The 264,105-nt window shown below is 40.1% G+C and overlaps 3 protein-coding genes across 6 annotated transcripts; 1 reads left to right on the forward strand and 2 right to left on the reverse strand.

The window, feature by feature from the left end:
* Window positions 1–4,273: 4,273 nt before the first annotated feature.
* On the reverse strand, window positions 4,274–185,004 carry ppfia2 (PTPRF interacting protein alpha 2). 4 transcript variants are annotated; one of them, XM_085376866.1, is made up of 31 exons: window positions 184,756–185,004; window positions 52,149–52,250; window positions 46,500–46,664; window positions 45,037–45,111; window positions 38,510–38,620; window positions 35,067–35,288; window positions 33,432–33,578; window positions 29,938–30,072; window positions 29,172–29,255; window positions 27,080–27,211; window positions 26,904–26,966; window positions 26,453–26,544; window positions 25,047–25,179; window positions 23,626–23,843; window positions 22,410–22,650; window positions 21,453–21,482; window positions 21,161–21,291; window positions 20,431–20,612; window positions 19,625–19,715; window positions 18,275–18,277; window positions 14,951–15,032; window positions 14,280–14,480; window positions 11,014–11,076; window positions 10,018–10,050; window positions 9,744–9,919; window positions 9,505–9,602; window positions 8,985–9,160; window positions 8,436–8,504; window positions 7,516–7,672; window positions 7,257–7,313; window positions 4,274–4,332 (listed from the first exon to the last, which is right to left on the reverse strand). In XM_085376866.1, exons 1-31 carry the CDS (start codon window positions 185,002–185,004, stop codon window positions 4,274–4,276), a joined length of 3,777 nt encoding a protein of 1,258 aa, XP_085232992.1. The 4 variants fall into 4 exon arrangements, with proteins under 4 accessions (XP_085232992.1, XP_085232991.1, XP_085232990.1 ...); XM_085376865.1 differs by having other exon boundaries at window positions 33,432–33,582; window positions 35,059–35,288; XM_085376864.1 differs by lacking the exon at window positions 18,275–18,277.
* A 53,341-nt stretch (window positions 185,005–238,345) lies between these two features.
* LOC146615080 (uncharacterized) lies at window positions 238,346–240,227 on the forward strand. Its single transcript, XM_085376510.1, has 2 exons — window positions 238,346–239,253; window positions 239,786–240,227. The coding sequence occupies exons 1-2, from the start codon at window positions 238,435–238,437 to the stop codon at window positions 240,119–240,121; spliced, it is 1,155 nt and encodes a 384-aa protein (XP_085232636.1). The 5' UTR covers window positions 238,346–238,434; the 3' UTR covers window positions 240,122–240,227.
* A 1,450-nt stretch (window positions 240,228–241,677) lies between these two features.
* LOC146615081 (uncharacterized) lies at window positions 241,678–244,501 on the reverse strand. The gene is made up of 3 exons (XM_085375967.1): window positions 244,472–244,501; window positions 243,946–244,021; window positions 241,678–243,822 (listed from the first exon to the last, which is right to left on the reverse strand). The coding sequence occupies exons 2-3, from the start codon at window positions 244,018–244,020 to the stop codon at window positions 241,966–241,968; spliced, it is 1,932 nt and encodes a 643-aa protein (XP_085232093.1). The 5' UTR covers window position 244,021; window positions 244,472–244,501; the 3' UTR covers window positions 241,678–241,965.
* Between the last annotated feature and the right edge of the window lie 19,604 nt (window positions 244,502–264,105).

A 264,105-nucleotide genomic window follows, 5' to 3' on the forward strand; every position in this document is an offset into this window, starting at 1 on the left:
AATAATGAAGACTCATTGACAGTATTTTTCTTTTTTTTTTGTTGTTTTATTGACAATGAAAATTTGTTTGCTCACCACTGTTTCGACCAAAGTACAAGAAGTAGTAAAAAAAAATAAAAATAAAAAAAAGGGGGGAGGGGGGGGGGGACAGGACACAAAATAAAGCGATTTGTTGTTCGTGCAAATCGAAGAAATTAAAATGAAAAATTAAAAGCTTTTAAGACTTGATTTTGAGTCGTCCGTCGGAAATAACTAAAAGACAGATAACAGGGCAGCACGGCAGGTCACCCTGTGAAAACTGACAGAAAAAGCGTTAACGATTACACCAAATGTAAGTCACAGCAAGCAACAGGGTTTTTTTTTTGTTTGTTTGTTTTATCATTAAGTCACCTCACTTCAACATGGTCATATACACTCTACACACACTATGAGCTAAAGCAGTCTGTCTTTCAGTTATTTCATCTGTTTGTCTGAAAGGAGGGAGGAGGGGGGGAGAAGGCCAGCTCGGCTAAAAGTGTAGTTGTCCTTTTTGTGTAAATGCATCGCCTGACGAAACATACAGTACAACAAGTGACATGTTCTATGTATGACGCACTGCCTCTTCTTTTTTCCCCCCTTTGATCTCTGAGAGGAAGTTTTGTGCGACTTCAGAGAGCATCGGCGTCTCTTTTATTTTGTCCTTGGCTACTAAATAGTCCGTTGAGTTGATGCGTTTTTGTTTTTTATTTGTTTTTTGTTTTTTTTAAAGAAAGTGCTTGTCATGTTTTTCCTGCGTGTCGACACATCCCCTCAAAATGCTTTTTTTTAAAAATGAGTCCATAAGAAAGGATCACGTAGTTGCTAGAATGGGGACTAGAAGTTGTTTTTTTCCCCCACCACTAGAGGGTGTGTTTTGCCACAACATCCAGTCTCTTCCTCTCACTTTATGGTGCAGCACAGGATCATCATCGTCATAATTATCATTATCATCATCAGCAGCAGCACAATGAAAAAATAAAACCATATGTACAAAATGATCTAGAGGGATGGGGTAATATGTTAAGAGCAGCATATAGTAATCTATGGTCCACTAAATGAGGTGGCAGAGATGGTTTTTTTTTTGTTTGTTTTTTTTGCACAAACTGAATATCTTTTTATACATGTGTTTGTGTGTGTGCATATATATATATATTTATGTGTGTGCATATATATATATGTATATATTAAAAATGGCATATTTATATTAATTTACAGATAACCTACACATCTCCTGTAGAAGAAATACACAGTACATTATGCTTTGACAAGTAACTGTACATGTAAAAGGTAGAAATGGGACAGCCTGCAGGACAGTTTAGCACCGGCGTCTGGTGCCCACATTATAGGGGACGAAAAGGGGTTGTGGATGTGGGGGTGGTGTTAGAGAGGAGAGCAGGGCTTCTTGGCAGTGCGTGTCAGAATGGTTCACTCCTCAGCAGGTTTCACCCGTCCAGCAGCTCCACTAATTAGTCTCCTTTCAGAACTGCACCTTAAGGGGAAACAGTGAGTAAATTTTAATGAGAGAGCACTTAGTTATTTTTACCCCATTTTTCGATGTTTCGAGGTGAACCTTTGACCTTTCTTGTAGGTATCAGCTAAACAAGATGGATAAAGATGCTTTCAGATATATTTAGTGGCATCCTTATTTTAATGAATCAGCCTTTAAAAGAACTTTCAAAGGGACCTCTTAAAATCCCCCATATTTTCTGTTAAAATTGTAGATTCTTAAATATAGCCAATTTTTCATGAAATGAGTGTATGAAAGTAATCCCTGTGAGGCAAAAATTCATACTTCAGAGTGATCTAAATGCTCAATTTCAGATGGGGATAACAGATTAGAAAAACTAATGAGGTCAACTCAGGCACAGGAGCCCCAGGGGTATTTTCAGGTTTTTTCCAATTGGGAACAGATGAGAATTAATGGCAAGGCAAGGATTGCCCACAGGAAATCAGAATATTTGATCACCAATAAATACAGCGTAGGCTCATGTGCAGCCTGCTTTCGCCCTCTGGGGAAACCCTTGACAAGCCCCTCCTACAAATTCTGTAAAAAATTCTGTTTGACTATGTTCTCATTGGCTGCCCCTTGCAAACTAAAGGGGATAGGAGTTAAAGTCCAGCAAATAGAAATATGAAGCTAGAGCAGACTAGATTCACCACAGTGGACTGAGTCAGGTGCCCAAGATGCAGTTTTTTTTCCTCCCACGTTCTAACTGGCATACATATATAACCTGTATACAAAGAACCAGCACAAAAGTCCAATGACTGGGAATTTGGCTCTTGTTAATAAAACACGAGGCTCCCTGGAAACATAGTTTTCAGCTTTGAGAGGTAAATATTGATCATCTGGTACCAGCAGTTTCATAGAGCCTGATCTTATTTTATGCAGCCCCATTTACATATGTGACATAGCTGAGGTAACTAAGTTATGCATAATGATTAATTACTTCCCTGTCTGCTTAATGGATGGTGTTAAAGTCTTCTTCTACACATTTTTTTATGCACTCAGTTTATTGACAGGCTTCATTGCGTTCTTTCAGCTCAGCCACACAACTTCAACAACAGTGTTTTGGGCTGTAAGCTGTTCTAAAGTGCGGCTCAGCGCACAGCAGAGCCATAACTGAACACAGCAGCAGATAATGACAGGTCTGCTGCTGTATAGCGCCTATAAAACTCTTCACTCCCATCGGATGTTTTCATGCTTTACTGCTTTGCAACTTCAAACTGAGGAGGTTTAATGTTGCTACTAAACAAATCCCCCCAAAAAGTAAGTAGGTAAATATTTTATCAAGTTTTGCACCTTCAGTAAATACTGCTCCTGAAATGCAGAAGCCTGCAAAGGTATGCAAATGTCTTACTGTATCGTTCTGGTACAGTATCCCCAGTTTCTGAAATGCTCTGAACTTTGCATCATTTACTTTTTTTGCTGTGTAGGAGTATAACAAGCTGGTGAGAGCATTAGAAACTGCCTGCACAATGATCTTATTATAGTTATAACACAGCACCTTTTCCCTCATTGATTCAACCCCCTCTGCTGTGCTCTACCTTTCCCTACACACTTATTTCACTTTAACCTTAGTCCTTATTGCATGACTGAAATGCCTGAACTGGTACAGCCACAACAATAAAACCACCTTCCTAATCTTACAACAAATCTGCTCTGACCTGTCAAGTCATGGACAGTTGACCTTTGGGGATGTCCTGTTGTGCCTGGTAGTAAAATGTTTGAGTCCTTGGGGTTATTGAATCAGGCTTGTTTTGGAACATCCTGCTCAGTTTGCTTGGTCTTACAGCAGTGTAGAGACAAAGGTTTGCAACCGCATTGCAAAAAGATGATCAGTGTTACTTCTCTGCTGTTAATGTTGTGGCTGATCAGTGTAAATGCACTGATGACAGCCTATGTCACAGAGGTGATTCAAGAAGACACAAGTTCAAATATTAGGACGTTGTTTCGTTAGTAAACATTGAGCTGAGGTCTTGTAAAGTTTTATGATTACCGACTCATTTCAACAATTTTTAACTGTTTTTAAGGACTCTCTCTTGTTTTTTTTTTTGTGTTTTTTTTAGCAAAACATAATTATGTTTAATGTCTCATTGTTTGGGAAACTGGAATCTTAAAAATTGTTTTTCAGCTTTTAGCATCTGGTTGCTAGTTAAATTGTGAGGGAACGTCTCTGTGGTGCAGATGCAGAAAGACGGCACAGTGAGATGGCATCCCAAATCAAAGAAAATACTTCAGAGAAATTACAGTTTTTCATTGCACCTGGCAGGACAAAGAAAGCAGTTGGATAGGAGAGTAGGGCAAGCTCACTTAGTAATCTGTGAAGTCTGGATAAGTTTCATAAGGCCTTCTACGGCAGCCGTGAACAGTCATAATCATGTAAATGAACTTTGTTAACTAATTTCTGTGTTAGACGCTCCTTGTTTATCTGAAAAGCTGATTTTTAAAGCTTTGACCATAACTGACTCATCTTTTTTGGACAGACATTAAAGGGGAGACATCAGGATGGGACCACAGCTCCCTGCATGCCCTGCTGTCTCCTATCACCTTATCACAGCTACCTGGCCAAAACACCGCAGAGCCTCGCCAAGCCGACCAGACAAATATGCTTATCTTGGGGGGGAAATATGGCCCTCGTCTCTTTCATCCAGTATCTGTTTTAAGTGCTTCTGAGGAAAGCTGTGCATTAAACAGGGCGAGATTCTGTGTTGTGTTACATACAGTGTACAGTTTAAGGTCCCTCTCTTCCTCCTCTCAGCAGGAGTAGGTTCTCACCGTGGAGCTATCCAGTCGCTGCACCGCAGATGGTCCAACTGTAGGGGAGACAGTTAGGGGGGAATTATCATGAAGTCTGAATATTTAGGTTCCTACTGTGCAAGATGGATCCAGAGGGAAAGGAAACATTATTTCTACTTCCTTACCACCCCAAACCACAAGGTTAGAGATTCTCAACAGGGAAAAGAAACATTTTCTGAGTAGCATGTTCCTGCAGTAGAGGAGGCTGCAGTTTCAGGACTGCATCTAAGGGGAAATATTTCTTTTACCTAAGAACTACCTACCAAACGATTACCAAGGACAAGGTTTCTAGAACGCGCTGTGAGCACTGACAGTAACACTTTTTTTGTTTGTATTTCATCCAAATATGACAAAGGAATGTTGATACAATCAGTGTCTATCTAGGTATTTAGAGTCTCCACATTTAATTTGAGACCTGAAGAAGTCTCTTGGATGAGATGTGAAGTGTCTTTAAAGAAGTTCAGTCCCTTTCTTTCCAAGCTTCTTAATCTATCAGCTTTATTAAATCTAATATTAAAGCAAACATTTTGCAGTTTAACTCAAGTTTATAGTTGTGTAATCAAAATCTAAAGTTCACATTTCAGGACACAATTTAACCAACATAGAAGTGACTTAAACCTGCACTTTATCTAATGGCCACCAGGGGGCTGTCAACCATTCCTGTTGCCCATTTGTATTAGGGTTTTGCAGATACGTGACCAATAACCACATGAGGTTAACCTGTCCAGCATTTTAAACATGCCACACTTTTGATGACAATGTAGAATCGAGTGAGTAAGGGCCCAGTCACACGGGCGTAAGTCGCACCGGCTGTGAAGGAAAAATGGTTTGTGACGCACTTTTTCTTTTAGTTTTACCACTACTGTGGTACTGTGTTAGCGACTGTTTGCAGAAAACCAATGAAAACTACAGGCAGCCCTCGCCACCAAAAACAATCACTAGGAAGTTTCTGCTGCAGCAACTTCTTTGCAACTGATTTCACCCAGTAACTCCCAGGAACCCAGCTAAGGTTGTATCACATCCAAAGTGGTGGACAACTTTTGGAGTCACGTGAGAAACTTCAAAAAAAACGTGCACAGAATACCGTTCATGTTGTATTCCAGTCTATTTTACCATGTTGTTTTGTCTCTGCATCCCTTCACATATGTGGGTGAGATCCAGCCAAAGCATCTGATTCTATCTTTACTTCTACCTGACAATGAGGTAATTGTGCAAAGCTGCATAACATGCAAGAACTGCAAGACAGAAAGTACTGTATGAAAATGCAAAGTGATTGGTTACTCTTTTGAGGTCATCCAATTCAGTAGGTGGAAGAGTCAAACAAACTTTGATCATGGTAGTGGTCACTGTGGGCCTGAAACTATATAGTCTCCTCTATTGCAGGAGCATTGTCTTCCTTTTTCCACACAATGGCAGTTACTTGTAGTGACACCATCATAGAAGTAGTCATGGATCACTCAAAGGAAATTCCTGTTTTGAGTGGACATCACCAGCGACTAGATATCAGTGAGCTGTGGACATCACAGATCAGGGGACAGAGTGAGTAGAGACAGAGGAACACACGAAGGCTGTTTCTGTGTTATTGGGAACACCTTGTTAGAAGAGAACGCTGGCCAAAAATCAGTATATTTTGATGAGTTCCCATCGTGTATTACTGCATGGCATAATTGATAATGATTTCCTTTAAAGGATAATTCTGGTTTATTGTGATCTTGAGTTATATAGTGTGCATATAGGATATAGTACAGTCTTAATGAGCAGATTGAGTTTACTCATTTTTAGTAGGACCTGAAATACCTAAACTTTCTTTGACTTAACCATTATGGATGGGCAGAAATTTGTATAAGTATAGCCGAATAGTTTTAATATTTACAAGAGCTCAAAATACTCATTTTCCTAATGAAGGCTGTCACGGATAGCTGAAAGTGACAACTAACTGTTGTTTTAATTGCTGAGATATGGGAATGTGGCAACAAAAGGTAGTTCAGAGCAGTGTGGTGATCACACAGGTTTTAAACTGATCCCCTAACAGCCCAAAACCTTTCAAGATAAAACAAACAATTGCTCATTCATTAGGTAGTTTAATAAGTAGTTTTACAGTAGAGAGTTTACTTTAACCAACCTGTGCTCAGTGTCTGAACTGTGCTAAACTGTGGAAGGTCTTTCTGTTCAGCTCTGTCCTTTTTTAGCATCTACGTCAATCTCTGTGGTTTAAGGTTTCAATTGTGTCCCAGTTTATGCTTTCAGATCTCACTCTCTTAAATACAGGGTTTGTCATCAAATTGGCAGACTTCCATTATTTTTTATTGAGGTTCAACTTTCTGTGTAGTGCAAGAAGAGTAGTCTAATGCTCCCAAATCTCAGCAATTTCTTTAGCAAGAACAATATTACCATTTTAAAAAACAAAACCCAAACTACCCAAATTTCACAAACCAGCATTGCCCTTTAATATTAAGACTGTTTTAGCCAGAGTCCTCTTTAACAGTAAAGGGTTGAGGAATCGCACAAACTGTCAGTTTTAGTTTGAAAAACATTCAAGATGTACTGTTCACCTATGTAAACCTCCTGATTCAGGCCAACTTACATAGCACCGCTCAGCCACTTTTTGTTTTGCTGCTTCATTACTTCAAGGGTTAAACCAACAAGCATGGGTCCTAATCCATAACTTGACCCCTAGTTTGTTTTTAACTACCAGGGTGAAAGGCCATCTATTTTGCAGCTCTGCAAAACAATACCCTTGGAGTTGGATATTAAAGAGAGCTAATTATAGAAAGAGAAAAGAGAGGCGAGGGTGATAGACCACAAAGAAAAGGAGAGATACAGTAGGACAGTGGTTGGCAGAGACCATGTAAAGAGGAGGGAATATATGTAGACTAATACTACAAATAATAATATTAACACACGCAGGGCCAACAAGCCCAGGACCTTCAGATGGGCTGACCTTGAAACCAATCCAAATACATGTCGTCAGGACTGTCATCCAGCGCCTCATAGAGGACTGCAGAGCAGCCGTCACAGAGTCAGAGAGAACAAGAGACACAGTCAGAATGCTCCTCACACACAGCAGGGGCAGGAACTCCTGCTCCCAGGTGAGATGCTTTCATCTCCCTGTTCAACAGGCAGACATAACCTATGTTTTGTTTGAAAGCCAGGCTTGAGAAATGCGACAGTGTCATGTGTGAGAAATGAAGTGCACTTACCCTCGGGGGGCAGTCTTCTGGAGTGACCGGATGTTGCGGTGAGACGGAAGCCAGCAGGAAGTGTTTCTGCTGATCCAGGCATCATACTGATACCATGGATGTCCCGGGGAGGGAACTGCCTCCGCCACGATGGGCCTCGGAAGTCTTTGTCATCGCACTGAGTGACAGAATGATAGAGAGCTTGTTTTTAGACAGAAAAGTTAAATAATTGAGGTGAGAGAAGAAAGTTTCAAGAGTAGTCTTTGACTACTATCCCGAGTCCAAACGGCTCTCGCTCTCACCACCTGGTTCAGGCCTTAAGACCGGTTTGTGGCTCTCCTTTCCCTCCTGGCAACCTCCGGGACTATTGTCCTTTCAAAGTGAAGTTACACCTTTGTTAAACATGTTGATTGCAGTGGTACTTCTATTCAGTAAGTAGTTGATGACTTGTTTAAAGGCAAGTTGGCATCTTCCATACAGACTATGGGTGACAGCAGCAATCTGCTAAGCAACCACAGGAAGGTTTATGGTCCGGCACCCCCTTTACTACTGATTTCACCTAGCAACAGCCAGCAACTGGTCGGGGCTGCCGAGTGGTTTGTTAACATATCATTCCATAGCAACAAGAGGCTACCAGGAGATCTCCAACTTGTCTATAGGCCTGTGCAACTGAGGCCTAATAACACTGATAAGCTTAATGCTTCAACATAAGTGAAAACAAAACATCCTGGCAGAGCTCATTACTTTTAAAGGGTAACATGACATGTAGGATTTTGGATTTTCTTTTACAAACTAACTTCACAATTTGTAAGAGTATTCGTTATATTTAACTATCTAATAAAGTTGATAGAATGTGACTGTTAGAAATCCTTTTAAAGGCTTAGTTTTCACATTTCACCTCACAGTGGTGTGATGCCTTGTGGGTGATAGTTACTTCTTACCTCATCCAGTCTTCTGTCAGTGCCCAGCGCCAGCAGATTATTGTACTCTCGCTCCAGAATCTGACGTGCCTGAGGGGAAGAGGAAGGAGAACAAACAAAAAAAAAAAGACAACACATTCAGAAGGCCAGCTATTCTTAGCTGCATGGTAGCCGAGGCAGCTGACACATTACGTTATTCGTGGATTTTACCCGAGTATAGAGATGAGATAAGCAGTGAAAATTCACAGGGAAACTTGCCAGGGTGACAGTTGGCAAATCTGCATGCTCTGATTTAGATTCCATCGGCTTTTGAAGGCTGATACCAACATTCCTCTATTTTTGGACTGAAGCTGGCGACTGATGATATTTCTGCCCATAATTTACACCTTTAATTTTTTTTTTTTTTCAATGTCTATGCCAAAAAAAGAGCTCCAAAAAATATCTCAATCGCAATAAAGATTTTCTGTTTCCAGCTGGAAAAACGTTAGACCAACTTAATGTTGTTGTTAGTGCACAGTCAAATCTGCCAAAGAAAATTGACTAGACTGCACAGTGCAGCTGCAGTAGTACCTGAGTGTTTTGTGTGGGGATCTGGAGGAGCAGTGCCAGGCTGCTGTAGTCAAAGTTATCATCCAGGGCAACCAGAGCTCCATGCACACCGCTTTCCAGCAGGATGTTGGCGTAGTCCCTCAGGCCTATGCTCTGCACCCAGCGGATGACCCGCTCATTACTCCACACCAGAACGTCTGCAGAGACAAGTATGGACTTCAAATGTTTTCACATATGTTTGGTTTATTACAACATTTTTGTACCTGAAAAAGTGTCAACTGAACTTGCACATTTTACCAGATTTAAAATACTTTTAGACTAGATGTTAGTCTGGAAATTTCTGATAGAGTAAGATTTCACACACAGTTCATACAAAGCGGAAATAAGAACAACTGTTAGTTATTCATTTTATGTTTTAAAGGAACTGTCACAGAAATACAGTTATGTTTTCATGCAGGAACTCAAGACAAATCATGGAGGAAATTTTCAGCCTTGGCGAAGATGCGCACTCTCAAACTGCTCGTGTCTTGGATGTACTTGCCTCTCATTTCATGCTGGCTTTGCTCCCTGCGTCTCTCCAGCTCCTTCCTGTCATAGTTGAGCTTCTTCAGACACATGATCCCATACTGTAAACTTGTTCTGATTTCAGGAAAACAAAGTTAAAAAGAAACGGATGCCCTCTCAGCTTAGCACCTCCCAAAAAGCCTTTTATAATATGAGTTACTAGAGCCAGATCAAACATTTTGTACATATATTATAAGTATGATGCAAGTCTACTACCTGTGGAAGCTGTCCACCATTTTAAGGTGCACCCTCAAGTCCTTCTTGGTGAGGTGGTCCAGCATACGGGCATCCACGAGGCACTCCATGAAGTAGCTGCGGTACTGAGGTAGTCCTAGACTGGGCAACCACTCGTTCCCTATCCACTCATGGTTCATGTCACCATAGGCAAGAGTCTAATAGAAAACACATTTAACAAGATGTTTAACATAACTCGCCAAACCAATTGCACGTTTTCACTCTGTCTGTAAGAGACAACAGGCTTTCCACCCACCTGTGCCCAGCTGCCCTCTTCAGACTCCGACTTCTGGCTCAAACACAGGGGAAAGAAAATGAAGACCAATTGTCACTTTTAGAACAATAACAAATCCTTAAAGTGCATCCAAATCAAACTGATAGTGCATGAGGAGATCCTGAAGGGAAACACAAATTTCAGCAGCAGCTGTTATACACCTTATGGCTTATGATGTTTTTTGTTTTTCATACCCAATCAAAAGTAGACCCTGTCAAAATTGGCATTTGCTGTAGTGTTCCAGCAATTTCGATAGCTGAAGGAAGGTGCTTTTATTTATTTTTTAACTTAATTTACCTTAAATTGCATGTAAGTGGATGACAATGGAGACTCAATTAAAATAATGGGACAATCTGAATCCAGTTAATTATGATACAATATGGTAATAAAATAAATCAAACAAAAAACCTCCCAAAACTTACCCATCATTTTATAACGAACACTCTGCCTGCTACACTGACACTGACACTTGCCTCCGGAGCAGCCTGAGAATGAGGTGATGAAACGTCTCTCCACACGTTTACAAGTTTCTCTATTTCTAAGATTGGTATTTTGATTAAACTCTACGGCATGCAGTTTCATAAGGATAAGTCCCCTGTATGCGAAAAAGCTGACTGCGAAATGTGATTTAAATAACTCTGACATCTGGTATGTGGTGAGTAACAACACCACAGAAATAAACAGCTGAGAATTGATGATTCGTGACCTTTCATTATGGAGCATCACTGAGCCAAAGAACAGTGAACGGTGACTCAAACCTTCATTGAGGCATCAGCAGCTGCTAAAAGCTTCAAGCTGGCCATTAGTGTTGAGAAGAGGTTCATAGACCGGGGAAGGGTTTAAGCGCTTCATGTCTTCTCCATTAGAAACCATTCATATTTTTCCACAACCACCCTCTGATAATCGCACTTATACCACCAGACAAATATGAGTGACAGAAAGAAAAGGGTAACCGTTAAAGGACACAGCAGGACTGACCGTTTTGGAAGGGGCTGCCAGGGTCTCCATCTCCTCATGGGTCACCCATACATTGCCTGATGGCTATAAGGGGCAGAGCCCAAGAGACAGAGCAGCAGCGGGGTTGGTAGTAGAGGTCCGGTAGGAGGGGCAAGCAGTGTTAAAGAAGAAGAGCAGCACCACTGTAAGCCAATAGTGTTATAGCATCACAGTCAGATGATGAACTGGCCCCAAACCCGCCAGGGGTCAAAGGGCATATGCAAAGGACAAAAACACAAAGTATAACACAGGACATATGCATACAATACATACACAAGAGACACAGATAACAGGGACATTTGGCATGCACAACATTTAAGACTGAATAAATTAGTAACCAATACCAACAGACATGTAAATTACACGTTACCCATCTATTCACCTTCCACTAGCAGACAGCCAGTTCACTCAAACAAGCGAAACAAAACACATCTCTAATGGTGTCTGTCCATATCATTCACACCTACAGGTCCAACTAACAACAGTAGTGATGATTATGTTAATTGTCTTGGCTACTCTACGTGATAAATTAGTAAGAAAGGCAGTTAAATGGACCTGGATTATGTTTGGGGATTTTTCCATTAATGATGTTCTTATTAATGGATTAAAAAAATACAGTAACATAATGCTAACCTTTAATAAACCTCTCTGTGTGACTGTATTACATTATTTTTTAATTTATTGTTTTTTAAGCTGGTTTCTCTCATTGTTGTCCGTTTGGCTGCATTGAGTTGTCACTGTTGAGCAAAAGAATGACTGTTCAGCAGCTACAGGATCAGATATTATTGCCTAGATAATAAAAATGTAAGGCAGTGATTTCCAGTCAAGGGTCACTATAGGACAGATGGGGCAACTATGGCTCAGGAGATAGAGCAGGTCGTCTAGCAGTCGTCTAGCAGGTCGAAAACGTCCCAATGCGTCCATTGGAGCGTGAAAATTTGAGGGCATATAAGGTGAATGGGTGAATAAGGCCTGTAGTGAAAAGTGCTTTAAATGGTAAATGGCCTGTATAGCGCTTTACTAGTCCTTAAGGACCTCAAAGCGCTTTACACATCCAGTCATCCACCCATTCACACACACATTCACACACCGGTGATGGCAAGCTACATTGTAGCCACAGCCACCCTGGGGCGCACTGACAGAGGCGAGGCTGCCGGACACTGGCGCCACCGGGCCCTCTGACCACCACCAGTAGGCAACGGGTGAAGTGTCTTGCCCAAGGACACAATGACAGAGACTGTCCAAGCCGGGGCTCGAACCGGCAACCTTCCGATTACAAGGCGAACTCCCAACTCTTGAGCCACGATCGCCCCACGATCGTATCTCACCAGATAAGTTAATTTTCACTTTTCTATTTGAACTAAGCACCAGTCTATTTAAACTGGACTGGTTTAATATGTGTGCATATTACTGTAGAAAGTAATTACTCTGGAAAAAAATCAAATGTAATTAAAAAAACATAGAAGTGAAAGTTACTATTGTGTGCTAATAGCAAAAAAAATTGCTAAAGAAACTGCGAAAAGTATGAACAGGGGGATGAAGTTGTTAGCTTGGGATACATGGAAAATAAAAAAGTAGTATAAACTAAATGTGAAAAGGAAGGGTGGGTCTGACTGTGAAGCAGCACACTCATTTACTAATGACTTGCGATCGTTAGCCATTGACCGTGAGGTTTCGCATTATAGGTAATTATCCATTATGAAATGGATATGACCAAGATTTATAGTATAAAATATAAATAAAATCAATAAATTGATCTGTGAAGGGGTTCTTGAGTCCATCTGACAGGTGTTTGAAGGTAAAACATTTAAAAAGGTTGGGATGAAATGGTAAAAGGTAAAAACCATTGCATTTTTCTGGTTTCAACGAGGCTGGGAAGCCACCTGAGTCTTTACACTCTCTAGAGTTTCTGCTTGACATGCACATCCTGCTGCATTTACAAGGTCAATTAACCCCCTCTGTTAAGTGCAGAGGTTTTAAGTGTGAGGCCTGCCACAGTTGGGGGAGTTTGATTGGACTCGTCTCTGGCTCTGTAATGAAAATTTCATGAGGTGTGGAAGTGGAGCTAAGTGGTGGAAGAGAGGGTGAGGTGAAGGGGTAGCACAGCGGAGAGTACCGGCAAAGTTACTAAACAACAGGAGAGGTGAGAAGAGATTCTGAGCTATAATGCTTGCATGCATACTAGCAGCATCTAAAAACAACTTTAATGAATGCTCCTGGCTGGGTTTATACAGCCAATGCAACTTCTCACGTCTGCGTGATATATGAGCTGCACTGTAAGTCTAAGTGTACCTTTTGTATAACAGCATATTTGCTCTGCAGTGTGAACAGTTGCGATCATTAAGGAACAGCAGAGTCCTCAGAGTCTGTATGCAATTATCATGACAGGAGGGAGCAATGAAAGCAACTGTGGTGTGGAATAACTGGCAAGCTAAATTACAGTACACGTAGGAGCCATGTTTTACAGACTGGGCCATCACCAACTCCCACTGTAATATACGCTTACTTATCATAAAGCAACTATTAAAAACCACAGACAACTTGGATGTGATGGTAAGGACTGAGCGTGTTACCCATGCGTGAAGATGTGGTGTATGCAAGCAGGGAAGCTCATGTCCCAAAAATATTTGCTAGAACTGTTTTGGAGGCAGAAATTATGATTGCAATAACCTTTTTTTTCTTGCAGAAGTGTTGCAGTACATGTATGTGCACTATAACCAATGTGACCTAGTTAGCTATAGCTAGCTAGAGCTTCAAGTGCTTTACCTACATCATAAAAAACACATTTAAAAAAAAAATCACAATGAAAAACTAAAAATACACATGACCAAACTCACAAAAACTCAATTTAAAAGGTGCAAAACAGACAGAATGTATGTTGAAGGAATGGCTCCACATCTCAGGATTTAAAACCACAAGATTAAACCAGGAAGTTGTTAGCTTAGCTTTGTATAAAGATGGGAAACAGCCGTGTAAAGTCAGGTCTATCCAGCATCTTGAAAAATCACTAATTCCTTTTTTGTTTCGTTTTTTGTGCGGGTAGATATGCGGTTTATTATCATTTTCTGATATACCTAGGCTAGCTAGGCTAACTGCTTTCCCATGTCCAAATCCTTGTTCCTTCTTTGTCTGTTTTTTTTGCCAATTCTGTTGTTACAAATTATGAGAAAATTTCCCTCCTTTAGAGCAACGCTTCCTTCAACAAATATGTGTGGAAATAAAATTCCCACATTTTCCGTGTAACTCACGGTTCTGGAGGTGGGCGGGGCCGAGGGGCTGGTGAGGGAGACCATTTCTTGGATTGCCAAGCGAAGTTTGAGGCGGTGCAGAGGGTTACTGATTCCGATCTCCCGCTGGATTTCGGTGTCAGATAGGGCCGACATGATGGCACCGCTCTTCACGTTGGCACGACATGCTGCCACGTACCAGGCCGGCATCCCCAACCACAACTTCATCACACAGAGGTGAGGAGACAACAGTGTTAACCTGAAAGACTGAGTACTTATTTGGCAATAAAAATCATGTTAAAAAAACAAACAAAAAACTTTCAGTCAAATATATTTTAATATCAGCCTTAATCCTATATGGCGCCATCTTTAACTAGAACATTGTGCTGGAGGATTAGGGAGGTCATGAACTGGCTTGTGAATGTACATATGCTAGTAAACATTAGGGGGCAGAAGAGTGTCTGTATTTTGGGTCCTTTAGCTGTATATTCCAGTGTTTTCTTAAACGTCACTGAGTCACTACAGTGATCATCACATATTCTTAAATTTCTATTCTGTGCTACTGTTCGGTAAATATCCATGCAAGTGATTGAAAACTGGGTCATAACTTCATACTTCAATAAAAGTAAAGCTACATCCATCATACGCGCTTCAATTATTAATATACCTATAGGTGATAGGTGACCATTTACCTCCAGCCACGCAACAACAGTAGGACCGTCCCACTGGGCAAAAGGTAAACCCTTTCTCCTAGCCTCCTCCAGCAGCTCGTGTCTGAGGGCAGGGACAGAGGAGACCTGGTATGAACACATGAATTTGTACATCCTGAACACACATTTGTTCAGTCTAACAAAACACCAGACTTTCTTACATCTCGCATCCTAAAACCTGCTCACATGCTCTTCACAAACTCCTGCAGTTAACGTTGTGCTGTTGCAGATCTGTGTGTGTGTGTAGTACACAAAGAGGATTGTACTCATTCGCGTTTTATCTCTTTGGTCCAGCCTGTACTCCTATAGCATTGAAAGGGGCAATAATTCATCATTGACTTCTGTGCTAACGGACAGTGGAGCGCAGATATGCACAGCTGTATCTGCACTCAGAGAAACACACAGGCCTTGCATTAATGCAATTCACTGACTTCACTGAATCCACAGTCCTTTAGGCTAGCTCATCCCTGTCATGTCTGCAATACGGAGGGCTAAAGCTGACATAATTAAAAGAAATCAATAAATGGCTGACATTAAATTCCTCTCAATAAATAATTGAAAAATAATGCAGAAATTATACAATTATGACAGGTGAGAATCCCATTTGAATTGTAACCATATTTTTGTTATTCCCCTGTTTATTATTATTTCCATTTATTTTGTCTTTTTGTTAAACCTTGGTGGTTTAGACTTTGGCCAGTTCTGAGACTAGGAGGAGACACAAATCCCGGGGAGGGTTGTGTCAGGAAGGGCATCTGGCATAAAAATCTGCCAAATAAAATATGAAAAGAAATCCACTGTGGTGAATCCTTGTGAATAATGTTACAGATGAAGAAAAGGTTTGTTTATTTGTAAGTTTTCTTTATGCATTTACACCTTTGTGTTCTATTTGTGAGCTTGGTGTTGATTAGCCAAAAGCTGCCAAGTTGACCCTTGACAGTTTCTATAAGCAGAAATGCACAAATAAACGAAACAAAACAAACACAAGAAAAGAAAAGCTTGGTGAAATAGAGACAAAAAAATGCTAAGAATATATAATACAGAAATAGAAAAGACATGATGACCCCCTCCATTAAGTTCCACCTTATTGTGCGCTCGAGTTACATCCGCAGCTATGCCGTACGAGGCGTTTACCCTGGTAGGATTTCCCAAGGTAAACTGGTCCTGGAGGTGCAAGGCCAGGTCCCCCCCCCTCAAAAGACTGCTATGAAGAACACAGCACGCTCCTCGTGGCCTGGTCTTAGCCCTTTATACACACGAGGCAGCGCTCCCATGGATCCATCACCTACGGGACAAGCCATAGGTGTGTGGTGCAGAGTAAATCAAGGTGGTGTAAGCCTTGGCAAACCAATCCCCAGTTCCTTAAACTGGTTCTTGGGATGTTGGAAGCTGAGGTATTTCAGCCATATCCAAGTGGGAGGAAGCCCCCGGGCAGACGCAGGAAATGCTGGAGAGATTTTGTCTCTCAGGTGGTTTGGGAACACCTCTGAGGAGGTGGATAAAGAGAAGATCTGGGAATCTCTGCTTCGATGGCTACTCCCAGAACCAAGACCCGGGTGAGTGTCAGGAAAAAAAACATGGATGGAAAATATTTGGAATGGAAATAAAAAAATAAACAGTAAATAATGCAACGGTCTGTCGTTATTTTTAATGATTTAATTAATGCCTTATTATCTAAATGTTTTTATTATTTTTAATATTATTTTGAATGCATCTCAAGTCACATCTATTTACTGAGACATTTAGGCATTTACGCATTTGCATATTTTTGATTTTTGGTAGTTATGACTGTATACTATTTGTAAGCTAATATAAAATGTTACCTTTAAATTACATAACAGATGCAGCTACGGAGAGCAAGCTGTCTCTAGTAATTTAAGACTTGCTACTTAAAGTTTGCAATAGTTCAACCTGGAACTCTAAATTTCTTTCTGCATATAAAATATGTTCACACTATATTTAGAGGATTGCTTCAACCTTGGCAGAAGTACTGCATCAACAACAATGCCCACACCTGGAAAGCACAGTGCTGCAGTTATCTGCTCAGTGATTCTGGGCACCACACTAAACACGATTATCCATCTCATCGTAGTTTTTTTCTGCAGAGATAGATTTTCATTTGTTTCGGATGTTTGAATCATGCAGTCGGGTGTTTTTAAGTGAAACTTGTCTTCACACTTTCTCGGCTGTGCTCCATGTTTTGTTTTTTTTTAGCAGGTGTTGAAGTGTAACATCTGAGGTCTAAGTACTATTTTGTTATGCTTCCTTTTGAGGGTAGCTTTGAGCACTGGAAACAACCTATTCAGCCCAATGCAATTTGCACCATATCGACAAGGAGAAGCAAATAGATACTCTTTGTCTGTCATGCAAAGAGCTATTTGTGTTGTCCTCCCACATTCAGCGAGATACAGAACTGATAAACAGCCTAAAAATGCCTGATGAACAGGGGACTGAGGAACACACTCGTACTCACATCCACGCACGAAAAAACAACAACAACACAGTTCCTATTCTATTTTGTGAACACATTTCATAACAAAATGAAAAAAAAAATCAAACTCTGAATCAACCTCCCTTTCCCCGATTGTGTTGTCAAAGAACTTGACAAATGGAAGGAGAGGGCTTTGTAATAAACATGATACATGTAGCACTCTCAGCATTGAAGGCCTCGGTGTGGTGAAAGGGCACTTAAACACACCACACATGGCATACAAAGGCCTACAGGTGACAGAGGAAATGTGTTCATCCAAACACAACCAGATACATTCACTGTCTTATCTATCCAGCACATGGGGAAGATAGCTCATGTCTTATGTTCAGGTCAAGTCTAATGCATGGAGAAATACATCCACTGAACATAGCTGGGGGAAAAGGGAAGTAAGGAGACAGTTATGATAAATCATACAACCAAAAAGAACCTCTGACATTCTCATAACCAGATGTTGCAGCTGGTTATTTCACACAAATAGATAAGAGACACAGATAAGGAGAGGAAAACATTCTGGGTATAAAAATTGGGCCCCAGGTTTAGCGGCGGCACATTCTCTGTCCAGCCATGGATGCAGCTGCCATTGAACTGTAAAAAGGGGGGGAAGAAAAAGTGCTCATGTGGTAAATGAAAAAAAGAAAAGAAAGAAAGCAATGGCATCATTAACAGCCATGAAGGATAGATAGAGACGTCAGCTTTGGCACTGGTTCTTTCAGGAGAGGACGGATGAGCAGACACACAGAAGAGATGACACAAAGGGCAAAATGGCTGAGACAATGTCATATCCAGGAGGGCATTTATACATCCTCACAACTTACCCGCTTTGTTAGAGTCAGAGGATGATGAGAGGGAGAGGAAGGGTAAGAGAGGAGAGAGTCAAAGAAGAGAGAAAGAGGGAGAAAGAGAGCGACGGGGAGACAAAAGTACACACATGTTAATGAGTTTATAGGCAAATTCACCCTACGGCTCTAAACACAAACACTTGCACTCCCACTCACTTGCGCACACACACAGAGACACATATCTCACAATGGAAGACATTCTTTAACAGGAGCATCTGTAGAGCAGTCCAAAAAAGTCATCTTCTACAATGCAGTCCTGATCACATCTCGTGCAGCAGAAGAAATGAGAAATGCACTGAAACACAGCAAGACCCTCCCCTCCATGGCCTTACATTCAAATGCTCAGTTACATTCAGATACTTGTTGTTACCTCTTGAAGGAAAACAAAACACACCAACAATGAGATCACAGCAGTACTGATCAACCAAGATGCTGAAATGGAAATAGTGCAGGCAGCTTAATGGCATGCAGTGAGGAGGAGGAGGAGGCACCAAGATGCAAGGTGGTGGCGTGTGGTCTGAATCCCGGACACTGCTATGAAGAAGTCGGTGCAGTGGAAGGAAAACAACACATTTGTCAACATACGGAACAACAGTAATCTCTATTGACCAAACTACATGGGAGGCAAAGTTATCCGTCATGACAACTCAATGTGCACTTCGAGCAAATGACATTCATCATTTGGCACTGAGGCATGGCAAATGCGCACACACACACGAACATACACGCACATTTATTCTGAAACACTCCAGCTGAGAGAGCCGATGTGTGAAGGGGTTTCCCTTTTGTTTCTTCCCCCCCAAGAAGGCACCTAATGTGTCTGAGTGTAATCTATGGGTGGTGGGTTAGTAAAGCCATCTATAGCTTCCAAAGTGACAAAGAACCTTTGTGCGATTAATTGGCTTTTTAGCCTGGATCAATAGTGTGACTTTGGCTGTGTGTCTGAATACAATGGGGCTGATCTGTGCTCGTGGATACTGATCGAGTTTCTGCTTTGTATTGATCCTGTTCTCAGGATTAAATCGGTTATGGTAGAATATACAGTGAAAGAAAAGAGGTTAAAGGCAAACCCAGGAAAAGGAGGGTGTAGCCATTGTCTCTATACCATGTTCAGACTGGTTTATATACTGCAATGTAGCAGTGAGTGGGAATTCTCAAGAAAGTTTGATGGATTGTTTCCAAAGAAAATGTTTCTTCTCACAGGGTACCTAAATGTCTGTGTTATTATATTAAATGGATACTGCTGGGTGTGCATTAAGGGACTATGATGATACTAACTCCACCTCAAAATGTTGTAGTGAAGTGGCACTTAGGATAAAAGCTTACTTCTTTTTCAATCTGCGGTCCTTCTCGGCCTGAGTGCCCAACTTGCTCACCCCCATGTCCTGGCCCGCCATGTCTGAATCCATCATTGTTGCTGTGGAGAACATAATCAGATACTGTTATTATGAATGAATGAATGAATAAATAAATACATAAATAAATAAATAGTGTATTTGTATTTTTAGTTGGCAACCAGTTAAATAAATTCATCTACTACAAAGAGACAGACTGCAATGTGAATGTCTGTCTGCATTTATAATATATTGTTTGCAAACCTTTGCCATTCTGTCTGAGAGTGACTGCAGTCCGCAATTGTTTGCAGAGGTTAAAGATGGGAGGCAACCTGTCCCCAGTCGCCCCCAGTTGTGACTGAAAGTAGTCATCCAGGTTGCTGAGGGTGTTGCACACTCAATCTCTTGACCACTTGGTCACTACAACTACTTCCATTCGTTCAATGAATACAAAAAAAAACTAAATGCAACTGGGCAACCTCCAATCATTTTCCCACCTTTGTATTTTAATTCTAGTGTAGCTGAGCCATAAAACAGAGCCTTCAAAATTGAAACTAGTAGGTGATGACACTGTGGCTATGCCAAGCTGATGCATTTTTAGTGTGTTTATGCTGCTAACATGAAGTTATACGTTGACTAGCTGTAGCAGTAGAATTCTAAGTAGTACTGTCCAGTTTGTAAACTCTTCTTAGCTGGCAAAAATTGCAGCTAAGAGTGCTTTTTAAAAAGTTTTTTTTTTTAGACAAAATAGACCAAATTGTAATAGTATTAATTAAAATATCCCAGCGCTGTACTCGCCTTGTGGATCTACCATGACCTGTCTGTGTGCTAGGTGTGCCAGTCGGCCTTTTTCCTTCTTGCCAAATAATCGTCCGATGGAGGATTTAATGCCCTTCTTCTTTGGCTGCTTGTGGAGGGAGTCCTGGCTGCTGGCTACACTACTTAGGGCACTGGCTTCAGCCTCTAAAGAAGCCACAATCCTGAGGACAAAAACATACAGACAGTATTCAGAAAAGGAGTGTTTGCAACATTTTAATTTTATGAGATAATCAAAGGTTTTCCATTATAAACTTATGTTAAGAAGTATATTTGTCATCTCAAGTACCTTTTATTTAATGCCCTGCTGTGTTACTCTAACTCGTTCTGTTATTAACTTTTGAAATGAAAGTTTACTGACTTGTATTCCGGGAATATTTGCTGCTTATAGCAAATGTACTTTTTGAGCATTTTATGCAAATTATTGAAGCTTCATCTCATCTGATATCACTGCAACAGTGATACTTTAGCTTTACTTTAGTGATACTTTAGCTTTAATCATCCAGATATTGAGAAAGTACTGAAGTACTGTAATATCTTGGGTGTTGAAATATTATTCATAGCACAAATTGCAGCTGAACTGGCAAGTACTAATTGGGCAGTATACTATCTAATTTTCATCAAAAGCAAGAATAGGATGACAGCATCATCTACAAACACACATCATCGAGAACCTTTTTAAGAAATGCCTTCACTTACAGCAGGCACTTACCCTCGTGCATCGTTGTGCGAGGAGGCTGGCAGTGTGTGTGTCATTCGGACAGTGCGTGGCGTCGGAGGGGGGGATGTCTCACACTTAATGGTGGCCTTGTCCTCGCGGCCATCCTCATCCACCGCTGCTATCTGAGGGATGAAGGCAAAGGGGCGGAGCATTACAAGTGACCTAGGACACCAGTAAGTCAACAATTTCGTCACGGTGTCACTGCAGCAACCATTACAGCTCTGAGTTATAGTCAAATGGTATCATATTTAAAATCTGTTGAGCAAACTCTTGGTGTGTGTACCTTTCTCCTGTGTTTCCTCAAATCACTGGGCTGTATGGTGAAGGAAAAACAGAAAAAAAAACTATCAATATCCACGTGTTAAAGCATGAACAAAAACTTGAACTCCTGCATGCTGGTGAAAAATAAAACAATTAGCTCACTTATAGAAATATCATGTACCATTAGAAGCTCATGAGCCATTGCCCAATACCAGACCACCTATTTAGAGATCAGCACTGAGGAATAAAGAAAGACTGGTAAACAAGTCAGTTGAATAATCAATAAAATCAAAGCCTTATTGCTTTGAAATCCCATGGGTAAAGAAGACATTTACACTGATCCCACTAGACACCTGGGTTGAATGATGATAGTCGAGAGAGCTCTCCAATGTGTTTGTTGCGTTGCTACCTTCTAGAGCATTTTCAATACAGTTATCTGACAAATAATATGGCTTGCTGTGTGATAAACAGGTCTGTGGTACAGTTTTGATAAGTGAAGTTCTCTTATTTTATGTGAACCACATTGAGAAAAGGACCTGTCCACCTACACATTACACCTACACGAGCTGCTCGGCCATGAAAGCCATGCTATGAAGCTCCCACTGCACGGTTTTTGTGCTGATATTAATGCTAGAGGAGGTTTGGAACTCTGTAGTTATTGAGTCAACGGAGCTTTGGCAACTTTTACACTCAATGCTTCTCAGCACTTGGCAACTCTGCTCTGCAACTTTAATCTGGCTTCAAGAAAACCAATAGGTGACATAATAAAGTTTCACATGCCGGGAAACTGTATTTTGTACTAACTGCATTACTATTCCCAGACTTCTAAACAAAGACCACATTTACAGTTTACATGGTGCTCTTGCAGGTAAAAAGATGGCAATTTATTGATGCAACATACATTATGTAAACAAAGGTCTGTAGTAGGATCTGTAGATGGTATGATAGAAGATGTCTCGCACGTGGTGATGTAACATACCAGTGTCATGACCCCCATGCGCTCCATGTCCCGGGCAGGGCTTCGAGGATCAAGCTTAGGTGTGGAGTGTCCGCTGGGTGGGGAAGAGGAGGCAAGTGAGGAGGCAGTTGCTGAGGCAGTGATGGAGGCTCCGTGGTGGTGCATTCGAGCCAGGTTTAGACCCTCGAGGCTAACGCTGGCCACTCGGTTCTCAATCTCCTCTGCTCGCAGCTCTGTTGACTCCTTCTCTTCCTGGATTAGCCTGGTATCAGGAAAATGCTGTGATTATTTTTCTATGTAAAACTTAAAAAAAAAAGAATCAAGCTGTGCAATTTTTAGCTAACTTAAAAAGCAAAAAAATATAGAAGCTATTCTGCTACAAAAATAGCCTCAGCTTTCAAGTTCTTTAAAGGTAGATTTCAGCAGATTTGCAACGCTCAGTCCTTTAAGTCCCTGCAGTATCAGGTAAAGTAATTAAAGGACAAACTAAAAAGTTAAAAGGCTAAAAGTCGGGTAATTAACCACACTCTGTATCTAACTTTGTAATTAGCTGAAAGCTCAACACTTTAGATTCATGATCACTTTACACAATAAGACCGCATTAAATCTTTCTAAAAGAAATGTAGCGCTGTGTCTTTTGATGTAGATGTAAATTAGCAAAGACCACAAGGCACATTAACAGCCCTTGAAATAAAGAAGTAAGTAAAGTTGTGCCTGGGGGTCATGAATACTTATTGGCACAAGATAATTACAGCATTATCAAGCAAGAGGCACCTCACATTTCCCAAAACACTGAGTGCATACAAGAATAGTGTTTGGGTCACATACGGGAAGAGTAATCTACAGACACCTTTAGTGGTTTACCTGTGAGCTCGGCAGACACACATTTTGTCTAGAGAGTGAATTACTATGCGGCTCATTTTCTCTAGGGCACTTTTTATCTTGCTTCTGTGGTTACTAGCTTGAACACAAGGCAACCAAAATCAATGTGGGTGTGTTAATTTTTAATTCTAAAAGCAGAGTTTTTGGGTGAAATATTACTTTAGCAACCAAGGGCAAACAAGGTGGAGTTATGGAAGCAGAATATCGCTCCAAACTTTAAAGTCTTTCCAAACATGATCTTAAAAACATATCAAGTTGGTCTCCAGTAAAGTGGATTTAGAACGAGGAGGCGGATCAATACGTCTGGAAATCTGGTCTTCAGTATTAAATTTATACAACGGCGTGTGTCAGCTACCGGATCTCCTTGTTGATTGCGTCCAGCTGCTCCTGAAGCATCATGGCCAGAGTTTGTGCATCGGAGTGACCACTGGGAGACAGCAGGTCCATGGAGCTGAACAACGTCTCCCTATCGTCGTCGTCAATGTCAGACATTTCCGTGTCGCTCTCAAAGTGGTGGCCTCCCAGGACCCCCAACTGCTGTGAGCGCCATTCAGGCTCCCCCAGTGACTTTGCCTGCATACAGAGACAGAGTGAAACTGTGACTACAAAACAATATCTTATTAGTTATGAACTAATATTTTGAGATCATTACTGGAAACTGAAAACATAGTCATGCAATACAATTTTATGAGAAGCACTTATGCTTTCCCCCCCTGATTATGTCTTATTACTAACTCTAATAAGACTTAATGACTTCTCTAAGCAGTAGTAGTGGCGACACACCAAAAGATGGAAATGGTTTTTGTTTCATTTAAAAGCAGTATCCTATATATTTATAATGTGTCCTGCACTCATACTTGAATTACCATAACCTGTATTTAGAATCCAAAAACTTTAAACCTCCAAAATAAGAGCCTACAGAAAATGTTCACGTTAAGCCTGTCAATAATGTTATATTAAAGGTTCAAGGCCCAATTCAGACCCAGTACATTGTTGCCAGGTCTTTGTCTCTGGTCATCATATTTGGTAAATGTAGTGTGTAACCCCTTCATTCCAATCAAGGTATGCCGGAAAGCATCTCTGAATGCACAATACATAGAGCCTAGAAGCAGATGGGCTACAGCAGCAGAAGACCACACAGAGTCCCACTCCTGTCAAGAACAAGAAAGCGAGGCTACACTTTACCTGAGCTCATTAAAATTGGACAACAGAAGATATGAAAAATGTTCTCTAGTCTGATGAGTCTTGATTTCTGCTGCTACTTTTAGGATGGCAGGGTCAGAATTTGTTACAAACATCATCAGAACATGGATTCATCCCGCCTTGTGTGAACAGTTCAGACTGCTGCTATCAGTGTAATGGTATGGGGAATAGGCTTCATGTCACAAAGCTCAATCATGTCAAACTGGTTTCTCAAACATAACAATAAATTTACAGCAATCAGAAAGTCTCTACAGCCACCAAATCTGAAGCAGCTGTATGAAGCTCTGAGGAGTCCTTCTAGCAACGTGTTTAATCTATGTGATACAGAATAAAGGCAACCCAACCCAGTACGGGAAGGTGTAATGAAGTTTCCAGTGAGTGTATATTGAAATATTTTAGTCCCTGTTGGATTTGCCAAACTGGAACTTCTCCAGTATCTAAATTTAACTCACTGCATTAAAGCTGACACTGTTCATTGACAGACCACTAAAGAAGCTCTTAGATGTTTTTAAAATAGAAACATTTAAATATAAGTAAGATTGAAAGGCAGACAAACCAGATGTTATTCCTCACCTTGGTTTCTCGCAGACCTATTCGACCTCTCCTTTGTCGATGTATGACCTTTGCTGAGCGGTAGTGGTCCGACTGGGTTTCAGCCAGAGATCCCAAAGAGAATCGAAGCTCAGCTGATGTGTCCAGATGGGATCTGGGAAACAACTTTTATGAGTATTATTGAAGCTAAACGCAAAATGCTTGGTTACAGATTTTGTGTTTTTCATATGACAGATGAATAATATCTGAACCTGTTAAAGCAAATCCTTCAAACACAATCGTTAGCAGTGATTTTGTTTGGGTCGTAAAGCAGATTGCCAGTAGATAAGACACAGCAAGAAAACTTGCAGTACTGATTAGTTACACAAGCAGGAAACCAGTCAGATGTTATATTTTGATACCTCAAGCGTACCTATTAGTCACAGTGAGGAGGTGCAAAGTGTACTTCTTGAAGGATAAGAGCTTGTTATGCATGCTTCTATGGCTGCAAATTGTTTGTCTTTGGAAGAGATTAAGGCTGCCACTGTCAACACGTCAGCTTTGTAAGATTAGAACTTCAAGCAGCATGAAATGGAAACCAGAAAATATCCAAAAATAGATGCCAAAAGTTCCATTATACCAGTGTTTCTAACAATAGTGTAACAGAGCAAGTAGTTTTCACAGAAGGATAAAATAACAGGAAAGCTCCTGGAGACGGAGTATCTATTTGCCTCTCTTTGCTTCCTGTTCTATAAACACACACATTAGACTAAATCTAAATCTCTCGTGGCCTTTTATTGCATGTCTAGTGTAACACATCTTCTTTATGTTGCAGATGTTTTCACAGCATCCACGTTTTTCTTGAGTCATTTGTTCACCTTGTAATACGTCGTGTATCCACCACTAACGTTTGGACACAGAACCAACTAATGTGATTAATGGTTTTATATAGCTCCTAAAATACATACAAAATATGTTTCTGGCCAGTTTTTAACTTTGTCCATCTAAAGTGAGTTATAAAGCTTAGTTTTTTATTCCGATTTAAATTTAACAGCAAGTTTATTCTAATTGAATTGATTAAAATGTGTTGTCTGACTTTTACAATCCCACAAATTAATTTAATTAGTGATATAAATTAATCATTCTCAAATAAAAACAAGAAAAATGTTATTTATTAAGGGGAAAAAAAATCTTTTCAACAGTGATTAAAACCAAAGATGATTTTATTTGGCTCCTGGAATGTGTCAAAGATTGCTATTAAAGCAACTGTAGGCTTTTATTGTGAAAGACAAGAAAAAGAGGAAGCCTATTTCTCCCCCTGTCCAATATGGTGGTCCAAAAGCAGCAACTGATGCAGTATATACATGTGGAGATACGTTACAAACTGCGTCTTACATCCGGATACACTCACACACACACACACACACACACACAGAAAACCGACCTACCGTGACAGCGTGGGTTCTGTGAGGGAGCCTGCCCTCAATCTGAATTGGTCGAGCTCCGATCTCAGTTTCTCAATATCCTCTGCCAGCTGCGACTGGACAAAACAATTTCTCTACATCATTGTCTGTGATATTACATGCCCAAAAAATGAAATGATTATCCTACCCCTTTATACCACTAGTCATACTAGTGACATGGCTGCAGCATGTGGAGCTGATTACATTTACAGGTCTGAGTAGGTGACAGTTGTAATTTCTACTGTTTTCAGTAGCCTCCTTATTATTCTATCCCTTGCAGGAGCTTTTCAATATTGAAGGTTTATAAAAAATTTAACTAGTGCCAATAACCAAACTCATTATTGCTGTACTCAAAAGTCAATTATTACACTAAGCTCATGTAAAATGTAGACATTTTGAAACAGGAGGTAATCATTTCTCGATCTCTGCAACCTACTTTTTCTTGGATTGACTCCTCGTACTGTTTTCTGTAAGTTTCCGAGTCTTGGATTAGCATATTCTGCAAAGAAAAGGGGGGGGGGGGGAGTAAAGAAGTGAGAAAAATACATCTTTTAATGACCTTGATGCAATTGATATTGACAGGTTTCCATTGACGTGTCAGGCGTTTTTAACCTTCTCTTCGAGAGCTGCCATTCTCTCCTTCAGGTGGAGCTGAAGTCGCTCGTTGGACTCAGTGAGGAGTCTGTCCACTGTGTCTGAGAGTCTCTTATTGTGCTCTTCATTCATCTTTTCCCTCTGCCGAGCCTGAAGGAGAAAAATACAGATAAACCAACACAAAACAAGCACATTTGTATGAGAATAAGACATCAGTCTAAATTGTTTCTGATGTGATGAAAGCCTCTCAGCAGGAACTACAATAACTAATTGCATGGCCTTTACAGCTATTCTATTTTTAGTTTAAAATCAGAACTTTATATGAGGACAACACTTCGACAAATCAGTGTAGTGTATCATAAATTATGTGATTATGTAAATGAACCCCAAGCACCACATTTCAGTAAAGATTACCTCAAAGAAATTACTATGCTTCTAGTGTGGCTGCACTTTAGATCTCTCTCTGAGGTCTGATTCTGACCACTTGCGCACTGGATCCCCGCTTCTGTGTCTGAACAGCCACATAATTTTCTTTATTTTAGAGAAAAAAAATAATCACAGGGAGTGAAATCTGGTGAGTGGGGCTGGTGGCGACTAAAGATGGCGTTGGCTTGTTTCTGCGCACAATAGAACAAGGTCACACATGTTCTCTGATAAATGCCTCAGGATGCTACAGCAGAACTCTGCATTGACAGCCTCGAGGACAAATCCAGAATGCACAAACCCGTGAATGTCGACACAAAGGACGAGTATACTCCTTGTTGGCCTTCTGACCTTATGCACTAGCTTCAGGCTTGGCCACTGAGCAACAGTTCCACTGAAAACTGCTGTTTGGTCCCTGGGTTATTGCTGGAGACCTCACCAGGGAGTATTACTGTATCCGGATGAAAGTTGGGTTAGTTTGACACATGAGTGGAGTGCCGCGATCAGTATGGGAATTCCAAGTGACAATCTAAAATTAACAGCAGTACTGGAAGCAATGCAATAGTGCATGAGAAGAGGACACTGAGTGGGAGATTGGTCAAATTGAAATCTGATTAAGCCTCCTCATTTTTATATTTATTTTTTACATGCTGAATAATACACAGCTATTTCTCCCATAATGGCTTTTCTTGACTCCCTGTTAAATAAAATATTTAATAGAAAATCCTTCTCCTCACATACAAGGTCTTAAATAATCAGGCCCCATGTTATCTTAAAGACCTCATAGTACCTTATGAACCCAGCAGAGCACTTTGTTCTCAAGCTGCTGGTTCGTAGGATATTTAAAAGTAGAATGGGAGGCAGAGCCTTCAGCTTTCAGGCCCTCTTCTGTGGAATTAGCTTCCAATTTGAATTCGGGAGACAGATACCCTCTCCACTTCTAAGATTAGGCTTAAAACTTTTATTTTCGATAAAGAACATCATTAGGGCTGCATCAGGTGATCCTCCCTGCAAAAGGCCTAAGCTGCTGGGGGATTCCTATGATGCACTGGGAGTGTTTCTTTTTCACTCACTATATATTTATACACCACTGCATTTAATCATTAGCTATTATCAATTTCTGGCTCCCATCCACAGTGTATCTTTTATCCTTTCTCCCTCCCATCACCACCGGCTAGTCATGGCAGACGGCTGCCCCTCCCTGAACCTGGCTCTGCTGGAGGTTTCTTCCTATTAAAAAGGAGTTTCTCCTTCCCACTGTTGCCAAGTGCTTTCTCAAAGGGGTCATTTGACTGTTGGGGTTTTCTCTGTACTATATGACTGCTGTTGGAAAGATTGCCCACTATTGCATTTTTCAAATAAGGAAAACAACAACAAAAAAACTTTGAAAATAACTCATGAGGTTAAACATCTTCATACAGACAGCATTCTCGCTTGAATTTGCTATCATACACTAAAGTGTGACGTGAAAACACTAACGTCTTTTAGAATTACTCATTTGCATCATTTGTGAGTATTTTGCAAACCATTATATCAGCAGAGTACGTGAAACACCCATTTGGTCAAGCTTCATTGGTGACAAATCAGACAGTGTGCCATCAGTTGCAGTCGCTTCAAGCTGTCTTGCTCATGCAGAAGTGGCTGCCTGGTTAACGCTGCTTGGCACAACGCCTCCGCAGTGACTCACCCTCAGCAGCTCCTGGTTCTTCTCCTCCAGCTGGCATTCCAAGTGCCTCATTCGCTCCTCAATGCTCCCGTGACGCTCTTCCGCCTACAGTTGGATCACAGACAGCACAGACAGGACAAAAAAAAAAAAAAAAGAGAGGCCACGATGATCTGTGTGCTTGACAGCCTAAGGGCCAACAAAGAAAAATGGTGGCGACAACACAAGCCAAAGCTTCTACCCCAAACTCAAAGATGGATATTTATGTTTTAAAGCGTAACTGGAAAGACAGCTGATTGAAACAAACAGTGACAAGGAGAAAGATGGAGAACAAGGCCACCAAAGGACAGAATGAAAGAGGAAGAGAGCTGCTCCAGCACTGCCAAGTATGAGCTCCAGCCAGAAGTGCCATGCAGCTGTCCCATGGTGGTAGAACAGCCAGAGCAGAATCCCAGTAAACACGCCCGCCACAAAACACTAATAAGATAAATGAATGATATCTGTTCTCTATTGGAGTTGGCAATAGCTGTGATGCCCTGTGGAACTACCTTCCTAAGAATGGAGTTCATGTCTTGGAGTTTAGCTTCCATTACAAAGTGATAATCATCAGGAGAGGAAGAGGAGCTGGAGTCAGACTATGTGGCCGAGGAAGAGGAGAGGAACATGTTGAAACGTCATGACACCACGTGGACACTTACACAAATGTACAGAAAAAAAAACGAGGGCATCTGTGGGAATACGTCAACAGCATGTGTGTTAATGTACAATATGTACAAACGTGTGCGCTTACCTTGGTGAGAGCTGCTATCCTCTGGGCTAGTTCGGCCTCAACCTCCGGGAGTGTCTCAGCCTTCCTCATGGTCTGCTGGAGTTTCTGTTCTGCAAGCTCCAACCTCTCCTGTAGTTGTCTGTTCTTCTCCTCCATCTGCACTCAAACACCACAGACAGCAAAAACATTAGCTGATAGTTGAACAACGAGACTTATGAGATTTTGTATCTGGCTTCCTGCAGATTTTGTGGAGGGATTGCAGCCAAAAGTAAACAAAAAATATAAATGTGCACGTTGTGAGGAAAAGAGTCACATTAGCCGACAGTCAAAGTTAATGTACTGAACTGGTTCTTATATAGCGCTTATCTATTCTACTTGAGCACTCTATACAACATGTTACATTCACAGTAGCACTGCATCGACATGTAAGTGGTTTCTATTTAACATTCACACACATTCAAATTCCAATGGATGCATCTGTGAGCAACCTGGGGTTCTGTATCCTGCACACAGATACTTTGGATGCGAATTGGACCAGCCAGAGATTAAACCACCAACCTCCTGATGACCTGCTCTACTTCCTGAGACACAACCACTGAAATAAATTTAAACACTCTAAACCAACTAAGGATCTGCACTTAGCTTAAATCTGGGTTCTAACTTATTGCCTTGAAGCCAATAAATTTGCAGGAATGCTTAATGCTGAAAGAAAGAATGATAAATGATTACACAGGAGATTTATTCAATAAATTACCTTCCAATGCTTTGACCATACATCATCCAGAAAAGAAATCCAGAATAGTGTTTTTCTTGCAATAACAACAAACCCTAGCAATGACAAATTAAAGTATGAGCAGATTATTAGAACACTACACTATTTGAATGAAAGAGTTTTCAGTGTGTTCCAATGCTGTCCTTGTTAACAGAGTATAACGAAAATGAACTCTATAAATGTGATTCTCTTCCTTCTTCCTATTCAGTGTCAGCAGAGCATAATTGCCTGTTAGAAAATAGAATCACAAATGTTTGTCTTTCAGAGATGAGGCACACTCTGGCAGTGTGCCTCATCTCTTCTTTAGAATAGCAGAGTCAGAGTCTGCACTGCCAAGAGTGACACTGGCAACTTATAGACAGCTGATGCAGATCCTGATTAGGCATTCAGCTGGTACTTGCTATCATTAAGATGGAACTCAAACTTAGCATTAAATGAAACTGGAAACAAGTGACTTGCTTCCCCATTGGACAGTAAGAATTTTCTCCCTCACTAGCTTGGGATCAGTTTTAAGACTTATTTAAGGACTGGCTTGGCAGCCTTTGCCATCGGCGACAGATGCTCTGGTCCCCGAAGCTGCAATAATTAGACTCTAGCAGGCCAAGTATACATTGTGTTGTGTGTCAGTGATATTTTCTGCCTCAACCCATATCGCCATCCCACGTGCTTGAGATGACACAGGGGAAACATGACAGTTTGTTTTTGTTTATTATATCCTCCCTAGGTATCCTACTACCCATCCTTTTTGCCATTTTGCTTGCCATTTCTTCTCATCCCTTCATGTCTCTATACCAAGTAATCTTCAGACATCAGCAGCCAGAGCCCAGTACAATAGCAAGTGAAACTTTGTGCATATATTTACCAAAAAAGTCTGTTTATGTATGGTAGCAGGAGTTCATTTAAAAAAACCTTTAGGGTTCAAGCATACCCCTTGCATAGACCCTTTCCCTTGTAAACGTCATGGCTGTAAATACATAAGTGGTTTCTTCTTAAGTTGTGGCTTCATACACATTTCCTGAGTGAAAAATGACTGGCTAGCAAAGGTTAACAACCCCCACCCTATGTAATCATCTGGCAGGATGAAATTAGCTTACCATTTACTTTTAGCGATTACATTCTGTTAACTATATACTTATGATTAGCAAACACTCTTACTAGTTTAGTGCCAAGTATTGAGTTTTTATTTCAGCCATTCAAACAGTTTATATCTTTAGTTAAAACTACTTTTTTAAATCTGTTTTTTAGCTAGCTTTTTTAACTGTTTATCCAGTACGTTTAGCTAACAAATTCAACAGTTAAAGTTTTAGCTAATAATTTCCACCTGGTTTCAGAATTTTAGCTGTTTCAATTATTTTGATCTTTTGTCATGATTTTATATCACAATTTCATGTACTTACACTGTGAGCTAACCATTTCAATGTTTTATATGTTTAGCAGACAGTTTTAACATATTTCATACTATTAGCTTTTCTAATAACCCACTGTGCCATTTTTTGCTTTCATCTAAATATATTTTCTTATTTCTTTGTTTTGACTGTCTCTCTCTATTGCTCTTTTACTTTTAGTCAACAGTTAAATTTTCTTCTCAAATTTGTTCAGGTTTTAGATTTTAAATTGTATTTGTTTCAGGTTAGGCTTAGTCACACGTGCCCAGAGATCAGTTAGTGACTAAATGGCAACCGCCAGTTGCAAATGAAAAATGTGGTGGAAATGGTTGCCAGTCGCTTTAAAACTCATGGCTAAAGCCCATGCAGGACGAGAGACTGATCAGGCAGACGCCGGCAACTTTCATCTGCTATGAAAAAATGTGTATTCTCCAATCTGTCGAATTGTTTCTGGTAGTTGCTGGCATGAAATTGCAACCAAAGCAATCACATGGAGCAACGTCGTCTTTGTGACCACATTTCCTTGGCGACAACCAGTAACCACTTATATCTGGTTGCGGAAAATATATATTTTCCCTCATGACCAGTGATCACCAGGTGATGTCTCGTCTCTAAGGTACCCCCAGATTAACTGGTCTAGGGGATTTCACAATTGTTTTAAATAGTCACTGTAGTTGTGATGTACATGTCTAAAGTAAACATTATGCTAAAGAAAATTGTTGAGAATTATAACTAAAATATAAATTAGTGTCTAAATAACTTTCCACACAGTAAATCCAAACAGGGACTGATGGTGTCACTCTAATTACTTCTACTCATATCAGAAATTCTTTCTATTCTTCCAGAGCCCAGACAGTGTTTAAGCCTTTACTCATAAAAATGCCACTAGATCTTCTATGGCCATGCAATTTATCTAATTGGCTGCAATGAATCACAAAGAATAATTGAAAGGAGAGTAAATCTGTACAATCGCTTGACCATATTCTGCAGCATTATGTCAATTATGAAGAAATCACATGTGAGCCATGTGCATCTGCACAAAGTAAACATTTATAAAATTTCTTCCCCAGTAGTAATTTCCTCTTACATTATCTACCACGATGTGAAGAGGTTTTCTCAATGCCAGACCTCTGTGGAACTGCTCAAAGGACTATGTTAACTGACAGGAACCATCTTACACATTTTTCCTGGCTGATTCTTTTCTGAATCCAGTAAGAAAAATACGACTGATGATACAGTAATGAATCGTGCACTGCAGCTGCCATCTGGACCCATTTTTTGGAAGAAAATAGTAATCCCAGAGAGCTGATTAATGTGATTACATGGCTCACACTAACCCTGGAGTGGACTTTACAGACCTGTCTGAGGAATGCCTCCTTATTGGCCAACTCGTTCTCCAGTTTGTCATTGATGTCATGCACAGAGGTGGCTTCTCTTTGGGCACTCAGGTAACGTTTCTCCAGCGTGACAATCCGTTCCTCCATGTCTTCTTTCTGACACATGGCCTGTATAGAGACACACAAAAAAAGACTTAATATAACATCAACTTTGGGTGTAATATTTTCTCCTGCTGCTTTGCACACATGGAATTTGTACACTACTTTAATATCAGCACCAGATGAAAACTCCATAGGGTGTCTGGACCCTCCCTTAAGTGACAGGGTGCTTGGGCATTCAGCACCTAGAGCCACTAAGCTTCCACATCGAAACACTGAGAGACAGCTGACGTGGTTCAGGGATGACTAGGATGTCTCCTGGGCACCTTCTAAATAAGGTTTTTAGACATGTCCTACCAGGAGGAAAAACTGATGACATTTCTTCACCGTATACTGGATCTCAGACTAGACCCAGTATACGGTGAAGAAATGTCATCAGTTTTTCCTGGAAGAAGTAAAGGAGTCTGGGTGTCTCTACTTAGGCCAGGATAAGCAGCAGACAGTGAATGGATGGATATTGCAGATATACAGATATTGCAGGGTCTTTACTTTACAATATAAAGAACCTTGAGCTCACCATTATTGTTAATTGGCACTGAGTAAGTAAAACTGAAGTGAACGGAATTGAATTAGAGATTCTTCAACCACTTCCTGGAATGCACACAGAAAGCAGACTGCAAGTCTGCAAAATCAAACTTTTATCCCTAGAATGTGCACAAAAGTTAATAACAAATAAAGCCTCATAAAATACAAACATGCGCTGCTGTCATGAACAGAGGCAACATTATCATGGAATTTCTCAGACTTAATTTCCTCCATGGAGAATTGCTTCAGACACAAACTTGCGGTAGCACCCATTGTTTCCAAACCATACAAATAATAACAGTTATTCTTAGAACACTAAATAAACTGCTGCTGTAAGAGAAGGCATTGCAGGGTAATAAAACACGATTGGCCTGATAAGCCCATGTTTGTCAGCCCACGATAACTGCCTCTGCCCACATCGTTAGAAATCAATAGTAATTTCATCCCCAGGCGACAGGGGCATCAGCTTATGTTCATATCCAGCCCACTTCACTGATATTAACCTTGCACAGACATATAATAAATAGGACTATTATTTGGATCTTAATTGCCAGTTTTGGACACAACTGGCTCTTTTTTGTGCTTCATGCATCAACAGTCTTGAACCCGTTCAAGAAATACAAATGGCTAGTTATTTATTTAACATTAAGTGTTAGTTTGAGGCCTAGAGAAGTGTTTATCTGAAGTGTATATTTAGATATTTTTTCAAGGACTCTTCACTTAACTCACTTCACCCGATGAAGGCATTATGAAAGACCTTATACGTTCACAAGTCAATGTGCATGTTTTTATGTGAGAAAAAGACGGAGTAATAAAGAGCTGGGGAGAGTGTGAGAGCATATGCAAATAGAAGCTGTTTTTAGACCACTGCTCGCTGTCTTTGATGTTTCTCTTGCAACTGTTATCCCCATGCGAATATGTGTGTGTGTGTGTGTGTATGCTTCCCCCTGTGCTCAGTTTCTGTGCTGTGACCTCTTTGATGTCCCTCTGGTACTTGTTGTTCATCTCCTCTGACTTGATGAGGTCCTTGCGGGCGGTCTCGAGTTCCTGCTCCACCTCGGAAACCCGGGAGGAGAGGGAGGACATGCGCTCCTTCATCTGGGCCAACTCGTAGTTCTGCTTCTCCAGCAGGTCCTGCAGCTCGACCACCTGACTCGCCTCATGGGCCGGCTCCAGAGAGCCATTGGACAGACGCTGGAGGGGAAAGAGGGGGACGTGGAGTAAGAGGTCAACATATGAAAAGGGAAAATTATCCAAAAATATGTATGCGTCATGAAGCACAAAATTTGCCAAGGGATGTTTGGGGATGATTTCTAACTTTTAGTGTACTTTAAAAAGAATTTAAGAGCTTTTTTAAAAATGAATTCCCTTGCATGACGTCTTTTAAAACTCACAAATTAAGTGAGGCTTGTGGTATATAGGTAATAAGGTAATAATAAAGTAGTAATAAGATCACTGACAAGTGAGGGTTAGTACAGGATTTGGAAATTGGTTGTTAATGTTGTGGCTAATCAAAGTAAAAAAATTCTTTCTTTCTTTTAAGTTAACATTCTAACTAGAACTTTTTCCTTGCAGTTGAAATAAATCTTTTGGATGTTAAATTATATCCCGAATCCTGAAACGTGTCTTGTAAGTCCATTCAGAATGCACACTTGCCCCACAATAATCGCGATAACAAGTGATTATATTTTCTTTCTTTTTTCAAGTGTTAACCTAGTAAAAACCCCAGTACCTAAATCAAAAATAGAAGTTTGAGCTTTGAATGCAGGAAAATAAACACACTATCGAGAGTAAAAATGAACAATGGTGCAAAGCAATTTTCTGATTTCCTGTCATGCCTCATCTTCCTGTCGTGTATTCAAGTGGGCCCTGAGAAATCAGCCATGCTTCCACTTCAGATACCATGTCTGCTTTTGAGAATGACATACATTTGCATTCTAATAAATTCAAGTTCAGGAGCTCACGGCTTTGGTTCTTCCCCTGCTTTGATTCTGGATGGTCACAAAGACTGAATCACACCAGACTCTGCTGGAGAAATTGTTTTGACACTTGCATAAGTAATCTGATTAGATTTGCAAGGTTTCCACTCCGTACAGCTCTCCTGGTCTCTGCATGAGGTAGATTAATGAGGAGGATACCGCAGAGATTCAGCTTACAAAAGAGTTTAGGGGCAAGAACAACAGAGGAAAACAACCTTATTATCGGTGCTAAATAACAAACATGCATAGTTTAAAAAAACAAATCTTGCTTTTATGCTCAATTGAGTTACAGTAAGGTGAATGAGAGGATTGAGGGAAACTGATCTCTTCATTCTCCATCTTCCTCTGTCTTCCTGCTGTATTGTGAGGCACAGCTGCCCATCTTTGGCCATCCATCTGTGAGGACAAACCTAATTGGGCCTCTCTGTCTGCTGCCTGTGATCAATGATTCACTTGAGCAAGGAACAGGATCCACTAAATCACACCAGTGATTTTAATACGAGCATGCCAGCAGTGGGCCATGCTCATAAAAGAATTTTATATCTTCTTTATTGCCAAATGGCTCAGCTGTCCCTCTTTGTATCTGGGGTTTCCATCGATGGGCTTGTTTCACAGATTTGTACCATTTAGGACCAGGATAGTTTAAAGGGACAATGTTAATAAGAGTTACCCAACATTTCAAAGGGGTGTATTGCTTTTTAACTCTGAATGACCTTTAAAAATGGTTAAGTTTGGCTATGAAACAACTGCTCTCATTCATGCCTGCATGGATAGATGGACAGATAGTCTTGAGATGCCCCTCAATTCTTTATATTTTGCTCTGAGAACTAATGTTGGCCTTGAGCAATAGTTCTCCAAACTTTCTTAAGGTCTTTCAAAGTTTCTTCTTTGAACATAAGATGCTTTTTCACTAAGAGGAATGTTTTTGTTTATTAGGCCACTTAACGCTGCCTAATGAATTATCTAAACATAAAAAAGCACCTTACTAAACAGATGAACTACACATAACAGACAAATAAGCAAATAACCACATTTTAATTGCATCTAGGCACGTTAGTACTAGCAGCCTGTTGCAAAAACACATCATTTGTTCCTATTTCTTTAGTTGAATATACAAAAAATCCCAAAGATGATGCAGTTTGTCAGACAAAATATTCTTGTACCAACAAGGTGATTCTCAAAAAGCTATTAGCTTAAAGTGACAGGGCTAAAACACCGTCTACAGCAGATAAGCAGCATTTGAAAGTCACGTCATTAAGAAATTAGATAAAACCTATGACATGAAACCTAAAAGACAGATCTGTCCCTTCAGTTACAGAAGAGGTGGTCTGTAATTCAGTGGTGCAAAAACTGATGGAGTGACAAACCAAGATATATATATATATATATATATATATATATATATATGAATGAAAGAATCCGGTGGGCAGGTTTTGCCATTGTCCCCTTCCTGACAGTTCCTTCTACATCTCTGTCAGTCACTCTGACTACAGTCATGCTGAATAACTGACCCTCACCATTACTGCAAGGTTAGTGTTCTTTCTTCACCGTATCACAAAACAAATGTGCCAAACAACACATGTTCATACTCTCTTATTTTATCTACACAAAACAGAGCAGATGATGGCTGTCTCCTCATTATCACATCCCTCAAACTCACACGCTCTTCATCTCTTTACTCCCAATCCCCCACCACCACCACCTCCCATCCCCCAAACCCTCGTTCCCCAGCAGACCAGCCAAGTAATAACGTCTCCATTGATCTACCCAGGTATCCTCTGCTGCTGTCTGCATGTATAATAAAAAAAAAAAAAAAAAAAAAAAAGTAAAAATCCTGCATCTGCGTTTGCCTTTAAGGTGCATCATTTTGGGCTCGCGTGCTTCTGACATAAAAAGGCATCAGCGTAATCTACACCTACACCTATGCTGTTAAAATAATAATCAAAAGGAAATTTGTATTCAGCTATGGATGTCCATGTGTGCTCCTGCATAATGGCAGGGGGTGAGATCACAGCGGGAGTTTTCGCCTAACTCCTTCAGAATGCCTGCAGAGGTAAATAAATGTATGATCAAAACCATGTGATAGTCGCTGCAATACTTTAAAGTCAAAATGCCAATACAGCAGGGGGAACTAAATGTACAGGAATTATTTGTGTAACGCCACCACAGCAGGGTTGTAGACAAAATACTGATTGGTAGTGCTTTTATTTTGAAATGGAAAACATCCGGGTTACTGTATGACCGCCACAGTAAGTATATTTAATATATACATACATAATACTATGCACATTTTTAGAATAAACTATATCTTAATCAAAAACAACAAGTGCAAATATTGCCATAATGTACAGACTATTAAAGTGTAGTGTAGTTATTATAGATCCACACATAATTTTGACCATTTTTTCCACCCATATTTAAATCAAGGGAGCTCACCTTGCTATGGACCTTCTGTTGAGCTTCACTGCCCTCCAAAATGTCCTCTCCTCCCTCACCTGATGCCACTTTCCTCTGGATGTGAGCATTCTGTTCCCGTAAGGCCACAATCTGTGGGACACAAAAATATGGGGTTAGAAGTAAAAAAAAATAAAAATACAACAAAAAACCCCCTCCGCACACACTTGCCTGCACACAGCAACACAGTTTGTGTGAGACGAAAAAACAAAACTCAATTTTAAGGCTGGCATCTTCCTCAGTGTGGCTTTAGAACTTTTAGCTTTTAGCGAAGCCTCTTGAATGAGCCTCTTGTTTGCACACACGATGAGGATAAAACCACAACCACACATAATTGCAATCCTTGGTTAACTAATCATTTTCCCTCTCTTATGCAACGCTAGTAAATTACAGTATATCACACTGCATAGGAATTTTGGAACATTACTTTAACCAACATTCATGGAAACCTTGTGATTATTGAGTTTTGCAAACCAAGTGCTTTATTTCCCCACCATCAGCCATCCTGAAGCCTTAACCCTGTCACAGGGGTGTCTGACAACAATAACATTCTGGTTTGGCTTTGACTGACAACATATGATTATCACTCACTTCAAGAGAGAGAGAGGTTGACAGTGTACCTGCTGCCTACTAGTTCACAGTACTTCTTGAAGTACTTCTTTCCAGAGCCTAATGCTTATGGAGAGCAGCCATTCATTCGTCCCAGGTAGGCCACTAAATATTAACTAGCAGAATGGATAACTTCTTCTAAGACTTTCTCCGTGTATCCTACACTAGCACTAAGGTGAATACGAAAATAACGTGTTGCGAATGCAACAATCTTTTATTGAGGTCGAACATAGGCCAGCTGCACTAAAGTAAACACAGTGCAGCTTTAAGAAATGTATGAATTAATGATTCCCCTGAGAAAAGAAAGTCAAAACAGAGTAAGAAATACAAGCCAACACACGCAGTCCTGGCTCTGAAAGTAAAACTGAAACAGGGCAGATCCTCAATGCTCCTCTCTGCAATGGAAAACTAAGAAAAGCCACAAAGTCAGTCTGCAAACTGTGAGGGATGTTAAAATAGCACTGGTGATGATATTTCTGTGTGCTATTGTGCTCCTGTTCAAAATGAATTTGGCCAACCTGGAGATTTGTTCAAAATGTGAAAAGACTGTCTGCTTTTATTTCAACAATAAGCTTGGTACAGTGTGTTCCGTTTATTTTTGCAGACAGAAGCAGTCAAAGTTACACCACTGTCCACTGGTCTCAATCTCTGAAACCTCCCCTAAAAAGTAAATAACCACCAGAAAGACAACTCTAGCACTAAAATAGTTTTACAGTTATTCTCTACACGAACAAAAAAGGAGGAGCTCCTAACAAACCCCCCCCCCCCCCCCCCAACAATTACTACAGTACATGAGGCATGCTGATAGCGTGATGTGATTAAAGCTGCATCATGCTGGTTCTCCTCTATGAGTACTCGGAAGCTTCAGAAAAGCTTTAATCTCTGAACCATGTAGGACTCTCAAATCATGCATGTTCCTTTTTGTCCTTCTCTTTATGGATGATTCGATCAGGATTTCCAAGCAGCCAGCACCATCATTTATGACAATCCAACTACCATTACTAATCATTCTAATAAATAATTACAGTTTGAGAATGGAAATGCTGAGTGATCGTCGCCGTTGAAAACAAATTGCGATGCTTTAAAATTGTCTTTTCTCTCTCTTTCCGCAACAGACATTTGTTGTGATCGGAACAGCAAGAGGAGCCCGAGGACAATCAATGAAACCGCTGTCGATAAAACAAACAATGCAATCAAGTGACTTTGACATGATCCAGTTTAAACTCAGATCCCAACCTGCCCTCATTGACACCTGGACACGAGTCGTAGTTAATGTCGGGACCTCTTTAAAGTTGCGAGTGAGAACAGAAGATTATCTCCCACCTTCCACAGACAGGGTTTCCTTCACACTCAACTTTGCCAGCAGCAGCTTGGCTTCTTCTTTTCTGCTGCACTCTGTCTACAAAGGATCTTCTGTTCATTATTTTTAATGAGGGCATAATTATGCCTCCGTATGTTCCAGTACCATTATTTTGAGATTGTCTGTAATTTCTCCATCTCAGAGATCAAACACCAACGCCACCCATGACATAAAGGCACAATTGATGAATGGGGCGCTACTGATGCATCTCCATCGCTGAAATGAAAGAAGACAGAGAGAAGTTTGCCAGATGCAAAATGAAAAGGGTGACGAGGGACACAAGGACGAGTGGAGCTTCTTTTACAACGCAGCATCACAATTTCCTTATCTTCCTTTAGCACTTCTGGGCTCTGTGTTGACAGGAATGTCTGATGAAGTAGAAATTGGAGGAAAATGGGAAGGAGTGAAATAAGAATGGCTATGTGTGAGTGTGTGTGTCCACGGGTGTCACAGGTTGCTCTTAGAGTATGAAAGATTGATGACGTCAAGGTGAGATTTGGGGAAAAGCAAGTTTGGTGCAATGCACTTAAAATAGAATCAATCACACACCTGGGGAAAAATGCATGACCACACATAAAACATGTTTATCAAATGTTTTAGGTCAAAGGAGATTTCATTTCATGTATTAGTTTTCTTTCTTTTACAAAATCCCAAAAGAATTAGGTCAGTCTTTTTTTTGCAAAAGCAAGAAAAAAAGTACTGCTGTTGCCATTCTCAACCTTTTCTGCCAGCTTTTATTTGAAAAACCGTGAACAGAGTATTTCTCCTACTGAGCATAGTGCTGGTTTGGATCAAGCTCAGCCTGTAAGGACCTCAGTGCTAGCCCACATCGGCTCATGGGTCAGATGTTACCTTTCTATACATCCGATTATCAAATCTTATATTACCACACCATTAAAGCTGCTTTAAATTGTTAAAAACTGATTCAAATGACTCTATTGGCTATTGAAAATAATCCCATTTCTTTGCCTTAAGAAACGCTTGGGTTGCTTTTCCAGTATGCTTCAGGCCATTATCCATTTGCACTAAGAAGTGCTGTCTACTCAGTTTTGCAGCATCTGGTCGAATATTAGCAGAGAGAGTATAGCCCTGTACACTTCAGAATCCATACTTCTATCAGCAGTCACATCACCTATAAACACTAGTGGTAGTTCCACTATCATACATGCCCGCCTCACAACATTATCTCTACCATATTAGACAGATGATGTGGTATACTTCTGATCAATTAATTTTGTTGTCTAATCTGGCTTGTTGTTGCAACCTGTTATTTAGACCTTGTTGTAAACTGTCCTTTACATTCATAAAGGTGTTGGTGTTGCAGAGCTAGCCAATTGAGTTCCACTTATTAAGAATGCGCCAGATTGTTGATTTTGGCTACTCACTACTCATTAAGGTTATTTTGTTTTTTTAGCCTCTTTCACTTGCATCAACATTCTTTAGGAGCTCCTCCTATCCAAAAAAAAGACAAAAAAAAAAAACCACAAAATGCAACACTTGAAATCAAATCAATTTCTTTCAATTCAATTTTATTTATATAGCGCCAAATCACAACAACAGTCACCTCAAGGCGCTTTATATTGTAAGGTAGACCCTACAATAATATATACAGAGAAAAACCCAACAATCAAATGACCCCCTATGAGCAAGCACTTTGGCGACAGTGGGAAGGAAAAACTCCCTTTTAACAGGCAGAAACCTCCGGCAGAACCAGGCTCAGGGAGGGGCGGGGCCATCATTTGCATACTTTGCCAAATAATGTTCCCTGTTCCTTCAACAATAATGAAGGAACAGACTTCACATGACCATAAAATAGCTCATTAGTCAATTTCATTTTAAGCCTCTGAAAGTTACAAATGGTCAATCACCACGTGTAACTAGGGTTGAGTTGCTAAGAATCTGGTATGACTGCATAAAATAATATTTGATACATATTATTTTATCTGCCTTGATCTTGTATGGTTGTGATAGATTCAAATGAGCTATTGAGCTACCTTTGGGAATTTAACAGTGTCTTAAAAATATGTCTGTTTTGATTAACATCAAATAATTGGTAAGCAACAATTCATCCTCAGATAGATACCAAAATGCTCCACAGATAGAACTGCAATCACTAGCAGCAATCAGTGTGGGGCCACTTAAACACCTGTGACTGCATGAGGTTAAAGGCTGCTGATTTCTTCAAGCATGGACACATTGTCTAAATTCCTGGAGGGAAATGGGACTCATAATAGACCTCCATCTCAAATCAATTACCAGTTTGCGGGCTCACGGATCCGCCTGCCTCCCTGGAGCCTCTTAAGCGTGGACATTTTTATTCGGCAAAGCCGGTTTAACCATCCTCTCCACCACCACCTCCACCCTCCATCACCTCAAGGTCTAATCACTCATCTGTCCGCAGCTCTGACAAGTGTTGTGTTAACCATTAGAGAGGGACAGCCACACAGAAATACTGTATGGTCTTTATAAGCTTGGAAGTGTGATGTGAGAAATATTTCAAGGTGCTGCTGAGATGTCTGTCAGAGTTTCTGCAGTTAAAAAACAAGACTTCAGGAAAAACTGTCAAAGAGAAAAAGAGAAGAATTTAGGTACCGCTGGCCTTTAGGTTTACTTTTTTAAGTTTTCAATCTTTTCTACAATTCTCTCCTTGTCTGGTAGATCGCACACTATCAAATCTTGGGTTTTGACCCCTAGCGACTTTACTCGCCATCAAAACATATCATTACAGCTTCACTTTTTCTGTCCTTCGGTTTCTTTCAGAGGTGCTCTGACCAAGTGGAGCCCTGCACTCTCATTAATACACATACCTCCACACACGATCTGCCTCTGCATCCCACCTGCCATGTCTATTTGTGTCTTCTGCCTGTCTATGCCTTTTTTTTCCATCCTTACCCCCTCTCTCTCCTCTCACACTAGATCTCCGTCTGTCCCTCCACCCATGCCACACGCCTCCCAACCATTCCCCCTATTGCTTTTCATTCCCATCTTTTTCTTCTTCTCTTCCTTTTAGTGACTTTTACGCCAGGCCCGAGTGTCAGGCTGGCATGTCTGACAGGCTGTGAAGTGGCAGCCTGAGGGTTTTTCCTCAGCTGGAACAGGACCATCTGCAGTGCAAATCCTACTCTAGCCCGAACTAGGAGGTGAAGACGGAAAGGCCACCAAGGAAACAGTGGCTGATGTACTGTCAGTGCTTCGCCGCAGCCACTGATAAGCTGAGGTAGAGTGAAGCCTGTCGAGGTACCGTAAATGTTTCTGGGTTTCAGAGCAGATACAAAATTCAGGACACATCACAGTATGTATTAGGTTTGCATCCACGTAAACAAGTAGTATATGTTCCTGTATATATGTTATGTTTGTTCGGAATATGCAACTCAACACAAGTCTTGAGATATTGCATGTATATATAAATAGTATCTACATGTTTAATACATGAACAGCATATATTTTCTGTTATTTCAGCACATTCCCATCTCAAAGTGTGAAATATTTCTCTTCACTGTTGGCATCGGACAGATTGCTTGTCATCGTCTGTGACTTCATACACCAGCAGTGATTTTTAAGATGCAGATGAATTTAAGTGCTATAAAATTAAGTAAGTCACAATTTTATAGACCAAAGTTTCCCATGTGGAAACTTTGTGCTTTGAAGTTAGTTTTTACTCGGTTTTTACTTTGACATTAAGTCGTTTTTTAGGTTTAGATGCTTAAAGATTGGATGGGTTGAGTAAAAAACATTGCAATTGGAATAAATAAAAATGCTTGTTCATCACATTAACTCTGCATGTTCAAAATTATGTTTACTGAGCATGTTTGCAGAATCCTTAAAAAGCAGTACAGACATGCTTTTGTCTGATGGGAATGACTTAAATGAAACAATAGTATTTGTTTTCCAAATTAGAAATGCTTGCTTTTCCTGATGCCTTTTATGCAAAGGATTAATAAAATAGCCAAAGTCTTTAATTCCTTATTAAAGAATATAATTTTTCTTTGTCCCATTCGTCTATATGCTACTAAGTGTTCCTTTGATGAAGAAAGCTAATAATCTACCTCAAGTCAGACACTATGCATTGGTATGAAAACAACCAACAAACCATAGTCTGAGGTTCCAGGAATTTCAGCCCATTCATTCTAGTTTTAATCCATAATCACTGATGATGCATTATCTGACAACACAAACAACAAAAAGTGTGTTTAAAAATATCACAATATTCATTATTCTACACCGTGGCCATTAGTCACAGCTTATTAGCACTGCATTGGAACCCCTGTGGTCTTTTGCTTTAAATTTCAACATAAGGTTCCGACTTTTTAGTCTAGCCATTCTCCTCTAGCATTTCTGCCCAGAGAGGTAAACCCTTGAGACTGTTGTGTGTGAAAATTCTTGTAGATCTGCAGTTGAAATACTCAGGTTGGCCCATCTGCCACATTCAAAGTCACTTTCATCACATTTCTTTCATATGCCTAAAAGCATTTGGTTGCTTATAAGACATCTGCATTAGCAAGCAGTTAATGTAGTTACTGGTGAGTGTGGTGGTTATTACCTCCTGATTGGCTGCTGTGAGCTCCTCCTCCAAGGCAGACACCCTCTCCAGTGACACTCGTAGTCTCTCTCTTACCTGAAAATCACAAAACATGAATCACAATCTGTCTGTAGATCCTTTGTCATGGGCACTGTTATAAGCCTTCACTGCACTTAATTCCACTGGGATGGACTGATCTTAAAAGAGCCAAGCTGAAAAACGCAATCATTAGCTTCCTCTCTCACCGCTGTTAAAATCCCAGTCCAGGAAAGCAAGGGTTAACACATCAGAAGGTGCTATCCTCTTTTCCTCCCTTAGCCTTACAACACCACTTTGCTGGGGCTTCAAAGTAGCATTATACGGCTCTTACTGCTTTAAAAGCACCATTTGCGGAGAGGAGATTCCCCTTCTACACTTCTCCCTTTGTCTCTTTTAGGTTCATCATGGCTGTGATGGAACAATTACTTGCAACACATTGTGAGTGTGCACCAGATATGAGAAGAGGCTGATCCTCTGTGTCCACTCTGGGATATTGTTCCAACACGGGACCCCATTTGCCTGAGCTTATATTACCTTAAACAATGTGGACGTTGGACATGTGTTATAAATGTTGGCTTTCGGGGGGGGGATGAATGGATTACAGGGGGAGTGCTGATATTACACAGGAGGCTAAGGTCATAAATCAGCGGGATGTGAGGAGAAACACTGAGTGCGACATGTAAAGGCTTAAAACTAGAAAATGATAGCATGAAATCACACAAAAGGAAAATAAAGCACTGTTAGTATCATCTGGTCTTAAATGTTTTATCTATCCATATACATTATAATATACTATAATATGATAATTAGGGGGTGGAGCCAAATCTGAATCCAGCAAAGCACAACTAATAAGTTATTACAAATATGTTTAACATTTAAAATTAAACATAATGTTTTGGGGAGAAAGAATACATACAGTATAGGTGACTCAAAAGTAACAATGCAAAACATTTTTTCCTGATGGCTTTTATTTTCTTTCTAGATCTGTAGTATGTGTAGCTGAGGTTTTTTTCCTGGTTAGCTCCTGCAGCTAGCTAGCCAACTGGTTACTTCACCTCCACACTGTGCTAATACTCACTCAGCTTGCCTTTGACATGACTAATGACACCACACTGCAGAAATATAACACATTAAACCTAATTTTTCAAATCATTTTTTTTAATCGTCAGCTACACTTTTCACAAACCCACTAATTACTTGTGCATTTATGAAAACCAAAAAAGAATTTTAAATGTAAATAACATGTGACTGATCCAGAATAAACAAAAATACATGTATTTGTCTCCAATAATAATATAAAACACACAAGTAATTAATAATAATACAACAGAGAAGGGACATACAACCGAATCAAAACAACACATTAAAGTCAAACACATTAAATTTGGTAAAACTGAAAAAAGCCAACAGTTACACATTTAATGTATATATTCTGACAACCTTACCTTCTCATCTAGGGCTTTATGGTGTTCAAACAAGGATTTGAGTGCTTTAAGAACTTCGACTTCACTGGAGACCCCTGAAGGAGACTGAGCCTGCCTCTTGACCACAGTCATACGAAGTGACCGCTCGTGTCTGGACACCAGGCACTCAAGATGTTCCAGCAGTAACTAAAGGGAAGAAATAGGAGAAATCAATGTTATTATCAACTCTGAGAACTGCTGAAGAATCCAAAATATGAACATTCTGAGAACACAGAAAGCCACGGCTCTTGTTCTTATTCTATTTATGGGTTTTTTTCTACAAGTGCTAGAGGAATGATTTCAAGTGTGCTTGATCAGGCTCAAAAAATGTTTCAAAAATCAAACATGACTATCAAAAAAACATTATATACATGCAACAAAGGCGATTACTTACAGAGACTGAGTCCTTTGGGAAAAAAGAAAAAATTGCAACAAAAGTGGTTTGGTGGCTTGGTATGTGACCAACATCTATTATTATTCTTAGTATCATCAAATTTTTTTTACCAATTAAAATGGCCATAATCGCTATTTACATTCTCATAAACTGTTGTGAGTTATTACCAAATTATGGTATAAAAGTTCAGAATCACTGGAGAGAATGTTTTCCAGTAAGAAAAGTTTGCTTTGTATTCTTGCAACGCCTCATCAATGTAACTGTGCGAACAATGTATATATAAAAAAGGGGGCAGATAACTGCAAAGGCAACGCTGTCCTTTCAACAAAAACACACAAAAGTGTAATCTATGTTGCGAGGTAACTTGTCAAGTCAACAGCCAGCAGAGTGCTACACAAAGACAGAGAAGAAATGCGGAGCTTGGAGGCAGGCTAAACAAAAGGCAACTACACAACAAAAACGGGGAGTAAACAATCATGTGTGTTATTCAGCAGAGATAAAACGTTATTTGTTACTGTAGCCTGCTCAGGTTCCACTGTGAGATCAGTGTAGGATCGTCTGCTTTCATTTCATTTCCCCTAGTGAGGCAGATCGTGACACTTCTTTCCCTCTCTGATGTCGTCCAGGGCAATAATAATATAGCCTCGAGATAATGATCTGGTTATAGGCTAAAGTTACAGCTCAGAATGATCTGTGTGCTCTTTCTGACCTTACTGGTTATATTCCCACCATACCTTTAACTGTCCAAACATCTCCATCTGAGACTACCTAACATAGTTAGCTGGTGTAAGTGTATTCCATTGCAAGTGTATTCCAAGTGTAAACCATTGTTATTAAGTCAAAATACCACTGACATCTCTGCTGAAGTAAAAATAGGCTAAATTATTAACATAGATCTGAAAAGATTCTTCCATAGGCTACATAGCACCAATTGTGGCAAACAGATAACCATGAGTAACCATGAAAACTCCTTAAAATTGCCAATACTGAGGCAGCTAGCCCTCAAGCATAACTGTAACAAGTAACAAGATTTTTTTTCTTTTTTAATTTTATTAGTTTTTTAATTTTTTTAAATTCTAAATGGGACCATAATTTAGTAAACTAAGCTCACGCTGTGGTCAGCAAAGTTTGAAACTAGAGTTTGAGAGTATAAACTCCTCAGAAAGCTTTTACTAACATGATAGATGAAGAAAGCCAAAAGGTAATTTCCCAATGTTTTTGTGTTATGCCCCGCTGGCTATTTAAAAGAATGCAGATTTAAGGCTCCTTGTAGTCTTAATCTTTGTGCCAATAGCACTTCTGGTTTGACTTTTAATTTTTATATACAGTCATGTCAAAAAGACAGTTTTCACAAACATGCAGTCCTGTGAAAAACAAAGTACACACCGACTGCTTCTGTACGAATTAAGATGATAGGTAGCAGCTTAATGTCAGCAACACGATGTCTCCATCTTCCCAGACATCCAATCGAATTGAATCAGGGGTCAGACTGCGCAATGCTCAGACGAAGTGCAAAAATTTGTAAGAGCTACATCTACATTGGCCCTACAAGGATCTGTTAGTGTTTAAAATATCGCTTTATAAAGAATATGGCAGCACAGCTCAGGTTTGTAAAGTTGCATCTGAACAAATAACATGTGTCCTGGAACAATGTCCTTTGGACAGATGACACCAAAATAGAGACAGACATCTGCAAATATGTCAAGCACGGTGGTGGATGGTGATTTGGGATCACTTTGCAGGCCTGAACACCTTACAGCCATGGCTGCCAAAAGTAGTTCTGGAGCATGATTACAGATTACAGAAGTAATAATCGTGCTGTAGATGCCTTCTTACTTTTAATGAAGTATTACAAAGTTTATATTATGAACTTTTGTTATCTTAAAGTTTCAAGTAAATTTGGCTACCACTAGCCAAAGTCAATAGATCCTTTTCAAAATTTCCTTTTTGTGCCAACTGAGTATACTGACTACTGTGCAGCGCCAGTAGTCCAACATTTAGAACAGGATCGATCTTTTCATCTAACTGAATTTCCCAAAATGTAAATGTAAAAAGACAAGAGTGCTAGCTTAGAATATGATATTCTTCAATATATGGTTCCAAATAAAGTAACAGAAATAATCAATAGCATTCTGACTCATTTTAATGTCAAACACACCTGACAAAACAAACCAAAAGCAGCAAAATCCATAAAAATGTTTGATTCCTTTTTTATGGGGGGATGTCTGCAGGATCCTAAAGATATATTTTCAATAGAAAACACTGGAGCAGGCAGAAGTGATCAGAATCTCTGCAGGAGTGAGGTGTAAGAGTCGAACAATGAAAACTTGCAGTGAAAAGAAGACCCCTGCAGAGCACTGCTGTATGAGTGTAGTCTCTTCATTTGTCTCTCTGATTCAAGTGTCCCTGAGAGATCCATCAACATCCATCATGTCTACATATATAATCCTGCACACTCAACAAAATGCCTACTGTTGATTCAATCAGGAAGTCAGTGTTTACTCAACAGCACCCCATTTCCAATCTCGTTCAGTAAATATTTTCATTATTTATCCGATCTTGTTTTTCTGTCTCTGTCTCTACATCAGCTGCCGAAAGTGGGGTCCGTGACCCACGGCTAAGTGGTGCACAAAATGAGTAGTTGTAAATCCTAAAATGTGGCATGACATTGAAAAGTGCATATCTAGACAAGGATCTTTTATGCCAATGAAGCAGGCATATTGGGTCCATTACTCACATTATCTTTGTGCCAACAGCTACTCTGATGCGACTGTGAGACATCACGTAAATCTGTCATGAAATCACTCACTTCACTCGGGGTACAACAGACTGTTCTGCTGCTGCAGAGATTGGCTTGTTAGCCAGCTAGCTAACTGGCCGGCATAGAGAAATATTTGAGCCAGACCACGTTGTCAAGTTACGGTTCGAGGCCAAACTGAGTAAGAGCAGCAACAGAAGACCAGATCTGAGTCACGCTTTCTTAGTTTCAAGCAAACAAACCATGATGCTAGCCAGCTTGTTCATGGTGTAGATTGAATTAAATGATCCTTTTGTAAAAGCGCATGTGTGGAATTTACATGCTTAAAACTGCAATTTGGATTTATCAATATAAAACAGATGTAAAGGACAATGTTTAAAAGGTTTTATAACACAAAGAATTTCAGTGGCATTTGAACTCAAATGCTCAAAGTAATTAAATAGCATAATTATTACATAATGAAAATTTTAAGCTGATGAAAACTGATAATTTTTGATTAGCATGAACCCTTTTACAAAACAAATAAGCCCCACCTAAAAATATAAATTCAGAGTACTTTTATTGGTGTGGTGGCGATAAGTGACCCCGCTCCCCTTGTGATTGCTTTAATAAGTAACAGGTCGCCATGATCGCACACAGTTTGCAGCGCAGACACTGAATTGACTGTAAACTAGAGCTTGAGCTTAACTGATATGAGTAGATATCAGCTACTTGCAAATATATTGATATCTGGATTTTTAACTTGCCAAAAAATGAAAATTTAAAAAGTAAAGATGAAATGTTGTTACACATATCCTTCAAACTTGTGCTTCATCCGATATATCCGAGTTTTTAATCAATAAATATCGGTATTACTTGCAAAAATCTTATATTAGTCAGTATCTACTGCAAATACCTGAAAACTACTCACCAAGCAGTAGTAAAAGTGAAACGTGTGAGGCGAACAGGCAACAGAGAACTTTGATCTACAAAGTAAAAGTTGTGGCTTTTGAAGTGTTTTGGTTGAAGTGGTAAGGCACGACTTTCTCTTTTTCCGATTTGCCCCAAACGTTTCCAACTTTCAGCTAACAGAGGAAAACGGTGAGTGTTTGCAGACAAGTCTGCATCTCACATGCAAACTGTTGGCAGTCTGCTTGAAACCAAAGCAATCATGGTTTCGGTGCAGCACCCTTTTGGCGACTGATTTCACCTAGTTTGAGTGAGCAACCTCCAGCAGCCGCTCACTCACTAAGGGTCTACACATTTTCACTGCTAGCGACTAGTGGTTGTGAGATGGTCATTAACTGGTCTCTAGGCTTTAGTGAATGAGACCTAACATACTAGTTAGTTAGTTTGAGTTTAGTTGCTTAATTATGTTTGATTTCCATTCTGGTAACTCTGTAAAACTATGAGCAAAGTGCACAACTATGCCTGCGATAAAACAGATAGTACACTAATCCCCTAAGTTGTAGCTGGTGATTTGAAAATTTATCAGTTAAAACACACGAAAGCAATCAGTTATGAATGTTAGTTAGTCTTGGCCCCTCAAAAGTTTGAAAACTCTAGATCTTCATCACATATCAAAGACTGTGATGCTTAACCCACAGCCAATAAGACCAATCCCATACTCATCACATGATGTTGCAGGTTCCCACGTCAAATGACTGCCTGTACATGTCTTCCAAGATTTAATTATAACCAGTGACAAAACCAAGCTTAATTAAAATTTGCTTAGTAATTGCCTGTTGGAGAATTTGAGGTGATAATAAAGTGCGAGAGTGAAAATGACTTTTGTCTGTCCTCCTTTCTTGCACCTCACCTCCCTCTTTTCTGTAATTTTCCATCAGTGCTGTGCTAAAATCTTCTGTCTCCACCAGAGGAAGATAGTGCAAGACTGCAAATACACACTTCATCAGCATTGGGATGGAAAGCAGAGTCTTATCTATCAACAGCAGAGTGTGCTTTAAAAAGGCAATGTTTTTTATTGAAGATACTGGACTTCAGCTGATCCTCTAATGTTTTTTTTTAGCTGCCCCTCCCCCACACCAAATTCTTTGAACTGGACACTGCAGGGCATCAGTACCATTTGGACTTAGTTTTACTGTTGAGCAGCCATCCATGTGAAGTAAGTGGAACAATTTTCAGGCAGAATGTGGAGAGCTAATGAGGTGTGCCTGGGCACAGGAAATAGACAGTGTGCATGGTTGCTTCAGTGCTTTTGCAGCCTTAAAACCGTAGCCACCAGATAGCTTAATCTTCCTCTGGATGCTGCCTATCGCAGTGTCCAGCAGGTTTTTTGGGAAAACTTGAGAGCAACTTGTGGAATGCATAAAAAAAGGATTGAGTATGAAATGCAGAAGCAGCTTCATTTCTGGTTTAAAATGTCCAAACATCAGTTTTGTTTGTTCTTATTGCTCAGAACTACTGAATTCCAATGGTCATATTAAAATAAGTTAAGTAAGGAAAGTTTAATAAAGATGTATAAGGATGCTGTCCTCACCCTGGTGTTGTTCCTCTCGGCTTTGAGCTCAGATATCTCTTCCTCTTTCTCCAGCAGCTGTTCCCTGCAGGCGTTCAGCTCCTTGGTCAGTGCTGCAAACTCCTAAGCAAGAGAAAAGACAGAGACGGGTAAGCATCACACAATACTTGGGATATACAGCTGCTGCTGGCTGCATGTAGTGGACGACGAATGAAATCCAATCAGTGAGAACAATTACCACAACTATTCTTCAAAGCCTTGTTTCTTTGCCAGAACATCAGCTTTGCTCTTTGTCTCGGTTTTCTGCAGATGGATACTGACAAAAGATATTTGCTCTGGCTCAACTACATTTACAATTACAGCCTGAGCAAACTGCCAGTCCTCCTCCAGACCCAAAACACATACAGTCTTCTGGTGCTCTTGTTTTCTTAAACACACTTTTGATTCAGAATCTCTCAGAGGGATTCTGAGCTATACCTACAGATCTACAGCTATCATAAACAATCTTCAGAAGGGGAGGCTGTCGCTTGGGAAGGCTTCAAAACCTTTGTCCCTGTCATTCTGGTCTAAATTAAGCATAGCCACAACAAACATTTTTTGAAGCAGGCCAGAACAGACAGGTAGAAGGAAATCAAACAGAGACAACAGTGACACTGCGACTCATGCGTTTCAATTTAGAATAGACTGACGTGAGGCAGTAACTGACACGCTCGGTGTTTGATTTCACATTTATATGGGGGGAAATATGTGCACGTCTGAAGTACTGAAGGAACTGATGCAAGTATGGTGTCCTTCGCAAAAGACTACAGGTCGAAGTTAAGCTAAACTTTACTTTTCTAAATTGCTCCAGAGATGCAACACATGAAAGGATGCTGATTTATTGAAGCACCAATTATTAGTTGATTTTACAGAAAGCTAATCATTAAAAAAAAATTAGAAAAATTTGTATTGGAACAAAATATTTAAAAAAATATGACAGATGTGGTTTTGTCTTGTTAAATGGCTTTTCTGCTACTTAAGAATTGAATGAGTATACCAAAATATCATCGGTAATAATAAGTTGCAGGTCATTTACTTTAGTTATATATACACTTCCTATAGAAAAATAAAGGAATACAAATTCAGTTTTGAAAGCAACCAGTTAAGTACAAGTGATCTGTCTGTCTGAGTACACGTTGTAATTTGGAATCTGTACACCAGCTGTCCTTCAGGAGTCATGGACAATAACTCAGTGTTACAGACAGACTCCAGGGAGTGGAGCAATATTGTGTCTCGTAGCTACAGCAGCGCATCAAATCCTTATAGATCTTATAGAGCCACAAATCCTCTTCACAAAGAAGCCATACACCAAGAAAATCCTTAAAAAAACTCCCACTTTGTATTGTGAGGGCAGACTTCCAAAGAGTCAAGCCAATCTGGGATCAAAGAAAAAGATTTTAGGTCTACATTTAGAACAAGCTGGGATGGTGAGTAGAGAAAGAGCTGAAGTCCATCGCCTCAAGGGATAAACTGTGTGAAATCCCTGAAGCAGCAGAAAGGTGTAATATTGAAGACCAGAGTATTCACAAAGGTGCTTTATTTTTATCACCTGATATATTGAGACAATTACATCCATGTTCACACTAACATGGTGTCATGCTTTGTTAGTAACACAGAGAAAATTCACGATACAAAGATCCAGAGTCATCTTGTGGGTGTTGTTTACAAATTAAAAAAAAATATATATAAACAAGGATGCTGCTCGATGATTGCATTGAATTTGGCGACGGAAGGAAGTAGCTGCAGTGACTCCAGAGGTTTAACATGCAATACCACAAACCTCTGGCCAAAGGTGATTGCACATGTCACCTGGTGGGAGGCAACCTGTCTCCAAACAAATCGTTGTCTGACTCAGTAGTCAGTCCAACTGCCAGCATGCTCCAATCACTCTGAGTCAGTCTGCACCGATGATTGCAACTTGTCTGTGATGTGTCTTTGCAATAGCGTACTCTCCTCAACTGGCTGCCAACTATTGCAGTTTTGTTCCTGTTATAGTCTTATTTTGGAGTTAAATCATTGTCCTTTAGTGAATTGTGGAGGATTTTCTAAACTTCTGTTGCAAATGAAGTTCTTAGATTCTTATTGTAAGTAGGTAATGTGCATTTTATGTGTAGATTTATCAGTTTCCCAACATATTATACTAGATTGATTGCATGTAATTGCCAATTTGACCCCATTCATTCACAAACTGATAACATACAGATCCCCTTTTATCACGATCTTGATAAACCAAGTCATTCTGAACACGTCGACTGGCTGCAAGTGATGATCGGTTCATTGCAGAGAGTCAGAATAATTTTGATCGAAATAAAGAGTGAAATTAAGTATTTAATTAAAATTAAAAGCAGATTTTGTGTTGCTATAAAAAGCATGTGTGAAAATACAGATTGATAAATGAAGATCGACACACAGCTTCCCTAACCCGTGCGTCTAATAAAATGTTAATTAGCCACATGCTCATTTTGCTTATGCTAATTAGCCTTGTGGAACTGCTGTAATTAAAAGTACAAAGATTTTTGATGTAAAAATTGAACTGAAAATCCATCACAGTCATGGGAGTTCGCTTTTTGGGCCAAAAACCAAACAGTGAATTTATAGAACTGTGCAGCTCTTTTTATTACATGCACAATATTTACAGAATGGAAGGCATAACATTGTATTCCTGCTTAATGTGAATGTGAATATAAACAATAGGTTTTTTTTAGGCTCTGGAAGGCATAACATTTTTCTAAATATACCACAAAATATTAAACAAACTGTAATCACATTAGTCTAAGAAAATGCTATGACATTCTTTTTTCTATTTAAATTAACTATAGTGTCTTGCTCCAAAGGTCCTTTCAAAGTCCTTTCAGCCATTGTTTGACATTCAAGATTAAAATGTTAATTAACTGTAGCGTCTCTTAACTTAATTGTCAGTCAACAGCTGGAATCTGAGTGCAATCAAGAACTTAAAAAGAGTAACTAAGGCCTAATCAAAAACAGCATGCTGTCGGTGGCAAAAGATCGTATTTATTTATTCTTTTTTTTTTTTAACTGCGATTGCAACGGGAAAAAAATGCACTGCTAGAATATGACATATTTATCTAATTTAACCATCCAGTGCTTAATAAAGCTGAATTATAACAGGCCTTGTACGAACACATCTGTAAGAGTAGCAAGTGCATAATAGTTGAGAAGTCAAAGGTTAAAAAATGAAAAATGTTAACTAGTGTATTTGCAAATAAAGTTAAGGTCCGCTAAGCTGTTACCATAGAAACAGGAGATAGGGGAAAATGGTGGCATGATAAACAAGTCGTCTCCATGGGGAGTTGACCTACTGTATAACAACCCAACAGAACAGAAAAACATTTATAATGGATTGCATTTATATAGCGCTTTTCAAGGCACCCAAGGCACCCAAAGCGCTTTACAATGCCACTATTTACAATGTACACTATTATTGTGTATTGTGTATTTTGTTGTACAGTTATTTTATTTTCAACTTTAATTTATATATTTTATCTTATTCTTCCCAGTTAAATTTACCCTTCATTCTAATTTGTGTTGTACAGTTATTTCATTTTTAACCTTAATTTATATTTTATTCCTTCCTAGTTAAATTTACCCTTTTTAATTTTTCATATTTATTTCCTATCTTATTCATAGCCTTTTCCTTTTTTGTTTTCTTTAGGTCACGAGCAGTTGTCCAAGCATTTCACTACATATCGTACTGTGTATGACTGTGTATGTGACAAATAAAATTTGAATTTGAATTTGAATTTTTATTCATTCACTCTCGCATTCACACACTGGTGGAGGCAAGCTACAGTTGTAGCCACAGCTGCCCTGGGGCAGACTGACAGAAGCGAGGCTGCCATATCGCGCCATCGGCCCCTCTGGCCAACACCAGTAGGCGGTAGAGTAAAGTGTCTTGCCCAAGGACACAATGACCAGGACAGAGAGCCCGGGGATCGAACTGCGACCTTCCGGTTACAGATACGCTTCCCAACCCCCTGAGCCATGGTCGCCCCATTTGTAGGACTTTAAGATGTATTTTACTCATTTTTAATATTATCATGATTCCGACGATTCCAGATTGCCACATTTATATTACATTAAAACAATGTTATGCTACATGTCCATTGTCATCTTATTATTTTGCTGAAAATGATCCCCAATAGTGATAATCACAGTGTCACATGATCATAAATTAGAATGGGAAATCATATTTTAATGATGTTCCAACTTGTGCAGTAGGTCAGGCCCAAAAAACAAGCTCAGACTTCATAAATCTCCCTCCCACGGGAATGTAGCTAATCACAGTCACCTCCTCTTAAGAAAGGGTCCTTCTGCAAATTGCACAATTTGCTTTTAATGCTTGTGAGACCTACAAGCCCCCTGCCTGTGCTCCAGCAGTGCTGGTAAGCTTCAACTTCCTCAGCAACAGACTGCAATATTCTCTCTCCACAGCTCATCTGTGAACCCTTTGTCTCAGGACAATCCTTTCTCATAGAGCTGAGTTAAAGTAAAGGCCATAACCCCAGGGGCAAGGAAATGTTTCTAAGACAATCTCTTTACAAAGGCCAAACTGTCAGGACCATGACAGATTGTGTGGGCCTACTGAAGCAAATTTCACAGTTGTGCAGCTTGTACAATCCAGTAAAATGATCTCTTCATTACAACAAAAGTCAAAGTGAAAAGAAAAGAGGAAGAGCAAAAAAGTTTGAGCTTCTTTTGCATTACATATATTTAACAAACTAACAAATAATGCCTGGTGGAACCGCTCACATTTAAGGCAATTGTCAACCTGAGTATTAAAAAACTTAAATAAATTTGGGTTATGCATTGATGCACATGACATAGATAACTTGTGATGGCACCTTTTATGAGAGGAACTTTCAGTTGGAAACCCTTTTGCCTTGAGAGCTGCCTTAATTCTTCTAGTCGTAGATTCAACAAGGTGCTGGAAACATTCCTCAGAGACTTTGCTCCCTATTGACATGATAGCATCACACAGTCGATGAAGATTTGTTGACTGCACCTCCAAGGTGTTCTATTGGATGAAATCTGGTTACAATAGAGGCCATTTAAGGACCGTGAACCCAATATCATGTTTATCGTGACATTGGGGTCACTGTAGTTTATCGCATTATTTAGATTGAGTTCAGCTGTGTGTTTTTCCCCAGGTGTCTCCAATCTGCCCTGATCTCTTTTTGTGTATTTAAACCCTCAGTTTGCTTCTGCTCTTTGTCACGTTCTCCTTCATCCCTCATATGTTGTTTTTTTTAAGTCTTCTTCCTCTGCAAACCCTAGATTTAGGTGATTTTTACTCACAACTTTCTTCCCAATTCTGATGCCTAATTTGAACTTCAGCAGGTCATCCTGTATAAAAGCCTAAATGAACCGAGTTACTATCATGTGATCAGCTGATTAGATATTTGCATTTACTGGCAGTTTAACAGCTGTACCTTATAAAGTGGGCAATGAGTATATAATGTAAAATCTGTAAAACAAATAAGCAAGGAGGAATGGTAATATTTTAGCACATTTCATAACAGGTGTCTTGTTATGCGTAAAACTATCAGGCTAAGCATTTTTGCATTTTTATAAACTTAAATATTGTATATTTAGAGAAAACATCTGTAACCTATACACCAGCATCAATAACAACACTGATATGAGGAGAAACATAAACCTTATGGTACATTCGAGACACAATGAATTATTCACAGCAAAAATGCAGCAAATGGAAGTTTGTTCCCATGCAGTGATTTATATTTTGCTTTATCTCCCAAGGAAAATATAACCTGGTGAATTTTTATTCCCAGGAAACACTACTTCTAGGCGTTGCTCTCATAAATAACATAAAAATGGACTAGCAGCACAGAAAAACTGAAGAAGAAAAAAAAAAGAAGGCTGGGTGCACTGTGGTGGAAATATGATTCAGTGAGCAGAGAATCAGAGAGGCGCAGCGGAGTCGTGAGATATAAGATGCACATGCTGAGGGGCTTGCGTGACAGAGCATCTTCAGCGCATCAGTTAAGAGAACTTTCACCTTACAAGTCACACAGAGGTAGAGGGTTAGGGTGATGTACAGTACAAACACACAAACACACACACAGACTGTTGGGGCCCTGGAGACATTGGAGTACTCTATAAGGGAAGAGAAATGCTGACGTTCCTGAATGCTGTCAGCTGTGCAAAAGAGCATGTTTCTAATAAACGATTTGATTTAAAAAAAAAAAAAAAAAAAAAGGAATTTCTACCATATCACATTTTCCATGTATTAAAAATATCTGCAGTGCCAATGTACAAATGGAGTGGGACTTTACTTGAAAAATAGTAACTGGATTCTTTCCTGACTCTGTCAGTCGTTTCTAATAGACAGAGGAGGTGTCAAACATGCAACCCAGGGGCTAGAAATAGACTGCTGGGAGGTCCAACTGGTGTGAAAATTAGTTATTTTCTTTAAATATCATGCTGTAGTACTCCTGGTAGGTTTTCAATGCTGCACCATAAACTAAAATGAGTTTGACACCCTTGATAAACACTTATTTCTATGAGAACAGCTTCCAACAGATCAACATTCAGCAGATCTATTTACGCTTGAGTGCCTTGTCTCAGTGCTTTTACTCCAGCTACCTTACAGCACCAATAGTGACCAAAACTAGCCAACATGAAAAGTCCACCAATCACAAACATCAACAAAAATGACCAGCACGTAGCACAAAAGACTCCAACACAAACTCCACATAAGGACAAACCTGAACACCAGTTACATCCATCTCACAAACCATCACAATTTACTGTAAGTACAAAAGTACTTGTGTGAAGTACAGAAAGACAGTTTTCTTGTGATACATTGTACGAACTAATGAGAATCGAAATCCATTGAGAATGAGAAATCTATCCTTGACCTCGAGCACAATTTGGGCAAAGACCTATTCAATCAATGTAATCAATGTGTGCAAATTTCATGACTAATACTCTCTGAACATCTGGTCTTTCAGGCACATGATCTAAACGCAAAACAAAGTCTGTATCAATGTTAGTGAATTTAACCACGTGGCAGCTAATGGTGAACATTATCCATAAAAAAGCCAGTGTTATTTAGAGATCTGGAGAAAGCCAGTGGCAAAATGGGTGCGACAGGACCCACTTGACTATAGTCAAGAGCAGTACTTTTACCTCATAAAGAAACCCTTATTTTGTTTTGGGCATAAAAAAGAAACAAAGTTTTTTTTTTTAACCTTCTAGCTATTGTTAACTAATGTGTGAATGTTTACCAGGAGTGGAGAGGAGCTGGTTGAGGGCTGGGGTGACACTGCGCCCTCCTTGAGTTTATTGTATACAGTATTTCTCCCAGCCCATTGTTCCTTCACTGGGCTGGTTTCAGTCATTATGCAAATGTACTGTTTATAAGATTGGGGAAACCTGCAGTCAGCTGAGACTGAAGAAGTCACTTAGATGAGTGACGAAACGTTTCTCCCACAAAACGCTACGTCCAGATGAACAGAATCAGCTTTTGGAGTGTATACAATATTGTTACAGTGCAGCTATGGCTCCTAATGCTTTTATTTGGTTGTTATTTGATTTTGCAATTTAAAACTGCAAGCTATCTAACTTAGAAAAATACTATCCAGGGGTATATGCTTAGCTAATAATTCTAACTCTCTAACCAAATTCGTGCACTCAAATTTACAGTTAGTTGGCTGTAGCTGTAGCTCGCCTTCTTGCTAATATTGTAGCACAATCAAAACTGAATGGAAATGATAGTTGGCTATTTTGCCAAATTACTTCAGTGCCTAGTCCTTTTAAATGAAAGCCTTTACTTGCTCAAACAGTAAAGAAATTGTTTAGAGAAATTCCAAAACACATTAGGTTGGGCTGAATACTAACTGTAAGGTTCCAAGGTTGTTTCAGCTTTGATGAAATGTTACTACTTTATTTTACTGACCATACAAATAGCTGGGAAATATAAAATTCCTCTTGGATAGGCTGACATATTTGCTCCAAACCCCTCTCAGGCACGATTTTACCCATGACCTGGTGGACCGCTACCCCACCACTCCTCTCCTTTTCCTACTTCTCATTACCTGGGCAAACTGCCTAGCACTGCAATATGTCAGGTAGTGTATGTGTGTGTGAGTATCAATATTTGTGAGGAAGTCTGCCTAGAAGGTGAACTCTAAATGAAATGGTGGACAAGCCTTCCTCCCTGAGTGGGCGACTGTCGGCCCAAATTACAGCTATTTTTTTTTTTTTGAAACTGAGGTGTGCTTCTGCAGGAGAGTCGTGCTTCCGGGCTAAAAACAAAACCTGGCAATTGTGTACTCTCAGGAGAGAAGGAGAAGTGGTGGCATGATTGACGGCATGCTGATTCACCAGGTGAAACACAGAGAAGAGCTCACCCAAGCCTGTAGCCAAGCCTCAGAAATGCCTGAGCAGAAAGAGGTGTTGAGAAATGTTATCTTAAATAAAATTCCTAAAAGTTTGAAATAAGACTGAAGAAGAGTCAAACAGAGTTCAAACGCTCTTCCGCAGCATACATTAAAACAAATTATGGCAAATTTCATGGAAAGAAGCTCTAACTGCAGTACAAAGGGACCCCTTTAGTGAATGCATCGTGGCTCCCATTTAGTGAGTGAAAAACACTCTGGGAAAGTACCAGATAATGAGCAACAAGCATAAATAGAGGCATTTCTATCATATTCGTGCATTCTCAAACATAAAATCCAAGCTGTAGAAATTTAATAACAGAGGTATATTTACAGTGTGACACCAAGAAGAAGACATGATAGTCTCTTTATGGGATGAAACTTTTAAATTGTGTAATGAGAACTTTGTGGCTACGGTATATCGTGACTCTAATTTAGTCACTTTTTTAAAATAAAATACTTTCCACTCTTTAGGATTGCAGGATCATGTTGTTTACAGCTACTGGTTACAGAGCAAGCACCTGCATTACGGTCACATATACTATCAATGCAAGAAAAAAGTCCTCATGTAAATAAGTGCATTTCTGTATTGACATTTTTAGTTTTACTTTCTTATTTTTTTGCTTGTTTCTTTTAGTAATTTATACTTGATTTTTCCGAGAACTAACAGCAAGTACAAAAACACAAGTCATACATTTGGTTGAGTCAGACAATTGACATTTGAAATGACTGATTTACAGTTTCTAGTCTATGCTCAGAGTCCGTCACACCCTGCAAATATGAAAATACACAGAGATTGGATAAACATGTTAAATATTATCCTTGATATATGATATAAGGAGAAAAAGGCATGCTAGTGTATATAAAGCAGCAAACTTCAAGCTGCTTACCTGAGCTGCCTGATGTTCATTTCTCTTATATTGTACATATATTGTATTGTATTTAGACAATGATTGGTGTGGATGTTATTTTCAGCATTTGTGTTTCTGAGGTTTGACAAGCAATAGGTCACTGTGACCTTCTGTCACAATTAATGAGTGTTGTTTAAATGTGAATTAGAGCAATGTTCCTGTTGGTGTGCAGTATATTTTGATCTGGGAACATGACAACAAGTTGGATCTCTGCTTCCCACTTACTGTTTGTGTAAGTGGGACCTGCCTTATGTCTCCAAGGTTGCATCTGAACAGACATTTGGAACAATGTCCTTAGGAGAGACAAGACCAAAGTGGAGATGTGGTTGCAATGCACAGCACCACATTTGGGGAAAATCCAACAAAGCACATCAGCACGAACACTTCAGACCAACTATAAAGCATGGTGGTGGAGGGGTGATGATTTGGGCTTGTTTTGATGCAATAGGACATGGGCAACATGAACCCCTCTGTATACCAAAGTATTCAAATGTGAGGCCATCTGTCTGAAAGCTGACAAAAAAATGTGTGATCCAACTGAACAATGATCTCAAGCACAGCAGCAAATCTATAACATAATAGCTGAAAAAAAAACTTGTAATAGCCCAGTCAAAGCCCAGATGTCAGCTTGATTGAAATTGTGTAGGAGGACTTTAAGAGAGTTACGCATAAAAGCCTGCAAACCCCAATGAATCACAGTAACATTGTGAAGAAGAGTGGGCCAGAATTTCACCAAGACAATGTGAGAAACATTTACTTCAATTTGAAATGATAATGAGATGAGAATGAAAACAATGTATTGCTGCTAAAGTTGGTTCTAAGGGTGACTGAATCATAGGGTTCACTTAGGTTAGCTGGCTTAGTTTTTGTTAAATATATAATGAAGTGGTGTGATATGCCATTGACGTTGGATTTAAATATTTTTAGAACCTTGTAAGAACCTGATTTTTTAATTTATTATATTCTGATAAGTAAAACCTTGGGAGTTAACTGAATACACTTTAATACACTTTATTTAATTCATCTAGTAGATGTATTACTTAATTTAAACATTCAGCAGAAACAACACCAATCCACCGAGGGCCCCTGCCAGCTATACTCTTGGCCTACATCTTGCTCATGAACAGGGACTGGTCACAGAGATTGTAGATCGGACACTCAGGAGCCATACATGCCTTGCAGAAGAGCGATATAAGAATAAAAGCTCAGCCAGTAATCTCATTTCCTCAGCTTTAAATATTCAAGAAGGTTATCCACGCGGAGCGAACACAGCGTCTGCTTCATTGTAACACACAGGTGAGTTAAAGGTAGGTGACTGTTGCATCAGCATCCAGCATGCTTTCATCAGTGAGTTCTCTTTAAGCAACAGTGTAGCTGTCTTTAATCTGTGCAACACCAAGGACACCCACAGACTCTACTGACAACTGAGCCACTGCTGTCACGCTGTCTAGTACTTCCAGAACCTACTGTGTCTGAGAACCTCAAAGGCATTAATATTGCAGTATTTGTGGGCTCGCTCATTCCTCCAACATCGTGTTCTGAAGCCATCACAGCTTCAAGCAGTGGCTCAGACCAAACACCATGAAGTACAATGATTCACTATGAATGCAAAAAGAGTATAGCACTATAGGACTACCAACACATAGTCATAGGTTTTAAATTTGAAACATGCCAGCAATGAATGGATCGACAACTAAATTCACTTTTAATGCCCTGATTATTATTATTATTTATTTTATTTTAATTTTTTTTTGTGTGTAATTGCCTGTTATTATTATTATTATTTTTTTTATTTTAATTTTTTTGTGTGTAATTGCCTGTTATTATTATTATTTTTTATTTTATTTGAATTTTTTTTGTGTGTAATTGCCTGTTATTATTATTATTTTTTATTTGGACAAACTGTTTAATAAACAAAGGTAAAGGAGACAAAAGAGCTAGGATGGTAAACAAAGAGCTTGTATCGCTCGGCTATGAATTTAAATTTTAATGACAATATATATAAAAAAAACAGTAATAAAATGAAGAAAAAAGAAAACATGCACTTGTAGATAGGAAAGGATCGCCTCAGGTGAAGAACAGCCAACATAAACGTCTGACTGAAGAAAAAAAAAAAAAAACACATGAAAGGTCACTACAGGTGTTTGTGTAAATAGTTGTGTGTGTGTGAGTGAATGAGTGTGCGAGAAAGAGAGAGTGTGATGGTGTTGAGGGTAGGAAAGGTGTGATTTACAATAACCTTTTGTTGGCAAGGTAACAGAGGTTGTCTGTGCTGTAAAGGCCCCTTGAGGCCAAATCATAAATCTGAAAGTGGAAAATACAGCCTGGCAATTTACTGCCCTTCAAGTGCCTAATAACTAATTCTGATCCCTGTGAACTCCAGTACGAGGACCTGTCACACTCCCATAGCCTTTCATCACAGCGCTGGCTTTAAACCTCTAACCTGCAGAATCCATGAGAATGTGAGCCGCGTATGACTAAAATTTGTGAAAATTTGCTCGTCTTCAAGGAAATATAAGAATGAGTCTCACTATAGATTCTAAATGAAAGAGGTTTTTCACCTCAACATATAATACTATGTTTACACAGGAGCTATCAATCAGTTTTCAGCTATACAAGAGTAGTTTCACTCGAGTCACAGTTTTTTTTTGTTTGTTTTAAAAGAAGTATTATTAATCTTATAGTTAATCTTATAATTTTTTAGAGCTCTCTTTTCATCTTTCTTCTGATTGGCTACCCACGGTAAAAAGAAGAAGGAGGGTGGGGCTGTTTTGAAATGACCATATTAGGAATATCCACTTTTACTGATGTCAGATGATGCTAAGAGGAGAAAAAAAATTTGCTTTAGTGCAGAAACTTTGAACTCACCATATTTAACATGCTCATCTATCACTCTAATAAAACAGAAAATACTGAAAATACATAATAAGCCCATTTCAAATCATCATACATTACTAAAACAGGTGATTTGTTTAAATCCAAAAGTGTCCGTGGCTTTTAACATTAAGGGCTTTCGGATGTGGAATAACCTGCCAGCAGGATCAGTATATCACCTCTTAAAAACATCTTTATGTAACTGGGTTTATCAGATTTTACATTTTATTAACTTTTTATTGTCTTTTTTAAAATCCCTTTTCAGTTGCTGTTTTTATTCTTTATTATAATTCTTTTACTTTTATTGCTTTAAACCTCAATTTCCCCATCTAATCTGAATGTGTTAATATGGTTGATCTTTTTGTTTAAATTGATAATAGTTTGCTCGTCTCTCGAAGGGGTTTCTAAACCCTTTTGTTAAACATCTTCTTTGTCTATTCTGTTAAGTACTCTACAGATTTCAATGCAAGACACCCTACGAGACCACCCATCTCCCATGCTACAGTTAACAAACTGCTTGCTAAGTTTCGTGAAACTAGTTCAGTTAATGAAGAAACATCAGTGGCTGTCCTAGCTTCATTCAGCAAGAGCCCACAGTGTAGCACTCGCCGCATGTCACTGGAGAGTGGCATTAGTCAAACATCCCTTCGGCGGATATTAGCTACTCACAAATGGCACCCTTACAAACTCCAGCTACTGCAGCATCTCAACGAGGATGACCCAGATCGGTGCACAGAATTTGCAGAATGGGAAAAACAAAAATTGGAACAAGACCCTCAGTTCACGTAGAAGATTTTGTTCAGTGATGAGGCAAACTTTTATGTGAATGGTGAAGTTAACAAACAAAACCACCGCTATTGGTCTGACACTAAGCCACATTGGATGGATCCCTCCAAGAAGACAAAATGCTACATGATGATGTGTTTCCCTCTTTATGCACTGAAGCAGGCACGTTCCCTGAGTTTTTCCAGCAAGATGATGCACCACCACATTATGGGTGCCAGGTCCGACCATTCCTAGATGAACAGTTTCCTGGAAAGTGGATTGGTCGTCGTGGGCCAGTTGAAGTGGGAGAAGAGGGTTGCATTGACAATCCAACACAATGGGCAGCACATTGAACAGATTTTATAAGTGGTCAGAAACTTGTAAATAACCGATGAAAGAATAAAGTTACGTTGAAACCAAGCACACCATTGTTTTTCTTGTGACATTACCAATAAGTTTGATGTGTCACATGGCCCTCTTCCTGTTGGAAAAACAAAAGTTGTATCCAAGATGGCCGACTTCTAAATGGTCACCACCCATCTTGAGGAGTTTGCCCCCTCACATATACTAATGTGCCACAACCATTCCCATGTTATTACGGTATCCATATTAATGGCCCACCCTGTATATTGGGAATAAAGAAAAAAAAATGGAGCCCAGTTCCTTGTATATATATACACACACACACATACTTGGCCAATAAATTGGATTCAGATCTTTAGATAATTGAATTAGAAAATAAAATGTGATTCTCTGATAAAAAGTCACAAGAGGCATAAGAGAGAAGTCTGCCTAGAAGGTGAACTGATGACAATCTTCAAAGTAAGAAAAAGCTTTCTTAATTTCTTCATGAGCTCGATTGCTAGTTTTAGGCCATATTAAATAAAATATAAAGCTAATTTAATAAATTATGGTCATTATTAGAGTCAGAAAGGATTATCAAGGGTATGGTCATCGGATAATAACTCCCTAACCAGTCGGGGGAGTCATTTTTCCCCAAGTGAGCAGGGATTGCCGGGGGTCACTGATTGGTTTGCTGATTGGTCTTTGTGACTGAGGCCCAACTCTAAGAGAGGGCAAAAGAAAGTATACTACCATTTCTAGCTAGTTCGTGCTGCAGCACACTGCGTACCACTTGAATATTCATAGTATTTGAGAAGAAACAATACTTTTATAGGCTCTGGATATTCAGTCTCCATCTTCTAGTTTAAAAGACATATCAATAGGAATAACTGTTACAGATATACTATGAAAATCAGATGCTTTGCAAAAGAAGACGTAAGCTCCTCTTACACATAAGAGATCTACCTAAACTTGAGCGTGTGCATGTAGTGTGTACATGTCTGGGGATTTCTGTCTGTCTGCAGATAGCAAGGTCAAGGTAAAGGAGCAATGAGCTGAATAATAAGAAAGTTTATTTGACTTTCATATGGAAGAGGCTATGAAAGTAAGCATCCAAGATACATCTCTTCTCCAATGTGTGAGCTCTGGACTTGACACATTCAGCTCCAGCGTATGGTACAGTGATAAATTGATGCCACTGCAATGCATGGCGATGCTGTGCACGTATTAGAAAGGTCAAGGAGGGGGAGCGCATTTTATTACCAAACGAGAATGCCTACTCTCTGTTTTCCACATGTAATGTTCTGGCTAGTCTTCTCATTTGGAGCCAATAACATCAGGCATCCAGGCAACAACAAAGCTGCACATGGCTGTGAAACACCCAAACAAGCATAGCCCGAAATGTCAAAGCATCTATCCTGCATTACACATGGACCAAAGAACACCCAGAAAGTTGTTTTGTCAGGGACAAAACAGCAGCAGGGTGGCTCATTCATGTTGTCTGTTCATTGGCTGGTGACCCAGTGTCATCCTATGTTGGCTTAGCTGCAAAGTAGGATGTCTGTGGAGAGCTGCAACTAATATTTATTACTGCTAATGTCAAACCCTCTGGCTCTGTAGGTTTCTTTTTAGTTGGTTTTATTTTAAACAACAGTGTAAACATGCTCACAGGCTGAGAGAATACTCATGAATTTGATCACTTTTTGTGTTGGTTTTTCTTTGAGCGTGTTTGGCTGCTCAAATGCTCTCTTGAGCTTGACACATTTTTAGAGATCTTTCTCATATATCACTCATATAACATGCTTTTCTTGACAGCTTACAATAAATTGGCTCTTTTGACTTTAAATTTGAGCTATGGGGTCATCTGTGATCATTTTTCATTTATTTATTAGTGAATAACATGCCTGTTTATTTTTTTAATTATTATTATTTTTTAATTAACTATCCATGACCTGTGCAAATTTGTAAGGTATTCAAATAAATTCAATACTCCTGAGACTCTACTTAATATAAAAAAGTCACCAGTTTTACAAAGACAAGCACAAAAATTAACAGCACTGAACTCGAAAGATGAGCGACACTTGAGAGAAAATTGAAATGCATTAATTCACCAGGACAACCTGAGATTTCAAAACACTTGATCAAAAGTTGCTTTGTTTACTTAAGCCTAATCAAATGGGTAAATTACAGCAGAAATAACAGTCCAATAACAATGAGTCAATGATACTTATGTCATTTAACATAAAAATTCTCACCTCCAACTCTACTGAATTTATCCGAACTACAGCAAAACAATCCTCCATCCCTTCATCCAGCCATTGAAGCACTAGATTGCCTCTTCAGTGAATGTGCTGTGCTTACCAACTTTCCACTTTTGAAGGTTGCTATTTTAACAAATGCGATCTGGTCGTGCACAGGGGGCATTCATGGTTGAAGGTTTAAAAAGAGACAAAAACGGCAAATGGTAACATTAAAGAAGGTGAAAACAGAAACTGTTTGTGATAACGAAACTAAACGGGCAACTGATCGACTTAGATAAAGCCATGCTCCACAACACTAGACGCTCAGAATGAGACCAATCAATTGTTACTACAATTACATGACAGGAGACTGGACATTACTGAGATGAATGCCACAGAACATGAGCTTCAGTGTAGTAAATCAAAGTCCAGTTGCCAGATAAGCGAGGCAATTTTAATTCGACAGATACCAACTGAGCAACAGACCAGTTTGGTGTAGGCGAGATGCCACATTTGAAAAATTCATCAAACAAGTGGTGGGATTTACAAAGATTACAGTGGGCAGAGAGGGTGGGCTTTTCAAGGACTGATGATTCATTCCCTGTCCATGTAGACAACATCCATGACAACAAAACACCGTCCGTGTATCAAAGGAGGATGCACCATCTGATGTTTAGTTTTCACTGATATAAACAAGATTGGTTAGATAAAGAAAAACCAATTCCACACTGCAGGAGCTTTAAGGCGGTGTGAAGATGCTTCCAACAGAATCCAACGCTGTGTTGAAGAAGCTCCTGTAATTAGCCAGAAAGACGTAAATCCCGATCAGATTAGTAGCCAGCAAATGCAGTAGACCTGACATTGCTGATTTGTACTCTCTTAACCCCGTGACATTTCCCTGGCCTCTCTTGCTTTGTGGCCTGGGTGTTTTATCTAAATAGAAGGCTGAAAAGCCTTGAAATAACCCACTTAGAATCTCAAAAATCTAGTCGAGAAATCCTTGAATGCAAGATACAGTAGGGCAAAGATACTGTACAAAGACAAAACGTTTGTTTTTTTTTTAAAATTTGTGTAAATGAAATGACTAATGTGCTGGACAGACAGAAAAAGTTTTAACTGCTTCTGTGGAGCGCTCAACTAGGATTAATTTCTTATGTATGGAAGTTAAGACTCGCCATTAACATTTACAGCTATCTGAGGAGACCAAAGAGGTAAGGTAATTATAATGTCAGATGTAAGTTATGGTGAACTATAAAAAAAGAAAAATGTAGGCGGTAGTATTTGTGTCTAAATAGTCATATACACCTTGTTAAACTTAAATGGCTTATAAATATCAAACAGCATGAATAAACAATTATTAGCTCAGCAAATTCGAACGAGCGAAAAAAGAATGCAATATGGTTAAAAGCGACAAAACAAGGCCTGTTAGCTTTAAGGTCATCACTGATATAAAATTTCAACTCTTTTTTTTTTTTTCCCCCCCAAAACTCTTGTCTTCTCCAATCATCTGAGCTGTGTTGGTGCTGACTGCGTTATCACTCTCCTCCAGCCCTCTCTCCTGCATCGCCTTATGGATACTTAACTCGGACGCAGATCACAGGGTTCCTACATAAATTATGTGGACTCAAATGAAAATCAGAGTGACAGACGTGCAGCGTGATGATATCCAAGGTGCCCCATGGGCTTTCAATGAGGCAGGCTCTGACCAAGGTTGGTTCAAATATTGATGCAGAAATACCCATTCATATAATCCCCAAATACTCATACTCATGTCCATACTCATCCATGCTGTTGGGTAGCAGCAGTGCCGACTTTTAAAGGTCAAACCACTCAGGGTAGGGGTTTTGTCATGCTGATACACATTATAAAACACTATAGACAGAAGTAAAAACACATAAATGTAAACCTAATGACTTTTTCACTTGGGCAAGTACTTTATTTGTTCTGAAGACGAGAAAACAAGACATTTTCTTACATGTACACAAACAATAGCTCCTTCCCCCTTCTCTCCGTCTCTCTGCAGGTACACACTGAAAGTCAAATGGCCTCTGGTGATGTTCAAAATGAATTAATGTTGAAGGCCTGGTGCTGTGAATCTCTGGCATTTTCTAAAAGGTCTGTAGCATGAAGGAGGCCACCTAGAGAGTCAGCTTGCATTCAGGAAACGGCATTCACTGATCCAAACTATTCTTTCCCTTTGTATGGGAACAAACAGTTGTTTGGGACATTTAAAGTTCACACTTGTGGGTGATTCTGTGCATTTACAGAGCAGACCAAGCTATGCAGTGGGGAGAGAACATCTAACACAGACTGAAGCAGAAAGGCATGATAATAGCAGAGGTGCTGAGATAAGGAAGTGTGGATGGACCAAGGTAGCAAAAAAGCACCCCAACCATGAATGCGCAACAGCTGCTCTGTGCTGACTGCACGTATTAGCACCCGAGCAATGTCTCAATAGTATGATCACATTTCTTGTTAGAGCTATAAAACGACTGCCATTGGTTCCAGCAGGGGTCGTGATAATGGGCAATAATAAAGTTTTTTATGCTCTGAATTTGAAATGAGTTTTGATGATGAGACAACTTTCCTTTGCCTTGTCTGGACTGATTATAAGAGGGTAGGGAAGCCATGCGTGTGCAAGCACCCACACCCACACACACACACAGTGGCTGCACAGACCACAAAGGCTGTCCTTGGGAGGCTAATGTTCCTGAGCTCCTTGGGGGCACAGTGGCCAGATGTTTAGCTATGCCCGCTTGCCTGGTTTTGGTGCCAGTGCCCCATTACAAGCAGCATCTTTCACACCACAACACAAAGCTTGCAAGCTCCAAGATACAACATCACCTTCTCTTGCACTTGACAGGTGAGCACAGGTGAATTGTTTATATATGTTCTATTAGTCCAGGCCAAAAAAACCAAAACAAACCAAAACAGAAAATATTCAATCATCATTTAATTTTGTAAAATCTTTCCTAAGATTGATTAGGTTACAGTCACATTTGAAGGAGCTATTACTTACGTATTTTAGAATTTAACAAATGAAACATCCTCATGCTTAAATGAAATCTTAAAAGTAGACTATAAAATCACATTAACTAGGCAATAATCATAAATTTTCATGAATTTTACATCTAAAATGTAATTTAGTTACTACAGTAGCACTATGATCTGTATATAAATGACGGACGGGCCAGCCAGGTCTGACAAGTAAATCGCCTCTTTCTAATGGCCGCCTGGGGGTGAAAGTCCAACTATAGAGACATCAATAGCAAAAACGGGATTTATGACCTTATAAAAACGTTCCTTATGAACTCCTGGTCTCTAATACTAGATATTAGTATCTTATTAATATAGTATGTTGTTTATTTTGTTGTAGTGAGTATAACAAGTCCTGCAATTAACAACTCCCTAAAATGTGAGAATATAACTGTCCTTGGTTTTCATTTGTGATGTCTGTTTTCAATAAACAAAATCCAAAATGTTCAATTTGATGATGGGACTCCACCGACCAGGCAGGTGACATCAATTAAGCTAACTCCTTCTTTAAAGGCAATAAGTGCGATAGAGCCAATGGAAAATCTGCAAGATGCAGGTTTGAAACATGGAGTCTTTCTTACAAAGACAAAATCTTTTTAAAACAAGGAAAGGCCCCAACTGCAGTTCCTGAAGTGGCCACTTGAGACTGAATTCAAAAGTGACGACAGACCAACAGAGGTGCTCCAAAAATATATTTGCTTGCACTAATTCACAGTTATCCAGAAATCAATAAATGTTATCATGGCCGTGGTTATGTCCATCTTTTGTATATAGCTCAGCGTTCATTGTCCTCTAACTACATTATTAAACAGTGTTTTTTTTAACAGATCCAAGTTTAATTTCAATAAAAACTATGGTTAACACAACAGTCCACATTTTCCTTGCAAAAAACCCCCCAAAATCTATTCATTCAACTTGCATGAAATATTTTGCAGCACACTTTCATTTATTTATTTTTTTTAGGCATAATCTTAAAGAGGGAAGAAAGAATGAGCTGACTACCTTTTTCAGTACTACAGTAAGGCCATCAAGCTTCCTGCTCTACCGTGACATGAAAAGGATGCAAGTTTAACATTAATATGAATTTCAAAAGGGAGTTTGACAAATGCTCCTGTGGTGACAGAGCATGGAATATCAGAGAGACTAAATTTTGGCAACAAATCCACAACAACTGGAAAGAAAAAGAAAAATATTCAAAGAAAAATGAGAACTCATCCAAATACGTTCCAGTTTCTGCACTGACAAAGAACACCCACGAGTCATTGTTTGTTTGCCGCAGCACTGGCCAGGCTCGGACAAAGCTGTATTGGTGCACAAGAGAGGATTACTTCACAGCAGTCACACACTCTCTCTGTCATGCAGTCGACATGCCAACCGAGTGGACTTGCTCTCAGTTTTGGTTCAACTCACAGAGCATTGCAGAGGTTCAGCCCTGAGCCACAAGTTCAGAGTGCAACAATAAACAAGGGCATGAGATGTCCATACTCAACATTTTCATCTAGGAAATATGCTTCTTGTTCTATGCTAACCTGTGCAGGGACGTTTTTATTTTACGTACTTCACACATGCATGACATATCAGAATTGTGCGATCTTTAGCATATATATGAGCAGTTCCTAACAACTTCAAACAGACACACACGACATAAAAAGACTTCTCTGCCAGTGTGGTGGGGTGATGCTCAAGGCATATAGCACATACAATATGCAGGGCAATGCAATATGCAGCTCAATATATATCCAGAATAAGAGAGCAAGAAGCACTACAGCATTCTCAGAGGACACAAACAAGTACAGTGGCTCCCTGGTGGCATCTTGATGTCGAAACAGGGTCACTTCAAGGGTAAAGAAAGGCTGATCTGCTGCAGAGTGCACTGTCGAGGAAAAGCACGACAGCAAAACATGCCTTGGAAATTCGTTGCGGGCGGGGGGGTGGTCTGTCTACATGCTGACACTTAAGACTCAGGGGTGCAAATGATGCTAGATGCCATTTGTAACAAATCTACCTGCATTACACCTACTGTATGAGCTTTTAGTTAAAGACTCAGTCTCCCATAACACTGCAAAACAACACGTGCACAAAGCAAACCACGAATCAGCAAGCTGAGTCTATGCTGCATAACTCTACAAGCCTTCCCTATTGTTCTGCTGCTCCATTGTTGTAAGAACTGCCTTTTCGATTGAGTCCTTTACCTTGTTTCTTTACACATCTGGTTTTCTTTAGCACTCATTAGATTACTGCCCATAGATTTATTTCTAATCATTAGCCAACGAGCCGTCTGTTTAAACAGAGGGCATTTGCAAGGGCATTTACACACCTTACACACACATAAGCACTGTATGTTCTCAATTAAGAAAGAAGCTTTAAATTTGTCATGAAACATTTGCAGAGCTGGCCTTGCAGTATTAGAAACCTAGATTATTATACCCAGCTTTGCTTGGCAGCAATCCTCTTTTTTGCTTCTGCTTCTACCTTGCCATTTCCTCATATTTCATAACTTGTCACATCTTCACAGCACAGCTGACATTCTGAACAAACATAATGTTGAAGAAATCCTTTACGTAGTAGTACATGACTAATTGTGAAAATACTCCACAACTTTGCGTTAAATTCCAAAAGGCGAAACAAACACGGTGGCAGAAACTGGCCAGTCGTAGACGGCTGCCAGCTCAGTCCTCTGCATCGGTCTGCTTCCCTGCAGTTCTTGGAGGCTACAGCGATGCCAGATCAAGATGCGCCATGTGGAGCGAACCCTGCTGAGATGAAGTGTTGCCAGATACGTGTCTGAATTCTCATGGGTCACTGGTGTTGTCAGATTTGTGTCAGAAATCTCTGGCATTCGAGGGCTGCCAACTCTCCCTCAAAACTCGACAGCGACTGTGCTGCCAGCTCTGTCTCAGTGTGCAGGCAATACTTATTTGACACATATGCAACAAGCGCTCTCGTGTGCTGTTGGGTTGCCAGATGCTAGATGCAAGTCACAGTGGTTAGTGTCCATAGACATGACATTATTGAATTAACTTGATCTGAAGCCTTACATATTTTATGATTTTCACAAAAAATATTTTCAGTATTGCTACTATTCAGTTATTTATAAACTAGGGTGATGTCAATCAGAATCACTCAAAGTGTTTAATATAACAAAACTAAACGATCTGTTTATTTTCTTGTTCTGAGAATTTACTCTGTGAAGTTTAATTTAGAGTTTATTCCCCGCTTGCAAGATAATGAATGCTTTTATGCTTTAATACAGAAAAACCACGTTTTATTTTACAGCCAAGGAGGTTGTTGAGCTGATTGTTGGAAAGCTATTAATTTTGCTACCTTAATCACAACAAACTGAGCTAACAGTCAGTAGTTGAAAAGCATAATACAGGGTGGGCCATTTATATGGATACACCGTAATAACATGGGAATGGTTGGTGATATTAAAGTCCTGTTTGTGGCACATTAGTATATGTGAGGGGACAAACTCCTCAAGATGGGTGGTGATCATGGTGGCCATTTTGAAGTCGGCCATCTTGGATACAACTTTTGTTTTTCCAATAGGAAGAGGGCCATGTGACACATCAAAGTTATTAGTAATATCACAAGAAAAACAATGGTGTGCTTGGTTTCAACATAACTTTATTCTTTCATGAGTTATTTACAAGTTTCTGACCACTTATAAAAATGTGTTCAATGTGCTGCCCATTGTGTTGGATTGTCAATGCAACCCTCTTCTCCCACTCTTCACACACTGATAGCAACACCGCAGGAGAAATGCCGCACAGGCTTCCAGTATCTGTAGTTTCAGGTGCTGCACATCTCGTATCTTCACACCATAGACAATTGCCTTCAGATGACCCCAAAGATAAAAGTCTAAGGCGGTCAGATCGGGAGACCTTGGGGGCCATTCAACTGGCCCACGACGACCAATCCACTTTCCAGGAAACAGGGAAGAGGGAAACACATCATCATGTAGCATTTTGTCTTCTTGGAGGGATCCATCCAGTGTGGGTTAGTGTCAGACCAATAGCGGTGGTTTTGTTTGTTAACTTCACCACTCACATAAAAGTTTGCCTCATCACTGAACAAAATCATCTACGTGAACTGAGGGTCCTGTTCCAATTTTTGCTTTGCTCATTCTGCAAATTCTGTGCGCCGATCTGGTTCATCCTCGTTGAGATGCTGCAGTAGCTGGAGTTTGTAAGGGTGCCATTTGTGAGTAGCTAATATCCGCCGAAAGGGATGTTCGACTAATGCCACTCTCCAGTGACATGCGGCGAGTGCTACGCTGTGGGCTCTTGCTGAATGAAGCTAGGACAGCCATGTTTTCTTGCATCCACATTTTGGCAAATCCAACACAACCAGTTTCACGAAACTTAGCAAGCAGTTTGCTAACTGTAGCATGGGAGATGGGTGGTCTCGTAGGGTGTCTTGCATTGAAATCTGCTGCAATGACCCAGTTACTGCATTCACCAGATATCGACACAATTTCGATCCGTTCCTCGCATCTTAACCTCTTCGACATGTCAATGGCTGTGAACATAGAGAAGCTTGAAATAACTCATGAAAGAATAAAGTTACGTCGAAACCAAGCACACCATTGTTTTTCTTGTGACATTACCAATAACTTTGATGTGTCACATGGCCCTCTTCCTATTGGAAAAACAAAAGTTGTATCCAAGATGGCCGACTTCAAAATGGCCACCATGATCACCACCCATCTTGAGGAGTTTGCCCCCTCACATATACTAATGTGCCACAAACAGGACTTTAATATCACCAACCATTCCCATGTTATTACGGTGTATCCATATAAATGGCCCACCCTGTACATCAAATGTATATATTAAGCTTGATTTCTTTCTTGTTCTTTAGCATGCGCAGTCTTTTTCTACATGTAGCATGCATAATAATAGAAGGTAAACACAATATCAGTGCAGTTCAAACAGACTGTTTCAGAAACATTGCTGTCAGAGGGGATATGATGCTGCATGTTCTTGCTAGTCTCACAGGTATAGTTTTTTTCTTTTTATTAGAAATCTCGTGGTTATTTTTAAAGTCACAACACTTCCATTCACTTTGCGTTAGGATAGAAAGACTTTGAGCATTATTTGTCTCACCGTAAAGGAAAAACCTTGAAGGATGTAAACTTATATTCTTATAAGTCTGAATAAACATCCATTCTCCTCTGTAAAGAATGCTGGCACAGATCATTTCACTTCTGCCGTAATAGCTGAAGCTATTCCGAAGTGTACAACTGGAAAGCAGCCACAACATACTGTAAGGGCTCTTAATCTGCCACTGAGGTCTGTTACACTGTTATAGAACATAAATCTCTGAATTTAAAAGGGACAAGTTCCGGTGTTTTAGGATATTATAACACATATAAAAGTTAATGTTATAATTTTCCCAACAGTTTAGGACCACATATATATAGCAGAAGTTACACTCCATGTGATGGGAAGAGAAAATCTTGGATGGAAATTACTGATGGGGTTACACAGATGAAAAGATTATTTTGGTACTCAATTTTTCTTTGATTAGTCAACGATTATTTCAGTAACTCTTATCTCAGCTTCCTGTGGACAAACTTCCTGTCCTAGGCTCCAGTACCTGCCCAAGTCTGCCTACCTGTGAATATCATCCTGTTGTCCCGAGTCCAGCCCACGTCTAAACCCCTAAACTTTCTTAACTCTTAATTTAATCAGAAAACAAGACTACAGGTGAGTTTCATTGAGTCTTATTACTCAAACCATTTGAACTATTGTATGTTTGAAGGATATTTGGCCATTGATGGCAAAAACTTGTTGGCTACTGCAGTTTTAATCATCTATTCCTTCAATAAGTCATCTTTCACCTATAACCATTTTAACTCAAAATTAATTTCTGTTAGAATTGGTGCAAAATTTATGAGATACAGACCTACCATGGTCTTTTTTCCCCCCTTTGAATCTATGCAGCTATGTAAACATAAATAAACATACTAGGCTGTCATTTGCATTACTTGTATCTCTATTTGTGTTTAGTGGAAAATCCATGTTCTTCTGTATACACTGTCATCACTGATGCACATCTGCATCCACAGGCACAGGAGCATGTCTATGCTAATCAGTTGGCGTGATCTGCTGTGAGTTTGGCTCCAACCCGACAGGGAATCCTAGCTGCTATTTTTATCCCCTCTTAGTCCCCCCCCCCTGTATTTAACAGACCAGTGAACAGAATGAAATAATCCTCTGTTTTTCCTGAGTGAGCTTCAATCACACAAATGTTCTGCAGATTAAGGATGAATGTCTCAATCTGAAACACTTGAGTAGCAGATTTTTGATGAGGAGAATGTTTAGAGAAAAAAAAAAATCACAATCAGATGAGACACGCATTCGTTTTCCAGTAACAGGACTTGATGGAGCATTTTATTTATTTCTTTTTTAAATCAAGGCCGCCTTGAGGTGGAGTGTCTTCTCTACCTATATGTGCAATGTGGCAACACATATCACCTTGGAAACGAACATCCTACTCTGAACATGGTTACCATAGTAAAGCATGTGACCTCTCCCGTCTGTTGTGCTCCAACTGTTTGTCTTTTGCATGGTGCAGAAGACAAAACTGATTTTTCCCTCCACTGAAAGTCAATCATTGCTGGAGCCACATTCTTCAACTCAGTAAATGATTGTACACATTCATACTTGATTCATACTTGAAATTTATATAGGGTTGTGCACTCTTTTAGCTCTTTTAAAATACACTTTTTCAACCATTAAGAAAGCCAATATTCTGTTTCATAAAAGAAAATCTACAGTCACCAGCTACTTTGTTAGATACACCTGTTCAGCTGCTCTTATATAGCTCATATATATAATCATGGCAGGAGATCAATGCATTTGGGCATGTAGACATGCTGAAGTTCAAACAGAGCAACTGAAAATGTGGACAAAGGTGATTTGAGGGACAATGTCATAGCTTTTGGTACCAGACTGTCACGTCAGAGTATTTCAGAAACTGCTGGGATTTTCCTACACATTGAACACTGAGCAGCAGCTCCCTGGGTGAAGTGTCTTGTTGATGGCAAAAGGTCAGAGGATAACGGATAGAGCAATTCAAGCTAATAAGAAGGTAACAGTAACTCAAATAACCCAGATATTCAGAAGAGCATCTCTGAATGCACAACATGTCTAACCTTGGGCTACAGCAGCAGAAGAACACACTGGCTGCATCTGATTTTAGCTATGATCAGGAAACTGAGGCTACAGTTCACACAGGTTTACCAAAACTGCACTGCAGAAATCCTCTTTCTGAACTAAATCTGTCAAGCTTATACAAACTTCTATTTCCCTTCCATTCATATTTATAGAGTTTTTAAATATTACAATAAGTTGTTCTTCTTGTTGCCAGAAGAACCACTTTCCAGGTTTTGCCTTACATAGTGCTCCACAGATGAGTTTGGCGAGTCACCCCAATAGTAAATGCCATGCTGCTGACTTGTTTATAAAGCACCATGCCACTTCCTTTCTTGCTATGGCAAAGTAGCCAGAGGATGTTTAGATATATTACATATATTTAGAATTAATGATTACTTAGAGACCAGTATGGATGATACATTACACAGCCAGAGGATGCATTTTTCTGGTCAAGGATAATGTTTCTGACACTTTCTCTTTTCTATGGAACTGATCCACATTCGACATAAAACACAGTGCATTACATTTGTTTCCTTGGAAACCGTTTTGTTTTTTCTCTTTTTTCCACCCACATATGGTATCACATTATCTATTAGTGAAAGACTATGTTTAAAAATACACACTGAAAAAAAAAATTAAATACAGAGAGACATTGTAGTAAAAACTGCGCTCCATTAATAATTAATTTAAAGGTCAAGGAAGGGCTTGCACCTTTGATACACTGTCACATTATCACAAAAATAAAAGTTACAGAAAAACTTTAGCTGTAGAAAGAAGAAAAAAAAAACAGGTTTAAACTAAATAAGACCGGAGGGAAGGAAAGATCCTCATCAACTTTAATATTTTATGCCAGTATTATCCCTGAATAACTGTGTTCTAAAACTGGCAAGTCTGTTGGACCCTTCTCCCTTCACAGTCACCTGGGAACTGGCCGCTGGTGAGTGCATCGTCTATATTTAGAGATCTTTGATCCACAAAAGGAACACTGTAATAGGTGGAAGTTTGATGTGTAAATGAGAACTGAAACTCTTAATTTTCCCAAACCAAATGGAAAAAATGAAAAAGGACGGTGCCTCATTTTCTGAAATTATGCAGGGTTTCATAGAAATCATGTTATTGTCCCAAAATGGCAATTAATTTCCCGTGATTTATTAAAAATAAGGTTGTTACGGGTGAAGTAAACTGTGCAGTATTTTGTCTACGGCTGTAATGCAATTCTTCTAACAAAGAAAGAGCAAAATCAGCTACTTTGTACTGAACTTCAAACTGCTAACGTACTGACCTAGTTTTCTGCTTTTTGTAAAAATTACTTTTATCTCCTGACTAATTCATTTATTCTTCAAATATATTCGGTGTAGTGAGCTGACTTTTACAGTAGATACCAAACTCCAAATACTCTGAAGTGACAAGAAATGACTCATATATTGGGTATATATGGTTATCATGTATGGCAGTGGCAAAGGTGAGAAAGGAGTTGACAGAGAATACAGTCATGTGGTCTCTTTGTCATGCACCATCAAACCCTTCAGCTGGCTAAAGGATTTGAAGCGACATCTAATGATGACCCTGCTTTGGGTTTGATGTATTAAAAGAAGAGCTTTGGTGTGTGTGCTTATGCGTACCAATACTGCTTGCCTTAGAATAATAGAGTCACTGAACACTCTGAAATCCATAACATTGGAAGCACTGGAAATGTAATGGAATCACTTCTGCATGCTACGCAGACAGCAAACCATGCAGCAGGCCAAGTCATGTGAGCTACGGTCCAGCCTCCTTCTTTCTTTCTATACCGACAAAGTAAAGGTTAGGATCATGTCCAGGGGTTGTACTGAAGCAGGAAAGGTGGCAAGACGTACAATGCTGCAGAGACACAGTGGCTAAGTAATGCATCAACTTGATGTTCTGTTCCACAGGGGCTCAGAAGTTCCTATCAGCTGCTGCAGTCACCGAGGTGAGCAGTCAGCAAGCAAGCCATAAGATATGGCACAATTTCAGCCTGCATACTTAATTCATCCCTGCCAGCAGCAACCTCAGCTGGGGTCAGACATCCTTAGTCCCCAAGACGAAAATAACACAGAAATGTTATTGTTGTTCAACCTAGCTTCAAATCAAGTTTGCATGAAAGCTTTATTTAAAAAAAATCATTCTATTTGACACATAGGAATTTACAGCCCTTTAATTTGTGCCTATTTAAAGTTTGCTTTTTCATTAAACTAGATTTTAAAGCACCCATGAAAAGAACCCACAATTAAAGAAATTCCTACACAGAGCGCCTACTCGTGAATCTGAGATAAAGCATCTCAGCTAAAAGCCCAATTATATGATTGTAATAAATACTTCAGGGCTGTGGTACTGGGTAAGTGTTAGCAACTTTTTATATGAACTCTGTGATCCTAAAAAAAAACAGAAGGAAAAACACAGCAGCAAAAACAGATAACATATTTCAGACATGAAAAGAATAATTAATGAATCAACCACTAAGCATTAAAGTTAGCCAGATAATGTTAAGATGTGCTGAGAATGGAGAATTTGTTTCATCATACAGGGCCCAAGATGGTTAAGGTGATGATGAGGGCATAAATCAAGACAGAAGCAGGGCTGCTTTCTATTTGACTTCTATATAATCTGATTTCTTTATGCAAGGAGATAAAAGAAGTGTCCATTAGAAAGATTGCAGCATTGCTTCTGCACTGTCTTCATTTTTTAAAAATTGGGGGATGTTCATCTTTTATATACAGCCTATGTTATCTAAAAGGGTAGATACATCTTACACCTCTGGATTAAGATTCAGTGATTAGAGTTCTAGATGGAATGAGCTGTTTCCTTGAATGAAGTGAAGATTCAAAAGATCCAAGTCTGCCATGTAAAAATTTAAAAAAAGGAAAAATACATTTAAAAAAAAAGTCAGCAGCAGCACTTCCTTAAGGATACAGTTCAGCCATGCAGAACCAAGCGGCACTTCCAAATCCAATATTACAATAGTTTCCTTCCCAAAGACACATTCCATTCAAGCTTCACTGGACCTCCCTGCAACACTCAAGGTAAAGAGATAATGAAACTTCTGATAAACAACACAGAGGGCACGAAAGTTCTAAAGCAACTTTTCTCAGAAAGACACACTGCTGGAAAGTGTCGACAGATAATTTCCTGGAGGAGCCTCACACAACAAACTCTTTTCATCTTTGTTCACAAATGCAAAAGCTATTCACAGCGAACACAGCAAGCAGCAGTGACTCATGGACACTGAATTATGGAAATGGTATTCACTGATTGAAATTCAACCTTATTTCAATTCTTTTTAACTTTTTTAAGTATGTCATCTTTTTTCCCCCTCATGACACTGCATTTGATCCCAACAAGTGTGCGGTCACTGAGGCTTTCAGAGCATTTGTACTATGTTCATTATGCAAGATCTCATTACGTGGATCGACAACTTGCTCTCATTGGCCCCATGCTAATTGAGGAGAATCCCCAAAGGCATCCTGGTGTCACTGCACTGATAAATCATTGACTAATAAATGAGAAAAGAATATTATGAACATCCAAACATCCTCTGTAAAGCTAATAGTTTTAATGAAACCAAGTCAAATAAACAGTAAATTTTACTCACATCATATTTTAATACTCATACTGTAAATTCTTAAACTAATTGTATAGCTATGCCCTTTTGTCTTTCACATGGTCACAATTCTTCCAAACAACTACAATTGCTACCAGCTGCATTTACAGTTACTGCATGGCCTAAATGTGGAAAGCAACCCCAGTGGCCTTGTTTAAACTTTGGATTATGTGTTAATTAATGCACATTGCCAGCCAAATCCTATTATATATCGACTGGAATATGAAACCCCAGCCTACTGCACTCTAGTTCACTAAACTACTTCCATTAATCAACAACAGCAGAGATATAGATTTTACACACTCACTTCATCTTTGCATCTTTTTCCTGTCTTTAAATCATTAACTAGTGTAACGTTTCACTGTGTGATTGACATTTATAAATGGCCTGATACAGCCATGTTTACTGCAGTATTCTTTAGTGTGAGAACAGTTGATGGTAAATGGTAAGATAAAGATGAAATAGCATTGTACTGATTCTGAATCCAGCAGTGAGCCCACGGTGCATGCAACATCAAAATTATTGGAATCTATATTTCATCTGTTTTGCTCTCCCTCTGAAAGGAGGGAGCTTCTATTTGTCTGTTTGTTAACAGTCTAGCATCAACGGTTTTCAAAATCATCAGCATCATCTTCAAATTTTGTGTGATGGTAGATATCAATAACGGCTCAAGCTGAATTGTGCTGTAAATTGGGTCAAGGTCAAGGCTAAGGCCACACCAAAATGTGGGAATCAATTATTTGTTTCTTTATTTATTTTATCCATGATTTTTGTGGATGGTCTTCAAACTTCACAACACTGCACTAAGCTGTGGGGATATGAGTGTGAAGCATCTGACTTTGACCTTCATCATTAGTGCCCAAGGTCAAATGTGACCTTGAAAAACAATTCCAAGAAACCATATCGAGTAATATATTGTATGAAAAGGCATGGAGAGAGCTGTACAACAGACTATTTTTTCAAAGCACTGTACAACGTGACACAATAATGTTTGTGCAGAATCTTACACTGCACAAATGCATTTTAATACCTCATGTTTTTAAAGCTTATAGATACTTAAAAAAAAAAAAAAAATCAGCCAATTTTGCTCCAGTCATATGGGTTAAAGATAATAAAATACACGCTTTTAGTATGTAATGCTTCAAGGGTCACACAAAATAGGGAAAAGCTGAAGTTGGCATGTTTCATAAAACATCAGCATGTTGTAATAAAAACATCATCAAAGTTTTAGTATAGCGATGGTAACGGACATATAGAGAGGAGCTAAAGATATGTAGAGACATTACGGACTGGCATGAAAATGCAACCTGATTCTTCCCCAACCTCAAAGTCAAGACCCCATGTGAGGTTTCGAGGAGAACAGCACAGAAAAATTACCAATTTAACTGATAACGAAAACACTTTGGAACTAATTACGGGTGTTGCACCACCATTCTTTTGCATTCTGCTTTAATGAGCTTGCTTTGCAGTATATAGTTAGATTTTAGGACAAAACAAGCCCATATAATAATAATAATAATAATAATAATAATAATAATAATAATAATAATAATAATAATAATAATAATAATACATTTTATTTGAGGGCGCCTTTCAGAAACCCAAGGTCACCTTACAAAAAACACAATTAATAAAAGGAACAATGTATATAGCTCTTATGACGAGGCTTTAAAAAAAAAAAAAAGTGTTGCTGTTTCATACGCTCTACAATACATCTGTCTGGCAGAGAAGCAAGATATTATTATTTCATTACCATTTCAACTCCCTTAACAAAATAAATAAATAAAGCATTTCTCATCTCATCACCGACCCATCGAGGGAGACACCCTTTGGTGTCCGGATACTTTTGGGAATTCAGCTAGCTTTCATTTCCAAAGGCACATAAAAGCTATGTTCACAATGGAAGTGTGGTTTAAAGCTGGTGGGTGGTCACCTAACGATATTCCATGCTTTAGTTGCCTAGGTAACCCTGCAGTGTATTTACTATTAGGTCATAGGTCAATCAGTTGCTCCAATTGATCTCCTGTAATTTCACATTTACTTGCAATTTTGACAGCCACCAGTTATTTTCCTTGCAATGGCCTGAAGTCGCCAAACATCATTCGCTTTTTATGGTCTCTGGTTGCTGCGTCATTTACAGTGTGGATGCAGCTTGAGGGATCAGAACTTCAAGTGACAATCCACGTGACTACTTGATTGAATCCTGCAAAATGAGCTCTTTTACTTACTCACAATTTAGCTGCATTTCTTCATCTCCTAGTGGAGTGTTTATTGCGTGCTTTTCAACTTTCAGAAAACACACACACACACACACACAAACTGTGTGGAGTCTCCTGGGTGTTTTCCTCAATCCCACTGCTTCTGAGATTATGTTGCTTATCACAAGTGCGCCCAAACATCAAATTGCAAGTGGGAATTTTCAGTAGTGTATTACTAATGCTGCAAAGTGATGCTCCCGTAGATTGGTTCACTAATGCATGCAATTGAACTTTGGCTTTCATGTCATATCTCTACTTTACACCAATGACTGCAACACGTACAGAAGAAAACCACTACTTTAAGGTTGAATGGAAACGTGAGAAAATACTTAAATGACTTATTTAGGCTCCCTGAGTCATTAGTCAGCCGAAACAAAAGATAGGATGGAACAGGTGATTTCCTCTGAAGATACGCTCCACAGGTGTCACAATAAAGTTACTTCAAACACCAAAAGGTCTTCACGGGTGCAGCAGTGCACCACTCTTAGCTTTGAAGCATCACATTTTCAGTTCAAATGAGCAGTCACAGGATCAAATGAAGGTAGATAGAAGTGAACTGCTGGGAGCAAAACAACCATGACAGAAAGCAAAAGTGAAACCTGCTGATAGACAAGTCTTACAATACAGGCATGGAAATAATTCGGCATCAAATATCAAAACAGAAGCATAGCTGACTGATGTATCGCAGTGAGGGAAATGACTGACGGAAAAGAAAGTCATGTTATTTCCTGTGTGCTTGATAGCATCATGAAGAACAGACAGGAAGTGGATCTGTTTGGAGACTCTGTAAGGAAATGAATAAAGAGATAGAGAGACAACAATCTGCTGTACATCCAGCCCCTTCATCACTATACATATCACGTGTTTTTGTCTGTATCATCTTATGTCTGTAAAATCCAACACTAATGTGTGGATCTGCCTACAATGTAACATGGGATCATGGCACATTCATGGCTTGAACTGGTTGAGTGTAAATAGAGGGGACTGCAATTATCCACCAAGATTAATCAAATTGACTTTCTGGCTGTGACTAGTCTATGGACTCCTGACCAAACAGACCCCATCCCCCTCCTGACCTCTGCCCCAGCCTGGTTGCTGATTGATGATGGTGCTTGTGGGCCTGTATGTTAGAGAACTCTTCAGTCAGGGCTTTTTGACAAACATTTTGCAGATTTTCATGCTTGACATATTTTTTGTTTATTCAATTATTAAATTGATCTTAAATTTAAATAACCTAGATTCCATGATGATAAGTCTACTTGCACAGTTGCAATTTAGACGACTAAATTACCACTAAATCATGATGTTCTATACATGTTCAATTTAGATTGAAGTTACCACGGAAAACAAGCCAGTGAAAAGCAGTGAAAACAGCCTGGCTCATAGAAATACAAAAACTTTCTGTATGTCTGTATATTATCTGTATATCCATCTTTGTATGTTACCCAAAAGCCAGAAGCAGATTAATAACATTAATTCTCATCACAAAACCTACAGTCCCCACTCCTGAGAATCACAGTTTTCCAGTAAATGCTTATTCAATAACTAACTGGTACACAGAACAGGAGATCTTAGCCTTAGAAATACACACTAGACCCCTGCAAGACTGGCCATCTTGCCCAGAGGCTAGATCATTAGATAATAGCTGATGGGTTGCCACACAGTATAACAATAAATGGACTTATAAATGCATTATGTATCATTAAGGAAAAAGAAATATTTGGGGGATTTGCAAACTTATAAAACTACACCAAGTAAAGTATCAATGGGGAGAAACTAGGAAGTTACTGAGGAAAAAGTTATTGCCCCAGTATAGAATATGTGATCATGTAGAATAAGGGATTGCTAAATTGCTCGTATGTTACTAACATATATCCTAACAAGCAACAAGATAATGGCAAATATATGTACATTAAGTGTTACTGGCAGGCTTTAAAAATTAGACATCACATTTTGAAAATTAAAGCTATTACTGTAAAAACCCCAATTTGAGGGTCATGATAGTAAAATTTTTTGCAGTTTTATTCAAGTTTTACTTTTAGCTGAAAATTTTCAAAAGGGAACAGTAAAGAAAGAAAGAAAGAAAGAAAGAAAGAAAGAAATCTACAAAGCCAGCAACTATTTGGAAAGAAGCAAACTTTTTCCAAGCATACATGACAAAAAAAAGGTCTAAATGGCCTGAAATGAACTGCTGTGATTGGGCAAGGGTCACTGAACCTTTCAGCAGATGAAATCTATTTGGACGTGAATGTTTCTGGTGGTCACAGAGAGTTCAGACAGAGTGAGATGGAAGCAGAAATGACACAAGATTGACTTGGGAACTGAGAGACGGTCAATTTGTGATAGCTTTTATCTCTATTTTTGACAACCTCAGCATTTTAAATTCTACTTCAGGTTTCTCATTTGCATAAAATTCATGCATAGTAAATGGCATGAATTCAAAGCTGTTAAAGGACAGAGAGGAAAAGTTAAGCTTAGATTTTCTAGGTATATTCCTCAGCATTCATGCCAACAGCAAGCAGAGAAATGGTTAAAGGTTTTAGAAGGTAGAAGCATAGAAACTCCAAATGCTTTCAAAGAAAAAGTTTTTTGCTTTATAGAGTCCATTCAAACTTGAAAATGTCTAACTGCTCCTAAAATTGTACTTAATACTACTTAAGTGGCATTTCACATTCAACAAAATACTTTTCTGCCCCTAAATGAATTAAACTGAAGGAAAGTGTGCAAGTGGTTCTAAATGCAAAAAAAAAAAAAAAAGAAAAAAAAGAATGGTGCTTTAAGAAGCAAACAAGGTTTAACTGAGTCAGAATATATGTAAAAGTAATATGGCTTTGCCTTTCTGCAGGAACTATTCAGTTTTGCTCTGAAATTTCTTTGATAACGTGCCATTTGCTGCCAGTGAACAATTTAATGAAGATAAACAGCGAGTGAAAAGATAACAGATAACACTGAAAAGACCGGTGCTTAAAAAACTGGGTGCAACATCTGTGGCGAGGTGAATGCCAAGCATGAAATCAGCATTACGCAAGGATAAAGCAATTGCTGTTGCCAGGAAAGTGTGAAATCTAATCAGGAAGGGAATAGCAGGAGTAAAACTCACACACATACACAGGTGAACTACACAGCAGTTCAGTGATGGCAAACTACCGCACCATTAAAATGCTTAAATGGACTACAAATGGGCTAAGTGTTTTGGTGACTTTTTGTTTTTTTTAGCGAAGAGGGACAGCAACATTCAGAGAAGCTGAAAATGGTATCGAAAAAGTGAAAATAAACCCCAGTGTCACAGCATGAAGATACAGATACAGAGCCTCTGGTGAATAGTAGGGTGCCTGCTGACAAATTATGATGTAACACTGAGCTCTTTGCTGTAAAAAGCCTTCACATGAGAAGAATTAAAATCTGCTCCTGGGAACGGATCACTGTTAACAACTCTACAAAAAGTCTATGTCAAACTTGGTCAAAGTTTAAAAGCTAAGCGTTGGGGTTGTACCCGCCTAAGCGAGTCCAACTGCTGCCAAGTCAGCCACCACTACTCTTTTCCTTAAAATATTATTGGCTTCCAGTCTGTGTTAAGCACTTTGATGCTGATCATGTGAAAGTAGCTTAAGTTGTCAGACAGGCACGCAGTGCAAAAAATCCTTCACCTTTTCACCCACAGGGAGAAGCTGAGAAGCTTCTTTTCCATTGTACATATAGGACGACCTGCCAAAAGCATTTCCATTTCCTTTTAGAAATCCATGCCAGTAAACTGCAATAAGGTAAATAACTACACTCGGGTGATATTTTGCATTCAACTGTTGTCAGAAAAATCTGAAAAATGTTTGCCCACTCAAGTCAGACAAAGGTAGGAGAAAATGCTATCACAAGCTGCTGAGTTTCTAAGGTTATTCACAAAAAACATGGAAGGAAAAAGCAATCTAATGGATCTGAAGAACATTTTGATTGATGCTACAAATTCATGTGTCGCCATTTTTAAAATTTGTTAGTTGTAGGTTTTTATCCATTAGTTTCACTCTACTTAGTGACTTAGACTAGACAAATACGTTATTAATTAGTAGTAAATCAAATAACTGGTAAAGCAATTATATACTGAAAATAGCTCCTATAGCTACGTGTAAAGACATCAACACTCCAAACTCTTAAACAGTCAATTAAGATTCCATGAACAATAACTCTTTAGCCAATGAGGATGCCATCCCGCAGTCAGACCGCCTCCCTCTTTGTTGCATCTGTTTTTCACAGTTTTGATGCTGATGGTGGAAATTACCAATAAAGCCTTCAAAACAGCACTTCAGAAACCAATGGATGACATGACAATAGTTGCATCCATCGTTTACACCATCTAATATGTTAAACTGGCAAAATTGATTTTCAGAAAACTTCTTTGACTCATGAACTTAAATTCGAGGTCACTGAGATCCCAGCTCATCTGATATTTTTACGGTATCAATTTGAAACACCTACGTCGCTTCCTTCCTGAGTTAGCACATCCATGTTGCCTGCATGCCGACTCAAAGTAAAAGTTAGCAGCATAAACTCCATATAAAAAGGTGGAAACTTTATTTATAAATCTAACCCGTCTTACACTTGTTTCTTCTCAGGTTTTTGCAGAGTATGCTCAAATCACCCACAAACACAAACACATCAGGGTACTCACTTGAACACATGAGTTCAAGGTCAGTAATAGCGCATGCACCTCATCTTCCCATGGCTCACTAAAAGCCTGGCCATTAATGACTACACACTACATACAACTTACATTTCCGCCACCAGCTAACAGAAGATTTATGTGTTTCTGGGTACAGAGGTCGGCATAGCAGACGCTGTTTCAGTGCTTCTAAGTGGAAGCACTTGTGTAATAATGATCATGAATAATCCATATCACTCATGTCAGAAGAGCTGGATCGTGTTCTTCATTAGCTAAGCCCTAACAAGCCAAACATGTCATGTGATTTTGGAAGAGTATTTCCTTCATCCAAGGCAGCAGAACAACAGATGTCAGAGTCAATATATTTTTTCACGCTGCACAATTTTACTGCAGTTCCTCAACACAGTGTCACTTACTTTAAGTTTTACCTTTGCGTTCCATTTGTCTTGGTTATGGAAAGTTATGTTCAGTTTAACTTTAGAGGTTTTACTCATCTGTGAGGCAATGAACTGATTATTCTAGAGTAAACAGGCTCTCTTGTGATTCATCTGATTACAAATGCCATTGTCTGCTATCTAATTTGGTTCTTTTAGGTTTCCTGTGCTTCCAAATCTGTTTATTCCTTTCTTTGTCTTCCCTATCTGTCTTAAAGCTACTTCTTGTTTAGGTTAAAGTGCTTTTTTATTTTACAACGTGTTTTACCTGTATTTGTCATTTCTGAGGTTAGGTTCTGCTCTGCCCTGATTGTGTTCACCTGTTCCTTGCTATACTTCTCTGAGTGTAATCCATCCATCCTTTAGCTTCACGAGGTCTGGAGCTCATCCCAGCTGTCACAGGACAAAAGGCAGGGTACACTCCAGTCTATCCTAGGCTAATACAGAGATCGGACTGTGGAAGCTGGAGTGAACACCATGAATTGCCCTGAATTTAGGTCCAACTTCAAGTTACACTTAAAAAATAAAAAGTAAAAATACAGGACATATTTGTGGGGAAAAATACAAGAAATATATCAAAGAATATTTTATATGAGCTCCTTGTAAAAGAGGGAGCTAGTTAGTTTGAAGTGCTGTGAGGATGTGAATGAACATGAATCTGTTATACTAATCTCACTACTGAATTCAGTATAAACAAACTTCCACTGATAAGACAGCACACTAATCTTGTCCTGAACAAATGCAAGAAAACTCTGAAGTGACAGCTCAAGAAGTTTTGTTCCCACAACCTGACGTCATCACAGAACTCATTAAGTTTTTTGCAGTTATGCGAGAGCATCTTAATCAACATGAATAAAGTGATCGGCTAGCTGCCAGCCACCGTTTCACAGCTCCGCTCGATAAAGCTGCTAAGCAATAACACCTCTGTTTTTTCAAAGCAGACGTCTGAAGTACGTAGACGTACAGAAGCTGGTGTAAAACTCGGTGTTCAGCTTTGCCAAATCAAAACAGAGTCAATAATATTCCATCTATGACCAAATTCGCATTTATATTTATGCTGTTTAAAACACTTTACTGATAATTATACACACTATATGCCCACATAGTCATTTCTATACAGAGGTTTTTTTTTTTTGTTTTTTTTTTAAGCTGAAAATACTTCCAGTGCAGGTACCAGAATTTTGACAGATCACCAAAGGTTTCCTTTTTTTCTCCAAAAATATAGGTTGCATGTGAATTGCAACATACCTAGTCCAACTGCATTAATTATTTACAACATTCTTTGAAATAGCACACTGACTTTATAGTTTGTGCTGAATTATGCAGAGGAGTGCAACAAATGGGGAAATATGTATGCATCCAATCATTATGGCATATCAGGCTGTGTCATGTCAGTGCCTCACATTCTCTCCCTCGCTCTATTAACTGTACATATTCTACTAATCGTGTCTCTTCACAGCGATGGGTTTTAAGCACTACAGCTCACTCTGCACACTTTAACGCCTTTATTTCAGTAGGACATTTTTCTAAAAATTCACATATAATCCTTCATCTGTTGTCCTCCTATTCACTATATAATTACAAATCAAAGTAAATCCTCTACAAGCCCCAGAATTAGCATACATAGTTAGTTTATGCAGAGGCTACTCCCAAGCCAGACAAGGCCCCCTGGCTTTGTAAATAATGAACTGCGTTGCAGTCAAATCCCAGTTGTAATCATTTGCTCAGGATCGGCTGCATTTATCTAAGCACTGGGGGAAATCTGTTGATGTCGATTGCATAATACCGCATAACATAACTGAATTTCCAGGCAATAATTGCAATTACAACTTCAAAGATGAACAGAAATCAAAACTAACAATCTCAAGATAGCTCAAAGTATCTTAGAGAGCAAAGAGGGGGGAAAAAAAAATTGTACTAAACTTTCAGATGCATGATAAATGTAAGCTGCATATCCAGAACCAAATTCCTCTAACTCATTTTCTTACAGCTTGTAGAACTGCGTGTATTGATGACTATGCACAACTCATTCTCTGTTGCCCCTGCTCACAAAGCTGCAGTACCTTATACCAGTTTGTTTTTTGGGTTATTTTGTGCATGCTTGCTTGCAGTATCATGGTAGAATCCAGAATCTCCTGTATCCTTAAGTAAGGATTTGATTTCCCTCAATAGATCTTCTATATCAGCTCATTGTTCATTTTTTTACTAAATGGGTAGAAAATTCTGTCATTTCTGAGTTAAGGATGCACTGATTTTAGAGGTCACCAAATCACTGCAATCACTAGCTATGTTTCGTAATGACAACCTTACAACACATATGTGGTTAAGATGAATATAATAGTAACTGAATATTTAATGTGTTGAATGGTGGTTTTAGGGAGCTGCTCCTTTGCACAGTTCATCTAAACTCTTTCCTCCTCTTTCGCTCCAGACACCCATGGGTGTGGCAAAGCCAATCCACCAGTTTGAGCTGAGTAGCAGCGACTGTCTCCACGGCAACCAAGGGTGGATGCTGAAGTCTTTCAAGGGTGCACGGTGCCTCTGTTGCACGTTAAAGCGATCGTCGTGTAGCAGGTGGTGCTCCCTCCTTCAGTGTAAGTGGGAATGGCCTGCATGGCCACAGGGCCTGGTCAGAGCCACGCAATGCCAGGATACCTGTCAGCTTACATTAGCACAGATCACAGAGCCAGCATCAGTCAGTGGCTTGCTTTGTGTCGGTATCAGGCTTTTTCGTACGGAGACGAAGACGGAAGGCAACTGTGTGAAGAGGCTCTTGAAGCTGGGGTCCAAGTGCTCCCACCATTTATTAAAGTACCCTCCAGAAAGATAAGGCATAGTTTAATTTCACTGGAATTTGCAATTATCAGTCTGAGGCATTTTTTGGGGGGGAAGCAATCACTGCTCCTTGACCTATAATGATTTCATAGGTCACAAAGTTTAATCATAAATGTAAGCCGAAAAGCCTATGACAAATTAAAACTATAGATCCTTAATTTAACCTCTGGAGAGTTTCTCCTCCCTCTTTGCTTACATGGAAAATGTCTTCAGTAATGAACCGTGGTTTATTTTGAATACAGCAATGTCGCAGCTTTTAACACAAGAGGCACTAGACTACACACTTCACCTTTGGTGCAAGAGCAAACAAGCTCCAGACAGAGACCATAGCCTGTGAAACATTTAACAGCAACTCTTAAACTAAACTGCAAGAGGAAAATAGCCGAAGCCTGGAGAATCCAATCAGCACTGAATGTAGAGACGCTTTTGAATGGATATAACCAGAGGCATTTACGCCTCGGTCTCTGTGGTTGTCAGTTCATTAAAGTTAGGGTTATGCTCATCTCCAAATCCACAGACCACTTCATACCGGTATTTGATATAGGGGAGATGAAAAGGGGGGAAAATGCCTGATCACGAGTGGGTTGTGAATAAGTAAAAGCTACTCAATTTTTCTGAAGCATTTCTAGTTTGTTCTTTACCTGATTGTCAAACTGTGACAGCTTTTACCAGATTAGCATGTTCTGTTCTTCAGTTGAGCCATCCTCCTCAGAAATGGCCTCAGTGGAAAGGTGTGAAGAAGCCATTTTTAAGGAACCAAAACCAAAAGAAAAGACTGAGGTTTGGCAAGTTGCCCAAAAACTTTACTGAAAATCAGCAGCAACAGGTCTTATGGAGCAATGATGGAGACTCTATCATGGTTTAGGGCTGCATTTAATTATTTCAGTCATTGGCTTTCAAGCTTTTTTGCGCCATTTTTTCTAACAAACTATAAAGAAATGATTGGGTGGCTCAAGACTTTTGCACAGTGCGGTATTTAGAGCTCAAGACTGGTCGCAACAGGTAGGCCAGAAGCAGGCAGGTATAAGATCAAGACTCTGTTTTAGTTTCATAATCGTTACCGCTCTTAAAGAGACGTAAGTTGGGTGCTGATACAGGAATATACATTTCCCAAACTGAAATATGATGTTAAACTGTCAATGATTACCCAACTCAAAACGTAGCCAGTATTTCAATTTCAAGGAAATTGAAAAATCTTCCAATAAACACAGACTGATTATCATATCATTTACAGCTGGAAGCAGGAACTGGTTGTTCAAAACATGTGGAAATCTCCAAACAGTGACAGACCATACACATTAAAATGCATATATAGAGCTGGAAGGCATGCTGTAATGATTGAGCAACTGAACACAACATGTTTTTGTAATTATAATATGAAACGATGCTGGAACGGAGAAGAGTTCACTTTCTAAAACCCTCCAAAATAATTTGATTCCTCCATACCAAAAACAAGGTAGCTAATCCAATCTGCCCTAACTTTCTGTGTTAATTGCTAAGCCCCTGGTAAACTCGCTCAGGAGTTCCCCCATGTTTTGTCTGCAGGTCCTCAGCCTTATTGCCAGCTGCAACATTATACACTTTCATTAAAAATCCCAAATGGCAATATGCTCCCAGCTCACCTGCAGGGCTCTTGACACAAATGATCTTTTTAGAAAAGAAGTGACTCCAAAAATGTGGCTGTAGCTGGATTCCAGGAAAAGCAAAAAAACAAAACAAAAACACAGCAGCAGGCGACAATGTCTCTACAACCAGGGGCCTGTTCTTCGTACCGCGCTAAGTGAGTTAGCTGGATGAGATTGTTGACGATTTCGCGTGATCCTGGATCGTTCGGTTCCCCGAAGCCCATCCGGGACTTGCTGTCATAGCAACAGAGCCGTAAGCGTAAACCTGCTGGGGAGCAGGTTTACTTTATGTAAACAGGATTAGATCGCGGCCACGCAGGTATGTCCGCGTCATTCATACGAAAGCAACAGCGATATTCCACCACTGTTTCACCATAAATAAATAACATCAATGTAACTAAAGATAATGCAGCACTTGATCCTTTTATTGATTTCACACAGATACATACAGGTCATTCCCTAAAAAAGGGAAATGTACTATTAACATTCTATTACATGTATGTGATTATTACAGATGTAATTCATATTTCAGAGTAGTAATTGTAAATTACTTCGTGTAATCAAGATGAGAGACCACGGCTATAAAAGCGAAGGTGGATTTGGGAAGTCTGTCGCAGTCATATCCTGTCCGTTTACGCGAGCAACCCATTGCGGAAGGTGCAAGATTGATAAGGAGAGTCCTCAGAATTCAGCGTATATTGCGGGACAGACAGGATCCTTTAGCTCAGCGCGACAGTGTGCTCATAGAGAGATATCGATTTTCCCGTGAGGGTATTATTCACTTAACCAACTTGTTGACGAGGGGGTGCAGGACCACCACCTGTCTTTTTTTTTGCTCTGCCCTTTTCTTGGTTGCTGTTATGAACAAACAAACAGAGTATTCCAGGGTCTCTTTCCAAGAGACTAAAAGCAATATAAGTGATAAATGTTACCATTCTGTAGAATATTCTTATATTTCACTTTTACTTGTTCCCATGTTCTAGTGGGTCCTGTTGTGGCTCTAATGTGAAAGGGGATATAATATAACATATTATAATATAATATAATGTAATATAATATTGGATAATATGGTGTGATATGATAAATCTACCCTACCGCCTACTGGTGTTGGCCAGAGGGGCCGATGGCGCAATATGGCAGCCTGGCTTCTGTCAGTCTGCCCCAGGGCAGCTGTGGCTACAACCGTAGCTGCCTCCACCAGTGTGTGAATGTGAGAGTGAATGAATAGTGGCATTGTAAAGCGCTTTGGGTGCCTTGAAAAGCGCTATATAAATCCACTCCATTATTATTGTTATTATTGAATTACTTACGAGTTTGATTTGTCAGCAACTTTCTGCCAGCCCTCTCTCCTTGCTTTTGCAGCCTTTGCAGTGTTCCCTTGCGTTTTAATTAAACTCTGAAACTCCTGAAATCCCTCACTCAAGAGTTCTTGCTCTGCTGCCGAAAAATACCGAGCGCGCTCCTTCGACATTTTCGCCGACCAATCAAAGGGTTGCCGATCAATGTTTCTACTATCGATGCGTAGCCCCTGTTGGGCCACCCAGTGATCTCACATTACTTCATCCAGCTATACTAATCGTCAACAACAGGTGTGTTCGGGGAACCGGAATAGCGAGCTCAGAGTTAGCGCGATGATTTGGTCTTGGATGTTTCATTTGATCTTGGATGTAGTAAGCGATGTACGAAGCACAGGGCCCAGACATCAGATAGAAGAGCTGTGAAGATAATCAGACAATTAAGATCTCTGCTGGCTTCCTCGGAACATACACGCAGCACTCTGTGAACATGCCTTTTGGGGAAAAAAAGGCATGTTCACAGTTTTGCTGCCAGATAAACCGATGCGGTTTATCCCATGTGAGCCTCCAAGCGGCTGTATTGATTTTGCATGATGAGAGGGTGGTGGTAGCAGCAGGGAACACAGACCTATGAGCTACAGAAGCAGTGTCTCTGAGTCTAATACCTGTGCTTTTTACATGTTGCTTGATGGCTGCACAGTTATATGTAAACAGAACATGTGAGAAAGAAGAACCATTACACTCTCCAACCTTGTAAACTTAACAAAGATTGTATGTAATAGATCAGATAGATTTATTGTTACAATTCACTTCTACTTTCTTTGATTGGTTCTAACTTGTTCTAAATCAAGAAAACAAGATTAAAACTGCTGGCAGGGAAAGTAGATGACACTGATCACCTTGTTAAAATCCAATCTTATGCTGGTAGAGCTTGGTTGTGCAAAACAGCCCAGGAACTCAAGAAATAGGGCCAACACCTTTGGATATCTCCAACCTCCACATGAGGATGTGCAGGAATATGCCCAATCAACCCCACCAAGACCCAATGGACCCGCTGCCAAAGTCTTGGTGCCAGAAAACCCACAAGCCAGATCTATTAGTCGATTAGTTGACATAATCAATGATGCGTATTGTATTGGCTAGGAAACAAGGTGTTTGACGTAGCCAAAAGGTCAGAGCTGATATGTGACCAGCAAGAAAGCAAGATCATAAAGATGTCATATGACCCCTCAAATAACTTTATAAACTGTGGCAGTGTAGTTAAAAGCCAGACGGCAGTTTGTAACAGTCCAAAAACCCTTGCAGCGTAACAGAGAAGCAAAACAGTGCATAATTAATGTTGCTGGGTTTACAGCCTGGTCATGGCATTATCAGCATGCACACACTAACACACTAACAAAGCTACACACATACTGAACAGGAAAAGACAGTCAAAGCTGGTGTAATTGAATGTAGCAGAGATTTTATTGCCACTGCATTATTCACAAAGGCCACTGCCTACTGTATCGCCTCATGTGAATGACTGTAGGGGAGATGTAATGCTGCAAAGACGCAGTGTGTGAGAAAGTAACAGACTATTTCTGAGGTCTAACACACAGCAGGCCTTTGAGAAGCTTGGGGTGAATTAATTACTTAGTAAATTGAAAACGCTAAGTCATGTGCCTCCAAATGGACTCTTGTTTTGCTCTTTAATCCAACCTGCACAGTGACGGGTAGCTGAGTGAAACAGAAATGTATGTTGCAATCACAGTGAACTAAAGGAGGCTGTAAGACAAAGAGATAGAGATGTAGAGTTAATGACTGGATACAGGAAGACCCTTGACACCTCCCAACTATTCCCATTATGGAGCAATAAAATTAAACAGCATGGAGGACTGCTTTGTGGAATGGGTATTCCAGTTTCAGCTCCACAGATGATAAATTTTGATGGAGAGATGCAGGGAAAAGACAGATCATTGAGCCTAAGATACTGCAAAGGCTGAATAGAACAGCCACAGCCAGTGCAAGAATAAAATAATTTTTTTTGAATTTTTTTTGAATTGAAATTTATTTCAGTCAACAACAACAACAACAACAGATTATAATTTTACATAAAAGTACTCAAACAGAAACCGAAAAAGGAATAGGCTGAAGCCTTATGGCTTATACTTATCCTATCCCTTACCCCCATAGAAATAATCAAATCCTTAACCAAGAAAATAAATAGCATTGATAAATAAGTTGTATAACAGTTTGAAAAGAAATCAATGATAAATCAAGAAATTAAATCAACACAAAAAATTTTTAACAAACCAAATTTCTATAACCTTGTATAATACTAATTTTTAAAATCTTCCTGAAGAATGACAAAGAAAAACACATCTTCAGTTCATCATTAAGTCCATTCCATAATTTCACTCCCAACACTGACACACATCTATACTTAACATTGGTTCTCACTTTAGGCATTTCAAACTTATAAGACCCCCTTAAATCATATTTTCCATCTCTTAGTTGAAACATACTTAAAATACAAATTGGAACATTCTTTTTCATCACACGATATATCATTTCTAAAGTTTTAGAATATATAATGTCCATGAATTTTAACATAGATGATCCTACAAAAAACTGGTTGGTGGACTCCCTATATCCAACTTTATTTATTATTCTAATAGCTCTTTTTTGCAATTTAAATATTGAATCCAAATATGTTTTGTATGTGTTCCCCCAAATTTCTGCACAGTAGGTCATATAAGGCAAACAAAGGGAAGTATACAATAAATAAAGGCAGTTCTTATTCAAAAAAATCTCTTGTTTTATAAAGAATAGAAATAGACTTGGATAATTTTCGTTTCACATGTTCTATGTGGGGCTTCCAACAAACTTTATCATCAATAATTACTCCTAAAAATTGTCTAATATACTCTTTCAATTTCAACATTATTTAAATTCAATTTTACTTTAATATTACTTTTACTACCTCCAAATAACATAAATTTTGTTTTACTTTCATTCAATGATAGTTTATTAAATACAAACCATCTATTTAACTTCATGAGCTCTGTTTCCACTGTTTTCAGTAATTTCTTTATGTCTTATAATTAATATAGTTACTGAGTTTCTATGTTTCACTGGGTCATTTGTTTAGTCTAACAACAATACACCTGACCAGTACTGATCTATGGAGGTCCAGCACCTGAGAAACACTGGCCTAGATATTAGTTTTTGCAAACAAGTTGGTGTCTTTCATGCAAACTACCGGTGATTGTGGCAATCTAGTTGTGACCAAAGCTAGTAACCAACACTACAGGGCTTGTACTTTATTCAACGCTATTGGCAAAGAAATTATTCAAACTTTACTGCTTTACTCAAGCAGGCAGTTTTCTCTGTGTAAACAAACTCGACAGTGTAAGTGGAGGAACATTATTTTATCATTAAAAATAAAAATGTATTATGTACAAGTTCAGGGTGCAACAGAAGCCCATGGCTGATGCACACAAATTACAAAACTTAGATTTTCTGTAAGCATCAGCACTATGATAACCTAAAGCAGGTGGCAGCCTTTTCTGTAATTACAGACCTCTTAATTGCTGCCCATGCCTTCAGTTTGCTTAGTGCTCCAAATACACGTCTCATATATTGCCCACTTACAGCTGGAGAGTTGGCCTGGAGATAAGGGAGCAAGTTAGATGACAGCTCTGACAAATATGCTGACGACGTCGCTTTTACCAGGGCGAGCCAAGGATGTGCCCCTGTTTTTATGTGCATTATGGAACAGGGGCTGCAAGTGCGTATGGGAAGAAGAGAGGAGGATTAAAATATGGATGAAAAAAAAAACTACTGGATATCAGGCAATTTGGATGGAAATGACACATTCATCAATGGCTGAATGAGCATGTAGTGAAGTGGTGTTTCTCTTACTCCTTTAAAAATAAAAAAATCCCACTTAAAAAGTATTCAGATATTTTAATCCCTTCACATACTCAGTACATACTTAAAAGTTCCATTTCTTATTTATTTATTTATTTATTTAAACTTTATCTGTCTTATTACACTAAAAGTGAATCAAAATTTCTTTGGTCCACCTCCGGGACCATCTTTAAAGTGGACAAAACTATTTTTTCAGGTTTTCTGCCATATATATCCTGTTACAGTCTTTGGCTATATTTTATTTTAGCAACCAACGTCTTTTAAAATCCAAATCCCTCTAGTAGAGCCCAAGAGTAGTAATAAGGAGCTGGAAATGAATATAACAAGTTCACTTTAACACTTAAAAATCTGCAGGAGGCCCATAAATTCAAAATTCAAATTCAAATTTTATTTGTCACGTACACAGTCATACACAGTACGATATGTAGTGAAATGCTTGGACAACTGCTCGTGACCTAAAACAAAAAAGGAAAAGGCTATGAATAAGATAGGAAATAAATATGAAAAATTAAAAAGGGTAAATTTAACTAGGAAGGAATAAAATATAAATTAAGGTTAAAAATGAAATAACTGTACAACACAAATTAGAATGAAGGGTAAATTTAACTGGGAAAGAATAAGATAAAATATATAAATTAAAGTTGAAAATAAAATAACTGTACAACAAAATACACAATACACAATATAGAACTATATAAGAATGTATGAAGAAATCTAAATATAAGTAAATATATACACAATAACAGCAGCTGTACAAGTATTAACCGGAAATGAAGAATATAGTGACCAGTGTTGTGCAAAAACAAAGTCCAGAAAGTCCAGTGTGTGTGTAAGAACTATATATGTGGGTCAGTACTGTGTGGTGGTGTGATTGAGAGACCGTATCGCCTGCGGGAAGAAGCTCCTCCTCAGTCTCTCTGTGTTGGTCTTCAGGGAGCAGAATCGCTTTCCTGACCTCAACAGAGAGAACAGTCTGTTGTTGGGATGGCTGAGGTCCTTCACGATCTTCCTGGCCTTGGTCCAGCACCGCCTGCTGTAGATTGAGTGCAGGTCAGGGAGCTCGGAGCGGATGGTGCGCTCAGCTGACCGCACAACCCTCTGTAGAGCTCGTCTGTCCTGCATGGTGCTGTTCCCGAACCAGGTTAAGATGTTTCCCGCCAGGATGCTCTCTATGGTGCACGAGTAAAAGTTCCTGAGCACCTTGGAGGGCAGTTGGAAGTCTCTCAAGCGTCTGAGGTGGTAGAGACGCTGTCGGGCCTTTTTCACCACGGTGTTGATGTGACAGGACCATGACAGGTCCTGCGTGATGTGAACTCCGAGGTATTTGAAGCTGTCCACTCTCTCCACTGGGCACTCGTTGATGACGGGGGTCTGGTAGTTCCTCTCCTAGTTTTTTTATATATACTTTTTCTCCATAGAAAAAGTATATATATCAGTCCTGCTTTGATTCAAGCCTAGTAAATAAACGCACGGCTTTATATTCTGTCAAGAAACCCACAGGAAATGTCACCTTTCAAGTCCACAGTGCTGGATAAATGAGATCAAACTGCTGCACAGAGCTAGGCAAATAGTTGCACCATAATTGCGTCAATGAAGAGTGAGGTTATTGCCATGCTAGAGTCTATTGAAGTGAAGTGAGTGGCTTGGCCCGAGTGTGCTCCCAACTCCACTTTAAAATCTCTGTGGGATCTATTATGGATCTGCGTGCATGTGTGTGAAAGTCTGTGAAGGTACTAGCTCTGTAATGCATCAAATACGCTTTACTGTTCAACACGTGTAGCCGACGATACGGCAGAAGATTAAAGGATGATGTGCAATAAAGAGAGAAAGACATCACAGCATCGCATTAAAGGATAAATGATACTGGAAATATTATACATAGGCCATTTTGTTACAGACTAAACATCCCATTAAGGGACTAACCAGTGATTAAGCCCATCATTCCATTCATCACTGCTTTAAAATCCCTTTCCCCAATTGTTTGTATTGAAAGGAAAAAAATTCAGGACATGGACAAAACAAAACATTAAATCATTTCCTAAAGCATTACTCAGATAATTAACAGGTTTTAAGAGGCTTTTTTTTGGGTATCTTATGCAAATCAATATAGCACATGACAAAGAAACAACCATTTGAATATGTTGGTAGTTTTTTTTTTTTAAATAAGAAAATTAGAAACTAGTTTAAATGTTATCATGTTTCTTTTACCAGTTACCATTTATGAAATACGGTAATAATCCAAATGAACAAATATATAATTGGTTATTTTTAAAATATTACAATTTTGTCATACAGGATTTTTGTGTGACCAAAAATAACACAAATGTAAGAATACAACAGCAAGTTTGGGTATCTTAAGAATGGCCTTTTCACAGACCTTCTCCCAGGAATCTTAAATCCCCAGACCCATTTTAGTCTTTAGTGCTTCCCCCAAGCAGCCATGTCAGCAAAATCCATAAATCAGATGGCAGGTGTTAGGTCGAACATTGCTCTGTTTTACTCATTTTTAAATGCCACTGGAAAAATTTACTACACTGGAAAGAAAATATTTTATGAAGACAAGTTTTAGGCAAGTTTTTTTCTGCATAACTGTTAGATTGGCTAAAGTAAAGTCTCAGTACTAGTTAGTTTGGGCTAAAAATATTATTATTAAATAATATATTTAATTTATATTTAAATACATACTTGTATTTAAATATAAAACTCAATTTTCACATTTGGATAATCTTTTTCCTTTAAATATAAATATATACCATCTCAGAGCATCTGAGCCCATGACATCTCTCTCCCTGTCAGTGGTCATCACGCTTCACCTCATTGTTGCTAATGAGCGATTTTATCATCTGGAATCAGCACTTTCCAGAACAAGCCCTAGTACCTAGCAAAAATCTATGGACACTTCTGCTGTGTAATTTCGCTCTTGTGCCCATTGTTATTCCACTGTTCTTGCTGTCTGGGAAGAACAGGTGCTGTGGAACTAGAATAAAAATAATAGACATTGTTTCGCTCTCAGTGATCACTTAACATGCAAATACATTCAAAAATTCACAGCACATATATTATCTTCAACTTATATGCATGGTGATTTGGCAGAAAATGCTGCATTTAGTGATTTGTTTCCCCCTATTTAAATAAGCGCTTTGCAAAACATCTAATTGAATTTCGGCTGTAACTGGGAGTGAGGCACACCTCCCTCTGCATCAGCGCAGCCCGTAGAGTTTGTGCATTTCGCAGAACTGATTCGTTGCTTGTATATTTATCTTATGCATAGGGTTTTTGTCAGATAACCCTGCAGCTATAACATCTCTGTTAAGACTGAGGCTAAAATTGCCCGCTACAATCTTTCTACGTTCGCCGTAGAAAGATTGCTGAAATTGGCTATTTGGTTTTTTTATCTTGACACTACAATTTCCGGAATAACTACACTGTCAACAACAAGGTGGAGGATGAATGTTTATTTGCATACTGGCACATGAATACAATCTTTTTCTCCTGTCTCTTGTATGCACACACAAGCACACACCCTGGTATACAGGGACCTCTTGCTTTCGAAAGCATACTCATCCTTTTAATCGGTCTGGAATCCATCAAAGTGGGTCAAACTCCCTTCCCCATCTGCCCGGGCCAGATTTTAAATGCACGAGGGCTGATTAAAAAAAGACCAAGAAAATAGGGCAAACGCCTACAACACACAAACACATACGCATGCACACGTATACGTATCACTTGGGAGACCAGCGGCGGGAATGGGATACCAAAGGGAGGAGCGTGCTTGTGATTGTGTGTTGGTAAGGATATTGAGGGCATTTGTAAGCAGTTACTATGTGCAGTGTAACAAATGAAAGGTCAAGATTTGAGTCTGTCGGCCGTGTGTTAATTTGTCATTTTTGTGCTAATTTGCATACGGCCACCTTTTGTTGATCCATCAACGCTGAATAACACGACGCAGAGAGGGTGGAGCACACAGAAAGGGGAGGGGGAGTGTGTGGCAGGGTGCTGGGTAAGACAGCTGTGATGATAAGCTCGCTTCCACAGCTGGGTGTTGTTACTGTGTGAGCGCATTTGTACTTGTGTACGCGTGTCTGCTGTACGCCTGACTGACAAGACTGTGTAGTTCACATGCATTGGTGGAGTCTGTTTCTTCGCAGTCTTGCGTGTATTAATGTATGACTACATCTGCACACATGGTGAAAATTCAGCTCAAAACAAAAACTGACAGAAACAGCTGCAGAAATGTTCCAGATAATCAGGCAAGCACAGTTCTCAAAGCTTCAGCTTCTCCCTCGGGATCAACCTGCAGGACTGTCCAGGTGTCATATGACGTGTAGCGTCTCCACATCTGCACTGGTGAACGTGCAGCAGTCATAAGACGGGATGGGGTTCTGTATTTAACCTGTCATCGCGGTGCACGGACGGGGATCCCCAAGATTACGTTTTGACATTTCCATATTACCCTGAAATATGTTATTCAATTATAAACGTTAGAAACATGAAAAGATTTTTTTCAGTCTAAAAATGTGAATGTTCAATTAAATGTATTTAATTGAACAACCGAGAGCCAAGAAAACTGCAATGATCATTTTGTTATCCACTATACTGACTACATTTTTCTTTATATTATTTTATAAATGAAGGTCACAAACAAACTTCTTTACTGGCAACTACAGGACATGTCAGCAGCACTCAGTTTGTGCTATGGTAGATTGCGTGCACAGGAGATAAACTGGAAGTTGAGCCATTGGCATCCTGAGCAACGAGGAATAAGTGTTTACTTGTCACTCAAACTGCTGTCTGGTGTCTCGCTATGAGTCATCCCATCTTGAGGCTCTTTCTGTACTCCTTGAGCCTGTTTGGGCTGGAGAGAGTGCTCGCTTGAGAATGCACATTAGTTAGCACTGATTAACGCATCTGAAGATGTGAAATGGAACAAGAGGCACTGTGTCATGGCTGCATTCAGCTTTAGTAGTAGAGAAAAGAATTTTTATCAGGACATCAGTACAAACATCCCTCCTTGGCGTTAAGCACCATAATGAGAAGAAACACTTTTTAATCAGCGTATACAGCCACGTTGCATCTTTTCTGTCAAGCCCTGAACGTGAACCCTCAGTCAGACAGTCGGAAGTGGAAACCAGTAGCAGCACAGCTCTAGCAGTTTAATTAAGTGAGGTTGGCCTAGGCTGTGGCTCTGCTTACAAACAAAGCACAGGCGACAGATGCTTATAGGCAAACCCAAACAGAAGCTTTTTAGCCAAATTCCCCCTGTGGCCATGCTGCTATAAACCTCCCAAATGCCAGCTCGCTGCAGAAGAGAGGATTATTTTGAAGGAGACCAGTGAGTAGCAGCTCATTTTCTTCCTCTCTTCTTTAACAGCAACCGAATATTTTAGAAAAACAAACAAACAAAAAAAAAGGGGGTCGGTGAAACATATCTGACAATCTGTTCAAAATTTCACTGCCAATTTTGCTTAAGCCCTGATTAGACTAAGAAGTCAGTGTTACTTCCTTCTTGTTATCCATTTTATAATAGTTTATCCTACACTAGGAGCTTCTTTCTGCAATGTTGCTAGAGGTGTAAAGCTGCAGAGGCCATATGGAAGACAATGCACTCTAGACTGTGGGGGAAAGGGAGGCTTTTAAGCAAAGACACTCCAGCTGTAGCTACTAATCACACGAAACGCTAATTTGAAAACCAAGGACAAATCCCGGGGAACAATTATGTATAATTTATTAGATAGCTCAGCCCTGACAAACTGTTTGGCGGGGTATTGTAGAGTAGCAACAACCAAATATTAAATACAAGGACACAGACAAATCAACTAATAATAATGAAGGATTGAGCTAAATTTGACTTGACTGTAAAGTGACACTTGCACAAAATTGGAAATATTAGGAGATTATAATTGTTTAATCTAGACTTAATATTCTTTTTTTTTTATTATCTGCCATATGTATACTGTTACAATAGTAGATCCTCATGTAAAGAAGTTTAAAATACTATGAGTGATCCCTGTGAGCCCGAAGCTCAGGATTTAAAATGCCATTGCCATTTTTGTCTACTTTTGGATCTTTATGATGTCAGTAAGAAAGGATTTCCTTATATGGTGTAAAGACAGATGAACTAAAACAGCTTTTGTATGAACTGATCGGCTGCACCAAGGTAGGAGATAAATAAAGATTTAACCATGAATCCAGCAAAATGATCCCAGTAGAGTGTGGAAACACAAATATGTAAGTAGAAGTGAGAATATTAGCCCTCCCTTTAAACTTTTACACTCTGTAAGATTATTTCACAAAGGTTTAAAATCTGCAAGTGCTTTCCCCTCTCCAGAGAAACCGCCCAGGGACAAGAACCATTGTGTATATTGTTTGTCTAACCAGTTCTTAGTAGTACAACTCTTTAAAAGTGTTACATGATGACACTACAAGAGCACTTCCTGCAGAATTTCTGCCACTTGAAAGAGAATCACGACTAAAAATCTGCAGCAAACTAAGTAATAATGCCCAAAGGGTTCGGAGCACTGCCAGCAAGTCTTCCCCTCATGGGAGGGTTTCCATAAATATGAACACTCCAGCACAGCAAACAGTCAAAAGGCAGAGAGAGGTAGTTGCGTCACTCCTCTGTGTCACCTTGTCGCACAGTAGAAGTAGCACGTCAAAAGAGGTTATTTTACACCACAAGCTCAACATGCATTTTAGTCACACTTGAAACCAAAGGATAACAGCCTGCTGGTCAATCCACAATCTGATATAGCTGTATTGGAGTGATACCTACAACATAATGATGATGCTCCAGACCATCACTGCAACCAGTTATGTTAATGCCATATCATGGCTTTGTGGTTTGGGGGAATACACATATTTCAGGGCTTTCTGGTAGAAAGTCTTTTTAGCGGTGGACAGCATTGTGAAAGGATCTATGCAACTCAACCCAAGATATTTTATCTAATCGTTACAGCGACCTGTCCAGGATGTACCCTGCCTCTCGCCCTATGACAGCTGGGATAGGCTCCAGCGCCCCCCGCGACCCTGAAAAGGATAAGCGGAAGCGAATGAATGAATGAATGGTTACAGCGTACAGATAAGAAATTTAACTTGAACTTCTAACTTAAGCATTTTTCCTCTTGCATCCCCATATGGAAAAGATATATATAAATCTTAGTAAGTTTGTATCTGTCTTGTGTGAAACTTGTATGAAAAGCATACAAGGGTGAAAACAGATATAAGATCCCTTGAAAAATTATATAATGAAACTTGTATGTTTTGGATACTTACTAAAACAATATATGAAAGTAATGAGAAAGTGGCCACTTGGGTGTGCATACAGGTCCACATCCAGTCATGTTTATGGTTGTGAAACACTGAATGATCTTTATGGACTGTAAAATCTAATTAGTTCCCAGAACATAAAAAAAGTATGCAAACTCGTCTCAAAAAAAAAAAAAAAAAAAATTCTTCATTTCTCTAATATCAACGAGAAGTTGATGGTGCAGATTCTTGTTCCCCTGCACTGAATGATCACAATGATCCCTTAAAATGTACCACTTTAAAACTGCCATTAGTTGTTAACCAAATCTTAGCAAAACTGATGGCTGTTTACGGAGCCCCGCAAGGGACATGGGAGAGAAAAAAAAATGAAGATGAACTTTTGCGAAAAGTAACTCGGGATCTTGCAAAGGTTAATCTTTTTTTTTTTTTTCCCTCCCATGTCCCTTGCGGGGCTCCGTTGCTGTCACATGCAAATCCGTACAAAAGACTGCTACAAAAATAAAGAAAAAAAATAACTTTGTTAGTACTGTATTCTTGAAATTTTAACTTTAAAGCTGAAAAGAAATGTCTTTTTGCAGGGGACTTTCATGAAATAGGCATGTTAAAATTATCAGACTGGCAGTGTTTGTGGACTGTTTCGCACAGAACCACCATGCCTGAACATAACCTCCTGAAGTAATTAGCATAGCTGTAGACTTTTCATCTTGTTTTTAGTGCATCACATTTGAATTCTAGGCCAACTGGAATGCTATAAGCCAAGGTTAACCACAAAACTGCAGGTGAGAAAAGATGCTCCTTCATTCTACCCGATGTCTTATGTTAATGTGCCACCTCTGCTTGCTTTTGTGCCTGGCAGTGCATACTAAAGAAACTGAATAACTTCATCACCCTGATGGAGCGGCTGAAGCTTCAAAAGGCACCTACTTTGCAATTTAATTTGCCCCAACTGATTTATAATTGCAAACTAGGAAGGGCAATCTGATGAAATGAATATCATTAGTAGATGGTAAACAATTTGACAGGAAATGTTTTAAGTGTTTAAATGACTGTACTGAGAAAGCACTGGTATGGATCAGTGCAGTGACATTATATCACCCCAAGAGTGGAAGAAAAAGACTTGTGAGCAGCCCAATAGTGGCGTGTCCTTCGATTAATTTATACGGGGACTTCCTGGGACTATAATCTGTAATCTATGGTCCTTTTGATTTTGCAGTATCAGAGGAGCTTCTTCCAACAGGTATGAGCCCTCCAGGGAGCCTTTCTTCACTAATGATTTGACATGAAAAGGCAAAGCTGAGGTTATGACAAACACAGAAGGGGAAAATCTTCAAATGGTAAAGTCACAGTGGCTCAGTAGTTAGAGGGCATATGAATAAGATATCCGAGGAAATGATTTAAGAGGCAGAGATAATGACGCTCTGCTTGCTTACCATAAAAACAAAGTGATCTAAAATTTCACAACAAGAGTAAAGCAACACAAGAGCAAAGGGATGAGACAGTCTGGTCTCTTGCCAGCCCAGATTGCGATTTGATTGATGGGCTTATGAGGCAGGTGTATTTCTAAATGTATATGTCGTCCAAAACTGAGCTCCCCTCAGCACTTCTTCTCACTTGAAACGCAACCCGCAAACCACTTTCCACACTTACGAAACCATGCTGACTGCACCTGGCTGCAAAAATTTCCAATCATCATCACCTTTTCCTCCCCTTTTATGCTACAAAGACAACCAGCAGGCGCTCAAAGACTGATATGAAAAAGGATACAGTCTCACTCACTTCCCTTCTTCCTTCCACCCACAATAAAACAGAAAGTACTGGCTTGGTTACAGGAGTAACACGCACTCGATCAATATCCACCAACACTGCTTCCTTGCATGCACGCATGGGCTCTGTGCAGAGCTGAATTATGCAGGGGGTGGTGGTGTATGTGTGTGTGTGTGTGTGTGTGTGTGTGTGTGTGTGGGGGGGGGCACAATAATCAATGTAGGGCACTGTGCACATATGTCCCTATTTCTCTTCAAACCAAACGTGGGCGGATCATGAATCATTAAAAATCATTATACAGATTTATATGAACTCTGAATTGCAGTTTCACACAATCCAACTGTCAGATGATTTATTCATCAAGAGAAAGTGTGAAGATGTTTTGCACTATTCTCCTTTAAGATCTTAGACAAGTTATTGCCAAATTATTCTTTGGTAAATTCGAGTATAGAGAATTTTGGCCAAGATCTCTCAAAATCCAAAACAAATCCAAAACACAGCACTTTGCAATGTAAGCACACAATACAAAGTCGTGGAAAACAAAGGGTTGAGTTTACCGAGGGGATTCTGAGGGGCTCTGCACGCAGATAGGAAACACCCAACATCCACTGTTCCGCAGAAAATCAGTCTACAATTTACCATAATAAAAGCCACAAGGCACTCAAAACAAGGAAAAAAAATACTGTCAACACAAATAGACAAAAACAAGCAGCTGATATTTCAGTAAACAAAACAAGCAAAAGGTGGACTGAAGACGAGCAGTTAACTTGCCTGGAACGTGTAAAACCTCGTCCCGTTCGGTGGATGCACCTTGGGGGAGTTGGTCCCCGTACTCATGTCTGAGAAAATCATAATCCCTTTGATGGGCAAACAATCCACAGCTGATTCTTTAATTAAAAAATATTAAACTAAGCTCATATGCGTCACAGAGACTGTAAAACGATCCGAGGCGAGGACTCGGATTAGCCCCTGACCCGGCTCTGCGCTCCCGGCATCAGAAGGTGGAGCGCTCCGGTACGACGCGTAACGCTCCGGGGAGAAGGACAACCGGGACAATTAAAGTGAAAACGAGTCAGCTCTCTTCACTGGTCTTCTTGCACGTCCCCACTCGCATGCGGTATATTAGTCTGTATCCTTTAGCGATCTGAACTGAGAGTAAACCCCGGCAGCTCCATAGTCTCTCCACGCCCGCCGCAAGCAGCTCTGCTGGCGGCTCAGATGGGTCGCTCTGTGCACGGATTACTGCCTCCCTCCTCCTCTGGCTTCAACAATAATCAGTCAGAGCATCACAGCGAGGCTCAGCCAACAACATACCGGGTGCCTAAATTGGCAGCAGAGACACACGTTCGCTCTGTTTGTACACTGTAAAAATGGCCTTTTGTTACAGTCATTTCAACTTATTTTCATTTCTTTTTTCCTTTTTTAAGGCGGATAAAACAAAATGGGACAAGAATGTGTAGACTATTGTGTTTTCTTGTACTAATTTAAAAGATAAATTAAAAGAAAAAAACATGTAAATAAATATTTCCAGCGAATACATTTTTAAATGACAGTTTTTTTAAAAGCTGTTTTAGAAAAAAAACCCTCAATGCTTGCTTTGTGGTAGTACCGTTTACTTGCGCAATTTCTAAAAAGTAGAGTAAACTCTTACTAGGTTGTCAACGCCTTTTTTTGGAGTGTACTGTAGCTCCGTATTGATTGGAGGAGCAGAAGGATGCTTAAATTACTCAAATGAGGCAATCGTTTTCTGTGTGACAACAGGAGAAGCTATCACTGTCTAAAACATGCTGTCTGGATGGCGTGCTGTGCTCACTCAGTGGGAGAAAGATGGCCGTTTCAGGTGAATAATGGCTTAAGCGTTTAAGACAACTTCAATCTGCAGGGTGTTGCAACGATGTTGTTTAGTATCAAAGACACCAGCAGACAAAAATATGTTTCGTGCACTGGTCATTTTTAGATTATTTTTCTTAGATAATAAGATTAATTTCAGAGTAATGGTCAAAATAAACATGCACAGTAGGTTTTTATTGAACTACTACTCCATTGGATATTTATGAGAGGATACCCCATTTACATCAGAAATACTAAAAAGTAATTATTATCAACTGGGAAAGTATCAGTTACTTACAGTAAACTTTATGTATTTAATTTAGGCTTTTAATGCTTTTCTTAAAATGATATTTTACTATGTACTGTTGAGCCAGAAGTCTTCACCTAAAGGAGGGGTGAGGAACTCCATGCCTTGAGGTGCAGGTTTTAGATCTCACCCAGGGTCAACACACCTGAATCAAATGATTAGTTCATTTCCAGGCCTTTGGAGAACTTCAAGACATGTTGAGGAGGTAATTTAGCCATTTAAATCAGCTGTGCTGGATCAAGGACATCTAAAACCTGCAGAACACCGGCCCTTGGTCATGTATCATTCAGAGGCAGATAAACAAATTTCTATAAACATGGAAAATTTGGTTGTTTTTTTGTCTTATGTGACGTTTAACTCCAATGTGCCAACAAAACGGCCTCAGTATAGGCTTCTATACTGAGATTTCTTTGTACTTAAAAAAAAGAAGCATATTTATGCATAAACATTCAGGAAACTTTGGGATTGATGGCATCCTTTAGTTACACATTTTACCCTCTTTGACTGTATTGTCTTCCTATAAGCCTGCTGTGCTATTAGTGTCATTCACATGATGGATTAGACATAGAAGTCTTTCACCTTCGCCTTAAATGTGCCGTTCTCGTTAGTTTTTTTCCCCTGTTCAGCATTCAGTTGATACATTTCACTTTAAACACTAAATTGTCTGAACTAAACAAATGTACAAGTGCACCTCATTATTGCCATTTACATTTTTAAGCAGATACACAATGACTCTTAGCCTTTTTTTCTCAGGTCTCTATCAATTATCGGGTTGTTTCAGAAACAATTCCACACTTTTACCATCTCTTTCTTTAGAAATGCTAATGCAGATGCAATGTTTCTATGGAAAAAAGGACTCATTCATCTAGGTTAAAACAAGCTTACTGGCTACAGACTTCTTTTATCACATGAAAAAAAAAAAGAAGAGAGAAGCATTTCTGCTCTAACAAACTTCCAACCAGGGGTGACATGTATCCAGTTTTCATTCAATTTTCTCTCATCAAGTGACCTTTTCATGAGATGAATCCACTTTATTGAATGGTTTAATTCAATTCACTGTCCGGGCTCCTTTATTTCTTTTCATGGAACTACATGCCAGCATTCAAGTTAACATTTTGTATCTCAGACTATCATAATTGGATCCACAAGAATAGTGTTAAGCTGTTATTGAGATAGCAAATCTAGTTTAGTCAGTACAGGAAATACCCAAGCAGTTCATGGTGTGTTCCACAGTTCGGTGAGCTCCGTGAAGCTGAGTGGGATGAACTCACTGGTGTCCTCACACCCGACAGAGGGATTTGGTTCTGGGAGACATCAAAGTATTTGCTCTTGACATAGCAGGTTAACAGCATTTCCAGCAGTGGAGCAGCAGATCTCATTTAGCAGACTGAGCTGAGTCTGCACCCCTGAACTGCTTCTCAAAACTCACCCTCAGCACTGTAGCACAATACCACATATTCACTGTGAGCTTGACTTTACATTTGAAATCATAACGTAAGATTAGACGCTTTTAGAATATAATCAAGATGGAGACATTTTAAAAGAGACACACATTATTAGCTGTGTGGTGTCAGTATACCTTCTGACTTCTTATTATAGTAAAGACACAGGTAAATGTATTTATTTATTTTTTGGCTTACTGTATCGATAACAATCAATTAAATCAATAACCCCCATCTGCTTGAGTCTGCATGCCAAATATCCTTGGAAAAGATGCTAACTCCAAATTGCTCTCCAATGCATCCAATGGAGTATGAATGTGAATGACTGTGAATGCTAGATAGAAAAAACTTACATAGAAAGAGCATAGAAAAAAGTGCTTGTATTGATGTGTGAATAAGGAGTTGAAGTTGCTTAATTTTTAGCCAGCAATGAAGGCATTTAAGATGTTGACGTGCAAGAGTGCTGTTATAAACTCCTACTGCATAGTAGGATTGTGGACATGCAGCACCTTTGCCATCACGGGTTACTAAGCCCTCCTGCACATTAGTCACATAAAAAGACCTGTCAGTGTGCTGCAGTCCACTGGACTCTGACGTCATTGTACAGATGTGTGGTGGGCATGGCTTAGCGCTTCCTAGTGCTGATTGGATGGAGCCTCTCAATCCTCTCTGTGTTTTCTCCAGCTCTGATCAGCACTGTTCTTTGTCTTTCAGCATTTCCAAAGCTGCCAAAGCATTGCACCTGGGAAATTATATTTGAGACAAAAGGGTGGTTCTGTTAATATTAGAGTTAATTTACAAAAATCTATCAAGATAGGGTTTTAGATAAAAAATCTGATTCAAAACTTATTTTTAGAGCGACATTTTTTTTATATATATATATTTTTTTTACACAGGATCCCCACAGAGGAAACCTCAAAGACACAAACACCCTGTTCATTAAATCCACACCTGAGTGAGTATGTGGGTTTATAGTCAAGTGCCTGCATGCTTTCAAGCATTCCTGTATATCTTCTCTAATGCATGCATCCCCATTTCCATCTAAATCCCTTAAGAAGAAAAACACACAGCCTCATGTCATCAAAGAGCTCAAACAAATTGATTTTTGGTTTGAAAGGCCTAATCTGTGAGGCCAGCTACAGCCTTCTGATAGAAATATCACATAACAGAAGTGATAATAAATTAGGAAATAAGAGGCATGTGTATTTCTGCCAAGCACAGATAATGGGCATTTAGGTAGGAATGTAGGATGCTGTTTTGAGAGGTCTTGCTGAACACAAAACATGTCCATATGACCCACAGCAATAATCGTGGGAGTGTGAGGCCACAAATTTATACTAGCAGGGCACTTGTAACCTCAGGACATGCATGTAAATCACACATTTTAATTTCTTCTGCATGTGTGTGTGTCTGCAACACATACTGTGAGCTTGTTAGAGCATTGTACTACAAGCTTGTTTGGTCACAAAACCACTTAAACTGCAAATCGGCTGCAAAAAAAAGGAGGGGAAAAGAGAGACAATTTGTGCATAGGCAATGAGGATTTGGCAACTGCAATTTCATTGTGTAAGATGCTGTAAGGAGAAAGGACAGCTTTAACAAAAGAGGTGGCCTTGTGCAGCTTTGACTAAATTGTTATATGTAGAAAAAAATGCAAATCATACTGCACCTAATCGTATCGTGATGTGTTGTGGTGAACACAACAAATGAACTTGTTGCATGAAATACTCAAAATCTGCCATGAGGTGCATAGGAGGTGACAGAAAGGAATATGATAAAATACATAAAGGAAGCAAATATGGAGACTTTAAACTGCTATTTAATAGCAGTTATTTCAGTAGCTGATCACATTATTTAGTGCTGCATAGACATACATGCAAAAGTATAGTAGTAAGTAGTCTGAAGTAATAGTCCTCCAGGCTTTCTGGAAGTCGTTCAAAGTTTTTCTTTGGACATTGGCTGCCACCCCTGTGGCTTGTCATGTCTTCACAATGTTGTGCTGTGGACATTTATGTGCTTTTTTGTGCAGAGGAGTTTTTTTGTTTCCTGTTCTCATGCTGTCCTACCATGGAAGCATAGCATGAGTAGGGGTCTCTTTTTTTTTTTCCTCTTGTACTTTTCCCATTGTAGTGTACATTTCAATGTTTTTTTTCTCTGACTCTACCAATCTCCGACCTGTATCCCCATGTAATGTTTGTGCTATATGTGTAAGGTCGGGGGGGGGGTCCCATTTCACTGCAGGGCAACCTGCATGTGACGAATAAAGCTTTGATTGATTTTTCACTCATTTCAGTCTGATCCTTGTACCTGACCTGAGGAATGTTGACCTTTAAAAATTTTGCAAAAAAACTCATTTTAAATCATATCTTTAGGCTCTTTGTTACAATGACCTGAAAATGCTGAAAAAGTCATTTTCATTCATTTTCAGTTTTAAAGGAATAAAGAGTATTTTTGCACCAGCAAGGTGATTCCCAAAGAGCTATTAGCTGAATATTTGGCATATCATAAAACATTTCAGGACACTTGACAACCAGAATGCAAAGGAAAAAGGTAAAAAGGTCTAAATACTATCTACAGCAGATGAACAGTGTGTGAGTTTTGCATAGTACTTTTCAAGAAGTGCGTCTAAGCTAAATATGAATCTCAGCATGGTGCCAAACTCACTGCCATAAAACTGAACTGTGAAATTATTCTGTTTGATTTTGAAATATTGACCAGGAGTCCTATCCCTAGAGCAAATCTGTCAGGATGACTAAAAATGTCCACTGCAAGCTCAGAGCCCAAGGTGACCCCTGCAAAAACAGCGCTGTCTAATCAACAGTCCCAATTAATAGTTCTGTGATATGGATTATGAAATGCAAAACGAAAAGGTCAAGTGCATGCAACTGAAATGCAATTTAATGACACAGTTCTGACATTTCAAGCAATCACAAACTGGTACCGGCTGTAAATAGCATAGCTCTAGAGGCACTTGTTCTCTGCTTTGATGACTTGTCGAGGTGCACATTTGATATGCAGCCCGTGATAAACCTCTGCGGGACTGGGAGGGGGTTGCACTGGGGAGATGGTAGCATGATAGAAGTAGCATACTCTGTTGTCACCATGCCTAGCACACAGTGTCAAAAACACACTCCTAACAAGCTAACTAGAGACAAAAAGCTTCAGGGCGCCCAAGATATGTTGTCATGTATTATACTACTTACTGTATCATAGTGCTCCCGATAGAGCACAACTGTCAACTGAAGCAAAGGTAGACCTGTACTCCTCCTCTGGGGTTACAGAAGGAGATAAATAGGAGTGCATACGGAGTAGGCTCCACTTTAGGCATGTGATGAAATACTACATTTTACATGTTTTCACTCTTCATGTTTCCACAGAAGCTTTGCGAATAAAGCTTATGGTTTCCTTTCTAAGCAGCTTCCTGTATGATAGCCCAGTCTCTAGCTAAAGGGCCCCTCTAGACCCCATAACACCATTGCCTTCCACTGACAGACATGTCACTGTCTAATTGGGTCTTTCCCTGCTGCCATACTGGGCACTAGTTCCCATTTTCTGCTTGTGAACTGAAATCTAGTAATAATAAGTGGACAGGGTTTTTCTTCTTCTTCTACAAATTAGACCCAGAGTCCTGTAACTGTTCCAGCTTGCATAACCAAAATGTGATTTTCTTTTATTTAGCTTTATGGTATTTGTGGAGTGCAGCTACAGTAACTGCACCTATTTTGTAACGTTACCGAGCAAAACTCCCACTAGATCTGCAGGTGTCAGTAAAGGTCGCAGTTCCAAGGCTTCTTGGAATGACGATCCGAGGCGGAGCAGCAGAGGCATATTGATCGTGTCAACTGTCATGTGTGGGCAGACATCTGTAATGGGCATTACCCTCAGCCTGTCACTGCTGAAACATTAGGGAGCTATTGTCAAGGATACAGTGTGAGGGAATATTTGTGTGTGTGTGTGTGTGTGTGTGTGTGTGTGTGTGTGTGTGCGTGTACTGTTCAAGAAGATATGTAAATAAGATGATAGTATATAAAAATGGAGTTCACTAAATTACATCCGTAACTGTTATGAAACATAAGCTAGGCAATACAAATTTTTCTTTCCATGACTATGAGTGCAGACGTTATTAAAGATAAACCAGAATTATAAGTCAAAATGAAATGGCATTAAAAACTCATGATGTACAAACATATACCTTTATAGATGTGTGTACTCTGCCATGAGGCCATGCAGCTCATGATACGGTATCCTATATATATACTGGAAGTCTGTGCTTTGTCATGGTTTTGGAACTACAAATAAGGCACTCATTATGCTTTTGCTTATTTTTCTTCCTGCATTCATACTGTATATATTTATACCCCATTACAGTCTTGGACGATCACACTAAGCATGGCTAAGGTTTCAATGATGTCGCCGATGAGGTCGGCATAAGTGCAAGTAATCGCTGTGAGCCGAAACCTCAGGCTTCAGATTGGTCTAAACACATAGTTTCAGACATTTTGCTCTGCACTATGATCTTTATGATGTCATTGAAAGCGGGTATCCGTGATATGGTCATGTCAGGCACATTGTTCTGACCAAAGAAGCCAAATGCTGTTTAAATCTTCTGTTTATGAGGGACAGCCAATCAGGAGAAAGTTGGCTTGAAGGCAGGAGAAAGAAGCTAATTGGCTTGTTTAAGCAAACGGGTGACAGCAGCACAACTAGTGTTTTATTTCCTTTGGATTAGAATTTAAAGATATTCGGTGGATGTTTTACCACTAGTTGAACTGAAGTTTCCACATGTGACTCTTGTTCTGTGCACTCTGCTGCAGTGGTCACAGTGGTTTCACTCTTCCAATAATCTCTCGACTGGCTGCGATGAAGCTCAGGATATCATGTATGCAAACTTTAATAGTTGGATTATTTGTTTTGCATAATGGGTGGGAAATCCGAGTTGCCCCTGATGCATCCATCAGAGTGTGAATGTGTGAATGTCTATTTAAAAGCACTTGTATGAATGTATGTGTGAATAGACGAATGAGTTTTGTAGTAAGAAATTGCTTTGAGTGCTCACATTGAGTAGAAAAGCACTAAGTACCAGGCCATTTATTATTTAACGCAATAACAACAACTGTAGTTGTAGTTATTTAGAATAATAAAAAAGTAAATAATTTAAAAAAAGAAGCTCTGACTCACGCAATTGTTTTGGGATCTGTCCCCCCCAAACAACAGCCAGAGACCGCTTTTTAATTCTAAGCAGGAACAAAGTCAAAGATGAGGAAAAAGGAGCATATTCATACATATAATATATGACCAGCTATATTGCTCATTGCCCTTTGGGAAATTTCAGGTTCTTATACCGGTTAAGTTGCTTTCACCAAAGCTGTACAGGAAGCAGAAACATTCTTTGACACATCCCTTTGGAAAATGGTCTGAAAAGGAGATTATGTCTGTGGGTTGTCGTTTGAAAATGCCGCCTATACACTAGCTCCAATAAAGAAGCATTTTGACAAGGATAAAAACCACATGGAGTGCTGAAGGAGATGAAGCTCAACTATTCTGAGCTCTCAAGGCCAGTAAGGATTTGAGGATTCATCCCTGTGGATAAATGACCTCCACACCCCAGTTCCTTTATTCCTGACAGTGGATACCAAAAGAAGAAGAGGGTAGTTTCTCATTCGTGGACATCCTGTGGATCACTCATCCCTCTTTAACACTCTACATGAAAAATATTATCAGGATTAAAAAAAAGCTCAGTCTTGAAAATGTAAAAATCATAGAAACAAACCTCGTGGGTAAACCTGAGACAAACAGTCCTTGTGTTTTCAAATATAGCTGTTTTTCATGTGGCCAAATCACATCCCATACTGTATTTTTAGCTCTTCCAACAAAAATCCTGGTGACAGTTACTGTATTTATTTACTCATGCATAAAATAATACCGACAGAGCGACTTCAAAGATGCACTTGTAGAGTCCGTTGGGGAAGTAATCAAACTCAGAGCGAGCAGACAGCCCAGAAGCAGGTTTTCAATCATACAGAGCAGACTAACACTGCATTATAAACATGTGGTTTGACTGCCTCAATGGAGTTTGCTGTTGTGCTCAGCACTTCTAAAGAAACACGCTGATTTGGGTGTGTGAACTGTCGATCATTGTTTTCAGTGCAGCTATTCATGTGCATATGCTGACTGGCAACATCCGGAGGACGGCGTGTTATTTTCTCTGCCGAAATAGAATCTTACAAGGAAAAAGGGAGATGAAGAGAAAATTATGGATCTGCTTATTAAACATTTCATCTCTGCTTATACATCCTCACATACAAAGTCCTGAATGATCTGGCCCTGTTCCATTTTAAGGGCACCGTAGTCCCATATTATCATAATAGAGCACCTTAGAGCTCCAAGAGTTTCCAAACATATAACAGAAGGAAGAGCCTTCAGCTGTGGAACCAGCTCCCAGTTCGGGTTGGGGACACACACATAAGCTCTATTAATACGATTATATTCAAACTTTATTTTTTCCTAAAGCTCACAGTTGGATCAGGTGGCCCTGAACCATACACTACTTATGCAGCTACAGGCTCAGGTTGCTGGGGGACCTCTCATGGGTGTTTCTCTTCCACTGCCCTCTTTTCACTCTGCATGCATTTACATACATAGCACTATTTTATATCATTAACTTGTCCTGGTTGTCATCTCATGCTCTTTTCTGCCTCCGTTTTCCTTTTTTGTTGGGATTCTCTCTCTAAAATTTTCCCTTTATAATATGAGGCTTGGATGACTTTCATCGCAGACCAGCAGTATATGAATAACTATACCTGAACATATAAATATATCCATAGATCAATAACTTATTTTTCTTAGTAAATGTATCTTATTGTATCCATCTAAATGAATGATAAAAGTTTTAAGGTGTTCGAGCTAACAGCATCTTATCCTAGCCAGCATACTATAGCAGTTATACTTTCATAATATTAGATTTGCACTGCGGAGTACAGTCACGTTAGAAACTACACCTTCTTAATCATAAGCTTTGCATATCAGAACATAATAATACCCATCCATGGTCCTCATCAGATTCTAAAATGATTTAAATACAACTTTAGGTCAGTGCAGAAGCAGTGTGTGTAAAAAAAAAAAAAAAGAAAAGAAAAAAAGTGCATGAGTCAATCTCTTAAAGTCGCACAGAAAGCAGTTAATTTATCAGTCTCACAAACTGCTGTGGAAGAATTTTTGCCCACTCTTCTTTACAACGATGATTCAGTTCATTGAGCTCTCCTAGAATCCCACCACAGTTTTTCTATCAGATTGCAATCTAGAGTTTCACTGGGTCACTGCGACACCTTGATTCTTTTCTTTTTTTCAATCATTTTGTTGTAGATTTGCTGTTGTGCTCTGTTTCATGTGCTAATTTGGGACAAGCTTTAACTGTATGACGCATAGCCTCACATTTACCTTGACAATACCAGGAGCTTCTGGTCGACTCAATGACTGCAAGGTGTCCAGGTCCTAAAACAAGTCCAAATCATCCCCTCTCAACCACTGTGCTGAGCAGTTGGTGCTAAAATGCTGTGTTTGGTTTTCTCTAAATATGGTTCTTTACATATGGTCATGTCTCCACTTTGGTCTCTTGTATCCGAAGGATATTGTTCCAGAAACCTTGTGGTTTGTTCAGATGCAATTTTGCCATGTTGTCTCTAGAGAGAAGAGGCTTTCCCCTGGCAACGCCTCCAAACAAGCCATACTTGTTTGCCCTTTTTCAAATTACACTGTGATGAACTTTAACATTTCACATGGTATCTGAGGCCTGTAAACGGTAGCTCTTAGATTTGTTGCAGTTTCTTTGAGCATTGCATGGTCTGACATTGGGGTGAATTTGCTGTGACGTAACTCCTGGGAAGATTTGTGACACACAACCAAATGATCTAGACCAGAAAACAGCCAAAACGTCTGCTGTTAGAGAGGTGGTCACACCAGCTGATGTTCAGTTAACCACATGACCTTTAACTGATCAAGCACACACATCCATACATATGCAATAATACTAAGTGCAATAATCCTTTCTGTCATCGTTGTATTTTTACTCAGTTGTATATAGTATTTGTATTCTATTTTTATCTTATTGTATATTTATTTTATTTTATTCTACTGTATATAGTATTTTATTTTATTCTATTCTGTACAGTTGTGTACTGTATTTATTCTTATTGTATTCTAATTTTTGCCTCATAACTTTTGCACTGTCCACTTCCTGCTGTGACAAAACAAATTTCCCACGTGTGGGACTAATAAAGGTTATCTTATCTTATCTTATCTTACCCTCTTAATTAATATGAAATCAGTAAGGTTGTACTTAGTTTTCTGCAAACTGAATTGTGGCTTATTTTTTTAGGTAAATAAACCACAACACTGTATTTAACTAATTTTAGAATCTGGTGAGAATCAGATAATGTTTTTATTATCTTGTGAGGAGGTGCTTTGCTGACCCACATCCACCCATCTACATTAAAGGGACGGCTGCTCCAAGCTGGTCAAGAAGGCTCACCAGCACCTCTTCTTCCTGAGGACTCTGAGGAAGAACCACCTGTCCTCAGACATCCTGGTGAACTTCTATCGCTGCACCATCGAGAGCATCCTGACCAACTGTATAACAGTCAGGTACGGGAGCTGCTCTGCCTCGGACCGGAAGGTCAACCCAACCACAACCACTAGCACTTTATAAAGCCTCTGTAGAAAGTAGCCACATATTTCACTTATCTTAACTGCACTACTGTATAATTCTGTATAAACAATCATTCTGTACAATACGATAATTATAATTCTACAACAGTTTACAACTGTTTGTGTCATGAATCGCCGTGCGGCAGGCAGGAGTAGGACCCAAAATGCAGGACTCACAGGCACGAGGGAATGAACTCAAAACTCAGCTTTATTCGCTGGCGGAACAAATATACAAACTAAACTAAACTGGGAAACCACAAACTAAGAATTCACAGAGAGACACAGGGAGATCCACACACGGCATGAGGGACGACGTCACACTGAACAGAGGGAGACGCAGACAGAAATACACAGAGGGTTAACGAGGGAAGTGGGAACACACGGGGAACACAGGTGACACTGATAATCATAACGAGACAGGGCGGGGTGAACTGAACACTGACGGGAGAGGTGAAACAGGAAGTACAGGAGGAGAGAGAGCACGAGTAGAACACCAACGTAACAGGCAGGGGAGACATGGAATAAACACGAAAGGGGACGAGGGCTCATAAATACATAGAGGGCACACAGGGGGAAGAGAGCACGGGGAGAACTTAGACATAATGGGCAGGGGAAGCATGGAATAAAACATAAGGAGAGACGAGGGCTCACAGATACACAGAGGGGCACACAGGGAGACATGAAGGGCAAGGGATCAAAACTAGAAGCCATAGAATAAGTCACACACAAGTACAATAATACGAAAATCACAAAGAACTAAAAACGCTGGGTCAGGAGACCCAGGACCGTGACAGTACCCCCCCCTCAAGGGCTGGCTCCAGACAGCCCAAACACAGAAAAACAAAACCAAACAGAAAACAACCCAGGGCGGGCGGCGGGGGCCCAGGACGGAGGGCTCGGAACAGAAAACAAAGAGCACAGAAAACACCGGAGCCCAAGAAAACAACCCAAAACACAGAGCAGTTCAGGGGGCCGACCGTGCGGAAGGCAACGGCGGAGACGCGGAAACAGTTCAGGAGGCCGACCGTGCGCAAGGCAACGGCGGCGACGCGGAAACAGTTCAGGAGGCCGGCCGTGCGCAAGGCAACGGCGGCGACGCGGAAACAGTTCAGGAGGCCGGCCGTGCGCAAGGCAACGGCGGCGACGCGGAAACAGTTCAGGAGGCCGGCCGCGCGCAAGGCAGCGGCGGCGGCGGCGAAGGAGACGACGGAGCAGTTCAGGAGGCCGACCGCGCGGAAGGCAGCGGCGGCGGCGGCGAAGGAGACGACGGAGCAGTTCAGGAGGCCGACCGCGCGGAAGGCAGCGGCGGCCCTCCAGTCCCAGGCGTGCCGGCCATGGCCCGGTGGGCGCAAGGCCAGACGAGGCAGCTGATGAGGATGCTGGACCAGACGAGGCAGCTGATGAGGATGCTGGACCAGACGAGGCAGCTGATGAGGATGCTGGACCAGACGAGGCAGCTGATGAGGATGCTGGACCAGACGAGGCAGCTGATGAGGATGCTGGACCAGACGAGGCAGCTGATGAGGATGCTGGACCAGACGAGGCAGCTGATGAGGATGCTGGACCAGACGAGGCAGCTGATGAGGATGCTGGACCAGACGAGGCAGCTGATGAGGATGCTGGACCAGACGAGGCAGCTGATGAGGAGGCTGCGGCAGACGAAGGCTCTGAAGAGGAGGCTGCGGCAGACGAAGGCTCTGAAGAGGAGGCTGCGGCAGACGAAGGCTCTGAAGAGGAGGCTGCGGCAGACGAAGGCTCTGAAGAGGAGGCTGCGGCAGACGAAGGCTCTGAAGAGGAGGCTGCGGCAGACGAAGGCTCTGAAGAGGAGGCTGCGGCAGACGAAGGCTCTGAAGAGGAGGCTGCGGCAGACGAAGGCTCTGAAGAGGAGGCTGCGGCAGACGAAGGCTCTGAAGAGGAGGCTGCGGCAGACGAAGGCTCTGAAGAGGAGGCTGCGGCAGACGAAGGCTCTGAAGAGGAGGCTGCGGCAGACGAAGGCTCTGAAGAGGAGGCTGCGGCAGACGAAGGCTCTGAAGAGGAGGCTGCGGCAGACGAAGGCTCTGAAGAGGAGGCTGCGGCAGACGAAGGCTCTGAAGAGGAGGCTGCGGCAGACGAAGGCTCTGAAGAGGAGGCTGCGGCAGACGAAGGCTCTGAAGAGGAGGCTGCGGCAGACGAAGGCTCTGAAGAGGAGGCTGCGGCAGACGAAGGCTCTGAAGAGGAGGCTGCGGCAGACGAAGGCTCTGAAGAGGAGGCTGCGGCAGACGAAGGCTCTGAAGAGGAGGCTGCGGCAGACGAAGGCTCTGAAGAGGCTGCAGCAGACGAAGACTCGGAGGCCGGGCCAGGCGAGGTTGCAGAGGCTGAGGCCGGGCCAGGCGAGATTGCAGAGGCTGAGGCCGGGCCAGGCGAGGTTGCAGAGGCTGAGGCCGGGCCAGGCGAGGTTGCAGAGGCTGAGGCCGGGCCAGGCGAGGTTGCAGAGGCTGAGGCCGGGCCAGGCGAGGTTGCAGAGGCTGAGGCCGGGCCAGGCGTAGCAGAAGCACAGGCGGATGTAGCCGGGCCAGGTGATGACGAGGCGGTCGCAGATGGCGGCTGGACAGGCTCCTCGGGCCCTCCAGCTGATGCGGCGTGAGGCTGAACGGGCCCCTCGGACCCTCCAGCGAAGACAGGAGGCTGAACGGGCCCCTCGGACCCTCCAGCGGAGACAGGAGGCTGAACGGGCCCCTCGGACCCTCCAGCGGAGACAGGAGGCTGAACGGGCCCCTCGGACCCTCCAGCGGAGACAGGAGGCTGAACGGGCCTCTCGGACCCTCCAGCGGAGACGGGAGGCTGAACGGGCCTCTCGGACCCTCCAGCGGAGACGGGAGGCTGAACGGGCCCCTCGGACCCTCCAGCGGAGACGGGAGGCTGAACGGGCCCCTCGGACCCTCCAGCGGAGACGGGAGGCTGAACGGGCCCCTCGGACCCTCCAGCGGAGACGAGGAGGTGCTGGCCGGGCTCACTGGAACCCCCAGCGGATGAGGTAGATGGCGGCGTGGGAGCCACGGAGTCCTGGATGAGCTCATCCGAGCTTCCAGCAGGAGTTGATGTAGAGCCAGAGAGGTTTGGGACCCCGGGCTCAATGTTAAGCTGGCTAAAAAACCGCACTGCTACGGGGAACTGGGCCAAAGGTTCAGGTGCGAGCTGAGCTGCTGGACACACGGGGACCTGAGCTGCTGGACACACGGGGACCTGAGCTGCTGGACACACGGGGACCTGAGCTGCTGGACACACGGGGACCTGAGCTGCTGGACACACGGGGACCTGAGCTGCTAACGGTGGAGAAGCAAATGACTGCACAGGGGACTGAACTGATGTCTGTAGTAACGGTGGTGGTGAGGGTGGAGTAGGTGGTGGAGTTAATGACTTCACAGGGGAATGAACTAGAGGTAGTGACGGTTGTGGTGCTGGTGGTTGAGTGGGTGACTGTGCTAAAGGAGGCTGCACTGGGGACACCGGAGACTGCACTGGGGACACCGGAGACTGCACTGGGGACACTGGAGACTGCACTGGGGACACTGGAGACTGCACTGATGGTTGTAGTGGAGGTGTAACGGGTGAAGGAGTGGCTGAAGTGGCTGTGGGTCGGACGGCTAGTGGCTCAGCTACAGGGTATGGCAACGGCAGGGCTATGGGTTGAATGACTGGCTGAGTAGCAGCCTGAGTGGCTGGGTGTAGTGACGGTTGTGGTGGAAGAGAAACAGGTGGCAGTGTGGATGATGGAGCTAAGGGCGACTGAGTGGCAGACCGAACTGATGACTGAAGCGATGGTAGAGGTGAAAATGGAGCTTGTGGTGGAGTTAATGGCTGAGCTAACGGGGACACAGGAGACTGAACTGAGGGTGGCTGCGAGGGAGCTAACGGAGCTGTGAAGGACTGCGAGGGAGCTAACGGAGCTGTGAAGGGCTGCGAGGGAGCTAACGGAGCTGTGAAGGGCTGCGAGGGAGCTAACGGAGCTGTGAAGGGCTGCGAGGGAGCTAACGGAGCTGTGAAGGGCTGCGAGGGAGCTAACGGAGCTGTGAAGGGCTGCGAGGGAGCTGGCTGAGCTGGGACGGGCTGCGAGGGAGCTGGCTGAGCTGGGACGGGCTGCGAGGGAGCTGGCTGAGCTGGGACGGGCTGCGAGGGAGCTGGCTGAGCTGGGACGGGCTGCGAGGGAGCTGGCTGAGCTGGGACGGGCTGCGAGGGAGCTAACTGAGCTGGGACGGGCTGCGAGGGAGCCGACTGAGCTTCTGGTAGCACAACAGGTGAATTAGAAGGCTGAATGTCCGGCTGTGGGGTGGCGCGTCGGCGGCGTGAATGCCGTTTCTTTTTCCCCGCAGATGGCTCCAAAGGGCCGGGAAAAACCACATCCGGCCGGTGAAACTGACGCGGCTGCTCCAGGGTGGCTGTTGTCTGTTGCTGCTGGGCCAAGTCTGATATTTCCCGAGTTCGCGCCGCCTCCCGGGCGTTATTCAAATTGGCCAATAGGTCCAAACATCCACTGACCTGGCGGAGATGAGAATTTCCTTTGAGGATTGCTTCGATAGCATTTATCCCCACAATCTTGGCCCTTGTATTGGAAGTGTGAGTTATCCACTCGACTAGGCGTTGGACACGTATCAGATCGCTCTCCCCGGGTAAGTCTGCTGGGTCCATATCTGGTGACGTCGTACTGTCATGAATCGCCGTGCGGCAGGCAGGAGTAGGACCCAAAATGCAGGACTCACAGGCACGAGGGAATGAACTCAAAACTCAGCTTTATTCGCTGGCGGAACAAATATACAAACTAAACTAAACTGGGAAACCACAAACTAAGAATTCACAGAGAGACACAGGGAGATCCACACACGGCATGAGGGACGACGTCACACTGAACAGAGGGAGACGCAGACAGAAATACACAGAGGGTTAACGAGGGAAGTGGGAACACACGGGGAACACAGGTGACACTGATAATCATAACGAGACAGGGCGGGGTGAACTGAACACTGACGGGAGAGGTGAAACAGGAAGTACAGGAGGAGAGAGAGCACGAGTAGAACACCAACGTAACAGGCAGGGGAGACATGGAATAAACACGAAAGGGGACGAGGGCTCATAAATACATAGAGGGCACACAGGGGGAAGAGAGCACGGGGAGAACTTAGACATAATGGGCAGGGGAAGCATGGAATAAAACATAAGGAGAGACGAGGGCTCACAGATACACAGAGGGGCACACAGGGAGACATGAAGGGCAAGGGATCAAAACTAGAAGCCATAGAATAAGTCACACACAAGTACAATAATACGAAAATCACAAAGAACTAAAAACGCTGGGTCAGGAGACCCAGGACCGTGACAGTTTGCATATTTCTGTATAGCTTTATATTTCATATTTCTGTATAGTTTCATATCCTGTTCATAGCCTGTACATAGCTTGTATACCCACTACAGCCTGTACATACTTATAGCATATTCATAACATTCCATCATACCGTGTACATTGTAACATACCCATAATAGACCCATTTTTGTACCCTCATACCTATAACAGACCCATTTCTGTAATATATCTATATACCTATATTATTGCTAGTATATATTTTGTAATATATCTATATCATGGCTAAAGCACTTCTGGATGGATGCAAACTGCATTTTGTTGCCTTGTACTTGTGACATGTGCAATAACAATAAAGTTGAATTCTATTCTATTCTTTGTCTAAGGAGCTTGGAAAGAAAAGCGTCTGGACTTCTTTAAGTTGCTTGAAGACGTTTCACCTCTCATCCGAGAAGCTTCTTCAGTTCTAAGGTCAAATGGTGGAGAGTCCCAGATTTAAACCCAGTGGTAGTTTCCCCCCAAAGAGGGACAAAAGGACCCCCTGATGATCCTTTACCTAATCACATGAGCCAAGATGTGAAAGCGGGTGTGGGTCACAATCAGCCAGGGTTTCGGGTGAGCTCATTGTGAAACCTGGCCCCACCCTATCATGTGATTTCCTGAGGTTAGATGGCCCAGGATGTGAGTGGGCGTTAAGGCATCTGGGGAGGGAACTCAAAACTGGATTATAGATGGCAGACAGTTGGTGTCGTAAACCAGCGCCTCTGTTCAAAGATGGTCGCTCACAGTGGACGTAAATGGCTTCTTTCACTCCTCTTTCAAACCATCTGTCCTCTCTGTCCAAAATGTGAATGTTGGCATCCTCGAAAGAGTGACCTTTATCCTTTAGATGCATTCTATTCTTTCTTTGTCACATGACTGTATATGACCATATTTGACCATATTTGATTTAAGACGTTTCTGTGGTCAATCGCATAAAATATTCTAACACTTTTTAAATGTATGTTTAAACACCATGGAATTTATAACTCAATGAAAAAAAACTTCTAGTTGAAACTGCTACTTTGATGCTTTTGGATGATTAGAAAAATAAAACTTAAAAAAAAATCCTACATAATGGCTGAGTCACCAAACACAGAGCACTGATGTGAATTCGCCCACATTTCATTCTTGCAAGTTGGCTTTGGAGTCTCATTAAAATGTCATAAGGCTTTTTCTGGATGCGTGACTTGCTTTAGTAACCACAGATTATACAAGACTTTGAAGCAAACAGCCCGACATCTTCTGTTTTACACAAAGCAAAACCTGATACAGTATTTAAAGACGCATAAGTTTTGCATCCTTTAGTGAGTGTGGGTTGATAAAAGTTTGAAAAAAGTAAAATGTTGATCTTTGCTGAAAGAGAGACGCATTTCTGTCAGTAAACAGCCTTAGCGGTTCAAATGTTGCATCATTCATTTTAACATCCACTCTTTGCTGAGTATCACGATGCTTTAAAGGCTCAGAAATAGTTTTTATGTCATCGCTTGTCAGAAGGAAATTCAGCCTGCTTAGTGCACTCTTGCAGGGCTCCTGCTGGGAATAACAGGGAGCTTGACTGTAGCTTCACTCTGATGTTTTTCCAGGATCAGTTTTGCTTAGGAGTCAATTTTATGCATTTAAATGTGATCATTCAAACCATTTCAAACAAGAGGACACACCAGGGGCCTGCGTCAAAGCTTCCCGGGGCCTTTCTGTGTGGAGTTTGCGTGTCCTCTCTGTGCTTGCGTGGGATTTTCCTCCCACAGTCCAAGAACATGTTAGGTTAATTCTAAAATGGCCATAACTGTGGAGATAAAGTTTGGGATGAAGTAGAGTAAAGCACTCTGTTATTGTGGCTTGCAGTGTAAATTTTGGTATCCTATATTTAATTACACTTTTCTTTTCTTTTATTGATTTGCCTAAAACTGCAGTAAACTATATAAAAGAAAATGATGCACATAAAACCCAGGAAACTTGTACGTAACAGGGATACTCCACAAACTCTTTAATTTGGAGAGATTAAATACATTTGCAAAGCAGGAGTAAGGAGAAATGAAGTATACATGCATGTAAAACACTGCAAGTTTCCATTAATGAAGTGGCACCAAATATGTATACATTTTTGCATTCATTTTTTGTAATGACTCATTAAAGTTCAGAGCACCGATGTCACATTACTTTATGTTTTTGTTTTGAACACCTTGCTTGGCTGGGACCTTTTTTATGTGGCGTTTAGATGTCCTCCATCTCTTTTGTGGGTTTCCTCAGGCGGCTCTGGTCTCCTCCAAAAGTCCTTTCCTGCTTTCAGGTTAACTTGTTAATCTAAAGAGGCCATGCGTTGTCTGTTTTAGCCATGTGATGGTTTGGGAGCCTGTCGTGTTTATACCCTACGTTTTGCGCAACATCATCTGGGATAGGCTCCAGCTACCCTGCATGTCTAATTAGATGAGGGGTCTCGCCAATGTGTTCTGAAGTTTTTGACATCGTGGCTTTCCCTCTTAGGATTTGATATTTGTATTGAAGTATCTAGTAAAGAAGAACCAAGACCAGATTTCTCAAGGTGGTTTGAGAAATGGAGCTGAATCTTGAGGAACAGGAAACACTTTATTTCACAGTACACCTGAGAAAACAGAAGCACTCCGAGCCTGTAATGCATCTGGCACAAATCAGAAAACCAGATTATACCCTTTGATTCTGCCTGTATGATGCTCAGCACGGAGATAAGTTAACATTTCGTACTGTCTCTGGGGATCTTGGGGACTGTGGTGCAGTCAGGTTTAGAGACTACAACATAATTAATCAGATTTCCTACAATCTAAGAACCAGTGCTTCACCCCCTCCACTGGAAATTAAAACATACCAGTAAAATAAAGGTTTTAAAGACGTGCATATTTAAAAAAAAACAACAAAAAAAAAACCTCTTTTACTTTAATACTGCTATCAATATCCAACACAATGTCTGTGTTAGTTCTGGTAATAGCTATAATGGCATGGGTTGGCTGACAGGTTAACAGGAGTCATGCTGAAGTTTTAATGAGTACTTACACATGCATAAGCACACACATACACACCTAGTGTCAGTCCGCTGAGGTCTGTGTGGGTGGCTGATACACGACATTTAAAAAAAGTACAGAATTAATAATAATACACACTCAATGCAATCATCAAAGTTTTGCTTCATCTTGAGGGAGCAGAAATATAAACCAGCCGTGAATGTAATTTTTTCCCACTGAAAGTCACTTTGTAAATTGAAAGATTTAATTTTTTGCAGAAACAAGTCTCGTGGTTAACATAAGCTGCAAAACAAGTCCACGTAGTTAACCGATCATTAATAGTGAATTTAGAAAGAAAGAATGGAAGGTGATTTAAAGATGTTTGACATTCAGTTTTCTTTGTGCAAATGGGGCCCGCTGAGAGAAAATCTAAGAGGATTCTTTCCTCTCTTCTATCAAAGACCATTATATGAAACTAAATCTTAACTAGCGTCGTTACTGCCACATTTTGATCAAACTTCAGTTGGACATGGACAAGCTTCAATCAGCAGTGGAGGTTCTTTCATGTGGCTGAAGGCTGAGAGCAAAGGAATCTAAAAGGAGACATATTGCACCGTAAAAATGACCTGGATATTGACACAATCAATCTTCTGGGACTATACGAGCACATCTCTTTTTATCCTCTATATGTGTGTGCCTTTCTGCTACCCACTCTTTCCCTTGATTGTTTTTACTTTATTTGCAAGTTCAGGCTCATCAGTCTTCTCCAGCAGCACAGGGGGAAGAAACAATCTCATAACTCTCTCATTACCGCCCCCAGCCTCATACTTCTGCCGCTCACAGATAACAGAAGAAAAAAAAAAACCCTTGCTTTTGGGACACAAACTACCGTTTCTGCAGCAGTTTTGCTTTGCGATGCTGAAACCCATTAAGTAATCCAATAAAGGGGAGGAGAGAAAATAAGGTTAAAGTTCTCATGATAATGAAAAAAGGGCTTAAATTGAGCATATGTAATATTTCGGGTGAGTCCTGGATGAGGCCAAGAGGAAAAGAAAAAGTTATGACTACAGGGTGAGCAGAGATCCACGCTGTGCACCACAATATTTATAATCTTGCTCAATTAACAGCTGAAAAATGACTTAATTTATGAAACAACCGTGTGCCACTGCTGTAGCGTAGCAAACAAAACTCTTGAAACAACTTAAGAAAGTTTGTTTTCAACCAAAATTCCTCAAAAGCTCATTAATAAGGTGGACAGATGGCCCACTTCGCTAAAGGCCAAGTCATCACGGCAGAGGTGATGGATAGAAATGAAAGCTGTCTTCACTGTTTTTCTGAAAGAGCACAAACTGTCCCCAAGCAGACCGTCCATCCTCTGCCATGTGGACTTAGAGCACTATGTCTTCTGGCCTGTCGCCGGCAGCTAACAGAGATGTGCACTTGATCACACGACTTAATTGGCCTTCCCGGCAGTGCAAACGCACTCACGCAGAGGCAGAGCAAATGCAAACAAATGAAGGTTCAGAAAACAAGTTAAAGTGTCAAGAATCGGAGCACCAATTAAAAAGAGCAGGTTAAATCTGTGGTGCCAAGGTCAAAACAGCAGCGTCTAAATGTCATGTTCTTTTCATTAAACATCACGCCTTCATTTCAGCAAATATGGACTTTAGCGGCGGAGCAGCAGAGAGCAGCAAATCGTTTGTTCCCGTCTTTATTGGCGGTGGCAGTTGCGTTTAACCTCATAAAGACCATTTTGAAGTCTGGGAGAGTACGCTGACACAAATGACTTGTGATGTTTAGCTTTGATTCACCCTTCACCGAGAAGAAAATTAATATTCAGCTGGTAAAAGTATCAAGAGAAATTGTCTCAGAAATGATCACAGCTTCATCATCTCTTTGCCAAGATCAATAGCTTTATTTAATGAATGTTTGAGACATGCTGGAGGATAATGGAGCAGACATACAAGTAATCGGCTGTGCTGTGAATTAAGCGTTGAATGAATTTTGTAAGGCTTGTGCAGCAAAGCTGAGCAGCAGAATGAAACACCAAACGACTTCTTGTTGTATAGCACCATCTCCTGGAATAGTATGGAAGCATTCCAGCTCTTTGGCCTTTACATTCAAGACAAAGTCACCGAAAAATCTTCTATATTTACCTGTTCACACCTGTTCAACTTCTTTTTAACACAAATATCTATTCAGCCAATCACATGGCAGCAACTCAACAGGACCTGCTGAAGTTCTAAATGTGAATCAGGATGGGGAGAAAAGTTAGCTATAAAAATCAAAAAACCAAAAACTAAAAACAAACAAACAAAAAAGCCTCATTAACTGGTAAAAACTCACTTTTAAGCCAGCATAAGAAAATATGTTCATATCCCTGCTTCATGAAAAGCTGTCACCTGTCTTCTCTGGAGACAGGTTTTTTTTAGAGCTTCTAGTGTAGACAGTACATAGACAACATTGTTTATTAATGCAAATTAATGTTTCAAAAGAGGCAATTTAAAAAAAAAAAAAGGTTTGGAGATTAATCTGTGACCAAAGACTCAAGGCTGACTGCTAAATCATACAACCAGATACCACAATGACCAATCAGTTATTTTTCACCTTTAACGACAGAATTGAAGTACAGACAGTATATCGCTTTTAATAGGGCGGAGTTTTCCTTTATATTGAATTTTCCCTTTGTTGCGTGTGTTACCTGTTTACACCACAAGATGGCAGTGTCCTACAACAAAAGAAGCAGTGACTTGACTCAGGTTAATATCCAGCAGATATAAAAGAGACTGACTTCCTAAATGAGCTTGCCTAAGGCAGACACAGACGCCATAAATTTTCACTGTCACATCTTGAATTTGGTAGAGCTAATAATTTTTAAGATTTGGATCCAGTCTTGTCAGTAAATGTCAAACGTATAATTTCAGTTATGATTTGATCTTTTATTTACTGTAATTTCTGAATTTCAAATGGTATTTTCTTTTAATTATACTGTGTTAAATCTCACAAAGAGATTCTTATTTGTATTATTCAGCCAAATTAAATTCTGAGCCAGATCAGTGCTTTGAAGATGTCTTTTCTTTTTACCTACATTTTGTGCATTCACAGGCACCATCCATCATGGCTTGCGCCTGAAGTAAGGTACTTTCCTTCAGGAAACAGAGCTGTTTGCACACATCTACTGTAATGTATATCCTCTGCAATCGATAGACACTAGTCATCACAAAGCTTTGTTGTCAGCCACACAATGAAGCATCCTCCCACAGAATCTATATGAGCAGCTCTCAAGGAAGCAGCAAATTACAGCAGCTCTTCTAATCCCTTGCAGCAGGGCTGCGCCCGACACCTCCAATCATGGACATCCCACCCACTTCCTCAAAAATGAGTCTTGTCATTTACTGGTCATTGTCTGACCAGGCAGGGTGTGTGAGGCAGTGGTTATGGTTGTGTAGTTATGTAGTATAGAGACTATGGCTGAATGTTATTTGAAAACACGAAGCTTGCCTTGAATTTTGACATTTTAAATAAAAACACAAAAATTGACATAAAACAGTTTTAATTTCTATGTGCACAAATAATGTGTGACATTAGCATCAGTATAATAATTAAAAAAAATTTAAAAAGCAAATATCACAACAACAGCCCAACAATCATGTGACCCTCTTTGAGGAAGCGCTTTAGCAACAGTGGGAAGGAAAAACTCCCTTTTAACAGGAAGAAGCAAATACTGAAAAATGTAGCATTTTGAGAAAAAAATGGTCGTTTTAAGATTGACGGCAGGTTGGACCCGAGGCACAAAAAGGCAAAGTTGGTTTTACTACAAAAATGAAGAACATTTTCCAACTAATTATGCTAACTCTTAACAAGCCAGTAACATGATTTGGAATAAAATGAACATGAGTGACTTTAAATATCTCACTACATCTACAGTACAAAATATCATCAGAAGATTCAGGAAATCAGGATGAATCTCAGATCTGTGTGCAAGGGACAGGGCAATACTGGATGTTGGTTATATTCGGACCCTCAAGCGGCACTGCATTAAAAACAGACATAAGTCTGTGCAAAACCACTGCATGTGCATACCTTGTTGTTAAAAAGCCTACATCTCTGAGGGCATAGGGGTGCATTAGCGCCTATGGAACTGGCAGCTTGAACATCTGGAAAAGCACCATTCATGCTGAAAGCCACATAGAGGTTTTAGAGCAACATATGTTCACATCCAGATAATGTCTTTTTCAGTTTTTTCAGTTTTTAGTTGGACAATGCCCCTTTCTGTCAGTGTAATGATGTTTAACTACATAGTTAATCCCTGCGATATCTCAATATAAGAAAGAGAAGTGTATGCTTCAGTTTATTGTCATGATAAAGAAGCCCTGCTGTGGTTAATGTAAGAAATCTGTCAGCTTGACTTTTTGGGCTTAAAATATAAGAAATAAATGTTTAAAATTACAGGAAATTCTCATAGCCCAGACTGTCCTATAATTATAAAATAGAACGTTTTTATTAATTAACAGAAAGTTTCGTATTTTTATTGTGCAATTTACTGTAGATACACTTCATCACTTTGGTGTAATATGAATGGCTGTCGGCGAGGTCTGTATCGGTAGGATAAGCTGTAAAATTTACAGTTATAAGTCCAAAACCTATGCATTCTGTCACATATCCTAAAGCCGTCCAGTGGATTGTATTGGACTGGCCCTTATATTTGACATCTGTTGTTTCAGCATTTGATAAGTTTTTGTTCTGCGTAGTATCTTAGCCCATCATAAAACCGCCCTCTTCTGAACAGAAACCTCTGATGTTTTGCTGGGCTCAGCTTGGAGCAGCTGGATGTTCTACTTATATATGCATATACAGTTTGGTCCATATATATTTGGACACTGACACAAGTTTTTTTTTTTTAACCTATTTACTGACACATATTCCAAATATAGTTATATAATGGACATGGACATAATGTGTAGACGCCAGCGTTCATTTGAGGGTATCCACATTCAAATTGGAAGAAGGGTTTAGGACAGGGCCTTGAGGCCTGGAGTTGGACACCCCTGGTTTAGGAGTTTCAGCTCTTTATCATGTTCCACCCTCTTTTTAAAGGGAGCAAAAGTAAATGGACAGTTGACTTAAAGGCTATTTCATGGCCAGGTGTGGGCAATTCCTTTGTTATGCCATTATCAATTAAGGTGAGAAAATGCCCGGAGTGGATTTGAGGTGTGGTGCTTGTATTTGGGTGAACAGACAATATGCAGTCAAAGGAGCTCTCCATGCAGGTGAAACAAGCCATCTTTGAGCTGCAAAAACAGAAAAAACCCATCCAAGATATTGCTACAATGTTAGGAGTGGCAAAATTTGTACTGTTTGGTACGTCCTGAGAAAGAAAGAAAGAAAGAAAGAAAGAAAGAAAGAAAGAAAGAAAGAAAGAAAGCAAGCAAGCAAGCAAGCACTGGTTAACTCAGCAACGCAAAAAGACCTGGATGTCCACGGAAGACAACAGTGGTGGATGATCGCGTAATCATTTCCATGGTGAAGAGAAACCCTTCTAACAACAGCTAACCAAGTGAACAACACTCTTCAGGAGGGAGGCGTATTGATATCCAAGTCTTCCATAAAGAGAAGACTGCATGAAATTAAATACAGAGAGTTCACTGCAAGGTAAAAGCCACTCATAAGTGTCAAGAATAGAAAGGCTTGATTGGACTAAAAAACTTCTAAAAAAGTCAGCACTGTTCTGGAAAAACATTCTTTGGACAGATGAAACCAAGGTCAACCTCTGCCAGAATGATGGCAAGAAAAAACGGCTCATGATGCAAAGCATACCACACGGCAGTGGCAGTGTGATAGCTTGGCCATGCATGGCTGCCAGTGGCACTGGGACACTAGTGTTTATTGGTGATGTGACACAGGACAGAAGGAGCTGAATAAATTCTGAGGTGTTCAGAGACCTGCTGTCTCCTCAAATCCAGCTGCAGTCAAATTGACTGGGTCTCGCTTCAAAATACAGATGGACAATGACAATATTGCCAAAGCAACCCAGGAGTTTATTAAAAAAAAGAAGTGGAATATTCTTGATTGGCCAAGTCAGTCACCTGATCTTAACCAAACTGAGCATGCATTTCACTTGTTGAAGACTAAATTTTGGACAGAAAGGCCCACAAACGAACAGCAACTGAAAGCCTGGCAGGGCATTAAAAAAGGAGGAAACTCAGCATCTGTTGATGTCCATGAGTTCAACACTTTAGGCTGTCATTGCCAGCCAGGTATTAGGAATGAACATTTTTTTCAGTTATTAAACAACTGCATCTGAGTTGTTTCATTAGAAACAAAATAAGGAAAAAGTTCTTCCGGTCCAAGTATTTATGGACCTAACTGTATACCCATTTATCTGCTGAAACACTAATTTTACTTATGGTATTACAGTATCAGATATTACCGCCTACCATAATCAAAACACCTCAGCACTTAGCATTCTTCTCACCATATCCCAGTCTAAAACTGTCCTTAGCCAGCTGAACACAGAAACATGCTCAGTCAGAGCTCAGGCTTTGCTGCTTTTCTCTGCGCATTAATGAAGTAGAAAATAACCTTTAGCTGTGTGACATTTCACAGCTCCAGCTATTGTACAGCATAAGCAAAATAATCCAGGAGGAGGTGTGAGCGATGATCTTGTGTACCCTTTTCTGATTCTAAATGCTGCTGAGTGCCCATATATTTGCACTTTTGCATGTGAGCTCTAGATACCACAAAGCTGCTTATATTATGTACAATATTCTGGGTTGTTGGTATCTAATGCCCCTTTCAGACATTAATTCTTTTCCTTTTCCTGATAGCAGTCATATGACCCCAGAGGTCTGACCAGGCTGGATCCAATAGGCTTCAATACGGTAAAATTCTGACAGTTCTATGTCATACTCGTCACGAAAACTAACCACTCGAAACTACTAATGAACCCACAAGTCACAGCATAAACCCTTTTGCCACATGTGAAAATCATGTCCATACCATGACTTTGTCTCTCAGTCATGCAGGCATGTTTAAATGAAGCAGTGAAGAAGATTCATGTAAAAATATCCTATATCCGAATGGCAAACGGCTCAAATCAGCAATGCCTCGCAATAACACAACGTCAGCTATGTTAGTTTCAATAGAATGCACAAAAACAAGTTAAACATTTACAATTTAATTCATAAACCTGGTCAGTGAAATCAAAGTTGTGGGAAAACAACATGTTTGCAGTGTGCTATAACGCAGATCTCACGACCTGTCGTAAGACTTTTTCTCAAACACTTAAGTCTCTGGCAAATGGCCCAGCCAGGTTTCCTTCACTGCACTTGCCAGCTCCTCTTCATCTTTCTGTAATATTGGCTGCCACTGCACCCCAGTTTTATTTACTGCCGAGCATCCTTTACAGTTAAAAGCAGGCCTTTTACTGCGACAGTAAAGGAAGATCGTGAAGGACCTCAGCCATCCCAACAACAGACTGTTCTCTCTGTTGAGGTCAGGAAAGCGATTCCGCTCCCTGAAGACCAACACAGAGAGACTGAGGAGGAGCTTCTTCCCGCAGGCGATACGGTCTCTCAATCACACCACCACACAGTACTGACCCACACATATGGTTCTTACACACACACTGGACTTTCTGGACTTTGGTTTTGCACAACACTGGTCACTATATTCTTCATTTCCGGTTAATACTTGTACAGCTGCTGTTATTGTGTATATATTTATTTATATTTAGATTCCTTCATACATTCTTATATAGTTCTATATTGTGTATTGTGTATTTTGTTGTACAGTTATTTTATTTTCAACTTTAATTTATATATTTTATCTTATTCTTCCCAGTTAAATTTACCCTTCATTCTAATTTGTGTTGTACAGTTATTTTATTTTCAACTTTAATTTATATATTTATCTTTATCTTATTCTTCCCAGTTAAATTTACCCTTCATTCTAATTTGTGTTGTACAGTTATTTCATTTTTAACCTTAATTTATATTTTATTCCTTCTTAGTTAAATTTACCCTTTTTAATTTTTCATATTTATTTCCTATCTTATTCATAGCCTTTTCCTTTTTTGTTCTCTTTAGGTCACGAGCAGTTGTCCAAGCATTTCACTACATATCGTACTGTGTATGACTGTGTACGTGACAAATAAAAATTTGAATTTGAATTTGAATTTGACACACAGCTCAGTTTGTCACACACAGCTCTGTGATCTTAAAAGGCTAAAACTCCACTTGATATTGGATGAGGAGGCGAAGCCCCCATTGCCACCCCACTTTGAGCTAAGACAGAAATGAGATGCCGAGCCAGGTGCACTCAATTTCCCAAATTAAAGTGCCTCCATGGGGCTTCTGTGGGATAGAGGAAGAAGTGACTGAGTAACCTCGAATAGGTGAGGCTGTGGATTATGAGCTTGTTTAAAGCTGCCTTGATTTTCACAGACATGCAAGCGCAGACAGTAATGCAAAATTAATCTAAAACAGAACTTGATACACCACTGCAAAGCTGCTTCTACTGTACATTTAAGTGTGAGGGTTGGGTCCAATTAACAATATATTAAAGTTTTCCTATAACTTGTCTTAATTATCCCAAATAAAAGTGTGACACTGAATTAAGCTGATGAATTAAAAATGATTGTTTTAACATAGAAAATGTCCAAAACGTATTCAGATGACATTAAAAAGCGTTTACCCGCTAAAAACGGAATATTTCAAAACTAGACCTAGAGGCTCGGTACAAAGTACTAAAGCAGGGCTCGTACTGAGATCAGAATCATGTAAGTTGATATTTTCCTTTTCTGCTACATATGCCCAAATAATCTTTCCATAAATAAGAACACGCCACATGTTTGTCCAGATGAATATCTAGGCTTGCACCAAGCCAGCCATGACCTAAGAAGATTTACAGAACAAAGCAACAGCGCAGAAGAGATTTGCCTTGCAGTGAGCCCGAATCAATGGAAGTAGAAAGCTATTTACCTGTGGTGCAGGAGGGTAAACAAGGAGAAGGCCGTGATCCAAAGAAGAGGCAGCAAAACAAGAGAGAGAAAGGACAGAAGACATTAGACCAGTAAAATCAAAATGAGGGAAAATACAAGACTTTGTTGACATTTGCACAAAGCAAGTAAAAACAATGAATTCTTGTAATGGGATGACTGAAATGAGGACGCTCCATTAATCGGTTCTGACTTATATTGGTTGTCATAAGTCACGCCCTGCAGCTGCTCACAACGACATCAGGAGATTTTAAACACATACAGTAGAACACAAAGACAAGAATGAAGGAAATGTAATACACACAAAGGAAACGACAGTGTTTGACCATCAAAATAATAACTTCAAAAAGAGCCATTTGTGTCTCTCTCAGCCGGGTGAGATCAGCTATCAGGGAGTGCAACACCGTGCGACACATACTCTCAGTTACAGTGAAAAACTAAGCGTGTAGATGTGTGAATGAACTTCACTAGAGACGATTTTGACAAAGCACGCTCAGAAGTGTATAATCTTTTGCATGTGCGTGCTGGGGTTCTCCGTCTTTGTCTCGGGTATGTCTGAACAAAGCCATGTGGAATAAAACCATGTGAAAGTCAACTATATCTGTGCAAAACTCCCATTACGTTAACAGGATAATACCAAAGCCAGCAAAGTTACACATCTCATGCCTGAAAAAGGCTTTTCATCTATCTGGGTCTCTGCCTCTTTTTGTACCCTGCTCATCTTTTCCTTCTGTTCTCTGAATGTGAATGAATCTTGAAGAATCATCTTGTTACACCGCAGGCAGTTTTTGGGGTCGGGGGTTCGGGGGATCAGCTGATAAGTTGCCATGGACTCTGAAAATAACTCAGGATAAGGCCTCTTATCCCACTGACAGCGAGAAACTCTCAGTTTTGTTTTGTTTTTTAACCCACATTTTATTTTTTGACAAGCAAATTGCTCAGTTGCTCTGCACTCTGCCACTCCCCTCCCTCTCGTTCTCCTCTCCTTCTTCTTCTTCTTCTTCGGTAAATTTGTGTCTTGTAAGTGCTTGTATGTGACGGTGGACAAGAGCAGCCCGTCCACAGGGGACTAGAGTCGAGAAATGGAAAGGGATGGAGAGGACAGAGTCACCCAGCGGAAGAAGAGCACAAACACGATTCACCTCTAAGGGCAAAAACACCGGCGTGTGGTTTTTGAGCAGCTCTTTGTCACGCAACACCCCCGCCCTCCTCCTCCTCTCATCTGCTACTCTTGTAGTTTTGGGAATTTGGGAAAAGAACAAGGACACTAACCAAATAAACTGCATGCGGTTGTAGAGAGACTGCACAATATTTGTCCAGACCTTTTCATTTGTTAAAATGGGACTAGGATCCAACTAAATAAATATATATATATATATATATATATTTAAAAATGTCTAAAAACAATGCCAGGAATTGTTTTGCTGCAGATTTTGCAGCAGGAAGCAGCTAGCATGTTTTCTATCGCATGACTTTTTAGTGTTTTGACTATTTTAAATATCAGTGGTTAAAACTTCCAACATCGTAACATCCACTTTCTGCCATCATCTCTCTTTTCAAGCATACCTTTTAGTAATATTTGGGTTTCAGACTATTTATACTGATATTTGGCATCAATATTTAATATCCTAAAAATCTGATTGGAAAAAAAAGTGCAATAGAAAGTGTTGAATTTAGTAGTTTGCAAAGGTTTCAGGCAGTTTAGATCTTAAGATTCTTACATCACACACTTATCATCAGGGAGGCATGTGATTGGCCCCAAATGAATTCTGCCGCATGCCAATGACCCCAAAGACATCCAACCAGAAGCTTAAAGGGATTATTCCAAATAAAATCAATCCAGAATCAGCTGATATTTTTATGCAACCTTCAGTGAAGCGTTGCAACATTTATGTTCACATGCTTTCTAAATTTGGGCATATCACACTGATCAAACAATGTATCTAGAACATTTTGTGCTTGTTTGAGAATCTTTCATAGTCGCCTCTGATAGTGCAAAATGATTACTGTGTTAGTTTGTCAAGGCACCAGCTAAGCTTCACGTGCTCACGACGGCCAGCTGGGAAAACCCTATTCTCATGACATCATGACCGGGCATGTTGTTTGTGACAGCATCGAAAGGTTGAATTGAAACTTGCAAACATTTGTAGCTACAACATGTATATACATGTACAGGAGAGTTGGAGGTTTGGCACACTTTGGCGAGTGTTACAAAAATGACTGCATTAAAAAATTATTTGAATGCAATAAAGTACATAAAGCTAAGTTCTGCAGAATGCTTAGACCAACTTAAACTGGTATACCTTCAAGACAATCTGTGCTCTTTTAATAGCATATGGTACTCCTGAAAAAGAAACCCCCGCCCTACTAACGGTTGAAAAGATAACAAAATGTTTCAAATTTCACTGTAACATCAGTTACATTTTAAATAAACAGTAATACATTCAGCGATACAATAAGAAGGTTATTACACAAACTATCTAATGATTATAGTTTCAGGGTAATTTGCTTTGATGAAGTAGAATTACCAAAGAAAGCAGCAAATAGCCAGATTTCTCTGAGTGAGAATTCCTCAGTCACACAGACATCCCTTCTGTAACTAATGACCTCTATTTCTGTCACAAGACAAGCCTTCTTAGACGCTTACACAACAATACACTCACAAATAAGGAGGGATTCGCATTTTTTCACATGCACACATACTGCAGTTGCTGACATATATCTCCAGAAAATGAACACAGTGTCAGTATGCCTCCTTGCTGCACGGGGTTACCTTCTCGTCCTCTCATTATCCTCTCTCCTTCTCAGAAATGTCAGCCTTCTCACTGATACATTGCTTCTCATATGCTGCACTGTTTGGCATTTAAATATCAGTGTTGGAGCGCATACCTGAGCCGCAGCTTGCAAGAACTTAAGATGCAGGATTTAAAGGTCCGGTACAGCTGTAGCAAACTGCAGTGGGTCATGGCTTACCATGCATGACGCATGTGAATTGATAAATTTACAAAACTGTGATTGTAAAAGTTTATTTTGAGCATTAATAACACACAAAATAACCAAGTAGGCCCTTTTACATTACTAACTGTCTATTAACTGTCAATTGTAACTTCACTGAGTTGAATATACAAATTTTAGTTTTGAACTAGCTTGCTAGTTGCTTCATATTTAGTAATGGATATTTAACAGCAGTAAAAATAATATATATATATATATATATATATATATATATATATATATTAGGGGTGCAACGATATTCGTATCGATATTGAACCGTTCGATACAGTGCTTTCGGTTCGGTACGCATATGTATCGAACAATACAACATTTGTAATTTATTTTATCAATTTTCCTTCTGACGATGCTGTCTGTGTTGAGCGCTCAGTGAATCTGTGTTCGACTACTCCGCCTAGGCTGCACTGTCGAGCGCAGATCCACTGAGCGCTCAACACAGACAGCATAGTCAGAAGGAAGAGCGCAGGGCAAGCTAGCGAGACAGAAGTTAAGCTCTACTTGCAACAGGCAAATTGAACCTCATTCAGATCTGGCGTTTGGAATTATTTTGGTTTTCATGTGACGTATGACCCTGAAGGTAAGCGAGTCATGGACTAAAGTAAAACAGTATGTTGGATGTGCCACGCAATGCTCAATTACATTGGTGTGAACTAGTGTGTTAGCGCAGTTAGCTCGTTAATGTGTTGGCCGTCTAGCCCCATGCACGGAGCGATCGGCGGTAGCTCGTTAACGGAGATTTGCCATGTTGTGGCGTTAAGGTCATTTCAACGAGATTAACCTGAAAGCACTAGTGGGAACACAACGAATATGACTGCACATTTACGCCGACATCATCCTAGTGCAAAGACAAGTGGAAGCAGACAAAAAAAAGCAAGCATGCTACTAACTTTAGCCGAGTCATTTAGACAGCTGTTAGCACATGATTCTCCTTATGCTGCTGAGAATATAGCCCAGAAGAAGCGGATAGTATAGCTTTTATTTTGGAAAGAGCCATTTCTCTGTAATAAACTCTCTTTTCCAAAGATGAGTGATTCCTCAATCAGATACAGGGCTTGCAATATCGCTAGCCCGACGTCCTGGAGCTAGCGATTTTTTTCAGTCGGGCTACCAAAATCTTTCTCTTCCCTGCCCGTCGGGCTATTGTAGGAAAAATATATGTCAATGCTTTTGCATTCTTTCAGAAATGTAGCTGGGTAATTATGTCATTGGCATCGGTGAGCCACTGTCAATATGTGACATATTGAAGTCGCGTTTGAATTTGCGCTTGTTTTTTTGCTTTCACTTTGCAATCGTGCGAACTGTGTATAGAGAGCGACAGCACTGATCTGTGAGTGATGATAATTTGTGCACCAATTCCTCTGACATCGTCTTATTAATCGTTAGCTTACTATGCAAACATGACAAGTGAAATCTCCCGCAGCTTAAACATGTGAGAGGTTGATCGCGCAGAGAATCGCTGAGCTTATGTGAGTGAGCGTGTAAAAGCATTTCAGTTCTGCTGAGCCAAATAAGACAGGTCAGGGTGAAGAAGTGACAGCCAAAGAAAAGCTTACCACAAAACGGAGAAGTTATGACAAATCAGACTATAAGGCAAAAAGAAAGTGCAGCTTTATGGTTTCATGGACAAAATAATTTCTGTGGCTGCAATATGATGAGCTAAATAACCAGGGCTGCACATAAGTGGTCCGCAGGTGCGCATTCGCTGTCACAATAAAAAACACGCACAAGGGTTAGGGTTAAATTTAAAAACTGTACTTTTGAGTTAAAATATATATTTATAATTTTAATAAATGACAAATTAAAAATGCATGAACATTTTTTTGTATCGAAAAAATATCGAACCGTGACACCAAAGTATCGAACCGAACCGAACCGTGAATTTTGTGTATCGTTGCACCCCTAATATATATATATATATATATATATATATATATATATATATATATAATAGACACTTGCAGAGGGGAATTTTATAGGACTGGTTAGGTTATTTCAACAACTGCTAATCTACTGGATTTTTCCCAACACAACCAACTCTAGGGATTTTTTTTTTAAGCGAATGGTCCAAAAAATGGAAACTATCTAGTTAGCAGCAGTCGTCTGGCTGAAAATGCCTTCTTGATGCTAGGGGTCAGTGAAGAAGGCCCAAACTGCTTTGAGCTGAAGTAATTCAATGGTTACTCAAATAACCACTCATTAGGTATACAGACAAGCATCTCAACACCAGCAGCAGAAAAACCACTTCGCATGCCACTTTTGTCAGCCAAGAAAGGGAAAACGAGCCTAGAATTTGTATGGGATTACCAAAATTGGACAGAATAGAACTGGAAAAACTAATTGTTGGGTGGTCAGATGATTCTTGATTTATACTGTAAAGTTAAAGAACAGTTAATGGACAAAGGTTAATAGAATAAAAAGGAGAGTCCATAATACAAAAATTAAGGAAAAAGGGTTTTAAATAAAACTGAACTTTAGGTTTCTTTATACTCACTGTCATTTCTTATTAAAGAAAAAAAAAGACTTATTACACGCTAAATCATTACTTGGGTATCGCACACACCCGTACACTTTGTCCCAAACTCAGTTTATTAGGATAGAAAAACGTGTAAAAACTGTATTTGCCTTTGTGGCTAACTGCTGAACAAGCACAAACTTTTATGAAGTACATATCAGCAAAGGTGAGCAGGTGGGACTGTGTGAAGACAACAAAACTCTTATGACAGCACAGCAGCAGCACAAGAAGCACTGATGTCACAGTGTGTTGGTGTCACAGGCTACATCTGGCTTCTGCACTTTAACGATGGCAGCTGCAGTTTGGGGATGTTTTTCTTCTCGCACTGTGCCCCCTGGCCAAACAAGCAACCTTTCAGATACAAGGTCACTTTTCTGACCTCTACAGTCCCACTCCACCCTCGTGAGTGGTTTTGTGTTAGCTGGAGGCCACAGCTAGTGATCAATTGAGCTAAGACGAGCAATGCATGGCTTTGACTTGCCTGTCTTATTATGGACATGAAGCAGAACTGATACACATTAATGTACCAACATTACTACAGTGACCACATATGCACTGGAGAAAGGTCACACATCAGCCTATTACATCAGTGTGCGAGTATACAGTATATCTGTGTGTTACAGAGACAAAGAGATCCCAGTGCTTTGTGCTTTGCCCTTGTTAAAGGGAGAGATGAGATGCGTCTAAACAGAGATGGTGACATCACTTCTTGGCAGGCTGCTCCAGGGAGACCATGGTGCCTGGACCACAGACACACACTGATCCAATAACAACACAAGCCCCCATTTCTGCGTGTGTGTGCATGTGTGTGTGTTCGAGGCATATTGTGACCAGTTCAGTCAGCACATACCTCCCACAGCTAGTCCTTAATCAAACAGAGGGAGGTCGACTCATAAGAAAAAAAATACAGAGTGTGCGTACCTGTGTGGGCTCTACTGGCATCCCAGTTAAACATCCCAGTCACAGTGCTGAAGTATGTAAATATTAACAGCAAAAAAAATCACTGTGTACATGAACATATACAAATGGAAGAAGGGCATGCATGTGCATCAGCAAGACAGAAAGGACAAGTGAGAATTTAAAAGAGATTTTAAAGCAAAAGAGTGAAAGACTGAATATCTACGTATGACAGAGTTTTGTGCATACGTGTGTGTCTGTAAGTGAAAGCGATGGAGGGAGTGCCTGATGTGTGTATGTTAGAGTAAGATAGTGCTAGCGGTAAGGTGAAAGGGATAAAGACAAAGCAGTGTAAGAGAAGAGTAAAAGCAGAGGAACACTGCGTCATATACGCCTTATGTAATTTACAGGTCAGTGCAATCTCCTTTAGGTAGTTTTGAAAGAAACGCTTTTTATATAAGCTCTGCAAACATTTCCCCAAATTTGAAATAACAATAATCATAATAATTCAATTATAATTACATTTTAAAAAAGGCTTTCTGTTTAAATTTCGGTTTAATAACATAAAAAACATGTTTTCTAGATGGTAACTTGTGCGGACACTGCAAACCTGAAGCAAACACCTCCATCAGTTGTCAAAGATGACCGCAACATTCATATAATGACCTTTTGGTGAAAAGAGATGTTATCAGAATCGCTATGAGACCTATTTACTGAAAATTCTCTGTATAATTATTTGGGTTTCAGCCCCGATCCACGTTCCCTTAAATGTCAGCTGGAATCTGTGCATCCTTGCCTCAGTCCTCACGTGATGCTATTTAACAAAAACAAATGAACATTATTTTGAAAATTCTATCCTATAATAAAACAATGATTTGTTTTTTAAAATAACATTTCAGTATTAAACTCACTGACTTACAACACTTACGAGATGGTAACGAGACCTGCTATGATGTATGGTTTGCAAACAGTGGCACCAAAAAAGAAGGACAAGCTGGAGGCGGCAGAGTTGTAGATTCTAAGATTTTCAATGGGAAATTAGAGATGATCATATCAGAGGTGCCTCTGATAGCGCAGGTCGAGCAGTTTTGACGACAAAGTTGGAGAGGCAAGGTTGAGACGGTGTGGACATGTAGGGGAGGGAGAGTGAATATAATGGGCCAAGGGTGTTAAATATGGAGCTGTCAGGCAGAAAAAGAGGAAGACCACAGAGGAGGAAGTGAAGGAGGACATGCAGAAGGATGGAGACAGATGATCTGTTATGGTAACCCTAAAGGGAGCAGCCAAGAGAGGAATAAAATGAAGAAGAATATTAAACTCACTGACACCACAGACTAGGTAACTTGGATAATGGCTAAAGAAGGAATATAAATTCATATAAATATATGAATGAATATAAAGAATATAAATATAAATATGAATATAAATGTGCTAAGTTAAAATCTAGGGGACAAAGATGTGCAGGCACGAGAGCATGGGTAGTTCTAGTAGCAAAAGAATGGTGACCTTTAATCTATACTTATAGCCTCCTATTAAAACAGTAAAATGTGATGATGAAAATAAAGCATGCATGTTTTGAATTCGAACAAAGGTTGAATTGTGGCAACAGAGCCTGTTCTCCAGCTTTTACCATCATGGCCTTAGCACTGAAGCCCCAGCATGGAAAGAATGCAGGAAATGAAGCCATGGGAAATAGTCAACTATTAAGGTGCTGTGGTAGAGTCCACATGCATCAGACCTGATGCCCTGCATAAGTTTCTTAGTTCCAATCCATACAGTGTGGATTGCAATGATCTTATAAGTTTGCTGGACTAAGAAAGCATGTGCAGTAGGTGCCTTAGGACCGTGGGGCTTGTGCATGTCATACTGCCAAATTGGTAAGTGCATGACGCCCCCTGGTAGAGAGGCCTTTTATGACCGTTTTCAATAAGCCTGTCTTTTGGGAATTATCCAGAGTTCATAGCAGTGTGGCATTAGCACAGATTTAGCAGGGGAACCCTGAAAGTATGCAATAAAGGCAATAAACAAGTATGGAAGAAGCTGCCAACCTCAACATTACAAGCAAAGGTCAGGGGAACGTATCCACATATTTTATCACACCAAATGTATTTTTCAAGCATTTCTTACACATGACTTCATTTGACCCAATAATAATCCCATCTAATAAGAAGATGGTATCAAAATAAATAAATAAACAAACATAAAAGGACCCCTTTAATAAAGCTATTCGTATGTGAGACACGTATGTGAGAATGCTGTTTGTAGATTACAGCTCAGCATTCAATACCATCGTTCCCTCGAAGCTGGACAGGAAACTGCAGGATCTAGGACTGAGCAGCTCCCTCTGCAGCTGGATCCTTAGCTTCCTGTCTGACAGACGCCAGGTGGTCAGACTGGGCAGCATCACCTCATCCCCCATCACACTGAACACTGGTGCTCCACAGGGGTGTGTACTGAGCCCTCTCCTGTACTCACTCTACACCTACGACTGCACAGCCACTAACAGCTCCAACATCATTGTGAAGTTTGCGGACGACACTACAGTGGTGGGTCTTATCACCAACGGTGATGAGACGGCTTACAGGGAGGAGGTCAGCGCCCTGACCCACTGGTGTCAAGACAACCATCTCACCCTCAACGTCGCAAAGACAAAGGAGTTGATAGTGGACTTCCGGAGGTGCAGAGAAGTACACACCCCCATCACCATCAACGGCGCTGCTGTGGAGAGAGTGAGCAGCTTCCGGTTCCTTGGCGTACACCTGGCTGAGGATCTTACGTGGTCAGTACACACAAACAAAACAGTGAAGAAGGCGCAGCAGCGCCTCTTCTTTCTCAGGAGACTGAAAAGATTCGGCATGAGCCCCCGCATCCTCAGGACCTTCTATCGCTGTGCCATTGAGAGCATCCTCACTGGATGCATCACCACCTGGTATGGCAACAGCACCGCCTACAACCGCAAAGCTCTCCAGCGAGTAGTGCGGTGCTCTGAACGGATAATTGGAGGTGAGCTTCCGTCCCTCCAAGACATCTACAGGAAGCGGTGCCTGAGGAAAGCGGGGAGGATCATCAAGGACTCCAGTCACCCCAGCCATAAACTGTTCAGACTGCTTCCATCAGGAAGGAGGTTCTGCAGCATCCGGTCCCGTACCAGCAGACTGAGAGACAGCTTTTTCCATCAGGCCATCAGACTGCTGAACACGTCATAGACACCTCAGCTTCACTACTGGAACTTCAACATTATGCACTCCACACTGTATATAAATGCCACTTGTTTTGCACATATTCAACTCTGTATATTTTATATATTTTATTATTATTATTATTATTATTATTTTATTTTTTTTACTATTTAATTTGTAAAAATGTGTATACACACACACACACACACACACACACACACACACACACACACGTAGGAAAATATTTAGTATACACATCCAGAAATGCATACACTATTATATATTGTACATATATTTATTAGTTTCAGGTTGGCCATTCTTGTATTTTGCTCGTTTGTGTTGTTGTGTTTGCACATCTCTGTTGCTTGTGGGGCTCGCACACAAGAATTTCACTCGCATGTGCTGTGCCAGTGTGCCTGCACATGTGATGTAACAATAAAAAAGTGATTTGAGTGATTTGATTTATTCCATTAGTAAGTCACATGAAAGGAGCATTAAACAACACAAATGATTTTCTCCTCCCCGTTTCCATTCGACAGCAGCAGAGATGAAAGTGCACAAAGCAATAAAACAAAATGATGTATCAAATGTAATTACAGGACTATTAGGATGCAAGCTTATTGCAGTGGGAAACTATAAATGACAATGACAGAAGAGATGTACATGAAATTAGACTATGTTGGATTAAACAGGTATATGGCTCATTGTATATAAATAACTGTCAGTGTGTGCACTAAGATAACTGTTGGCAGTGCCTCCTTATGGTCTGCACTATGTTGAGTAAGTGTGTGAAGGTCAAGGTCAGTCTTGGTCTCTCCTCTTCTCTCATCAGGTACCCACTCGGCATCTATGCCCCAAAGTCTCTCCACTTTTCTCCACTGACTACATAAAACTGATGCAAGATAAAGGAATACAACATCCTCAAAGCATTACTACTCTGAGGCTGCTTGTCGAAGACCGAGAGGAGACAACCTAGATAGACAAAGGACACTAGAGCACAGAAGAGGTCATGAACACAATGCAGGAGTTGGAGTTGTAACCCTTGAATAATTGTCCTGTATGTATTACTTAAGTGAGAACACTCACCTAATTCACCTAATTAAAAAGCCATTGCTTGATTCAGTACAATGATACAACTGTGTATTTGCATATAAAGTAGACTCAAACCACAAACAAGCAATGTGAAAGTGAAATACTGATGTTGCCTTTGGCTCTGTTTTTGCCTCCCCCGATTCGTGGAGGTCTGCAGCTGCTAAATGCTTCACTATGTTCTGCAGCCAATTACTTACTATTTTATAATGCCATCAAACCTTTCAGTGTGTGTGCTTATTGGGCATTTATTTATTTATTTATTTTTCCCTGAAGATCTATGTAGCCATGTATGGCTGATGGAAACAGAACCTGAAGACCAGGGGTGTCAAACATAAGGCTCGGCAACCAGAATTGGCCTTGCAAAGACGCCAATCTGACCCACTGGACTAGGGCTGCCACAAACGATTATTTTGATAGTCGACTAGTCACCAATTATTTTTGCGATTAGTCAACTAATCAGATCATGCATCCACTGGACGTAAAATGTACAGCTTATTGCACCAGCACGCATCTGCTCTTATATAACTATCATTAGCTAAGTGGTTAAGGTATGTGCTAAGTAAAAATAAAGACAGGATGATAGTTTATTAAATTTTAATGACATTTGCAGATTGTTTCGGTGGAGTTTAATAAACTCAGCCATCTGCTCCTTGCTATCTAAAATATAACAGTATATTCTGGAGCATCTCACACTTCTGATAATCAGTTGTCTGCTTGATGCTTGTTCAGCTGTGCAAAAACTATAACTTTAATCTCAGCCAAACCGATTTACTCAGGAACAAATAAAACACTAAAAAAAGCCAAACAATATAATTTTTAAGTTATCTAAGTGACTTATATATCATGTTTAACCTGGATAGCGAAAAACGGCAGTGGGTTTGAAAACGATTTGCCCGGAGTCTGGTGTTCTCACGGGCTCTAGTGAGCCTTGAACCCCGGCTAGCTATCGAGCCGGTGGGTAACAGACGTCTCCGAAAATGTTGGAGCGCTTTTGAAAGTATGTGGTGTCTTGATAAACTGAGCAGATATTTGAGGTTTACACAGCTACATTCTCGCCTGAAAATATGTTAAATGTTTATTTTGTGACCCAGAAAGAATAATAAGAGTAATATTAAAACTAAGTAGCTGCCGCCATTGTTGGAAACTGAGCAAGGCCACGCTATGAATTCTGTGACTCAGGTTCTTCTTCTTCTTCGGGGTTTAACGGCAGCTGACATCCTTCCTCATGTAGTGCTGCCATCTTCTGTTTTAGTCCGTTATTACACTCTTAAATCCTACTACTCATTCCTGCGTCTTTAGTGATCTTACAAAGCTTCAAACGACGCGTCGACTATTAAATTAGTCGTTGACGATTTTGATAGTCAACGTAATCGTGACTAGTCGACTAATCGTGGCAGCCCTACACTGGACAGCTTTGAGAAATGTGACAGAGGGCATTGATTTATGACTTTTTACTGTTTTCTTTTTTTCACAGCTTTTAAATTTTTTCCCTACTGATAAATTCATCTCCCACTTCCATTTATACTACACCAAAACAATTATGCCATAAATAAACAATAACCATTAAAACTGTTTTTCTTTTACCATGTACTGTGAATTTTTGATTTTAACATCCACAGGAAAAAACCCCAAAAACAAACAAAAAAGGACACTCCTTGTAAATTCGTGTGAATTACTCATGTGAATAACTTTTTCTGTAATTTTATACATTCATGTTGACAGATTTTTGTTATATTTACTACAGCATATGGAAAATCTACATGAGACATACCTTTGAAACGGCACTTATTTTTCTTGCATTAAATATGTATTTAAACATTTATCTTTACCCGGACAGAAAGAGAAGTTTTGCTAGTTCTGCCCACTTGAGACGGGTTGTAAATATTTGTGGGTTCATGTTTATGAGGAGTCATTTCAAATAATGTTTTAATCCACTGCTAATATAAAAGTATTGATTAATGCATCCTTAATGACTTTACTGAGTTACTCAACCGAATCCAACCAACAGCCGTACACAGCTCGGCACACATCCTTAACCCTAATGTACAGATCATCTGTAATCCTTCTCTTTTCTTTCTGTTTATATGTATAATATATATGTTGATGTTTATGTGTATAAAAGGAAACCTCTTAATAAAAAAGACATTGTTTAAAAAAAGACAGTTCATTATTTTATTTTGCAACCATTGTTTGTCAATGCATTCATCACGTTTCCAGTAAAATGTACACAGCTCACTTTCTGTGTGATCTGTAACCAAGTCAAAAACTTTCTTGGAGCAAACCCCTCCCTGGGGTAGCTCGATGAGTCGACACAATGGCCAACGATTTCTCATTATGATGATTAGTACAAAGCTTGTAACATTTAAGCCCTGGGTAAAATCAATGTCGGTTTTCTAAGGTAGAAAAAACCCCTAAGAATATACTCCTTTCCCTGCAGCACTGAAATTTGAGAAATAAAGATATTTAATCTATACTGCTTATTTAAACACTACATTCATGATATGTAACACTGACTTGGTTTCTTTTTGTCTGTCATTTGTTTCCCAGTGAGCCCTTTTCCCTGCCATGTCATCAGTTATCCTCAACTACATATCCCTTATGTTCATAATCACCATCGAAACCTAGACTGTCTTTGCTCTACTCATGCTCACTCCTCATCTCATCTCTGAGGCAACCTTTCTGTGCATGCAGGGAGAGCAGATGTGTTTCAGAAGGTGATTAAGAGCAAGCAGAATGCTGAAACAAACACAGAGGGAAACATTTGGAAATTAAGAAACCAGAATTTAAGAAATATACCCAAAATGTTTTGTGAGAGTTTTAATAGCAGGAGATTTTGTGATCAAGGTACAAATTAATTAATTGACAATTTTATGATTTACACTACGGCATAATATACCAGACCTGTGGAGTCCCACAAGGCCCGATTTCCGGTCCTGTTCTTTTTTCATTAAATTTGCTCTCTTTACAGCCTGTTTTAGAAGTAAGTAAAACAGTAAGTTACCACTGAAATATTAATGAGTGACAGAATGGCTGAAGTGCACAAACTTCTTTGTGGCTCAAGAGTTGGGAGTTCGCCTTGTAATCGGAAGGTTGCCGGTTCGAGCCCCGGCTTGGACAGTCTCGGTCGTTGTGTCCTTGGGCAAGACACTTCACCCGTTGCCTACTGGTGGTGGTCAGAGGGCCCGGTGGCGCCAGTGTCCGGCAGCCTCGCCTCTGTCAGTGCGCCCCAGGGCAGCTGTGGCTACAATGTAGCTTGCCATCACCAGTGTGTGAATGGGTGGATGACTGGATATGTAAAGCGCTTTGGGGTCCTTAGGGACTAGTAAAGCGCTATATAAATACAGGCCATTTACCAAGACACTAGTGTACTCTCCTAGTTGAAGCCCCCAAACACTGGTCCAGAATGCTAGAGTTCTACTTGTATCTGAGCTGTATGAGAGACTACACTATTTTTTCCTTGCCTCACCTCACTTGATTTCAGTTCACTTTAGTGAACTTTAGTTCTATTAGTTGGTTATGGGTTTCAAGAACCTGGCTTTTTCACCTCCACAGTTCTAAGAGCCAAAACCTCTATTGACTAGCTTCAAATCATTTCAAAATCCAGGATTAAGACAATTTTTCTGTTGAAGCTTTGTGATGTTTTGTCCATTTTAATAAGTTACTACTTAGTTACTAACTACTATTTCTTGGTATATATTATCCAGATTAAATAAACCAAATTAATCATCTTTTAAAATTTTACTTTACTTACTCTATACGTAAACTTCAGGATGTCATATTTAGATGCTTCATATTTAACTAGAGCCTATTGCCTCTTAAAACCAATCTACGCTGGTCTTGGCCTAAACACACCACAGCATGTAAGCCTGAGATCACAACATTACACTCAACTGTTTATGTGTCAATTTTAAGGTATTGAGAAACTTTGAAGAACTACTGTGAAAACAGTATGTACGCTTTTTAGAAAAGCCCAGAAACAAATTGCTGGCATGCAACAAGAGAAGAGACCGCCATTAAACATCACAATAGTCAGGCCAGCCTTGAAGAAAAGTGAGAAAACAGTAACTCTGAAGACAATGTACAAATTTAGCATTTCGGTGCATGAAGTTCAGAGGGATGAAAATCAGTTAAAAGGAGTTTGCGTGTGGGATGCAACTATTTTTAGATCAATGATTTGAGATGTGTTAAATGTGAGATGTTACGAAAGAAGTAGAGTTATTATTGGAATAATTATTTCAGTGTTTTATTTAATACAGAGATAGTTTAGATGGTCAAGAAACTTAATCCTAAATGACCCTCTCCTTAATGAAACCTACAAATGAATCATAATAAGAATTTTTCATCACTAGTCAGACTGTTTATCTACTGTCCAGACGTGTAGGTTTGGAGCTGTGAGCAGTGATGAGTCATTAAATTTTAAAGAATGACATTTGCAGAGAACTAATATCATACTACTTTCACTTCATTTCCATTTTCAGTGAAATTACCCTCCATAGAAATTAAGATAATCATTATTTTGAAAATGACTTGAGGCTTAAAACAGAAACGCTTTGTTTATGCCTCAGACTCCTGCAACAACAGCCTGAAGTGTACCCACAAATAATGATCAATTTCCCATTTCACTGTGTCTAAGCCATTATAGAAACTATTCATCCCCGAATCTCCTTCTACTATATCAAATCCTCATTCATTTTTAAATGTAGAACTGTAATCATTAGCATTTTGTGAAACATTATATAAGATTTAAAAAGTGCTAATAGCAGGGTACTTTTCGTACGCTAAAATATTAATATGGAGCGAAACGTCCTTGAAAAGTAGGTTGAATTTTACAAAAATCATTTTGCTAAATGAACGTGCCGAGTTTGTTTTATGACAGCACTCCCTTGGCCAAATTTGTGTGTAGTGAAGCATACTAACACACGTATTTCAATCACGATAATCAATATTGTGTTAGCATGCTAGCATTTGCTAACAAACCAAAACACAGCTAAAGGTATGTAGAAATCTGAAAGATACAAGGTTTGGTCTTTGCTACTAGACAAAGTCATGATTGATCTAGACACAAGTTTGGGCCAAAGTTATTGCGATCAATAATTTGTGTGACATTAATATGTGAACCAAATTTCATGGCAATCTTTCAATCATGATTCGTGAATGTCAGTAAATTAAAATCCCAGACAATTCAATATATCAAGAGGCAATGTGTTCAACCTAAAAGTGGCACCTGAGCAAATGCTGCAGAATTCCGGAGTACCACGAATATCTGCAGGAGACTTCCTTCCATTTGATAGCACAAGAGTCAGGATATCACCAAATACAGTACAATCTAACCCCTAGGTAGCATGAATTCCTGTTTAAATGGGCGTATAGTTATTTCAGTCTGCACCAAAGAATTGGATTGTCAATTTCAGCCATGCTCCTAGTGTGAAGTGTACTCTGTGCAAAACCTGCTGCTGTATTCTAAATCTGATGCCGCTTTCTCTCTCCCTGCAATCTTTTTCTCTTTGTTGCCTCCTCCTTTCATTATCTATCTCAAAATATCTCTTTCTTGCTTTTAAAGCCTTAGGGAGGATTGCGATATTTTGAGAGGTCTAGAAAGGACAAAACAAGTCAATGTAGGTCCATGACAAATCAACATAAAAGCAGAGCCCCTGCTATCATTAAATCTAAAGTCTGTCATCTAGGACAATAATGGGAATCAGTTCAGTGGCAGGGGTCATTTGGCTGGGTCTTGCGTGCTTAGCAATGATGACCTAATCTGCAAGTGATGCAGGCAAATGCTTTTCACTGGTGTTCCAGTCAACCTTACAAAAAACAAGCATTGCTTTCAGGTTGCTTGAGTCAATAAATACTAATACTATTGATAGTCTGCTGTTATTTGCTTCCATCTCCTTCCCCATGACGGTCTATCTGCCAAGCATCTCACCAGAGGGGGTAGCTGGTTGCGACCTACTTTGAGGAGCAGAACTGGAGCTGTCAGTCATGCAGCTGTGCGTCACATTGCCTGAGAAGCTGCTGCTACTGCTACTTCACTCAGACCCACTTTCCTTAACATAACATTTCACACAACTTCTACACCGGATTTCTACCACTGCACTGCCCTATGGGTCACTTTGCCATGAAAGAGAAAGAGGAAGTGAAATGATGAAAAACCTCTAACATAATGACATAATGTTAGACATAATGCCAAAAGCAGGATGTCTGGTAACTGTCAAGTGGCACCTTTTAATTAAGTCCTCCTTCACGTCCAGCGATTCCATTAGCACAGTACGGGTGTGCTTATATCTACCAGCTCAGTGCAAACAACTGCTGAAATGCTGAGATCATCAATTTGGTGAATGACTGACAATTCATTAACTAAACAGGATTCAACACAATAATTCTTGTACGTAAGGCGGCATTGATTTCGATGGCCTCGTGTCTTTAGCAATTTCCTGGGGTCACTGTGTCTTTTTCTTTTCTACCAATAGCACTTTCAAGTTCAATATTTTAAATCAGAATGAGAATTAACAAAATAAGTCTAGTATTTTTTCCTTGCGTCTTTATTGATGTAACAGTTTCAAAAAAAGACTGAGTGCTTTCAGTTGGATGGAGCAACTTTCATCTTAGGAGGTAAGTGAGTCTATGGTGCTACAATCACACCAGACTTTTACTCATGAGATGAAGTGCATGTTTCTTTTTGTTGGTTTGTTTGTTTGCTTTTTAGGTTCTGCTTTCACTTGCTGTCCACCTTCACTCGCTGTATGGTTATGTGTAGGCACCAAAACTGCCTATTAGGCTTAGCTTTAACGAAAGGACACAAGAGCTGAGTTTAAATTTAGCAACGGTAAATGCATGTTAGAGCCTTCACAGAGGTGCTAAAGGTTGCTCAACTTTAAAAAGCAACTATAGGGGGGACCACTAGGGGGACGTAAGGAAGATGGCAGCATAAACCTGCAGCTCCCGGTCAAAACTCGAAAGAGAACCAGAATTCGAATATTTCCACCGCTAAACCATGTAATAAATGCCATGGAAGGTGGAAGAAGGTCAAAAAGACAAGGAAACATTAAGGATTTTGTGAAACAAGTGGAGCTGGTAAGAGGGGGCAACGCAGACATGTCCGAGAACAGCGTGCAAGGCGAGCAGATGGAAGGAGATGTAGCTAGCCACCCTCACGCAGACTTCCAGGACATCATTAAGGAAATTCACTCACTTAAAGCAGAGTTTAAAACCGAGTTTGCCACGTTTAAGAAAGACATCACACAAGAAATGAAGGTCGAATTCAACAGCTTCAAGAAAGACATTAATACAAAGCTGGCAGAAACTGCGAACGAGCTAGCTAGCCATGAGACCAGACTCGAAGAAGCTGAGAAAAGACTGGAAGAGATGGAAAGGTGGAATTTGGCCGCAAAAGACGCTCTAATCCAGTCGCTTCAGCAACAACGGTATATTCAGACGAAACTGGCTGACTTGGAAGGCCGTAGCCGACGGAACAACATTCGCATTTTTGGCCTAAAAGAGGGCTCTGAAGGAAACTCTGTGCTGCAGTGTGTGGAGGACTTGTTGAGAGCTGAGCTTTCGCTCCCGCCGGATTCTGCTCTAAATATTCAGCGGGCGCACAGAGCTCTGGTGCCAAAACCCGGACCAGAAAAACCTCCGCGATCGGTGGTGGTTAATTTTCTTCAGTTCTCAACCAAGGAGATGGTGCTGAAGGCAGCGTGGAAGAAAAAGGTTGTACATCAGGATAAGCAGCTTTTCTTTGATCACGACTACGCTGCCGACGTGGTTCAAAAGAGGAAGGAATACGCTGGAATTAAGAAAGCCTTAAAAGAGAGAGGAATTCGCTTCCAGACGCCTCTGACCAGAATCAGGATCCACTGGGAGAGCGGCGCCAGGACATATGACAGTGGCCGGGCGGCGGCGGAGGAGCTAAGGAGGAGAGGAATACAGGTGGAGGTGCCGCAGCGGAGCGGGGAAAGCACGATGCTGGAGGAGCGACTGCAAAATGCATTGGGATGGCAGCGATCTAACACCGAGAACTTATAAGTGAGGATACAAACATTTGAATCCGGTGGAAATGACTGAACAGTAGAACTCTGAAACTAAAGGTTCATTACTCTGTTACTTTTCAAGGCAAGGTAGACCGGAAAGTGGTAGGTTTTCTTTTCTTTTTTTTTTTCTTTTTTCTTAAGGAACCTATGTTGGATCTCACGGGGGCCCCTAATCTGAAAGGGATATACCCCACGAACCACAGGGACGCTGTGGGTAAGAAATACGTATTTTCAGTTTCTCTTAAGTTTCTTGTTATCTTGTTCCAAGTTCTTAGAGTTAGTGTGGGATGCTATGATAGTGATAAGCCAAAAATAAAGCAAAACTTAACAGTGAAAAGATGAGGAATATAACGCTGGTGTCAATGAATGTCAATGGGATGAATAACCCAATTAAAAGAAGCAAAGTGATACTCAAAATGAGAAAGCTTAATGCCAATGTAATATATCTACAGGAAACACATTTGTCGCAGGAAGAGCATGATAAATTGAAGAAATTTGGGTACAGAAATTCTTACTATAGTACTTGCAAGAAAAGTTGTAAAAGGGGGGTAGCAATACTTATTAAAAATTCAGTTAATTTTGAATGTTCTAAAGAAATTCGGGACAGTGAGGGGAGATACATTATTGTAAGAGGTAAACTAGAAGGGGAGGCGGTGACACTAATCAATCTCTATATTCCCCCTGAGAGCAACCAACAAAATGTGAAGACTCTACTTACTACAGTCATGTCAGAATCTGAAGGGACTGTGCTGTGTGCAGGAGACTTTAATGTGGTATTCGACCATAGAATTGATACAACAAGCACAAATAGAAGCAAAAACAGCCTGGTGAGAATGGTTAATACATTTATGAAGGAGCATGGAATGGTAGATGTATGGAGGGAACACCACCCACTGGATAAGGAGTATACACACTACTCAAAGACTCACAACACTTACTCAAGAATTGACTATGTCTTAATGAACAGATGGGATCTACACAGAGTAACTGAATGCACAATTGGAGTGGCAGATATTGCTGATCACTGTGCCATTCATTTAAAGCTAAATCTAAATAGTAGGCGTAGAAATACCTGTTGGAGGTTAAATCTGAGCTGTCTGAATAATAAAGAAACGAAAGACCAAATCAAGAAAGATATAAAGCGATACATAGAGGAAAACTCCACTGAAGAAATTAGCCCAACGGTGTTTTGGGATGCATTCAAAGCTGTGCTCAGAGGGAAGCTTATTGCTATAACTTCAAAACAACACCAAATGAGGAAGGCCCTGTACCTAAGCCAGGTGGAGGAATTGAAAAACACAGAAATATTATACCGAACAACTCGGAATGTTCAGCTCCAAGACAGAATTAAAACACTAAAAAAGGAAATTGACAATATATTGACTGAAGAAGTGGAAAAAAAACTTAGATTTTTGAAACAGGATTATTATGAGAATGGCCCAAAGGAAGCTAGACTGATAGCACGGCGTCTTAGACAGCAGCAAGCTGTTAATACGATTCACAAGATTAGAGACCCATCTACAAATAACTTGCAGTATACCCAGGAAGCAATAGAAGAAACATTTAAGAAATATTACGAAAACTTGTATAAACAACCATGTTCCTCAAATAAAGATAAGAAAACTGCTTTTCTTAACTTCCTAGACTTACCACGTATTGGTACGCAGCAAAACAGCACACTGACTGCCCCCATCAGTCATGAAGAAATATCTAGAGCAATTTCCAGTCTGAAAGCTAATAAATCACCGGGGGCCGATGGGTTCCCCTCAGAGTGGTACAAGAACTTTAAGGAGGAGTTGATACCAATGCTTCAATCATCATTCAATCATACCCTTGCGGAGGGTGTAACACCTCCCTCATGGAGAGAGGCGATTATCTCAGTAATCCCTAAAGAGGGAAAAGACACCGAATATTGTAACAACTACAGACCCATATCGGTTCTTAATGTGGACTACAAAATATACACATCTATAATCGCTAAGCGATATGGAGCAATTATGACAGACTTAATTAATGAAGACCAAACTGGCTTTATCTCAGGACGTAGAACTCAAGATAGTATAAGAAGGACCCTCCAAATAGTTAACTCGATACAAACAAAAAAGGGCAGTGCGGCCCTAGTAAGCCTGGATGCAGAGAAGGCTTTCGACAGTGTAGATTGGAACTTCCTATATGCCGTGCTTGAAAGGTTTGGTTTTAATGACGGTGCTGTGATGTGTATCAAATCTATTTACCAATCTCCTACAGCTCGAATTAGAATCAATGGCAGCCTAACGGAGCAAATCTCTCGAGAGAGGGGTACCCGTCAGGGTTGTTGCCTCTCACCTCTTCTCTTCACTCTATATATTGAACCCCTGGCACAGGCCATCCGACAAAGTGAGGAGGTGAGAGGAATAAGTATTAAAGGGGAAGACCACATCATCAGCTTATTTGCAGATGATATCATACTCTACCTAGAAAATCCAAACCAAACTTTAATTCCAATGTTTAATGTAATTAATATCTTTGCTGAACATTCGGGGTACAAAATTAATGTGACCAAAACTCAGATACTGGCTTTCAACTATTTGCCATCTGAAGAGGTTAAAAATAAGTTTAGACTGAACTGGACTGCAAAACAAATGAAATACTTGGGTGTAACCGTGACTAAACAATTGAGTGACCTTTTTAAAACAAATTATGATAGGCTGACCACTCAGATTAAACACGATCTAAACCGATGGTCAACTCTTACACTAGACTTTAGTGCAAGAATCACAACAATAAAAATGAGTGTCCTCCCACGGTTATTGTACCTTTTCCAATCTCTGCCAGTTAAGATCCCAGTGGAAAAATTCAAGGACTGGGATAGGCTCATCTCTAGATTTGTATGGAATGGTAAAAGGCCTAGAATAAAATACACAACATTACAACTATCTAGGAAGCAAGGTGGTGTGGGACTCCCTAATCTAAAAGATTACTATCATGCGGCCCAAACCAGACCGGCGATAAAGTGGTGTGATCAGAACTTTAATGCTAAATGGAAAGATATTGAAATAAAAGTACGGGATGTCCCAGTCCAGACTTTTCTTGGAAATGAGCAACTTAAGAAAACCTTACAGCATTTCCTTGATCCTATAACATCCCACACTCTAGAGATATGGTTTGGCCTAGTTAAACAAAGTAAGTTGGAAAGGGAGGTTAAGATGTTAAACTGGGCTGCCTATGTTGTTGGTGATATACTAAGTGCTCACGACCCAGGATTCGGGAAGTGGGAACAAAAAGGAATAACAGCGATTTGTACAGTAATGAAAGATGGCCATTTGATGAGTTTCCAAGATTTAAAAGATCGGTATAGTCTAGAGAAAACCGATTTTTACCGGTACCTGCAACTCAGAGACTACTTTTCAAAGGAAATACGAAGTTCGCGTACGTCTTATGGCATCCTGAATTGTATAATTAAATCATACAGGGGCCTCCAATTCAAGGAGATTTCTGTACTATATAAAAATCTAAGAGAGAACACGGCAACATCAACTGAATACATAAAAAAGAAATGGGAGCAGGAAATAAAAACTGATATCTCAACTGAGGAATGGTTAGATATGTGTGAAACCCAGAACACAACGACTAACTCAAGATGCTGGAGAGAATTTGGGTGGAAACACTTTACTCGATTCTTTATTACACCAAAAATCAAAAGTAAACAGACTCAAGACAGTTTGCCATGCTGGAGAAGATGTGGTAACATGGAAGCACATCATACGCACGTGTTTTGGGAGTGCCTGAAACTGCATAATTTTTGGAAGAACGTGAGTCTTGTAATAGGCAATATCTTGGGCTACCAATTACCACACAATTTTAAAACTGTATATCTTGGGAATATTAGAGAGTATGTTCTGTACGACGACTTGTATTTGACAAAAATCCTATTGATAGCTGCAAAGAAAGCTATAACAAGAAACTGGTACAAACTGGATCCGCCTTCATCAAAAGACTGGTTAAATATTGTTGGAGAAATCTATGCAATGGAAAAAATGACTTACATTCTCAGATTAAAGGAAGATATTTTCGTTGCTAAGTGGGAGAAGTGGACATTGTATGGCACCAAGGAAAATTAATGAACGAACAAAACATTTAAGGTCTATGACTCTGTATATCTATTGATGCATGCCTGTATAAAAGTACATATATAAGCTGGAGTATGTATGCTGCTGAGCAAAGGCAGGCATGCATACGGTAGTTGATTAGAATTGGCACCCACACCTTTTGTTCGCTTTAGTTCTGTTTTGTTTTGACTGTGTGCTTGCATGGTTATTTCTCCTGTAATGCAAATCATGTCTATGTTTAAACTGTGACAAAACTATCAATAAAAATTACAGTGTCAAAAAAAAAAAAAAGCAACTATAGCTTAAAAAAACAGCACACATATACAACCTTTGGGATGGTTTTGCGGTAGAGGACAGCCTCAATAAAATCTGCTGATGGCAGGGAAAAATGCACGAGCAGCTCTCCTGCTGATAACTTTACATCTGTACACACCGACAAGCACAGGAGGACAGGCTTGTGTGATGTGTGTAGAAGAACAAAATCCAATAATTACTAGATTTTTGTCATGCTTTGTGTAAAGATATATTTAATAGCATGTATAATGTACTGACAATTCATGGAAAACTTATCAAAACTGCTTTCTAAACTAAAAACGCTGACAGTCGGACAAAAATGTGTACACCGAGACAGTTCGTGTTCATCTCCATCTTTGCATTTTGGATGTGATTCAAATGGTATTCAGAACTGCAATGCATCAGTATTCCAAACCCCACAGTGTAAATGTAAATGAAAAACAAGCAATTTAATTTTATATTCTGGTATAAAAAAAAAAGGCTTATTTTCTTTTATTAAAGTTTACAGTTTATTTTTCTTTTCAATTGTTTTCTCAAAGGTTTATATTTCCACAGATATTTCTTAAATCTCCACATTTATTCCATATAACTTGAAACTTCTGTGGACTGAACACCGAAATCTTCCATCGAATAAATCTCATTTTATGGTACAGAAATGAAACTGTAAAGAATAGCGATACCTTTTAGTGCTTCGTGTGTGTGTGTGTTTTGCCACAAGCCACAAAGCTGCCTTCCTTCATGCAATAAAATACTTGGTATATAAAAAAGGGTAAATTTACTTTACAAAAACTGCATTTATGAGAGTATGTGGATAAAGTCTGGTGGCTTTATTTGAATGAGCCTTTTCAAGTATGAATGTGAGACAAAGAAGGAGCACTGGGAAGAGGTTATGTTGTGAGTTACAGCCTGGATTAGGCCGTGTCTGAACACGGGGAAATAAAAGTCTGACCCCAGTGCCATTTGCAGCATATCACCCTCATGCGGCTTTATGGTCATTGCCGTCATTTTTCTCCTTCTGACATTCTTTTCTTTCCCCTCTTGCTTAATTTTTTCCTTCTCCACTCTTCCTAGCCTTTATTTCCCCATTCAAAGTCCTGCCTAGATCTGTTTTCTCTCTCACCAGTCCTTCGTTTAAGTGGGAATGAATCACATAACCATTCGACAACAAGAGGAAATCATCAATTAGCGCCATCACATTGATGGCTAAATATAATCACAGCCGCATAGATGTGTCATAACAACTGCTCATCGTAAAATTAGTCATCTTAGGGGCTAATTGTATTCTTAGATAACTGTTTCTTCGGATGTGCTGCAGTTGAGAAAATTTGCAGTTCTGTCTAAACTGCGAACTAGTGGAAAAGAAAACATTAAATTTTACAAAGATAGATGGTGTTGAACAGCAGCACAGCATCATCAAAGAGCTGAAGACACAGATGCATTCTAATGCTACAGCACAAGCTAAGTACACATCCACATGTTTAATTGTTGCATGCATGCATACTAATCTTCATTTTCAGGCTTGGCTTTTGGACTTTTCTGTTTTTTTCCTTTTGTAGTAGTAAAATAAGTCAAGACAGTGCTTTTCTGACCTCATTTCTTCCAGACAGGATTACCCATGGCCAGCGATGCCAGACTGAAGGTTAAGCCAAGGACTCGTGCTGATGCATTTCTTTGATGTATGACAGCAGTGTTTGTTTATGACAGCAGACTGTTACAATATGGAAAACCTGGGACTTGCAGTTATTTTGTAGGACACATCTATGTGTTCATCACTGATTTACTAAATGGATGGTTCATTGAAAGGTTTTCAGAATGTATCTATAGGATATACATCTATAGGATATTATTCAGTGGTTTCAGTGGTTTAGTCTACTTTAGATCAAACACTGTATGTGCCCTATGAGCCACTAAAAAGGAGTTTGACTGTACAGTGTAGGTGCAAAAAGTACACATACGTGGTTAAGGCAGGAAAAAGATCACAGTCTGGGCTAAAAAGCACTGTTTTGCAAAGCTAAATTGTTTAGTTTTATGGAAGATTTGCCACTCTCGAATGTTTATGTGCTTTTTCTCGTGATGACCAGATGTCTACATATTCTATAATCCTTTCTCTTTTTCACTAATTGAGTGTGCTAGAAGGCAGAGGAGGGCGACCGTGGCTCAGGGGGTTGGGAATCGCATCTGTAACCGGAAGGTCGCCGGTTCGATCCCTGGGCTCTCTGTCCTGGTCGTTGTGTCCTTGGGCAAGACACTTTACCCTACTTGCCTACTGGTGATGGCCAGAGGGGCCGATGGCGCGATATGGCAGCCTCGCTTCTGTCAGTCTGCCCCAGGGCAGCTGTGGCTACAACTGTAGCTTGCCTCCACCAGTGTGTGAATGTGAGAGTGAATGAATAGTGGTATTGTAAAGCGCTTTGGGTGCCTTGAAAAGCGCTATATAAATCCAATCCATTATTATTATCTACTCTAGTAATGAATCCAGTTCACAATTGTGGATATTTTGTAAACTAAATGACACATTATTCACCCTATACCTACTGTATAAGGCAACTTATTTATTTTATATTGATTTTTAAATTTTAAAGAACATTGCAACAAATACAAACAAACAAACAAAACAAAACAAAACACCCCCCCCCCAAAAAAAAGAGAAAAAACCCCCACATACATGGGGAGAGTACCGATAAGGCAACTTATTATACGCACAACAAGCCTGACTAGTCCATCTGTGGAGAGCTGTGATCAGGCACCATTTATTTATCTGATTTTACATGACTAACGCTGAACGAGATTGAGAGGAATTGCTTCAGATTGGCCAATCAAGATGGTAATTAGCTACATTAGGCATTTCTGCAGCAAGCTAGTGGTAGGGGATCAAAATGAGCTGTTACTGATCCACATTCTCTGTGTGTTTTGAGAAGAGGGGCTAATAATACTTTCAGGGTTATGAACTCTCAAAAGAAAAAGGTTTAATATAATACGGTTTACTCTCCCCTGAAGTCATGAATCCCCTGAACGCATGCAGACCTGTGATCCTCGCATGCTGCAGTAGTTCACCGATGGATTGGATTGTTGGAAACAATGGAAAGGCTTTACTATACACAAAAATAATTCTCAGTAATTCATTGAACAGCGCTTTATGTGAATAACTTTCTGCAGCATTGCAGTACTCTCTCAACACTACTTCCCCACTGTAATACAGACAAATCCATAGAGAGCCGTTTGATGATGAGGCAGTTGATGAGACACCATACGATTACAATTTTCCTGAATTTTCAAAAAGAGGCACCAATGTGAAATTCACCCACACAAACTAAGAGGGGTAAAACTGACTTTGATTGAGTACATATCTACCCTCTCCTCTAGCTGTGAAGCAAAAAAGATATAAGCAGAGCAGAATTTCTTAGAATTTATTTGGTGCAATTAAGTGTATGCTGTGGGCCAAGTAAACCTGCCCATGCCTCAACATGGGCATTTTGAGCTCTCTATATAGATTTAAGGTAAAACTAAGGATTTCCAATGCATCATAGGAATTAACTTTCAAATTAGTATGTGTACAATTTAGATTTACAAGAGCTCAAGAGACCCACGACGAGGACTGTCACTAGAAGAATGTACTGAGAAGGGTTGCCAAATAGTTTCGACTAAAAATTACCACTGGTACCAATTTTATGAGGTCACATAAGCTCTAATTTTAGCAACACAATACACATTAACTTCATTGTTAACATAAATGTTAACATTAGATCCAGGAAGCAAGTGTTGTCAGTCCTGTCCGTCTGTAACAATAACAATTGGTATTACTTTAATAAGATAACAACTATTTGTGTCTGAAATCTGTTATGTTTTAATTCAAGTCACAGATTGAAGCAGAGAAAAGTCTACCAGCAATAAAACACACAGATCAGTACTGTTCTAATCTTTATTTAAGAAAAACCATATGCCTCTCAATTTTTCCATGCATTTCTTCCGCTGTTGAACTGAAATGGTATCAAGTCTCCAGTATTTTCCTGTGTATCAGTATCAAGTTTGAAATTCTAGTATCATGCCAGCCCTACCTATTACTTTGGGAGTTTGAATGATTTTTTTTGGTGATGGATGCACAAGTAAGTTCATGAGCTGATAACAGAGACAACACTGCTAACCAACAAACATAGTGACCACTGACTTCTCAAAGCTGTAGCTTGAAAGAAAGGCAACAAAGTTTTCATAGAGTCAAATCTTATTGGGAAATAAAACCTAGACCGACCTCCCACAACATTAAACATCATGTGAATAACATATCATCTCATTAGACTGCAACATAACACTCACTGGGATGTTACTTTGCTTTGTACCACCCAACTAAACACTGTTACAGTCAAAGCAGACACCGCCACTGACAGCAGCCCTTTCCCCCAGCAGTACAATCCATCCCATTATACCACAAAAACTACCAAGGCACGGTTCAAGGAATACAACCAAGAGCTAAAGGCATTGGCCCGTCCGTCAAACTTCCCAGATGTCAGCTTTATCAAGCCTTTGTAGCCACTGTGGAACAGGTGATTCAGACCTGTTTTGGATGTTTGACAGAGTCTTACACAATATAAGACAGTTGGATTCAAGTTGTGGTTTATAAGAGTAGCTCTCCTACACATATCACTAAATTAAACTGAGTTAAATGGAAGTGTTAATAACTCCTTGACATATCCAATTGCCTGTGTTTCTTCAGTTCTTAAAGCTAAATTGTGCTTCTCACTGAGCATTAGGAATACTGTGCTTTAACAATGAATGCCGTCTGTGCCTCCATTTGGGTTCAAGCTTGTCACGGTCCTGGGTCTCCTGACCCAGCGTTTTTAGTTCTTTGTGATTTTTGTATTATTGTACTTGTGTGTGATTTATTCTATGGCTTCTAGTTTTGATCCCTTGCCCTTCATGTCTCTCTGTGTCCCCTCTGTTCTGTGTAATTGGGTGTCTTTGCATGTTTGAGTTTCTTGTTTTCTGTCACTCTGCATTGTGCATTATGTTCTCATGGTTGGTTTTTTGTTACTCTCTCTAGTCTAGTCTCTTGTGTTCCCAGCTGAGTATTTCCCTGTGTATTTTGGTTCTTAGACCTCTGCCTTATGGTTTATGTCTCTGTATTTCTTAGTTGCTGTCTCCACTGTGTCAAGTTCGCGTCTCTGTGTGATACTTCCTGTTTTACTTTGATGGTCCGTGTCTCATGTGAATGCGTCCTGCTTTGCTTGTCTCGTCAGTCCTGATTTCTCCCAGCTGTGCCCTCCTTCTGTGTCTCATTCCCCTCGTTACTTCCCAGTGTATTTAAACCCTGTGTTTCTCTGAGTCAGTGTCGCGTCGTCCCTCTTGCTGTGTGGATCTCCCTGTGTGTGTCTCTCTGTGAGTTTTCCAAGTTCCCAGTTTAGATTAGTTTGTATGTTTTTTCCCTGCCAGCAAATAAAGCTGAGTTTTGAGTTCACCTCCCTGAGTCTGTGAGTCCTGCACTTTGGGTCCAACTCCTGCCTGCCGCACAGCGATTCATGACAAAGCTCCTGTTAACACTGCTACAAGATGTTCTGCACGCAGTGATGCCTTTAGTCAGATGCTGGTTAGACCAAAAACAATGACTCATCACAGCAAATTAAAACGTGGATCACACCTACTTGAGTTCTTGCATTTTTTTTTTTTTTTTTTTTTTTTTGCGCTATCTGGAGGAAGTTTGCGAAGTAGAAAAAGTGTGCAGCTTCTTTTTAAAAAAAAAACCATTTTCAACTTCCTGGGGTAAATGTGGACTTAATTAGTTTGTTGGGAACAATGCCTGTTAATCAGTGGGTAAACTGCAAATGTGCTAATGCTTGTTTTTAAATGAGTTTGGGTTCATTTTAATAGAGGGGTGTTAAAAAACAAGATTTCCAATTAAATATTAGACATCTGACAAAAACAGGAAGATGACTACTTAGTATGAGTACAAGAATGCATGAACCTAAGATGCCTTGCTTCAAAGCACTTTAGGTGGTTATTATTTCTGTAGTGCTTATAAGAATTTGGCAGCTTAAGTGTGGCACGAGAGTAGAGCGGAAATGCCTGTGCTGCAGTACATGATGTGCCCTATTGGATACCTGTGATAGAAGCTGGCTGGGCTGCAGCTGGCAACAAGAGGCGGAGACCAAATGACTGCTCTCAGTACTGGCAACAAAACAGGCAGCTGCTGGAGCGGTGGGAGGGTTGGCCTCGTCTTCGAAAGGAGCCAGGGTATGATTATCACAGTGCAAAATCGGGCCACAAAGTGCTGTTAACAAGACCGGCTAACTAACACTTGATGCTTATTAACCGCTGCCCAGCCATCCTCTAACACAGGTATCCAGTAGAGCCCATCGCGTGCTGAAGTTTCAACAATCAAACAATGAGGAAGATATCGGTTTTCATCCTCTGTTTTATTGTTTTACATTTGTATTAAAATTCTTAAATGGTGCTGTAGGGATACAGTAATGTGCAAAAGTCTTGAGCCACCCCTTATTCTTTACATCTTTGGGGGGGGGGGGGGGGCACAAAGCCTTTTTTGTGCTGGTGTTTGATCTCCAAACAGGCGTTTAAGGAGTCTAGTAAAAATTAGAAGTGGGAATCACCAGACACCCTATGATCCAATTCAGGTTCTATCCAATAAAATAAAATGATCTTACTTCAGTTGTTTTTTTAGTTATTTATTTATTTTTAATGCAAAAATGTTTTTACCCCACAGCTAGTAAAAATGTTCTTTTTAATACATATCAAAATGTATGTAGGACTCCTAAGCTAAGAATTCTGTTGTTGTTTCACATATATCCATTAATTCATCTGTCTTTTTCAAATGATCCAATTCAGGGTTGTGAGGGTGCTGGTGCCTATCACAGCTGTCATTGTGCGAGAGGCAGAGTACACCCTGAGTAGGTCGCCAGTCTCTATGTGTCAGAGACAAACAACCATTCCCACTCATATCCACCATGAGGTTATGCAGAAGTTTGGTCTCACAGAGGAGGCTACTAGGCATAAGGTGAAATGGAGGCAGATGATCCACTGTAGAAACCCCCAAAGGGAGCAGCAAAAAGAATAAGAAATAGCAGTTAACCTATCATGCATTTTTTTAGACTGTGGGAGGAAGCTGGAGTACCCATAGAGCACCCACGCGAGCAAAGAGAGAACACGCAACCTCCACACAGAAGGGCCCCAGCTGGCCAGTCTTGCTGTGAGGCAACAGTGCTCAAAGCACTATTTAAATGCAATTCACTGAATTTAATTAAAATGGCCTCAAGGTTAATTTTAACAGATTCTAGGTGTCTTTTCTGAGCTGCGATGATATTATCTATTCCAACTGTAAACACCACAAGCATCTGCTCCAGGAAAACATTTTCACTTCTAAAAAATAACCATAAAATATTCAGTCTCCTCTGACACTACAAGCAGTATGGCAACCTAGCTTGAATCAAGCTGTGCCATCCAGTAATGATCCAATCCAATAATCACTGTGTTACTTGAGACTATAAAACTTAAAAGAAGCAATGGTGGGTATGTAACTTGGCTCTAGCTTTACAGATTACCTTATCTACTTTTCTACTGTGCTGTGACTTCCTACAGGCGCCAGACTTCCTTTGACTAGGCAGGAAACCTGCTGCAGTCAGGTGTAAATGATACGTGGAGACAGCAACAGTGACAGCCATAGTAAATCAGACGCGACCGGACACACTTTCCAGGCGAGAAAAACTCCTTGAAATGCAATACATCACATGGCTCCATTGTTCTTGTATACTGCCGCGTAGCTGCCAGCTGGGAAACTGTTGCTTTTGTGATTTATTCAACATCCTGTATATAAGCGCAAAATGATGCCTTGAGGAAGACACCTTAGCTCTTTGATGTTGCAGAGGATGCTGCCAGAATGCAATTTACAGATGTCTTAAAGACAATCACTTTTTCATCTCACGTGCACTGGGATATTTTCTGCTATCACACCAGAAAAAAACATAATGGCAAACTGTCCAGAACTGAACAGTTACTGCATTAACAGGCAGTCTATACAATGCTTAATGTTCATATATTGTAAAGTCTGCCATGTTTATAGATGGGGCAGACCTTCAAAAGCACCTTAGCCTACATTTAGTTTAAATACATAAAGCAGCACCAATGAAAAGCTGGGATACTTCAAATGATGTGATACTGCCTCAAAGCTGTAAAATATCAAGCCATGACTTAATTACGTCAAGCATCTATGGTTCACTGAATCCATAATGCCCTGCAGCACAGCCTAGACATGAATTGGCGATCACAATGCATTACCTAACAGAGGACATGTGATTAGGCGTGACATTATAAAGTGTGATGCTGTGATGCACGCTGTTGGCAGGGGGAGGCATATGGTTCAGCGGGACACCTGAGTCACATCAGTGGGCTGGATGTGGGTTCTCTGCAGGGAAGCGCTGGGAATGTTTGCCACAGAGAGAGGAGGGAGACAGAGTACGGTGATGAAAGCTAGACCCGGTTTGTAGAGTACGCTTGGGGAGTGTGATCGTGTGTACAACGTCTCTTTATGTCTGTCTCCACGTTGGTTGAGTGTGGAGTAAGTGCATATGAGAGCATGAGGGTGGGAATGGATGTTTGTATCTGTGTGTGCCTGTATGTCTGTGTCTATATGTCAGGTTGGGTGTCAGGCGCCACCTCTCTGGGGACATCTCAGGCCCTCCAAGGTTTGGAGGCCTATCTCCCCCTGCCACCACTTCCCCTGCCAGTGGCGGACCCCCTCAGACATCGGTGCGTTGGTGGTTCTTTGTGTCCGGGTATGGGCGTCCAGGTACACACCGGCTCACTCCTTGGCGGCCGCTTATCGGGGCCTGGAGCCTGGGGCTCGCTCGGGCCACTTCGGAGGTGGGGTGCCCCCGGCCTCTCGACCTGGGGCTCGGTCACTCAGGCGCAGCTGGCTGCCGGCGGAGCTCACGGGCGCGTCACTGCAACTCCCCCTGGCTTCTGCTCCGCGGCTGCTGAGTGAGCCCTCATCTGGGACTCTCCTCAGCTCTTTCCGGGACAGTGGCGCAGCTGCCCCTCTGTTGGTCTTCCTTGGTCTCTTGTGTTCTGGGGGCCTCTGGATGTCTGGAGTTTTGATCTCCTCCACACCTGCTTCACGCCCTGGAGGACGGGGCTGTGGCCCCCCCACACCCTCTAGCAGATTATTACATGAAGGAACCTTTTAAAAAAACAAAAAACAAGCGCGTCCATGCTCACAGGTGTACACACGGGTGATCACACCCACAAACTACACCCTTTTTGGCTCCTACCTCAAAGCACACTGTGTTCTGTTGATCTTATGTGCTGCACAATAATGTTTAACATTTAGTATTTACTGTCATATTCCCATATATCATTGTGATGTTGTTTATTCTATTACTCTTGTTCTCTTCTGCTTGCTTTCTTTTTTCTTTCTCAGCAGGTGATCCAGGTGATTGATATATGCATTTTTTTTCTCTGCCCGTTCTGTTGGTTTTTGTCTTTTGCCCTTCTCCCCCGTCCCTCTTCTCAGCTGTTTCTCTTTCCCTCTTTCTTTCTCCCCTTCTTTCCCCCAGTCAAGTCTGTCCCGTATTCATTAAGTGAAAATAAAATAAACAATAAAAGGTGAATCAAATGGACCATTACGGCAAGGCTGGGATGGTCAGTTTGGTAAAGTAAATCCGTTGGGCATCTTTCTTTGCCTTTAGACAACAATTCTGATGGCAAAAGAGCCAAACGGGACAGGCCAAAAAAAAAAAAAAAAAAAACAAAAAACAAAAAACAACATTAATAGTATTAGAAATAAGCAGCCGTTCTTTCATAATGTTCACACACGCTTCTTTTTAGAGCTGTAATTGTCACGGCGGGGTGCGCCGATAAGTTTAGTTTACAGGACCCAGAAGGAGACACTGAAAGGCGGAGTTCCTGACTGAACAGAAGACGATCCTTTATTTGGATGTTGGCACATGAAAAAGCATGAAGCCATGAAAACTAAGAAAACTGTGAACACTCAGAAAACTAAAGGACTAAGAAACTCAGTGAAAATACTATGACAAACTATGAACACTGAATAAACTATGACAAAAACACTATGGGGATGCAAACAGACGACCTGACAACGAAACATAGAAAACAGAGGACTTAAATACACACATGAGGTGATCAGGGGAAGTCGAGACACATGAGGAAACAGCTGACAAGGATGAACATAACGATGCACAGGAAATGTAAACTCAAACACAATGACATGAAAACTGGACTTTCAAAATAAACAGAAAAACATGACAAGACACAAGCATGACAGCATCAACCAGAAACATGACACAATAAACAACAATGGGAACATTAACACATCGGAACACCACTGACACACATGAACCTAATAACAAGGCAGGGGAAGGGAACCTAAATACAATGAACAAAGAACATACTGGACTCTTACAACATAACACGGGAAACATGATGAGGCAGACCAAACAACATGGGCTTGACACATGAGACATGAAACAAATGGCAGGTGAGACCAAAGCCCAGGGAAAAGGGGAAATGCGGGGATCAATAACAAAACTAAGGCTGAACCACTTAGGGGTTTTAAAAGGAGCTAGATGAGCTTAACCCAAACGATAAATGACAAAACATGAAGCCTCAAGTTCTAACTAATAATACAAAACAAGAACCTAACATTTCCCCATACTAATAAAAGAAATACACAATATATCATGAACTCAAAATGCTGGGTCACAGACCCAGCCCATGACAGTAATTTCTTATTAATCACACATCAGGTTTACACAGCTAGTCACAGCGCATTATAAGTGGGCACTGCGAGGCAGTGAAGCAAGTACATCATCATGGGATTGGCTCTCTTAGGAGTACTTGAACGAGATTCTCAGTCAGTGCCAAGAGTCAGTGACATCATGATCTATTTCTGGCTGTCAAGTGGAACATTTTGAAGCTAAAAAGGTATCCATTAATGGGGACCAGCTGCATGGTCGGAAACACCAGCCTATACCACCGAAAAATCAAGTGCAGCTGCCAAATACCACAAGAATCAAATTATTACACTTATTTTCTAACATGTCTTCAGGAAATTGTGGTAACTGCGACAGATGAATGAATACTGGTTCGATTCCTCCTCAGTCAGCCTACTCTGCAGTAATTAAATAACTATATGTCAGGATGAAACCAACTGATTTATACTTTTACCATTAGCAAATGACAAGTGTATATTTTTCAGTGGTTGAGTCAAAATAAACACATTTAGTGGCTTTTGGAGGGAGGATTACGTTTTCAGGTCAGCACAGCAAGTACTGGTCATAACCTCATTTCACTCACTTAAGTGGCTCTCAAGGGACCAGTTCTCTAATTCATTCAGGCAGAGCCTGCAAGAAGAACAAGTGTGTGTTCTGGGAGTGTGCATGTGCGTATGTAGAGTAAGATTTAAGTATTTCTGTATTCCTAGCTCCAGAATCTGAGTCATGCCCAAGTTCTCCCCACAGTGATGCAAACTCTATCGCAGATCCTCCTTTCTATTCCACCTACAAACAAAAAAAGCTTCAACACGCACTTCTGCTCACCGGAGAAGATGACGTCAGAATCTGTGGAGTGCGTCTGCCCACGCACGTCTTTTCCTAAGTGCGAATGATTCACTTTTAAAGGTTTATGGGGATTTTTTTTTTTTTAAAGAAAAGAGATTATTCAATAAATGTCACTATTTCAATGTTTACTTAAAAGTGAAATGACAGCTACAGTTGACCTTTTTCAGTAGTAATTTATAATACAAAGTTTCTTTTTGCTTTATACATTTATTTATATATAAGGAACCCCATTAGCCTCCACAATAGTGGTTGCTAGTCTTCCTGGGGCCCTCAAGTATAATCTAATAAAGTAGATGGAAAGATGTCCACATGATTTGGCTCTTACATCCACAGTAATATTTTACAGTTATAAAAATATGAGCATGCAAATATCAAGAACATTGAGGCACAATACACAAGAATCAAAAACAGGTCACAACCTTGCCCTCTTACGATATTTACAATAATGAAAAACTGTGTAAATAGGCTTTTATGTGTTTTTTAAATTAGGAATTGCATACAGCAGTTTTTCAAAAATTTGCTTTTGGCTCGAGGAATTACTAAAATTCAGTTTGTTAAAAATAATTGTATTTCATCTGGATACTGCAGCTGAGCAGAGAAGGAATATGGTGTGTTTAACAGTATTGCTTTCTTTATAAATAAAAGTAAGCCATAGTATAATTTGGCTTGTACTAGAAGCCAAAAATGTTTTTTAAAAGTTTTTTAATTATGCATTTGATCCATCTTAACACTAATCTGGCTACCCTATTCTGGACTAACTGAAGTCTGCTAAGGTCCGTCTTATTAGCTGCTGACCAGATGATTGAACAAGTGCATTAATAACATCTTTCAGGATTGAGGAAGTGATGTAGAAAAAGCATTTCCTAGCCAGCTAGCTATTCCCTGTCCCATTTTCCCATGTGCTGAGACCATGAAAGGTGGCACCACCAAGTAGTTTGATCTGGGTGACCTGTTCTTATATTGATCCAGCTATGGGAAGATTCAGTAGTGGACTGTTTACCAAACGTTGTCTACTTCCAATTAACTAAGATTTAGATACATTTAGAATCATGTTAGTTTTGCTTGTCCAGTCAAACATGCTCAGCAAATCTTGTTAGCTGAATAAAACATAGTGGAATCATCGGCATACATTACAAGAAGAGATTTACCCGAGATAAATGGCAGATTGTTCATGAAAAATGAATAGAGAAGTGGACCGTGGCAGCTGCCTTGGACTAAACCACAGTTCACGTCGCAGCCATCTGAGAAATAACCGTTATAATAAACCTTTTTGCCTCCTTTCAGATAAATGACTTTTCATCCAGAACAGAGCAACTGGTGAAAATCCATAACATTTCATTTTATCAATCAAAAAGTAATTGGAATTATTTTCGATTCTTTCCACTGTAATGGAAATAAGCTGCATGCCAAACATCGATTAAATACATGTCATATAGGAAGAAAACTTAGCAAACTTGGCTGCAACTTTGAGCAGTTTACTGTCTATGTTATCAAAACCTGAGGATGTATCATCAGGAAGTGATATTAATAATCGCTCCACCATCTCAACATTCACTGCCTCAAACTTAAATTGGCATTGCTCAATATTCATAATAGCATCCTGTATAAGACAGAGTCATAGGGTATGCAGTTTGCATGCCATATTGTCATTAATACACAGAGCTACGCCCCCTCCAAATCTGTTTCTGTCTTTCCTATACAACTTATAACCATCCATTTCCGGAAAATCCGGGAATAAGCATATAGTCGGCCATTTACAAACTGATGAATCATAACAGCTAGAAATGACAAAAATCACTGAAAGTCTAATTTTTAAATTCAGCGTTCTGGGACCTCGGTTTAACATTTAATTTAACATTTTCAGGACGGCAATATCACCTCTGTCTCTGGCCGCGGTAACAGTTCTTTTCTGTTGTTCCTGATGGATGAAAAATCTTCATTGATATAAAGACTGGTACCTTTCAGCTTTCTGACAGATAAAAGGATTAATTGTCTATCTTTAAATCTTTGTAATCTGATCACAATCTGTCTGGCTCGTCCATTCTCTCCTTGCATGGGCCGGTTCAATTTGAATGCTGTCACTGTCCAGGCCCAGCTTCTTCTTCAGCAAGTGTTGGACTTTATTTTTTTACTTTGCTGTTGATGAATCTGATCTTTGTAAAACTCCCACTGCTGTTCCAGCATAGCATTTAGCATGCTAACACTGACATAGCTGTCATCCTCTACCAGTAGCACTTTAGCGGCCTTCAGGGGTATATTTGTAAGGTTGTTTTGCCTCCCCTACCAGTGAAGATCTCTGTTTCAGTTCCAAATTGTGACACCAAAATGTCCAATCTTAAAACACTAATTAAAATGTATAAAAAAATAAAATAACTCCCCCCCCAAACACTAAATAAAATCATGTGATTTCATATGACGGACAAATCTGCCAGTTGACGAACAGTTCCTGTAGATACATGTGATTTGTCCAAAAATTTTTTTATTCATTTAAGATGCGTGCAATGCAAGATTTTTAGGACTGATATGGTATGTGGAGAAACACTGAAAATGAATACCTTACAATCGCCAACTAAAAGCAGCAGCTTAGCAACACCAAATATTTTATTCTACAACTGGGTCTTTCATGGTTGAGTAATTACGTCCCTTCTCTAGACTCCTTTTAATAATTCTGCAGGCAGCCTGAAAGAGTGCTGCTGTGGTGTTCTCCCCCTTTCCACTAATAAGTGCATCTTTAGCTTACATCAAACAGTCATCACTGGAGATTTTATCACTGCCAAGGAACGAGCTATTTTGTAGGGCGCTGGAAGAATTTAACCTAAAAGCTCTTGGTCTAAGGTGGTGAAAGCTAACAGTAATATACATGTGGCCTCACCATACAGTGATAAAGAGCTAATCAAACATTTTTATTTCTTGACAAGTTTAAGGAGGGACGCACCAACGTGTGTTTTTTTTAAACCCTTTAAGGGTCCACACTAAGAAAAAAGCAATGGAAATTTTTTTTGTTTTCATTTCTTATTGGCTTGGGTGAGTAATACATCTTTCAATAGATCCTGTAGTTTTTAAAATATTGTTCTCTACCAAATGGTTGAGATGTCACTTAATGGTAAACGTATGAAATGCAAATACAAGTACAGCAGATAATACAGTTGGGGAAAAAAAGGGACAAATTATAATTAAATTAACAACAAAAACTATCCAGAGCATTGGATACAGTTTATTTCTAGTAGCATGCCAGTGACCATTGCTGGTTTTCATTTCATTAAAGGAAAGTATTATATCAAACATCAAAATACATATTTTTTTAAATCTGCAAATGTGAAAAATGTGAAACAGCACAAAATGCTGACATTCAGGCCACTTCTGATTGAATGTTACTGTGCAAAGCCATTTTTGTTTTTAAAAAAATTAATAAAAACAGTGCAAATCAAGCTGTTCTGCTTGTGGTTTTGGTCGTTGGGGTCTTAGGGTGTAGCATTTATTCTGTGGTCTTGGAGAGCTGAATCATGGTTGTCCAACTCTAGATGCTGGCTTGTTAACTTGGTTCAGACACAGCCAGGCAGAAACCTTTTGAGAGCCATCGGTTTCGGGTCCAGTAGGGCACAGTCCCTCTTGTAGACCAGGTATTCAAGTCAAGGATGTATCCCAACAGTGGAATATGCCATCTCCTTAACTTGTAACTTATAACTTGTCTTATACAAGTGTAATAGCATATCAGAAAGTTTCATTCCTCCCATATGCTAATTATATACAGGGCTGAGTGATGGGCATGGAATGGTGATCTTTGCACTGGACTCTTTGCTCCACCGTTTGACCGATGAAAGAAGCATGAACCCACAGGCATTGTGTAGGAGGTTGAAACATTTCTTGTCAAACTATTTTATTGCAAACAGACCTTCATCAGAGCCTGTAATAACAGGCTCCATGGCCCTTCTTCATAAAGTCTTTGTCTGCCATCAGGGGAGCTCCACCGGTGCAGTTTGGTCATACAGTACCAATGCACCTGAGGTGTGCAAGTTCTGGACCAAGCTGAAACTTGTGAAGAGCTGAGGTTCTTTTATGGGATTGCATAGTGTTTTTTACCACTTCGGCCCCTAGAGGTAACTTCTGTTCCTTTTCACTGAGGGGAGCATTGAAGAATGTAGACCCCCCTTGATACAGCAACAAGTCGTGGATGATGCCAGATGAACTTGCTTGGCAGAACAATTTAAAGCCCCACTCATGTGGTTTGTTGCCACTATACTGGTGGAGAGTGCCAGCCCTTGTGGCTTCATATGAAACCATGACCTCAAACACACTGTGGTTGAAGATGGATGGTATCATGAGTATCATGCCACAGGACCATGTGATTTTTAGCCATATAATTGTTTGGCGTCCATATAGTGCTTGTTAAACATGAAATTCTAATTTTGCTGTCAAGTGAATACATCTGTTTAGTAAGTCCTCTAACACCATCATACATCAAAAAATATCGTCCTACCTTAGTTTCATCAAAAACACTCAAATTATGTTGGATGGTTTTTTGTTTCTGACTTCCTGGTTGGGAGCGGGATAAGAAGAGCCAACCGTTTACATTCACAGTGCTTTCTGGTGGATTTTTTGGGATTACAGATGTAAACCAATTGGTAGAAAAGACTCAATAAGGTAGGTCAATTTCAGTGAAAGCCTCAGTTAGATATACAGTATGGCCTGAAAATGTGCTCTACCAACTGGTTGAGCAGAACGCTGAAGGATTAATAAAATTAACTGAGAGGGTTTTTTGTTTTTTTTCATAAATCCAAACAAAAATGACCTGCAGTATATTTCACTATTCATTTCTAAGACTTTGGAACCACATAAGTCTAATTTATTGCCAAAAGTATGATATAGTATAGAATATCTATCTTTTTAATGAAAATTATGTCTGGGGTGAGTGAGGCCAGTATAAGCAAGTAAGTAACCAGCGCTGTGTGGCAAGTCAAAAAGTTCATTTTGACTTTTAAAATTATAGCTAATCAGCCAACCAAAAAGGAACTTAACATGCAAGCAGCTGCTGTTTCCTTGTTCATCTGATCTACTGTTCCTGGAGCTCCATGACTTTACAGCACACTGGCACCACACTGCGGTGTTCATTAGAAAGATAATTACATCTGCAGGAGATCCTTCTGCACCGTCTTGTCACCTTGGTGTATCTGAGCAGAACCCCTAGCCTCACCTTACTTCCTCTGTTTCCCCTGCCAAGCCACTAGACCAGAATCTAGTGCTTGGCATTGGCCCGAGCAGTGATGATTCATCCAGAGGGCTAGAACTGTCTACTTAATCACACCCTAACCTTTCAAGGGTATTGATCAACTCTCTGAACTCTGCTATTAGAAACAGTATAAGGTGCATCGCGCATGTGCCAAGGAGTTTAAAGGGGAAAAGAAGAGGAGAGGGGAGAAGAGGCTTTGGAGGTAAATTGCGCAGAAAAATGAGGAGGGCTTAGTTTTTCTGAAGAAAATACTAAGGACATCAATAAAGTAACGGCCACATTTTGCAGCATTATATAACTGTACATGCATTTTTATGCTGTATATAATGTAGGTATTATAATATGTTCTGAAGTTGGTCAACTTAAGGAAGGCTGTTACTGCTGGTAGATGCCTGTGTTGTCCACGCTTGCCTGTCTTCGCAGTCTCCTCCTCTCTTCCTGCCATGCATCATCTGCAGATCTACCCTGCAGGCAGCATGAACTGGGGCACAAACAATAACAGTAATCATGGAAAATCATGTGCTGCACTGGCGGTGGAGACCAGCTGACTGGCTGACTGCTGGAGCCAAAAGGGCCTCCCGTACATGCAAGAGAGACAGGGTGGGGGCAGACGTAGGGGAAGTCGTGAGCAGGAATAAAATTTGAAAGTAAAGGAGAGAAAGGTTCTCCCGCATCCACTCTCAAGCTTAGTCAACTTCATTTCAGCACTGCTCTTTTCACACAGCTTCTCCGTCTCCCACCCTAATACCTGACTCCCAACGCCTTCCCTCTTTATTCAACATTCACCCCCACGAAGTTCCACAGAGTGGTACGATCCATGATTACAAACAGTCATTTAGGAAAAATGGGTAAAGTTTTAATAGGGATGCTCTTGTGGTGACACACTATGGCATCCATGGATATAATTATATAGTACACAATATGACATTATCATATAATTCAGTATATAACATAATAAACACGAAGAAACACCAGAGATGTATGTAACCTTTAGATAAATACACAATAGCCTGAAATTACTGTCTGAAATCAAAGCATATTTTCACGCTCAGTCATTATTTTATACAAGGGATACAAGCAACACACTACATATTCTCCTGAAAGCAGTATGTTATGAATGAGCAAGCCACCGATCAATAGACACCTACCCATACAATAATTTAGCCAAGTCCTAGCTTTCATTTCAGATCAGCTGGTATCTAATTACTATTTTGTTGGCCCGAAGCAGAATCAACATCTGTTATCAGTTTGGAAAGTCCAAACAATGAGATTTAAACAGCCGCAGTGTCTGATATCAAAAATTAAGATGTAATGTTTACACAATAAAAACACTGGCACCAAAATATGTGAGAATCAAATGTAGCAAATATTGTTTTTATTGATGACCAGTGAACTGAATGAACTCAGTTTAGAGACTGTTTAGATTAAGAGTTGCTATTTTTGAGCCTAGAAAACAAACTCATGCCTAAAGATGCATAAATGGGGAACTGCTGTTTTAGCAGTACTTCATTTATCTCACTGCAAGCTATCCCTTAGCAATGGCAATAGTAAGGCAGGTCTCCCATTGCCAACACTAAAAGAGGCTGGTGAAGGACCCATTCGCATTACATTAAAGCTCACTGGGGTGAGGAGCATTTTAAAACATGCAGGGTTACTATTGAAGAAACTTTTCTAACATTAACCACATACATTTCAGTGTCTGAATTCAACCAGAGCGTGAAGTGCAAAAGTTAAAAAAAAAAAAGAGAGAGACAAGCACACAACACAGATTTCCAAAAATGACATGAACCACAGTCTGTGACTTCTACAACATCCAGCCTCCTAACATGAGCTCTGTAGGCCCGTAAACCACGACCGTAATCTCTCCATGGCCAATTATACTGCTAATGGTCCGTCAAGGCGCCTATGCCAAAGGACACTTCATGTGTAATGGTGAGACGCAGGTGGCTAGTAACAAAATAGCTTTATTTGATGGCACGGGATTAGAATGCACTGATCCTTAAGATATAGTCTCATCATATATTTCATTGGCATTAAAAAATATTGCATGTCTCTTCATATTTATGTCTTAAAACACCATCGCGTCATGTGATTTCTTTCACTTCCCTACATCTTAAAATCAGCAGGTTAGTATATTCTTTCTTTTATTACCTTTGACTGTGAAAGAAATTTATTTACAATACTGCTTAGCTTTAAACATGATTTTTTTCTGTCTTCAGAATATCTCCGCGACTAGACATCTGTATAACTACAACCCAGATCTGTATTTGCAGAAATCTAGAGCCTGGTGCCATTGAGGAGGATTAGCAGGATTGGAAGCTGCTAGGAGAGCATTAGCAGCAGCAGCAGCAGCAACAGCAGACTTCATGAGACCATGTTTGGCAAAAGTAAATAAACAGCATGGGAAGAAGGCTTCTGCAGCCCCTCAGGGTCCTTCCAGTACAGTAACGCACAGCTGAGCGCTCCAGAGAAAGCTGCCTGTCTGCCAGTTTCCCTGCATGTGTCACAATACAGGGGGGGATGGAGAAGGCTCACATGTGGATGGTGTTACAGGCTTTGAGTTGTCTGAACACTTTTCTTTTAAACTGTTTATTCAGTATTGGTGTAGAATATTTCTGTTTCCAAGAGGCTCCAGATTCAACACAGAGCAATGCAAAATGTGGACCTATATGAGGCTTTTCACATGACAGCAGTGCTCCCCATTTACCACAGAGGCCTCTTTGCAGAAAAAGCATGTCACGCAGCACTGAGTGCATGACAAACAAATAATGGTTGTCTCTGTTATTTCACTGTGATACAACAAAATAGGCTGATGAAATCTAGAATGGACAGACAAGGGACAGTCGGCAGTAGGGGTGGGGAGGCATATCAGGGAAGGGCCAGGGGTACTGCCGAATGTTTATGCATGTAAGCGGGGATGTGTTGCTGGAAGCGTCAGGGACGGCAAATGTCACTCCGATGAGTCGAAAGTGTCGTGACGAGCAGCGGAGCCGTGACCTCGGATGGAGAGAGAGAGTTGAAAAACAGAGGAGAAGAGGGAGATGCAAGGCAAAGTGCAACACAACAATAAAAAAAAAGGTGGCCACAGCAGAAACAGAGAGAGAAGGAACAAAGAGAAAGAAGAACAAGAGGAAGCAAGTTTGTGGTGGGCCAACATCTAATCCTGCCAGCGCTCTGGGCTTCAGGAACAGAGGAGTGATATCAGTAAAGACACATTCACAGCCTGCCTATTGCTTAAATGAGGCCACTTTTGCCCCCCCACCACCACCAAAAAACCTTTTTCTCTTCTCATTCATCATCTCCTTAGCAATCACACACACAAAATGGAGAAAGACCTGGAAGCTATCTATTGCCCTCTTTTAAGAATCGCACTACATGGTTATCTGAGCATTGTTCTGCACTACCGACCCCCAAAATGACATCTTTATTAAAGAAGTCCCATTATAAAAGAAGTGTCAGATGCAGTAAAATCATTTCAGTCTAATCAAGAGCAAAGACATCCTTAATAAAGGTGATGGCTGCTTCTTAGAAATAATCTCATTTTTATTGCTCAAAAAGCCAGAAGCTGCAAGCACAACTCTTATCAGCTGCATATTAAACAGAAGCACAACAGGGCACCTCTTTCCTTCACCAAATGCTTCTGTATAATTGCCAAGGTCTAACAAACCTCTTCGTGAACCATTGCAGTAATGCTGATATCATGCAGCCCAATAAGACACCATCAACATAATTAATAGAATCGTTTGTGCCAGGACATTGCTAGGAAGATCCCAGTGATGTTTGAATTAATCCAGATGCCAGGAAGAGCACCAGAACAGTATGTCAGCTCTAGGGCTGGGTATCGTCACTGATTTCTAGAATCGATTCAATTCCGATTCACAAGGTCCCGAATCGATTCGATCCACGATTCGATTTAATTCGATTTAATTCGATTCGATTCGATTTAAATCTGGGATATTTTGACAGTCAGAAATATTATAATTCAGATCAGTACATTTACATATTTTTGTATCAATAAAAAGGAAGCTGACACACGCAAGACTTTATCAAAGGTGTGAGCGTCACAGCAGATACCTTTGTGTCAAAGTAGCTGAAGATAAAACACAGAAAAACATGAAGGTGATTTTCCTGGCCTGGGATTTTATAAAAATATTCTGCAGTACATCAAAAACGAAAGAAAACCATTAATCAACATATGAACATTACCTCTGAAGTTACAGCGGTTTTATTAGAGACATGGTTAAGCGTTTTGCATTTTGAATAATTTTAAAAAGTTTAAATTTGTTCAGTATTGAACAGCAGAAATGAGGTTTTCTTTTCGGAAGAATGTAAAAGGGAAAAAAACAGCGGCTGACAGCGCTGTAAACAACAGTAGACTTGTGCGTAACAAGCAAGCGAATAATGAAGAAAGGGAAACTGTTCTTGAAGTACAGAGATAGAGTGAGAGAGAGAGAGAGAGGGAGGGAGAGAGAGAGAGAGAGAGAGCTGTGCATCGCGGTGGAAGCAAAACAGTAAAAGTCAGAGTGAATACATGACGATGTTTATGTGAATCTTCTTTTGCTGCTGGTTCGGTCAATATTGTTTGGAGAGAGATCAAACTAACAGCTTTAGAATCGGCGCATAAAGGGCGTGAACACAAAGCTTGGACCCGCCGACACATCAGAATCAGCAAGCTGTCGGCTTTCAGCCCCGACCGTGTCCTTGCCGTCGGGTGAGAAAGGCGACATCTCACTGATTCTGATCCGCGGGTTGCGCTGTGTGTTTAAGTCTATGTGCAGAATCCGTGTTCCTGCTCTCATTTACTGTCTTAACTGTTTGGTGGTTCTTGAAATTTTGTGAGATGTCACCAGAGATTCTGGCATTTCGGGCAAAATAAATTTATATTAAAAAAATCGATTCAGGATTTTAATGAATCGATTCAGGATTTTAATGAATCGATTTTACGTTATCCAAGCCAGAATCGATTTTAATCGATGAATCGATTATAAAAACCCACCCCTAGTCAGCTCTGTCATTACACAGTGACAACCCATACATCATTGTAGCACTTTACTGCCGGCGGACATCAGCAAAACTGTCTGATAATTGAAATGTTATTTCACTTTGGCAACCTTGGATGCTTTTTCTGGAGAAAAAAAAATGTGAGTATGTTTGATGGAGAAGAAATATAAGACTGCCTAAAGACATGCATTCAAATATGGGACGAGATGTAGGTTTGTTGCCTTTTGTTGTTATTCTATTTAGTGTGTGTAGGCTGTCCTAGAAGCTAAAAAAAATAACAACCCAAAAGCATCTATGAACAGAATTTGTTAGTGCCTAACTTTTGCTTTTTTTGTCTGTCTGGTTCTCTCAACTGTGTATTTTGTTCACCGTGTAACTTCTGAGGTGGATAAAAGCCCTGAGGCTAAAACATGAGCTAGAAGACCACATAACCCCAAGTTCAAACCTGCATTCTGAGATGAATTCAAGATCAAATATAGCAAAGGCTGACTCTGGTAAAAAGCAGGTTTTTACCCACTTGGGACACACGGTCCAGAGATCTGAATCAGAAAAGGTGAAAATGGGTTAATTCAAATTATTCTGAAGGCCAAGGGGCAAGAAGTAAAAAAAAAAAGAAAAAAAAAAGAAAAAAGTCTGGCACCTCCTGTGAACAAAGTCCTCTTTACCGACAAACCCTCAGAGTCTCTTAGAAACAGAGTGGGAAAGGCATGTGACTAGAATTACTGACACAGTTTTAGCTAATCTCCACTTACTGCAGGAATCATTACATAAGGGCTTCTATGTATGCATTGCTCAAAGATCCTCACAAATGTGTTTCGATTATTTGTTTTCAAACAAGACAGGTTGCCATTGTCATATAACCCACACAGGCGAATGCACACTGAATGTTCAGTTATGCCTGAAATTTTAAATGATCTCAAACATGCATTTATCTCAACAACACTTAGGTTGGGTAAACTCAGCACTGCAGATATCCGTAACCAGTGAGCAAAAGAGCACAGTAGAAACCATTAATATGCAATTTGTTGTACACTCTCAAGTACTTACAAAATTATCTACATGTAAAAGAAACTGGTGTTGTAATTGGAGCCTACTTGTAGTTACAGGAAGCAACAAATACACTAAATTCATTGTCTTAAAATTGATAAGCTCCCAAATGTATTTGTGGTTGGTGAGAGTCACTAAACTGGAAAAATATATGGTACTCCAAGACAACACAGTACTAGTGCCTTGTTCATTTAAGCATAATGAAATATATATATATATATATATATATATATATATATATATATATATATATATATATATATATATATATTTTTTTTTTTTTTTTTTTTTTTTTTTAACAATTTGTGAGGCAAATAAAAAGCAATACAGCCACACTCTACATTCATGTGAAAAACAAGTTTTCACAGTCTTGTAAAATCTAAGTATACCCTTATTGATACCATAGGAATTAAGACAGTAAGTAGCAGCCAGGTGCTGCTAATCAAATGTACTTAATTAACTGATCATCAACAAGTTTGACTACTCAAAGTCCACATCTCAACCCAATGGAAATGTTGTGGCAGGACCTCAAAAGAGCTGTCCATAAATGGATGACAACAAACTTTAATAAAGTAAAGCAAAACCGTTCAGAAGAGTGGGTGAAAATCCCTCCGTAAACAATGTGAAACACTGAGAAAGCCATACAGAAAATGCCGTTATGGGAGGATTGTTAAGTTATTGCTGCTAAAGGTGATTCTACAAGCTATTGAACTATGAGGTGTACTTAATTTTTCACAAGACTGTATGCAACAGGTGCCCAACATGAAAAACGATAATAGTGGTTAATTTAAAGAGAGGGTGAAGTTCGATTTATGTCGGGAATGACTACGTATGTGCAAAATGTCTGATGAAATGACAAATGTTTGAAAGGCAGTATTGTCGTCAAGACTTGTTCCAAAACCAGTTTCAGCTGAAAAGTACTTCTTATTTGTATAATCCACTGGAAATGCATGTGTCAGCATGTTACCTCTATCAATCATGAGAGTTGGACTTTTCACACTTTTTTCTCTACAGTGTTTACAAAGTCAGAGATAAGACATTGATTTGATGGTTAAAAAACAGCTTAGGCATACATTTAGATTAGCATCCACTCCTCTCTGTGACAATGAAGAAAACAAGAAAGAAAGAAAAAAGATGCAGGAAGGAGACTTTTGCCTTCTTGTAAAAGGGTCCGTTTTAACCCAAGTAATTGTTCATAAAACTAACCAAAGGTTTTGTATTTGACTTGCCTTACAATAATAAAGTCATTGGCAATCAGCCTTTACTATTGTTTGGAAATTAGGTTATGTTGTGAAGAGGACACTAAAACAATAAAACCAAAGAAAGTTTTAGAAAGTATAAAGTTTAGATGGACAATATTTTAATATTTTTATAGCAAATTTATGACAAAACACACATAAAATAAGTCAAAGACGACATCCCAGTGTCATGGAAGTCACAACACATCCTTTGTAAGCACATCATTATTCCAGCTTCCTACTTTAATTGCATGTCAATCCTTTGTTCTTGTCATGTCAGCAATTTCAAAAAGTCAAGGATACAAAGATTCCACAATAATATTAAAAAACCTTTTGAAAACAGGGATTTAAGCTGCTTACCTGTGGCAGGGCGGAGCTGAGCTGCCGCTGCAACGAGTCTCTGTCATAGATGACATCCTGTAGATGCTGCTGGGCCAGACCGAGGCTCTCCTGAGTTTCCCTCAATGTGTCCAACAGCCGGTCCCGTTCGTCCAGCATATTAACCATAAGCTGTTCAAAATGTGAGTCCGGGTCTGAGGCGCTGCTCTGAGAGCCGCGTTGGCTCAGAGCTGTGTCCTCGCTGATCGTGGGCATCACTTCACACATCATCTTTGCTCTGCTGAAGAGACGAAAAACCAGAAATTAGACAATAGGCAATTTACACTCTGAACTTTCCAATTAAGCTGTTTTTTTTTTGTTTTTTTTTTACATATAATACATACACAAACTGTCACCCATATTACAATACAGTTGCTGAACAACTTCAAATAAGAGGCAGCATACTCCCTTTTGGACCCACACATATCTAATAATAAAATTGTAGTTAAAAAAAGAAAAAGAAAAAGAAAGAAGACATAATAACAGTGGGTTTGTGCATGGATGAGAACCAAATTCTAATTCATAGGAATGATGAGTATTTGTATAGAGCAGGGTATATAGGAAAGCAAACATGTCTGTCCATGTCTTCTGTTTTGTACGCATGCCTCTGTGTAAATATCCACACACTTCTGTTTGTATGGCTGCGTGCATGTGACTGGGCCTGACACAGTTGGAGCTTGGCTCAGCGTCACCCCGGCGTTTCAAAGCTGCAGACACGTCTTGGGATGCTGGGCGTTCTGCCCTAGATTTCATGCTTGTGCTGTTTAATGGGCCAGCCCAGATCGAGTTGCATAATACACCATATCTATGCTATAGTGGATATGTGAAGCAATATTCCAGCTCCCCTCAGGGTTTTTAGAAAGCTTCAGGAATCATTCTAACGGATGTCCAGGTTGGTTCATACGCTAAAGTTATGTTTGCATCACTGCAGGTAAGTAAGAAAAAAAGAAATGAGCCATGGGAAGTCACTGTATTTTTGTAGCTCAGTGCCACACAGATTAGAAAGGCCCGTTCAACACAGACCATGAAAGAAAATTATAAGTTTGAATGATATTATTCATTGCTCACTTCTCATGACTTTCTACCACTATAGAGTGGAAAGAGTCATTTTTTGCCTTGAGGGTATCAAGGTTGGAAGTCAGCTTAAAAAAATAAAGTTAGCTGCAAGAGGTTGGGAAGGCCTATACCTTCTTACAGCAATATAACTGTTTTACATAAATATATTTTATTGTTATAAACAAGCCATGTACTTCTGATAATAACCTGGGTTTTATTCAGCTACACAGTAGAAAGTAGTGATGTGTCCTGTGTGTCGAAGCTTCGAATCGTGCGTCGGGTAATCGCGGGGGCGTTTTTCTGAAGCGCGTATCGAGGCTTGCTTTGATTACGTATGCAGTGACGTTCGAGGCCTCGCGGGCAGTCCGTACCACGTGACTGATTCAGGGACTGGTTCATCGGTTCGCGCCAGATTCGAAATAACATGGGCAGGAAAACAGCTGATTCCCCATCACACCATGTTGTGGAATTGGATTACGTACGTGCTACATAGTTACTTGTGCATTTCTTCTTCGATGGAACCAGCAAGGAAGAGATGTTTTTTTTTTTAATTTTGTCTCTCCTAATAAAGTATGCACACAGTAATAAATATCACAAATGATAAACACCAAAATATAAATAAACAACACTACACATCCTATAATCTGATTTCTGTCTTTTAGTTTATTAAAAAGTGAAGCACCAAACACTAGTTTGTGTCATTATCCAGATGTACATAAGGTTTACACATCATTATAATCAAAGAGCCCGCTTCACTTGAATTGTCCACTTGATGGCGCAGTAGAGCAAATGAATCATCACAATGCTTCGAACCATGAGTCGACCAATTGGATGGAAAGCTTCAGTTCATCATGAGGCTTCATCTCACCATCACTAGTAGAAAGGCTAACATCTTACATTCAAAGTCCCTAAAACCAGCTGTTTGCTAGGTTAGCAAACAGCTAGCTACTCATTAAACAACAACTCTACATATTTTTAAGCTAGTATTATGCTAGCAATTTTCTACATGTCAAATCTTGTCCTACTGTACTTATACCCATTATTTTTAGCACATATGTGCACTACAGGTGCCCATGGTATGATCGTATTCAACAAAATTGTGTAGAACGTCACATTTCTCACTCTTACTGGTCACCATCTTGCCTATACTGGAAAACATGCCAGTGGCAGATGTTTTTCAGGTGTTACATGGTTTTTGGTGTTTATGCATGTTAAATTCTCGTCTTAACTGTAAAAGTGTGTAGTAGGAGTAGTCAAAAGCTCAACAAGTGCAAGTGTTCATAGAAAAATATAGCAACTACAATGACAATTTCGGTCAAACATTATGTGGTGACAATATCGGTATCAGCTGCATTTATAAAGATGAAATTAACAGACTATCAGTCTAATTTGGCCCAGTTGTTTTTCAACCATGTCCCATAGTCTTTAAAGATGTCCTTAGCCTGTGCAATACTCAGGAAGCAACATGCAAAATACCTATAAATTAATGATAATTCTGGCTCCAGTGCTAGACCATACTTTCTCATTGTCTGGTCCTAGACTTGGTTTATTTAGTGAGAAAACAATATCCTATTGCCCAGACTTGGTCCCCTCTGGGTGGGTTACAATGCCAGGTCTGTGTCTCAGCATGTTCTGGCAGTAAGATGGGGTCTCCCATATCTTCTCCAGGCATCCGTCCAGGCTCCCACCAGTTCACTATTCAGCCACCATCCGCGGCCATTTAGACCAGAGAGCCGAAGCCTGCATGCTGCTTGGCTGGACACACTGCACATGCCACCCATCGCTTGGGAGAGCAGGCCGGCTGGCGGACAGACTGAGGACAAACGGCGGTGCATTTTAAGTATAAGGTAATTCATCTGACTATGACTCAATACATGTTAGTGCAAAAACAAAGCATACAATTGGCTATTAGAGTCTCAAATACTAATTTCTATTTCTAATTTCTACTTTTATTGATTCCAAGTGATTCTTCCATGGTCAAAATGTTTCAAACCTTGCTCCTAACTCTCAGGTTTACTAAAATTTTACGTTTTTGGTGTTAATCTCCTAGGCTTGATCACATTTGTCTCGTCAAAGCAGCAAGAAACAGGCACATTTTGTTGTTTGATGGCGCTTTATTTCTGCTTTAAGCTGTGTAGAAAGCAAATTGTGCTGAGGATGTTTTTTCTTCTTCACGGCAGATACAATCCCTTTTTGTCCTGTTCCTGCACCTTATGCTTTGATCTCACCGTGACTGCCCCTTAAATTATTTCACTGTCTATGAAAAATCAATAGATATGGAGAGAAAATGCACTGTCTGATCTGCTTTCCCCTGTGCTCTTAGTCATAAAAAGCAACCTTTAAAAACACTGAACCATATCATTCAGTACGACACTTATCTGGATAATTATTCCATTCAAAAGCCATTAGATCAGTCTCTAGTTTTACTCAAGAAAAAGACCAAAAAGTACAGCATATTCTGTTGACAATAACTTATGGATAAAGTTTTCCCAAAATGTGTTTTTTTTTGTGGGTAAATGCTCCTCTGCTGCTCAGTATTTGCTGCTATTGGAAGGCATGTTTGTGCAGCAAGTTATTAGTTCTCTCTCTAGTGTGAAGCAGTAGCAGTGACAGGTAAGAGTTAGTGTACTCCCCTTGAATAGATAATCACCCACAGTGGGCTGTGTGAAGAATGTCCGGACTGAGAGCTCTTATTGCCAGCTGGGATGCACATGTTGTCTAGATTGCACTCATTAGCAGTGACAGTACTATTTCCTGACAACTGAAAAGCCATTTTGACCACTATTAAAACAGCTATTTGATCTACAGATAATTCTTATAGCCTGACAGAAAGGCTACTGATAGTTTTTCTATGCTCATTTCCACTGCAATGAAACATCACAGCACATTATGTTAATGTGTACCAGGAGAGCTCCCACAGATTCCTTTAGCATGTCTGGCTATCCCTTGTCATGAACGCTTGTCATAATGAATATGTAAGATTTTATCTGCCAGAATGATACTTTTGGAGAGAAACTGACATTTTTAGCAATTGAGTGAAAGTGTTGTAAGAACCAGATGACATTTAAGTGACTAAATTTAGTGCAGCTGGTTAAAGATGGTTAAATGTGAGGGTAAAAGTGTGCAGAAATCATTGATGGGAGGGAACAGGAACACGCTCAATTGAACTCATTGTGGACTACAGTTGAAATAAGAATACACACAGACAGACATGCAGGGATCATTGGGCTTTTCTCTACACGCCATATGCCAATCAATGAATTATTCAGGGGGGTAGGAGTGAGGTTTTCTTCTCAATCAGTGCAACAAATCCAAAGCCCCTTCTCTGCCTATTGGCATTCAAGCTCATTCCTGGCGCTAGATGGGAGGAAATTCCTTAGAAAACTTGCATCTACAAGACATTGCAATGCTAAAAACGATAAAAAATCATGGAAAACTTGGGAAAAATTAAGCCTTCTTAGTTCCTTTCGGCAGGTGAGTATCCATAAAGCATTCATAATTAACAGTGTCACTACAGGAGGGCCTGTGTGTTGTACATCACACTGGTGGAGGACCATGTATCATTTCTTCAGCCTGGAGAAGGGCTGTAGTCTCAGTGTCTGCTGTTCGATTGCTTGGTCGATATGCTCACTACAACCCTATAGATCAAGCCTTCCAGGACTGATCAATAATTCCCAACAGTGGAAGCAACAGACTACCTGTGAAAAATGGGGCGTGCTGATAGCATCCCATTTTTCACAGTTTGGACTAGGTCTAACTTTTTTTTCTGAACCTTTACTCAGAGTCGACCTCAAACTGGCTTACACGGAGAAGCTGTTGGTGTGGCTGCAGTTTGTTAAAACAGATGGCCAGAAAAGTCAAGTGCAAAAACAGCTCATCAACTAACAATGCATATCAGCTGAAAAACAGTAACTTATTTGCAAGTTTCAAGAACTTCTGCGTTTAAGGTGTGAGACTAAGTTCAACATCCAGCCAAAGTTGCTGAACCTAGCAGACGGTACACCCACACAAAGCTGGATATGTACCCTCCTTGTCCATCAAATTCTTGACTACAGCTTGAGACCAAGTTTTACATCACATAATAGACTTTTTGTCATAACCATAATCTTTTTTGATGTTTTGAGGGAGACTTGCCTTGGAAGCCTTCGCTGGTTGTGCACAGAAAAGTAAGCTGGACAGAGAAGTTAAGATCCTGCCATCTTCTCACCTCTTCACCTGGCATCGCTGTCTGATGTGTTTGTCAGATGTCTGTTTCAGAAATTGTTGGATGCAACACCTCCAAAGTATAGAGAATGTGGGCTCATTAGGACATCGGCTGGCACTTTATTTGAAGCATTCTGCCAATGACAGCTAAACGATAACAATGCAAAGCACAATACTGCAGAAAGATTTTTCTTAAAAGCCATTTTAAGTAAAAAAGATTAAAAAAATGGCTTTTTTGGAATTGCCCATTATATGCTTGTCCGCTTGTCCAACAATAGGCGTGATTGCTGCTGAATGACCTTAGACCTTGTTTTATTTACTCTGACATACTGATTCCTAATCTAAACTATTGCAGTTCACCCTCCGGCACATCTACAAAGACCCATAATGAAAATGGACAAGCAGGGGGAAAAAAAACAAAGTTAAGCCACAAGATTATTCCCCTGAGTAAGAATCAAGCAGGCAGTGAATTACTGTATCTATATGGGACAGATGTAAAATTTGACACTTATGTAGAATCACTCCATTTTGGCAGAAACAAATCAGCAAACGGCAGCTAATTTCCTGAATGTCTTCAGTTAATCTCATTAATGGGAACAATTGTGTGAGTAGATAAGGCACAGCACACAAAACAGCAGTGTGTTCCTAGAGCGGTATATGGCCAAGTGAGGCAAATTCAGCACTATTCACCACCTGGGAAACATCAAAAGACATGTGGAGTGTGAGCGTGTTCAGAACAGACAGCGGCCTGAACACGACACTCTGCGGCTTTAGAGATAAGCTGTACTACTCTATGCTTGTTGGGCTAATTTTGGAGAGGCTAAAATAAAACCGACATTATTTAATAGTGTGTTTAAAGCCTTGTTATCATTAGGAATGAAATTACTAATGCTTTAACGCATTGAACAAGGAAATGGTAATTTAGAAAGGAGTAAAGCAAAAATAAAGTAGGCCCAAAAACCCATTATGGGCTTTTTAAAAAAACTAAATGTAAGGTCAGCTCTTTGAACATTTGTAGCAACATGTTAAACTCATTAAAACTAATTTTCTTACAATATGAATAAGAGTGTACAACCATTTGTTTTAATGACAATAGACTTTACTTGCACATCAAGCAGTTAGCCGACAGGATAGTTGGTTTATGACAGATTGCACTTTCAAGTAATATTTGTGCTTGACTTCTTGGCGGGCAGATGAGCAAAGTGCATCTACAGACTGGATTGATGAGCTCCACGGGTAATGGGAAAGCTGTTGCATGCCGCTCTTTCCCATTTTGGCATTCATATCAGGCTGACAGGTGGGAAAAGAGTGACACAGCATATTTGTGAATGGAACTGGCCAGATTGCATGGTACACTCATAGTGCTGGAAAATCTCCTTCATATGGCACCCTGTACCACGGAGACTTCAGACGACCAAGAGACAGTCTGTCAAGAAAACAACGATTCAAATCTATTACACAGGATTGCTCAGGATATTATAATAATTGCAGTAGGCATACCAAAAGTAATATGGCTGTAGTGTAAAGATCTTGGATGTTAACCTGAAATAATTTCTTGCTCCAAAGTGGTCATTTTAAAGGGTGACCCCGTTCCACTCCTGCTGGGTCTCAAACACCTTCCTGATCAACTATATCAGAACTGCATACAGAGGTGAGTTCTGTGGTTGCTTATTTCAACAAGTTGAATTGCAAGTATGCACCAGGACTGCTGTCTGCAAAATCTTGGTCTTGGATTGAAGGGCATCTCAGAAGAAATGTTATGTGCATGGTTAGTTGGTTTTGCAAGTGATGGTGCTGTGATGGGCTGTTAGAAAGAAGAAGCCATACTCTTGTATGAAAATATTAACACCAACCTGCCTGCAATTCACTGAAGCAGTCATAACCTGCTATAGAACACAGAACTAAGATATTTTCCCGTTTTTGTTAACTCCCTACTGTTGATCTTCTTAAATAAACAGGGTGCCTACTTCCCTATTTGGACATCTGAAGATGTAGGTAAATTATTATTATTATTTAAGTGCTACTGTTCAGATGTAGAAAAGCAGAAAAAATATCTGTCATCAAAACACATTTTTTTCCCTCAGGAATCTACTGTAGTGGAATATCTGTTTATTGTTTCTTAATAATTTTGACAAGAAGACTAAAGTTACATTGTACAGTTGCTAATTACTACTTTTTATACGTATCTATTCGTAGGCTGAGAGAAAGTGATTCATTAATTTGATACAGCATCTCCCTGCCAGGATGTTTCTGAAAAGAGCTTAAGCAGAATTTAGATGTCACATTAGCAAGAAACTGTGGTGTAGTGTTTAAGGCACTGAAAATCTTCTTACCATTATTTTAGTCGCTAGCAGGTTGCTGTGGTCACCATTAGTTTGGGTGAAAGACATGCATGTCTGCAAACATTTGCAAACTATTCACCAAAACATGGTGAAAATGTGGAAAGAGCGATGCAAGCTGAAAAGACATAATGTCCACCTTCAGAATACAAATTGTGCCTTACCACTGCAACAAACACATTTCAAAAGTTGCACCTTTTACGTTGAAGGTGAACATTCCCCATTTCCGATTTCCGGCGCTCACAAGGTCCTAGCATTTGGTGACTGAGGCCCAACAGCTGATTTAGACGTCTTGGGTCAGTCTTTGTAGAGCCTACCACATTGCCTACATAAGTGGGTGGCACCATTGTCAGCATTCAAGCATGTGTGTGCAGCAGCACATGTTAATTATCTTGTGGTGGTTGCTGACATTTGTGATTAATTATATTGAGGCTATGACTATTATTCCTTATTTTGGTTATTCTCTTACCGATCCGTTCCAAAACTGTGGTTAAATGGTCGCAGGAAATCAACAGTACTGAACAGGCCAATCACAAAAGTTGCAGGCTGCATATACGTGACATACGGTTTCATTTCTAGAGAGGTGCATGTCAGGTAGCAGCGTATGCTTTCAGAGATTAAAATAAACCTAGATATAACACAGAAATATAAATCCTCTGTAACACATTCACCTTACATGAAAAAGATACCCACTTTGAAGCCAGGAGAACCCACAAACCCAGCTTTAGGGGACACAGGCTCACATTCTCCTAGTGCCAGTCCCAAGCCAGGATTAAACGGAAGTGTTCTGTCAGGAGGGACATCCAGTTTAAGATTTTTGCCAAAACATCCATTTGTGGATCCATTTGCTGTGGAGAACCCTCGGGAAACAAGGTAGCAACCAAAAGTACCTTTTCTACATGTACAAGAAACAACATCTTTAGTAATATTCATACAACACTACACTACCAAAAAGAATAAGCAGGAATCAAAAGTCCTCTGCTACATGGGAACACTTCAGGTTGCAGAAACTTTGATTCTACAGCTTCTGATGTTTTAGCACGAAAATACAGACAGAAACTATATATATATAGACACTATAAATATATAGTGTCCCTCTCTCATGCACTTAATTAATAGGTTTTGCATGATTTCAATACCTTTTAATTTTAACTTCCATTTTGTTGCTGATGTTTTCTGTCTTGACTAAACATAACTTCCCTTCTTTTATATATATATATATATATATATAAAAGAAGGGAAGTTATGTTTAGTCAAGACAGAAAACATCAGCAACAAAATGGAAGTTAAAATTAAAAGGTATTGAAATCATGCAAAACCTATTAATTAAGTGCATTATGGCACAAGTGGCTGCCATTATAGACAACTTAGATTCACTAATTAACCTAACACACATCTTTGGACTGTGGCAGAAAACTGGAGCAATGAGAGAAAACCCACCAGGCACAACGAGAACAAAGGCCCCAGGAATTAAACCACAGCATTAACCACTGATGCAAGATACACGACAGACACTGTGTGAAACTTGTTTGAATCCTTTTCAGTAAATAGTAAAACCTTAAAATCTAAGAGTAGAACTAATATTTTTGTCAATACTTGTTGTTTTTGGACAAAGATAGACTGTCTCCTTATATTGGTTGATAAATCTAGATGAAATTGTCCAAATATATACCTTTTCCTTACCAACTTCAGACATCTATTGGCCCTCAAAAAAGCACACATAGTTATTTTGAGGTCCTACAATTAGCCCTATTAATACTAATACTCAGCTTATCTGTAGGCATAGAAATGGACTTTTACTGTACCACTATTTTTGAGAGGATATCCTGGTAACATCAATGTATTCCACAGCAGTCTGAGAACAAGCTACCTGCCTTAAGAAACACACTTCCAAACACGCTCTCGAGCTTTATAGTAAGTTTTATTTCAGCGATTGAAATCCCATCTGCCTCGATCCCAAGAATTATAGTCACAAAGTCTACCAGCAAATGCTGCTTCTGCTTCCTGAAACAGTGTGTTAGTCCAAACCACAATCTTTTGTTCAGTACATGAAAAATAGCTTGTGCAACTGTAATACATTACATCACAAAAATAGTATTCAGCACTCATTGATACTCTCATGTGAAGCTTTGGTAGTAAAAGGTGAATGAGACAGAGATGGGATGAGGAGGCCATTCTGCCATTAGGAAGGCCGGGAAAGGGTGATGAGGCTGAGCATCAAGTGTATGTCTGTGTGTGTGTGTGTCTCCATTTCTCTGTGACTGCACTTTACCTGTGTGTGAGCATCTGCGAGGGTGAGGAGGGGGAAGGGTTTTCTGTGTGTGTGTTTTCACTGGTTGTGTGCTCAACTGAAAATAAGTCTGCATGCACATGAAAGGATGAAAGGACATCGTGTAGCCTTTAACATCGCCCACAATCCCCTGCAGCAAGGTCATGCAAACCATGAATCGATGGAGATTGAATAAGAGCACTGATCGAGGTGAACAAAAAGGCAATAAAGCTCAAGTTGGAGGTGATTTGAACTGTGCCGTTTGTAACCACCACACCTGCCTCACCGCAACATTTTACCTTCCTCATTACCGAAGGTTTAGTGACAGTCAAACCTGGGCTTTAAAAGAGGACCTTAAACGATCATTTTATGCACATAAAAGCTTCTTCCACAGGTTGCCACTTTTCTCAATGAAACCTCGGGGGAATAAAAGCTTTGCCCGCACACCAGCCATATTAGGCAGGAAGGTGTATTTGCATGTTTGAGGTCCCTAACTGGAAAGTCACACACTTTATTAAAAAAAAACCCCATTAAATTAAGCATCTTAGCTTTGCATAATGTATCTGTGTCACACTTTAAAGTATGTGCCACAGCTTCACAAGTCGGAATTCCTACTAATGCAAATATTGTCACATCTCTTCACCGTGCACGCCTGTAAATGTTAATATTAATTGGCAAGATCAGAGGGAAATCACAGCTTTGCCTACAGCAATTAACCTTCTACCAGCGAGCCAGCATCTGGATGTGTGTGTGTGTGAGTGAGTGAGTGTGTCTGTTCACTCATTCATCCATTTACAGGATAAAAAGTGTGAATGGAGAGGCAGGTGAGTAGATGGATGGATGACGGGGGAGTCTGTTGAATGCCTTCTTCCTCCTTGCATCTCTGTAATAGCCGGTGTTAATGTTGTTTATAGGAGGGGCAGCTGTTCCTCATGTGACAGCTCGTCCTTTTGCGTTACTAAGCACACACACACACACACACACTCCAAGGCGGCCTGACTGCGGCGCTGATCGCGTCTTGACACCACTGTAACAACTCCGCCTCATTCTCTGAAATGATAATTGGGGAGAATCCTTGGCTATTGTCTCAAGTGCATTACATCATGCCAGCCTCTCAGTCTGCATCCCGCCCCCCTTCAACTCTCTGCTATGTCTCTCCACTGTGACAGCCGGCCGTGATTTTTTTATTTCTCCGGCAGAGCTTCACAATGTCAACCACACGAAATCTATACATTATATACACCACATATGCTTCCACACCAAGCGCTCACTACTCCCCGCAACATCCCCATCAGTCCAGAGTTGTGGAGATAAAAGGGGCACCGCAGAAAATCACCTTGAGCCCGAAGGAATGGGGCAATGTAGGTCACTGCGATACCGGCGGCAACAGTGTGCATACTCACAATTTGTTCCTTTACTATCAGCAGAGGCTCTGGCCGCGGATCAATGACAACTGCAGTCTGTGCAAGCTATACCATGAAGCGGACAATCCTAGGAGGCTTCTTCAGTGCAAAGAGCCAGCGACGCCAAGGATACGACCCTAAAGGTGCGGCTGGTCCCCGCCGCTGGCATTGTCAAAAAACAAAAGAGCAGGAACGATCGCCAAATTAGCCGGGTCGGGTAATGACATCTGATTTCCGGGGATCCACACGCACCGGTTAAGAAATTATGGCATGTTACAAATTCTGCTGTGATAAGCGGAGCTGGAAAAGACCATTGTAGGAGCTGACGGAGGGGAGGCGTGTGGAGTCTTAAAGTTGCAGCTGTGCAATTCTCTTTTCTTTATGTGCAGACCTATAATAATACGACTAGTACTACTAATAACAACAACAATAATAAAAGTGTTCAGCGTGTTAAAATATTTGATTTAGCCTGCTACATTTAATAGGTGTAAGATTTTATTTCTGACTAAAATAAAACGTGAAAAAGCGAAATATCTTCAATGTATGCCAGTAAACTATGATAAAATATCTGTTAGTACTGAGAGTACTTCTGTAAAATGTAAAATAGCGTTCCGCCAACCAATTAGAAAGGGCAGGGGAAAGCTCCTTTTTTTCAGTCAGGCAGATGCCACCAGAAGCGATGTTCACCTTTTCCAGCCACACAGATGGTCGTTGCCAGATTCCCAAACGCTGTAGTTGGGAGATGCTTGGGGTCAGCCACCACTGCCTTCAGTCCCGAAGGCTGTTTGTCCAATTACCTAGGAAACAGTTGTTGTCCAATACAAAAGCCATTAACATTTACACTAGCTTGTTTCTTTTCATCAGGGACTCTCTCACAGAATCAGATCATATAAGATTTTTAGTAATATTTTGTTCAAGAGATTGTAATAGCTGCTTGTAGAAAGACACTATATGTTAAAAAAAAAAAACGTTCTTAAAAAATGCAGGGAAAGGTGGGCTAAGTAAAAGTTACCACGGGGTTACAACAGCTTGATAAAAACAATAAAAACTAGGTTTGATTGAAAGTGAAATATAAATACTGGATTTGTTATATATAAAAAAAAATATGACTGTGCAACTAAGTACAGGTGATTTTAAACGCAATAAATAATGATGAATTAAAAGAAAATTAAATGGTGAGTTTAAACGATGGAGAGACTTGAGAAGAATCTAACTTATTTAAATGTTTTTTTTAAAAGATGGTTAAAAAAGAGTGGAACAGATAAAATATGTATTAAATAGATGTTATTATAGATAACATTAATACAGTTTTGTCTTTAATATGGTACTGTAACATAAGGTTTTGGTTCACATATTTGTGATCTTTATGTGAATTTAAACCTGTAACGGGTCATTATTTTTTAAGTAAAAGAAACGTGGAGTAAATTTTGAAATAATATTTAAAGACGACACTGCAAAAACAGTGTTGGTCTTCATTGTTGTAGTAAGTCTTAGTGTTCATTGTGCAGTAGCACTTTACACAAATAAAGATGCTGTTGATTTTCAGCACTCACATGTATTCAAGATGACTGGATGTCCATATACATTTGACCAATCATGAGTCTATGAGTCACTGTTTTAAACTCCCTTATATTTATTTTCACATTTACAATAATTATAATTATGGTGATGTTGTTACTATTATTGTATTATTACTATTGTAACACTACAAAACATCTTAAGAACTATTGGGGCTTGATAGAGCAAGCACAAAAATAGGATGAAATGGTACATTCCAGCTCATATTTTCATACATAGTGGAGAGTGTTTTTGCTATTCAATTATTAGCTTTTACGATAAAAAATAAAGAAAGAAAGAAACTAGGACATACCTGGGTTGTGGTACCGCATTATACTGTACTATAGTTCTTTCCTACACGTCTTAAAGTCTGTAATTCCCATAAAATGGTTTAGAAAATCAAACCACTGGAATAGGGTCTGTTGGTCAATCCAACATGCTAGGTCAAAATAACCCATAGAGGTTTGTCTATATTTGACCCAGCCCTCTGCTGCACAAACAAATCAAAATGTGTGTGTTTTGTGTGTATTTAATTTAAACCTTTATGTCTTGTTTGGGGTCAGAAATGCTGAGAGGTTCTTTCCCATTGTTGAGGCTTACTGACAAAAAAGATGAATAATAAAAACTAAACACAGGCACTGAATTTCTCCATTATTTTCTACTTGTCTATGTACACTGCTGTGTGCTGCAGGCTATAAAACAGTGGGCATGGATTTCTTGTGATTGAATATATAGAAGCCAGTCTAAATATGGACAAGCAATAACAGGGATTAAAATGGCCAATACTTTGAAATATCAGCAAAGAAACAAAGACAGAAATGTTTTAAATTATTTCATAATATTTTAATCACCAGAAATGGACACCAGGAGACCAGAAAAACATTGCTACTGCAATAGTCAGAATTTAATGTCACCAACATGCAGTATGGATCCATCCTGCGCTCTATGAAATGTTCAGGTTGTGGTGGAATGATGTATGGGATATTTTCTTGGTACACTTTGGGTCCCACAGTACCAACTGAGTGACAGTTAAATGTCACACCTGTTGCTTACCATGTCCAACCCTTCAATACTACAGTGTAAAGTGCACACTGCTGCTTCCAGTAGAATAGTACACCATGCTGTAAAGCTCAGATCGTTTCAAACTGATTCCACTGTACTCAGTTTTTTCACACTCTTATTTATGGAGGCTATGCCATTTGGTCCAGGTTAATTACTGGACAGGTAACCAGTCTATTGCAGGGCTAATGCAGCTAGGCAGACAACTATTTTTACTCTTTTGTGTGAGACAAGAGGATAACCACTGCACCACCCTGCCACACTTGCTAAGAATAAATGGGATCTCCTTAAATCTATTAAAATATAATGAAATATTCATCTACATTCAATCTATTAAACCTTTTGCGACATCATAGATTCTCTACTGCATACCTTGGTTGTAACAAGTGGTTAGTTGAGTTACTGTTACTTTCTGATCAGCTCTAAGTAGTCAGACTATTTTCCCCTGACCTCTGACATCAACAAGGCATTTTCAGCCAGAGAACTGCAGCTCACTCTGCTTTTCAGACAACGGTCTGTAAACCCTAGAGATGTTTCATGAAGGGACAATCCCAGTAGATCAGCAGTTTCTGAAACATTCAGGTCGGCCGGTCTCCAATCAACAACCACATTCAGAGTTGTTTAATCATCTTTCTTCCCCATTCTGATGCTCTGTTTGAACTTCAGTGGGATGTCTTGAACATGTCTACATGCCTAAAAGCTGAGTTTCTGATATGCAATTGGCTGATTAGATTTTTGCATTAAGAAGCAGTTGAACAAATATTACTAATGAAATGGTTGGTGAGTGCGTCTTGTTTTATGTATCATATCACAGATGATAAGAGCCAATAACAAAGATATTCTGATGATATCTGCTACATTATGTTTTTGTTAATTATTACAAAATAGCATTTTGTAATAAAAGTTTACTTACTGGTTTGTGAACCTATTGTCAAACCCAGGTCTTCTTATAAAGAAGCTTAGTCAAAGCAGTTGGTGTAAACAGATACACAGATACCCACAAAGTGTCCCATTCTAAGCTTATTCTATTTTAACCCAAGCCACAGTTTTTTAAAAATAGTTTGATATTTATAAAGATGTACTTTATGGTATTTTTTTAAACTGTTTTAGAAAGTTAAATAAACCTCAGATGCTTTTCATAATAACAATCAGATAATTCTGTAAAAATGGCAATGGGATTTAAATTTTTTAAATGTCAAATATTTTAACTGAACACTGTCTGAGAACTCTCTTTCCTACTGCTTTTTCACTAAGGCTCTAACTTTCTCTCACAGCAGCAGTGTGGGCCCGTGACAAATTGCTGCCTGTAGACTGCCCAAAGATTAATGCCACTGTCCATGGTGCTGAATTCTGTATGCTTCTTGTATGTGCTGTACTGTGCTGCAGGCCTCTTAAAAAAGGTATACTAACACCCCCACACCCCCTCCCCAAAGTGTTGCAAAACAGTTGTTTCCCTGGATTATTACATTAGATCTATAATCATGTCTCTTGAAAAGCACCAATGTTTCTGTTCACAGGAATTACAGTCCCTGGATTCTGGGAAAAGGTCCATTCTGGAAGATTTATCTCTCGGCTGCCAGTCACTGGCTTGGATATTTAATTAACATACGTTGTGCACTAGCTTGGTGTTTGCTGTCTCGTTTTGGTCTTTAGCTGGCACTAAATCCCACCTGGGAGAATGCTGTCAGATGCTTCTTTTCTCTGTTGTAGCCCCAACTTGCTTCCCCCTCCTGTTCTTTTCCTGTTGTCTGACAAATTAGCAAAACAGACACAGAGCTAAGTGGTGGGGTGGAGTGCTGGCTCTTTTCTCAAGTGAAAAAAAGTACACCATGATGACAAAACTCAGCAGTAACCATCAGGGCTGTAAAATGAAGCCAGCTAACAAGTGCCAAAAAAGTGCAATTCTTTGAGTGGCCACTAGAGGCTGGTTCCAAAAAAGAAGTCAAACTATAAAGTTGCTGTAAAGTCGCTTATTTCCCAATTTATAACAATTCTGATTAATGGAGGGTTTTTTTTTTAAAGATTACCTAAAATCTTACTAAGAATTAAAATTTATTTACATTTACAAAGTTCGGGTCATAGTCACTGTGACAGACAGCTGTGTGTTAGTGGACTCTGTGAACTGAGGGGTGAACTTCAAAGATCAATAGGTTTGCTATTCATGTTTGTCTTGTTGGGGCTTTCTGGAGCAAAGAAAAGCATTGCTAGCATTTTCTAATAACTTCAGACACCTTTTTTTTAAATCCAAATAATGATAATATTTGGTCATATATCCAAATATAATCATATCTGGCACACCAAAATCCAACTTATAACACTGCAGCTTCACAGTCCCCTTGTTGTCATCACAGTGGTGTGTGTGCTTTGAATCCATGGCCAGAAACAGAACAGTCTTTATTTTTCATCACTCAGCTTTGAGTTCGATTAACCTTATTGTGAGAGTCTCAGATGGTTTTTGGCGAGATAGTAAATACCGATCGTTCCCCATGATGATTAGAATGACAACAATATCATTCAGTCCCTGTTTATAATGCAGCTGAGTGTTTGTATAGCATACCACCCACTATATTGACCTGCCATGTGCGTGTTCTACAGTGTTGAATCACTCAGTCATATCATATTAATTTCCCCTGAGAAGTCAGTATAGGCCTCTGCATATGAATGACTATAATGCAGCCAGGTGATGAAAATGAAAACATTTTCATATCCGAATGCCCTGAAGCTAAGAATTCCCATATATTGACTGGTTTGACTCAGAGACTCTTGCACCATCAAAGCTTAACACTAGGATTTGTAAGGCGGTTCTTTTGACTGCACAATCTGTGGAAATGAAGCTAAAATAGGCACCAGTTAAGAAGCAATGATCAAAGTGATAAGGGAATCAAGAAGAAGCTATAAAAAGGCACCTATAAAAAGAAAAGAGACCTATGACGCTGCTTCAGTCTGATCCTCCTCCTCATAGCTTGACACGCTCAATGTTTGAATGTCATTAAGCAAGTCATCCCCTCCCCCCTTTCGTCATGCAAATGGACCTCTTTTCACACGCGGAGATTTTGCATGCAAATCTCACATCAAAATCTCAATGATCTCAGAGGATAAGCTGCTGAGGTCCTCACAGCCAATTAAAAAGACACACACACTCACTCCTTTAGCTAGAGAAATGCTGACGCAAATATTTGCTGAGGATGATGGAGGGACTTTGCGTTGTGGTTAAAATTACCAAGTAAATGTTAAGTCAAACAGCTAGCAATACGATGTGACAGCTGAGAACGTGCTCTCATAAACCCGAGGGAGAGATGTTGGTGTATTGTTTTGCGGAACGCCCTGCCTCTCCAGGTTGTTTCAGTGGATCAAAGCAAATGTGTACTCTGAAGCCTGACATTATCCCCTTCTGTTAACATGTCCATGTCCACATATCCATCATCTCAGCCTCCAGTCTGCCTCCCTTCAGGGCCTAAAATCGCATCTTATGATTTATCTGTCTGAAGAAACACATATCAGCATATTTCAGTTGCAGTCTGTACAAATCCAGAGCTGCCAGGGCTCTTTGTGACTTTCTGTCTGTCTCTATAAATGAACCAGTTTACCGACCTCTTGCTGCTTGATACTCTGATATCAGAGATTAGATCAGTCGACCGCGGTGTGAGCTGCATTACAGAGACAGAACGGAGCGGGATTACAGGTATCTGGAATCCTGTAAATCTTTATGTCTGCCTCATGATAAGGCGATATCATTGCACTTTAGCTCAGGCCTCCTCTGTCTGTCAGGTTGAAAGCTGACCGACTGGATTCAACGGTTACCCACGTTAACTGTTGATTCCAGATCTTTTTATGCCTACATTTGGTTTGTCTGAGCATGCTTTGAATATCTAATTATTTCATAATGAACAAAAATTGGTTAAACAGCTACTCAAAAATATGCTTGTTCGGACATAATGATAAATAGCAGAAGATGAGCCCCTTGGGCCCTTTAGACCCCAGTCACACAGTCTTGGAGACCAGTCAGTGATCCCCTGGCAACCACTGGTTGCTATGGAAAGTTGGTTGTAAATAGGTGCACAATCCTGTTGCCATGATCGCCTGTGAAATACTGCATAAAAAACAGACTTTTCTGCAAACACAGCAGCATTCTTGCAAAAAATGCAATCACAAGAGGTTTTTAGTGCATCATCTTTGTGAGAGCCTGCAACCTCATGCAAACCACTCACCAACCAGCTGGCAAGTGGTTTTGAGTGGTTCCTATAAGTGACCAGAGGCTGGCAGGAGGTTGCAAGCCAATCTCTATTTCTGTGTGACTCAGTTTATTCCTAATTATCTGTTTTTCCAGTATAGTGGTCATGCATATAAAGGGCACTGTTTTTATGTACTGCGATGCCACAAAATTACAGAGCATATGAACGACTAAGTGTTAAAAAATCCTGAATTTAATTTTATAATATGGGCCAAGCACAACACCCTTGAAGACTCTTGAAGACTAGACCGACTTAGAGTACAAGCTGGCATTAAATCCATGCCACAGAAAAGGGGTGAAATCCCACCTTAAACTTTTTATTATACCATATCACTATAAAAACCACACGGTGCTAGATTTATACATGACTGTATAAACATGCCTGCGTACGGAGCTCCTTCTCCCTCACACACCAACAGCTGACAATGATTCATGCAGCAATAAGACTTAACCTGTGCTCTATGCTGCGTAACAATTCCTACCATAACAATTATACCACCACTAACATATGCTCCCATTCCTTTACAGGTTATGTGATTCATCTTATTAACATTCATTGTAGGTGCAGATGGGGGACAGCAAAAATTATGGTCATGCTCACATTTACAACTTTTATGAGTGGCTATTATTTTAATCCCAAACACTCATGCCAATGACAAAAAGAGGAAATGTCTTTAACTTGGACGCCAAACCATTTGAATAAAGAACATCCAGGCTGAGTGGGCTTCTTTTTAAAGCAGAATGCAGGTTTATGTAAGGATAAAGGGTTTGTCGGGATAAGCAAATCACAGTAATTTCCATGCAAGATAAATAGTCCCATTTCTTTTGCATGCAAGAATAGTCTACTTTATAAAGTATGTTCCTACTAACATAAGTGATGTTCGTTAACTAAAATATTATGTCAAAGAACCGACAGGATGACTAGAAAGCAGGATAAAAAAGCTCAAAATGAGCGAGAGAGAAACAAACACAATCACCGAGCTGGTCTGGAAACAGCACCATTGCAGGGTTTTTTCCTCTTAGTCTTTGTTTGCCATTAAGGTGTAATTTACAGTGGAGAAAACTAAGATGTCTCCATTACTCCCCCCAGCCCCCATTTTTTTTAAACATTCCAAATGTACTGAGAAATGTTTGCTAATATTTCTTGATGCAAGCTGTGAAGAAAGCATACAATGAAATGCAAATATAGAGGAAACAAATGCTCATCGTGGCAAACCTGTGTAGGTGTGATGTAGTTCATCGGATGCTGTGGGAAGTAGATCTCCCTTGAATATGTGAGTGAGGTGTGTGAGTACCTGTATACCAGTGGCGGCTCCTGAAAAAAATCTCAGGGGGGGCAATTTTTATGATATCGACTAAAATGACCCATTTAATGAGTACATCAAACAACACAATTTTAATTTAAATTTAAAATGAACAACCATATTCTGGCCATTTGTATAGATTTGTAAAAATGAACAACCATATTCTGGCCATTTGTATAGATTTGTAAAAATGAACATGAACAGATTTTTTTTTTTTTTTTTGAATGAATGAAAAATAACTATTGAAAACAACAACTGTAAACTGATTGGGGGGGGTGGGCTAAAGAGAGAAAGAGAGAGGGATGGAGAAAGAGAGTAAATATGGTTAAGGGTTCTTATTTGTACAAGAACTTTGCTCGTCTGTCTTTCTGAGTGGCCTGTCAGCCACGACTTGCGCTGGAACCAACTCCGACAAAAAGTCCTGTTGTATGCTTTTGACTTCTCCTTCGTTGCCTGGGTTAGTTGAATTTCGGGCTTGTCAGGTCCCAACTCTTTAACTTGCAGTTTTTCTGCCATTGTCCTTCTGGCAAAAGGGTAGGTTAGAAGCGATCTAACCGAATTTGGGGGAGGCTGTGCCTCAACCGTTAACAATACCGCTGCCATCGTCTCTCTCTGACCTTATAGCTCACTTAGGCTACTGACTGAGGTAAAATTCTAGAACAGCAAATCTTCGCGCGTTTTCTGCAGGGGCGCAATTTTAAGCGCCCCCAAACCATTTAATTCAGCGACGCTGATAGGTCAAATATTTATTATTTTCCCCTGGCAACCATTTAATGATAGGCTATTTCGCTGCATATCAAGGGCGCTTTGACGAGCGCCCCAGAAGAAGAAAAACACCGTTTGTTGGTTGAACTTTAATGAGTCAGCTGGTGAAAATGTTAAAATACGCCTGGCTGTATATGGGCACACACATAGTAAAACTATCATTGATGAATTTTTTAAAAATATATATTTTTACTCCTCCACATTTGGGGGGGCGGAGCCCGAGCGCCCCCTATGGGCCAGCCGCCACTGCTGTATACTAATATAGCCACAGTAAAGTACAACCAACACCTAGCAAGTTTTAATCACACGATACATATAAATATCGATGCAGATGAACCATTTTCATGCGGCAAGTTCGTCTTTGTCCAATGTAACCTTTTTTTTATTTTAATGTTAGATGACAAAATAAAGCTGCAGCATTATTAGCTGATGCTAGCACTGCCTAGTTGCTTGGTTTGCAATACATTTTCCTTTAATATTTAATCGGATTCAAAGTTATGCTAGCAAAATAATCTTAAAGCTAAGTATGGTTACCAGAAAAAGTGAACAGCTGACTGCCTGCAGTGTCTTTTAATACATTTGAAAGTGAGCACCCACCTGTCATTAATGCTAGTTAGCTAGCTTTAGCAAGGCTAAATCAAAGTAGCCCAGATATGGTTTAGGGCCAAAAAGTAAAAAGGTAGATTCCTATATTTAAACATTATGTTTTAAGTCTAGAACTTTGCTTATTAATTCAAAAGGTAAAACAAAATTGCAGCAATGAAACAACAAATATGTTTATTTTAATAACAATGATGAATCGCTGCGATTTTGGATGTTATTGTTGAACTGAATGATACTCACTGGTGCATTGCTTGATTGACAGGTTCTTACAGCTGTGTGTGAGATGAAAGTGTTGCTTGTGCTATTGAAACTGTATTATCCAAGTCTTTTCATATTGTTGACTCTGCAAACCATGTCATTTTAACACACTATTATTGTTATTGTTATTTCTTCATCTAAACAGTTACTAGTATGTTCCTACCACTTATTAACAGAATACTTGATTTGTGCCTCTCCCTCTAACATTAACACCCAAAGTCTTTTTTTTTTTCATTTCAAATTCGTCATTCACCATGTGAATTCTTGAGCTATGACTAAAAACATGGTCATAACTCAAGCAGCACATTTTGCAGACTACATGTCAAGGTGTCCTTGGGCCACGACCAGCAAAAATAGCCTCTCATTTTTCATTGGTGTGTGATCTTCAGCACTGTGGAAAAGTCTCAAGCCACTCCTCATTTCTTTGTATTTTGCTTCCAAGGAGCCAGACTTTCTTGTAATTTTTCAAAGTGTTCTTGAGCAGTAGTTCTCCAGGCTTTCTGAAGGTCTTTCAAAGTTCTTCTCTCAACAATACCGCTTCACACTGACCTATAGCTCATTCAAGCATAAAAAAGACACACAACTCAAATAATGAACTAGTGTTGTTTCTCAAGGCAATTAAACAAAGAACCACTTTAAAATTTTATCCTTAGGCACTAGGAGTACGTTACAAAAATACTATGTTTAAAATTGCCAAAGATAACACAGTCTGACATTGTGCCATTAGCCAAAAACTATACATTGATATACTGAGATGTTGGCATATCTTGAAATGGTGTGAGGTATGTCTTCAAAGAAAAAATAGGAAACTAAGGGAAGTGGAGGACAATGGATGGGTGTAATAACAGCAGATGAACAGAATCTGAAAGTCTTGTCCTCAAAAAATAGGAAAAAATCCAGCTGGACCTGGAACAAGATCTTGGAGATGCATCTGACACTTGAACATGGCTTTCGTAGAGCTCATTCTACTATAACAGCTCTTCTTAATAATAATGGATTGCATTTATATAGCGCTTTTCAGGACCCCTCAAAGGGCTTTACAATACCACTATTCATTCACTCTCACATTCATACACTGGTGAAGGCAAGCTACAGTTGTAGCCACAGCTGCCCTGGGGCAGACTGACAGAAGCGAGGCTGCCACATTGCGCCATCGGCATCACCAGTAGGCGAAGTGTCTTGCCCAAGGACACAATGACCGAGACTGTCCGAGCTGGGGCTCGAACCGGCAACCTTCCGGTTACAAGACAAACACCCACCTCTTGAGCCACGATCGCCCCAGTGTCCACTGGCATTTTGATGTCAAGTGGTGCAGGAGAACATTCTGTTTTGCTGCTGTTGGACCACATGGATGATACTTTAAGCGCTTTGAATGCTCAGAAGAGTACAAAAGCGCTATATACGAACCAGTCCATTTATCATTTACCATTACTGTTGCTCGTCACATTTTGCTCGATGGGCTGAGATACTGGGTGGGTGTAACTTGGTTTTCTTTGGACTGGTTGGAATCATACCTTGTTCTGTGGCTGTTTCTACAGGTCTTCCTCCTCTTCTCTTTCCTGTGGTGTATTGGGGCACTTCTTGTTTCTGCTCCCTTTCCAGCACATTTTGATCAACTTTAAGGGCATTTTTATCACTTCTATGCAGATGACATCCAATTACATATCTCTTGTAAACCCCAATATGTTTCTAAGCTACAGATCGTGAGTGGTACAAACTCTCTTTGCCTCATATACTATATTTCTATGTGTTTTTGCACAGAAATAATTTGTTCATCCCGGAATTCTATTTGTTCCAGATTATTATAGGTTTGGTTTTTAGTTTAGTTACTTCTAGGTTTATATTCAAATCTCTCTCTGTCATACACTTCTTTTAATTCTACTTCTACCCTTTGTTCTGCTTCCCACCCTGTGTCACACACAATTAAACTTCGTATATATGCCACCAGTTGTTTACCACAAACTTATATCTAACTTAGTTAGATTATCTATTTAGCGTTCCCAGTATTCTTTGTATTTTTTTTGTTTTTCATATTATTTCATTGAGTTCTCATTAGTTTGATTTGTTTCCTCCCTTTAAAAGCAGATCTGAAAAAATCCCACCAATCATCCAAAGTTTTACTGCAATAACAAGATTTGAAAGGACAAAAAAATCAAAGTGAATTTACTCTTTGATCACAAAATGTTAAAATTATTTGGCAAATGACATCAATTTTGTGATTTTGCCTCTTTGCCTCCTGCTGCGTTTCCTCCCTTGAGATGCTCTATTAACAGCTGCTTTCAGTTGCTCCTTGTTCATGGGTCTTTTTCTCCATTCAGTTTATCTTCAGTAACTGAAAAGCATGCTCTATTGGGTTAAGCCTTCAAGGTCAGGTGACCAACTTGGCCTTTAAAGAATATCCCTAAAGAAACTGTTAAACAATATGCTGTGCCAATTTTGAATCTGAGCAGAGAGTATTGTCTTGTTTACGTCAGAATTCATCCTGCTACTCCTGCTCTAGTTGGAGAAATTCTCTCCAGGAAATCCTATAATGGGCTTTATAACAATAAGATGGACAGACAGACAACCTGAAACAGGATCATATTGACCACAGCTAAAAATGGTGTGTCTGAGTGCCATATGACATTGGTGAACTTTTCCTTTGTTTGCACCTGACAGCAAAAAACTATATAAAACATGTCCATGCTGATAGCATTTCTTTACCTCAGCATATTTTACCTTTGGACCACTACTTTATTTAATCTGTCTTTTATGAGATTCTTCTCTAACATGTAAATGATAGCGTCTGAAAATTAATCTGAGACCAATCCATAGCTATTTGTCAAAGGCCAGCATTACATTTTTGAGATCATGCATGCCATTCTCATCATTCCTCACTGAAAGAAAGACAGGTGCAGCCAGAGTAGCCATTAAGTATTAATCGAGTGTGCTCCCTCACAATTTGAAATCCAATTGACTTTTTGTAGCACGGTGGCAGGAAGAGGGGGATAGAAGGATCGCTCTCACTGTTAGGAGAGACAGCTGTGTCTTGAACTGCGGCACATATCAGTGGCGCTTTCAGATGACAGCAGCCCTTGGCGGTATGTAGTGTTCACCAGGAGCAATTACAGTTTTATATGCCACCATATTTCTGTTCAAACTCTTATTTTAAATCCTTCTGGGGTTTTGATGTTGATACATCGAATTGATCCTGCATAGTCGCTGTTCGCATCTCAAACACACCAAAGGACACACTCTGAAACATGCTGGCAGTAGTTGTATGAAAAGAAAATAAATCTTCACTGTAGCTTTGAATGCTCTTAAAATGAAATTAAATGGAAAAATAGTAGTAAAAACTAGAGACATTAAAATAAAGGAACTCATTCGAAATATACAAAAATAAACTACTCTTTTGATCACTATGGATTATGTGAATCTAAAAGATGGGAATAAACACGTGTAATATTTAACCTGTACAATGCATGCAGATGCTCAAGCATGTACACACATGAACATAAATCAGAGCTCATTCACTCATGCTCTAGGCAAAGTAAAATCCCTTATCTTCTAAAAGACATTGCATGCAGTAGTATAATCCTCAGCTCTTACCATCACAAGATATTACCCATGATAAAATGTAGCAGTTTATCATATAGTTGCACCTGCTAAGACTAAAATAGTGGTAACTATTGAACCAAATGCAAACATTCACTTTTAGTAACATTAATAAAACCAGTTTTAATATAAGTATGCATAAATCATATCATGTGCCATGTTTGTGACCATCGGTTGATGTGGACGACATTGAGATCAGCTTATCTGCTGGAATTGTGGCTGACCTTTACTTTGCGGCCTCCCATTCAATAAGTCTACTGCCAGTTTAAAGAAACACATCCGCTATGAATCAAAGCAGCTGATACAAATACTGATGTGTTGGTGTGATTTGGCATTACCCCTCACTTTAGTGTAGTATCATAGGCCATTGGTAATAGCTTGGACATTAAGAAGGAAGGTGATGAATTAAACATGTTAAATTAAAGGTTTGCGCAGCCACTCTCCATAACCAACAACTTTTAACCAGTGTGCCCTTTGCAAAGCACATTAAAAGTTCTTGTAGAGACATTCAGTGGAATGTGAGCCTGACCTATGCGACTGATACATAACACCGAACACTAATCCGAGCTAATTTTTCATGTACTACAGTCTGGTGTTTTACCCAGTTGATGATGAAATCTGTGGTTAGTAATAACAACATATCCAACGGCCTGTTTACACCTTCACTGCATTCTTTCTTTCCCCATCTCATTCCAGTGATGCCTTCATAGTGTGGATGGAAAACAAACTGAAGTATAATTTTGAGGTATTCAAAGGTTACATGAAAAACTGGGCAGTTTGATACAGTTTAGTTTAAGTTAAATTGGTTAGTTTAAGGTATTCGTTTTTAGTTGGTGAGGTTTACAGTAATACACTGTGTTGGACTGGTGTAGCACAGGCTGTGGTGTTTGTCGTCGGGCATCAATTAAAATTTAAGTTCATTTAACACCAGCTTATATCTAGAATAACTTAGTTGTCTAAATCCACAAAGAGCAGTGATTTTCAGAGCAGCAGCAGCACAACACAAAGAAAACAAGTCTATAAAATACAAATTAGTATGTGACTTATTTAAAAGTAACTCTTTTCTCCATACTGAACTGCTACACCTGCCAAATCCATTTTAACCCCTACGTGCGAGCCATATTCGGCACCTCTGATGCACTTTCAGAGTGAGAGAATATTAGTTTTTTGCATTGCATTGTTGTCAGCAACCTTAAATTGTCATGTTTCCTCGTAAGTGCTTGCCAAGAGTGCATCGCTTGTATTATAACTGTAAAATTTTACAACTATGGTTATGATTTTTCTTCCTAAATTACTCTGCTGTGCAAAATGAAAGAAGCTGAAGCAGTGTACCACAAGCTTTTCATAAATGCAGGTGCACGGAAAACCTTGCAGTCTCTTAGCAACATCAGCGCAGGTAGACCTTTACAAAATCAAGATCCATGAGTCTGCTCTATATGTAATTGTAATATATCTTGCAGCACCCTTGGAAAAGATCCACTGCCAGCGCTCAGGCACAGCATTACAGAAAGGGACAGTACAGACTGGGAGGAGAGTACACTGAATGAACTCAATGAACTGAGAGTCTTACAAAGCCGTAAAAACAAAAGAAGGTGTCATGATATCGGTCCTCGAAATGATGATGCATGACTTCTGTATCTGGGCCATCAGTTGGTGATTGTTGTTAGAAAGGATTCACCAAGTGCAGGGACAGATTCTCTAAAGGTGTTATTATACTCATATCTGCAGGTGCATTACGGATCAAATTTTAATGACTTTTGCTTTTAATTTGATACAGATGAATACTGCGGCAATCTTTTGTCCACCACCTTGCTTTGCCTCTGTGTATCACATCACTGATGAACAGGGAAGCTGCATGTGTGCGTGTCTCCCATTCATCTGGTGAGAAGTGCAGCTTTGGGATTTGCAGCTTTGACTCTCTGCATTATAGGACAAAATTTGCCCATATAGGTTATGGGAACGCTAGCGACTTAGCTGGCTTTGGAAAATTCTCCCAAATGGGCCCAGTTAACACAAGTCACATCAGCTGATTCACTCACTCCGCGGTAGGGCCCCACATCTGGTCTGCCCTTGAATGACACTGAGGCAAAATCAACTGAATTCGAGGACAACTCGGTCTCTCTCTTTTATGTGTCAAGGAGAGAACTCCTGTTGCATCCAGTCCTGATTGGTCCATCAAGGTCCCAGTTGCCAGGCAACCATCCAGCGGTGTATGGGGCCTAGCTGACAGACAGCTGCTAATGAAGCTGAGGTGGTGGGTAGAGTGAGAGTGCTGCAGAAAAGGGCTATGCAACCTCTTTTCTCATGCCTTACACATCTTGAACTACACCTGCAAGCCCCAATTACACTGGTGCTCATATGCACATGTAATCTCATTTACTTCCTGCCCATATTAAGAGTGTATCAACAGTCACGTCTTACACAGCCCCACCTTTTACACCATTTCCCTAAGCATCCTGTGACTAATATTTACGCAGAAAAAAACAGGAGCATCATACTTATATGCTCACACAAGGTTTCAGAGTGCAAAATAAGTATTTTTTTATTTTGGAAATGGAGGTGTAAAGACACAGATGGCATCCACGCAAACATGACAACCACAGTGTTGATTGCTGCACATGAGTCACGCTCAGGTCACACATACAGATCCTGCACAGCAAATGTCCCTTCCAATCTGTTTGGACACACTGGGAATTCAATGGGAAATAAGAGTTGCAGTCATATATTTTCCATTTATTTCCAAAAGCCACAATTTGTCACAGTAAAACACTGGGCAAATGGGGTGTGTACATTTTTTTAGACACGCTAGTGCATGTAAGACCAAATTTTTCTTTATGTTTCTTTAAGCTTGAAGTCCTGTAACAGTTCATGGGTGTAAAGTTTAGTGTTGCACTTTACTGTGTGCTTCAGTGCTCTACATGCTGTCACACATTTTGGTAATGCCTGAAAAAAATACACCATTTATGTGCGTGTAATGCACCCTTGCTATGCCCCTCTGCAGAGCCTTTAAGGTGCCACTCTTTGTATCCACTGGAAGAGCAACTCTATAGTGCAAGACCACTGTGAATTGTCACATCGCCCGCTCAAGGTGCAAACGACCGAAACCTCGCATCTCTGAGCAAATCTCAACGCACCAGAGTCTTTGTTCCAACCTGTGGTGAAAGCAATGAAGCAATATGAAGCAGTTCATTTAGAATTGCATTAAAACAAAAACACACACACTTGAAAACATACAAAAAGTTGTACTTGAAAATGTGTCTGCTGTTTTCAATGGCAGTCATCTTTTAAAGAGTGACAAAGTCCACATTTGGAGGTTGAAGAGAGGGCGGTGATGAAAGGTACAAGTTTTCCAGTCAGCAAATATTGGTTTGTGTCTTGTTTGGGCTTTGGTTTTGTTTAATTTTAACTCAGATTAATTTTGTTGGACTCACTTAGTTTTGCTTTTGCTTGTTGGATTGGTTTAGGTACAAAACGCTTCTTGCTTGGGTTCAGAAGAAGACAATGTTCTGGTTTAAGTTCTGTACTTTTTAACCCTTCCTGAAAAAATGAAAGTTACCCACTGCATTCAAACGTGGCGCTAATGGGTCTTTACCAACATTCATATGTATGAAGAGAGCCTCATTTCTCCAGTGTGTGACATCATCAACAGTCTTTGTTTTTTGGTGGCCCATCTTTGCCATGAACATCAGTGGTTCCAACTTAGCTGCAGAAATTCTACTTCCACCTATCTTCAACCAGCACTAGTCTTGATTTGGTGGAAATGTGTGGAATCAGGTCTGGGCACCGGCGCCATTGCAGTGGGATATGCAATATTCAGTGTGAATGAGAACCAGCTAGAAAAGTGATCTCAGTGCAATCAAGGTTTGGAGGTAATAACATACCATACCATACCATACCAACTTTATTTCTAAAGCACTTTAACATAAAACCAGAGTTTCACAAAGTGCTGTACATGTTAATAGCATACGTAAAGAAAATTAAAATGAGATACGATAAAATAAATAGATACAATAAATTGAAACATGTTAAAACAAATTGAGTCAACCCCTCTAATCAATGCCAAAGGCTTCAGCGAATAAATATGTTTTAAGAAGACTTTTAAATTCAGAGAGAGAAGAGGCCTGCCTAACATGGTTATAATGGCATCACAGTAGGAAAAAAAATCAAATGTATTTAATCTTCCTCAGTAGTTCTGGTAGCAGTCACAGATGACAGTCACAGATGAATATATATCGCAGTGTACATTCGAGTGGACTATATAGCCACATGACAGTTAAAGAAAGTACTTGTGATGAACACAAGGAAGACCAAAAAAGCGCTGGATGGACCGAATCAAGGATGATATGAAGGCTGTGAATGTTACACCAGAAGACGCCCTTGATAGTAAGAAGTGGAGGAAAGCATGCAAAATCCCCGCGTCGTGGGATATAAACCGCTAGGAAGAAGACTTGTGATGAACACATGTGGATCATTTTAGGACAGTAGTCAAATTCTATTAGTCTGCTGCTGTCGTTGAACACACCACTTTTGCTTCTATCAAAAAGAGTTCTCTCAGGAAAGTGCAATTTCTTGTTAATACAATACGCACAACATGAAATAATTATAAAAAACAACTTATAATACATGACAAAATATTGTACACCCCTGTGTAATTGCACAGACAGCTTTTGTTTTAATTTGTAAACAGTCAGCGAGCACATTGCAGTCATTCTGAGTCAGCCTGCACCCATGAATGCAGCTCGTCTGTGACATGTCTCTTTGGTCCAGTTCCCAAGTTTTCAAAAATTATGTATTATCTGTTAGCTCCACAAACCATGAAATACTAATGGTATGGCTCCCGCCACGCATAGCAAACTGACCGTCTTATTGCAGTTTTAATGCAAGTCTTATAAAAGATGGCAGCTGAGTGTGGTCATAGACCTGCTCTCTGTCTTCGAAACAACAACCAACAAGATGTCAAGTTCATTGCACGTCCAGTAGCTTTGGTTTGTGCCTCAGTCTCAAAGTGCTGATTTCTCCAATGTGACCCTCTGGTGGAGCCTGATTTTAATAACAGAAAAACATGTTAATATTTTTCAAACTGCTCCAATCATTTGAGAAAAGATATTTCGGTAAACAACGCGAAGCGGATGGATGCTGTAGTGGTGGAGGGGCTGAAACAGCAGGCTGCGATGCAATGCAGCAGGGGCACTGTAATGTCACAGGGAGAGAGGGGAAATTTTGCAGCTTAAATAGACCACCAAACTGGAGGGTATGTTTGATATATCACGCGAGGAGAGACGAGCGAGGAGAGAGTGATGTTGCAAGGGTATGACACAGCACAGCTCTGGTTGTTTGCCTGAAAAACTAGTACGAAATCGAGTATAAAATCAAATTAAAGGATGGCTCTTAATCTTCTTTCTAGTACCTACTATATGCCAACTGTGATTTTGATGCACCATTGTTTTTAATAGAAGCTAAATATATTGATTATGTTCAGTATTATTTCTGTCTGCTTGTTAGACCCGTCCCCTTCCGCGTTTTGAAATCTGCACCACAGACACCCAGCTTGTTGCATTATGTCTGACATCTTCCACATGCTATGAATCCTGATATGTGGAATAAACAAGATTTTCTGGTCCCTTGGTAGATATGATCCTCCCCTCAAGGTCCTCCAGCAGCATCTTCAGGCAACATCTGATTGATGGCGCTCCATTAAGGTTTTATGAAGCCAATGTCAGAGGGCCGCGTACTCTCACCTGCAGCGATTCTTATATTTCGGACCACATGTCTGCCATGTCATGGGAATATGCAGTGAGGGAAGAAATAGTTATTCTATTAAGAGAAGCTTGTATTTTTTTTTCTTTTCTTTTATTTACAGATGAAAATTCATCAAAGATATTTCAGTGTTTCTATACAACTACAAAATATAGCCCCCTGATTGTCTTCGAGCTCTTAAACTCACTCTGACTTCTTATCTCACAGATAAAAAATGACTTTTTAAATTGTATAAAATGCCAGAGTGGCCCCTACCCTGCTGGCTTGTATTATATTGTCCTCCTAAATGTTGCGCTCTCGTTTTCATAGGCAAAGTGTCTGGGTCCTGCTCAGAGGCCAAATAGGCATCGCACATAAATAATTCAAGCTAGCAGTAGCAAATGCAGGATACACTTAGTGTCCTGAGAGACCGGAAACCAGTACGTCTCACCAGTGCAAGACTGGTTATTGAGAATGATGCAATGGAAGAAGCTTTGGCGTCTTTCTTTGACAGTACATGAGTTAAATATTTTACTGATAAAAATCTCACGAGTATATTCATGGCAAATATAGAGCTATGAATGCATTTGAGGGTTGTAATTGGTTGGGGTTAAAGAGCTAGATGCAGTGTAGCCTGGTACTAGAATTGCTGTTTGAAGGCAACTAGGCATAAGCTTTTCATGTCAGAACTGCAGAAATTAACAGCCTCTTGCTGTCCCAAGGGATTGATGAAAGTAAAGGTGGGTCAAAACATCAAAACATCCACTTTAACTGGATGAAAAGATGACAGAAAGAAACTGAAACTGAAGAAAACACTGACGGGGTATTGAATTAATCACTTAATTAAGTGACTTGATAATTAGGAATCATCTATAATGCCAGGGAATCATTCCTTGAATGTGCTGCCAAACAACTTCAGTTCCCCTTCAATGGACCTAAAACTATATCCCTCCTACAGCTTCAGCAACACTGGGCAATCTATTTAGTACTCTCAGCGGAAGTATAAATAACCAGACCAGGCGGGCTGATTAAGTCTTCTAGAGAGTGGAAAAATTTTGTATTAAATAGAAAGGCTAATTAGAAGGAGCCTTCAGGCATGAAATGGGAGTGAAGCCCTGTACAATCTGTGACTCTGTACATGCATGCATACAAAACTGCTGTCGACATGTAATCAAGAGATATCACTCCAGATGGTGATCAGCAGTGGCAGTAAGCAAACAACCAAGTCACTGTTTATTGATGTTTAATTAACAGAGCCCTGTAGACTTCCAGGTGACTAGAAGAGTGTTTTTTTTTTCTATTCAAGGCTTCAGCAGTTTTTAAAGGTTAAATTACAAACATGTTATTTAACCTTTTGTGGTCAACTTTCATGTAGAGACAAGACTTTGTAAATCAAACACACATCAGAAGGGCATCAGAGCCGAAAGATTAGAAGCACTTCTCAGGTTCGGGATCATGCCCAAGGACACTTCTCAAGGACACTCAACCACCAAAATTTCAATTAGTGTATGACCTGCTCTGGCTGCTGAGCCACAGCCCCTGTGTGAAGTGATTTCATTATTTTCTTTTTTTCCACAATGAGGGAAATAGGTGCAGGGGAACAGAAGGCCAGGAGAGATTAGATGATGCACGGGAAAAGGAAGGCTTCTCAGTCTTTTTGAAAAGCTTACCTTGTAACTTATAACACATCTAGATGGATATAGATATGGACTTAATTAATTACACACTGGGGAAATCCATGTTACAGCAGCACAGGGGTCAGAAAAGAAAAGTGAATTAGAGATATATTAGAAAACAATCCATCCATCCTCTGTCTTTATCAGAGTCACTTGGGGGCTTGAGCCTATTCCAGCTACCATAGGGTGAGAGGTGAGGTACAGCCTGGACAGGTCACTAATCTGACTCAGGGCTAACACAGACAGACAAACAACCGTTCACACTCACATTCACACCTATGGGTAGTTTAGAATCACCAATTAACCTGTCCCCACTAACTGCATGTCTTTGAACTGTTGGAGGAAGCTGACATTCCCAGTGAGAACCCATGGGGGAGAACATGTAAACTAGAAAGGTCCCCACAGAAAGGAACCGGCCAGATGGTGGAGTCAAACTCAGGACCTTCTTGCTGTGAGGCAACAGTGCTAACGACTGTGACACCAAGCTGCCCTAGAAAACAATGAAAATAGAAAAAAAAAGATAAGGTACAACAACAGAAACATGCTAAAAATGTAGAAATCAATAAAATACAGACTGTACTATATGCAATAAAAGAGATGTCACAGATAGAGTAAAAAGTTGCGCTCTTTACCAGTTTAGCAAGTTGTTTCCTCTTCTTATTCTATTTCAGTTATTCTGTTGTAGATTTGCAGCTGTGCTTGGGATTGTCCTGTTACATGACCCAATTCAAGCAAAGCAAGCCCAAATCATTGCCCCCCTGTTTGTTTTTACCAAACATGGAACTGTGCATTATGGCATATTCCAAACAACCCGTAGTTGTTCAGTCGTCGTCAAATTGGGCTGTCATAAACTTTTATATTTAACATGACAACTGAAGCCTGTAGACTCTGAGATGTAGCTCTTGGGCCTTTTTTAATTACTAGGAGTAACCAAGTGTAATTACTATGTAATTACCAATTACTATGGGTCTAACCTTGGGCTTGGGGTGAAATGGCCAAATGACCCTTTGCAGATTAATGGGCAGCAACAATTGTTTCTGTCAGATCATTGATCATTGTGAATGCTCCAAACCAGTGAACTGCCAAAACTTCAGTTTTTATAAGGGTGCTCACAGTCGCAGAAGACAAATTAGTTATTTGATTAGCAGCACCCAGCTGCTACTTTCCTTGAGGTAATAAAGGTGTACTTAGTTTTCACAAGACTGAGTCCTGTGAAAACTTCCTTCAGCTCTTTGAGTTGTTAGCTCTTTGAACCTTTATTTCAGTCTTTAGTTCGACACTGATTTCCATCACTACAAATGGAAATCAGGCTCAAAGATGATACACCAGTCCAGAGGGCCTATGCTTCTATCCCTAAACCCCTCTACAGGGAAGTGAAGGAGTATATTCAAGAGCTGATTGTCAAGGGATGGGTAGTGAAGTCACAGTCACCGTATGCTGCTCCAGTCATTTGCGTAAAGAAGAAGGATGGGTCTTTACGTTTGTGCATCGATTACCGTCTCTTAAACAACAAGACTGTGCCAGATAGACACCCACTTCCCCGGATCCAGGATCTCACAGACTCACTCGGTGGTTACAGCTGGTTCTCGATCCTGGATCAGGGTAAAGCTTATCATCAAGATTTCATTGCAGAAGGCTCAAGGTACCTGACGGCATTCACGACCCCGTGGGGCCTCTACGAATGGGTGAGGATACCCTTTGGACTGTCGAATGCCCCAGCAGCCTTCCAACGGAGCATGGAAGAAATGCTTGACACCCTCCGAGACGAGTGCTGTATCCCTTACCTTGACGACGTGCTTTGTTTTTCCAAGTCGTTCGACGAATATGTTCAAGTGCTACAGAAAGTCCTCCAAGCCCTACAACGGCATGGTGTAAAGCTAAAACCCGAGAAGTGTGAGCTGTTTCGTAAAGAGGTTCGCTATGTCAGTCGATTGGTATCTGCAGATGGAGTAAAGGTGGACCCCAAAGATACCGAGGCAGTACAGGCACTCAAACACAAAAAGCCACAGACCGTTGGAGAAGTCAGGCAGCTTTTGGGATTCCTAAGCTATTATCGGACGTATGTGCAGGACTTCTCCCGCATAGCCAAACCGTTGTATGACTTGCTCCAAGTCCCGTCCATCACACTGTCACCAAAGCCAACTAGAGGCAGAGCAAAACACACTCAGCAGCCTTCTCGAGCCCTGATACAGTGGAATAAAGAACACCAAGAGATCCTCGAGTGCTTGATCGACATGCTCACTCAGCCACCAGTGTTAGCGTACCCTGACTTCACCCACCCTTTTATATTGCACACAGACGCATCCCAGAGGGGCCTTGTTGCCGTCCTATATCAGAACCAACAAGACAAGATGAGGGTGATTGGGTACGGGTCTCGCACGCTCACACCCGCTGAACAAAACTACCACTTGCACAGCGGAAAACTAGAGTTTCTCGCCCTCAAGTGGGCAGTTTGTGACAAGTTTAAGGATTACCTCTACTATGCTCCACATTTCACCATTTTTACAGATAACAATCCCTTGACATATGTCCTCAGCACAGCAAAGCTCAACGCAGTCGGACACCGTTGGGTCGGACAATTGGCAGATTTCCACTTCAACATCAAATACCGGCCAGGAAAAGTAAACATTGATGCAGATGTGCTGTCACGTTGCCCACTTGACATTAAGACGTTCATGGGAGAGTGCTCAGAGGAACTGTCGGAGGAAGCCGTATGTACAGTTTGGGAAGGGAGCAGAAGAGCGGAGCAAGGAGACGTAGCATGGATTGCAGCCCTTAACCTCACCGCACCAAACCTACCCGTCAAAGAACCCCTACAGTCAATCAGTCATGACCAACTTGTACAATCGCAGAGAGCAGATCCAGCAATCGGAAAAGTCATTGACATGGTAGAGAAGGACATAAGACCAACAGAAGATGACAAGGCTGACACTAACACAAAGAGACTGTTGAGACAGTGGAGTCGGCTGCACATGGAGAATGACCTTCTCTATAGAAAGACTACAGGACGCAAGCAGCTGGTCCTACCTACTCTCTAAAGACAGGTCGCTCTTACACACCTCCACAACAACATGGGCCATGTCGGCGTGGAGAAAGTCTTGAACCTGGCTTGAGAGCGGTTCTATTGGCCTTTCATGAAGAGAGAAATTGAAGAGTACGTCACAAGGAAGTGTCAGTGCATCAAGCAGAAGAAGCCAACGACACACGAGAGAGCACCCATGGGTAGCATGACATCCAGCTCCCCTCTTGAGCTTGTTTGCATTGACTTCCTGAACTTAGTCTTGTAAAGGTGGGTTTGAATATATACTGGTTGTTATGGACCATTTTACCAGGTTCGCACAAGCGTATCCCACCAAGAATAAGGCCGCAAAGACCACGGCAGACCGCCTCTTCAACGACTACATTCCCAAATTCGGCTACCCCTCCAAGCTCCACCGCGACCAGGGTCGTGAGTTCGAGAATCAGTTATTCAAGTCCCTAAGAGAACTCGCAGGCGTTGGTCACTCAAGGACATCCCCCTACCATCCCCAATGCAACGCTACTGAAAGACTGAATCGCACCCTGTTACAGATGCTGCGTACACTGGGAGAAAAGGAGAAACAAAATTGGAAGGAACATCTACCCCATGTTATCCATGCTTACAACTGTACCAAGCATGAATCGACTGGCTACTCTCCATACTACCTCTTGTATGGTCGACACCCTCGTCTTCCAGTGGACCTTCTCTTTGGTCTCATGACAGAAAACAACACTGAGACACTACATGTGTATGCAGAAAGATGGAAAGGGAAGATGACAGAAGCATACCGCATTGCAAATGCAAACAGTCAACAGTCAAGTTCCGAAGGCAAAGCAAACTATGACAAAAGGTGCAAAGGAGTAAGGCTACAGACAGGAGACCGAGTCCTGGTATGAAACTTGAGTGAAAGGGGGGGGCCCTGGCAAACTGAGACCCTACTGGGAGCAAATGGTCTACATTGTGAGGGAGCAAGTGGGCGACAACCCCGTCTACAAAGTGAGTCCAGAGGCGGGAGGCCGTCCTGTTCGCACCTTGCACAGGAACTTGTTGTTACAAGTAAACGACTTGCCAGTGGACATTATCCAAAGTCAGGCTACAAGACCACACAAGAGAAACAAGAAGTCCACCGGAAGACCAATGACACCAGAGCTGAACCCTGACACAACTGACTCGGAAGAGGGTGAGCCATTGTACTGGCTTGGTGTACCCAGATACCCTCGAGGGGGGCATTCTCCAGTCACACCAGTTCCAAGTGGAGCGCAACGGAGCTCCGGTCCAAGTGAACTAGGACAAGTCTTAAGGGCACGTGTCCAACCTAGAAAAAAAAGTGCCATGGTTCCGGAAGAGGATCTAATCGTGTTAAGAGACCCAGACCTACCTCAGCTAAGTGACGATCAGGAGATGCCTCAGGTTCAAGAAGAAGTTGACGTCACTGAGCCCAGTCCTGATCCAATAGAGGTTCCTGACCCAGAGCCGGAACCTAGGGTGGAGCCAGGGGATGACATCCATCCAGAGCCACCATCTCATCTTAGGCAGTCCAGCAGGCAGAGACGTCCCACCACATTCTTCACCTACCCGTCCTTGGGTCAACCAGCCTATCAGGCTCATCCTGCGGTGAACACCATCAACGTCCAGCCTTCGCCATATCCTTCCCTATACTACCCTCTTCTCTACTCCCAGCCCCCCACCCCTCTCCCCTTACCCTTAGCCCTTACTTACCTGTTTCATATGTTGTTCCTTGCTATTGAATCGAACAGAAATCTCAGGAAGAAGGATGCCTGAAGTCTAAGGACACCTGGGCAAGAGGAATATTACAGGGACTTCTGTAAAAAAAACTTTGTTAGTTTAAAGTTTTTTTTATAATTCAAGTTGTCAGGAGCCACTTTTGCTGTTGGGGAGCATGTGGTGAACACAAATGTGCTACCACATTTTGGTAAATTTTATTATTTTTAAGAAAAATATATGCCAGCAATTAAGACAATTATTATTTTACATTCATTACGTGTAGTCCATAACAATTGAGGAGAGTAAAAGTGAGAAATAATAAGCGGAACTGTTGACACTGTAGTCATTCACCCGCGGTTGCCTAGAGCGGACCTACTTCCTGTCCTCTCAGACGCAGTTCGGGAAAAGATACCAGTGCTCCTGTGATTCTTTCTCTGAGACTCTACCTTTATTTTTACAGGTCAGTATCGACTTAAAAATACAGTGTATGAGGGTTTTGTGCCTCGTTCTACTTCTGTGTTTACTGAGAGTTATACTGACACCGCCGATGTAACCTTAAGTGGGGTTTAGTTGAAAGTTATGGAAGCGCGGCACCGCAGCGATGGTAAAGCCGAGCGGCGCAGCCCCAAGTCTCGCGAGAGTTACCGCGAGAATTCGCCAGCCCGCGGGATGTATTTGAACTTGGTAAACTCCATTTAACAATCAAATATGTGTGTGTGGTGCTCCAATTTAACTGTAAAGGCACTGACATCAGATTATTTGAGTTTAAAATATCTCATATACTCTTTATGGTTCAAGTGATGTGGAAATGTTAAGAATAAGCTAAGAATGAATGTACATGTATGTTATTACATTGCAAAGTAATACATTCAGGTGTGTTTTGTCTAATCTAGTAAGATTTATGCACTTATATCAGATTTGTGGATAAGCTATTTTGAGTTTGCCCTATATGTGAGAAAGAGCAATAAGACGTTTAAGGCATTATATGGTATCTGCACTGCTGATGTAAATGAGTGAAGGAATAGTGTAATTAACAGTGTAAACTGGAGAAATGTAATTGTAACATGGTAGACTAATGTGCCTGTGTTAATTCAGCTCCATATTATTGTGTGAAGTTGCACTGGGTTGGGAGTGGTTTTGTGTGTGTGTGTGTGTGTGTGTGTGTCACATTTTTGGTGAGCAAATGGCTGGAATGGGGTTGGACTAATTAGAGGCAGGTGTACTTGATTGCACTGATACACTGGTCTACTTATAGCCCACACTACAAACACTGCTGTGTCATTTTGTCTCGCTGTGCAGGTATGTAATGTGATGAAATCAGATATGTTTGGGATGGATGGGTTTTGCGCTATGAATTTTATACTGAAGGTGTCATTTTGTCTCTCTGTGCAGGCCAGGGCCTATTATATGCCACAGCCTAAAGGCAGCAGAGTTGCAGAGGCTGGAGTGACCACTGGCTATATGCTTGCAGGTAGTGATGGTGAGATGAAGCCTCATGATGAACTGAAGCTTTCCATCCAATTGGTCGACTCATGGTTCGAAGCATTGTGATGATTCATTTGCTCTACTGCGCCATCAAGTGGACAATTCAAGTGAAGCGGGCTCTTTGATTATAATGATGTGTAAACCTTATGTACATCTGGATAATGACACAAACTAGTGTTTGGTGCTTCACTTTTTAATAAACTAAAAGACAGAAATCAGATTATAGGATGTGTAGTGTTGTTTATTTATATTTTGGTGTTTATCATTTGTGATATTTATTACTGTGTGCATACTTTATTAGGAGAGACAAAATTAAAAAAAAAAACATCTCTTCCTTGCTGGTTCCATCGAAGAAGAAATGCACAAGTAACTATGTAGCACGTACGTAATCCAATTCCACAACATGGTGTGATGGGGAATCAGCTGTTTTCCTGCCCATGTTATTTCGAATCTGGCGCGAACCGATGAACCAGTCCCTGAATCAGTCACGTGGTACGGACTGCCCGCGAGGCCTCGAACGTCACTGCATACGTAATCAAAGCAAGCCTCGATACGCGCTTCAGAAAAACGCCCCCGCGATTACCCGACGCACGATTCGAAGCTTCGACACACAGGACACATCACTACTTGCAGGGTGGTGGGCCTCCAAGGACAACTTCTAACCCTGTTAAAGGCAACACGTGGAGTGCAACTGGCCGTGTGGCATAGCTGGCTCTGGCCTTGGGACTGTGTGTTTTTATACGATTCATAAATGGGACACTGGACTGTTTTATCTTTTATCTCTTGATATTTTTTTGTCAATAAATTATCTTTTAGAATTTTATTGACTGTCATCTTTTTGCCCACGACTGAGACGGTTGGTCAGACCTAGAATCTTTCTTTGGGTGTGTTACATAATGACCATAGATACATATATTTGCCAAATGCCTTTTATTTACCTTTTACAGTTATTGAGCATATCTGACAAGTGAAAGCACTGGATGTAAATTATATTTGTTGTTCTGAAATAAGAGACAATTCGGGAAAAGATACGAGTGCTCCTGTGATTCTTTCTCTGAGACTCTACCTTTTATTTTTACAGATTTGTATTCTTTTTGTTATTGTGGTCTTCACATCTGGGACCCGTAACAAACGCTTTCACTCCATGATTAAGGATTTTTGCTAACCAAGCATGTATGAATTGTAAGACAACATGATTACCAGTCATGCCAGCATAATGGTTTTGCCAGGTTTTTAAAAATATAGCAAAGAGAAGTACCAAAAAAATCAGTCCTCATTGTCAGAGGATAAAATACTGTCATTTTGTCAAAGATGCTGGCTTCTCACAAACATGCAGAAAGTTTCCATCGGTACTAGTCCCATGACTGACATTTGACCACAATGAGTAAGCACAAGATTTATATTGCAGGTTTAATTTTTACTAATACTGCAGAATTTTCCCAAACCAGTTATTCATATTGTCATGGTCTGTGGGAGTGTCTGGGGTTTTTCCACCTGTGGCTGCTGGTCTCCTGTCCACCCCTTTGGGGTGGAGCTTCCCGCATCTCATCTGTGCCTCGTCAGCAAACAATCAGCAGGACGGCTTCTTAAACCAGTGTGACTTGCTACTCCTCGCCAGTGCATTACCGTATGTGATCCACGGTGATAACTAGGCGGCACTTGTAAAACCTCCTATACCTGTTTTTCCCTGTGTAACCTTGTTTTCCTTGTGTTTAGAGGTTGTCGTTTCTCATGGTTTGGACTCACCTGGACATCTGTTTCGCCTACTTGCCTGCCAGCCCTATGGTCTGCCATTACACCCAGACACCTTGGAAACTCTCATGGACATCCCTCCTCAGAGCTTTCAAAACCCAGACCTGCAAGTAAGGAAAATAAACTCACCAGCTAACATTTCTCAGTCACTGGCTCCTTACCCGTACTCCTGTCTGTTACAGAATCCTCTCATTTCTCTGTCTCTCGCCGTGACCTATTCGGTGACCCAGTTTTGTAGGACCACCCTTCCCTGTTCCAGTTACTTTTTTCCCATTGCCCTTTCTAACTAGGGTCCAAACAGTTTCTGTTACAAAATAAACACTCTAGTACATAGTTCTACGTGTCTTTGTGTCTGCATTTGGGTCCCGTACCAGACTGTTATACAGTTGGTCAGGATGCTCTCAGTGGTGCAGCGGTAGAGGATGTCTGAGGACAGGTGGTTCTTCCTCAGAGTCCTCAGGAAGAAGCAGCGCTGGTGAGCCTTCTTGACCAGCTTGGAGCAGTTGGTCGTCCAGGTGAGATCCTCGGAGCTCCTAAATTAAGTATAAAATAAAGAACTTAGAAAAACTAAAGAATATTTCCCCAGCAGAAAATGTTAGATATATATTTCAAAAAATAATCCTTCCATCTATTATGGCAAGAGTGAAAGTATGTGGCATGCTGGGTAATATTAATCAAAAACAATATAAGACTGACTTTCTTTAAGCAACCATTACGTGTTTATTTTCTGGTGTTTTTCTCCAAATCTCATAGACCGAAACTGTCTGGCTTACAACAGTGATTTTCTTTTTTTTTTTTCTTTTTTTTTTTTTTTTTTTTCTCTGTCTTTCTCTCTCCAGAGGTCTCCAGAGCTCTGCTTGCTGTCTGTTCCAAGAATCTGACAGATACCCTGGGCTTAGATTACTGCCTAGGATGCCTTGCTATCAGTCACTTCCCAGTCTAAACCCCAGTGTCCCTCTGCTATGAGCCTGGCCTCACTCCACAGATGAAATTCCAAGTTTGATTCAATCAAGGAAATTGACTCTGAACTGCTATTCTCATCACAGTCACCGAAAACCAACTGTGTGATTTTCAACCCTTTAAAAGAGACATTCTATAAAATACACTCCTTTAAGATTTCCATTGGTCTTCTGTTTGTTGATACTGAACGTATTCAGCAGTTTTACAAAAAAGAAAACTTCACAAGTAATAATGGATTGCATTTATATAGCGCTTTTCGGGACCCCTCAAAGCACTTTACAATTCCACTATTCATTCACTCTCACATTCATGCACTGGTGAAGGCAAGCTACAGTTGTAGCCACAGCTGCCCTGGGGCAGGCTGACAGAGGCGAGACTGCCATATTGCACCATCGGCCCCTCTGGCCAACACCAGTAGGCGGTAGGTGAAGTGTCTTGCCCAAGGACACAACAACCGAGACTGTTCGAACCAGCAACCTTCGGATTACAAGACGAACTGCCAACTCTTGAGCCACGATCGCCCCAGAGTCAAGTCAATTCAAGGGTCAGAAGAAAGAAGAAACATTTTATTGTTCTCAATATTCTCCCTTAATCATAGCAAATCAAACTCCACTGCCACATTGTATCATTGCATTCATATGATGTTAAATTATAAACCTCTCAGTCTCCTGCTTTGGCCTAAAGAGTCCCCTGACTTTGCAGTGATCCAAATAGTTGGCTGTTATCCATGATTTTTAGCCAACACAGTGCAGAGATTGCAGCTCGCTCAGGGAAAAAGACATAGCTCTGGGGATGGGATGAAATCGACTTTCTCCTCATTAACAGCAGGATAACATATAGAGAATCAAAGGTCAGCCAGAGTGGCCAAGCTGAATGTCAATAACCCACACCGCATAGACACCCCTAGTGAAGCCTGTTAAAGAATACACAGCATACCTCTCGAGATTGCCTCTGATGACACGACCACAGCTTAGGAGCAAATCTGTAAAGCCAGCTGTTCAGACAGATCAAACCAGGTGATTTCAGTGAATCTAGAAGAGCAAAATTGCACAGCCTTCTGGGAGATCCGAGTCCTGTGAATATGTACAGTAGACAAGAAGAAGTCAGATTGTGTGCGCTTATCTGTTCACCTGTACATATTTGAGTCCTCATTTCAATTTTTCTTTCATGCTTTGCTGCCCCATGATTTATTCATGACTACTTTCTGGTGGAACCATCCTCCCAGGAAGGCCCGGAGGAGAATCAATAGAGGCTGGCAAGAAGAAAAGCTCTCGCTTTTCTTTTCCAAGTTTATTCTCATCTCTTTTTTTGTGGATAACTTATTCTATTATATCAGCTCTCAGATGCAGAATACCTTAACTCCTACTTGTAAAGTCTCCTTCGGCAGTTTCTTGATAACCTTAATGTAAAGGCTTTTGTTTGCAACCCAGACTGAAGACTGCAGTCAGTAAAATTTAGAGTTGAGGGGTGCTATCTGTCGTATCTTGAGATAGTTGTGGTCTGAGACTGTGATGATTTTTTTAAAATTATTATTTTTTGGTTAAAGCTGGCATTTGAAAATTACATGTCGGTGTCAATAAAGCCATGTTCACACCTTAACCTTGAGCAATTTTAGGAGAATTCTGTGTCAGATATTTTCCACAGCTGCCCTTTCGTCTGTCTTTCTTGTTCTGTCATAACCTTCTTTCCCTGAAGTAACTGAAATGAAATCATTGCATTAAACTAAACAGAAGCATATTCATAACCCAGTCTGTCATTTTCAAAATGCATGAAGAAAATGTATTCATCTGAACGAAGTCTCTGATAGAGCAAATCCTTTGTGGAATCCCCATAAAACGAATATATTGTAAGCTTGTGATTTTTGGGTATCCCCAGTGCAGCTCTTTGAGGACTTGCTGCTGTCAGCATGCATTGATAGCAGTCATTTCATGCCTCTGTTGTTTCACAGAAAGCACAGAAAATGCTTGCTGTGAGAAAAAATGGTGAACTACTGTCGTTCTTTCTTTTATTTCATATGCTGCTTTGGTATATGTAAGGATAAATAAGACAAATAGACATCAGACATTGAGGTTTTGCTATGAGTTGGCAAAAGTCCCCTGTGTATGAAAATGAGTAGGCAATAGAGCCTGTCAATTTTATCTCAAACATCACACGTAGTATTGATTGCGGATATGTATTGCCATCTATCCGCAAGCCTATGCGTGCTTTATTTTGCCAGGCTGGTAGTCTAACATACCGAAGATGGACAGGTAGACAAGCAGAGCGTCCATCAAATTAGGCAGAGCAGACAGAGATGGAATTCGAACAGCTGTGTTATTGATCTGAGACTATGTTCGGTGACAGCTTGTCAACTTGTGAGACCAGCGCTGAGATGGACAGCAAGGACACTGCATTTCAGAATATGAGTATGTGTGTGTTTAAAGAAAGTACTATATATTTATAAAGGTATTATTTCATTGGGATGAATAAGAAACTGAAACACAGTTGAATTATTTTGCAGCTGAACACCAAACATCAGTCCCACACTTACTTGATTTATAATGTGAGCTAGTAACAAGGAATATTTTTACAGCCTTCACACATGCATAAGCAACACTTATTAAGTAAAAGCCCAGCTTTCAGTCCCATTTCTATGTGGAAAAAGTACTGATTCTGCCATAAAGAGACTCTGTGAAGGAGTGAGTCAGCACAGTGGGTCATTGTAAAAAAGAAGGCTTTAAACTGTGTAGGCTCAGGGGCAGGCAGAGAGAATTGGAGACATGACTAAACTGGAATTAGGAAGGAGCTCTTGTCTGGATCACAGTAGCAAGGACGGAATAAATGTACAGAATTAATATTTAAGACACATTCCATAATTCAGCCCCACTGAAAAATTCACCTGGCATCCAAAATATGTCTGTCTGGATTTAGCATAGCAATATTTTAATAGCTGGTGGTAGTGAAAGGCAGATATCCCCCAAATCTAAACCAGTCTTAACTCTTTCTATAATCAAACCCATCTTAAACACCAACAACAATGCCAAAAGGTCTAGAATTCTCAAAAAATATAATAAGGACTAAAGCTTAGTATAACTAAGGTGGTGATGAATGTTCCCTCTAATTTTTCATGTGTCTGAGCGAACACACAAACTCCCTAAGCGATCCCTTGGACCACTGTGAGCGACATCAGACGTGTGCACTGTGGTCACGCCGGCATCGAATCCATCCAAGTTACATGGTTTATTAAAATAATCAAATTACATCATTTACATTTATTAAAAAAAAATCTAGTCATTGACCTGTGTAGTATGTTAACACAATTGGAAGTAAAAATAACTTGAACTCCAATTCTGAAAAAACACAACTTACTTTTTTCTTCTTTTTTTTTATAAAGCTCTGACTTGTATTATGAGTCTGAGTCTGTGGTCTGGGAGAGAGTCCTGTAACTCTCTGTCTGCAAAATATAGTATATAATGACCAATGCTGGGCAATTAATTATATAGTTACTTCTTCAAAAAAGTAACTCAGTTTGGCAAACAACAAAGTTTTTTGCAGCTATTTTTTTTAAATGCAGCCAAGGCATTTTTTTAAACAAACATTTCAAACTATTTACAGAACAATCAGCTGTTCTGCGTCAAATTTGATGCCACACAAATCATTTGTGCCACTCCAAAAAATAATTTCTGTCCACTATGAGATGAAGGAGAACAACAGCCTGACAGGCCTGACAACAGGAGATGTATCACTGCTGTAACACCTGTAACATTCAGCAGTCGCCTCATTGTTCTGACACACACAACAAAACTATTGACTACACTACACACTAACTACACAAGATTTGCGCTAAACGTCTCAAATCTCTCACATCTCAAAACACCGCCGTCACTCCTAAAACTTCCCCCCATTTCTTAACAACTTGATGCCACGTTGCCATATCATTTTTTTGATTGGTCGACATGGTACTTTTTTGGACGAATAGGAAAGGGAGAGGGGGGTGGAGTTTGTTTTTGCTCACAGGCGGAGAGCGCTTTCAAGCCTTTTTTTCTTATAAAACGCAGTTTTTACCGTTTCTTCCTGCAGTAAATATAAACAACGATAGTATTGAGCAAGGAAACCAAACAGATATTTTTATCGTAACTCTGGTTTTACGTGGCCTATCAACACAATTGATATATATATGCTGGCAGCAGCGGTATTAGATATGGGCGACACGGGCGGTTGCCCGGGGCGGCATCGTGGTGGGGGGCGGCATCACGGGCATCGGCAAAAAAAAATAAAAAAAATGCTCGTACTCATGCTGCCCCGATGCTGCCACTGTATACTGGTATAAAGTCCACCCTTTTTCCGTCTATTGTTCCGTCTGTCCTGCTCACATCTCCAATGGCTGTCCACATGTCATTAACGTGGCTTCACTCCACATCAGCCACGCCGCTTTGCTAGCTAAAACACCGGTGTCTGCACATAAGGACGCTGTCATATATGGGCTCAAAATGTGGTCATAAATATTTTGTACTTGTAAAAAAGATTTGTATGTGTAAAAAAGATTTGTATGTGTAAAAAAGATTTGTGTGTGCGTAAAAAAGATTTGTATGTGTAAAAAGAATTTGTGTGTGCGTAAAAAAGATTTGTATGTGTAAAAAAGATTTGTGTGTGTGTAAAAAAGATTTGTGTGTTCGTAAAAAAGATTTGTATGTGTAAAAAAGATTTGTGTGTGCGTAAAAAAGATTTGTGCGTGCGTAAAAAAGATTTGTATGTGTAAAAAAGATTTGTGTGTGCGTAAAAAAGATTTGTGCGTGCGTAAAAAAGATTTGTATGTGTAAAAAAGATTTGTGCGTGCATAAAAAAGATTTGTATGTGTAAAAAAGATTTGTGTGTGGACTTAGAAAAAAAAAACCCTGCAAGTTACAAGTACAGATTTTGACCCTATTTTTCTTCCTTTCATCTGATTGGTCAATGTCATGTCAATCACAAATGTAACAATCCAATCAGAGAACAGATGGGTTTGGCTGTCGGGAGGGGCGCTTTTTTGAACTGCAGGTCCTTGAAGGGTGACAATGACAATAAATACTTAAATGAAATGAAATGATACAGTTTGAAGCTGGAGGATCTCTATATAAATATCCGATAGCAGCTAGGTCCCCTAACTTTCAGTAGCTGTTGAAAGGAAAAAGTTGTGGTATATCAGTGGTTAGAAATACCATTATTACTTTAGGATTAGTTTAACACAAAGTCAGGGCTGACCCAGGACCATTGCTGTGAGTCACAGTGCGCAGCATAAAAGTCCTTTGTGTGTGTGTGTGTGTGTGTGTGTATATATATATATATATATATATATATATATATATATATATATATATATATATATAACATTCTGTTACTGTAACTTCTGTCGGTGCTGTGCTTTTGGAAACCGAATTTCCCAGAGGAACCCACCCGAGGGATTACAGTTTTTGCCCGTTGCTTGAACACCATGAACCCATGCCTAGACTAAAGTAACACAAGTTGAAGCTTTTGTTACCATACCTCAAACACATGTACCCCTACCTTAAACAAAAGCGCTGCTTTGCACCCCAGTTCCAATTATGCAACACACCTATTCCTTTATGCAACACACATGGTCCTGCATGCTACACTCCATTTCATACATAAGACACTTCGCTCACAAAATGAAATTTCAGGGTGCCATTCGGAAAACACATGTATCCAAAATACAAAACACATCGGGTAATTGCAACCACTCAAATACACACCTGAAAGCACTTACTTGCAAAACCGAACACCAATTAGCCAACTACAAAAAGCCCTCAGCGTAGCCATTTCAAGAACTTTGCAAGCATGGATGGAGGGAGAGCAAGAGGAAGAGGTAGAGGAGGAGGAGGAAGAGGAGGAGGAGGCCGAAGAGGCCATGCACGGACCCATATTTCTGATGAAATAAGAGCAACTTTGGTGGACCATGTCATCAACCATGGCCTGACTATGAGGGAAGCTGGGCAGAGAGTCCACCCACATCTAAGCCGCTTCACAGTGGCATCTGTAATACGAACATTCCGACTAGAAAACAGGTATGTCTTCACCTCCATACCTTCTGCTCTACTCAGATGGTTTTATAGCACTGTTCTACAGTATATCACATCACCATATCAAGTGTACGGGGTGCTAATGCTCCTTTTGCAGCCAAAGTGGCTGATTCCTTATATTGAAGTACAGTGTTGTACAGTGGATGACACAGTACATACAGTAAAGTACTGTAAGAAAAATAAGCAAACCAATGACAATATGTGGTTGTATTTCTCCAGAATGACTCGAAGACCTTCTGGGGGAGGACGGCAACGCCTGTTCACACAACAGCAGGAACTTGCCGTTGTGGACCTAGTGAGGGCAGACAATGCCATCCGTCTCCACCAGCTATGACGGAAAATACTTGCAGACAGGCGAGTGTTCAGCAACATAGACCATGTGAGCATCACCACCATCAGACGCATCTTGGGTAAACACAGCATCACCATGAAGCAGCTCTACAGAGTCCCATTCGAGAGGAACAGTGACAGGGTCAAAGGACTTCGAGCTGAATATGTACGGGTACGTGTAACTGTCCCTTACATTTACAATAGAGTATTGGTGAAGTCCAGTAGCAGCTGAATATGTACCATATCAGTACCACATGGATCTATTCTGAGAGCTACACAGGTACCTGTGTGATGGGGTGAGGGTGCTGTATGTGTAGCACTGTAGTACAGTGATATGTTCCCCTTTTTTTCAGAGAATCTTGGCCATGGATGGAGCTGCACAGCCTCATGAATACATTTTCATTGATGAAGCTGGATTTGACCTGAGCAAAACAAGACGACGGGGTCGTAATGTAATTGGCCAAAGGGCAATTGTGCACGTCCCAGGGCAGCGCGGGGGAAACATCACATTATGTGCCGCCATATGCCTTCGAGGGCTTCTGCACCATCATGCAATACTAGGTCCATACAATAGCCAACACATACTCACATTTCTAGATGCTCTCCATGATATAGTTGTACAGAACAGACCAGATCAGCCCAGGTTTGTGGTGATATGGGATAATGTCAGTTTCCATCGGGCTGCTCTGGTCCAGGCCTGGTTCTCCAACCACAATCAATTTGAAGTGGTATACTTGCCCCCTTACTCACCATTTTTGAACCCTATAGAGGAATTTTTTTCGGCTTGGAGATGGCGAGTATATGACCGCCAACCACATGCCCGCATGCCTCTTCTGCAGGCAATGGAACAGGCCTGCGGCGACATTCAGGTGACAGCAATCCATGGATGGTTTCGACATGCAAGAGGATATTTTCCCCGGTGCCTAGCGGGAGAGGACATTGCTTGCGATGTTGATGAGGTCCTGTGGCCAGACCCCAACAGACGGCGGGATCCATGAGCCCACTTATGCACAATTGTCATGGTTTTTTGTGTTTACAGTATAGTGTTTTTTCTATTGCAGTATTATTGTGTTGTTGTTTTTTTTTTTTTTTGCTTTATCTGAATTCATGGTACTGCAATGTACAATATTGAGTAGGTCTATTTGCGTTTTTGGTTGTTTGAAAATGTGTCTCCTGTAAATGTGCCTTCTGAATAAACAATGGAAATCAAGGACTGCAGTGTTTTATATAAAGAAGACTAGTGTGTTCCCCCTGATCTGTCAGTGTTTGCATATGATGCAAGTATGTGTCATTTTGTCAACAGAGTTACATTTTGACAAAGGAATGTCAGGTTTTGACAGCAGAGTTTAGGTTTTGGGAGTAGAGTTTCAATTTGGCACAGATGTGAATGGTATATTTCCCAGTGTTGTGTCATGTGTACTTGTGTGTACAGTTTTGGCACAGAGAGCGGAGTTTTGCAAAATGTGTTCAAGCAGTGGGCAAAAACTGTAATAAAATTCTATCTTATCTCTTATCTTATCTTTCACATCGGACGCAGGATGTGCTGCTAATGCTAACTGCTAACTAAAAGCAAAGGATCCAGAACTAGATGCACCTGCTCCTTGTCTTTTCTATCTCTGACTTTATGTCCTCTACAAGAGTTTCTGTTTTTTTTGCTGGTTCTTCAAATGTTCAATAAAAACATGTATGCTAATTCATAACGAAGAAAGCTTTGTAATGAAGATTGTTATTTCCAAAACACTGCCCGCCCCCACCCCGCGGTCCGCAGCGCTGTTGAAAAGGCTGTGGAAGTCCCTGTATTAAACACGTAGACCTGTGACACAAAAATCACCAAACTCGGACGACCACAGACTGTTTTCCTTCGTGGTGATGAAGGAAAATGCTGGGTTGGCATGTAAAAGGGCATTTATTCCCTTCAAAGACCTGCAGTTCAAAAAAAGCGCCCCTCCGATAGCCAAACCCATCTGTTCTCTGATTGGATTGTTACATTTGTGATTGACATGACATTGACCAATCAGATGAAAGGAAGAAAAATAGGGTCAAAATTCGCACTTGTAACTTGCAGGGGTTTTTTTTCTAAGTCCACACACAAATCTTTTTTACCCACACACAAACCTTTTTTACACACACAAATCTTTTTTACGCACACACAAATCTTTTTTACACACACAAATCTTTTTTACGCACACACAAATCTTTTTTACACACACACAAATCTTTTTTACGCACACACAAATTCTTTTTACACACACAAATCTTTTTTACGCACACACAAATCTTTTTTACACACACAAATCTTTTTTACGCACACACAAATCTTTTTTACCCACACACAAATCTTTTTTACGCACACACAAATCTTTTTTACCCACACACAAATCTTTTTTACACATACAAATCTTTTTTACGCACACACAAATCTTTTTTACACATGCAAATCTTTTTTACGCACACACAAATTCTTTTTACACACACAAATCTTTTTTACGCACACACAAATCTTTTTTACACACACAAATCTTTTTTACGCACACACAAATCTTTTTTACCCACACACAAATCTTTTTTACGCACACACAAATCTTTTTTACCCACACACAAATCTTTTTTACACATACAAATCTTTTTTACGCACACACAAATTCTTTTTACACATACAAATCTTTTTTACGCACACACAAATCTTTTTTACACATACAAATCTTTTTTACAAGTACAAAATATTTATGACCACATTTTGAGCCCATAATCCTCCAGCTTCAAACTGTATCGCCCTTCAAAGACCTGCAGTTCAAAAAAGCGCCCCTCCGACAGCCAAACCCATCTGTTCTCTGATTGGATTGTTACATTTGTGATTGACATGACATTGACCAATCAGATGAAAGGAAGAAAAATAGGGTCAAAATCCGTACTTGTAACTTGCAGGGTTTTTTTTTTCTAAGTCCACACACAAATCTTTTTTACGCACACACAAATCTTTTTTACACATACAAATCTTTTTTACGCACACACAAATCTTTTTTACACACACAAATCTTTTTTACGCACACACAAATCTTTTTTACACATACAAATCTTTTTTACAAGTACAAAATATTTATGACCACATTTTGAGCCCACAGGTCATAGCCTGTCAACGACATTGATTAGCTGAGTATATACGAATGTAAATCGCATTATTGGCTGGACTATGGGATAAGGTGGCATCGTTCTAATCCCATACGGGAGCAGCCAGTCACTCACTGACTAACACTGCAAAAGATTATTGTTAAGGTTTTAATTTTAATTCAGGTTAGATTTTTTTTTGTGTGCAACACATATTTTCTGTGCGCAGAGACCGTGCCAGCAGTGCGCAATTGCGCACGTGCACAGCTTAGAGGGTAGTGATGGGTCGGTCGCGAACGAAATGGCTCTTAGAGCCGGATCTTTGAAGTGAACGATGCGAGCCTTTCTTTCTCTTGCCCTCTCTTTCACTTTTTTTTTCGCTTTAAGCTGCAAGTCACCCTTGTATGGAAGCCCGTTTCCGCCACTAAAAAAAAAAAAAAAGGATACTTAACTCGAAATTTCGAGTTATCTTTCTCGAAATTTCGACTTATTTTCTCGAAATTTCAACTTAGCAACTCGAAATTTCGACTTAGCAACTCGAAATTTCGACTTACAGTTTTTGCCCGTTGCCTGAACACATTTTGCAAAACTTTGCTCATTGTGCCAAAACCCTAAACACAAGTAAACATGACACAACACTGGGAAATATACCATTCACATCTGCACCAAATTGAAACTCTACTCTCAAAACCTAAACTCTGCTATCAAAACCTAACATTCCTTTGTCAAAATGTAACTCTGTTGACAAAATGACACATACTTGCATCATATGCAAACACTTACAGAGCAGGAGGAACACATTAGTCTACTTTATATAAAGCACTGCAGTCTTTGATTTCCATTGTTCATTCAGAAGGCATATTTTCAGGAGACACATTTGCAAACAACCAAAAAAGCAAATAGACCTACTCAATATTGTACATTGCAGTACCATGAATTCAGATAAAGCAAAAAAAACCAAAACAAAAAAACCCCCATAATACAGTAATAGAAAAAACACTATACTGTAAACAAAAAATCATGACAATTGTGCATACGTGGGCTCATGGATCCCGCCGTCTGTTGGGGTCTGGCCACAGGACCTCATCAACATCGCAAGCAATGTCTTCTCCCGCTGGGCACCGGGGAAAATATCCTCTTCCATGTCAAAACCATCCATGGATTGCTGTCACCTGAATGTCGCCGCAGGCCTGTTCCATTGCCTGCAGAAGAGGCATGCAGGCATGTAGTTGGCGGTCATATACACGCCATCTCCAAGCCGAAAAAAATTCCTCTATAGGGTTTAAAAATGGTGAGTAAGGGGGCAAGCATACCACTTCAAGTTGACTTTGGTTGGAGAACCAGGCCTGGACCAGAGCAGCCCGATGGAAACTGACATTATCCCATATCACCACAAACCTGGGCTGATCTGGTCTGTTCTGTACAACTATATCATGGAGAGCATCTAGAAATGTGAGTATGTGTTGGCTATTGTATGGACCCAGTATTGCATGATGGTGCAGAAGCCCTCGAAGGCATATGGCGGCACATAATGTGATGTTTCCCCTGCGCTGCCCTGGGACGTGCACAATTGCCCTTTGGCCAATTACATTACGACCCCGTCGTCTTGTTTTGCTCAGGTCGAATCCAGCTTCATCAATGAAAATGTATTCATGAGGCTGTGCAGCTCCATCCATGGCCAAGATTCTCTGAAAAAAAGGGGAACATATCACTGTACTACAGTGCTACACATACAGCACCCTCACCCCATCACACAGGTACCTGTGTAGCTCTCAGAATGGATCCATGTGGTACTGATATGGTACATATTCAGCTGCTACTGGACTTCACCAATACTCTATTGTAAATGTAAGGGACAGTTACACGTACCCGTACATATTCAGCTCGAAGTCCTTTGACCCTGTCACTGTTCCTCTCGAATGGGACTCTGTAGAGCTGCTTCATGGTGATGCTGTGTTTACCCAAGATGCGTCTGATGGTGGTGATGCTCACATGGTCTATGTTGCTGAACACTCGCCTGTCTGCAAGTATTTTCCGTCGTAGCTGGTGGAGACGGATGGCATTGTCTGCCCTCACTAGGTCCACAACAGCAAGTTCCTGCCGTTGTGTGAACAGGCGTTGGCGTCCTCCCCCAGAAGGTCTTCGAGTCATTCTAGAGAAATACAACCACATATTGTCATCGGTTTGCTTATTTTTCTTACAGTACTTCACTGTATATACTGTATCAACCACTGTACAACACTGTACTTCAATATAAGTAATCATGGTATGTTTCACAGAAACTACCACTTTGGCTGCAAAAGGAGCATTAGCACCCTGCAATACCCTGTACACTTGATATGGTAACTGTAGAACAGTACTATGAAAACCATCTGAGTAGAGTAGAAGGCAGTGAGATGAAGACATACCTGTTTTCTAGTCGGAATGTTCGTATTACAGATGCCACTGTGAAGCGGCTTAGATGTGGGTGGACTCTCTGCCCAGCTTCCCTCATAGTCAGGCCGTGGTTGATGACATGGTCCACCAAAGTTGCTCTTATATCATCAGAAATATGGGTCCGTGCATGGCCTCTTTGACCTCCTCCTCCTCTTCCTCTTGCTCTCCCTCCATCCATGCTTGCAAAGTTCTTGAATTGGCTAAACTGAGGGCTTTTTGTGGCTGGCTAATTGGTGTTCAGTTTTGCAAGTAAGTGCCTTCAGGTGTATATTTGAGTGGTTGCAATTACCCGATGTGTTTTGTATTTTGGATACATGTGTTTTCCAAATGGCACCCTGAAATTTCATTTTTGAACGAAGTGTCTTATGTATGAAATAGAGTGTAGTATGCAGGACCATGTGTGTTGCATAAAGGAGTAAGTGTGTTGCATAATTGCAACCAGAGTGCAAAGCAGCACTTTTGTTTAAGGTATGGGTACATGTGTTTGGGGTATGGTAACAAAAGCTTCAAGTTGTGTTACTTTAGTCTAAGCATGGGTTTATAGTGTTCAAGCAACGAGCAAAAACTGTAATAACTCGAAATTATGAGAAAAATAACTCGAAATTTTGAGTTATTTTCTCATAATTTCGAGTTAGCTCTGCCAATCAGTAATCTATGTGAATGACGTCATTTCCGTGTTACCCGGAAGCTGAAGCCCTCAGCTACAAATGCTACAGAAATGCTAATTATAGATACGGATCATGAATTCACAAATTGCTGAGTATTTTAAGCGTGGCTTCACAAATGAGGAGATTCTTGCGTTATTAGCTGAATCACATGGCATTACTATCAGCCTCCGTACACTTGAAAGGATTTTACACAACAACCGACTTTGGCGCAGAAAGAACAAAACAGAGGTGGGAGAGGTGGCAGCTTTTATACAAGCACAATTGGCAACCTCAGGACAGTGTCATGGGTATCGTTGGATGCACCAGAAGTGTTGGATGAATGGCATTGTTACTGACAGAGAAACCGTTCGTCTTCTGCTCCGTTTATTCGATGGAGAAGGTGTGGATTTGAGGTCACGTAGACGACTGCGGAGGCGAGTGTATCATAGCAGAGGCCCCAACTATGTGTGGCATATCGACGGCTACGATAAACTGAAGCCATTTGGGATTGCAATCAGTGGATGCATTGACGGATTTTCAAGGAGTATAATATGGCTAGACGCTTACAAGACAAATAATGACCCGAGAGTAATTGCTGGCTACTTCATGGATGCCGTGATTCAACAAGGTGGTTGCCCTGATCGAGTGAGATTAGATCTAGGAACAGAAAACGTCCATGTGGCTCACATGCAACGATTTTTGCACTTTACAGACAATGAACCAAAAAGAGAGCACGTCATATTTGGAGCAAGTACAGGAAATCAATGCATTGAAAGATGGTGGCTAATCTTACGAAGCCAGTGTATCCAGTACTGGATTGAACTATTTGACAAACTAAGAGAGGATGGCCACTTCTCAGACTCTTTCTTGGACAAATCATTGGTCCAGTTCTGTTTTCTTCACATTATACAGGTGAGTTTACATAGGTGATTGTGTAAACGACATGTATTGTAACTGTTTAATTTGTAACAACTCACACGGCCTTTGTATATTATAGAAACATCAGATATATTAAAGTACACGTGAAAAGTAGTGCTTTTTTTTTTTTTTTTTTTTTAACTGTTTTGTTAAAAAAAAAATTCCACATATATATCAAGGAACACAATTATACATTATAACACATTGATTATTTATGTGTTTAGGCCTCTCTCTGTACTCGGTTAGCATTTTTGGTGGGTCAAAACTAAGTAAATAAGTATCTGTCTGTTCATGATGTGTGTGTGTGTGTGTGTGTGTGTGTGTGTGTGTGTGTGTGTGTGTGTGTGTGTGTGTATAGGTATGTGTGTGTATATATACGGATATATATCATTAATGTAGCTCAAAGCTAAATTAATGGTGTGTAAGCTAAGAAAATCAATGTAGAAGTTAGTTGTGCTTTTGTACATTAACATTTTCATATTGTATGCCTGAAAATGTTTCTTTTGTTCATTTTGTTTTCATCTAGGAAGAATTAAATGAAGTTGCTTTGGCCTGGAATGACCACAGAATGCGCCCAGTCCACAACTCCCGAAGTCCTCATGGCCGACCATCTTTTATGTATGCCCTCCCAGACATTTATGGCGCGAGGGACTGTCTCAAACATGTCAATATGGACAAAGTTGAAGCCTGCCTTGAAGAATGCGTGTTCAAAGACTTTCCATGTGAAGAGGATGTCTTTCATCTCTGTGTAGAACTCATGTCAGAACATAACCTGGACTTCTCAGATGATGTGTTTCATACAGTGGATCTGTATGTAAAGCTAAGGCAGTTGATGCTTACTGAGTTGGAGCTTTTGCCTTAAAGGTTAGACATCGTTATGCATTTTTAATTCTGTATTTTCATATTTAAATTGTAAACTTTTATGAGTTATTAATTTTTGGATGGTTGTCGTTTTTGGGGCACACATACATGGGTTTTGAGGGCCTGAAAATGTATTCCACGAACAGGGCCAATTGAAAAAGGCTATAAAAATTGTATTTAATTTTTGGAGGGTTGTTTTTTTTTTTGGATGGTTTATTTCAATTAACAAACCAATTTTTTGTTTTAAAAGCCTTATTATTAAAACATATGTAAACATAATGTCTGTTAGACCTGCTATTTGGAGGATATGCAGCGCATGTCACCTTGGAATTATGATTTCAACTTTTTGTAAATATGCTTTTTCATCTTTCTTTTTATTTGAGTAATTATTGATGTTTTGAAATATCTGGTTATGTAGCAGTAAAAAAAATTTTCACTGTCATTTTTTTCACTGCTGAGACTTTTTATATATACTGACTGTTTTCCTGATTATGGGCAGTATAATTATATATTTTTTAGCATATGGATAACCTAACTGAGTGAGATTTATGGACCTTTTTTTTTTTCGGATTGCGCCTCAGAATAATAAAAACCCAGAAATTACCAAAATTAAAGATGTAATTTGTCTCATTGAACACTTTATTATAAAACACAGATCTTTTGCCATCATCTTGTCTTAAAACAAAATAACTGTACTGTATTTACAGTAACACAAAAAACCTTAAAGTATTCTTATAAAAAGCTAATTGCAAGCACAAGACTTGGAAAAAGTACGATAATACACTCAACAAAAATATGCAATATGTTTTGCAAAAGTTCAATTATTATTAAAAATACAAAAAGAATGGGACAATAAAAAGAGATTGAGGATAATATGGCAAGATCTGATAACAATATCCTACAATTAAAGAATAAGAACGTGTGGTCTAAAACCACTATGAAGCAAATACATTAGGCTCAAACATGAAAACAGAAATATAGGAAAATATCTTTTAAATAACTACCCCATCGGCTATGTAGTTTTGAAAAAGGGGGCTATGATACACAGGGGTTTTTTTCCATTACAAAAATCAGGAAAAGCCAACCAAAAATCAACCTTCAGCTAAGCAATTGCTGATTTCACAGAAATCCAAAATAAAAGCATATAGGTGTGCCTTATGGCCATTCAATTTAGCAAAAGTCACCATAACCCAGATGGCTAAACAGAACTGTACAAACATAACTGTAATAAAATACAATGATAAAGTAAAACCTGACTTGTAAACTGTAAAATGTGTGCACGATGATAAAACATGTAGGAGATATTGCATATATCTCCTACATGTACTATACACTACATATTGCAGGGGTCTCAATCTCTAATTTTCTGGTGAACCACTACAATACATGTCATCTTTTGACATTACATTAATAAAATTTGACAAATTAAAATTAACCTAATGCATTTTTTAAAGTTGATTTTGGATTCAAATAATAGAAAAAATGAATAAAAGGTGGAAAAACTGCTTTCATTGTTCACATGCACACATGCTGACTGAGGAAATGGGAATGCTTATAAATGGTCTCCAGACTGCCACTCTGAGACCTCTGCAGAAATGCATTTCACAAGTGTTTAGAAAAATATTGCCTCAGTTGTAATAGGAAAACACAGAAACACAAAGAAGTACCTCAAATTGCATTACAGTGGTATTTCACCAAATACTTTTTCTTGGAACTCAGTTTTTAAACACCTGAAACCTTTGCTGTGACATTCACATGGGAACACTTTAGTCTTAGTTCACAACTCAAATATAATCTGTTGTAAAACAACAATGGCTTTTAAGCCATTGTCCGTGAATCAAACCTTTAGATAATGTCCATAACCCACACATTTGATTCCAACACACTGTTCATCTCCGATCTGAAGTCAGGATAGCTGTCATAATTTATCGACAGCTCCAGTACACACCCACATGTGTGTGCCACAGGTCGTCTCTGGAAACCTTTCAGTTCGTTAAACCCAATGATGATGTTCTTTCCCAGATGTAAATCTGAACCTGTGCAAAACCTGAGGAACAAACACAAATGTTCCTTCTCAGCATTCTTCACATATGTAGTTAGATATTTCTGAATCAGCTTCTGGTGAGCCGTCATTGTTTCAGGGAAAGTGAGACACTTGAGAACTTTTCTCACAGTTGGTTGGAGGGTTTCATAAACTGAAGATAGATCACAAAGGCTTTCCCATGCAGTGCTGAGTGTTCTTGCCCACTGTTCAATAACATAGGCAGGCTCTTGGACAAGTGTTTTGTGTGCAAGCTCCAATAGGACTTCAGTGGCATTGCAGGCTGTTGGTATCTTTCTGCAGCTGTGGTTATCAAGTATGTCTATAAGTTCTTCTTGGTCCACGGTGCTAAAGTCTGATCGCCACGCCTCTAACACTGTACGCTCAGAGTCAGGCATGAACTTAAGGAAATTCTCCACAATATCACTCTTTACATATCCAAAGGCAGCTTGTTCCAGAATGGCAGGTGCAATTTTCACAGGCAGATATTTCTCTCTAACCCATCCAAATGCAATGATTCTGCCCACACTCTCCCACTCCGGTTGCCCAAGATCATGCCTTAAGAAGGGCACTTTGTAAACGTTTCCAGTGGTGCACTGGTCATAGAATTCTTTCCAGAATTCTGAAAGACAGTCTCTCACAACTCCCCCATCGTCATGGGCCATTTCAGGTGTTCCATCAGGCAGTAAGACCTGGATTTTGATGTCGACATCTTCAAGGTCCTTATCACTAAAATGTGAAATGAGCTCTGACATTACCTGCCCTCTGTGGACCACCACTACTCTCCTCACTCTCTCACTGGATGGACCAGGTTGTGGAGAAAAAATCAGGGTGTCATCCAAATTTATTGGCTCACTGTCAGAAAAGGGGCCAACAAAAATAATGTCACTGCTGTGAGAAGTGTTAGCGCTTAGAGACTGCGTGGAAGATTGTGGAAGGTTATCGTTTGGAGTGTCTTCAATGTATGTCACATCATGGCTGATTGTTTCAAATGGAGCAGATGTTTGGACTGTAGTGACAGTAAAAGAAGAGGTTTGGTTTTGAGGACTCGCTTCAATTTCTGAAGATGGATGCAAACCTGGGTTGGAGCTCTGAAGGCTGTCATTTTGTTTTTTCTTTGTGGTGAGGTAGAACCTGAGGATATTAAGTTTTGTGACATGATAAAGTTCTCCTACTGTCAATGCATCATCGACTATCATCTCTTGATAATCCTTCAGATCACAGTCAAAATCTGTTAAGGGCCCCTGAATGTTTCCTCCATCTGGAAAGAACAGGCCTGTTGCAACCTGTAATATGTCCCTTTTCTTGGCATCCTTGCAGATGTCTATTTTTCTTGTTCCTCCTCCTCGTCTAGCTCTAACCTGCTTGAAAACCTCAGTGTCTTCATCATAATGCATCCATCCTATTTCTATTTTTCTATTTCTCTTCAGAGCATTTCTTTTATGGGTTGTTTGGGAATGTTCTTCTTGCCGTGTGCTACTGCCATCCTCTTCAGATAATTTTCTTTTGGACAGTTTGGATTTCAGCCGTTCAAAAAGCGCTGACTTGCGGCTGCTGCCCCTCCGTCTGCAAAATCCAAATACTGCTAGACGATCACCGTATGATGGCAAATAAGTCTTCAGCTCCTCATCTGTCATTAGACTTATGACACTGGCATCAATCTAAAGATGGAAAAATAATTTAATTTATTGAAACAACCAGCCTTGAAAATACAATTCTATTTTTAACTTAAGAACAATGAGGAAAAGTTGCATTTCAACCAGTATCTTGTTGGAATTAAGTACCTTCTCATTCTCCAAGGTCTGTATAATTTCCTCAGAGACTTCTCTTTGTTTCAAGAATTCAGTCAAGTCTCCCATGCTGTAAGGAAGGATGTAAATTAAAATTACAAAATTAAAATAAAGCCACCATATTATCGTCAAAGTATCTGTGCCTACCTACATTATGAGCTCTGACTATGGTGGAGAAGTGGGAACTGCATTTTTAAGTGTCCATTTGCACTGTAACTACAATCAGCATCACAATACAGTCAATCCCACATTTTCTCAGTTGTCTGGTTACAGTTTTATTGGTTTTGTTCCTTATTTATATAGTTGTCAGTCATATTCCCTGTTTTGGGTGATTTGTGATTTTGTTTTATACAGTGCTGTATACTTATTACGCATGCTTTCAGCAAAACGTCTGTTTCATCAGACGTAACAGGTGTCATTAGCGTGTAACAGAAACCTTATAGGTACCTTTGGTTAACCCTGACGTTGCATTCTATTCAACTTTGTATGTAACAATCGCTGTCACACTGTTTTTATATACCTTTTATCCAGTTATCATTTGTAGGAAGGCATTCAAAACTGAAGAACCTGGCGCCATTTGTTGTTAATACAGCAGCTCACGACACGATCCAGTTTTGAGTGCGCACCCCTTTGCGCCATATCCTTCCGGGTAACAAGGAAATGACATCAGCCACGTAGATTTCTTATTGGCAGCGCTAACTCGAAATTTCGAGTTATTTTCTCAAAATTTCGAGTTAATAACTCGAAATTTCGAGTTAATAAGTCCGAATTTTGAGAAAATAACTCGAAATTTCGAGAAAATAAGTCGAAATTTCGAGAAAAATAACTCGAAATTTCGAGTTATGGATCTTTTTTTTTTTTTTTTTAGTGGCGGAAACGGGCTTCCATACCCTTGTGTTTGCGCTGAGCAGAGACGGCAAACAGAGCCTTGCGTTTGTGCCCCTCCCCCCTTTGCTCAGTGCTGAGCTGAGGGGGCGGGGCGGTAGTTACACTCGCAACAGCAGTAGCACACAACAAGAGCAGGAGGGAGAGGGAAAGAAAGAGCCGGGAGCAACAAGAGACAACACCGTCACATTGGAAAGGTACAGTAAAGAAAATGAATGACACCAAGAAAAGAAGCAAAGTCTGGAACCATTTCAATCTTATTGACAAAACAAAGGCAGAGTGTAGAGTCTACAAGAAAAGGATATCATATAGAGCTGGCTCCACAAACAACATGCACAGGCACCTAAGAACTGTCCACCCATCAGTGCAATGGGAAGATAAAACGCAGTCAGTTGAGTGTGATATTAATATTTCTAAATGCCAACCCTTCCCTTAATTAAAGATCTTAGTGCTCCTATTACCACGGGGACCACTGTTACCTTCACCCTCCACATCTCTCGCCGTCATTGTGGATGTTGGGTATCGAATAATCCATAGGTCCCTCATTCTATTCATGTAGCCCCTTCTGCCAGGGTTACTTGCGTAGTAGCATTCCAACAACGTCCTGTCTTCGTCTCTTGCTCACCGATGCCTTCTTGTTCCAGTAGCCCACTTGTCGTCAGGGTGCCCTGGTTCCTCAACACCTGACGCGGACCTTGTTGATCCGTCCGACGTCCGAGCAACGTCCGGCGACGTCCGAGCCGGCATGCCTTCATATTTATCTGTCTCGCTCATGTCTGCGGTACATTATGTATATATATATATATATATATATATATATATATATATATATATATATATATATATATTAGGGGTGCAACGATATTTGTATCGATATTGAACCGTTCGATACAGTGCTTTCGGTTCGGTACGCATATGTATCGAACAATACAACATTTGTAATTTATTTTATCAACTTTCCTTCTGACGATGCTGTCTGTGTTGAGCGCTCAGTGAATCTGCGTTCGACTACTCCGCCTAGGCTGCACTGTCGAGCGCAGATCCACTGAGCGCTCAACACAGACAGCATAGTCAGAAGGAAGAGCGCAGGGCAAGCTATTGAATGGGTTGCATTGTTGTATTTTGTCATGTTTCTCAGGTCTTTGTCTGAATTTCTACGAACATTATTGCTAAGGATTGTCTTATTGCATTGGAGTCACACTGGGTTAAATATGTACACTTGGGTTTTAAGGGGTATTTATTATTTTCTTCTTTTTTTTTGGGTTGTATGGAAGCCCCAAACGCAATTTCATTGTTCTTGACAATGACAATAAATAAATAAATACTAAATAAATACTAAATAAATACTAAGTTAAGCTCTCCTTGCAACAGGCAAATTGAACCTCATTCAGATCTGGCGTTTGGAATTATTTTGGTTTTCATGTGACGTATGACCCTGAAGGTAAGCGAGTCATGGACTAAAGTAAAACAGTATGTTGGATGTGCCATGCAATGCTCAATTACATTGGTGTGAACTAGTGTGTTAGCGCAGTTAGCTCGTTAACGTGTTGGCCGTCTAGCCCCATGCACGGGGCGATCGGCGGTAGCTCGTTAACGGAGATTTGCCGTGTTGTGGCGTTAAGGTCATTTCAACGAGATTAACCTGAAAGCACTAGTGGGAACACAACGAATATGACTGCACATTTACGCCGACATCATCCTAGTGCAAAGACAAGTGGAAGCAGACAAAAAAAAGCAAGCATGCTACTAACTTTAGCCGAGTCATTTAGACAGCTGTTAGCACATGATTCTCCTTATGCTGCTGAGAATATAGCCCAGAAGAAGCGGATAGTATAGCTTTTATTTTGGAAAGAGCCATTTCTCTGTAATAAACTCTCTTTTCCAAAGATGAGTGATTCCTCAATCAGATACAGGGCTTGCAATATCGCTAGCCCGACGTCCTGGAGCTAGCGATTTTTTTCAGTCGGGCTACCAAAATCTTTCTCTTCCCTGCCCGTCGGGCTATTGTAGGAAAAATATATGTCAATGCTTTTGCATTCTTTCAGAAATGTAGCTGGGTAATTATGTCATTGGCATCGGTGAGCCACTGTCAATATGTGACATATTGAAGTCGCGTTTGAATTTGCGCTTGTTTTTTTGCTTTCACTTTGCAATCGTGCGAACTGTGTATAGAGAGCGACAGCACTGATCTGTGAGTGATGATAATTTGTGCACCAATTCCTCTGACATCGTCTTATTAATCGTTAGCTTACTATGCAAACATGACAAGTGAAATCTCCCGCAGCAAGCTTAAACATGTGAGAGGTTGATCGCGCAGAGAATCGCTGAGCTTATGTGAGTGCATGTGTAAAAGCATTTCAGTTCTGCTGAGCCAAATAAGACAGGTCAGGGTGAAGAAGTGACAGCCAGAGAAAAGCTTACCACAAAACGGAGAAGTTATGACAAATCAGACTATAAGGCAAAAAGAAAGTGCAGCTTTATGGTTTAATGGACAAAATAATTTCTGTGGCTGCAATATGATGAGCTAAATAACCAGGGCTGCACATAAGTGGTCCGCAGGTGCGCATTCGCTGTCAAAATAAAAAACACGCACAAGGGTTAGGGTTAAATTTAAAAACTGTACTTTTGAGTTAAAATATATATTTATAATTTTAATAAATGACAAATTAAAAATGCATGAACATTTTTTTGTATCGAAAAAACATCGAACCGTGACACCAAAGTATCGAACCGAACCGAACCGTGAATTTTGTGTATCGTTGCACCCCTAATATATATATATATATATATATATATATATATATATATATATATGGATATATATATAGATATACACACACACACACACACACACATATATATATATATATATATATATATATATATATATATATATATATATATATATATATATATATATATATATATATATATATATATGAGTCTTTGTGTATTAATACAAAAACAATAGACATATGCATTCGATTGTGTAATTTAAGTGATCTAGGTAGCTCTGTTTTGGAAGTTCAGTTAACGCTAGAAATGTGTTTTGGAGTTTGTATGTGTTTCGTCTCTAGGGGCCCACATAACTACAAACATACATAAAGAAAACCATGTTTTTTACATCACTAATTCCTTTTGTGCATAATTTTATATTGTTGTTCATAATTAATTAATTAAAGCAACAAAACAACCTAAAGAGCCAGTTGGGAGCCAAAAGAGCTCTTTTTAGTGAGCCGAGCCGAAAGAGCCGGTTCTCTAAAAAGAGCCAGAAATCTTATCACTATTAGAGGGAACATTGGTGGTGACACCACATACACTCACCAGAAACCCAATTTTGTCTTCCAAACTGCTTTAAATATAATTGGCACAGTTTCTACAAGGTACTGGAAGCATTCATCACATGTTTTGATTAATATTGACATGCATTATCCTGCCGGAAGCAGCCATCAGAAGATTGGAACGCTGTTGACATAAAGGCACAGACATCCTCAGCAACAATGCTCTAAGCTGCCAGGTTTAAATGATGCTCACTAGTACTAGCACCAGTGATCCCAGCATGTGCAAGTCCTCCACAAATATCCTCCACACTATTACACCACTAACAAGAAACAATCTGAACCATTCATACAAGTCAGGATGGATCCATGCTTTCGTGTTGTTTACACTAAATTTTGACCCTACCATCTGACTGTTGCAGCAGAAATCTGGACTCATCAGACAAAGAAGTGACTATACATATGTCCACCCTTCCTTTCTATACCAAAGCACTCCGATTGAATACCAATAATGTTCTCACATATGGTAAATTTACACTTCATTCACACTTAAAATGTTACACATTTTCTTTATGGGAAATAACACAATATATGCCCAGCCAAAACATGACTCACTACTATTCTGATCAGGTTTGTGTTTCTGTAAAGAGGGCTTCTTTAGTCTCAGAATTAGAGATCAGTGAAAAAGCAATCTTAGTGATTATTATTGCATTTTACCTTTTATCCCTGCCTTGTTATTTACATCACAAGGCAGGGAGTTACTCAAATGTCAGAAAAAACAGAATATTAATTTTACTTCTAGATTTTGAGATTGAATTTAAATAAATATCATATAATCCAATCCTGACAAGTTTCATTTCATATTTGTGTTTTGTAGCAGCAGCACGATGGTGCAGAGGTTATTACAGTCACCTCACAGCAATAAAGTCGAGGTTATCTTTTCGAGCCCTTTATTCTCACAGTGCCTGGTAGGTTTCCTTCTCCAGGCCTTCCTGTTTCCTCCCCTAGAGTAATCTATGAATGTTGCAGTAAATTTTGTAGTTTGCTGTGGATGTGAGGCAGATAAAGCTTTGAGTGGTCAGTAAGAAAGCTCTATACAAATGTGAGCTCGTTTCTATGAATGGGTAGTAATAAAAAATAGTAATGGGTACCCCAATATTCACTTCTGGACCTCTTTAAAATGTCAATGTTTGTACTGTTACATTGAAGTACTAAATTGTTGCTACAGGTTTAAGACTGGTCTTTATAATACGCAAGCTACAAGGGTATTCCTTGTGCCAAAGGTACAAGGGCAGCAGCTTGTGCTGATCCAGTAACAAGTCATTGTTCCCTCTTAGGTTAGTAATCATATTTGATCCATGTACGTTTAACGGCTTATGGGGATATCATGAGTACAAAGCCAGCCAACTTAACGTCTGAATTTGGTCCTACTGCTGATTAACTGATAGTATTTCTGAGTGTTACCAAATGTGAGGTGGAAAACTGAGTGTACTGGGTGTTTTGCCGCTGAGGGCTTCACCATAGAGACCTTGATTTAATATCTGTTACGAAGCTTGTGTTTAATAATGGTCCTCAGTGGATTTTATGAGCTGAGTCCTCTACCTCACCAACATATGTCATAAACAATCCCCGCAGTGTGTCATCCAAATAAGAGATAATTCAACTTCAGTCGCCCGTCAATGTAATCAAGATGCGGGGCTGCAGTGGGAATATAGTGTTAATAAACGTGGTCTATACGGCACATCGCGATCATAGATCGTTGGTTTGCTTGTTTGTTTCACTCTAACAGGTTGTTGGTCATGAAAAAAATTGTAGCTATGAATTTTAAGGAAGCAAAGAAAAACATTTTCTGATCCCACACATTAAATAGCTTTAAGTTACCTGTAAACCACAGAGGAAAGATGCTGTTGGTAAACAGCATCTGGATTCTTTGTAAGGTTACAGCATGAAGAGGTCACATACATGACGACAGCAACGTCCCACATGCACTCATTCATCTTCGCCTACAATGCACTATTTGAGCAAGTTGACTTCAGACCAAGCAAACTGCATAAAAGCTTTTACTGCACTTAGACGCCATTTGTCTAGTAAACAGCTACTTCACAACACCGCATGGCAACAGAAGCTCACACACACAAACAAACACTAACGCAGAACAAATTTAGAGAATCAAATGTTTGTATGATCACCTAAAAATTATTCATTACACTATTAGTATTTCAATAATAATATGTTATAAGATTCTGAGATAGTCAGTCACTTTCATAAAAAAACAAAACAAAGACTTACCCAAGTGATAGACAAACAACTTTATTTGTTTAGGTGATCCAGGTGCTGCACAAAGGTACCTAGCCTTAACTAAACAGTAAGCTCAGAAGTTCACTGCATTTTCATGGCTTTAAACTGAGAATGAAACATCTAAAAGGTTAGGTTATTTTGTGTAACTGCTTCCAAAATAGGTCAGGAATAAACTTCCAAGGTGAATAATGTCTCAAAAACAATCAAATAAAGCAGTGTGACACTGTTAAGCTGCAAAATCTCTAAGGGAGCATGCTTGGGTGGATGTTACAGAGGGACTTTGACCTAGACATTTATAGTTTGATAGATAGCTTGATAGACCTTGATATATAATGACACAGTGTAATATGTCATGTTTTGAGGTTCATCTGTGGATGTATCGAATTAATTTCAAGGCCTACTAAGATTATGTTCTGATGTATAAAATCTCACAATTGACCTCCCATCCAAGAGGCTTCTTCGGTTCTATAACCAAATACGTAGTGGAGAGTCCCAGGTATTTAAAGCCAAGAGGGGGTTGTCACTTAAGAAGGCCAACAGACCCACTATTAATCATATGTCTCATCACACGAGCAAAGGTGTGAAAAAGGCATGTGTCACTAGCAACAGCGGTTTGCTTTATAGTAGTCAACAGTTTTCTTCACTCCCATTGGTGTTCCCCCTAATCGCTTGTTTACAAGTAGAAATAAGTTTATGTACCCAAACAGCTCTATTCTCCAACTGTTATTTCACTCATCTATTGCCACAGATAGCTGAATTTTATTGACATGGTTGCCACATTGCAGCTAGTCTCTGAGTCTAGAGCCAGAGACTGCATGATGTGGAACTCAACCCTACCCTGATCTCAAAATATGTCTATGCAAAATGTAATCATGTATGTTATGCAGGCTTTTGGTCCCTATAAGGAAGACAGGTCTCCATAATGTGACTTGAACAAATTTAGGTCCCCACAAAGCGAGTGATGCCTGGATGGAGACACAAAAATACACACACTTTTACAATGGGCATCCCAGACATCCACTGGGCAGGGAGGAGCTGTCTCCTAGCAACTGGTTTTCAGCTAAAGCATTTGGTCAACTAGCTTTTTCTGCAACAGAGTGCACTGGCACAACACTGTGGTGGGACTGATGAACTGACTTCAAGCTGAAGATTAACTCAACAAATATTATGGGGGAGAAAGAAAATCAACACTGTAACATTAGAATTAAACATTAAAAATAGCTTTTGGAAGACTGGATAAATTAGTGTGTTTGAACGACTTTTGTCTCACTCCCGGCAGTGAGGGAAAATTATCTCTGTGACTGCATCATAGCCCTGTCAAATTAATGCGGCACAGTAAAGCAAAGCACTTCATCATGTTGGACATAAATTCCCTGGCAGGACAGATTTACATTGATTGAGTACGTCCAGATGAGGGAAACACGCCCCTTTAGGTAATAAAGTGCCACAGTCAATCACCCATCAGACTCTCATCACAGCTGTATCCCTGCTGTTCGGCCCTATCAGATGGAATTCTCCGCAAGCTGTCCAGCAATATGTGGGCTTGTGCGAACTGAGAGGAATACAAAGCCCGAGAGAAAGGGTCACGAGACAAACTTTGGGGATGGAAGTTGGTTGGTCAAATCCTGCACCAATTTTCTGCAAATGGAGACCAATTTTTACCAAGCAGTCAAACGTTCCCATATGGAAAATATATATATAAATCTTATAAAATTTGTATCTGTCTTGTGTGAAACTTGTATGAAAAGCATATAAGAGTGAAAACAGATATAAGATCCCTTGAAAAATTATATAATGAAACATGTATGTTTTGGATACTTACTAAAACAATGTATGAAAGTAATGAGAAAGTGGCCACTTTCATGAGTAAATCATGTAAGCCTTATATGATTTCGGCCACATCCTCTTCTTCGGCTGTACCTGTTTGCTGTGGTGTCCCCCAGGGATCTGTGTTAGGCCCTACCCTTTTCTCATTGTACATGCTTCCCTTAAGTGCTATCTTTGAGAAATACCACATTGCTTTTCACTATTATGCGGATGATATCCAGATCTATTTTGAGTTAAACGATGATCTTGCTCTGTCTTTGAATAGCTTTCGAGAATGCATGTGTGAGGTCAAGAAATGGCTTTTGGCAAATACTCTTATCCTTAATGATAAGAAAACCGAAATTATGATTTTTGGTAGTAATGCCCTTCGTGCCAAACTTCGGGATGCCTTTGGTTTTCTCACTAGTTCTTTCTCTGACACTGTTAGGAATCTGGGTGTCTTATTTGACAGCTCATTTAAACTTGATAAACAAGTGTCTGCTGTTGTCAGATCCAGTTTTTACCAGCTTCGCCTTATTTCTAAGACCAGGCACTATATCCCGTATAAAGACCTAGAAAAGCTCATCCACGCCTTTGTAACGTCAAGGCTTGATTACTGCAATTCACTTTATTGTGGTCTCCACTCTTCCCTTTTACATAGATTACAGACAGTTCAGAATGCTGCAGCACGCATTCTAACTAAAACCAAGAAGTTTGCCCACATTACTCCTGTCCTTGCTGATCTGCACTGGTTGCCTGTCAAATATCGTATTCAATTTAAAATTTTGTTGTTTACTTTTAAAATTACCAATAACACTGCACCAAGCTATCTTAAGGAACTTTTAAACCCATATGCTCCTGCTAGGGCTTTAAGGTCATCCTCACAGTTACTGTTAGTTCAGCCCAGATCTCGACTGAAATCTAGAGGTGATCGATCGTTTGCTCTAGTTGCACCGGAGCTGTGGAACAATCTCCCGATTGGCATCCGGGCGTCTGATTCTATTCATTCTTTTAAATCACGGCTAAAAACATATCTTTTTAAACTTGCCTTTTCTACCAGTTAAATGCTGGCTTGCTTGCAGTGACCTATTGACCTATTGTATTGTATTGTATTAAATTCTCTGCTATCTTTCCATTATTGGTGTCTTTTATCATGGTGGTACAGTCTTACCTTGCTATAACCTATGTGCTGCAGTTTACTCTTATTGGTGGCTTTTATCTGTGAACATAATCCGTTACTCTTATGTATTTGATGTTAATGTGTTTTATTTTTTATTGTTTTATGTAAAGCACTTTGGTATGCCCAAGGCTTTTAAATGTGCTCTATAAATAAAGATTGTTGTTGTTGTTGTATGATTTACTCATGAAAGTGGCCACTTTCATGAGTAATCACATATAAGTTTTTACTATTTCTTTTCCATATGGGTTTGGCTGCTCTCTCTACTATTATGATCCTTAGATTAGACCAGCACTGTGCTATTTGTCGTGTTTAAAGTAGTTAACATTTTTAAAAGTCAGTCTTTCCAAGTCAAAAAAGCCAAATATATGCTAGGTTAATAAAAGTGGGCCACTGATGTAAAAGCTCATTCATGTGGAGCAACAAGCCACTAGGTAAGATAAAGATATAAAATCTCTGACTTTATCTTTATAGCATCGCCATGTTGTTTTCTTGGAGACTGCTAAGTTATGATCCAATGTCTACTTAGCAGGGTGCATCAATAAAACTGAGGAAAAAACAGTCTTCCCATTGAAACTTTTTTTGTGATTTCCTGCCCCTATGGAGAGGCCACCCAGGCACATGAGATATTAATCGAAAGCCCAGGATGTCCTCTATTTAGTACAACAGGAGCAGTGTTGGGGAGTAACGGAATACATGCACCGCCGTTACGTATTTAAAATACAAAATATGAGTAACTGTATTCCGTTACAGTTACCGTTTAAAAGGGTGGTATTTAGAATACAGTTACTTTGTTGAAATAAATGGATTACACGGCGGTATTTTCCTGTTTCATATTGCGGCGGGTCAGGACTGTTTGGGTGCGTTACGGTTGCCATGGTGACACGCACTCTCTGCGACTGTGTGTTTCCTGGGTGAGAGAGCACTTTTTTGTTGTTGTTGTTGTTGTGCTAAGCTAATAGGCCTAAAGAATGTAGCCTTATGGCAGTGTAGTCCGTGCTGCAGGGAGAATGGACCGCCATACCCGTTATGTGTCTGTGAGCGCGAGGAGGGAGAAAAATGTGAGTGGAAAAGTACGAGCTGTCACCAAGGAGAAACAATAATAACCACATGTATTCTCAGTGTTGGGAAGGTTACTTTTAAAATGTATTCCACTACAGATTACAGAATACATGCCCCAAAATGTATTTCGTAATGTATTCCGTTACGTTACTCAATGAGAGTAATGTATTCTGAATACTTTGGATTACTTAATATATTATCATGCTTTTTACAACTGCATGAATGTTCTGTTGCTGTGTGATTTATTACTATTACTGAAGGTCCGCGGCTCCAAACCGTAGTAAAGGGACCTCTGGCTAATACGTGGGTTCCGTGTCGGGCTCGTAGCCGAAAAATAGAGACAGAGAGAGGCGTTGAAAGGCTGCTCCAACGGAACTTATTGTTTTCGGAGGAAAACACGAACACAGTGTACAGTCGAGTCTTAATAGCTTTCTTACAACTGGGCTCGTCAGGCACTCTTCTTGGCTGCAGTAGTTATTATTGTTTCTGCTCGGTGACAGCTCGTACTTTTCCACTCACATTTTTCTCCCTCCTCGCGCTCACAGACACATAACGGGTATGGCAGCAGTGTTGCCAACTCCTCAGTAAGGAAAATCGCTATTGGCTGTCCTAAAAGTTGCTATTAGTCGCTAAATGACGTCATCGCCTAATTTGCATAATTGGTCATGCTAATCTAATTGTAACCTATGTTGTTGGAGAGAGAAATATAACATCGTGGAAGAGACATAAAGTGAGTAAAAAACGTCCTAAATGCATTTAGAGTTTATTTAGAACTACAAATTAAATTTCTTTTAGCAATTATTGTTTTTTTTTAATGTCACAATTCCATCCTTGCTCCTTTACCCGGTCTTGGACCGGCAAAAGTAACCCGAAATAGGCACTCTGGTGGAGTTACTTTGTGTGTGTGTTGTAGTTTTAAACCTTGTGATCCACAAAACAGCATAAGAGTAAAAGAGTAAAAGAAGAACTGACTGCGTTACAGCACCCGCTGCTTGTTGAGAGTAAAAGCAATACGCGCTTTCACATCTTTTTTTAGAGACTTTTTTTTAGAAAAAAAGTCGCTAAGGGGTCTGAAAACTCGCTAAATATAGCGACAAAGTCGCTAAGTTGGCAACACTGTATGGCAGTCCATTCTCCCTGCAGCACGGACTACACTGCCATAAGGCTACATTCTTTAGGCCTATTAGCTTAGCACAACAACAACAACAACAAAAAAGCGCTCTCTCACCCAGGAAACACACAGTCACAGAGAAAGTGTGTCACCATGGCAACCGTAACGCTGCCGCCTGGAACAACAGAACATAGCTGTCAAACAAAACCCAAACAGTCCTGACCCGCCACAATATGAAACAGGAAAATACCACCGTGTAATCCATTTATTTCAACAAAGTAACTGTATTCTAAATACCACCTTTTTAAACGGTAACTGTAACGGAATACAGTTACTCATATTTTGTATTTTAAATACGTAACGGCGGTACATGTATTCCGTTACTCCCCAACACTGTGTATTCTGTAATCTGTAGTGGAATACATTTTAAAAGTAACCTTCTCAACACTGATTAGGAGTAGTAGGGTAGCTCAAATAACCCACAAAATATAGAGCAAAAACAAATGTCCATTACAGAGGACAAAATGAATAGGCTCGTTCTCAGAGGGATATAGAGCAGAATTCCTAAGTAGTCCTAAGTAACACACTAATAAAATACTAAAATTTCACACACTAAAACTGAAGTGCAAGATGTCTTTCTTTATGGATTTTATGCAAAAACCTTCCCAGAAAGCTATGTTATTTGTCTGATATTTAAATTGAAAAAATTCCCAAAGATACCAAAACAAAACCCACAGTGTACAGGTCCATTCAGTGATTTGAATTAGCTTGGCTGAGGCCTGGCACATATTAATATTAATTGATTGATAATGACTGATTCATTTTTGGAGTCAGCCATAATTTAGTCATTTTTGCCTTAATCGTGTGAAAGCAGATGGTTTGCTTCTTTTCTAGCAATTAAATCTCCTTTCGTCTATGGAACTCCAAAGTGTTCAAAATTAAATAAATAAATAGGTCAAGATGAAATAAATAACTATGTGAATAAATAAGACACAGATATGTAATGTGAGAATGATATTGTGAAATAATGGAACACATTTTGAAAACAATGCTCATTATTGTGAAACATATTACATTCTGCTATATAAATTTTCTTATTATTGTGAAATATTATTTCATGGTCATTATTTTTCACAATAACAACGATTATTCCTGAGGCATTTTATTTATTTCCAGCCGTTTTTAGTCCAAAATGACCTTTTTTCAAAGTCAGTCTTTATTTCAAAATCCCGTTTTTCCCGATGGTCTATTTATTTCATAATGCGACTTTTCAGCAGAATGACTTTGTCTGTCAATCAAGAAAGACAGGGCGGAGCCAGTTGTGTGATTGGTTGCTCCTTTACTCAGACATAAGTAATAGCACATGAATTGTCGATTTAGGTTTAATGGTGCAATGCATCTCCTATGCAGCTGGCGGCAGTATGCAGCTCAAAATAAACTTAAGGCACCGACAAATGCAAAACACTGGGCGCGAATAACGTTACAGGTGTATCAATTCTTGTGAAGGGCATGGCTGCAGGAAACAAGTCCGTTTCTGAGTTACTCAGAGAACTTGCTAACCGCTTAGATTGAACGTCTTCACCTCAGTCTGCGTATTGCAGCAGTGTACTGGAGATGAAGTGGTCCCTGGTCCAAGTTCTCATCACAACCGCACAGTGTTAACGTTAGCAAATGCTAACGCTATCACAGCTAGCTCCACTCCACGAAACGCTGTTCAGGGTAAGTAACGATATGTTATTATTGCTTGGTTAGTCTGTCTGTCTGGCAAAAATGAGCTTTTTAATCAGTTTAGTCACAGATTTTTTTTAATACTGTTTTTTATCATAGCAAAGAATTCTATAAATTAGGTAAGAGAAAATAATTGTCTTCTGGGTTAATGTCTGTATTACTATTTACATTGTTGTAGGTAATAGTTATTCATGACTGTTTTAAAGTGGCTTATCTTCTGTGCTAATATGGAAGACAAGTAATCTATGTGAAAGAAAAGAAAGCAATTTTAGTTCAACGTAGTGATTTTGTAAGTGGGTATAATTTGAAAATGCTTTTACTAGTACAGTGGATGTTCTTTAAATATTTAACATTTAAAGTGTGTGTCACTTTACAGACTCCAACTTCAGTTTTGGTTTGGTCTCACCGTTGTAGGTCATAACACAAACAAGTCGTCAAGTCAAGCAGCTGAGGAAAGGGCTTAAGGAAACCATGGTATGGCCGCTTCTGACAGAAAGATCAGACATCATTCCTCCTTTCTTACCAAGGGAATCAGAGACTGCTCCCTGTTGTGAGGTAAGGTCAGGTCACATCTTTTAACATCTGAATAGTAAAGCTATTTGGTTAATTTATGAAGGATGAACATTAATTGTTGACACAAAACACCAATATACTGTTTTGTATGCGTGGGTTAGTTGAACAGCTGGGTTACATTTAATAAAAATACACCTAATGTTGCTGATGCTCTTAAGACTACAAGATAAGTAAAGCTATAAAATGACTGTGGCCTGCCACAGAAGATGAAGATGAGGAAGAAGAGGAATGCTCTCGAGGATAAATGCAGAGTGGCAGGTTACCTTCGGTCCTTCATTGAAAATGGTAAGTCTGCTGCGATAGGTATTTTGCCATTGGTTTTCTCTGATTATACTTTGGTAAATTACATACAGTCCAGTGATCTTGGGTCATTAACAAAGTACACTATAGTAGAGCTGGGCGATATGAGATTTTTTCATATCACGATATTTATTTTTATTTATTTTTTTATAAAAAGGACAAGAGCGGTGAGGTCTATCGCAATAGTTTAATTTTTCTATTGAGAAAAAGTTATTTCGCAATACATATCGTTATCGTTCTATCGCCCAGCTCTACGCTATAGTATAATTTTGTTTTGTTATTTGCTCCATGCAATACATAAGAGTGGTGGCATTATCAGTTGCACTAGAATTGTATGTAGACTACTTTTAGCTTTGTTAACATAAAAATATCTATAAAAGCTACAACAGCAATTTGAGTGGGGCAAAAATGTCTGGTGCCCTGTATGTAAGTGGTCATCTTTTATGGTATTTCTCCATAAAAGATTCAAAATAATGAATATAGGATGTCATTATAGTTTAAAACAATCTTCTGTTGCAGCATCTTGTGCACAACAAAAAGCCCTCATCAAGTTTTGGACAGGATGGGAAGTCTTGCCGAGAAATGACTGTGGAAGTGGTCAACAGCAATCTTCCAAAGTCTTCCACCGGTTTTGAAGTACTACGTCTTCCTGCACACTACTGTACCTATGAGTCATTTCTAATGGACATTCAGGTGTGTCTCAACTCTACTGACTCAGGTTTTGGTCTGGTTTACGATTGATTCCATAACCACATGGTAAAATTAGACCATTTCTTCTTTCTTGCATCACATTACTGTACTCGGTGTTCAAAGAAACGGACAATCTAGTGAGTTCTAGTTCTTTTTAATACACTTGACAGTGAAAAATACAGAGTACAGGTGTGCATTTATGGCTTTTTTAATATAAACTGATGAAGAGTTCAGATATCAAAATCAGTTGTTCACTGTACATTATAAATTACACAATATGTTTTGTTTATACTCGCTACTGATACAAAAAAAATTTCTAGAAAAAATTATTTGAATTAAGATGTTACACTACTCTACTGTGTTCATTGTATTAAATCTGCTCAGAGTTGACATGTACTGTATATCCAACCAAGAAATGAATATCATTAAAGTGACAGCTGTATAAAACAAATCCTGTTTTATAGCCACTCACTGTTTTGTTGAAAATGAAATTGGTTATGCTGTTTTGAGTCAGTATTAGCTACAAAGCTGTAGAAATTTAAAAAAAAAAAAAAATCCTCCTGACATAGAAACTGATTAAATGTAATAATGTCTTTCTACAAGTGATTTTGAAGTATTGGTAGCACAGCAGGGTCTTGTTCATTCAGTGCATCTGGGAGCTGAATCTCAGGAATGGTGATCTCATTTGATGGGCAGCGATTATGTTGTCCTGTCCAGTCCACACCATAATCCTCATCAACCTGAAAGAGCATGCACATGTTTTAAATCTAAACTGAAGAGGTGTTTCCTGCAGCTGTTCCTAGATGGACTTATTGAGTCTGCCAGGGCCTATGTGAGTTGCTTAGGCATTGGCTACCAACTAATTATTCATTCACCCATTCTAGGTCAGGATTGGTTCTCTTCAGGTATAACAAATTTAACTTTGTTTAAAGTATTGCCATCTATACCTGACAGGTGGGATAAAAGAGAATGGCTTGGGAGGCGCACAGCAAATCTCAAAGTTTTCCAATTAATGCTGAAAGAACCAAGGATGTAAATGTATTCTTGTTTTAGCTTTACCGAAGACACCAGAGAAAGTATATCTATAATGCTGCTGAAATAGACAAAACCATTTCAATAAACTCGCTATTTAACATCAACCTTGTTATGCGTTATCAGAGAACAATCAACTGCAAACAGCAATGAAACATTCAACTATGTACTATTTAAAGCACTAATGACCCTGTTGTCTAACAAGATGTGATAAGTAAGTAGACTGTGGAAAGCTGGTGGGTCTACTCTCTGTGTAAAAGGTTCCTACAGGCTCCACTGACCCCAGTCTCCGAGTTAACACACTAACAGCTAACACTGCTAAACGTGTCTCAACGCCGAGATGGCGCCGATAGCTTTAGCCGTAGCTGCCCCACTTAGTTTAGACAGTAACAAAAAAAAGTAAGCGATAATAATTCATTGTCAAACGTCATAATTAAGGTCAACACCTAAACAATGCTGTGTACAGAATCACACAGGTGCTCAATTACAGCATAAACTTACCTTAGACCATCCTCCGTCATTTTCCTCCTAATTGTGCTCGGAGACACAGAAAATGTATCGGCAATTACCCCGACGGTTATCCCGGACAGCACTAAAGTCCTGAGTGCTGCACCGGGATTTCTAGACGTGGACGGCCAACATTTGAAGACTGTTCTTCCTCGGCGTATTCCAAACGAACACGGTGCTGAATTGATCTTAAACCTTTGACAATGCTGTCATCGATGCGAACATCTTGAAGAGCAATTATCATCCCAAGCATTTCAGAAACATCTAAACGACTGTTACGGCTGTGGCCATAAGAACACTGTGTGGGCTGTTTGTTCTGTGTCTCTTTACTGTGTTTAAGACTCTTTACAGGTCCCTCCCCTAATGAAGAGTAGTGAGCAGCTGATTGGACCATGGAACAGGTGACCACATTCAAAAAGCCGCTCTGACAGCTCCAGGGAGAGAGAGAGAGAGAGAGAGTGTGGAACGAGCGAGTAGCCTGACAGCCGTCGCAGTCCTGACCCTGGTTTTCCCAGCCTGTGTTTATCTTGTGTATTTGTGGGAGTGTGAATTGTAAAAGCCGCTCCTAGTGCATTAGCTGAGAGCTTAGGCACTCGTGGGCTGAAGCGGAAGGGGTGAGCTGCCTTTTCTTTTGGAATCGTTTTCTCCTGTTTTCTTGGTCAGGGAGCGAGGGATAGCTCTGTCATTTGTTTGTTCTTTTTTCTTTCTTAGGGTTTAGTTAGTCTTTTCTGGTGGGACTTAGTTGGTTTTGTTTATTATTTTGGCCTGGGCTCACCCTGGAGCTATGCTTCTTGTCCTTAAATAAAATCACTTTTTTTACTCACAACTGGTTTGGATGTTTGGCTTGGGAACCAGGGCGGGGATTTGTCTCTCTCTCCTCCAACCTTATGTGCGTCCCTACCCGCCTAGACTAGGGGCGTAACATAAATGGGGGCTCGTCCCTTTTCGTTCGTGTGATTGGTTCGTTTCCTTTTTGCGTTTGTGGTGGGGGGGAAACGTCGTGCGCGAGTTTTGCGGCTCTGGAGTGCGCGGATGCGGTTGGGTGTCTGCGGAGTTGTGTTTTCCTTTTTCGCTTTGCTCGTGATGTCGTTTGACATGGATGATTTTGCGCAACGTCCCTCCATTGAAAAGTTGGAGCGGTGCACAAAAGCAGATTTGTTGGTAGTGGCTAACTTATTCAGGGTGGATGTTCCGTTGAATACTAAGAAGGCGGAAATTAAACACTGGTGGAGAGACTGGTGGACAGGGGAGTGTTTGGGGAGCAGAAAACCTCGCCGAGTGGGTCTGGGAGTTTGGAGACGGCAGTGGGGGCGGAAGCTGCTGGGGCCGTCCCGAAGCCTTCCAAGGGGCGGATGCCGTCGGGGGCGGAAGCTCCTGTCGCCATTCAGTCTCCTGTATTTGACCCGGCTGGCCAGGTTGGGGCGGGTTTGGTGACGGAGGATCTCAGGCTTGCCCTTCGCTTGAAGGAGGTGGAGTTGGCGGCTAAGGCTAAGGAAGTCGAGCTCATGCATCTCCGCATTCGAGCTATGGAGCTTGATCGTTCTCGAGCGAGTGACGCTGCTCCCGTTCCTGTAAGTACACTCCCCGACACTCCCACCATAGACCAGTTTAACGCTAGCAAACAGATTGTTTTGGTACCTCCTTTTAGGGAAGGAGAGGTTGACTCATATTTCACTGCTTTTGAGCGCATCGCAACCACTTTAAAATGGCCAAAGGACGTCTGGAGTCTGTTGCTGCAATGCAAATTAATAGGAAGAGCGCAGGAGGTCTGTGCGAGTCTTTCTATTGCGGACAGCTTGGATTATGAGGTTGTCAAATCCACTATTTTGCGGGCTTATGAACTTGTCCCAGAGGCGTATCGACAGAAGTTTCGTGCCTGTCGCAAGTTTGATAGTCAAACGTTTGTGGAATTTGCACGTGAGAAGACTGTCTTATTTGACAAGTGGGTGGCTGCCAGTCATGCGGAGGACTTTACTCAGCTAAAGGAGTTGATCCTGCTGGAAGAGTTCAAGACATGTCTCCCTGAAAACATTGTCGTGTATCTTAATGAGCAGAAGGTGGGGTTACTGTCTAAAGCCGCGGTCCTTGCCGACGAGTTTGTGTTAACTCATCGTGCTGCACTTTCGACAGAGCGCCGTGAGTACACTTCCTCACCTCGTCCTGTCAGAAGTTATAGGGTTTCCCCTAAGCGCCAGACACGTTCTGCTGCTATTCCTATGTCAGATCGCAAATGTTTTTATTGTCATGAAATCGGGCACCTCGTTGCTGCTTGCCCATCACTACAGCGCAGGGAGCAGGCCAACACGGTGAGGAAGCCGAAAAGTGTGGGTTTCGTTCGTTCTATGTCAGCTTCCACTTCACCTAGCAATGGAGTGGGAAGTGAAGGCTTTGATGAGAGCTACCGCCCTTTTGTGTCGGAGGGGTTTGTTTCGTTGAATGAAAAAGAGGAGGATCGGGTGCCGATCATGATTCTGCGTGACACTGGGGCCGCGCAGACTCTTATTTTGAAGGGTATTCTACCTTTTTCTGATGACTCTTTTTGTGGTTCGGATGCTCTTGTCTGGGGTGTAAAAATGGATGTACTGCGTGTGCCACTGCACAATGTGTTTCTTCAATCGCCGCTCGTTTCGGGTTCGGTACCGGTTGGCGTGCGCGACCAGTTGCCAGTGCCCGGAGTTGCGATGATTCTGGGGAATGATTTGGCTAACGGAAAAGTGTTTTCTACCCCGAGAGTGGTTGAGATACCGGTGCCTGATATTTCATTACCTAACCCTGTCGCTGAGGAGCATTCCTCCTCTGTTTTTCCTGCTTGCGCGGTAACTCGTGCGCATAGGCGCAAGTACGGTGACGGGGATTTATCTGATTCTTTTCTCTGTGCTGGTGGTGGGCCGGAGTCTGAATCTGAAACCCGTGTTCCACTGACGGGCGACTCTGAGGCGATGCTGCCTATTAGCCCATCAGTGACACCTCAACTGTCTTTGGAAATCAACAAAAAGGAGTTTGTTTCGGCACAGCAGAGTGACCCAACTCTTGTGAGTTGTTCTTCCGCTGCCAACTCTAGCGACCAGTACCCTCGTGTTTATAGTGTCGAGGATGATGTGTTGATGCGTACTTGGTATCCGCCTACAGCTGGTGATTTGGGTTGGAATGTGTTTAAACAGGTTCTGGTGCCTCAACAGTACCGACCCAAAGTTCTTGGTCTTGCCCATGACAGTTTTTCTGGACATTTAGGTATTAGGAAAACCTATCACCGCATTCTGCGTCATTTCTTTTGGCCAGGATTGAAGAATGACGTTGCTCAGTATTGTCGTTCTTGTCACACCTGTCAGATTAGTGGTAAGCCTAACCAAGTCATTCCACCCGCTCCATTACACCCTATTCCAGTTTTAGGGGAACCTTTTGAACACATCCTCATCGACTGCGTTGGTCCGCTCCCTAAAACAAAATCGGGTCACCAGTACCTCTTGACTCTGATGTGTGTTGCTACCCGTTTTCCCGAGGCAATTCCGTTGCGCACCCTTAAGGTTAAACCAGTTGTTAAGGCATTGGTGAACTTTTTCTCTATTTTTGGTTTACCAAAGCTGTTCAAACTGACCAAGGCTCTAATTTCATGTCTAGGATTTTTGCTCAGGTTTTGCAGTCACTTGGCATTAAACATCGGAAATCTAGTGCCTATCATCCGGAGTCACAAGGTGCGCTCGAGCGGT

The sequence above is a fragment of the Diplotaxodon limnothrissa genome, linkage group LG17 (assembly GCF_057381915.1).
Source record: "Diplotaxodon limnothrissa isolate DT_005_m linkage group LG17, D_limnothrissa_male_GT1.1, whole genome shotgun sequence".
Lineage (NCBI taxonomy): Eukaryota > Metazoa > Chordata > Actinopteri > Cichliformes > Cichlidae > Diplotaxodon > Diplotaxodon limnothrissa.

Excerpts from the sequence above, each read along its gene's own strand:
- LOC146615081 (XM_085375967.1), bottom strand. The coding sequence starts at position 244,020 with ATGGGAGACTTGACTGAATTCTTGAAACAAAGAGAAGTCTCTGAGGAA. Across the intron at positions 243,823-243,945 it reads AGACCTTGGAGAATGAGAAG|ATTGATGCCAGTGTCATAAG; the intron begins GTACTTAATTCC and ends TTCCATCTTTAG.
- LOC146615080 (XM_085376510.1), top strand. The coding sequence starts at position 238,435 with ATGAATTCACAAATTGCTGAGTATTTTAAGCGTGGCTTCACAAATGAG. Across the intron at positions 239,254-239,785 it reads GTTTTCTTCACATTATACAG|GAAGAATTAAATGAAGTTGC; the intron begins GTGAGTTTACAT and ends GTTTTCATCTAG.
- ppfia2 (XM_085376863.1), bottom strand. The coding sequence starts at position 185,004 with ATGATGTGTGAAGTGATGCCCACGATCAGCGAGGACACAGCTCTGAGC. Across the intron at positions 23,844-25,046 it reads TAGGTCTGCGAGAAACCAAG|GCAAAGTCACTGGGGGAGCC; the intron begins GTGAGGAATAAC and ends CTCTGTATGCAG. Across the intron at positions 7,673-8,435 it reads CTGACAGAAGACTGGATGAG|TGCGATGACAAAGACTTCCG; the intron begins GTAAGAAGTAAC and ends TCTGTCACTCAG.